General features: G+C 38.9%; 51 protein-coding genes and 4 long non-coding RNA genes across 83 annotated transcripts; 32 read left to right on the top strand and 23 right to left on the bottom strand.

Annotated features, from left to right (window-relative positions):
* The first annotated feature begins 599 nt into the window (after positions 1–599).
* LOC118433875 lies at positions 600–2,860 on the top strand. Its single transcript, XM_035846289.1, has 2 exons — positions 600–1,360; positions 1,817–2,860. The coding sequence occupies exons 1-2, from the start codon at positions 675–677 to the stop codon at positions 2,268–2,270; spliced, it is 1,140 nt and encodes a 379-aa protein (XP_035702182.1). The 5' UTR covers positions 600–674; the 3' UTR covers positions 2,271–2,860.
* An 880-nt stretch (positions 2,861–3,740) lies between these two features.
* On the bottom strand, positions 3,741–4,629 carry LOC118434039. Its single transcript, XM_035846714.1, has 2 exons — positions 4,392–4,629; positions 3,741–4,305 (listed from the first exon to the last, which is right to left on the bottom strand). The coding sequence occupies exons 1-2, from the start codon at positions 4,622–4,624 to the stop codon at positions 3,813–3,815; spliced, it is 726 nt and encodes a 241-aa protein (XP_035702607.1). The 5' UTR covers positions 4,625–4,629; the 3' UTR covers positions 3,741–3,812.
* A 2,803-nt stretch (positions 4,630–7,432) lies between these two features.
* LOC118434099 lies at positions 7,433–8,322 on the top strand. The gene is made up of 4 exons (XR_004833772.1): positions 7,433–7,773; positions 7,852–7,941; positions 8,007–8,072; positions 8,144–8,322. It is a non-coding gene; the product is annotated as an uncharacterized LOC118434099 (long non-coding RNA).
* A 798-nt stretch (positions 8,323–9,120) lies between these two features.
* LOC110847871 (DBH-like monooxygenase protein 2 homolog) lies at positions 9,121–12,741 on the top strand. The gene is made up of 10 exons (XM_022094908.2): positions 9,121–9,498; positions 9,585–9,731; positions 9,796–9,923; positions 10,656–10,767; positions 10,847–11,074; positions 11,174–11,334; positions 11,395–11,573; positions 11,645–11,785; positions 11,859–12,036; positions 12,141–12,741. Exons 1-10 carry the CDS (start codon positions 9,199–9,201, stop codon positions 12,628–12,630), a joined length of 2,064 nt encoding a protein of 687 aa, XP_021950600.1. The 5' UTR covers positions 9,121–9,198; the 3' UTR covers positions 12,631–12,741.
* A 951-nt stretch (positions 12,742–13,692) lies between these two features.
* On the top strand, positions 13,693–16,940 carry LOC118433935 (DBH-like monooxygenase protein 2 homolog). Its single transcript, XM_035846457.1, has 10 exons — positions 13,693–14,061; positions 14,119–14,265; positions 14,367–14,494; positions 14,571–14,682; positions 14,760–14,987; positions 15,051–15,211; positions 15,387–15,565; positions 15,623–15,763; positions 15,825–16,002; positions 16,064–16,940. The coding sequence occupies exons 1-10, from the start codon at positions 13,762–13,764 to the stop codon at positions 16,905–16,907; spliced, it is 2,418 nt and encodes an 805-aa protein (XP_035702350.1). The 5' UTR covers positions 13,693–13,761; the 3' UTR covers positions 16,908–16,940.
* Positions 16,884–18,798, bottom strand: LOC110863405. The gene is made up of 2 exons (XM_022112705.2): positions 17,975–18,798; positions 16,884–17,877 (listed from the first exon to the last, which is right to left on the bottom strand). Exons 1-2 carry the CDS (start codon positions 18,015–18,017, stop codon positions 17,294–17,296), a joined length of 627 nt encoding a protein of 208 aa, XP_021968397.1. The 5' UTR covers positions 18,018–18,798; the 3' UTR covers positions 16,884–17,293.
* Positions 18,799–19,356: 558 nt separating this feature from the next.
* On the bottom strand, positions 19,357–21,522 carry LOC110863102. 2 transcript variants are annotated; one of them, XM_035846460.1, is made up of 3 exons: positions 21,385–21,522; positions 20,298–21,278; positions 19,357–20,176 (listed from the first exon to the last, which is right to left on the bottom strand). In XM_035846460.1, exons 1-3 carry the CDS (start codon positions 21,477–21,479, stop codon positions 19,786–19,788), a joined length of 1,467 nt encoding a protein of 488 aa, XP_035702353.1. In that variant the 5' UTR covers positions 21,480–21,522; the 3' UTR covers positions 19,357–19,785. The 2 variants fall into 2 exon arrangements, with proteins under 2 accessions (XP_035702353.1, XP_021968032.1); XM_022112340.2 differs by having other exon boundaries at positions 21,368–21,519.
* Positions 21,523–27,602: 6,080 nt separating this feature from the next.
* On the top strand, positions 27,603–30,154 carry LOC110851716 (eukaryotic translation initiation factor 4G). Its single transcript, XM_022099637.2, has 8 exons — positions 27,603–27,694; positions 27,791–27,853; positions 28,103–28,279; positions 28,348–28,597; positions 28,713–28,876; positions 28,988–29,074; positions 29,153–29,328; positions 29,408–30,154. The coding sequence occupies exons 2-8, from the start codon at positions 27,821–27,823 to the stop codon at positions 29,685–29,687; spliced, it is 1,167 nt and encodes a 388-aa protein (XP_021955329.1). The 5' UTR covers positions 27,603–27,694; positions 27,791–27,820; the 3' UTR covers positions 29,688–30,154.
* Positions 30,155–30,481: 327 nt separating this feature from the next.
* On the top strand, positions 30,482–33,976 carry LOC110841932 (zinc finger protein 549). Of its 13 annotated transcripts, none has more exons than XM_035859619.1 (7): positions 30,482–30,915; positions 30,991–31,080; positions 31,161–31,603; positions 31,677–31,851; positions 31,925–32,413; positions 32,753–33,411; positions 33,868–33,976. In XM_035859619.1, the coding sequence occupies exons 1-7, from the start codon at positions 30,603–30,605 to the stop codon at positions 33,883–33,885; spliced, it is 2,187 nt and encodes a 728-aa protein (XP_035715512.1). In that variant the 5' UTR covers positions 30,482–30,602; the 3' UTR covers positions 33,886–33,976. The 13 variants fall into 13 exon arrangements, 10 of the variants coding, with proteins under 10 accessions (XP_035715512.1, XP_035715515.1, XP_021943327.1 ...); XM_035859622.1 differs by having other exon boundaries at positions 33,861–33,976; XR_004837084.1 differs by having other exon boundaries at positions 30,483–30,915; positions 32,753–33,489; positions 33,821–33,976.
* Positions 33,977–34,686: 710 nt separating this feature from the next.
* LOC118435327 lies at positions 34,687–39,596 on the top strand. The gene is made up of 9 exons (XM_035851268.1): positions 34,687–34,770; positions 34,846–34,944; positions 35,017–35,056; positions 35,145–35,402; positions 35,540–36,015; positions 36,237–36,432; positions 36,567–37,018; positions 38,491–38,611; positions 38,738–39,596. The coding sequence occupies exons 1-9, from the start codon at positions 34,687–34,689 to the stop codon at positions 39,262–39,264; spliced, it is 2,253 nt and encodes a 750-aa protein (XP_035707161.1). The 3' UTR covers positions 39,265–39,596.
* An 8,988-nt stretch (positions 39,597–48,584) lies between these two features.
* Positions 48,585–49,686, top strand: LOC110842277. Its single transcript, XR_002547332.2, has 3 exons — positions 48,585–48,741; positions 49,020–49,106; positions 49,251–49,686. It is a non-coding gene; the product is annotated as an uncharacterized LOC110842277 (long non-coding RNA).
* A 1,835-nt stretch (positions 49,687–51,521) lies between these two features.
* LOC118433789 lies at positions 51,522–52,418 on the top strand. Its single transcript, XR_004833578.1, has 3 exons — positions 51,522–51,650; positions 51,784–51,899; positions 52,004–52,418. It is a non-coding gene; the product is annotated as an uncharacterized LOC118433789 (long non-coding RNA).
* Positions 52,419–53,684: 1,266 nt separating this feature from the next.
* On the top strand, positions 53,685–56,650 carry LOC110851630 (serine protease nudel). The gene is made up of 5 exons (XM_022099517.2): positions 53,685–53,918; positions 54,074–54,475; positions 54,555–54,764; positions 55,133–55,597; positions 55,726–56,650. The coding sequence occupies exons 1-5, from the start codon at positions 53,849–53,851 to the stop codon at positions 55,980–55,982; spliced, it is 1,404 nt and encodes a 467-aa protein (XP_021955209.1). The 5' UTR covers positions 53,685–53,848; the 3' UTR covers positions 55,983–56,650.
* Positions 56,651–56,984: 334 nt separating this feature from the next.
* On the top strand, positions 56,985–64,094 carry LOC110852427. Its single transcript, XM_022100500.2, has 13 exons — positions 56,985–57,196; positions 57,312–57,376; positions 57,439–57,549; positions 57,641–57,844; positions 57,914–58,099; positions 58,196–58,525; positions 58,628–60,424; positions 60,491–61,285; positions 61,355–61,846; positions 61,907–62,059; positions 62,133–62,993; positions 63,097–63,315; positions 63,391–64,094. Exons 2-13 carry the CDS (start codon positions 57,320–57,322, stop codon positions 63,982–63,984), a joined length of 5,799 nt encoding a protein of 1,932 aa, XP_021956192.1. The 5' UTR covers positions 56,985–57,196; positions 57,312–57,319; the 3' UTR covers positions 63,985–64,094.
* Positions 64,027–67,923, bottom strand: LOC110852437 (zinc finger protein 652-B). Of its 4 annotated transcripts, XM_022100518.2 has the most exons (8): positions 67,750–67,907; positions 67,518–67,689; positions 66,952–67,437; positions 66,852–66,880; positions 66,491–66,766; positions 65,316–66,393; positions 65,129–65,158; positions 64,027–64,137 (listed from the first exon to the last, which is right to left on the bottom strand). In XM_022100518.2, the coding sequence occupies exons 2-7, from the start codon at positions 67,594–67,596 to the stop codon at positions 65,154–65,156; spliced, it is 1,953 nt and encodes a 650-aa protein (XP_021956210.2). In that variant the 5' UTR covers positions 67,597–67,689; positions 67,750–67,907; the 3' UTR covers positions 64,027–64,137; positions 65,129–65,153. The 4 variants fall into 4 exon arrangements, 1 of the variants encoding a protein (XP_021956210.2); XR_004834239.1 differs by having other exon boundaries at positions 65,158–66,393; positions 67,785–67,923; XR_002548127.2 differs by having other exon boundaries at positions 65,129–66,393.
* A 1,404-nt stretch (positions 67,924–69,327) lies between these two features.
* On the top strand, positions 69,328–73,847 carry LOC118434782. The gene is made up of 5 exons (XM_035849016.1): positions 69,328–69,931; positions 70,233–70,514; positions 70,588–70,687; positions 70,946–71,124; positions 71,204–73,847. Exons 1-5 carry the CDS (start codon positions 69,560–69,562, stop codon positions 73,715–73,717), a joined length of 3,447 nt encoding a protein of 1,148 aa, XP_035704909.1. The 5' UTR covers positions 69,328–69,559; the 3' UTR covers positions 73,718–73,847.
* Positions 73,848–75,006: 1,159 nt separating this feature from the next.
* On the bottom strand, positions 75,007–76,571 carry LOC110851545 (bacillopeptidase F). The gene is made up of 3 exons (XM_022099408.2): positions 75,442–76,571; positions 75,206–75,377; positions 75,007–75,134 (listed from the first exon to the last, which is right to left on the bottom strand). Exons 1-3 carry the CDS (start codon positions 76,531–76,533, stop codon positions 75,094–75,096), a joined length of 1,305 nt encoding a protein of 434 aa, XP_021955100.1. The 5' UTR covers positions 76,534–76,571; the 3' UTR covers positions 75,007–75,093.
* Positions 76,572–77,401: 830 nt separating this feature from the next.
* On the bottom strand, positions 77,402–83,632 carry LOC110851466. Its single transcript, XM_022099285.2, has 5 exons — positions 83,235–83,632; positions 82,576–82,809; positions 82,207–82,300; positions 81,392–81,547; positions 77,402–80,821 (listed from the first exon to the last, which is right to left on the bottom strand). The coding sequence occupies exons 1-5, from the start codon at positions 83,568–83,570 to the stop codon at positions 77,478–77,480; spliced, it is 4,164 nt and encodes a 1,387-aa protein (XP_021954977.1). The 5' UTR covers positions 83,571–83,632; the 3' UTR covers positions 77,402–77,477.
* A 7,039-nt stretch (positions 83,633–90,671) lies between these two features.
* On the top strand, positions 90,672–93,978 carry LOC110858387. Its single transcript, XM_035846988.1, has 10 exons — positions 90,672–90,925; positions 90,999–91,129; positions 91,201–91,247; positions 91,310–91,479; positions 91,835–92,194; positions 92,286–92,390; positions 92,453–92,648; positions 92,720–92,839; positions 93,457–93,486; positions 93,724–93,978. The coding sequence occupies exons 2-10, from the start codon at positions 91,001–91,003 to the stop codon at positions 93,746–93,748; spliced, it is 1,182 nt and encodes a 393-aa protein (XP_035702881.1). The 5' UTR covers positions 90,672–90,925; positions 90,999–91,000; the 3' UTR covers positions 93,749–93,978.
* Positions 93,979–96,833: 2,855 nt separating this feature from the next.
* LOC110858378 lies at positions 96,834–98,834 on the bottom strand. Of its 3 annotated transcripts, none has more exons than XM_022107147.2 (5): positions 98,684–98,834; positions 98,510–98,593; positions 98,240–98,437; positions 97,189–98,156; positions 96,834–97,102 (listed from the first exon to the last, which is right to left on the bottom strand). In XM_022107147.2, the coding sequence occupies exons 3-5, from the start codon at positions 98,433–98,435 to the stop codon at positions 96,878–96,880; spliced, it is 1,389 nt and encodes a 462-aa protein (XP_021962839.1). In that variant the 5' UTR covers positions 98,436–98,437; positions 98,510–98,593; positions 98,684–98,834; the 3' UTR covers positions 96,834–96,877. The 3 variants fall into 3 exon arrangements, with proteins under 3 accessions (XP_021962839.1, XP_035702879.1, XP_035702880.1); XM_035846986.1 differs by having other exon boundaries at positions 98,510–98,582; positions 98,684–98,830; XM_035846987.1 differs by lacking the exon at positions 98,510–98,593 and having other exon boundaries at positions 98,684–98,828.
* Positions 98,835–103,785: 4,951 nt separating this feature from the next.
* Positions 103,786–107,690, bottom strand: LOC118434157 (acetyl-coenzyme A transporter 1-like). The gene is made up of 5 exons (XM_035846985.1): positions 105,489–107,690; positions 105,052–105,418; positions 104,640–104,821; positions 104,441–104,558; positions 103,786–104,378 (listed from the first exon to the last, which is right to left on the bottom strand). The coding sequence occupies exons 1-5, from the start codon at positions 105,980–105,982 to the stop codon at positions 104,028–104,030; spliced, it is 1,512 nt and encodes a 503-aa protein (XP_035702878.1). The 5' UTR covers positions 105,983–107,690; the 3' UTR covers positions 103,786–104,027.
* A 1,954-nt stretch (positions 107,691–109,644) lies between these two features.
* Positions 109,645–110,790, bottom strand: LOC110851378. The gene has a single exon (XM_022099168.1). It carries the CDS (start codon positions 110,788–110,790, stop codon positions 109,645–109,647), a length of 1,146 nt encoding a protein of 381 aa, XP_021954860.1.
* Positions 110,791–110,933: 143 nt separating this feature from the next.
* Positions 110,934–113,656, bottom strand: LOC110851293. Its single transcript, XM_022099051.1, has 2 exons — positions 112,832–113,656; positions 110,934–112,775 (listed from the first exon to the last, which is right to left on the bottom strand). The coding sequence occupies exons 1-2, from the start codon at positions 113,654–113,656 to the stop codon at positions 110,934–110,936; spliced, it is 2,667 nt and encodes an 888-aa protein (XP_021954743.1).
* Positions 113,657–115,432: 1,776 nt separating this feature from the next.
* Positions 115,433–117,616, bottom strand: LOC118434156. 2 transcript variants are annotated; one of them, XR_004833805.1, is made up of 4 exons: positions 117,492–117,616; positions 117,085–117,362; positions 115,746–116,363; positions 115,433–115,691 (listed from the first exon to the last, which is right to left on the bottom strand). It is a non-coding gene; the product is annotated as an uncharacterized LOC118434156 (long non-coding RNA). The 2 variants fall into 2 exon arrangements; XR_004833804.1 differs by having other exon boundaries at positions 115,433–116,363; positions 117,492–117,615.
* A 1,041-nt stretch (positions 117,617–118,657) lies between these two features.
* LOC110858373 lies at positions 118,658–120,179 on the bottom strand. The gene is made up of 4 exons (XM_022107134.2): positions 120,118–120,179; positions 119,814–119,974; positions 119,593–119,712; positions 118,658–119,419 (listed from the first exon to the last, which is right to left on the bottom strand). Exons 2-4 carry the CDS (start codon positions 119,971–119,973, stop codon positions 119,169–119,171), a joined length of 531 nt encoding a protein of 176 aa, XP_021962826.1. The 5' UTR covers position 119,974; positions 120,118–120,179; the 3' UTR covers positions 118,658–119,168.
* A 507-nt stretch (positions 120,180–120,686) lies between these two features.
* On the bottom strand, positions 120,687–124,806 carry LOC110858363 (DBH-like monooxygenase protein 1). Its single transcript, XM_022107122.2, has 12 exons — positions 124,416–124,806; positions 124,212–124,355; positions 123,649–123,858; positions 123,505–123,585; positions 122,988–123,198; positions 122,807–122,911; positions 122,677–122,735; positions 122,503–122,607; positions 121,769–121,885; positions 121,573–121,698; positions 120,985–121,395; positions 120,687–120,905 (listed from the first exon to the last, which is right to left on the bottom strand). The coding sequence occupies exons 1-12, from the start codon at positions 124,704–124,706 to the stop codon at positions 120,822–120,824; spliced, it is 1,944 nt and encodes a 647-aa protein (XP_021962814.1). The 5' UTR covers positions 124,707–124,806; the 3' UTR covers positions 120,687–120,821.
* A 3,121-nt stretch (positions 124,807–127,927) lies between these two features.
* Positions 127,928–129,258, top strand: LOC118434155. Its single transcript, XM_035846984.1, has 2 exons — positions 127,928–128,848; positions 128,925–129,258. Exon 1 carries the CDS (start codon positions 127,938–127,940, stop codon positions 128,733–128,735), a length of 798 nt encoding a protein of 265 aa, XP_035702877.1. The 5' UTR covers positions 127,928–127,937; the 3' UTR covers positions 128,736–128,848; positions 128,925–129,258.
* A 5,390-nt stretch (positions 129,259–134,648) lies between these two features.
* LOC110858358 (bacillopeptidase F) lies at positions 134,649–136,215 on the top strand. The gene is made up of 3 exons (XM_022107109.2): positions 134,649–135,777; positions 135,842–136,013; positions 136,085–136,215. The coding sequence occupies exons 1-3, from the start codon at positions 134,686–134,688 to the stop codon at positions 136,123–136,125; spliced, it is 1,305 nt and encodes a 434-aa protein (XP_021962801.1). The 5' UTR covers positions 134,649–134,685; the 3' UTR covers positions 136,126–136,215.
* A 3,268-nt stretch (positions 136,216–139,483) lies between these two features.
* Positions 139,484–141,205, bottom strand: LOC118434154 (zinc finger protein 549-like). The gene is made up of 4 exons (XM_035846983.1): positions 141,086–141,205; positions 140,856–141,008; positions 140,723–140,793; positions 139,484–140,635 (listed from the first exon to the last, which is right to left on the bottom strand). The coding sequence occupies exons 1-4, from the start codon at positions 141,186–141,188 to the stop codon at positions 140,192–140,194; spliced, it is 771 nt and encodes a 256-aa protein (XP_035702876.1). The 5' UTR covers positions 141,189–141,205; the 3' UTR covers positions 139,484–140,191.
* A 1,604-nt stretch (positions 141,206–142,809) lies between these two features.
* Positions 142,810–144,559, top strand: LOC118434153. The gene is made up of 2 exons (XM_035846982.1): positions 142,810–142,908; positions 142,999–144,559. Exon 2 carries the CDS (start codon positions 143,509–143,511, stop codon positions 144,364–144,366), a length of 858 nt encoding a protein of 285 aa, XP_035702875.1. The 5' UTR covers positions 142,810–142,908; positions 142,999–143,508; the 3' UTR covers positions 144,367–144,559.
* A 475-nt stretch (positions 144,560–145,034) lies between these two features.
* On the bottom strand, positions 145,035–148,352 carry LOC110858351. The gene is made up of 9 exons (XM_022107095.2): positions 147,809–148,352; positions 147,497–147,736; positions 147,251–147,419; positions 146,556–147,177; positions 146,342–146,491; positions 145,976–146,267; positions 145,673–145,900; positions 145,413–145,589; positions 145,035–145,342 (listed from the first exon to the last, which is right to left on the bottom strand). Exons 1-9 carry the CDS (start codon positions 148,209–148,211, stop codon positions 145,182–145,184), a joined length of 2,442 nt encoding a protein of 813 aa, XP_021962787.1. The 5' UTR covers positions 148,212–148,352; the 3' UTR covers positions 145,035–145,181.
* Positions 148,353–150,339: 1,987 nt separating this feature from the next.
* LOC110858345 (bacillopeptidase F) lies at positions 150,340–151,951 on the bottom strand. Its single transcript, XM_022107082.2, has 3 exons — positions 150,786–151,951; positions 150,546–150,717; positions 150,340–150,470 (listed from the first exon to the last, which is right to left on the bottom strand). The coding sequence occupies exons 1-3, from the start codon at positions 151,878–151,880 to the stop codon at positions 150,430–150,432; spliced, it is 1,308 nt and encodes a 435-aa protein (XP_021962774.1). The 5' UTR covers positions 151,881–151,951; the 3' UTR covers positions 150,340–150,429.
* Positions 151,952–153,441: 1,490 nt separating this feature from the next.
* LOC110851206 (protein ANTAGONIST OF LIKE HETEROCHROMATIN PROTEIN 1) lies at positions 153,442–154,446 on the top strand. Its single transcript, XM_022098930.1, has 5 exons — positions 153,442–153,594; positions 153,659–153,822; positions 153,893–154,040; positions 154,097–154,240; positions 154,315–154,446. The coding sequence occupies exons 1-5, from the start codon at positions 153,442–153,444 to the stop codon at positions 154,444–154,446; spliced, it is 741 nt and encodes a 246-aa protein (XP_021954622.1).
* A 3,870-nt stretch (positions 154,447–158,316) lies between these two features.
* Positions 158,317–161,709, top strand: LOC118434078. Of its 2 annotated transcripts, XM_035846828.1 has the most exons (5): positions 158,317–158,759; positions 159,581–159,727; positions 159,809–160,012; positions 160,112–160,184; positions 160,254–161,709. In XM_035846828.1, exons 1-5 carry the CDS (start codon positions 158,565–158,567, stop codon positions 161,567–161,569), a joined length of 1,935 nt encoding a protein of 644 aa, XP_035702721.1. In that variant the 5' UTR covers positions 158,317–158,564; the 3' UTR covers positions 161,570–161,709. The 2 variants fall into 2 exon arrangements, with proteins under 2 accessions (XP_035702721.1, XP_035702720.1); XM_035846827.1 differs by having other exon boundaries at positions 160,112–161,709.
* A 2,506-nt stretch (positions 161,710–164,215) lies between these two features.
* On the top strand, positions 164,216–167,125 carry LOC118433826. Its single transcript, XM_035846136.1, has 5 exons — positions 164,216–164,325; positions 164,471–164,687; positions 164,841–164,987; positions 165,068–165,277; positions 165,773–167,125. The coding sequence occupies exons 2-5, from the start codon at positions 164,517–164,519 to the stop codon at positions 165,965–165,967; spliced, it is 723 nt and encodes a 240-aa protein (XP_035702029.1). The 5' UTR covers positions 164,216–164,325; positions 164,471–164,516; the 3' UTR covers positions 165,968–167,125.
* Positions 167,126–167,671: 546 nt separating this feature from the next.
* On the top strand, positions 167,672–171,597 carry LOC118434090. Of its 2 annotated transcripts, none has more exons than XR_004833766.1 (4): positions 167,672–168,111; positions 168,201–168,546; positions 169,828–170,028; positions 170,125–171,597. XR_004833766.1 is itself a non-coding variant. In XM_035846871.1 (4 exons), exons 1-4 carry the CDS (start codon positions 167,926–167,928, stop codon positions 170,206–170,208), a joined length of 618 nt encoding a protein of 205 aa, XP_035702764.1. In that variant the 5' UTR covers positions 167,672–167,925; the 3' UTR covers positions 170,209–171,597. The 2 variants fall into 2 exon arrangements, 1 of the variants encoding a protein (XP_035702764.1); XM_035846871.1 differs by having other exon boundaries at positions 168,400–168,546.
* Positions 171,598–172,004: 407 nt separating this feature from the next.
* On the top strand, positions 172,005–175,715 carry LOC118434045. The gene is made up of 4 exons (XM_035846731.1): positions 172,005–172,540; positions 172,829–172,975; positions 173,049–173,249; positions 173,680–175,715. The coding sequence occupies exons 1-4, from the start codon at positions 172,340–172,342 to the stop codon at positions 175,003–175,005; spliced, it is 1,875 nt and encodes a 624-aa protein (XP_035702624.1). The 5' UTR covers positions 172,005–172,339; the 3' UTR covers positions 175,006–175,715.
* A 2,769-nt stretch (positions 175,716–178,484) lies between these two features.
* Positions 178,485–180,765, bottom strand: LOC110851126 (kallikrein 1-related peptidase b11). The gene is made up of 8 exons (XM_022098810.2): positions 180,591–180,765; positions 180,095–180,431; positions 179,575–179,810; positions 179,472–179,505; positions 179,233–179,381; positions 179,137–179,148; positions 178,762–178,868; positions 178,485–178,681 (listed from the first exon to the last, which is right to left on the bottom strand). Exons 1-8 carry the CDS (start codon positions 180,745–180,747, stop codon positions 178,556–178,558), a joined length of 1,158 nt encoding a protein of 385 aa, XP_021954502.1. The 5' UTR covers positions 180,748–180,765; the 3' UTR covers positions 178,485–178,555.
* A 4,959-nt stretch (positions 180,766–185,724) lies between these two features.
* LOC110854911 (zinc finger protein 93) lies at positions 185,725–190,713 on the top strand. Its single transcript, XM_022103345.2, has 8 exons — positions 185,725–186,334; positions 186,519–187,761; positions 187,852–188,261; positions 188,321–188,564; positions 188,660–189,373; positions 189,451–189,765; positions 189,849–189,939; positions 190,008–190,713. The coding sequence occupies exons 3-8, from the start codon at positions 187,871–187,873 to the stop codon at positions 190,539–190,541; spliced, it is 2,289 nt and encodes a 762-aa protein (XP_021959037.1). The 5' UTR covers positions 185,725–186,334; positions 186,519–187,761; positions 187,852–187,870; the 3' UTR covers positions 190,542–190,713.
* Positions 186,274–186,988, top strand: LOC110863409 (N66 matrix protein). Its single transcript, XM_022112708.2, has 2 exons — positions 186,274–186,334; positions 186,519–186,988. Exons 1-2 carry the CDS (start codon positions 186,274–186,276, stop codon positions 186,986–186,988), a joined length of 531 nt encoding a protein of 176 aa, XP_021968400.1.
* Positions 190,714–190,821: 108 nt separating the features above from the next.
* On the top strand, positions 190,822–194,760 carry LOC118433856. Its single transcript, XM_035846224.1, has 6 exons — positions 190,822–191,120; positions 191,217–191,571; positions 191,912–192,235; positions 192,310–192,465; positions 192,819–193,663; positions 194,235–194,760. Exons 1-5 carry the CDS (start codon positions 191,071–191,073, stop codon positions 192,963–192,965), a joined length of 1,032 nt encoding a protein of 343 aa, XP_035702117.1. The 5' UTR covers positions 190,822–191,070; the 3' UTR covers positions 192,966–193,663; positions 194,235–194,760.
* LOC118435280 (interferon-induced, double-stranded RNA-activated protein kinase-like) lies at positions 193,187–194,672 on the top strand. The gene is made up of 2 exons (XM_035851042.1): positions 193,187–193,663; positions 194,235–194,672. Exons 1-2 carry the CDS (start codon positions 193,187–193,189, stop codon positions 194,670–194,672), a joined length of 915 nt encoding a protein of 304 aa, XP_035706935.1.
* Positions 194,761–194,920: 160 nt separating the features above from the next.
* On the bottom strand, positions 194,921–196,978 carry LOC110854976. Its single transcript, XM_022103407.2, has 5 exons — positions 196,854–196,978; positions 196,682–196,774; positions 196,401–196,605; positions 195,613–196,008; positions 194,921–195,393 (listed from the first exon to the last, which is right to left on the bottom strand). Exons 2-5 carry the CDS (start codon positions 196,745–196,747, stop codon positions 195,035–195,037), a joined length of 1,026 nt encoding a protein of 341 aa, XP_021959099.2. The 5' UTR covers positions 196,748–196,774; positions 196,854–196,978; the 3' UTR covers positions 194,921–195,034.
* A 6,107-nt stretch (positions 196,979–203,085) lies between these two features.
* On the top strand, positions 203,086–204,713 carry LOC110854955 (bacillopeptidase F). The gene is made up of 2 exons (XM_022103385.2): positions 203,086–203,542; positions 203,647–204,713. Exons 1-2 carry the CDS (start codon positions 203,105–203,107, stop codon positions 204,538–204,540), a joined length of 1,332 nt encoding a protein of 443 aa, XP_021959077.1. The 5' UTR covers positions 203,086–203,104; the 3' UTR covers positions 204,541–204,713.
* Positions 204,714–210,631: 5,918 nt separating this feature from the next.
* LOC110854967 (SEC14-like protein 4) lies at positions 210,632–212,386 on the bottom strand. Its single transcript, XM_022103396.2, has 7 exons — positions 212,068–212,386; positions 211,916–211,991; positions 211,792–211,835; positions 211,618–211,729; positions 211,344–211,550; positions 211,180–211,260; positions 210,632–211,103 (listed from the first exon to the last, which is right to left on the bottom strand). Exons 1-7 carry the CDS (start codon positions 212,197–212,199, stop codon positions 210,913–210,915), a joined length of 843 nt encoding a protein of 280 aa, XP_021959088.1. The 5' UTR covers positions 212,200–212,386; the 3' UTR covers positions 210,632–210,912.
* Positions 212,387–213,706: 1,320 nt separating this feature from the next.
* Positions 213,707–215,785, bottom strand: LOC118433857. The gene is made up of 2 exons (XM_035846225.1): positions 214,717–215,785; positions 213,707–214,080 (listed from the first exon to the last, which is right to left on the bottom strand). The coding sequence occupies exons 1-2, from the start codon at positions 215,767–215,769 to the stop codon at positions 213,841–213,843; spliced, it is 1,293 nt and encodes a 430-aa protein (XP_035702118.1). The 5' UTR covers positions 215,770–215,785; the 3' UTR covers positions 213,707–213,840.
* A 4,728-nt stretch (positions 215,786–220,513) lies between these two features.
* Positions 220,514–228,142, bottom strand: LOC118433855. 2 transcript variants are annotated; one of them, XM_035846217.1, is made up of 3 exons: positions 227,885–228,142; positions 224,178–227,440; positions 223,135–223,247 (listed from the first exon to the last, which is right to left on the bottom strand). In XM_035846217.1, the coding sequence occupies exon 2, from the start codon at positions 226,148–226,150 to the stop codon at positions 224,186–224,188; it is 1,965 nt and encodes a 654-aa protein (XP_035702110.1). In that variant the 5' UTR covers positions 226,151–227,440; positions 227,885–228,142; the 3' UTR covers positions 223,135–223,247; positions 224,178–224,185. The 2 variants fall into 2 exon arrangements, with proteins under 2 accessions (XP_035702109.1, XP_035702110.1); XM_035846216.1 differs by lacking the exon at positions 227,885–228,142 and having other exon boundaries at positions 220,514–223,247; positions 224,178–224,261.
* A 2,994-nt stretch (positions 228,143–231,136) lies between these two features.
* LOC110854987 (bumetanide-sensitive sodium-(potassium)-chloride cotransporter) lies at positions 231,137–244,631 on the bottom strand. The gene is made up of 37 exons (XM_035846215.1): positions 244,486–244,631; positions 241,185–241,372; positions 240,826–241,007; positions 240,651–240,734; positions 239,890–239,959; positions 239,754–239,815; positions 239,665–239,686; positions 239,505–239,548; positions 239,399–239,427; positions 238,171–238,193; positions 237,891–237,934; positions 237,782–237,808; positions 237,666–237,691; positions 237,376–237,591; positions 237,287–237,306; positions 237,181–237,216; positions 236,986–237,096; positions 236,608–236,915; positions 236,440–236,482; positions 236,266–236,330; positions 236,167–236,183; positions 236,047–236,108; positions 235,904–235,966; positions 235,786–235,815; positions 235,667–235,699; positions 235,333–235,445; positions 235,191–235,254; positions 234,838–235,049; positions 234,524–234,765; positions 234,271–234,449; positions 234,097–234,141; positions 233,802–233,916; positions 233,514–233,738; positions 233,210–233,364; positions 233,014–233,125; positions 231,461–232,935; positions 231,137–231,372 (listed from the first exon to the last, which is right to left on the bottom strand). Exons 2-36 carry the CDS (start codon positions 241,333–241,335, stop codon positions 232,800–232,802), a joined length of 3,366 nt encoding a protein of 1,121 aa, XP_035702108.1. The 5' UTR covers positions 241,336–241,372; positions 244,486–244,631; the 3' UTR covers positions 231,137–231,372; positions 231,461–232,799.
* LOC110854945 (zinc finger protein 37) lies at positions 241,400–248,769 on the top strand. 5 transcript variants are annotated; one of them, XM_035846222.1, is made up of 8 exons: positions 245,196–245,351; positions 245,507–245,898; positions 245,988–246,279; positions 246,477–247,298; positions 247,384–247,704; positions 247,785–247,863; positions 247,976–248,014; positions 248,176–248,272. In XM_035846222.1, the coding sequence occupies exons 2-7, from the start codon at positions 245,514–245,516 to the stop codon at positions 247,979–247,981; spliced, it is 1,905 nt and encodes a 634-aa protein (XP_035702115.1). In that variant the 5' UTR covers positions 245,196–245,351; positions 245,507–245,513; the 3' UTR covers positions 247,982–248,014; positions 248,176–248,272. The 5 variants fall into 5 exon arrangements, with proteins under 5 accessions (XP_035702112.1, XP_035702115.1, XP_035702114.1 ...); XM_035846219.1 differs by lacking the exons at positions 245,196–245,351; positions 247,976–248,014 and adding an exon at positions 241,400–241,524 and having other exon boundaries at positions 248,176–248,769; XM_035846221.1 differs by lacking the exon at positions 247,976–248,014 and having other exon boundaries at positions 245,200–245,351; positions 245,988–246,264; positions 248,176–248,769.
* On the top strand, positions 248,450–252,360 carry LOC110854932 (zinc finger protein 479). 2 transcript variants are annotated; one of them, XM_035846223.1, is made up of 7 exons: positions 248,450–248,587; positions 249,268–249,641; positions 249,716–249,992; positions 250,263–251,030; positions 251,119–251,424; positions 251,500–251,581; positions 251,770–252,360. In XM_035846223.1, exons 2-7 carry the CDS (start codon positions 249,278–249,280, stop codon positions 252,178–252,180), a joined length of 2,208 nt encoding a protein of 735 aa, XP_035702116.1. In that variant the 5' UTR covers positions 248,450–248,587; positions 249,268–249,277; the 3' UTR covers positions 252,181–252,360. The 2 variants fall into 2 exon arrangements, with proteins under 2 accessions (XP_035702116.1, XP_021959058.1); XM_022103366.2 differs by lacking the exon at positions 248,450–248,587 and adding an exon at positions 248,948–249,101.
* Positions 252,361–252,496: 136 nt separating this feature from the next.
* Positions 252,497–255,740, top strand: LOC110854922 (zinc finger protein 724). Its single transcript, XM_022103356.2, has 7 exons — positions 252,497–252,667; positions 252,774–253,146; positions 253,216–253,507; positions 253,655–254,458; positions 254,531–254,839; positions 254,910–254,988; positions 255,158–255,740. Exons 2-7 carry the CDS (start codon positions 252,786–252,788, stop codon positions 255,572–255,574), a joined length of 2,262 nt encoding a protein of 753 aa, XP_021959048.1. The 5' UTR covers positions 252,497–252,667; positions 252,774–252,785; the 3' UTR covers positions 255,575–255,740.
* A 244-nt stretch (positions 255,741–255,984) lies between these two features.
* On the top strand, positions 255,985–258,878 carry LOC110851027. Its single transcript, XM_035859360.1, has 6 exons — positions 255,985–256,098; positions 256,282–256,933; positions 257,025–257,388; positions 257,484–257,673; positions 257,813–258,115; positions 258,256–258,878. Exons 3-6 carry the CDS (start codon positions 257,192–257,194, stop codon positions 258,613–258,615), a joined length of 1,050 nt encoding a protein of 349 aa, XP_035715253.1. The 5' UTR covers positions 255,985–256,098; positions 256,282–256,933; positions 257,025–257,191; the 3' UTR covers positions 258,616–258,878.
* A 108-nt stretch (positions 258,879–258,986) lies between these two features.
* LOC110863287 lies at positions 258,987–260,826 on the top strand. Its single transcript, XM_022112554.2, has 2 exons — positions 258,987–259,324; positions 259,405–260,826. The coding sequence occupies exons 1-2, from the start codon at positions 259,280–259,282 to the stop codon at positions 260,698–260,700; spliced, it is 1,341 nt and encodes a 446-aa protein (XP_021968246.1). The 5' UTR covers positions 258,987–259,279; the 3' UTR covers positions 260,701–260,826.
* Positions 260,827–261,130: 304 nt separating this feature from the next.
* Positions 261,131–263,910, bottom strand: LOC110850931 (cyclopropane-fatty-acyl-phospholipid synthase). Of its 2 annotated transcripts, XM_035859352.1 has the most exons (5): positions 263,791–263,910; positions 263,538–263,661; positions 262,549–262,816; positions 261,806–262,329; positions 261,131–261,520 (listed from the first exon to the last, which is right to left on the bottom strand). In XM_035859352.1, the coding sequence occupies exons 3-5, from the start codon at positions 262,769–262,771 to the stop codon at positions 261,245–261,247; spliced, it is 1,023 nt and encodes a 340-aa protein (XP_035715245.1). In that variant the 5' UTR covers positions 262,772–262,816; positions 263,538–263,661; positions 263,791–263,910; the 3' UTR covers positions 261,131–261,244. The 2 variants fall into 2 exon arrangements, with proteins under 2 accessions (XP_035715245.1, XP_021954268.1); XM_022098576.2 differs by lacking the exon at positions 263,791–263,910 and having other exon boundaries at positions 263,538–263,742.
* Positions 263,911–269,415: 5,505 nt separating this feature from the next.
* Positions 269,416–270,285, top strand: LOC110850843. Its single transcript, XM_022098461.1, has one exon. It carries the CDS (start codon positions 269,416–269,418, stop codon positions 270,283–270,285), a length of 870 nt encoding a protein of 289 aa, XP_021954153.1.
* Positions 270,286–270,907: the final 622 nt, after the last annotated feature.

Genomic DNA, 270,907 nt, shown 5'->3' with positions numbered 1-270,907 from the left:
AAATTCAAATACAGCTAAATGTAGGTAGTCACACAGGTTGTGCAAAGTATGAAACGTCTGACATCGCAGTAATTTAGAAGTCACCTTTACTATCATCTTATTGATCTGTATGTATGTATTTATATGTAAATAATATTTAGCACACGGCCAAGGAATGCCTACACTCTAAATAATTTGGAGACAAATCGTCACCTGATGGAGGTACTATATAGCAGTGCTCTATTTTTGGGTAATGATTTAGGAGACGTTTTATCACAAGAAGGGGGAGATAAGTCAAAAACTCATGCAGCAAGCACACGTGACGTCGTCATTTAAAAAATTCAACACTGTTACATATGTAAAAAAAATCTTATTGTCAGATAAAAATGTTAATTTTTTTTATTACAACGTCACGTATGTTTGATAAACGAGTTTTTGGCTTATCTCCCCCTATGGATAGAACGTCTCCTAAATCGTTACCCAAAAAATAGAGTACTATAGTACCTCCGCGGGTGACGATTAGTCTCAAAATTATTTATAGTGTGTGTCAAACCATTGGATTTTAACGACACGTCGAACTAATCCTTGGAGACATTTCCCTTCAAAACTTAGCATCGGCAGGAACTGTTCCGTGCGGAACAAGGAAACGTCCCAACCAATGATCACATAGACCAGAAAACTCGTTATTGGGGAAAATGAGATTCTCATCTTTTCTCCCCTCCTCATACAGCACCCTGTTCGTCCGCACCCTCTCGATCTCCTCGATGTGCCGCACTTTTCCAGTAATCTACCGAAAATCGGGACAAAATTCGACCTGCTCGAAATCTTGGATTCATCTGACCTGTTTCGTTTTGTCTCTTCTTAGCGAATTATTCCACATCATCATGTTCTTGGAGTGGTTTTACGTTCAAGATGATCCGCCATTGTGGAAGTCCATCTTGATGTCCTACTTCCTTGGTTGCTACGGTTTTATCTTCGTCGCCAAGTGCGTCTTGGCTTGGAGGCAGGATGAGACAAGGGAGCTTATCGAACGAGCCGTCGAGTTGGAAAAATTGTCGAGCAAATCTCACCCGATTCGGGTGAGGGTGACGCCTGTCCTGATCTGCGTCATGTTTCTCTTCACCACGGTATCACTACCGTCCGTCATGTTCCTCATGGCACTGGTGAGACCCTGCATGCCACCCTTTTTCAGTATGAGTCTCTTGGAATGCAAGTCGTGGAGCAGTGGGGGTGGAGCATCGGTTCCTTTGAGGCTTGGTATCGCTGTTTTCGAGTTCATAACTTGGTTTACGAGCTTGGCAAATGCAGTGACGATCGGATTAGTGGGACTGGTCGTGTATCCTCCGGTGGTGGAGGAAATGTGGATTGATGTTGTCGAAAGGTGCACATTTTTGTATGTAATACATATCGTGGCTGTAGATCCATAATGTACCAAGGTGAAAATTACTCTCCATCCAGGCAGGATTGAACTTTTACAGAAATTGAGAAATCTGAGAAATCACCCCTCTGTCAGTTTCAGAATAATTTTGCTTATGCTGAGGGGGGAATTTGAGACTGACAGTGGCGTAATTTCTCAGAATACTCTATTTCTGTAAAAGTTCAATCCTGCCTGGATGGAGAGTAGTTGGAAGCATAAAGTGTCCAGTTGAAAACCAGTTGGAACCATAACATGCCAAGACTGTTTTGGGGTATATTGCGATTAGCATGTTATTGTTCCAACTGGTTATCGACTTGGTGTTTTATGCTTGCAACTGGCTTTCAACTTGGCACATAATGGATCTACAGCCGTGACATTCAGTTGAATTATATTGTACATACTTATTTTTTTATTTTTTAGGGAATTCCAAAATTCCGTATCGCTATACTCCACCGCAGTTAAATATCGAATTGCCCAGTCCATGTCGAATTTGCACGGATCCGTGATGAGGAAACCGTTCATGTCGATGATAATTGGGGGTGTGATGATGGTGGAAATAACATCGCTATATTTGGTAATAAACTCCATTCACGAGTTGCCCACGCCCGTTGCGATGTTCTTCATCATCCTTGCAATGGACTTTTTCGTCGTCATCCATCTCTTGTTCAAGTCGCTGTGTCGCCCCCACCTGGCGTCGGTGGAATTAGTCAACAAGGCCAAAATGGCAAAGAGGGGTAAATGGTTGGATAAGTATCTCAAGTCTTGCGTCCCGTTGGAGTTATCGATGGGCGGGGGTTGCTTTTTTGACAGGTTGTCATCATTTGTGATTTGGAAATTCTGCGTGGATCAAGTAGTGAACTTGTTGGTTATGTAAAATGTGGAATATGCGTACATATTTATTATAAGTACATATGTATATGCATATGTGCATAAAAGTGAATAATGTGAAAAATAGAAGAAATTTAGTATAGAAATATAGTATAGGAAATATGCTAGTAGGTGCACTCATTGATATCGTTACTATTCGGCTTTAAAGGCTTCATGCATAGGAAAAGTTAATTTTTTGGTCAATTTTTATTTATTTTGAGTTCTATTTTTGGCCCGGAACCGGCAAATTTCTGTGTATGTGTGGGTGACGCCTTAAATGATGTTCCAAGATGGGGAAGATCGTGAAGTGGTTGATCAGTGGGGGAGGTTCATTCAAGTTAAATGGCCAAAATTAGATGGTCAATTCCGAGTTGTGAATAATGATAACAAACTTCATTCATTATATGAATTCAAACAATAGGAACACGTTTTAATCATTCTGAATTTGCAAGCTCTGCGAATAGTTAGATTTTAGATAATTTAAAAAAAGATAATTACTAAATGTGAAACCATTGATCCATTATATACGTATGTATATATGTAGTAATACAATGCCATTTACATATACATATATGTACATATATTTATGTATATATAATATACGTTGCATGCTGGAACAATTCATTTAATAAATAATGCTTGTGAAACGACTGCTTAATTACATTTCATTGATGGCATATCTCTGTACTAATTAAGCGCCCTTGTTAACCTATGAATGTGTTACATTTACATTATTGACAATTGTGTGAAACCGAGACAAGACATTGTGGTGAAAAGCATCGCTTTGAATTCAGGATTGGTAAATAAATACTTTCACATCCTAACGAGATTTGCAGGTATGAAGACTTTCACCCTTCGTTATTTATTCCTGAGCTACTTATGGTAATATATTTTACGTATTTATGTACAATCAATGTTTTTTGATCATGACGAGTCCGGATACAATGTACAGCACATAATATAATTTAGGTGGCGACACAACCCATTTTCTTGTAAACGGACTTTTCCTGCTAAACCCAAATCGAATGAGCAATTTATGTTTGACGGTTCGGTTGCAGTCTTTCAGTTGAAATAATTATTGATGCGTCTCAATATGCCAGTTAGTGTCCGATCACATGTATGAGATGTATTTATGTATGCTGGGTATTGATAATGAGGCATATTGAGACCCACAGTATTACACAGCTTATGCATACACATGCACAGCACATGCAGTTCGTCAAAATACCATGCTTTACATCACAATGCTATAGCAGAGACTAGTACAGAGTCACTGAAATACGAAAGTTCTACATTACAACTTCTAAAAATAAGATTTATAAAGGACTAATCTTTATAATTAGAGGATCACTGGAGAATGCCCTGATAATATACTAGACATGTGCATGCAAATATTTATTTAGAGCAAGAACATTTAACATCTAACAAAACCATGGACCAAATTGGAAATTAATACATAAAATCACTTTAATCGCTGCATATGTACATATTTAACTATATAGCATTTATTATGGTCGGTTGCATTTCATTATGTCCAAATGGGCCAATTTTACGCGTGCAAATTTCTCTTTTCCTTAACTGAAATTAGCAACAGGCTGGCTACTTGTTCCATACTAAACTGGAATATGATGAGTGGGGTCGCCTTCTCGATAAAGTTTCCGGCACTTCCCAACTTAATTTTTAAAACGTTACACGACGCCTTCATCCTTCTCAAGTAGCGATTCTTCAACATACTTTTTCGACCCCGCCAATTTTGCAAGACATCCTGCGATAGTTGGTAGAGGTCAGCGCCCGCCTTGTAAATGACGAAAGAGCTGGCAAAAGTGCAGTCGACCCCGAGCACGATAGCGAAGAGAAGGGCAGGAACAGAGAGTTTGGAATTGTGCGCTATGACGGCGTAGAAACAAGTGATGCCAACCCAGGTAAGGTCGGTTATCATGATGGGCAAGTTTCCCACTTGATTGATATTGTTGACCGCAGTGGTTAAAATTTGTGCCTGTTTGTAAGCCAGGATTGATTGGAGCTTGAGGGAATTTCGAGTTCTGAAAGAAAATAATTTGCATGAAATCACATTTTCTCACATTTCCCACCCCATCGTCTCAAGTTACATCTCAAATTTATCTTCTACCTTTTCAAATGATCCGCCACACAGGTAACCCCGCAATGAAACACGAACGATACCGCGACACATGCTAGACACATTCCGTACCCCGAAGAAAACATGTCCACCAGAGTCACCGCCCAAGCCCAATTTGTCGGAATGCCAAAGTCCCAAACGAATTCTTTCCCGTTTGCCGCACAATCTGGGAAAGTAGATCGAAGAAAGTGCGGCATTGCACAGGGCAACATGAGAACTAACATGTTTAGCAAGATAGTAGGTACGACTTGGGTAAATAGACCGATGCAGAGGCCAAATCGACCCATCTCACCACGACTTATATCGCCTGGCATGCACTTCCCGGTCGAAATGATGTCCCTTAAGCGGAGTTTAACCCCTCGTCTGGCCGGAAGTGACTTACTGTACTGCGCATGTGTGATCAAGATTCCGTTAAAGTATGCCGTGATTTCGGCCGACTTTCTTCTGCACGCCATACCCATCGCCCAGTGGCCAATGTTGCTGAGAGAAAGACAGCATGATATGATTTGGGTGAAAAAGATGTTTTTGGGACCGTTGGAAATCAGCGATCGCATCCGCGCCAGGACAGTGGCACATTGCACCGTGTTGCAAACAAGGGGCAATGTGTACTTTACATTGCTCCAAAATACTGGGACAAATTGCTGCTTTTTAGCCGACCAGGTGATAAAATTGCAGAGAAAGAGGTTCTTGATGAAAAACTGGGCGCGGATTAGGGGGAAGTAGTCGAATATAGTGGGCATATTTAAATAAAATTCCCTAGAAGTTTGTTTTTCGGAATGCGGAACGTTCGCAAAGAGGAATGCGGGTCGAATGTGTGTACATAATGGAATTTGGCGACGTACTGATGTCATTTAGATAACCTTTGCTGACCAAATAATGTGGTAATGCGGATTCTGAATGCATGTATGTTTTTTAGAATGCTATGCCTACACGTGACCAAATTTAGATAGTTTGCGACTCCCCACGTAGGATACATACCCATTACTTGTCAAACTTGGCGAAAACACGAATTATTTAACGACTCCATCGAGACACACTCATTTTTTAATACATATTCCTGCTATACAATATGTACACTCTTAGAAAACTGGTATGTCGTGATCATTATGGGTGAGGTACACCAGCAAGTTTCTGTCTTATCATTTTATCAACACTATGTGTGAAACTAATGCACTCTATTAAGTAAACTACGCTAAATTCAGAGTAACGTTAAGTTGGTATGATTTAATTACGTATTTCACCACTCTTTTTGGCCTCTGGCCCATAGAGTACGACAAGAAAATTTTATATCATTTAGTAATTATAGCGGGGTTACACTTCAAAGCTTCAATTTTTCTGAAAGACAAATATTTCGTTTCGATGAAAAGTATACATATATAACTTACCAATTTGGCAGCTTCTAACATTCGGTGCAAGTTATTAGCAGATGATTACCACTGCGGTTTGTATGCAAACCTTCATACAGCTACATATGTCACAAAATTATTGGTTAACCTGTCAGTCTTCAAGTCGTTCCTAACAATCTTATGACATAACTGTACTACGTATTACAACATCTTAAATGTCATAATATTACAACGTAATACGTAATACTTATATACATTACAACAGCGTAACCGGAGACGTGTGCTTTAACAATAGCACAGTGCAATTCTATGCACAGCTCAATAAGGTTTCACATTAAAGGCAATTACTTTTATTGACTAAATTTCCAAAGGTTCAATTTGACGATTTTATTTATTTTCTGCTTAAAAATATTTCTAAGCCGAGTTTTTAATATTTTTTCCCAAAACATGAGATTTCTCTATATAGTTTTCTCTTCATGAAAATAGTTTCACTTTCTAATTTTTTTACCACGCTTTACAGTCAAGGACATTGATCTGTATCATTGTGACCTTTACATACCTCATGACTTCTCCCAGCTACATAAGTATATACATAAATAAATGTAATACCCCAAAAAATGCAAGTAATTACTAACATCAATCATGTTCAGGATGTAAATTTCACCCTGTGAGATGATAGATAATTGTTTACACACGCGCTTAGAATAACGAAGACAAAAGATGTCTGTTCTTACTCATTTACTTAATAAAAATCTATAAAGACACCCAGAAAATAAACATTAGCATAAGTTCGAGAAGTTAATAGATCACTATCGTTTTATTTCAGCCATCAGCTAGCTTATCTATTTCCGGACAATACATCATTTCCAAAATTTCCCAGCAACACACACCAATTATCATAGCTTGCATCCTACTAAATTTCCAAAAAAAACGAAATGAACCTACTCACCAAATTTCGCAGAGAGGTTACCCTCCGATCCCAAATCTTTAAGAGCGACGCCATTCTCACCGGAGGGTACATTCCCCTCCGTATTTTACAATTTGCAGGCTTTTTCCCATTCTCCATCACACCCCAGTTCTGCCAATCGGACCGATTCCACCTAACTTATCATCGTCCCCTCTACAAATCTCCGTCCTCCCTTTGGCTCCTCGTCGTCATTTTAATCCCCCTCGTCCCCATGGTAATTTCCCTCTTTTACGTCTCCCACCACTACGACATTGCCGTCCAAGAATTTTCACACGGTGGTGTCAACACCTTCCTAATTGTGACCATTTCTTGGGAAATCTGCTCCATTTTGTGTCCCGCAGTGGCTCGCCTGCACTTACTGAAGAATCAGAAACACTTTATCCGATTCTGGGTAGGATTTCGCAGGCTGATTGACACCCTCCAAATTTCCGACGATCTGCATGTCGCCAACTATTTGAAAAACCAGGAGAGAAAATTCATCCTTCATTTCCTCGTCCAACTCTGCATCGCCATTCTGGACAACGCAACCTATCTCCGGTACGCGTTATGCTTTGAGGGCGCCTTGGACGGAAGCAGCGTTCTCGCAACGGTGCAAGAATTGACGTTTTCTTTTAACGGGATTTTGACCTGTTTCGCCCTCCACGGGTTGATTTACTTCGTCTCAAGTTATGAACTTTGTCTCGATCAGATGATTAAAAGTGTGGGTGAGAAGGGGAAGGTCGGGGTGAGGAATATTTTGAAATTTTACGCCATTTTGGACGACCACGTGGCCGAGTTTGTGCAGCTTTTCAGCATCGGATTAAACTTTTATGTGGTATATAGTCTCGGAAATTTATTGTATGTTATGTATTTCCTCGAAATTACGATTCATATTGAGCAGTATTTTTTGAGTTTTGTCAATATTGGGAAATTGGTCGTTTTCACGGCGTACTTTTACTGGTTGGCGAGCTGCTCGAGTGCGGTGGAAGAGAAGAGTGGGAGGTTTTGTAAGATGGTGAGGTACGCGTGGAGTAGTAATGGGTGGGGCGGCAGTGGTAAAGTGAGGAGAAAAAATAACCAGGTAATTAAATATTTAGTTTTGTCCGCTAGATTTTAAAGGAATGTAGAGAGTTTTATTGTATAAAATAAAATTTAATAGCTCGATGATAACGTGGTCATGTGTTTGGGATTGGAACCCATCGTCATAAAAAATTCCGTACTGGATTTCAATGTTCGGCTCCTGGTATCGGTGAGTCGAAAAATAAAATAAAATTAGGGGGAATTAAATTACTTGAGATCCATGTGTGTGTTTAGATGATTGCTGTCATTGCAACGTATTTGGTCATCATATTTCAATTCCAAGCAGAGGACACGGCTTAAGTACATATTTATTTTAGGGAAGTTTTAATCTTGTGACGTCTCAAACCTAAAATATATATCTATGTATGCAGATAAGCCTTCAAAAAAATTGGAATGATACCTGCAAAATCACCTGACAACAAGGAAACTCGGATTGTTTTTAACTTAATTTTTATACGCATAGCATCTATTTCGAGTAATTCTTATTATTTTCTATACGGCCTCATAAAAATTTGAATTAAAAAATGATAGCTTAGTTAAAATCAGAGGAGTCATTTATTTAAAATTTCACAATTGCAGGATTGCGAACTTCATCACATTCCCTGCAATCAAATACATAGACACATGCAAACATAGAAGAAAATTGCGTCACATCCCTCTTCAATTAAAACATTTTTAACTACAACATTATTCCGGCTTAATCGGTTAGATGAATCATGATGCCACCTGTGGTGGCCGTGGGGACGTTTGGGGACATTAAAACCATAAGATAGGAGAGGGATCGGTTTACATATTTAACATGGGCAGATAATGGGAGGACATTGTCCACCTGTCCACAGGCTTCCGTCGCCACTGGCTACCACATACTGATTGAAATATTTCCACAACGGATGTATGTATGTATTTATACACTACAAATTAAATACGTTGCTGGTTTCATTCACCTGAAGAATTAATGACGCTTCTCCCGTCACATGCCAGGTCCATCAATAATCCCAGAAAAGTGTGACTCAAAACTGTACCACCAAAACAAGATCATGGACATGCAGGAGACATATCCAGCACCGACAGGCTTATCAATCATTTAATTAATTTTTGATAAGGCAAGCCAACCCACAATGGGGCAAGACAGAGGTACATTTTGCGTCACTGTCAAGCAACACGTTTTCCACTTATCAAATTTGTGACACGGACACGAGGCCGACCCAGACTTCTCAATTGTTCTTTTTTGCTTAACCGAACATGCCCCACAATTAATTATGTCCATGTCATGATGCAAAGTGGTGATGACACATGGCGAAAAATTGGCACAAATCTGTATAAATGGTCAAGTTTGACAGGTGAATGAATTAATTACGTGTTAAACTTTGGTGGCTGCATACCACTTAAATATCTAATTAAGCAACAAATTTACTTGAATTTAATCATGGGGACAATTAAGAATTTATCGTTGCTTGCAATCTTCTCGGTTATCTTTGGAATTGCAAATTCTGCAAAGATTCCTTCTCTCGAAAGAGTTATCACATATCAAAATCGGGAACAATTAGACGACGAAGGAAAAGTTTTTCTAGCATGGGAATTTGATAACGAAACGGATATTATCACATTTGAGATGGAAGTGGCAACAACGGGTTTTGTCGGGTTTGGAATTTCTCCCGGGGGAAGTATGACGGGGGCGGATATCTTCATTGCTGGTGTGCACGATAACGGGACGAGCTATGCGCTGGTATGTTATATATAAATCATGCAATTAATTAACTAATTACACTACTTAATTAAACCTGTAACTAAATAATGTTTTAAAATCCTTAGGATTGCATCGGAGTAGGTTTCTCCACACCGAAAATTGACGAACATGAAGATTGGACCTTAATTAGTGCAATCGAAGCCGTTGGGAAAACATTTCTTAAATTCTCTCGTCTCATTGACACCTGCGACGAGGAAGATTATCCCATCGGGGTAAGTTGAGACTATTTGTCAAAATTAACCTAATTATTTTCACATCCAATTAATAAACGTCAAGGTGGACACAACTCGACTCATCTGGGCGTACGGAGACACTGATAACATCGTTTATCACACAATGGCACGACGAGGAGCTAAAGCAGTCAATCTTATCGGGACCCCAATCCCTGAACTTGAATTGGAAGGGTAATAAACCGTTGCAAACGAAATGTAGCAAAGGGGTGAAAACACACGGAATTGTCTTTGTGGCACGCCCACAACGTCTTTCAGCACTTTCCCGTCATTGTCTCACATTACCCCACGTCTCATTTTTCCCCGTTTTGACACCCCGACCCGCGTACTTCAAACGTACATGACAATACCTTCAATAGACACCCCACATGACAAAAGTCATTTTTCGACATTCGACACCTCCTACACGGTCATGGGGTCGTCGCACGTCGAAATGATGGCGATTTCTGAAATCCCCGCCCAAAAATACGTCTAAAACGGTGGCAACAAAAAATTCGACAATTTTCGACTTTGGCGTCGTCTACACTGTCACACGGTCATCGCACGTCGAAATGATGGCGATTTCTGAAATCCCCATCCAAAAATGTCTAAAACGGTGGCAACTAAAAATTCGAGACCCTTGACCGTTGGCGTCATCACCGTGGCGCCGTGACCTTATGACCTACAACGCCCATCTTCGAACTCATCCATACTTCAAAAATTAGAAACACGTTGACGAAAACCGCATGCCGAAATACGAAACCATTCTAAAGTTATCGTGGATACAGACGGACAGACGGACAAGACATTTCCATAAAGGGGTTTTAACCCCTTAATAACACTTACATAACTTAATTAAGATAATAATTTACATGCGTAGCTAATTAATTATTAATTAAACGTTTAAAATGGCACGTTTTCTATTAGCTTGTCGAGATTTGAGATGACAATCGACATGGTCATGCCATCACTGGACACTGCGTATTGGTGCAGTTATCATAAAGGCCCCATCCTCACGACTAAACATCACGTGGTTGCGGTAAGAATTTTAATAAAGCTAATTAAATCCATAATTACTAATGAATAATTAGTAATTAATTAATTTTTCTCGCTTTTAGTTTGACGCACTACTTGACGGATTGGACGCCCTGGCCCATACGCATCACTTCATCCTGAAAAACTGCTTCCTTCCCCCCGGTCATAATGAGACGCTGGACGAAGTCTTTGGCCCCTACACCGCAGATACTGGTCACCTCGGGGGAATGTGTAACGATCCATATTCAACCTTCCCGCCACTTGAACAATTTTGTATTCAGGACTTGTTCGTTTGGGCGAAAGGGGGCAAGGTGAGACACTCGATGTGTTTAGCTTTACTAATTTTCATGGCATTTTTAAACAATGGTGTGAGCATACAATTCAAATCTTCGGGTTTTGGTTACTTTTAGATAATGACGTTCCCCGAAAACGTGGGATATCCTCTCGGGGAGGGAGATAACGCGGGAAAACAGCTGTACTACATGTTAGAAATTCATTACGATAACCCTGACGAAGTGGAAGATCTAAAGTTCAAAACGGGGTTGCAATTCTATTACACGGACGAATTACGGTAAGGGAAGCGTAGCCTGGGGGTAGCGTGAAACTTTAATTTTGATGTCACTTTATGTAGAGAGCAAGATGCCGGATTGCTTGCCGTAGGTCATATGACGAACCCAATCTTGACAATCCCGCCAAATGTGGATGATTTTGTAATTATTGGGCAATGTGATCCTGCTTGTACCGAGTGGGGAATTAAACCAGAAGAGGGCATCACTATCTTCAACTCGCTTCTGCATGCTCATATGTCGGGTGAGTTGACCTAAAATACGGATACCCAGCGGTAAAATTTAAACGCATTTTATTACCCTCTAAAAATGTAGGTCGGAAACTTAAACTTCGTCACTTCCGGGGCAACGTGGAACTTCCCTGGATCGATTACGACAACCATTATGATTTCGACTACCAACAAAACAAACCAATTCCAGGGACCCAAGTCCTTCCTGGCGATAGGCTAATTTACGGTACAAAATACTTGAAATATTTGTCTCAAGTATTTTAGGAAACATATAAATTTCAAAATCCATTTAACTTCAGAATGCACCTACTCCAGCAAATGGGACGCCGGAAAAGCTGTCGTCGGGGGGCTATCGTCACGAGAGGAAATGTGCATCACGTTTTTGTGGCATTATCCAAGACAAGAGATGAGCCAGTGCTTTTCGCAAACTCCATTTGACAAGCACGTTGAAGATTTTGGAATCACGGAGGTTCACGAGTAAGATTTTTCGAATAATATTTAGGTCAAACCAAGAACAAAGCAGAGCAGATGACGCCTAATTATCGCTTTACCCTTTGTAAACATGATTTTTTTAATAATAGTGAACCTGCAGTGGGAGGGTCAATAATCTACATTGATGAGCCGGCCTACATGAGGGGACCGTATCGCGAGTCCATTTCCTTATTTAACAACTGGACAGACGAATTCGTAGCGCAGTATCAATATCATCACAGATATTTAGGGCACGAAGGGTCATGTTCCACGGAGAATCTTGAAGAATATCATCTCTTCTATGACACGACATATCCGGAAAATTTGATTGAATATGTTCCGGTTGATGTTTGTACTCCAGCAACTGACCCGGCGACTGAAACGACCACGGATGCGACGACCCCAGAACCAACTACCACAGAACCAATTACTACAGAACCAACCACCACGGCACCAACTACCACAGTTAGAACGACGACTTTGCCAACTACCACAGAAACTACAACTATAACTGCACCACCATCAACAACATCTGGTACAAACGGAATAGTACGTGTCAATCTCGGCGTATTGGTGGTCGCACTTACTTATTTTTTTTAGTAGACCTAAACAAAATTATTTTAGTTTTTAATAACCAAAATCATTTCTACTTAAACACATTTTTTTTGAGATACCTACTTAAATAAACGTTTACTTTCCACACACTGAAAACTTCATGGACTTTGATTACTCATTAATTCCACATTAATATGTATTTATAAACCAATCCATATTTGGAGATTAAAGCTGCGACAAAGTTTACATACTTTATGTACGTAGTTTAAGTTACTGATTTTAATAGTCACGTCACAATGCTATGACACATAAATATCTTTCAAGAGGATCAATCAATTTCTGTTCAACCCCAGCCTCATTAGTGAGTCACGTATTTATCACTTTTTGACCATTTTTGGCATTAATCACCCCGTACTGAATCACACGGCAACAACAAGCACTCGAACCACAAACCATGCCAAAGAAGGACCGCTCGATGCTCCAGATTAGCTACATACTTGTTAACAATCAACGTCATCAAAGCAAATGATTTACATGCTTTAGTGAGTCTGTTTCATCCATTCATTGTGAAATACGTTGCGAAAATACTTTTAAGTACTGTTCCAAACACGTGGTATTTTGTGTCAAAGTGACTCACGAAAGTATTTAATGATGTCCAAAATAACCTGCCATCTAAGTTTCACCTATCTCACCACAATGCCCAATTTGGGTGAATAGGGTCTTCAAAGTGCATAGAATCTATGGCTGTTATGCGTCAAAATAAGGTGACAGGCTATTTTTGACAAATTTCTATGCATACTTTTTTGAGGACTGGGCATTTCCATTATAAAAAAGAGGTGTTACAATGTATACATACAGATTCGAACCCTGGTTCTCATGTCCGATACAATTCAAACATTCTACCTTATCAGTAATTACACAGGTTTGAACTTGAACCTGATTCATGATTTCGTCACAGAATTTTTTTGTCCTTAATTGAAGATCTCACCTTATGTTAACAAAGTACCTGAACCTCAATTAATTAATGTTCAATTGACAACTGGATCGCCTCCTCAATAAATACTGCGTGACAAAAAATCTCGTTAATTAGACTTGTTCACACCTCATTTGTGAGAGCACACTCGTCCCTATTGCACACATCTAAAAGTTTTTTTGCATATTCATATAATTAGCAAGATGCAAAATTTCGCAAAAATTTGCTCCGTCCTAGTTTTTACTTTCTCCTCACTTTCTCTCACTAATTCCGCCACCATCCCAACCTCAAGTCTGCTAACGTTTCGAAATCGAGAACAATTAGACCTCAACGGCAAAGTATGGCTCGCCTGGGAGTACGACGATGCTACGGGATTAGTCACTTTTGAGATGGAAGTGGAAACCACGGGGTTTGTCGGACTAGGGATTTCTCCAACCGGCGGGATGACCGGGGCCGATATTTTCATTGCTGGAGTAGATCCTGAAGGGACTGCGTATTATTCCGTGAGTTGAATTAATTTATAAAAAAAATGGCCAAAATTTTATCATTGAAATTTTTAGGATCGCAACGGACAAGGCAATTTTGAGCCTGGCATCGACGCCCATGAAGATTGGAACTTGATCAGTGCGATTGAAGCTGTGGGGAAAACCTATCTCAAATTTTCTAGACTTGCTGATACCTGTGATGAGCAAGATTATCCGATCGGGGTAATATGAAACGACCATCATTTTGCCCGTCTTTAAGAAAATCAATTATTTTCAAAATTTTGGTAGCATCTGTAAAAGTTAATTTTGTCCCTCGCTAACAGAACGACACGGTCCGATTAATCTGGGCGTACGGAGTTACAGATCAAATCACATATCACAGCTCGGCCCGAAGGGGTACAAAATCTCTGAACCTTATCGGTGAACCAATTCCGGAAGTCGATTTATCCGGGTATTTATTATCCCAAAGTTGTATGCAAATATGTATCAAATCAATATTTCAGTATTTTTGCCTTACAAACATTTAGAACAACCAAATATGAAATGACGTTAGACATGGAGATGCCATCTTATGACACCACATATTGGTGCAGTTTCTTTAAAGGCCCTATCCTCCCAACTAAACACCACGTTATCGCGGTAAATATACAAATTCAAATATTTTTGCATACAACAAAATTGTCTAAAAATTTCAACCCTATGTATTTATGTATCAGTTCGACTCGCTCCTTGAAGGTGACGCCGCTGTCCAGCACACGCATCACTTCATCCTAAAAAATTGCTACCTTCCTCCCGGTTCGAATCAAACGTTGGACGAAATATTTGGGGATTACACCGTCGATACAGGATTTCTCGGAGGACGTTGTTTCGATCCGGAAGCCGACGTCCCAATACCGGACGAATATTGTGGGGAGGACCTTTTCGTTTGGGCAAAAGGGGGAAAGGTGAGACGAATAAGAAAGAGGAGTTAAGTTTGTAATGACTAATTATTCCGTTGTCACGATTAGATAATGACATTTCCCGATAATGTTGGATATCCCATCGGTGACGGGGATAATGCCGGGAAACAGATATACTACATGATTGAAATCCATTTCGATAATCCCGACGAAGAGGAAGGTATCCAGTTCAAGACGGGGGTCCAGTTCTATTACACGGACGAAATCAGGTACTTTTGATAACCTTTGACATTTCCTGTACCAACAGTCATGTAGCATATAGCATCCTCAATAAAATTTTGAGACCTTTAATTTCTCAAATTTTGGTTGGAATTTATCCGACGTTAAATCAAATTTAAATTTAAATATTTTCCTAAGTACTGTCTTCATATTTTCCTCCATTAGAGAACACGACGCTGGTCAGCTAGCTATTGGCCATATGACCAATCCAGTTCTCACTATTCCCCCAAATGTGGACGATTTCGTCATTACTGGTCACTGTCCACCAGAGGCGACCCGATGGGGAATTGCACCTGAGACGGGCATTACAGTTTTCAATTCGTTGCTCCACTCACATATTTCCGGTGAGTCAAGTGTTTAGTTACTCTACAATTCTGCCTATTTAAAACTTCCTTTGATAGGTCGGAAGCTTAAAACTCGCCACTTTCGAGGTAACGTGGAACTTCCATGGATCGATTACGATGATCACTATGATTTCGACTACCAACAAAATAAACCAATCAGAGAAATGCAAATTCTTCCCGGGGATCAAATTACTTTGGGTAAAAGAACCAAAATAGTGGCATGTAGTAAATTCAAAAAATAATTCAAAATCCCGTCTAGAATGCACTTACTCCAGCAAATGGGCAAATGGGAAAGCGGTCGTCGGCGGATTGTCTACCCGACACGAAATGTGCTCCACATTCCTGTGGCACTATCCAAGACAAGATATGAACCAATGCTTCTCGGAAACGCCTTTCGAGAAACATTATGAAGATTTCGGAATCACGAAATACGAATTGTAACGCAATTAAACTAATTAATTCCTATTTGTTGTATCTTAATGGCTATAAAATCCTTAGTGTCACCGGCATCGGCGAGTCAATCGTCATGATTGAGGAACCCGCATACTTGGCAGGAAATTACCGCGAGACCATTTCCAACTTTAACAATTGGACGGAGCCCTTCATCCAGCAGTATGGGAGCGAACATAGATACGGCGTGCATGAGGTCGCCTCCTACAAGCAGATTACGGGGGATTATCTCGTTTCTGATGCTTCTTATCCTTATGGTTATGTTCCATACGTACCTATCGATGTGTGTCAGGCGACAACTAACCCAACAGAAGGGACAACGCCAGAGGTCACAACCGTTACGCCAGAGGTCACCACTCCCACTCCTGAGGTCACTACTACCACGCCAGAGGTCACCACTCCCACTCCTGAGGTCACTACTCCCACTCCAGAGGTCACCACTCCCACCCCAGAGGTCACCACTCCCACGCCAGAGGTCACCACTCTCACTCCTGAGGTCACTACTCCCACGCCAGAGGTCACCACTCCCACTCCTGAGGTCACTACTCCCACCCCAGAGGTCACCACTCCCACGCCAGAGGTCACCACTCTCACTCCTGAGGTCACTACTCCCACGCCAGAGGTCACCACTCCCACTCCTGAGGTCACTACTCCCACGCCAGAGGTCACCACTCCCACCCCAGAGGTCACCACTCCCACTCCTGAGGTCACAACGGCGCAGTCAACAACTAATGCACCCACCACACCCACTACTACGAGTACCACTTCACCACCACCTACTCAAACTTCCACGGAAACAACGACCGCTTCAAGTGCAATTGCAAGAAAGTCTTTCAATCTGCACCAATTTGTAATAATTTGTCTCACATTTTCAATAATTCATATTTATTAAGTGTCCCCCTTGTTATTGAATTCTAACATTTTAATTCCTCCAGAATCTAATCAATGCTTTGTTAAATTTATCCTGCAATATACATATTTCTCCATAATTACTGCAAAAAATGAATTAATATGAAAACAGTATTATCATATTCATCAACCTTTATTTAATAAAGGTTGACAAATTATGCGCTAAAAATAGAGCATAATTTGTCAGCCCATTAACAGGTTTAAGATCATAAAATGTGTATATTATGTAAATACTTGAATAGCTAATACTAGCTGTGTGTAAATGAATATAAAAAATATTATCAAACGACGTAAATAAAATTAACCCTTCCTTGGAATTACGTGCCAAAAAGTTATAAATTTGTAATATGAAGTTATTAATTTCCTAAATTATTCTCGCACAATTGCTGACCCATTTCCTCCCTCCTCCGCCCTTGTTCCTACCAGTTTAAAGTGTGTCTCATTAATACGAATCAATCCGGGGGGAGAATTTCCTAGAAGTGCCTGATTTCCCAAGAGATTAATCCCCACGACACGAATCGTGTTTTGCACTAGACCCAGCGCCTCCCGAATGATGCCACCCAGCGAACCTGGCGTTAGTGGGGGTAAGGTTACGTACACGGGATCTGCCGGTCCTCCGGTGGTGGGGTTGTCCGTACTCATAAGAGGGGTGGGGGTCGTGGTGTTATCATTGCTAAATGATGGCGTCGAACCGGTCGGATTCGGAGGACGTGTCGTCATCGTCTCGACCAGTTTTAGACCCATATCTTCACTCGATCCCGTTTCTTCTTTTTGAGGTATGGGCGTCGTTATTGAGGTCATGACCATTTCAAGCAACGTTGGAGGTGGGGTAATTCGTGGGAGGAGGAGCGCAGTAAAAATTAAGTTGGCGATGTGTGACCTCTCCTCATCCTCGATCACGTCTGGGCCGGAAGTGTCTGCATTTTCCAGCGGTAATGAAGACGATGAAGCCACTGAAATGTTTACGGATACATAGTTTTGTAAAATTTCCATACATATGTAAATGCAATTCTGTTAACTGATTTAAACATGTGTGCATGAATCACTTACCCAAGAGAATCAAAACGACTCCAACTGATATGCAGGACTTCATTTTTAAAAAAAGTGTACGTAATGACAGATGAGGGAAATCAGACCAACTGTGCAACAAACCCTGTTTCCATATTCAAAGAAGAGAAAGTGAGAAACTCGGATTCTGGTGGGTATCCACCACCACTGCATACTGTGACTTCACAGTGCCGTATGGTGGTCTTGATTGGATATCATCAGTATAAATTCAAAGGAGCGTTAGTTTTTAATTTGGGGCAATTTTAATAACTTAAGTAATTGCAATTATCTATATATTTTTTTTCATAAGCAGCCATAAGTTTGTTACGGCACTTGCCGTATAAGCCACTCCTTTAGAAACTTTGACCCCAAAAAACTCATTGTTCCCACACTTTTACTTCGGACAATAAAAGGTGAAAATGTAGCTCTTCTCAGGTAGAAAAATCTGGCATCAGGTTGTCAGAAGTAAAAGTGTGGGAACAATGCGTTTTTTAACGATTTCTGTGTATGACATAAAACCGCCAATTTTCAAATTTTGAAACTTTTGATGCATCAAAATGTTCGTAGGGGCAGGGAAATTAGATTGGCAAATGCAACCTGTGGTCTAATTTTTGTTTTACCCAGTGTGCATTGACTTTCACATTTTTTCAAATTTCCTTCTCAAATTTCTGAAAAGGGGATGGGTGCATGTAATTTAAAAATATACATGCTAGATTTATCCTTGCACCCCGAATTCAACTTGCAATTTTTCTTATCAAATTCGGTGAAATCGACGCGAAACGGGTTTGCACAGTTGGGTCAGCCTGTACCAGATACCTGTAAACGAGTATGACTGAGGATGAGTTTTATATGAGAAATAACTAAATAAATACCTGAAAACGAATAAATTTCATAATTAGTAATTATTTATTTATGTATGTATGCATTTATACATATGAAAAATCGAGTACACCAGTTCAAGGGCGAACGACAAAAAAATTGAGCTACCATATTTTACCCCTGACATCTGCACCAAATGACCCAATTATTCACCATGGGATATTACTAAATTACACGCTGTGAAGTTCGACTGTAATAGATATGATCGATTTAGAAATACGATCCGTCTCGCCCGAATACATCAAATTCGGGAGTGATGTCTGACTGGACATATGTATTTACATTTACAGTTGTGAATAAACAATGTTAACAGTGTGCTATAATTAATGCGATTCCCAAACTCGAATGCACGTATAAAGAAATGTAAATATTTATGTACATACAAAGCAAAAAATGTATGCATGAGAATTTCTAGCATTTTAATTTGTGACAAGATTGTAAATTTTAATAAAGCGCTGATTGAATGAAATGTAATTATTTACTGTAAAATCCATGTTCGTAAAATGTTTCTCGGTTTAAAGTAACATCCATGAAGTCATTTATTTAGAAAGTCAAATTTAACTAACAATTATAAAATAAATCGTTATTATTGTAGATTTTACTGTTATATATCATAACTAGTTGCTCCAATATTTAAACAAGGGGGTCAATTTCTAAAATAATTAATTACAGATAAATAATCTTTTTACATAGTCAGAAATAGAGTATTGGTAAAAATATTGTTAAGGATCTTTTATAGGTATTTATATAGTCAGTTGTACGTATTTATGTATTTATTATTACGAGGTTCCAATTTTTGTTATTTACTCAGGGTAAAAATGACGTTTTGATACTTTGTAAATCGTTCGTACCTGTGTGGTGGCGAGAGATAAAGGTGTCTGGCTAAATTGACTTTACAAATTAATGACAGGCAAACCTGGCGATTTGCTAAAAAACTACTTCGTAGCTTTTGAAGGACGCTGTGTTAGACGCCTACCTACGGGCTCACGTTTGGCAGTACGCTTACCCGAAGTTGGGACGGATTTAGGTTTGCTTTGACTATTCGGTCGAGTACTGGGCTTTTTCTTTGGACATCTTCTCCTCCTTCCCCCTTCGACATAATCTGGGTCGCGGTCGTCATCGACGTCATCGTCTGAGGAACTGCTGCTGCTGCTACTCTTTGTAATATCCACTGATTCCTCGGCTGCGCTGTCCGAGTCAGACAAATCTTGCCATTCTGATACCCCACTTATTATTTTTTTCAGATGCACGCGTCCAGGCACCTTCCTTCCTATTTGTTTCTCGTAGCGATCCACATCTTTTTGTTTGGTGTCAATTTCATCTTCACTGCAATTGCGACAGAATTAAACGAATGTAATACATGCATAACTTCAATATTAAATAATTCAATACGAATGATTTTAATATAGATTCAATATAATCTTATATATAAATATTGTATACTTACGAGCATGATACAACCTCACATTTTAGTTGTCGAGATATTTTGTGATCCTGGAATATGTGTTCCATTAGTTCCGCCTCGGAGGAGAAATCGCATTCCCAACAAATGCAACAACGGTACACTCTGATAGTTATTGGTGTGACAGTTATTTTTACGTTTCTACGTCGATTATCTGTGTAATCAGTCTTCTCCTTAATTTTGCTGGGTTGAGATGGGGTTTCCGACGAAGATTTGTTGGACTCGGATTGCTTGTCATGATTTTCGGTACCTTTCGACCCAGCAAAGTCATGGCCTTGCTCATCCTCCTGCAACGTATCAGTACTAATAGCATCTTCCCCAATATTAATGGCTGGCTCGTCACTTTCATCTTGATTCTGCTGTTGGGGGGTAGTATTTAAATCGCATAATGACTGGTCCCCCATTGACTTGGTAAGTTCTTCAATGATGACATCAGTTTGATTTGAATTGGTATTTAGACTTGAGTAATCAAGACTAGTAGTGGGCTGTGAGTTGAATGAATGGCTCTCGTTTTGTTCATCCACTACTGCTGGAGGTTGTTCCTGGTATATGGGAAAGTCACAGGTCTGAGTGTACCTTGTGGTCATCGGAGGGAGCCAGGTGACCTCGTCGTCGTCGTCCTCCTCCTCGTCTTCGTCGTTGTGAGGAGCAACGCATACCAAACGAGAACTTGTAGCCAACGCCGATGACACGTCCAAGGACTTATTGGCACGTTCTTTCCCTCTTCTACGAGGGGTCAATTTCTTTTTGTAAAGTTGACCCGGTCCCTCAAAAGTAGCCCCTCCATCTCGTGGTTCGAAATCCATTGCTTGAACGGTAGCAAGTGGGAGATACATTCCGCTGTGAATTACAATTCTGTCAAAAATGACTTCGTCGTCCTCTTCCACTTGACCGTTTGCGCCTTCATCTTCACCAACTGTATTTTCCGGTTGGACGTCTTCCATTGTCAATCCGTATCTTCCTCTTCTGTAACACACGAATCAAATTATATTAAACCAATTATATTAAACCAATTAAACCTTTCAACTTGCATCTAATTTAAATGAAACCATTACAATTTTATTTTATTTACAAGAAAAAAAATCCTTCAATTTTCTTCACTAAAATTCCGTCCGTCCGTCCTCTGTGGAGCTCGTGTAGTTGTTCGGCGCGCACCCATTCATTCATTTCCACAGATTCTTTCCTGACGAACGAAAACGAAAAACAAAAAATGCTAGATCCTCCGCTCCGCATCCGCTCCACCACCAATCTCTCACGCATACTCAAATAGTGCACATTTCCATGCAAAATTTCACGATGAAATGCATATGTATGCATGTGTATGTATTCAAGTTGTTTATTAAATACAAAGAATTAAAAATTAGTAAAAAAATTCTCCACTTGAAGGAGTAGCTTTGAAAATTGATTCCATTTTGTTTACTTATTTTTTATTTTTGTTTGGATTTTTCGATAAATAACTATGTACATACATGCATACATAATCGTCCAAATTATGATTATCTGCGTTACCACGTTGTGGATAAACAAATCCTGATAATATCGGTGGCTTGGTTTTTATGAATTTTTTATATAACTTTTATCTATCTTCAATTGTTTTTAAAAATATGGACATGGAACCCTTCTTACAAATGAATGAATGTACCTACATAAATATTTGCATATCCCAGCACTGCGAAATATATAAAGCGTTTTGAAGTAATTTCATTACTGATAACGGCACATTTTGTTAACACGCCTTGTCCTTTTAATGTCAATGCAAACAAACTCGTGCCGCTATCTCAATGTCAATCAATCATTCGATAATGGTTTAAAAAAATCAACTATCGATTCGTATACCTATTTTACTAGAAATGCCAAATTAAATCGCTTGTTGACAATTACAAGCTACTTTTTGGAGTATACAATTTTCATTGCATGCCACTTTTTTTATTCCAAAATATTTATATCAGAATATTCAGACAAGAGAATTTTTTTATAGACTTCTCGAATTTTTTTCATGAACTTGTATTTTTTATTTTGACAATAGTAGAACGTTGGCTAGTTCATATCACAATGGTTAAAATTAAAAATACTGACATTTTACGATAATCAAGGCTGCTATTTGATAATACATTGCTTCATAAAAACTTTTTTCTGGTTAAATTCCAATCGTTGACATAAATACTTAGATTAACATGAAAAGATTGTAACGCTAATTGTTAAAAAAACCTAAACCAATGGGCAAAGTATTTGTTTCTCGACTATTTCCTTTAAATTTTCTTGCAACATTTTATTCAATAATTTTATTAATACCAATTTGCAATTCTAATTTCAAAATTACATCGCCACCCACCGGGATAACCTACCGTTTAAACATTTCTCCAAGTTATTCATCCACCTGTCTTATCGCTATTTTAAACCTGGATGACGAAGCCAAACCTCCCGATATTTCCGTAACGTCCCCCGTCGTCCAAGGAACGCTAGACTTTTTCCAAGACGCTTACAACCTACAGATAAAACGAGACCTTGACTTGCTCCGTAAACCGAGCAATTGTTACATCCTAATCCTCGTGGAACCCACCCTTTCACAAATTTATTCTGAACTCCTCGGATTTTCCAGGATTTACGGGTGGCGAGAAAGTACAACAATAATTGCTCTTTTGCCTAAAGGCAGCACGTGGATATTCACCTTGCGGGATGAAACGAACCGAATAATGATAGCCAGTGACATGTACAGCTCAACAATTTATTTCGTGACATCTTCCAATTTGTTCTTCTTCTATTGCAACTTTTGCCCGGGAGACGAATCGCCCATATTAAAGCTTCCGCCAGAAAATAGCCCAGGGTTTCAGCTTACCCCAGAAGTAGCAGAACTTTACTCCTCCATGACCTCCTCATTCTACTCCAGTACCGTCTACGTCCTAGGGAAATGCTTCACCTCCCACTACGATGCAGATAAGATGTGCCTCATCCATCGCCAAACGATCCTCCATCTCTCAACAAAGTACAACTTTACCCCAAAGTACATCAAGTTATTTGCTGAGTACCGCGCTGAGTGTGCCAATTTCAAATGTTCCTTGAACTCAATGATCTCCGAACCGTTTTTTAATGACTACGGTCCCGGCGTGGATGTCACGTTTTTCGAGTTGCAACAAGTCATTTTCGGAGCGTTTTATTGCATGAAAAAGATGATTCTTGAAGACAGCGTGGTCACATGGAGGAAATGGACGTCACCGTTTACTTCGCCCGTTTGGCTGTCCTTGTTTGGAATTTGTATATGTTTCGTCATAGTTCACGCTTCTTCGTTTCGTTCAAGGAGAAAATTTTCTTCGGAAACGTTATTCACAGTGTTTACCCTGCTACTTCGACAATCACCCCCAAACACGGCGGGTAGTGATCGTCCCGCAATAATTCTCCCGCTTCAAGTCCTCTTCTCCTTTTTAGTCATACTCGTCATGAATTTGTATGAGGGCTTCATGACCACCAATATTTCTGTTCCACTACCGCCGAAGGATTTCCAAAATTTGGGACAACTGCTCGACGCCGGATACAAATTTGGTTTCCCAACCGATAACATAACAGAGTATTATGTTAGGTCAAACTGGTCCGAATTTGTGTTCGGGTTTTCGAAAGCTAACCAATTTTGGAGGTATAATACGAGTTTTATTGCTATGGGTCGAACTGGCTCGTTCCATAGCACGGTTAAGGAGAACATTTTAACAGCGACGGATATGCCATACGACGTGGCGTGGATGACGGCTTATTTCCTCCAACCGAAATACTGTGTTATGGTGAAAGAACCATATTTCACGAGGATATTCAAATTTCGATTCGCGCGCCGAATGGCGGGTCAATTTTCTAGGGAGATGGTCAAGCTAAGACAAACTGGGTTAATGGAGATTTGGAAGCGACATTACATAAGCGAGAAATTTGAAGGCTGGTTAAAGTACATTTTGCGGGAGAAGATGATACGTGAAAGCTACATCAGGATGAAAACTGGGATTGATATGGTTTTTATGATGTGTGGAATGTTGATTGTGATGGCGTTGTTGAGTCTGATTTTTGAAAAGGTTGCACATTGTTCACAGACATGTAAATAACACAAACACAATTTAAATGCTGCATAGTTGTAAAATTCTAAACCGGATGAACAATAACTTGAAATGGACACCATTCTAACATAATTATACAATGAATAACACGTCTTCTCGACCTATTTAAACTCACTGGCTTACATAAATAAGTATGCTTTTCTCACAGATAACTATGTATGTGCGTACTTATTTATTATTATTTAACTGTGTACTTTACATGCACGTGCGTTCATTTGTTCCACGCGTGTGTAGTAAATAAGGAAAAAGCTTGTTAAATAAATCAACCTATTTAGTCAATCAAATCGATATCAATTGATGTAAAATCATGAAACTTGTCAAATTAAAAATAAATTCTTCTTGAGGAATGAAAAGTAGACTGGATTTCTCATCCGAATAAATATTTCAGCATTATCTCGGTCCCATTACATGTCAACAAATAAATAAGCAATTATTTACTTTGCTCTATTGCTTATCTCATGGCGTATGTGAAATTCTAGTAGCCAACCTTTTTACTTAAACCATTTGTACCCATAAGTCCACCTCCATGTTAATTAAAAATATATACGGTACATGCTGATATTTAGATATGTAAATATTCGTCCCTTAATTTATACGAAGATAAATATTTACATACAGATACACATTACATTATACATTTCCTCTCGAAATGCCTTATTCATGTACGAAGCGGAAATTCATCTAATATTTCGCTACAACAAGAATGTGACAAAACGAACCTGGTCGTCACTTTCACCTCACATTCACACCAAACCCTTCTTACCATCAATACCAAATTTATCAGAAAATCGGCCGAAAAATGTTAACTATCACATTTTTGCCAAATTTAAAGCAACACCTCTTCGTCATTAAACTCTTCGCGTGCCTTCCATTAGAATGGGATGGAGTTTCTGGTTCTATCACACTGAACAAATCACGCGTTCGCGAGACCATAATGAAATGTGAAATGCTTGTACAACTAACTCACGCCATTTTACAAGTAGTAATGACCAATTTTTCGCCATACTCGGATGGCGCCAAGCTCCAATCCGTGGCAATCACGGGGATATTTGTTACGGGTATTTTTGTCCGTTGGAATTGGCCAATTGACAGATCCCCTAGCGAACTTATCAACTGCATGCTGCATTTCGAGCGAACCCTCCTTAAAGGTGAGTTGCATTCGAAAAATTCGAAAAATTGTGGTTGCTTGTAATAATTCGATGGCAAACTGCATTTTTTACCTAATATTTTGTAACAGATTGTCCCGCATTATTTAAACCATGGCCAATCTTACAGATCACGCCTACAAAAAATGTCACGTCGACCATCTCATGTCCCTCGTTCTCCCCGTGATCTTCTCGTCCTTCATAATTGTCCCCGTATTTGCGGGACTCATGTTGCTCCATGCATCCCCCCTTTTGTAGGATCCATGCTACCCGCTTGCCGAAGCGGGCAAGGACTCCTACTCTTTTCCCGTTTTAATCATATTCCTCTCAATATTTGACACGTTCATGTTTTTAAATGGGACTGTCTCGGGTGGATATTACATAACGCACGTCCTCATTTCGGGCAGTGTTAGTCTCTGGAACTATATCAGAATCTTTAAAGCATGGTAAAAAAAATAACTCCAGAAGCTTTCAAATATCTATTTCAAAAATTCTAATTATGTCCCAAAAGGAGTTTGAACCCTTCCGTGACTCCCACGTTTTTGCTAAAATCGTACAAAAACCTCCGCGTCCTCGAAGCGATCAACAACAATTGTGTCCGTGCCCGCATTTTGCCCGCATTGGTGGTTGACCTACCCGCCATACAGCTGGCTTCTGGATACGTTTGCATAAAATTGCATACCACCATGAGCCTTCCAGCCATCGCGTGCTTTGGTCTGATTTACTGGGACGTCATTATCTTCACGACGGCCATGTTTACGGCGTCATCGCGCGTCTACACAAAATCGGGGGAGCTTCTGGCCACGTGGCGGGCTCAGTGGAGGAGCGGGTCAAGGTCAGAATTGAGAAGGTCGCTGAGTTCCCTGTGCCCTGTGAAGGTACGATTTGGGAATAATTTTGTGGATCACAGTACCCCTCTGGTATTTCAGGATACGATCAATAATCTCACGGTGTCATGTCTTCTAATAGCGCATTAAATTGATTACATTATGTTGAGTTTTTCATTAATAAATCGTTACATATGTAGATACATGCAGTCACACGTGACAACGTTTATATATGTACATAAACACTATAGAACTAGCATGTTTAATTAAAACTATAGGTATGACGGCACAAAATTCCCTTTGTCCGTTGAACCTGTGCAAAATACTTAGCCAAATGTACATAAGTACTTATTTAGAATGGTAGTCATATTGTTTAGTCATTTGTGTGAAAAATACACAAAGCATCAGCGTCAGATCTAAGGAGGGGAGCTTGCGAGGTTGATAATAACAGATCTCGATGCCCTTTGGATATGTGGTAGGGTCTCATGAGTGTACTAAAACCCTGAAGTAGTTTGACTCCATGGCCACATTTGCGCCCGCCACACCCACTCAAAAATGTCCAAAAAACGCTTTCACCCCAGTTTTCACTCACTCAAATCCACGCCAAAAATCCAATTTTACTCGGATTTTGAAATTTCTTTCACCATTATACTCCCAGATAGTTGCATTCTTCAATCCAATATCAAACTCAATTTTTTCGAAATTTTTAGTATTTTTAAAATTTAAAATTCTGAATGAGCATTGTTGTAGTCATCAACAAAACAAATTATGTTTGCGAAATAATCATCAATAAAATTGAGTTTGATATTGGATTGAAGAAAGCAACTATCTGGGAGTATAATGGTGAAAGAAATTTCAAAATCCGAGTAAAATTGGATTTTTGACGTGGATTTGAGTGAGTGAAAACTCGAGTGAAAGCGTTTTTTGAGTGGGTGTGGCGGGCGCAAATGTGGCCATGGAGTCAAACTACTTCAGGGTTTTAGTACACTCATGGGTCCCTACCACATATCCAAAGGGCACCAAGATCTGTTATTATCAACCTCGCAAGCTCCCCTCCTAAGGTAGACAAAGTTGGCTCGATTTGGACTATATTTCATATTCGCATATTCAAGTATTCAATTCATATGTACAAACATTCATATGTACATATGCGCCTATTACGTATCCTGTCATAGGTATATTGTTTGTGTTCTTATCTTATCAACACTGAAAGGAATCACATGTTCGTGGTTTAACATTATCAAGGCTTTCTCTTTCTCCGTTTATGTACAAATAAATAGATGAATACACTCGGACCCATATGTTAGAACAAAGTCAAGGTAAATGGTCGGAAAATTGATAGAATTTAATTATTTAAACTTAAACAGTCATTATACTTCAATGTGCATCATTGTACTTATCTGTAACGTACATAGAAAAACCAAACCATTTAACAACTCTGGGGCATGTTGGGAACGCGAGATGACGACGTAGAGAAGGTATGTATTGGGGTTTACAGGTAATTCATATTGAATGATTATAACTTATTATTAACCTTACCTACGTGAATAATATTCAAGAAAGTACTAAAATATGTGCTGTAGCCAACCAGCTACATACCTAAGTTACACGTTTACATAATTTCGCACAAAGTATGGCAAAAGTTGTTAAAAATTCATCAATCTTGTTACACTTACACTAAAATGACTTTTAGTTATTATTTATTTTACTGCAAGATTTTCTTGTAGGAAGCCATCGCGGCAAAGCTTGATACGATCTTACGCAATTTGACACCTACAACGTTGTCTGAAACTGTTGAAGAATTTACAAAGCTTCCTTATGAAAGCAATTATGATACAATTGTGGACGCAATTATTGCAAAGATCGGAAGGGAACCATCCTACGGGGAAAAATGTGCAAAGCTGGTGCTGAATGTCAATATAAATTTATATATATATTTGTAAATATTTATCTAAATTTAATTCAACCTTAGATTTATTTCGTTCATTCCGGGAAAACCAAGGCTTCCAGCAAACTCTTGGAACTTATCCTGGTCCGATGTCAACTACAGTTTCACATCAACGTAAAACGACAATTATCTCGTAGCGAAGATCTCACGGAAGAGAAAAATTCTCAAGCAGTTAGAAAAATGTGTCTCGGAAATACCATCTTCATAGCGGAATTGTTTAACTTGGATTTGTTGAGTGAAAAAGTTTTAGCAAACTGTGTTCAAGTTTTGTTAGGTAGGACATGTACTAATGTATGTATATGTATGCATACGTACAATTTACGTACATGGTTTATATGTACATATGTGCTTCGCCCTTAGAAAACTGATACATTTTGATCTATGTTTAGAATCAAATGACGACATAAACCTGGAGTGTCTATCCATACTGGTGACCAAGGCTGGACAAAATTATCAAGCTAAGGCAGCCTCAAGTATGGACAAAATTTTGGAAAGTATCCACTCCCACTCTGACAATGCAGCGATATCAGCAAAATCCTGCAAGATTTTAAAGGTTAAGCTACATACATACATATATGTATGTACAAATCTGAGATCTACATACATACAGATTGCAAATCCGTTAAACATGTGGAATTTTTTTCATATGTAATTATGTGTGAAGAATGTTGTCAAACTTGGAAGAAATAACTGGGAAAATCGAAAAACAGTCAGAAATATGAAGGCCAATATTATAACTTTGAAAACAGAGGTGCGTATATTATTTCTCATTTTATGTATGTATGCACACTAATTTATGTATAAGTAAATATCTGTTAACGCTTAACAGGAAGTGGGAACGATAAGTGACACCTGTAAACCGTTTACAACACCAGTTTCTGACGCATTGGAGGGAAATACTTCACCAGTTCTTTTCAACGGCAAAGGAGGAATTGATAGCTTACCGCCAGTCTACAGAATTCTAACAAATGCCACTGACGTACAAACCACTACGAATTTTACCTTGTAACGAGAAATTTTCAAATACTTCATAAAATGAAATAGTTTGTAAGATTGTAAAGAACTGATTCCTTGTACATAATAGGACAGACCTGTCCACCGAAATTCTACCAAGCCCTCAAAATAATCAGATTGAAGAAATTTCTACCTGCCAAATTTCTAGAAATTTTACCGAAGGGGAACATTGCCCAACTGAACGTGACGACAAGCTCCGATATTTATCCATGTACGCAAATTACGACAGGATGCTGGCACAACTACCCTATGAGACGGTGGAGGATTTAAATATGGACATTTGCATCATGATTTATGAGAAACTGAAGGCGTATAAGGAACATGAAATTTCACATTCTAAACCCCACTAATTTATGCCGGATATTGATAAATTTTGTTAACCTAGTGACGATCCTTGGTATAGTTAAATATCAAACAAAAACAATTCTGCACCATCTTGATTAATGAAATTTTAATGATACTCATTAGCATTGGGGGTTTTCACGATCTTCGTAATTGTGGATTCTTAAAAAAATAATCGTAAATTTATAAAGGGTTGACGTGAAACACCTGCAATGACCTGCATAAATAATAGATTAGTATAGGTTTATATATTCAAAGCCAATTTATGTATATATGGTGCTCGAAATATGCTGACTTTTACAAATATTCATTTAAAATATTTTTACAAAGAAAAAGACCTTGCGAAGTTTTATAAATGTTGTAAATTTACGATGTCCACCACAGTAAAGAAGGTGACATGAAAACCTTTATCGTTGATTCAACAATGTACATGTATATTTTTAGCTAAGCATTAAATTATTCTTCCAAAATCTAACTTCGACCACGTTATAAATAACTTAACACCTTATTAGCTTAGTGAAAACTAAATACATATAAAAATTGCAAAACTCATTCCGGTCATTTAAATAAGCATAATTTTTGCATGTAAATCATTTCAATAATCATAAATCTCTAGAAAAAATTATGTTACATAATTGTTCTCATAGTTATAAAATAATTCATGCCTATAGCTTTTAGAATTAATGATAAGCGAAACATTTTGCATTTCTCAGCATGAAAACTGACACTCTTTTTGCATGCATTTTACATTTCATGAACAAAGACAAGAAACTTCCTTCTTTCTGCTACGCGGGACCCGAGGAGTTCTCTTCCATAAAAATCCAACAAACCACATGTTTCATCATTTCTACAGTTTTTGTCACGCTGAAAATTCAAAGTGTTTATAAAAATGTAACCTATAGAAGAATAATAATTTCGTAACCATGACAACCCCACCGGTTTGCTTATTTTGTCGAACCAGTTGTAACTGCGGGTCAGAATTCGTCCCAGTATTTATAACTTATCTCAAAACTGTGAACATCGATGTGAAAAAATACGAGAAAAATTTCCGCCGTGAAGATTTTCATTGTTGCGAAAAATGTGGCAGCCTTCTGGAAACAATTTCTCGACAGGTACAAAAACTTGAGCAAGATTTGCTTACAATTCAACGCATCACGTTGGAAAATTTGGATCGAAACGAGCTTATCCATAAGGACGACGAGGTTTTGGAAAAGTTGAGAAGGCAGAGCGTCTCTGGTGAGCATAACTTGCATAATTATATATAATTAATTTTACTGTTCACTGTTTAATTTTGCTAAATATTTATTTCAGACTTTACTCCTTCCATCTCTTTGAATAAGGAGCAGATCCCAGAAGGACTACAACCACACCACAGCTTTATTCCAGATGATGGAATTTTAAGTAAGTTTTCCTTCAATTATTGTTTTTTAAATGATCTAAGGGATAATCAAACTAATTAAAAATTATGAATATATATGTAGCTCCAACCGAAATTGAAATAGATGCAGATGAAAGTGACGTGGACAGTGACGTTTCTGCAAAAATTGAAGATGATGACGATGTCGATATCGACGATGGAATGAAAAATAATCAACTCGATGGGGAAGAAGAAATTGAGCTGGACGAGTTCATGCTTTCCCCAGAGCAGGATGACGATCCGCTACAATCTGATGCAGATTACGATCCACTCCAATCCGATGAAGATGACGGAAATAGTTCTCCGGACGAGTCACTTAACAAAATTGTCAGAGTCAAAGTCGTCAAGCTGGTTGAGGAGCCCCCTCAGCCCCCTGCACCTAAAAGGTATAGGCTAATAGCACCCAAACCTCAACCAGTGCTGCTACCCCTGCAAAATTTTACTGCTTCATCCCATAACCAAAGCGACGCAAGTGTCACGGTTCGTCATACCCGACAAGGAATAACGGTACAAATTAGTAGTTGTGTAAATTTTGAGTAATTTATCAATCAATTTTCGCAAATTTAACTATTTACTTTAGGTTACATCCCCTGATAAGATTGAAAATACCTCCGAAAAGCCGGAAATTTTCCACCGAGTAATATGTTCCGGGGTGGACGTAATACAGATGAACGAATCAGCCTTCAAATGTGGCACGTGTGATTGTATTAAAGATTCTTTGGGTAGTATGGCAGCACACGTCCAAACAGAACATAGTATGAAAGCCTACTTTTTTTTACCATAGTTCATAATAAATGAACATAGCTTAATGTGACTATTTTAATGCAGATGCTCTCATTCGTTTCCCTATCAAAGGCGCCTCATCTCTGTTCCAAAGTACAAATGTTTCTTGTTGGGGACAAGCAATCACAAAGGATTCATATTCTTCTCCTGCTTCCCAAAGTACAAGCATTCCAGACAAAAAGTGTGACAGGTGTGATCTATCTTTTGAAACGGAGGCATCCCTGATTGACCACAACTCTGCGGTTCATTATAACGGGGCGCGATTTGTTTGTGAATCTTGCAAACTTGGATTTATAGAAAAAGAGAATCATGACTATCATGCTCGAAAATGCAACGGGTCCTCATCACAGGATGGAATGGGGGCTTCTGAGCAAATCGTAATCGCCGACTCGGTTGGGACTTATCTCGGCGTGGAAATTAAGCAAGTTGTCTCTGAGGAGGACCAGCGAACATATGAGTACGAGTGTGGTCGTTGCAATACAAGACGTAAAAATAAGAAACATTTACTTCTCCACATTCGCCTCAAGCATACAGGTATTAGAATTTAGGTTAGAGTAATTGGTTAGTAATTGGTAGTAATTGGTTAGTATTTTTTATTTCAAAACGGACACAAAAAATGTCAAAATTCCATCTTAATATCGACAAGGTATTCTAGATTTTCGAGTACATCAGTGTAGGATGGAGTTTTTATGCATATCTAAGTAAGAGGGATAAATTATGTAGTACAAATTTACAAGCGGATCTCTGAATTTAATTTCTCACCTTACAGAATTTTGTCATTTTTTAAAAACTCATACCAGCAATATAATGATTTAAAATCTTACAAAATGCTCGGTTGTTGTCCAAATTATGACTCTTTTTTAAATATTTTAGATCATGAGCCCTTCAAATGCTTGAACACCGGGTGTGGATTCGCCTTCGCATCACTGGCCACTCTAAATGACCATATCAGTATATATCGCCACAAGCTGAAGAACGTGTGCGAAATCTGCTCAAATGTTTTACCCTCATCGCGAGAGTTAAATCTCCACGTGCTCACCGTGCACCATAATCTCACCCGTTACTCCTGCTCCCGCTGCGGGAAAGGATTTCATATCCTTGCGACCTGTCGTCAACATGAGGTTCATTGTCCAGGCGTGAAGGAAAAGAAAAAAGCGAAGCCAAAGCCGAAGAAACCCAAAGCATTGGACCCGGATGAGCAAGCTAGGCTGATCGAGTCGGTACGAGAATCGATTCGAGGACAAGGAATACTTTCTAGTCGTTGCCAATACTGCACCAAAACGTTATTCGGTTCTTCCCCGGCGATTTCCCTGCATGAGAAAATATGTCAAGTGGAAGTGAGTTCTGTCGGGGTACAAATTGAGAGCAAGTGGAGAGAAAGTCTGGTCCCTGTCGACACCGGGGCGTGGGTTCTGAAAAACGTGGAAATTACCAAGTCACAAATTACTCAAGATCCTGAAGTAGTAATGTACAAATGTGGTGGATGCAATGAAACGTTTAAGGAGAGGGATGACGCTGTAAAACATGTCAAGGAAGCTAATCATTCCAATTAAAATTTATATTGGCAGCCAGTGAGTTAACACTTTACATAGCGGGCTAAGCATTAAAATGTTGATGAAAATTTTTTTCCGCAAAGAACATAATTTATTCAATTCGACTCAACTACTAATTTTCACAATTTTTGTCAAAATTTTGATTTTCACGTCAAAAATATAAACAATTAAGGCGAATGGGGTTCAATGTGTTGTATTATTTTTACCCCCAAAAAACACATTCGCACTTTTTGTACTTTGTACTGCGGTGAAAAAGTTATTATTTTTTAAGACTTTTTCAACTGGCAGTTGTTTCTCTTCCCTTAAGTGATTTTATAAAATATTTAAAAATTTGTCATCAACATTTTCATGCTCAGCCCCGCTATATGAAGTGTAAACTCACTGGCAGTACGACAATTTAAAAACATGTGCCTCATGATTTGATTAAGTAAATAGTGTGCTTATTTATGCTAGTTGATATTGCCTGTTTATTATGGGGTTCAATTGTTTTTTTAATGATTCGTAGATGATTAAATGACATGATGTTCTAAAAATGAAATTATACGTAAATTCTCCATGCTGGTTACACATTTTTCATAGTGTTACTTATGCACAGATTGTTAGTCTTAAAAGGTGAGCATTTCCTATCAAGTTAATACTCCCTGTGGGAGTGGCTGCATAGTTAAGTACTTACATTTCCGGAGGAGGGGCGACTGCATAGAAAAAAACTTCCAGATCCATTTACATTTAAGGGCAAGTATTTGCATATCTATGTACTGACGCAAGCAGGGATTGACACTGATATTTTATACAGAGGGATCTGACTGACGATTATACGAAAATAATTACTAACGAAGGACTAGTCCTAGGTCTGTACGTACGAACATGATTTTGTTGTCCGTAATTTTTTAGACTTTAAAAAATAAAGAAATTAAGTAAAATCAATTCTTCTCTCAAAGGACATTCATTTTAATGCGCGTTTTTACATGAAAATGTTTGAGAATTTTAACGAAGCAGCACAAAAGTAAAAGAATATGCAAGTTCGTTACTTCCATTGTATTTTTTCTCCAATGCTAAAGAGGACAATGTACACCGAAAATTTGAATGTCAAAATTATGTTAATTTGTTTGTATGAAGGACTTTTACCATTATTCGAAATTTGCTTAATGTCACGACGCAAGATGTGTCCTCTCATTATTGTTTCTGCTTCCGGAACATAACAAGGTATTGCATAATTTCTACGAGTTTCGTGGAAATTTGAGAATTTTTTTAAATATGCAAAATCTGGGTATCTTGAAAATCACGGTACTCCTGCTATTTACTCCTAACCTATTCGTTGAAGGAAAACCTGCCGGAAAGGTGATCACAATCCGCGGAGGAGATGTTAGAGGGAGAATCTCGATAGCCAAAGGTATGCATTGATTATTAATAAAGCAAGCTAACCAAATTATTCATAATGACGGCTACATATCAGGGGGTCGCCTCTTTGTCGAGTACACTGGCATCCCCTACGGAAAAGCGAAGCGATTTGAGGTACAGAAACTAAACATTTAAAAGAGTCAAGTATTTCTTAACAAATGTGCATGCATAATAATTTTTCTCCAGCTTGCGAGACCAGCACCAAAATGGGAAGGCATTCTTGAAGGTTTTAATACATAATAAATCAATCAATCAATAAAATTTAGGAATGTTAAGTTAAGATGGTATTTACAAATAATACCAATTAATCTCAGCCTCCAAGAAACCAGAGCCTTGCCCGTATCAGGACATGCGTTCCGGAGTCCCTCACGGAAGTGAGGATTGTCTTTTCATAAACGTCGCCACGCCAAAAACGCATCCAAAATATCATCTCAAGAATCTTCCCGTCTTGGTCGTAATTCACGGCAGCTTTAGCGAGTGGCACGACCAAGGGGGACACTTTAACGGGGCCAAGTACTTTCTGGATGAAGACGTCGTCCTCGTGTCATTCAACTATCGACTGGGACCCTTGGGTAAGGAATCTTAGCTCACTTTAGCGTTTATAAAATTAAACGTAGGTAATCTTAGATTTGCAAAAAAATAAGCAATTTCGCACGACAATTTCACTAACAAGAATTCTGTAGATTAATTGCCAAATTTTTCTGTGCAGGATTTCTGAGCACATCGGATGAAACAATCCCTGCCAACTTGGGCCTTAAAGATCAAGTCCTAGCGTTGAAGTGGGTACAAAAGAATATTTGGCTTTTTGGCGGTGACCCTGGTCAGGTGACGCTACTCGGACATGGTTCCGGTGCGGCGGCAGTTCATTACCACGTCCTCTCCCCCATGAGTAAAGGTAGTCAGCCCATCCCAATTTACAGGCCAATGAATTTTTCAAAACAAATACGTAAGACTTTTCACCATAATTTGGGCATAGGTCTCTTTCACAAGGGGATCTTGCAGAGCGGAAACTCTCTCTGTCCGTGGTCCTTTGTGGATGATCCGGAAAAGACATTTATCAATTACGCCACCGCCATGAACTGCTCAGAATCTTTGGACAGCGCCCCCATCATTGCATGTCTTCGAGAAAAGAACGCCTCTGAACTGGTTGCTGTCAGTTCGAAAGCAAATTACATCTTCAATGGGGTAGTTTTTACAGTTTTGTCTAATTTTGTGACTTTTGCATGAAATCACATTGAGAAATTCAGACTCTGAATTTCAGAGTGCTTAGAAATTCACTGTAAAGATGGAGAAAGTGGGCATATTTGCTTGACATTTGTCCAAACTTTGAATAGCTTCATGCAAAAAAATCATACAAGCAAGGGACTTCAATTTTTCAAATTAATTTGCATCCTAAATAATTGCAGAATCGTGAAGAAACCGGAAATAATGTGTACTTTGGTCCCGTGCTGGAACACTGGATGCGTAACTTTCCAGACCGACCCTCCTTCATTAATCACTTTCCCCAAAATCTAGTCGCCAACTGGTCCAATGAAACCATGTCCTCTGTTCCCCTTCTAATCGGTGCGAACGAGCTGGATGGAATCACCCTCGACTGGGCAGGTCCGTGTCGTTTCTCGCTCTAATCTTGCATAATTTTCGAAATTTTCCAACAGAAAATATATTTTGTACAATTTTATTTACTTAAAAAATTTTGAATTACGCAAATTTGGCCAAATTTCTTATATTTTTTACAGAGCACGTCTCTCGCCAATTTGAACCCATCGAGGGTGGTTCGGTCTGGTATGACTATAAGCTCAAACGCTTCGGTTTATTCTTCGGATATGCAAATCGTGCTGGGAACAAGACCTCTGACGTTGATGGAAAGGTTTTCCAGCACTACTTTGGTGACGGGGGTGATTCGAGTGCAACTGATACCACTGACGGAGACAATAATGTTAGTCCCACTGAGGCCAGCGTTTCCGGTGACGATGATGCCAATTTTAGCACGACTGAGCCCAGCGGTTCCACTGATAGCGGTAATACTTTTAGTACGACGGAGACCACGGATTCGAGTGGCAATAATTCTAGTACCACCGAGACAACTACTTCCAGTGAAGGTCCAGATGAGACAGAAAGTCTCAGTGGGGTCGAGATCGATTTGGGTGACAAGTTCTTTCACGCTCTCGGACATCGCCACTATTTTCAGGTGAATTAGCGCATTAATAAAATTGCAGCCATATTTTTGCGATATCGATTTAGACGTTGCTAAAATACATTTAAAGGGTGTTAATAAAGTCCGATCCCATGCATTTTTTGGAGCGTGGTTGTTACAAATTCAGCTGGAACTTTTGAACCAGTGAAGTTATTTATTTCAAATTTTTACCATGGGAGGAACAACTAAACGTGTAAGTCATGAGCATCTTAGAGTTGAGATACAAACATTGCATCAGCAGGGGCTTAAACCTACAGAAATTGTGCAAAAATTGGGCTGCAGCCGCAGAACTGTTTGGAAATGGAAGAATAAAAATTTTGTCCACGACAAAAAGCGACCAGGGCGACCCAGAAAGGTGTCACCTACCACAAAAAGAATGATTAAAAACAGACTTTGCAAGAAAACCGGTAGTTCATTACGTAATTGAGCAAGGGAGTTAAATGACTCAAAACGCTATAAAGAGAAGAAGAAGCAAATTAACTGTGTGACCGTGCAAAAATTTGTGAAAACTACGAAGTGGGGTCACACAGCTTACAAACTAACCAAAAAAACCTCTCATGTCACAAAAATATATCGATGACCGTCTGAAATTTGAAGAACTCCTTCAGAAAAGTGCCCATTTGAGTGAAAAAAGACTTGGTGAAGAATTGCGCAGTCACATCCTTTGGACTGACGAATCTATTATTGAACTATATCCAAAATTGAACCAACAAAATGTTCGTTACAGGACAGAAAACAAATCGGATGTACCATCAAGAGCGATCCCAAAATTCGGGCTTAAAGTTATGGTAGCGGGTGGATTTTGTGCACGTTGCGTGACCCCTCTACATATCATACCAAAAGGCCAATCAGTCAATGCAAAGCATTATATGGAAAAAATATTACCTATCTATTTCGATAGCATGGGGAACAAGGAAATATTTCCGAATGAAAGAAAAATAGTTTTAATGCAGGATGGTGCTATAGCCCATACAGCAAAAGCGAGTTTGAGTCTCATCAAGACGCAAGTTTCAACGGTCTGGAGCAAGGGGGTGTGGGCCGCTAACGGCCCAGATTTGAATCCCCTGAAGAACCAGTGGTCCATACTTAAGGAAAATGTATACAAAGAGCCACAACCCCGGACGAGGGAAGAGCTAGTAAAAAAAAGTTCAAGATGTATGGAATTCGATTTCCAGAGGCACATTGGAAAAATTAGCACAGAGCCTTAAACAAAGAGTTGAGGGCATGGTTAAAGTAAATGGTAACAAGACCAAATACTAAGGTAAATATGTCGAACATTTTTTGTAAGTATCACGGGTAGTTTTTTTTTATACTAGCCTTCACTTTTTTACAGGAAAAATGGGATCGGACTTTATTAACACCCTGTATTATCCATGCCCGTGACAATATTTAAAGTGATATTGCAAAAATTGGGCATTTTTCGACTGCGGTTTGTAACACAAATAAATAAATTTGATGATTTATAGTGTACCAGAAAGGCGGCCTTATCCCACGCCGAAATCGCTCCAACGTTCCTCTACTACTTGACCTATAACCGAAACGTGTCTCACCTGGACTTTTGGATAGACAAGTATGGACTCCCTTATGGTAGGTCATCCATTTAAAAATAATAATTTTACAAATGTTATTGATGTCCAAAGTTAGTTGACCCTTCCGAAATTTCCAAAATGTTGTTAATTTTGCTTAATTTTTAAAAGCGTTTAATTTTTGCAGACATCATAAAGCAGAATAAATCCCTGCTCCGCGGCGCCGTGCATGGCGACGAGCTTCAATACCTCTTCGACCTTGATGAGTCCGCAGATTTTCCCCTCATCCGGAAAAAGTTTCGCGAAATGAGCCTTGAATTTTCGCAAAATCTGGTCAAAATCTGGATTAATTTTGCTCGTCAAGGAAAACCGACCGGAGACTGGGAACCTATTTCGGGCGAGGCCAAGTGGCAGATTTTGGGGGACACGCGCGAACCAGGGGACGTCCCGTGGAATGGAGATGTCGATTTTTGGGAGAGTTTGGATCTCGACGGGCTCCGGGAATTGCCCCCACTTCGCGAGCTGAATGACACTCGGAAACATCGGACAAAACAAAATGGGACGGATGAAGATGGCGATGGAGATGGGGACGGCGATAATTCAGAATTTGAAAACAGCAATGACAAATATCGCGATATTATTTATTTGGATGGTCCAGGAGATGATGACGGGACTGGAGGACTGTTTAATTTTCCTCCACTGAAAGAATCATAATTAGTTAAATATTTAAATATTAAATATAGTTAAATATTCTCTAAATAAATGACCTCTTAACTCACTTCCTTGGTATTACATAAAGCGTCCCAAAGTTTCGCATCTTGAGGGTGCGCTTACCTTTCGTAATATTGTAGTCGTAGAAAACTTTACTTTGAACTTACGAACCTTACCAGAGTTAGGTATACTTTGGTTAGTTACGAAGAGGTGGTGAAAACTCCCATTATAATGCTTACATATGTATACAGTTTTGTCTAATTAGCTCGTAAAATAAAATATTACTCAATCAAGTATACATATATTAATGCATATGTATGCATGTAGCATTATGTATGTATGTATGCGCTTATTTTTTTATGGCAGTCTCATTCAAGTACCATATAGACTTAATTTGATGAGCATATTAAACATCAAATCATTGTGAGAATGTTAATGTATGTATTTATCCACACTTTTTTTGTCTTGAATTACAAACCAGTGTAATAAAATGGTTATAATGAGAAGGTTGAGGATTAGTTCATAAAGTCAGAAAATGCCATCTTCTGAAGGAACATAAACGTCGTCGTAAGCTAATGGGGGATGAACATCTGCATATATACAGCATGATGGGTATACATATAATCAAGTCATACTTATTTATGTTAACTTCGAATGTACTATCTAAAGCCATAAGCTTAAACCATTTTCACGTATGTATGTAAATATGTACATAAAAAATATTTATGTAGGTATAAATACTTAAATAAATATGTCTTGGTAAAAGGCCAGACATGTTTCATTGTTGTTTCATTCTGTAGTTGCATGCGAAACGCCCCTTAACCATGGAATTTACTTGTGCATGCATACCACATTTAAGAATTAAAACTAATACGCGAATTTACAATGTCTGGAATATTCGGATTTGTATGTATGTAGACACTGCATATCCAACATAAAAAGTCATGCAGATGTAAATAATTTATGTGTATATTCTACCAGTCAGTTATATGTACAGACATATATTAAAAAATATATGTATTGGAAAGATATTTTTAATATCTTTCCACACGCCAATGCATTGCGTGAGTTAATTTTTTCTCTAAGGTTGAGGCGTGGTTCTTATCGGAACACGATATTTGTTTTAACAATGATAAGGAGCTATTTATATTTTGCATGCGGGTGGGAAATTTATGAACATGCTTTACATACGTATAAAATATTGGAAGGTCACAGAAAGGGTGGCCTTCACTTGTTTTCAAAACAAGAATGAAACGAGCAAAATTGACTGGCACGCAAGGTTTAATGTCCAGACTATGCCCCGATTTTTAGGCATTTTAAACCGTTGCAGCTCAAAGTAACAAGGCATAAAATGTTGGCTCATCTCTGTACCAGGGAAATAATTTTATTTTACATTTCTATTCTTTTCACTCCCACATTTTCTGAAAAAATTGACTTCAACCTTAGTCGCATACTATTTCAACACTTGGACCCAAACTGTCACCTGCTCATAGCGCATTACAGTCTCCCCTGGGAAGACTTTCCCCTCCCTGCCGCTCCCACTAAGAAAGGCGTGTTTATCGTCCTCTTAAATGATACACATGTCCACACGAAGGTCACCTATTTTAAGTACAAGTTAGGACATTACGGATCTGGCGTGTTCGTTAAGGCACAAAAATCCTTATTCCCATGCTTCATCACAGTCGTAATAATGCAACGCTGGGACTTTACTTATCGGCATGGATTGCCCATATTGAAAGATCGGACTCAATTACGGCGCATAACGGACTATCAGGTCGACACCCTGCGATATTTCATGTACTACAAGTACAGGCATAAATTGCCTTTATTCAGCGATGCAGGCAAAGAGTCTACCCTACCAAATGCGCTCGTTATTCGGGTCCAAATCAATTTCGACATTTTGATCGATGACAGTTGGTGATGCGGGAATATTCAAGCTTTGTATTATCTTGGTTTTACGTAAGAAGGAGGAAGAAATATGGAACCGGATTTGCCTCCCTTGCTTAAATAGCAAGAAAGACAGATACAAAATACCGAAAAATATTATACCCCTTATTTTGCGTAACCATTCCAATTTCATAAAACACCTCCTGCCTGACCCGACGGACCTCTTTGTAAAAAGCTTCAACAGAGCATATTTGAACCTTGACGGATTTTATGGGAAAGCCGAATCATGCAAGAACTATGCCCAAGGTCCATTTTACTTGATTCGTGAGGAAAAATTTGAACCTCGCGCGGCCCTATTTTTCAGTCTAGTTTGTCTCGGAAACTTCACTTATGCTCAGGCTAACGCAGAAAGTCATGAAAACAGGACGCGAGGCAAGGAATACAAGACTTATAGAGAGAATGTGTTTGTTGATGGGTCTGAAGTCATGTTATTATTCACCCCCACTTTTAATCAAGGATTTTCCTTTGACGTTCTCTTGAAACCATTTGAACCCAAAGTATGGCTTTGTTTTGCTCTAATTTCATTATTAGCCATGTTTTTTGTCGGCATTATATTAAAATATCAGTTAAACTGGGGTTATATCGAATCGGTCATATTTTCTAAGGTACTCTTCTTATCTACAATTTTTGATCGACCGACCGCAATACCAAAGAAATTGGAGAACAATACCCACTTCCGAATCTTATTCGGTATTTGGATGATGCTCTTACTAATTTTGACCAATGGTTATCTCGGATTGAGCATAAAATCAATTTCGGCAAATTTAGAGGCCAAATCGGTTACGCGATTTGATCAGCTGGCAAAACCTGGATGTAGCAACGTGACATGCCAGTTAGATAGATTGAGCAATTTGTGGATGTACTATCTTTGCATGCAGCGGCATTTTAGCGCCCTGTTAAATTGGAAAACTCGTCTGATTACGGGTATCTTGGGAGAATTACTTTTCCCCAGTAATCCTAACTTAACACTTGCAGTCCTAACGAATAGAACGATTCGTAAGTTTGATGATAGTCAAGATTTTACTATCTTGCCTTACGAACTTGACTATGATATTTCCAAGGACATGGTCGGCGAAAATAAATTCCTGACTAACCTACGGGATCTCAATTTGGGTAGAAGTTACTATCTTTACCGCCAAGTTAAAAAGTTTGGGGCAGCTTCTGTAAGCCAAAAGTTGGCCATGTTGGACTTGCTTGATCCTATTCATATAGCTCTTCGAAACGTTGGAGAATTTGCATCATCCAAAATAAAAATCAGGACTGAGGTAGAAATCGAACTTGCTTTGGTCACCTGCGGAAGAACGGTATTGGTCCAGACGGACAGCGAAATTAGGAGAGAATTAGCCTACTTTGATAAGCAGTATCCTTGGATCAAGTTTTTTAGGTCGGAGAAATCAATCCTGAAAACATTGGTAGGGTGGAGTTTTTCCACTACCTTGAAGTCCGTAACGTATCCCATATTTCAAAAGCTTGATAAGGCTGGGATTGTCCGACTCTTTGAAAATTGGTCACCACGTGTCAATTCTAGACGGGAGAATGTTACGCGTATAGTTCATAGTATGATAAATAGGAAAGAAAAGGATCCCGTGGTGAAAAAGGTTTCCTTAACGGGAAATATTCAGACGGTATTCTGGTTGTATTTGGTTTTGAACATGGCGTCTGTTTTTGCTATGGTCAATTATGAGGTTCGGGTTCAAGTGAGATTATATTATTTTTTTCACACTGTGATTACGTATATTTGGGAATTTGTTCGGAATAAGATTTTGAACAAAATTTGTTAGGCATATACTTGTTTTTAATATTGGGAGGATTCCCGAAGTTCAAGTTGTATCAAATGCCACATACATATTTATTAACCTGTTTGTATGAATGAATCTATATATTGATGTTTTTTTTATTCGAAAGCTAATTTATGTATGTATGACAGAGACTAAGCTTTAGAAGAACTTCCTCCTTTATGGGGAAAGTGTATTAAAACTTTGAGATCTAATTTTAAGGGAAGTGTTTAAGCAAGCTCTGAGAATATATAAAAAAAGGTGAGCACATTCTCAAGCCATATAAATTAATTCAAATACTGTCACCAACTAGATACGCATGCATAAATTAGTGACACCTCTTATCACGGCATTATTTAGAGTGCATATGTACATACTTAATTCAAGAGTTTCCCTTCCCACATCTGCGATTGATTGATTGATTTATTACAATGAGGCACCCCATTGCATGGGACTTTACACCTCAAGGATAAAAGAAAGTCATACATTATACAATTTTCATTTTGCTTGTACATACATATAAAACAATGATGATTACATCATAGAAAAACAATCTTGATATTCAAACGAGTCGAATAATTCGAATAATTCCATACCTCTTTTTGTATTCTGGACATTTAAAAAGTACTTCTTCACCTCTTTTTTGAACCTAGTTAGACTCATCTTTTCATGCTCATTTCTTAAATCTAATGGCAGATCAGACCAAGACAGTGCTGCCCTATATTTGAAGGACTTTTTGGCAATATTATTACTAATTGACATATCAGGCTTGTAGTAAGTATTATTACGAGTATTTCTACATATAACGGTATTTATTGGTACATAATTGGCAAAATATTTGGGACAGTTCCCATTTAGCATTTTAAACACATGTTTACACAACTCAGCCTGCACGATATTTTCCGACTCCAACCATTCCAAGTCGACTGATAAGTCATCAGATATAGGGTCATACTTCCCTTTATTAAATACATATCTTGCACATTTTCTGATTACCTTATTTACACGCTTTAAATTATTCTTACCAAACAGCCATACAGGGGATGCGTATAACAGACTAGAGAATACCAATGCATGTATTAATAGTACCTTGTTCTTGCGTTCCACGACATTTTTAAGGGGACCAATTGACCAAAGAGAGCTGTTACAACCCTTTATCACCTTATCACATTGATTATTGAACTTTAGCTCTTCATCCAATAATACCCCCAATAATTTTGTACATGTAACCCTTCGAATAGGTGTGTCATTAATTTTTATAACAATATCTGATACAGCAGATTTTAATTTACGGGGGGCAAATACAATAAATTCACATTTATTTACATTTAGTTCTTGCCTGTTTGCTTCCATCCAGCGCATACTCCTATCCAGATCATTATTCAGATTATTTACAACTTGTTCTATATGATCAATATCACCAGAAATTAACACACCACTGTCATCGGCAAACATAACACATAAACTGTTTTTTAAATGGTACGGCAGGTCGTTCATCATTATCAAGAACAGAATACAACTAATACATAACCCTTGAGAAAAGCCTAGATTAGTTGGACGCGTGCTAGACTTTTTGGTACAATTATTGCAGGAGATACATACGAATTGTTGCCTATTTTCTAGAAATGACCTCACAAGTTTAGAATCAACTCCATACCATTTTAGTTTGTGTAGTAGAACCTCTTTGCAGGCCTTATCGTAGGCCTTCGCAACATCCAGCGCCACCATAATACATACATGATCATTCTCCCATGCTTTGTATACAAAATCAGTGACCGCTATTAGGGCATGCGTGGTGGAATGAAACTTGCGGAAGCCGAACTGGAATTCTGACAATAAATTATTAGATTCAAGATAAGTAGAAAGTTGGTTGAATATACATTTACCAAATAGTTTAGTTAGTATAGGTTGGATTGCTATCGGTCTAAGCTCATTTGGCGATACTGGATTTTTTACCTTTGGTATTGGAATCACCTTAGCTAGTTTAAGCATATTCGGGACGCTTTCCTCATTAATATACATGTTAAATAAGTTCATGATAATAATTCTAAATTTAGGAGATGTCATACACATATTCATCATTTTGTTGCATAATCCGGTCGTGTCGAGGGATGTCGATCCTTTGTTTTTTGTGCCTTTCCACGCCTTCAGAATGTCTTGTGTGGATAATTCCCAGAATTTAAAAGAGAGGTCGAGGTCGTCCCAGAGTAGTGCAGGTTTTGCAGGTAGTGGTGGCAGTGTTTGGGAGTGATCCCTCGTCGAGATGTCCACGAAAAAAGAATTTACGGTGTCAGGCTCCAAGTTAATTTCAGCTGCAGGGCTTAGCAAAGGGTATATTTTTTCTAGAGCTCCCCAGAAGTGCAGGTTCTCCACTTTCTTATTAAATTCATGTTTAGTGTCCTCAAGAATATTTCTTTTAACAAGTGACTTGTAGTTCTGAAATGATTGGATATTAGCTGGTGAGGGGTCACAACGACATGCCTTGTATGCCTTATCTCGCTGTTAGTTTTGCACGATACAAACTTTTTATGTTGGTGCACATAAAAAGTAACTGTTCTAATTGGAGCTAGTATATCATAAATAGCTAGTATATCATTTATCATCCTGCGAGTTACTGTTTCGACGTCTCCCTGATTCACTTCAATATTATTGATATATGTCGCAAGATCCGTATGGTTGATATTGTTGTAGTTTCTAATATGTTTTTTCTTCTTAATCGGTACGGATTTTTTAGTGGAGACTATGCATTCTGTATATGCATGATCAGACAGGTGTGGGTTGAATACTGATTTGCTTATAATGGATTTGTTGTTGTTTGTGATGATGAGGTCCAGTATATTACCTCCTCTCGTCGGTTCGTCCACTATCTGATGTAAAGACAGTTTACCAATAATTTTGTATAGGGGGAAACCGATTTTGTATTGCGTAAGTTAAAGGCACCGAGGATATACACATTTTTATGGTATTTACAGCATTCAGATAGGAAGTCGTCAAAAAATTCATAGTCATCATCTGTTAAGGTTTCCTTCTTGTAATTTGGATGGCGATATACACATGATATGATGATTTCCTTATTAAAACGTAATTGCACGGTTAGGGTTAAATATTCAATATTGTTGGACGGGATATCATGAAAGTTATTTGGTTTTTTTACTTTAAGATTGTCTCTTGCTAGTACGGCAATACCACGGTCATGTGAATCGGGTCTGGCGTCTTTTCTAAATATCACGTAACCTGGCATTTGTCGTAAATTATGGTGTGGTTTAAGTCTTGATTCACTTATACATAATATATCGATGTCTTTAAGGGATAGGAATGTTTGGAGCTCATTAAACTTACTATGTATTGAATTTAAGTTGATGTGGGCAATTGTTAAGTTTTTTGAATTTTCTTCGTTCGGGGAGGAACTAAAAAATGATTATTATATCTCAACGAAGGCTTGCTAAATGAAATATTATTATTTCTTACACTTGTTGCGGTTGTGCGATCTATTTGATTTACAGGGCCATGTCGCTCATTGTTGTGAGACCTAATTTGCATATTACTTTTATTATGTATTGCTGGTGATGATAAGATGTTTAATCGACTATGTGACCCACCCTCAGATTCTGTCTTATTCGCAACGAGCCTGCCATTACACACCTGGTGAGATTCACGATCCGATGTTATCGACTTATTTTTCCAGTTTATAGTACAATTCTCGTTATTGTCTTTGAATTCTTTGGCTTTCTTCCCTAATATAGCAAAGTCCCGTCGTAGTGTATAAGGAAGATCCTCATTTATAAAGATAGGTGGCTTGGTTTCCTTCCTTGAATTCCATACACTTTCTCTGTCCGATAAGCAACTAAATCGCACTATAACTTGTCTGCACCCTTGTGCCTTATGGGAACCTAATCTCAACACAGAGTCCACTTTTATCTCTTGTTTGACAATATTGCTAAGCAATTTATTAACAATAATACGCAATTCTTCCAGCGATTCGTTAAGAGGGTCAGTTAGTCCAGAAATTATAAGATTAATCTGTTTTACATCACGTTCTATTTGTTCGTTATGGCATTCTAGATAATCCATACGTGTTGACAAACCAATATTTCCTTTTGTTAGTTTCGCGACGTCGTTTTTTAATGTATTCAGTTCAGTTTGGTGGGCGAGGAGACAGTCCTTTATATCTGACACAGAGCACTTTAAATTTTCTGTTAAAGTATCAATTTTTGAGCTGATACGAAGTTCGTGATTTGTTAGAAATTGCATAATAGTATCACAATTTTGCGGGTCAGGTGAAGGGTCGTCATTAGTACTGTCATTTAGTGACACCATACTTCTAGTTCTGGGTCGCTTATTGGTCTCATTATTTGCACTATTAATATGACTGAAATTAAACTCAGCAATTCTTGTTTTCACTGTATTTCCGTTTTTTATAGGAGATTTCAAATCTTTACTAGGTGCCATGTTTATAAGATTGGTAACGATGAATTACTTTTTAAGACAAAAATAGAAACTCCAGCCAGTTAACTCCAGAAATTTGTCACAGTTGTGTAGGTTATTTCAGTAGGTTGGTTGAACTGTGAGGTTACGAGGCACCCGCTGTTGTTTACTTTTTTTTATTACAGTAATTTAACAAACTTTACTATACGATGTAAATTATTCGCATCCTTTCGCTTCATTATCTATTTGTCTCTCTTTTACTAGTAGTTATGGTCACGTGGTGGTAATTAGTTTGTCAAAAATTGATAAAAATTTTATTAAAAATAATGAGAGAGAAAAGGGAGATAAATGCGTGCGTACAGGAGCGTAGCGAGTTGACAAGATTTAAAAAGTTTAAAAATCTATCACAACTTAAATATGTACATACGGAAAAATTGAGTTCAAAGCAGAAAATTATTTTGGTGTTTGATTTGGAATAATTAAACAGCAAATAAATTATTTAACTGGCATGATTTAACAATATTTGTATCTAATAATAAATATATGTATTCATATGCACATTTAAATACTTGTAGTTGTACCCATACATATATATAATTGAAATGTGAAAAGATTGACTTATTGAGGGAAATATTGACATAATTTCTTTAATTCACGAAGGCCTTATCATACATATACATAAAAAATTGCATAATTTTGCTTTACGGAGAACTTGTTGATATTAAATTTTGAGGATGGGCATAATTGCTCCTGTGGCTGACCCGAAGGGATAATATAAATATACATAAATAATATTTATGTATGTATATATTTATTAGTGGAATAGGCCAAAGAAAGTCAGTACATTTAATAAATTCTATTTATTTGTACCTAAATACATGCTTGCATGTCAAACTTGGACAATTTTATCGTCTCTGTGCCCCTATTTATTTATGTACATGCATAAAGGGCCCTTTAATCGTGATCCAGTTAAAGGGATAACTGTGAAAGTTACCGTTTTAAAGATGTGGTACATTGGAACCCGAACTGGAACTGTACCCGTAATAGGCACAATATTATAGCCACACTTAACACATGAATCCTCCTTAACAATGAATAGCCGACTCTTACGTCCATTTCTTGACATACATAATCTACCAACTTCCGTTAGGTCAACGGGTCTTCGTACCGAATAACCAGTCCAAGTCATGCGTCTCATCTCCGTATTTATAATCCTGGAGTGATAAAAGGGTCGAATTTCATCTCAGAATAAGACCACTTCACCCAACACTTCCAACCTACCAACACACATCTCTCATTTTTCTCTCGCACAAAACTTTCCTCGTATTTACAAGTAAGTTATACGATACGACGAAGATTACGATATACAATTATTAGGGGTATTCACTACGAGTTCGCATCGCTAGAAACTTTCGCAAAAAAATAAAGTTCGCAAAAAACTTGGTTTGAAAATAAATGAATTTGCTAACATTAGCATCTCCAAGGCTAATCCTAAGTTTGTAATTTGTTTTCAAAATTATATTGCCACCTCGTAGTGAATACCCCCATTAAATATTTTACAATAGTATATTTTCAGCGTACATTTAGCTAATTCCAAAATTTTAATTTCAGAAAATCCTTCAAAAATGGGTATCAAAAATTTCCTAATTGTCATCCTGGCCGTGACCCTCCTTGCCCTTCAATGCCAAGCTGGTCCATGTAATGACAGATACATAAATATTTACTTATATGATTACATAGTTGATTTTTTTAACAAATTTAATACGAGTTTACTATAGCAATTATCTAATTAGTCTTACCTTCCCCATGTGTGCTAATCTTGTGCAAATATTTTTTATCCAGTTCCGGAAGAAACGAGATGTCGGGGTGCCAACACAGGGCTGCTTTTGTCTGGAACGGTGTGCAAGGAAAAGTGCAGCATGGCCGGTGTGGTGGCATCCACGTGCCCGACAGGAATGCAGTGCTGCATGACCGTCGAGAACTTTATTGAAAGGTTTCCACTCCCTTAAACCACCAAGAAATTGATATGTTAAAGTTTTATAAAGTTACACTATTTATTTAATTTATTATAACTGGGGTCGATTTTGTATTTCTAAAATAAATTAAGTTTTAAAATGTCTGCTTGGTAGAGTACGTTATAGTCTTAAATTTTATGCCAGTAATATTCGACCAGCGTATTTATTTCGAAGCGACAAGGCAATAAAAAGTTTTAGTGAGGGGATTTTTTTGCGATTTCGGCCAAGTCTTTAAATTGGGGGTTAAAAAAATAAAAGTTCGAATGAAAAATAAAAGTTATTTACTGAAAACTCGGCAACTTTCCATGCACCATTAAAATGTGTGCTATAGCGCTATGCATACAGCTTAAAATTCATACATACATTTTACATATCTACATATCTACGTGACTACCAATGTTTCCATAAATTTCCAAATGGACAACTTTTGAAAATATTTACTTATAAAACTCGATGGGGTGACAAATGTGCAAAGACAAATCTGCAAACGACAAATGTGCAAAGACATTTGTGCAAACGATAAATGTGCAAAGACATTTGTGCAAACGATAAATGTGCAACCTGACAAATGTGCAGCCCGATAAATGTGCAAACGATAAATGTGCAACCGATAAATGTGCAGGAATTTTTCCAACAAATAGTGCAATATATCTTGATATAATTTACACTTCAAATCAAATTACATCTTATCAAAAAACTAAGAATTCTGAAACATTAATTTTGTGGTGAAGCTTATGAAGCTGGAGATCATATAATGGAGATTCTATACTTATTAAATATTACTAATCATCATTATAACGGGGTTGACCCCTGTCAATTTTATAATAAAATTCCCGTGCCGAATCACTGTAATGCTAACCTTACATTTATGTAATGCTAAATTTAGCTAGTGACAATTAAACTTTAGTTAGGGACACCCCTCGGGGACAGAATTTAAAATGACAGCAAATAAGTAAATCCCGAATTATTTCATTGAAATTTAGAATTTTTATATGTACATAATTCCAGCCTATACGATAGGCTAAAATTCACGAATTCACGAAGATGTATGTACCAGGAAATTTATGCACCATAAAAATATAATTTAGTAAAATATGAAGTTAACAATAAATTAATACAGCTTCAACAGACATCATACGGGATGCCACCACAAAATTAATGTTTCAAATTTAAGTTTTTGAGGAGATGTAATTTGATTTCATGTTTAAATTATATCAAGATATATTGCACCATTTGTTGGAAAAATTCCTGCATATTTATCGGTTGCACATTTATCGTTTGCACATTTATCGGGCTGCACATTTGTCAGGTTGCACATTTATCGTTTGCACAAACGTCTTTGCACATTTGTCTTTGCACATTGGTCGGGCCACCTAAAACTCACACCGAACCTATTGTTAGAGAGTGAGCTTCTTTTTTGTTTAAAATTATTCACTTGTTACGTACACATGCATATAATTTAGCTAGATAGGATTAAAATATAGCAGAATTATAGCTCTTTATTTACATACATGTATTTTTCTACATATACATCTGCATATCTCCCCACATACATAAGGGCATAAAGTATTTTCATATATGTATGCAATTTTGAAGATCACCTCCTGCAGTGACATATGTATACATATTTACATATGCCAACACAGTCTTGACATCTCAAATTGGTCAAATTTTTTTGGCAAGGATCCATACATACTTATATAATGTTTATGTATGTCCTACTTCTGTTATTGGAATCCAACTTGGGAAGGCTTAAACTTTGTCTATTGTCTATGCTTAATTTTGTCTATTGCAAAGTATCCCGTTATGATGGTTGCCCTTAAAATCTAAGCCAGGGAATATTCCTACAATGTGGCATTTTAAAATTGTGCAGTTAGGTTACATACATAAATAAACCGATTTACGATGGCAGGGAGACGGTCTAATTGGTAAAGGGCTCCAAATTTATTAACAATCGACACTTATGTGCTACTAATCGTGACGAAATTTAAATACAAGGATCAATAAGAGAACCCTTTTTGAAAGGGTCAAAAATAAAATGCATACAATAGACTGAAAAATTCTTACCCTTCATAATTATGTATGTATGCTCATATTTATTTATATCCAAACCAGTGTCCACCAAAGTAGCGTTTATCCAATAAGTTTAAAAAAACTCACTTGTACATATATTTTTCAAGCAACACTCACCCTTTAGCAGCAACACCTTACACGTCTATTTCCGAGAGTAAGTTTTAATTACCTACATAGTTAAAAAAATATCATAGCACACATTACCATTAATTAAACTTTCATCCATACCGACAGTTTAAAAAAGTAGAGTTTAATAAATCACTCCATTCTGTTTTTTTTTATTTCAGAAACTTTGCCAAAATGTCACACTCCAATATCAAGTTTATCATAATCGTCATCGTCGTCCTGACCGTGTCGTTGCTATCCATGCAGTCCCACGCTAAAGTCATCACTAAACGCCAAGGTACAAAAATAAGTTAATTTTGTGAAAACTAAAACTTATAATTTTTCGAAATTCAATTTCTTAATATTCAAATATAAAAGTAAGTGACATGTTTTACGTTTTAGCTGGAGATGGGGAGCGGTGCAGGGGAACATTGACCGGTATGTATGTTCCAACGACGGTGTGCAAGGAGACGTGCCGCGGAATGGAGTTGATGTCAAAATGTCCAGGAAGTCAAAAATGCTGTTCCGTCGTTGAAGACTTTGTTGCTAATTGGGTACCAGGAGTGCTACCCGAACCCGCTTAAGACCCGAACCCGGCAAATAATTTGCATAGCTAAATATATATAATCTGCATACATATTTAACTGACCGAGATATCTGTTATCTTGATAAGCCCATAAAAAAAGCATATCTGAATTAATGCACTGTTGTTCAAAAAAATAATTAATTAATCTTGAGCATGCATGTATATAAATTGCGTAGCAAATATGTATTTATAACTGGTTGGTGTTCTTTTTAAATAAATTTGCAAATTACTTAATATTTATATTTACTTGTAACCTACGTTTCATCATTTAGTTTCAAACTAAGTATTTTATTTTTCAAATTATTAACTTGTTCTTGCTACATATTTATAATTTAATTGAAATTGCGTAGAATAATGGTTTCGGAACGGGCATATGTATGTACATACATACATATATAGGTATTTACATCAGTTTTCAAAAAAAAAATTACCTCTACTTCCTTAGATGACAGTAACACACATGCCCACGCTATAATTAACATGGAAAGGCTATTTACATACTTTGTAAGTACGCATTGACCCCAAACCGATCACATATTTTGTTTGTGCATAATTGACGTCAAACTTCAAAGGGTTAAAAATAGGGTGACATTAGTAAAGTATCGCTTACGGTTGTCTAGACGTACGGAAGCACATATGTAAATATGTACACATCTACATACGTATACGTAACCATTAGTCCATCCGCTTGGATGCTAATGCGACATTTTAAAAGTTATAAATCAATTCAGAAATAAATATTCGGTTATTCTGAGAACTAGATACATCCCTATTGCCTGTATACACTGATTCGCACTCTGTACTTGTATGTATGTATGTACATATTACAGGATCAAAATCAAAATGATCATAGTTATCTATTAATAAACATATTGACGCATTTATCGTAATATAATTATAACTGATTTATTACATCCTAGCCAATAGCATTTGCACATACATTGACGTACAACTTATCCACGACAATATCACACGGCACACACGCACGCTTACCGGCCGGTACAAAGTGTCTAAAATAGACGTAATCTTGTGCGCTTTCACTCGCAAGTTCTAATACATCACAGCATGACAACAGGAATCCACTCGACTCGAGCATAAAAATGTCCAGAAAATTAATTATGACTCAAAAGTTCAATAATGACACATACACACATCCTTAAAAATTCCTGCATAGCTTTTTTTGTCCACATTTTCTCCAATACGTCACATTATCTGTAATGTCTAAACTTATGTAACCGTAAGTTAAACATGGCACATTAGCAACGTCAATTCTACGATGAAACTGAAGGTTTCAGATCTATCCGAGTAATGCCAAATTGAAGTGCGTTAATACATTACATTTAATCGCGTCACCCGTCTTCTACCTGGTAATAAATAATGAATCGTGTAAACAGTGCTAATTAAATACTGAGAATCTACACATGTAAATGTACAGGTGCTCACACCTAATAAAAAAGCGAGTAAACCATGATTTGCAAAATGATGACACACAAAACCCTTTAAGACAGCACACAAACACCTAATCCCTCCAAATCCCGTCAATAAATAACCCATACAAAGGAGAAGAACTTTATCCAACAAATTTATTAATCCATGAGCTTTGGCCGTGTTCTTTCTCAGCGTTTTTTTAAAATAATATTCTTAATACTGAACTCAAGAAAATGGAGAATTTCAAGTTTTTTCACTCGTTTATCATCATACTCGTTGCCACTTTGTGCACGCAAGGAAAACGTAAATTTTTGCATGATTATTTTGCATTTTTGCATTCATATTATAAAATCAGTTGTATTTATCTAAATCCTTCACCTTCCTCCACTTTTCTCCCTGCAACTATAGTTAAAAACCTGCATTTTGTCTATACAATCATTACACTTTGTCTCTTTCAGGTGTTCCCCGAGTTGCAAATGGATTCAGCCATTACGCCCCCCACCAAGTAAGTTTGGTGGACAACGAAGCGAACGCACATTTCTGCGGAGGATCAATCCTAAATTCGCTCACCATCGTAACAGCCGCGCATTGTCTCTACCGTCGGAATCGTGGTAACGAGCTGCCATCATTAAATATCCCACGAATGCCGCGTGAAATTCGCATCGTCGCGGGAGAGTACAGTCTCGAACTGCGTGACGTTACAGAACAAATCCGTCAAGTCAAGTTACTCCGAGTTTATGGCGGATATGATGAGAACACTTTGCAAAACGATATCGCCCTCATTCAACTCACAGCGCCATTAAGAATAAACCGGTTCGTCCACCCAATTCGGCTGCCTAGTCGAAACAGACAGTTTAAAGGTTGATTTCAAAATTATTAAATAATTATTAAAAAATTATTACATTTTCCTTTACACATTTTACATGTGCCATTTTATAGGAAATGTAACCGTGTTCGGATGGGGATCCAATCGTTCCAGGCAATTTTTTCTGGAAGGCAATTCCATTGCGGTCACACCTGACACCCTTCAATCCGGCGTAATGTCAATCATCACAAGCTCTGAGTGTCGTCGTGGTCTCGCTTACTGGAGTGGATTTAATGAGCAAGTCATGTTTTGTGCGAGGTCGACTAAAACAATGATTTGCGAAGGTGAGGACACTGAACCTATTTTTTTAACGAATGAACTAACTTTTTGGCAATGGCGTCATCAAGTCATCACACATATATTTATGTACACTCTTAGAAATCGAAAATAATACCAAGCGGTATTCATACATATGTATATAACTCTACAAAAGTGGTATTGATAAGTACAGATAATACAGCGTAGTAAGTAATAGCTCAGTATTAAAGTTTTGCCATGTCGGTAGGAAATTTTTGCAGACTGGTATGATTTTAATACCAAGCGGTAACAACTTTAATATCGAGGAATCAGTACCTGCCTGCCTAACTGTAAAAGCCTCTCAGTGTAATACTCGAAAGATGTTAAAAATGATGTATGTATGTATGTTCTGTAGGTGACTCTGGGTCTGGTGCCGTTTGTCACTATTGTGGACCATCGATGCAGGCCTATTCAGATATTGGGGCCAGCTCCCAGCACGCATGTGTCGACGTCCTTTGCGGCATAAATTCCGCCGGGAAAGATGCCACGGATTGCTTGGTTGACGAAGATGGAGACCTCTTCAAACCACCACCACCTGGCGTTTTTACTAAAGTATCCGTATTTCCGACTTGGATTAATTCCGTGCTCCGCACCGAATTCAAAGTGAATGGCAGCTTTCTCTGCGACGATCTTCAATACATCGCACAAGGGAAGGAGTGCGACGGAAGTATTGACTGCAGCGACGGCTCAGACGAGCATAACTGCACCCTTGATATCGCAGAAATGACGTATTCACCGTACAAATGGGATGAAGCTAAACCCGTGCCAATTGTTCAGCATGAAATTGTGCAAACTTCTAGGAATGAGACAAATTCTACAGGTACATAATTATGCTTTGCATATATGTATATATCCATATATCTGAATGTTAGTATGATATATGTACATGAATGTACATGTATTTAGATAATTAAATTTTTTTAAATATTTGACTCTACATATGTACAGGAACCAGCGAGACGGTTGACCCCGAGTCAGACGACGATAATTATTGGAATGAACTGAATAAAGAACTAACCGATCCGATTAATAATACTAGCACACAAAGAGGAAATAAGGAATATATTGTCACCAGCACGGCAAGAAATTATGCATCGGAACCTGTCACTATACAGCATTTTACCCCTATCGAGAACACCACGGAAATTGAAGACATGACGACGGAACCTGTCGTTATACAACATTTTGAACAACACGGGAATTAAATTAGACATGTCGTATGTATAACAGAAAAAGTGAAGCGACACCAACAACTTTACATTTCGACCCGTGAGAACATTTAATCAGAATCTTGCCACAAGACTGACACTGTTAGAACGGAATTAACAATACTTCGAACAGCTTTTCCTATATTATTACGATAATGACACAAATTTACATGGGAACACGAAATTTCACCCCGGAATTTTCTTAATTTGACGATGTACCCATTGAGACTAAATATAACATCGCAGCTCCCCATATCACCTTGTCCGTATATACGACTACGACGAGACACTGCCACAAATACGTGAAATTTGAAAATAAAATTAAAGCGTGCAAAAATAGTCGAGGGTCCCTTTGTCCTATTGACTGAGTTGTGTATTTATTTAAAATTTTTAAATTTGTGATGGGTAAATTAGGTGCTAAATATAGTGCTACATATAATGGGATTCATGAAAAACCTGAAGGCTACAAATGAACTTACGGACGGTACAATTACTATAATTAATTTTGATTATATTTATATTATCTCAAGTTTTAATAAAATTATTAGGTGAAGAACAATTCTCATGATGCATATCTATTTACGTCTTAGAAAGATATATACGTCAACTTAAAAAGTATTAAGAATAAATACGCCTAAATACATACACTTGGCCATGAAAATGTAGCGTTTTCTACTCGTTTCTCATAATTATTCGTGAGCGTGACGAGTGTCACACCCGAGAAATTAGCACTGATTAAAATTAAATGAATTGCCAAACTCGTTAAAAAGCTGCATAGTATTAAATGGGATAATCATTCACTAAGTAATTTTACCTTGAATACAGCCAGCATGTCTATTAACACGTACACTTCACCTTTTTATATACACTTCACCGTCTAAAAATAAAAATAAGATTTCCATGTCAGCAAAATCCATGAAACGTGGACGCGGAGAAAGTGAGATGAACAAAGTTTTGGGGCATCGATGAGAAAATTGAGGAGCGGAATCCAACCATTCAACTTCTCACACAATAATATTTATTTTTTGCAGACTTTCTGAAATTTTCAAAGTTTGAAGATTTTGAAATTAAATTTGTATGTATAATTAATACCTAGTATGTGAGTAGAATTAACTAATTTGAAGTTAACTTAAACATTTGTCAGTATTGGGTACGATGTGCTCACAATTCGGATTCCAGCGTTTCTAGATGAAATACAACGTCAAAATTAGGTGAGAACTTAAATTTATTTTATCTTGTATTAATTTGGATTCAATTGATATTAATACTTGCCAATTTTGGGGATAAGTATTTAATTAACATAATCAAATGAACTTATATTTCTAGTGGTCATCATGCCTCCAAAGGTGACCAAGTCACAGGCGGAGCTAAAAAAGGCGCAGAGACAACGGGTAAGTTTTAAAAATAATTTGTAACGATGAATTAAAAACGTTGCTCTTAATTTTAATTGAAGGAGGAGAACGAGTTGGCGACAGAGGATGACGCCCTGCCTGGCGAAACCAAGGCGGATCGTCGCCGAAGATTGGAACGCGAACGGAAGAGACAGAGTCGCGGTGAGAAAAAGGTGAGGACGAGTTGTAGCTAACTAAATGGGGTTTAATTTCTTACACAAATTATTTCTTATAATTGAAATGTTTTCTTGTCTCAAATTTTAGGAAACCGCGACACCTTTGTCTAGATTGCGACCTTCGCCAGCACGTGTGAAGCACATCAAGATCGAAAAGGAGGAGGATACCGATGACGAATTAGAGGAAGGGAGTGGCGACGACTACCGAGATGCCGTCTTGCGAAATCCAATAGTAAAATTGCAAGAATCAGAATGTGAAGACAACAATGACGCCGAGTACACTCCTGACGATGTATGCTTATATTTTTAAATTAATTTGCATAGCAGTTATTAATATTTTAATTGTTACTTATTCCAATAGGACGGGAACCAATCTGATGAATTAATTCAAGTACCAAAAAAGACACCAAGAAAACGCCGGAGGACATCAACAAAATCGAGATCTGCCTCCAGTATCGACAATAGAACAAATCCCAGACGTAAACGATCAGTCAGTGCCAAAAATTTGAAACTGGAAGCCATCAGAAAGAGAATTAAGAGGCAGGAGGTCTGCCAAATCAATTCATTTCAAATTATAAACTTTCCCCTGCCTGACCATATATATACAAACGTTAATTGCTTAATTTGTTTGCATCCTTACCAGGAGGAAAATCTGCCGTATGACGGACCGGATCTTGACTCGATTCCTGGCGAGACGTGGGCCGATTATAGGCGACGAAAGGACCGTGAGAGGGTCAGGAAGAAGAGAGCTCTGCAGAAAAGTACGCAAAATCTGGGTCAGGGGAACAATGATTCAGAAGCACGCCCAGATCTATCTACTTCTCGTCCACTTGTGACCTACACTCCTCGGGAGAAAGTAGTTCGTTCTATTCGCCATGAGGTTGACCGCCTTATTACCACCGAGACTGAGAAAAAGTGGGACCCTACCAGTAAAAAGTGGAAGAAGAATCGACCCCAAAATTTGGAAGACGTTGTGAGTAATGAATTATGTAGTTTTGAGCTGGAAGTTTAGAATTACTTTACAAATTATGAAAGGAAGGAAACTTTCCAGTTAATTTGGCATCTTATCTTCCAGTCACCTGAAGTCGGAGAGGATTGGCTCTTCAAGGAAATGCTCATCCATAAGCTCCAGTTAGAATTCGAACACGTTCGATCGGTTCTCATCACAGAAGCCGTCGAGCTGGAATTGGACCCTGGTGTTCCATCCCTGGAACGACCCTTAACCCCGGCTCAAGGTCAAACTTCAAATTACCCTGCTGGTGATGATACGAGTGACAGCGACTACGCCCGTGATGAGGATGACAATAATTCTAATAATGGTAGCGATCACGATGGCTCGGCTTGCAACTCTCTCGAAGTCGTCATGGTCAAACCAGAACCTGCCGACATCCAAGAAAACAACGAGATGCAAGACTGGATAGCCAACACCGTCTCTGCGGCCGACGACGACTTGACCAATTCCCACACCACTTCCGGATTCCAACCAAAGCATCGAATCCATACTATCAGGAAACAAGAACGCGCCACCCAACTTGAATTACAACTTGAATTATGCCGTGCCCGCTGGATGGAGGAAAAACCGGACGACTCCCAAAGTCGTGACTTGATTGACATCGAACGTCAAAGCCTCATTGACCAAGTTATCCTCGAAAAGAAGGAGCTTATCAAACACGCAGAAGTCTGGCTTAGTCAAAAGAGAGAACTTTACAGCAAGGAATCTCTCACCGAGAGGAGCGCCCGGATCGCGGCTCGCTTAAAAGATAACGAACCACAAAGTCAGAAGGATAAGACGCAAGCGACCAAGGTCGGGAAGACCTCAACCCCAAATGCGACAGCCTCCTTTCAGCTCACCCCGGAAGAAAAAAAGTCACGTCATGCAGAAATCTTCCGAATACGATGCCGCATGGAGAAAAAAGAGTATGAAATCCACACTAGCCTCGTTGCCACTCAGAATCCGACCGAATTCTCCAACACACTGACGCACCCAGACCATCAACCGGTCATCCAATACTGGACATTGGCCGCGGAATCGAGCAGAGCTAAAGTTAGGGAAGAAATAATTAAGTATCGTAAAATGTTGGGAAGATTTCTCACTTTGACGAAAACAAGCAAGATCAGTTACAACATGTCGTCGTCAGCGGTTCAGGTCGTGGAATCCTCGGCAACCACAAACTTCAAAGAATTCCACACTTTTCTGGGAGAATTTGGATCGATTGTTGGTAAACATTTGGAAGATAGACGATTCTACATGACACGGAGGGCCAAGAAATACAACGAGCTCAGTTTGGAGGCCAGATTTAAAGAGAATTTGCGTCACAAGGAGCGTAAAGCGAAGGTGCGTGGGGGTGGCGTTATCTCGGCAGAGGATCGCGCTAAATTTGACGCCGAACGCGCGGCCGGTGTGGTCGCATGGGAAGCGAAAATGAGGGAGAGAGCATTTAAAAAGCAGTTCAAGGAGGCCAACAGGGCTATCAAAGGCCCGAGAAGAAGGCGGATAAAGAAAAGTCCGTCGACATCGATGGCGACGACGTCAGTTCCGTCAAGAAAGAAGACGACACTAAATACAAAACAAACTGCAAATTTCCTCCCTACATATATTCCCCCACAACAACAGCAAAGTCGATATCATGTCGACAACGACGACGATAGTGACGACGACTGGACGCCTAACGCCGGCTCGTACTCTCCTCCACCGCAAGATGATGATAACTACCTCAACCAAAACCAATACGTCCAGCAACAGCAGCCGCAGCATCGCGCCTATCAGCACTTTATGGGGGCTGCGAGTCCGGCTCGATATGAATTGGGACAGGTCCAAGTTGATGGATGGGTAGCCTTATCAACACCACAACACGGTTATCACCAAGAACAAGTAACAGTTTAACTTAACTAATAATTAGCATAAATAATTAATTAATTTAAATGGTGTACTTTCCAGGCTAATTCGTCCTACCCGTCGATATCTGGCAATTATCAGCAACACTTGTCCACCATTAACACAAACGACTGGTCATCTAACGTCGCCTATCGAAACGTCGCCGATGCTTATTCCTCTCACGCCTCTTCGCAACCCAAAAATACCAAACGGAAGCCGGGCCGTCCTCGTGGGTCGAGTTATAAATCTCGCTCCACCAAGTTGGTCAAAGATTCGCTGAAACGCTGTCGACGAAAACACCCTCCGAATACTGACTATTGGGGGAATCGAGCCAGGAAGGCGAGCAAGGCACGAAAGGCTACTCTTGGTCCCCCACCTCCAGTAGACCCACCTCCACCTGAGACAGTTTGCCCACTGGAACGCTCAGTCCAGAAGATGCTGGAAACGAAACTCCCAGAAAATGTGACCAATCTCTGTCCAAAATGTCCCCACTGTGATAAAGTCTTTAGTGAAGAGGCCGCTTTCAAGGCACATTTGAAAAAGAGACATCCCGAACCGGAAGTGGAAAAGAAGAAGACAAAGGATGAGAAATCGAAAAAGAAGGACAAGAAACCGCAACCGAGCTACCAGTCGAAAGAGAAGCTTACCTGTCCTATCTGCGATTTCGTCTACACTGACAGGGGTCGTCTCTGTGAGCATTTGTTTTCGAACCACTGGGTCAAAAATGAAGTCAAATATGTGTGCCCGTTCAGCGCCCGCGTTGGGAAGCAGGTTGACCTAAAGTGTAACAATTTGCTATTCGGGAAGTTCAGCCTATCAAACCATTTTAAGAGGAAGCATCCCGAGGCAACGAAACAGGTTGGTTAATTAATTATAATTTTTTAGATATATTTTATGTAATATTTGATCCTTAATTTGACTTTCTAGTGGTACTTGACCCTTGACTCACGCAGCACAACGGGTCGTTCCTCTTTGTTTGTGTGCCTTGAATGTGACCACGATTGCAAGTCCTTCTCCACCCTCATCGACCACTACGTGTCGACGCATGACCATTTACGATGGGAGTGTGAGCACTGTGGCGTCTTGTTGAGGAGAAGGGAGCAGCTGGATGATCATGTCGCCCTTTTCCATCCTCATGACCATCCTGGAGTCGAAAACTCGAAAAGTGACGCTCCGCTTAACATTTCGATTTTAAATGTCCACAAGTGTGCTACATGTCTGTCTGAATTTTCGTCACTGGAATGGCTACAAAATCATGTCAAAAAAGGTCATAGATTTATCGCTGATGAGGAGGGAGCAGAAAATTCACAGCTTGAAGAATGTGATTCGAGCCGGACTTGCTTCTGGTGTAGGAAAGAGTTCAAGTCGGGTTCTGAGTTGGTGGATCATATAGAACAATGTCATCCTAATGAGCCGCCTGTAAGGATAATTAATTAATTAATGGATGTAATGGATTGGACTAACATCTTTTTTTACCAGGTATCGAAGGCGATGGAGCCGGAAATGTATCACTGTGCGGAACCTTACAAATGCGAACTCTGTGCAAAATCGTTCCTAACTTTGGCCCGGTTGAGAAAGCACTGCCTCGACGATCATGATCTCGCTAAATATTTCGAAGTCGTAAAAGATAAGGTTACCAATTTTCAAAGAATAATTGAACCCCAATACAATATTGTAGACTTATAATTTATGTAAATTTTGGCAGATTTCGATCCCCCCGTCGACATCTAATCATACCCATCAAGAAGAGCAGCACGCATCCACCAAACATTCCACCCACAGCATTACATCCTCTTCCTCCTCCCTCTGTCAACTTTGCCACTTTACGACATCTCACTCCTTCCACCAGGTCCACCTCGTCTACGACCAAGTCATGAAACGTTACTGCCAAATTTGTCAAAGAATTTTAACCAGCAAGGCGATGTTGATTCTCCACATGAACGCTGTCCATTCCACCCCCCTCAACGCCCTCGTCATCCCCTCCGCCACTGGAATAGTAGATGATACGACCTTGCATGACCCCAATGATCCCCCCACTTCTTGTCCCGAATGCCCAAAAATCTTCACCGCTTCCCAGTTTCATCATTACCATTCCTTCCATGCACAAGGAGCCTTGGCCTGTCCGCACTGTCCGAGTTTATTCGTGACACGAGAGATGCGGACAAAACACGTCAAAGAAGAACATAATCCAGCCAAAAAGGTCATAACCCCAGAAATTTTGGAATCATTGATACACGCCACAGAGGTCGAGCATAGCGGAAAGTCCGTCACCATTTACACCTGTAAAGTATGCATGAAAAACTACAAGAGTAAAGAATTCGTCGTCACTCACATTCAAGAAGCGCACAAAAACAACGCCTTCACTAGGGTGATGTGTCCTCAGTGCAATACTACATTCCAGTACGCCCATTCTTTAGAGCGTCATATTAAATCGGCTCACAGCGAGGAGGGGATGAAGAGGTTTAAATGTCCGGCGTGTCCAAAAACGATTACGACCATGGCGCAGATTAAACGGCACGTGAAACAATTTCATCCTGAGGTTAACTTCGATCCCGAAAAGATTGAGGTTGTAAATTATACTAGTTTTTTCTTGAAATCTTGTAATTTGTTTTTTAAAAAAATGGAAGAACTTGATTTATAGGTTTAAAAAATTGAATTTTGTTTTGTAGACGGTGAACATTGCCGAGGAGGGTCTAAAAAATGGGAAACGTTTCCTCTGCAATATTTGTACGCAGGATTTTTCGACGGAGGACGGGCTAAAGTCGCACATCACTGGGAAGCATTTTCCTATCCACTTCACCTCCTTTTGTGACCACTGTGGCCTCCAGATTAGTCAGAAGAGGAAGAAGTGGCACATGTGGAAATATCACGGCGTGGCAATTAATAAGGTGACTAATTAATTAACCAATCAGTTTATTTAGATTAGATTTTGGAATTTATATACACATGCATTTATTTATCAGAGGCACGATGTGGCAAAAACGAGCAAGGCCAGGACTCAAGTCAGCTCTGTGTTTGAGCTATTGGACATGTTGCAGAAAATATACGTCAAGACTTCTTCCTCGACCGGATATCGGAAGCGAACCAGGGTTGCTAGAGAAGAAGAGGAAATCAGTGAAAACGATGAAGGACAAGAATCCGAGGATGAAGATGATGATGAACAATCTTTCGACGAATCGAATGAAGACGAAGATTACAACCAGAAGTCACGCCGTCGATCTGCACGAAGTAAGCCTAAACGGAAACCAGTCTCTCCCAAGAAAAGCAGCACCCGATCTCGTCGTACAACCAGTACCACCAAATCCTCCGTGTATTACATTGACGATTCTTCTTCATTGGATGATAAGGATGAATCTGAATTTTCTCACGTGGGCGACTCTGACGAAGATGACGAAGATAACCAAGTCTCACTGAAAAGGTTGTTCATCAATCCGAACAAGAGTAAACGGCGTGGGGGAATATCATCATCAAATCCTGAACCCTCGAAAAGAGCGTTAGATTTGTTAGGAGGTAGATTTATTGGTATCGCGCTAGAACGGTGTGATGCTACAAATTGAATTTTGATTAAAAATAGAGTTACAAAAGTTCAGTAACAAAACTTGTCTTGAATTCAAAATTATTTTATTTTAACAAATCAATAAATAAATGGATTCCTGATTCAATACAAGTATCTACATAATGTGGTGGAGTGACGTGAAATGTAAAAAAGACTAACAATGCACATGTCAGACATGTTTCGCACGGATCTTCTTGAAACCAGCACTAAAATCTCAAGGAACTAAACACAAACAATAGTTAGTATGAAACTCAAGCACTTCTGCAGAATTCAAAAAGTTATGAAGGTTTTAATTTTGCGAAAACACGCATTTTCACCATGCGAAACTATACAGAGTTCACCTCTCCGCTGTCCCATTTTCTCCTGCGCTTCTCTTCACTAGGTCATACGTTTTCACTCAAAATTTAATTGATTAATTTCCTAACCAAGTTCTCATCCGATTTTTTATATTTGGCTTTTACATAATTTTTTAACACTTTTGAATATTTAAAATAAAAATTAAGTTGTTATCAGTGGAATTTTTTAAGGATTTGTTCAGAATAGGATCGATTTTCATTTAAATTTCTTTCACATTGCATATTTATATTTGTAAACTTATTTGACAATAAAAAACCAAACATACCAAGTTCCCTGTGTGATAAGGGCCAGCATCACACAAAGTCATAAGATTTTTGTCTTTATATCTCTTTAAATCTTGTCTTGTCTTGACTCTTGTCTTTAAATCTTTAAAGACCCTCAACGCGAAAGAAATAAAAATCCATTATTCTGACTGAACCAATTTTGAAAAATAATTTCCACTTATAAGAAGTTAGTTGAATCCATTTTAAACATTAATAAGTGTTAAAAAATTATGTAAAAGTCAAATATAAAAAATCGGATGAGAACTTGGTTAGGAAATTAATTAATCAAATTTTGAGTGCAAACCTATGACCTAGTGAAGAGAAGCGCAGGAGAAAATCGGACAGCAGAGAGGTGAACTCTGTATAGTTTCGCATGGTGAAAATACGCGTTTTCGCAAACTTAAAACCTTCATAACTTTTTGAATTCTGCAGAAGTGCTCAAATTTCATACTAACTATTGTTTGTGTTTAGTTCCTTGAGATTTTAGTGCTAGTATCATGAAGATCCGTGCGAAACATGTCTGACATGTGCATTGTAAGCTATTTGTACTCTACCCTGTAACAGATTCATTTTACATAAATTATACTCATTGATAATCACATATTAATTACAAATTCATGGAAATCATTAGCCCCAGCAATTAACAACTACCATCATTTACATCCTTGTTGTATTTACATATTTAATTATGAATTATCCAGTTCTTCCTCACCAGGCTCTTGTTCATCTCCCTTCTTTTCATTCACCGGCGGTCGCCCGATTTTCGCCCCAGCCACTCCCTTCCTCTCCGGACATCCTCTCGGCCTCCCCTTGTACTGTCCTCGCCTCTCGGGGTCATGCGACCTCATGTGAATGGTCAAATACTCCCTCAGTCGAAACTTCTTGCCACATTCGGAACACAAATGTGGCGCGTCTTCCGGTCGAATATGGATTTGTTTATGTCGAGTCAACTTACTCTTCGAAATCAACCCTTTTCCGCACACATCACAAATGAATCTCTTCGCTCCGGGTTCTCTGGATTGATGCACACTCGCAATATGGCACCTTAGCAAGGCTGCCCCCTTCAATTTAGCTCCACAGATTTCACACACAGCGACAAGATCTTCCTCAGGACTGTGAAGGCTGACCATATGTGCCTTCATTACATGCTCGCTACTAAATCGTTTCGAACATTGAGTGCATGCGTACGGCAGTAAATGATTTGGCGGATGTCTCGTATTTTCATGAAGTTCTAGAGCTTCTCGTGACGAGAAATAATTAGGCTGCCGTCCCCGCTGGGAACATGTCTTGCACGCGATGGCTTTTTCGAGACAGATCTTCTCTTCAGAAACGTGGTAATTAAAGGACGTCATACAGACGAAAGTTTCACTACATCCGGCACAAGTTAAGTGCTTCTTTGGGACGTGTAGTTTTCGTAAGTGTTCTTCTAGTGATCTCGCGTCCCGAAAGTTAAATAGACAATGGCCACATTTATATCCAGGTCGGCGACTCCGTTCTTCACAGGGTGTCACGTGATGCGACCAGCCTTCAAAGGTGACGAAGACTTTGACACAGTGAGGGCAGGGGAAGTCGGAAATTGCATATTTTTCTGCCAACCAGGCCAGTGTGGGGACCTGTAGGGCGGGTGGGAGAGTTCCCAAATTGGTGGATTTTGCCTCGTCGATATTGCGAAGGAGATCAGTGCGCCATTTGACAAAGTCTGTCCAGGTCCAGGAAGGGATGTAGAGTTGTGGGGAGTGGTATAAAGTTTCTTCTGCGGGAGGTGTGGCTTTTATGGGTGTTGATGGAGCCTAAAATTTAAAACGATGCAATATTATAAAATTGTTTTACTAATTCTCCGAACACAGGCGACCTTGGCTCAAATTTTGTAATTAATTTTACCATTACCTTTGTCACGTCATCATTCACAAGTTGTTTTGACTTTGTACTTTTTTCCTTGTGAATTGTGTCATCTTCACCTTTATCCCTCTGAGAATGACGATAATCCAGATCTAATTCTATTTTAAGCGGATCGTCAGCATTATCATCATCATCCGCATCCGGGGTAATTTCCGCTCCGAGAAGAGCATCTTCAAAATCTAGAATAGGGTAAGTATCCATCTCTACACTCTCTTCGACCTTAATCGTTCCAAAATCGACTTCTTCTTCGTCTTCTTCTCTACCCTGTAAAAAACATGTAGATATTTTAGTCTTTAGAAATTATTGTGCCATTTTCATTTATTCATTATCAGTTTAATCATTCGCTCACCGTTTCACCAAAAACATACCCACCCTCGCCTGGAAAACATTAATCAAACTTTAATTAAAATCACTTAATTTAATTTGAATTAATATTAATCAATACATACCTTGAACCAAATAAGCACGCACTTCTTTAACAATGCCTTCAATAATCTTGCCTTGGTCTCCCTGACCGACTTCTTCTACTACTACCTCCTCCTCCTCTCTAAGCTCCTCTTTAACTTTTATGATCTGATTTTTTACAGTAAATTCAAGTTGGCTAAACTGTTCGCGATGTGTCTCAAAATTTGTATTATGTTGGTCAATCCGAGCTTGAAGTTGGCGAATCTGGGCGCAAATATGATCCATTTTCTCGGACAAATCCTTCCCCTTGGCCACCACGGTGTCGCAAGTGTCACACAGGACAACCCACTCTGTCGGATGACCGTATCTCGCCTCCAAGTCGGAACACCGGTCGGGTGGAAATTGTAGTATTTTTTGCAGCAAAAATAGAATTCGGGCGCCTTTCGCCTCCACCAATTTCTTGCCATCAACCACCCGATAAGTTTTCCGAGTGGGGGTGCAACACAAAATGCAAGAGTGAAGCGGTGCAGCTGAAATTTGACAAGTTAAACTAGATAAGTATCGCTTATTGTGTGCGGTAAGAACAGTAATTTTTGTTAGATCGTGATACCTTTCAGTAGACGTCTCCCATTGCTATAATCGAGCAATTGTTGCCTGCATCGGAGCTTGTTTTTCGATAACTTCGGCATAGTTGGATCTCTAGACAGCGAGGGTTATCCGTGCATAGGTGACGGTAAGCCGAGATTTGGTGTGGCCTTCGTTGATGACGACCACGAAGTTATCTGCAAGAAGAAGACAAATACTTGGAATACTAATTTATAGTGGCTCCAAATTTACTTTACCTTGATTAAATGTAATGCATTCAATTAGTGATTACTTTATTGATCTGCAGGCGAGGAAAAGATTGAAGTTTCAAGTTTATTTTATTTTGCTCAATCTGCATTCTGCATTCTGCAGCTGATTTTGCGTCCCGGGCAGAAAATTGCATTGATTCTAATAGTGGACAGTGCATAATGGACGTGGTTAATTTAAGGAGTCATGTCATATCGCTTATCTTACAGATACTAAATGACTAACTAAATAGTAGTAGACACCCAGAGGGGGTAGGATTCGGCGAAATAAGCAACAGGTTGAGAAGATCCGGTATGCACGGCCCCATCTTCCTTCGACAAAAATAAAACTGCATGGAGAAATCAATCAAGTCGAAACGACAATTATTTTACTGAAAGGTAAATTAATTTGATTATATTAATAGTCCTAAATTGAGTTGTCTCATCTCGCCTTACTAGACTCGTCTCAATTTTTCATCCCATTTTTATTTCCACTTTCCTAAATTGTCTCTTGCTTTGAAATTTACATACTTTTGCAAGACTAATTTTATTTGCCTAATGCAAAAAATCAGTTTCTTCAGCATAAATTTATTCTTGAAAAAACGACCATACGAATATTCTTATGAATAAATCCATTTTAAAGAAATTCTTATGAAGGCTTCGACTCTTTGCATGCGAATTATGTATTTACAGTTTACAGACCTCGTTATGAGCATTGTGTTAATTGATAGATGGTAACTTACATGTATGCCTCGAGTAATTTGAAAACAATGCGCTAAATATATAGTAAGTACTTTTAATTAATTTTCCAAACCTTAATGTGACAGCAACTGACACGGTAGCGGGCGAGGCGAGATGAGACATGCAAATTTCATTCATCTCACAAAAATACTCAATTCGCCAGTTTCTCAATGTTTCTCAACTTGCCTCTCTCTCGCTACTGAAAGGAGTGAGTTTAGCACTATAAATGAAATAACATCGATAACAGTGTTATCATACACGAAAGTGGATAAGCACATCTCTGTGCAATAGTTTTTGCCTTTAATTTTTATTTCCGAAATGGTTCTAAAGGTAAAAATTTCTGTTTAAAAATAAAATTTATTTATTGAAGTAATTTCATAGGCATCGGAGGGCATATTCTTGAAATACTTTATTACGAGCTTTATTTCACATACTTACACACTTAACTTCATCAGGCAAAGTTAAGAGAGAAAATTACGAAGTGTACATCATGACCAACTCATCTCTTTAACAATATTTGTTATCTTACATACGGGTCATGGCTATAAAATCGTGAGGACTAGTGTTGAATTTATTTATAATTTGATTTAAGTTTTGAATCCTTACATTGTTTCAGATATACGATTTTTTTTACATTTGCTACTTAGAAATACGAAACAAATTATTTGGATGTACATGGGAACTGATGGTATTTGCTTCATTGCTCAGCGGATAACATTCATCATAAATACACAAGTGACAAGTACTATGATTGAAGATGGGGTAAATGAGGGTCAATTTATTGGCCTCTCTGGCTCATTCCAGGCAATGGATAAAACTTGACTAAAGTGGCGATAAATGGTGCAAATTCGCTGTAATGGAAATTAAGTTTTCATGGAATTGATGCCTAATTGATAAGACTTACCAAGAATTTCATCGCTACTAGGAAATTGCTTTACCTCTCAGAAAATGGAATCTGACCAACAATCATGAAAATTAAAGCTTTAAAAGACAGTTTTACTCAATCTTTCCAAACTAATGGTCGAGTTTGATAAACAGCATCTTCAAAATATTTGCATATTTCGATCCATATTTCGCCAAAATGCTTACCAAAATTGCATTTCCTTCCATAATTTTGATCTCCTTATTCTTACCCCGAGCCACTTCAGATTGGCAAGTATCGGAAAAAGATAGCTGTGCAGAAATCTATTTCCAATCTGACCACGAAGGCAAATCCCTACAATTGAGGGATACGGAACAAATTGCGGATTTGAGTTATGCACGATCAAAATACTTTCATTCGGGTGGAACAGCAACAAATGGGTCAATGTCGCTAAAAATCCATTCCGGCTGCCATCTCGTCCTCGCCGATAAGACTTTCATGAAAGGGAAACAGTTTCTTTTTACGAGCGATGTGGATCATCTCGACGGAATGGCGTTGTCGCCAAAGTCGGCGGCGTGCACGTGTCCGCAGGTAAGTATTTAAATAAAAATTTGCGAAATTATAAAATATTAAATGATTAAAAACACGACCATAATTTGAGAACAAAAATACCATATTTTTTTTCTTTCAAAAAATTCCGATGAAATGGTGCACATTTCGGAAAACTTGTCAAGTTTTGTTTTCTCTGGAAAATTTGTGAACAAAAATCTCATCGTTTTCCAACTTTATCTTTTGCGGACTTTTGCATATTTCGTAATACTTAGCGGTTAAACTGATGTTTTCAATTTGTTAAAATTTGCAACAGCTTAATTAAAATTTCACATTTCCAAAGGTCTGCAAATGTTCCAACGCAATTTTACGAAACCGTGAGTGCGCGAGGGCGTACTTGGGTCAAGAGTGCGACAATTGTGACGCATATTTCACCTCGCTCCCACCCGAGGAGGACGGGGTGGTTCGACAGTTTCCTCCGAAATGGAGGGACGCCGTGGCCTCCCTCATTGTTCGGAGGGGGTGCGAATTAACGCTCAACACGGGAAATGCTACTTTCGAAGAAATCACCGTGTCGAATATTCTCGAGGAGGTTGGCAATCTCACGGTGAAGAATTTAGTCGAGGTAATTTGATGTCAAGAAAAACGAAAAATGTAAAAATTTTGCAATAATTACGCATGTAAATTTGATTTTACAGAGTGTGTGGAATTCAACAATTGTGAATTATAAGTGTCACTGCAACTCTTCATATGTCCAGAGGAGGCTGCCTAAACAGGATTCCGAGCAGGCCTCGAAATGTACGAGTAACTTGATTCATTTTATAATCATTTAATTAATTAGCGGAAGGTTAAACTGCGATCGATTTGTCCTTCATACATAAGTCTCGAACGAATGTGTCAACTTTTTAATTCTGTTTTCGTATGTGGACAATTAATTTTTAACTAACGAGATACTTTATTAGCCGACCTCTCAAGGGGTCACTTTGCTACTGCACTATATTTGTATTTATGTACCTGCATGTAAACATGTATTTATGTAGATGTTTTTCCATGCAGATCCAAAATTAATCTCCATCCCAAAATCGAAGCCAGAACTGCTCTCCCTCTTATCTCAAGATGAACTGAAAAATCATCCCGGCGTAATTTCCGCACTGCAATCCTTAAAAAATAAAAGGAGCTCACGGAACGCGTACATTTTGCTGTTGGGGACGACCGGAAGTGGTAAAAGTTCCGCGGTGAGTGACCCTCCTCAAAATTAATTAAAATTAGTGACATTTTTCCCATAATAATAATTTCTTCCATACCTCTCCACAGGTCAACATGCTTTTCGACCACCCCAACATCACCAAAGTCGGCGGTGTCCATTCCACCACGACGGACATTCACGAATTCCGAATCCGCCTCAAACTCGACGAACTGGGCATTTCCAACTCCGAACTTCGCGTCATCGACACTCCCGGCACTTCGGATACTCGCGGAATCACGCAGGACTCCAGATTCCTCGCCTCCCTGGAACAATTCCTCGACTCCCACGACGACCTGGCCACCTCCAAGCCAAACATTGTCCTCATCTTTGCCAAATTCAATGACAACCGATTCCGCGGGGAGGGCAGTTCCTTCGTCAAAATGCTCCGTACCATTGACCTCTTCAAGGACAGGATAATCGACCCCAAATTCACCAACGTCATCTTTGTCTTGACCCATTTCATGTCGGAAACTGCGTCCATCACTACAAATCCCACCGAGCGAATCACCGCGGTCAGAAAGGTCATCGAAGAATTTAGCACCCTCCCAAAACCGGTGCACATCGTGGTGGCAGAAAATAAACCGGAAGCTTTCCACCTCCCAAGTCTCAACGGTTTTTACGCCCTGCCCAATGGCGACCTCTACCCGCAAAATTTATTCAGTCAGATGCAACGCTCCCTGGTGACGAGTGGAGATCCCATTGGGGAAGCTGTGATACGAGTAGGGTTCAAAAATTCCGATTATTTCAACATTCTCGGCAAAACCTTCCCCCTCGTGGACCCCTCGAATGGCAAAGTTACGAAGTACATGGGAACCTTGAGCTCTTTCGATACCACGTCGACCTCTTCGCCCGTCTCGCAGAAATTGGCAGATTCCTACGCAAAGTTAGATGCCGGACTGAAATCCAGTTTTCCTGGAGTCCTCAGCCACCTGCAGAGAGCCCTGTTTCACAAAAATATCCAAACCCAGGCTCAATTACCGCAGACGAGAGCGGCAATTTTGAAATTCTTTGAAGATATCCCCCTCAACCCGGCGTCGTCCGCGTTGCTGCAAAATTCCTTTAATTTATCACTTCCCGTCCTCTCTACGGAATTACTCGTTGGCTGCGGGTACGACTTAATTAATGATGATGTCCTACCGACCCCAGTTTTTACCGTGAGTAATGTCACCCCAAGTGAAATCAACTTCCAAATCCCGAGCAGTTTCAAGGTAGAGTTGTACAATCGGATGGAAAATGTGTTTTTTATCCTGCCATCGAGAGACTCATATGTCGACGAACGACTCAAAAATCTCGGTCTTGAAGAGGACACTTTTCCCCCGGAAATTATCTCTCACTCGGGAAAATTAAAGGATGGTTATAACATTATGCAAACTAATGACGAAGAGAACGAACTTTCCTTGTCTGACGCCCCAAAATTATCAGCTGTCCTAGAGTATCACATGTTCCACATGAAATTAAGCGCAGCAGAGGTCGAAATTTCGGAAGAATTCGCCTCCACCGTTGAATCCCTGACTGCCCTGGATACCTCTGATTTCGCCTCTTTCTCACAGTGGGACACCTTCTTCAAAAAGTACGGCACCCACGTGGTCACCTCTGCCTTTGGCGGTGGGCGAGTAACCATTGAGGTCACTCTAGATCCTTCTTCGCCCTCTCTTCCCCCAACAAAAACCGAGCAGTACACGAAACTTACGGAATCCATGGCACAAATCGTGCAAAAATTGGCAGATAACCTGATCGGCAAGGAAATTTCCTCTCTAAATTATGCCGACGTCACCCACAAGGTCACATTCTCCGGTGGAGACCCAACCTACGCGTCCCTCCTGGACATTGACCATTGGCGAGATTCCGTCCACTACAATCCCATCATGTTATCCTCCGATTTAAAACTCCTCCCGATTTCCGAGCTCGTTAGACAAGCCTCACTTCCTCAAAAGGCTGACCTCATCGAGCTCGCGGCGACCCAACTGTTCAACGCGTCCCTAGTTTACATCCCTATCACTCGAGCAGCTAACCCGGCCGCAGGGGCGAATCGACAACACACCGTGTCCGGCAGTGACGCCGGCCTCGGTGGGTACGAATCCATCGCAGAATTCGCCTCCATTTTCAAAATCATGGCGGAAGAAGGGACCCGAATGCAGGACAAAATGTTGGCCGTCATGCAGCAGAGAGAAGCGGAATCCGCGCGACGAGAGGAGCTTGACAGACAAGAAAAATTACTGCAAAAACAGGTCGATCTCGAACAGGCGAGGCACGACAGGGCGGATGCCTTAGCGGAGAGAAGACTTGAGATGGAAGAAAATCAACTGCACGCCCAAAATTTGGCCAATTTGGAGGCAATTCGAGCTCAAAAGGCACAATTGCAAGCGGAGTTGGAAAACGAGAGGTTTATTGCGGATCAAAACGCGAACGATCAAAGGCAAGCACAATTGTATGGATTTATCAATGCGGAAAATGAGCGCAGATTGCAGGCAAATTTGAATAGAAAGTCCACCTGGGATAAAATTACGGACTTTACGGGGAAAATTATCAGCAGTGGGAGAGACGCGATGATGTCTGCGGCACCATTTCTTATGGGGAGATGATTAATCTGGAGAGATTTTAGGACGGTTGAAAAAATATATAACTTGTTAAAAAGTAGGATTAATATTTGGTCGACATAAGTTTTATCTTTTATTACTTTAGTTGTAAAATAAAATAATATTTTATTCGAAATGGTGCAATTTTCTTATATTTTTGCTAATAAATTTGACAAGTGCATATGGAAATTAATAATTTTCACAAGGCATATGTGCTATTACATGCAAGTAAAATGAGAAATTGATGCTGTGTGGAGAGCAATGCATACATTTTTAACAGAAATTTTAACTGGCATTTACACAAATACATACATAAATACACACATATACATACATATACATACGTACACATATGTATTTACATGTATTTATGTAGAAAAAACATTATGTAAATCAGTCATCATTTGAATAGATTATGCTTTTAATTAAATTTCTAAACGTAAATGTGAAAGGAACTGACACGGTAGCGGCGAGGCGAAATGAGACGTCTTTAATTTCATTCATCTCACAAAAATACTCGATTTGTCAGTTTCTCAACTTGCCTCTCTCTCGCTAATACTGCAAGATGTGAGTCATAAAATCGTCATAAAATGAGCCACATGTCCAAAGTTTCCAACATTTTTATTAATTCGGTTAAAAATTCCAGGTAACATTGTTCCCAAAATGAGACTACTACTTCACTCTTGACTTTATACTTGACACAAATTCGATCCAGATAAACCAAAGTTGAAAGTATGGGCATATAATCCGACATAACAACATGTGCAAAGAAAATAAGTAATTCCAACTTTGATTATCCATTTTTTTCAGTTATTTTATTAATTAGCGACATGAAGAATGTTTATTATTTAGTAAATTGTAATATGTATAAGTATTTTTTCACGCTAAAATTTTATTCTGCGCTAAAATCAAAATATTTTCTCACCGAGGTCACAAACTGGGCATGAATTTCCTTAAATATCAAATCTTGCCCCTTTCCGATGAACCCGTGCCCCACGAACTCTTGCGCATTCTCATCATCAAAATACAACGATAATTTCTTACTCGTCGCGGCATACAGTTTGGTCGCCATAAAAACTCCCTGCAACACGGTGGTCGCTTCTTCAGGGTCAAACGGCAGTGTAAATTTTTATTAAAGTGAATGCTCACTTGTTGCAAATATGTAATATGTATATATTTAATACCTAAATACATCTTATATATATATCATGATAACCTGAATATGTACATATGTATGCAAATATGCATGCACGTGTATTTATGCAAATATTTCCCTTAGAAGGTCAAGTTGATTAGTTTTGAAAATAAATTTTATTTATAACATAATTCCAATTTTGAAATAAATAATTTGGTTTGCTTAAAAGCAGTTGTGGTCGGTCAATTTAAAGTCCAAGAGCAGCAGCAACATCGATACGTCCGTGACCTGAAATTAGTGAAAGTACAATAACGTTTCTTGTCCGGATATTGCATGTCAATAATGGCGACAACTCTTACCTAAGGCATGATTTGGGAAATCTCCACCTTCCGGAAGTCCACAATTCCTGTCAGCGTTGGACAAGGTTGGGTGAACTGGCGTGGTGGTGAGGGCAGTGAAAATCTCGTCAAATCCCCAGCTTGGGTTGGCAGACATGAGCAGAGCGATGGCTCCAGCGGTGTGGGGGGTGGCCTATATTAGTAAATTTAAAAAATTAGTCAATAACTCAGAAACTAAAATATTCAGTGTAACCCACCATTGAAGTTCCGGACATGGTGACGTAATTGTTGGCTCCAGTTCCGCAAGACACGATGTTGTTTCCTGGTGCGGAGACTTCTGGTTTGAGTGCTCCTGCTGCGTTGGGTCCTCGGGAAGAGAAGGTCGCCATGGCGTCGGTGTCAGTGGTGGCTCCGACCGAGATAAGGTTGGGCTGATCTCCGGGAGAGATGACCGTCCTGCATCCCGGCCCTGAGTTTCCGATCGCAAAAACTGGAATGATTCCAGCCGATCGCCAGGCAGAGACAACCTGGTTGTACCACGGATTATTACTACCGCCGCCCCACGAGTTGGAGACGATGTTTGGTCTGGGATTCGCGGTCAAGACCCATTGGGCGCAGGAGATAAGGTTAGGCTCAGTTCCAGATCCTTGGTGGTTGAGTCCACGGCAGGCGACCCACTGGGCAGCAGGGGCGACACCGACACCATTTGCACGTCCAAGGACGGTTCCCGCGCAGTGGGAGCCGTGTCCTTGTTGGTCAGTTGGTCCGGCCGTGTTGTAGTACGGGTCGCTCCAGGCACCTCCGTACGCATCAGCGAGCGCAACGTGTCCAAGATTAACTCCGGTGTCGATGATGCAAACGACGGTACCTTCCCCTTGAGTGCGCGCCCAAGCTTCGGGTGCCCTGATTTTGGCAACGCCCCATTGGGCGTTTTGGGTAGCGTTGGTCTCAACGATGGATGGGGTCATTCGGACGGTGACTGGCTTACGGAGGGTGAATTCTCCGGGGGTGGCAGCCAAAGAGGCGAGAGTCTGGGAAGTCAAGCCTTTGACGTGGATGATGTTGGATCCCCAGTACGTCTGGGTCTCGAGGCCGAGGGAAGAAGCGACTTGGACGTAGGGGGCCTGAGCAGCGGAGGTGAGTCCTTGCAGGGAGGCGACGAGGGCGGACACCTTGGCATCACCGGAGAGGGACAAGAGCGATGGGTTGGACTGGACTTGGTCGACGATTGCGGGAAGTGCAAGGATCGCCTCGGTGGAACCTTGTTGAATGGCCAGGTTGAGGGCTGGGTCGACAGTGCCGGCGGCGGCGACTGCCAGGGTGGCAGCGAGGACGAGAAGCAACTTCATGGTGGAGCTGATTGGAGGTACTACTGGATTTTATGGTTCTGGAGCAGTGTGAGGAAGTGGGGAATTTGGAGCGCTTTTATACCAGAAGGGATGAATATGATAGGATATAAGAATTCGATCCTTTATTTAAAAGTTATATCATTTTTGGTGGAAGGGGTTCGATAAGCCGTTAATTGTTGCTCGGTGAGTGGGGAAATTCCAGTTTTAGTGGTCAGCTATGCTTGGTCCACTTCATTGACACATTTAATCCGAGGCGTGATTGAACACTGGAGTTACATAATTTTGTTTTATGAATATGCATTTGTTATTTCTCGGATTTTCCAATAATAAATTAATTCAATAATGCGGGTTGATTTGCGTATATCTTACGATTAGTTTTTAAAAGTCTAATATACGTTCTAAATATGTATTTATGTCAGTTATGTACTTATATCTGTATTGATGGGTTTCCCTCAACTCATAAATTTTATGATGTCAGGGAAAACCACCCCATTATGGAAATACCGATGACCATGCATAACTACGTAATATTTAAATATATCGGTATGTTATGAAATATTTAAAAGTCTAATTCTGTCGGATTAAGCGATCAGTGAATACTAATATTTATTTACATTATGTTTTCATTCATTATTAAATATGTATGTAACTCATAAGTAAATAGTTTCACAATGGATTGGACTAATCGATAAGTATGCTATTGCTGAGTACATATGTACATATAAAATATTTACGGCATTTATAATTCCACCGCCACCCCCACCCAAATCCACCTCTTCAAAAGTAAACTTTCTCCTCTAATCCTGATTCGCACCAAGCGACAATTTTGATCAATTCATGCTAAATGAGTTATTTAGAGTTTGCTTTATTAATTAGACATGTCAAGAATGAAATTTATTAGTAAATTGTAATATACGTAAACTTTTTGTCACACTAGTTAAATTTTATTCTGCGCTAAAATCAAAATATTTTTTAACCGAGGTCACAAACTGGGCATGAATATCCTTAAATATTAAATCTTGCCCCCTTCCGATAAACCCATGCCCCACGAACTCTTGCGCATTCTCGTCATCAAAATACAACGATAATTTCTTGCTCGTCGCGGCATACAGTTTGGTCGCCATTGCGCCGAGTGTCGGATTATTGAAGACTCCCTGCAGCACGGTGGTCGCTTCTTCCGGGTCAAACGGTAGCTCAATTGACCCGTCATCGTCACCAGCTGACGAGATCAACCTCTTCAAATCCACCTTAACAAGCGCTTCCTCAACTTCGGCCGTAATCAGGTCAATCTTTTCCATAACTTCCATCGTGTACGGAACATCGCCAAAGAAAGCGAGCTCCTCCGTGTAGAAAATTTTGAACAAAACACCCATCGCGTGCGGCCACTTGTCCAGCGGTGGCGTTTCATGTCGACAAACGTACCCGTTCGCGATATAAGTTCCGGAGGGGTTGTCCACCTGCAAAAAGTAGATCAGTTCATCCTCCGAATGCGGGGATGGATCCGTGTAAACTTGAACGGTCGCGCTACCCAGGAATGTAGCGTTTTTGGGGTCGAGTTTTAAAACTTGGAATGGTTCCCCATACTGCATTTCCTGCACGGGGATGAATTCCATGAGAGGATTTTGTCTGAGGAGGAGAGGCTTGTCTTTCACGTAGAATTGGAGCCCAGAATCATTATTATTCGTCGGACCGGCCAAAATGTGACTCTCGGTGAAGAAAAAGGTCTCATTATCGAACCCATGGAATCCTTGAGATTGCAAAAATTCGTACGAAATTCCCACGACGGTGGTCGGATTGAGGTTGTGGTCTAAAATGACGTCCCCCACTTGCAAGGACTCCACGGGCTTGGACACTTCGCCCGCGTGGATCAAAGTTCCTCTCCTCAAACAGGACGATGGCGGTGGGGGTTTATTGATGATGGCCACCATAAGGTCGTGATCTCTTTGTTGTTGGGCGGCACGTGCGCTGTTAATCGCGGCTTGTTGCCTGGCCTGTTCGGCTCTCCAGTTCTGTTCCGCCGCTGCTGTGGCGTTCATCATATCGAGCAATTTCTGCTGTCTCGCGGCCTCTTGGGTGCGACGCTCGTTTTGCTCCAATCTGGACATGTTGTACTGAAATTCTTGCTGGTGTCTTTCCCAGGCGCGCTGTTCGCGGGTTTCGTTCGCTCTCCGTTCTTCCTGCAGGCGTCGATCCGTCTCGAATTTTGTCATCATTAGTTCGAACCTTTTATTCGATTCGGCCGTCTGGTTGAGCATCATTTGAATAATTGCGGTAAATCCTTGGTTCGATTGAACGGGGAGGACGGAGTCTCGGTCGCCTTGGATGACTTGATTGACAGGTTTCGGTTTGTACTTGAGGTCGGAGTGGAAATAGAGCGAAGTGGCGGTCGCAACGGCGGCGGTGATGTTTTGCCGGGTTCCGACTTTTTTCGCAATTTCGCCAATCGGTACGAGACCCATTTCTGTTGTTAAAATGGTTGGATTTAGTTGGAGGGAATTTTTCCAATCGGCCAAAAGAGTGGAGGCCTCGTCTAAATTCATTTTTGTCAAGTCGGTCGTGTGATACTTGGCGTCGCCACCTCGAAACTTGAGCTGATGAGAGATTCCGTCTCGCACGACGAGACCGGAAGTGCTATTTCCGCTGCTCAATCCTTTAATAGACACGAGATCCTCGGCGAATTGGATAACGTTAAAAAGTGCGTTCGTAATGGCGGAAGTTTCGCATTTTTTCGAGCTTCTCAACGTAATCTCGATAGCGCCACCGCCATAAACCGACCTGACCACGTGGGTGCCATAATTCTCGAAGAAGTTCACCCACACGTTGACATTGTCGTGATCCGTCTCATTATAAACGGGGAGTTGGAGGAGAATCTTTTTGAACGCGTCGGATAACGCGGGCTTATCGTTGAGGACGAGTTCAAACATACGAATTTCTCGAACCGCGGTAATAACGCAGCCCGAATCGGTAAAAGATTCCGATTCGATGTTAAAACCGGGTCGAATTTCCCCAGTGAAACGATCAATCCCGATTTTACCGGAAATTCCCAATTTTTCCACACGGTTTTGCAAATATTGCTCTCGAGTTGGGTAGAACTGGATGAAGTCCGTCACCTTTTTCTCCACGGAGCAGGTGAGGATGGAGGGGAACAAGTAGCCAATGTCGGAAGTGGTCGGTTCCCCCAAGAGAAATGGTGTCCTGCTCAGTGGGAGGTCTTTAAAGACGTGAAAACTATGCCCGGCAATGACATTGAGTGGAAAAGCGGGCGGCGATATTTTCAAGGCGTCCTCCAGAAGAAATAATATCGCCTCATTCTGTCTGAGTGACGTCATTAATTGCAAAATTCCCAACGTGGTTTGTGGAATGTCTTCCTCACTCCGAATATTTCTAAGGTTCAAAGCCTTCTGCAAATAGGGGAGTGAATTTTGAAATTTTTGCTGCAAAACGGGGTCCATTTTTTGGTACGATTTCTCCAAAATTTGTGAAATTGGGGTATTTTCTGCATCGATTATGGCATCCACTAGGATTTTATAGTACTCGGAGACCTTCTTATTCCCTTTGGAGACGAGTTTATAAGTGGAACCGGATATATTGAAATTATTTGAATTTCTAAATGCCGTTCGAATAACGGCATCGCCAATTTCATCACCGGAACTTTGCGTCAATTTTTGAATCTTGTCGAACAAATTTCTCGGGTAGAGGTCGCCATTGGGCAGTTTGTAGTAGCCGTTGACGAGCGGGAGGTTGTGTTCGGCAGCTTTGTTCTCCGCGACCGCAATGACGATAGGCTTCGGATACATGGTGTATTCTTGAATGACCTTTTTGAATTCGAGGAGTCGTTCCTTTGGCCGATTTTTTATGGTGTCCGTTTCCGAACAGAAATGTGACAATACGAAAACGATGTTGGAATAGGAGGCGTCTGTTATCCGATTTTTGAAGGATTCGATTCCACGCAGCATTTTGACAAACATGGATCCCACCCCGGAAAATCGGTTGTCTGTGAATTTGTGAAAGATAAAGACGACGGTTGGGATTTTGTTGTGGAGTTCTTCATGGCTTGAGAGATATTCGTCGAGGGTGGCGAGAAATTTAGCGTCCTGTTCCAATCCGCGCGTGTCAAGGAGACCCGGCGTGTCGATGACGCGAAGTTCAGAGTTGGAAATTCCCAGTTCATCGATGGGAATGGGGATGCGGAATTCGTGAATGTCCGATGTGGTCGAGGTGACTCCGCCGACGGCGGTTACGTTAAGGTTGTCGAAGAGGAGGTTAATCGCGCTGCTTTTTCCGGAACCTGCAGAATAAAATTGATAAGGGACTGTGAAAAAAAAGATGGTGATGGATTTGGCAGGGGTGAAATCCTGTCCTTCCCGTGTTAATTATAACATGGGGTATATGGGGCATGCCAGAGAGGTATGGGTAAAAATTCTCAGAACATCTATCATATACCTTGCGTATGGCCCTTAACTAATTCGAGATTTATGTATGGTTCAGCGGTGGCTAAAATACTTTGTCAGAATACAGTATTTTGAACTGATGGTCAGTGCTACATACCAACAACCAAGGACTTTGTATTTCGAGGGCTATTACGTCACGCCTACAAAATATTGTTGTCACTTTTTGACGTAATAACCCTGCCTGGAAGAAGGGAGCTCAAAATACTGTAATTTGACAAAGTACTTATTTAAGCCACCTCTGATCCATACATAAATTAAATTAACTATAGGTCGCTCATAAAGAATGTGATAGATTTTCAGATAAGTGTGTCCCCTATCCCTCTCGTGTAACCAAAATCCCCCGTGTTATAATTAATACGGGAAGGATATGGTATTTTATGGGGTAAGTGTAAAGGTAGAAAGGTCACCTGTTGATCCCAAAGTGATAATGTAGGCGTTGCTAGTGCTTCGTTTATTTTTGGCAGAATTCATGGCGGCGAGGAGTCCAGGATGGCGACCTGCTTTTCCCTGAATCATTCGACTTACTTCCTCAATCGTGCTCGGAATAGTGATCATTTTCGGATCTTGATAAAAAATGTGGGAAATGAAAAATTATTGCAAATTACAATGGGCATATTCACGTCAACGTATATTTTGCATCATAACTCATTTAGTAAACAGTTTGCAAAATGAACAACAACCTTACGAAATAAAATCGTTAAAAAATTTCCTGTGTAAATTTGAAACAAAAACTCCAATCTTTTTCAGCAAAATTCTGTGCAAATGTTTGCAAATTTCGTAAAACTTGGCAGGTTAACTAGGTTTGACTGACAATGGAGGCGCAAACCATGTTCAGCCCAGATAATTTTTTGACCTTATTAGTTTGAAAGAGCAACTCTTTACAAACAACATTTGGTCCGGCACTTGGGCAGATGCGCAAATTTCAATACGTTATGGGCGCCGCAAGTTCGCAAAAACGCACGATTTTTTGGGCAATGCCCAGCGCGAGCTCAACTTCGTGCGTTTTTGCGAACTTGCGGCGCCCATAACGTATTGAAATTTGCGCATCTGCCCAAGTGCCGAACCAAATGTTGTTTGCAAAGACTTGCTCTTTCAAACTAATAAGGTCAAAAAATTATCTGGGCTGAACATGGTTTGCGCCTCCATTGTGAGTAATTTGCGAGATTTACGAGATTTGCCGTGAATATGGGTAATATTTTTGCAAGATATGTTATGTCCATACATGTTGGTGGTCGAGGAGGTCGCGTGGGTGGAATATACCGGGTTTGGTCACATTCGCACGTGTACGAGCCAATTGTCCCTTCATAATTCCAGTGCTGTAAATAATACCTGCCATTTAGCATAATTGTGCAAAAATATTCATGTGTAATAAGCCACCTAGCGACAATGACCTTATTCTACATAATTGTACCTCATTTACATAGCATGTAATTTGCAAAATTTAAAGATGCCGATTTTCTGGGTAAAATTGGAAACAAATACCCAATTGTTTTCTACCAGAAAGTTTATAAAAATGTTGCGAATTTCGTAATATTTGCCCATTTGCGATTAAGGCTTTCGTTAACTCGTTAAAAAATATGTAAATGCATACGTCTTCCGAGTCATCCACCACGATCTCGTCTCCGTCGTGGTCTTCCTGTGGAAAGATGGTCAACGTGCACCCACTCCGCACTTTAATTGTTTGCTTCCCAGTCTGAAATCCTTTATGAAAAGTGGGTTTAGAGCCGACAAAATCTGTGTACGGAGGATTACAAAAGTTGCAGCCTTCAAAGTACAGTCGGGCACAGGTGGACTGCCGCATCTTGATGTCCGCGCATGAGCAGTTCTAAAAGAAATAATTTATATGGCGTCAAAATTGCGTCAAAATGAATTTTGCACGTAAGGAAATAAATGCATCCTGAAATTTATTATATGTAACATTGGTCATATATATGACATATATACATACATTTGTTCGAAAATATAGTGGCATAAAAAAATGGCCAGCATCTTTGGCATTTTTTTAAAATAAGAAGTGTCGAATTTATTCCAATTAAACCAATTTTCATTGTTCACTGGAAGTGATCGATCTTTTGTCATTATTGGGCATGGAATAAAAATATTTTGCATATATTTAGTTACAAATTTATGGCAACATTGGCCTGATATGGAAATCCGTGGGGTACCTATATGTTAGTCCAGCCCAACTCTCGAAGATACATACATATGTACATATGCACCTCTTCAAATATAAATTAAGTTCGTGTGTACCTTGCTACATTCGCAACTCGCCGAGAGGAAGTGTTCTCCAGGTTGAATTTGGCTGTGTCGATGTGATTTACACTCCCCCATGAAGTTCGTGTCGTTACAGGTCCTCAACACGCAGCCGGGTTCGAGGTAAAATGATGCCGTATCGTTCCAAACGGTGTCCACGGTGAAGTGCTCTTCCTCCAGGTTGGTGAAATAGGCGCCGTCCAGCATGGGAAACTTGTCCCCAGAGTAATTTCCCCCCTTGTACAGAAGGGAACAAACGGTCTGCGCGGATGCTGCATTAAGCAGGTGGCAGAGGATCGCTACTGCGACAAGTACAACGTGATGGAGTCGCATTGTTGTAAGAAAAAACTTAGAAATTTTGAACCGTGAGGATAATAAGACGACTCAACTTGGCGAAGTTCTAGCCAGAAATGAACAAGTATTTAACCAACGAGCTTAGAAGAGACGTGAGAGAAAATTTGGGTGAATTTCGCAGAAATTGATAACTGCTGGAGATTGATGTGATTTCACTCAAATTACTAAGTATTTGCATAAATTGCGAATCAAATCAAGTATTCATAAAGCTCACCACGTGTGAGTATGTACATACATAATTATCAGATATCACTTTTCATCGCTTTATGCATTGAGATGTATTTCTTACTTGGTAAAAGTAGTTAAATTTGTTGTTGAAATGTATTTACTAATAAGATTGTAAAATTTCATTGAATTGAAAATGCTAAAAGTAATAAATCACAATTTTGCAGAAAGTAAGATTCACGGGTTTGATTGATAAATTTATCTACTAAAAAAGACTCGAATGAAAGGAAGATTAAAATGAAACCGCAATAAATAAAACTCTGCGACAACTAATAAGTAACGACTTGTTGACCCATCATGATACGATATACATTCATCTGTAAATATTTACATACATATACCCAAATTCCAGTAAATGAGTAAATCTTGTGTAAATTGACGATACAGAGGGTGTCCGCAGTTTATATGAACAGTATGAATTACCTTATAACTTCTGAACACGATGACTGTGAATTACTTTAGCGACCTCAATGTATTCTGCATTCTTCTTAGCAACAAGTCTGAGTCTTGGTTTCCAACTTCCAAACACATTTCGACGCGTTTCAGGGGAGACAAGATCCCATTCTTGATTTTGAACTTTCCAAAGCCCAACCAAAGTTTATGACTTCCTCTTGAAAATGCTTTGTTTCAGGCATCCAAACCCGAAAAAATCCATCTGACCCGTGCCAGATTACTGAATATGGACCTCGGAATAAGATGTCGAGGTCATTCCGATTTTTTTGTTTAAATCTTGGGCGTCATAATGGGTAAACTCCGCAATATATAAAAATGTTGTGTTGTGCCGACTGCAAACTTTGTCGAGCTCCCCAAAGGTACTTTTATGGAATTGCGAAATTCAAAAACTTGTGTAGAACATTGTCCATGAAGTACATCGACTTTATTTTCACATTATACCAGACAGGTATCAATGCTAGCATTCCACGGACCGTCATTGCGCAAACCACGAGGAATCAGTCAGACAATTTTCCTTCTTCTCAGACCCATAGCTTGAAACCTGCTTCCGGTCCTTTATGCACTAAATTATTGTTATCAAGTTGCAGTTTTGGATGTAGCAGAGTGTCCCCTCCAACGTGACGACAAATTCGGAATTTTTACTCCCAACATGACCTTCAAACAGCCTCCGACTGTTAGTTTTTTGTTTACAACATTGGATAATTTTAGTGTTCTGAATTTCGCCTTCCTAAGGACTGCTTTTTCAAAGTTGTGATTTATAATACGATTAACGTGTTCAGGAGGCATCTGGGATTGTGTTGTGACCTTTGCTTGGTCAGAGGATTCTCACTGAGAGGGAGGCGGTCATTTTGCTTGAGGGTGGGAGAATTCGTCGTTTTGAGGGGTATCCATTTTTAGATATACATTGGTCGGATTTAACTAATTACCATCGTTTTCTTGCAAACTTGATGAAGGGATATATGGGGGACAAGATAAGATGGGTTTCAGATTTTTGAATAATCGTTTGGGCACTTTCCGCGGCCAAGTTAGCTTCGGAAACAGGTTTTACGATTCCCCCACTTTGGGGTCACTTTTTGGGGCCACCTTTGAAGATAGAAATTTGAAACTTTGCACAGGTGTTGTCATGACCTTCGAGTCCGTGCTTGCCAAATTTGGCGCCAATTGGATCATCCGTTCGCATGTTACCCGTGTAAATCTAGTGTTCATATAATCTACGGACATCCTGTAATTCGTACAAATTCGCAGTAATCACGCTTTCTTGGAATTGATTCTTGATTGATGGGGCTTTTCTAAGAATTTTACCCCTTCTTAGAAAATCTTCCTGACTTAAATAACTAAACGGAGGTTGATTAACATTAGTAAGAAACACGAGTACACGGAAATCTGTCCCCAATTTAATAAGAGATCAGTTAAACTTGTCTCAATCATCTTTTGGATTGCGATCCGTCAACCAAACAACTTGGCTCAATCCGAGTTCAAAATGAAGCAAAGTTCTTGTTGCTACTTCGTTTTGGTCATAGTAATTTTTGCAATTGCAAATAACGTGAATGGTAATTTTTTCTAGTAAAATTAATTAGAGGATTTTTTACGTAATTATGTATTAATTTAATTATGATTATTATTGTGGGCAGGGTTGGAGTGGAATTCGGAAAATGCGACGATTCTTGTCATGGGGCGAAGTGGGGCTGGCGTGTCGTCAACGGTACGTTACACCAATTTTTTTAATATGCAATACTATAAAAACATGGGAAAATGTTTATTATCCAATAATATTTATCTAATACAAAAATTTCGAATGATAAAATTCAATGAGGTATTTTTTTGTAGTCCAATTTTTTAACACTAACTTTGAAGCACTGAGAAAATTTTACGTATCGGGACGTAGAAGAAACATGTACATCTTTTAAATAATAGCTTAAGTATGTATGTAAATATGTAGATGTAAAGAACTGATACTAAACTTATGGAGACCTGTAAATATTGAAAAATTTTGGAAAACTATTTTGAAATTTTTATTATCTGTAAGAATTAGAAGAAAATACGCAAATTTTGGCCTCATCAAATGAAAACTTGAAAATAAAACAAACATCCGCCGTAGATTATTATGTTAATTTTACTGTCTTTAAACAATTCAGGTGAAACAAATCCTCGGCCCAGGCGCAGAAATCACCCCAACTCCCCCAATTTCCGGAAAAGTAATCGAATATGAAATCCAACTCGGCCAAGTATCATCACCCAATTTCCTAAAAATTGTCGACGTCGCTGGTCTCGTCGACGGAACGACGCCAGAACAAGACGCCGCCACGATATCCGCTCTCACCACGTACGCTCAAACGAACCCTTCCGTCCCCAACTTTCTCCTCGTCGTATCGAGAATCGACGATTCTCGATTTCACGACAAGAAATCAATCTTTACCAAAACTCTGGATAGAATTTCTACCTTTCTCTCGAGCCAATACGGCCCCAACTTTTCCACGAACAGTGGCGTCATCCTCTTAACCAGACTCCTCGGCGAATTTCCCGACGTCCAGAGGCGACCTCAACGCAAAATCGACCAATTCAAAGCTACCGTTCGAGAATTTACTAATTTCTCCCAAAATATCGGCATCCTCGTCGGGGACAATTTAGCATCAGAAAACGGGGCCGAGATGCAGGACGGATTTTACAAACTGCCCAATAAGCAGCTCTACCCTAAAAATGTGCTTGATTCATTCCTAAATATTTCCAATCACACCGACCCCGTCGGGTATTCCGCAATCCATTCATTTCTACAAATGCGATCTACCCTCGAAAAGTACCCCGTCGTACGGACCGCATTCAACCAAACTGGGACAACCAATGGGGAACTACTCTCGCAAATTATGGCGTCCGAAACTGGCCTTACCGGCTCCGAGATTAGTCGTCACCTTCAAACAGCCTTTGATAAAATGACCCCTTCTGATCAAACTTTGGCTCGCTCGGACCTCATCCGACTGCAAGGTCACTTCCAGTCGGTCAGCATCACGAAGCTCTCCCACCTGCCCACCACTCTTTTACAGAAGGTCAACTTTTTCCAAAATCTGGGCGTCCAAAGCAGCTCGACGTATCGCTTGTTGGACTCCGCCTTTGGGTTGAGGATGTCGCACATGGTGCAAAATCCGGTCGTCGGATATGGCTATGATGTCGTAAAGGATGAGATGATCTTGAGTAGGTCACCCTTCTCGAGAAATACGACATGGGAGGAGAGTCCGTTAGGGTATAAAATTCCGAATTTCGTGACGTGCTCCTTCCTCGAGGGGGAGGATCCCGTAGTCAAAAATTATTCTCATTTTGTCCCCGAGTTAAAAAACTATGCCTCTCTGCGACTCAAACTTTTAGAGTTTGAAAACTCTGAGAATTTTAACGTGTCCAATTTTCAAGGTCCGGTTCGTACCGGGTTTACCGTTTCTGACAACGAGGCGGACGAGTCTGTCGCCCAGTTGTCCGTGGTGCAGGAAATTCATAAAGTTCGGTGCGAATTGACGACTAATTTTGGTCTGGATGATGAATTTCGAACCAGTATAAGGTCTCTAAAAGACTTTGATTCCTCCGTGGAGGAAAGGGTGAATGAGTGGAACTCATTTTTTAACAAGTTTGGGACTCATATAGTGTCTCGAGTTTATGGCGGTGGATATTTTACCGGAATTGTGGTTATCGATGGTTCGATAAGGGACGTGTTGCCGAGTGAGGGTTCAATTTCTCAAAGTTTTCGAGAAATGTTAACCTTCCATGGGTTAAGTTATGTCGGAGGGGCTACGGCATCCTACACATTTTTTGGTGGTGTGAAACCACCCCGGTTAGAGAATTTGGGAGAGACGAATAATTCTGCGGAGAAGGAGGGATTGTTTTCCACTTGGAAAAATAGTTTAAAATTGGACCCCGTCATGTTATCGTACGACTTAAAACTAGAGCCGATTAGTAAATTTGTTAAAATGGTGGATTCTCGGATAGGACAAGAGGTGGAGAGGGTTTTGGCAATTTTTATCCAAGAGGGACTAACCTACAGGAGAAAAAAAGGGGCGATAAATCCGGGCAATAAGATTGTCCTGAGACGACCGACATCCACCACCACAACGACAACTACGCCACCACCGCCGCCACCGACGACAACGACACCAACACCACAAATTTCCCACGTGACACCGACAACTATAAGAAATCCATACCATTTTGAACCTATTACAGAGCAATCCACGGTGCCGATTACGACACGATATTCTCCAAATTTCGACACTTATACCCCCAAACCAACGAAACGTGCAATAACGACGAATCACCATCAAAATCGACCCCCATCAACACACCTGATAAACCAAGATACCGTCAATTATGACCCAATAACCCAAAGACCCGCAGAAATCTCCCCCACAATCCGAACCACACCTTCCTGCCCTCCCCGACCACGGGACGGAGTAGACTACCGCGACACAGTCGTAGGTCAAGGTTACCACGTGATAAAGGATGTCATCCTCCCCACCAGTCCGCTCGATCCTTTCAGTACCCCCCGAAAACCTAAGCATGGTCTCAGTCTCCACCGTTTCGTCGAATTTCAAAACTATTCTCAACCTTGTACCGCGGGTTATTTCAAAAAATACAAGACTTTCAAGTCTTACGTGCTAGACAAACTTAATTCGGGCGAGATCAATCCCGACCACGTAGTCATCTCTGTGCCAACCAGCTTTCCTCGCAGCGTACGACCCGGAAATATCATCGTCGACGAAGAGGGTGACCCCGTTTTAGACTATTTTTCCTTGTATTGGGAAGTAAGAACGGGAAAAATGTCGATAAGTTTATCCGACTTGACAACATTTTTGAAGAATAATGGCAATTCTTACTTTCTCCGAGATCTCCGTGATTTGCCGGAGCTTGGGTCTGAATGGCAAATTAAGTGTGACGAAAAGAGGAGGTGGACACAATTTTTTGACCGCTATGGGACACACGTCATCACTTCGGCGTACACGGGGAGGTCTGAGGAGTTGAAATTGTTCGATGTAAATCTGAGCAAAGGCATGTCGCAATTGCCGAGATTGTACAATGTCGGTTGTGTTGATAAAACAACGGATAAATCTCCCGAGATTGGGAGGGTGTTGAGGTCACGGTTTAGCATGAAGTGGACAAAATTATCGTCACTGGTGATGAATCCGGTAGAGGGGTTCAAGCTTGATTGGGCGTATGGTTTTTTACTTCGGGGCAAGTTGGACTGTTGAGTCGGATTTTAGCTGAGGTATTGTTGCCTATAATTTGTACGTCTTAAGTAGAAAATTAATAAAAACTGATGTAAAAAAATTAAATAAAAAATTGAACGATTGATTTTTGATTGGATTTTGCGTTATTTTTTATATTTGTAACCATACTTTTTGCAAGATTTGTATGTCATTTCATGAGACGTCTCATCTCGCCTCATTAACTTGCCAAGTAATTAGGTTGCTTGGTTAAACTCTCCATCACCACTCGATCACTATGTTTAGTGCGTAAGAGGATGAAGCAAGTTGAGTGAGAACCATATTGTAGAATACAAATATATCTGTACGTATATGTACGAACGAAAATACTTATGTCTTACCTTGCCTCCATTTCTTGTCGCATTTTACTCTCAATAAAATTTTCTAGGTTGTTGTCACATTTACTTTTAAAAATTAAGCATTATTTCCATAAAATGATGTCATTACATACTTACAAAAAACGAGATTCCTAAGTGCAAATTTCCAAAATAAAATAGCCATCCATCGTCATTACATAATAGTATTGCATACACAAATATGTCACATGGGACACTTATAAATTCATTTCTCAGAAAATTTTATGTAAATTACTTTCCGATTTTTGCATTATATACTTTGCAAAAATTTGACAACAATTTTTTGACCTTCAAAAATTTCCTAAATATCTATGACGTTGTCGACAGTATGCCTTATGCACATGTCCTTATTTCTCCAAGTAATTACTTTAATTCACGACTCAAACTGGAAAATTTCCTTAACTTTCCAGATCAGTTTGATGCGATTATTTCCACCTAAATCCGCAACAACAAGATGATCACAGACCATAAGACTCGTTTGGAGTGGAAGTAACGAAATATAACCCAAATTATAAATATTATAATAACTTGCATATTATATCTTATTTAGCAATGTGTGTCAAGTTTCACATCAACAGAGTGTATGTACATACATAGATTCATGCATATGGTGAAAAATGTACACTGTAAGTCACGAGTCATTAAATACATGACATGATGAGCAATTAACTAATTAGATGAATAAATTAGTATGCATATGTATTGGATATCATCTTGATATCAAATGTTTTCCATCATTCATTCATTTAATGTCACGATTTGCATGTGCACAACCTCAAATATATTGCCAGTCTTAAGTTGTCATCTGTTTTGATGTGGTATCCTCCAATTTAATGTCTTACATCAGCAAAATATCGCAAATATGCAACTCTGGCGAAGAATTGTGTACATCGGGATCGGGTTTTTCGAGTCGTTGACCGTAACCGGGATACTATTTGGGTGGCCCGCGCTCCTCCACATGTTCCAAATTGAAGGGATATATTCCCATTTCTGTATCGAGGATGGGTTCCAAGTCCAAAATGTGACTGCACAAAGTGCCACCACGATTCCCACGATAATTGTAAAGTTACGAATAATAATAATTAAATAAATTTAGTACTAAATGATTAACTAATTAAATTATTTCCTGGTAGCGATGCTCACGTCAAGACAACATGTTTGGACTTTTGTACTCCGTCATGATTGCGACATACGGAATTCCTTCGGCATTAATTGGATTTTCACTGGACTATGCTGGACTACGATTTACTCGCATTATGGGAACGTATGCATGATAACAGCACGAAATTAACAAACTGATCTAATAATTAAAAACTAAATATTTTATGATTACAGCCTCATGATGATTGGGGGATTTATCTTTGTCGGATTAGCCACTGCAGGTAAGCATCTAAATTAAATGACAAATTTTGAAGCATTTATATTAAAAGTTTCGAATTTGCAGCGAATCCGTGGATGGTGTGGCCTGGCATGTTGCTAATTTCATTTGGATCCAACGGGATGCGTCTGTGCTCCCTGCAATGTGGAAACGCTTGGCCGGAGAAACGTTCCACGATTATGTTTTGCTATACGTCGGCCCATGCGGCGTCCACCCTTGTCTTTCTCATGTTTCAGGTTAGGTTGTAGTAATTTTGAGAATTTTATCACTCATCTACAAATTGTAGAATTTGAAGGGAAAATTTACCTTCGAGGAAGCATGTTTAAATATTTTCATAATTATTCTATCCTGGAAAAGATGTTAAGACAACAGTCCACAAAGATTTGGTCCACTGATCGAATAAAAATTTAAAATAAAATTGGCACATGTCTTATGAGAAATTATCTATCATAAGTATGTAGGTTTTGCAGTTTTGACGCATAAAATTATGTACAGGAGACTGTCTTTATGCATTGCATAGTTAGTTAAAATTTGTCATACAAATAAGTAGTCATAAACTGTTCTTTTGATAATTTTTATGCATTTTTCTAGTACGCCAACGCTGCCGGGATCTCTCTCCGTTCCACGAGCCTCGCAATGTCCATCGTTTGCGGGGTGACCTTGATCTCGTCATTTATCTTACCAAAAATGAAGACCAACCAGAGCAAAATTCTGAGAAAAATTCAGTCCCGTTAGAAAAAATTAATGCCGTAAATGGCATGCATACCGTGGAAAATGTCGAAAACGACCCTCCCCCCAAAAAAGAGGATGCTCCCATCCCACTGGCCGAATCTATTAACACGATCTCCTTCGCATTTCATAACGTTTGGCTCATCAACATTTACATGCTGCGATTTTACGTCACTAGCTTTAACACGTGGGCCTGGAAGACGACGAACGACCCGAATCAGAGTAAGTACGTTAAAAATTTAGTCTGAAGATTGTGGTAGAAATTTGTCACCGGGCGGTAATTATTTAAATACATATTTTTTTTAAATTTCAGTCGCCTTCTACAACTCCTTTTCTGGCATTTGTCTCCTAATTTCGCCATTTATAAATCCAATCGGCGGCATGATAACGGACTACCTGACGAAAAAAGCGGCTAAAAGTAGAGTCAAATTATCATATTACCCCATTTCCCTACAATAATGCCATCTTACATATTTTTAGAGGAAAATCCTGTCGATCGATTAGCTTCCACCTTCCAGGCCTCGATATTCATCCTCTCGTTAGGAAGTTTGCTCACGCTGGCCGTTTACCTGTGCAAACTGTCCTACTCGCCGATTGCAGTTTACGTCTCGATCGTCCTCATGTCCGTCGTGAGGTCGGTCACAATCGCTAGTTTGTACTCTTACGTTCGGATACGGTAATAAGATTTGAATAGATTTCGTACATATGTATATGTGCGAATTATTTGGCAATGCAATTTATTCGCAGATTTTATCCCGAACATTTCAACCGGCTTACAGGAATAGCATTTACTATAATTTCCATCGTGTGTCTCCTCCATTATCCGCAATATTTGTGGTTATTCCACTCAGGAGGGGAGCTTGCGAGGTTGATAATAACAGATCTTGGTGCCCTTTGGATATGTGGTAGGGTCCCATGTACTAAAACCCTGAAGTGGTTTGACTCCATGGCCACATTTGCGCCCGCCACACCCACTCAAAAATGCCCAAAAAACGCTTTCACGCCAGTTTTCACTCACTCAAATCCACGTCAAAAATAAAATTTTACTCGGATTTTGAAATTTCTTTCACCATTATACTCCCAGATAGTGTCTTTCTTCAATCCAATATCAAACTCAATTTTTTCGAAATTTTAAGTATTTTTAAAATTTAAAATTCTGAATGAGCATTGTTGTAGTAATCAACAAAACAAATTATGTTTGCGAAATAATCATCAATAAAATTGAGTTTGATATTGGATTGAGGAAAGCAACTATCTGGGAGTATAATGGTGAAAGAAATTTCAAAATCCGAGTAAAATTGGATTTTTGGCGTGGATTTGAGTGAGTGAAAACTGGGGTGAAAGCGTTTTTTGGACATTTTTGAGTGGGTGTGGCGGGCGCAAATGTGGCCATGGAGTCAAACCACTTCAGGGTTTTAATACACTCATAGGACCCTACCACATATCTAAAGGGCACCAAGATCTGTTATTATCAACCTCGCAAGCTCCCCTCCTCAGAAGAATCGTACTATTGGGTAATATTTAACATTTGATATGTACGTAACTACAGTGGAATTATTTTTGCATTTCACCTCATTTGCATATTTTGACCCATTCGCGAGAAACGGTTTATTCAACATGGAAAGCTCGTATCGCCGAAAATGGCATAGTAAGATTAATACAAATGAGGTGACACGCACAAATAATACCACTGTACTTACAATTTGCATTTGCAAAATAAGTATGTCATGTCAATGTCAATACGAATCTAGGCAAGCTACACATTCTGCTTCATGATCTTGTTGACCTTTGCAAGTCCTGGACACTTACTGATACCATCGCTAGCGAAGAAGTTTGCACGGAGGGAACTAAATAATCGTAAATTATTCTGAGACACTGAAGTATGCATTTACTCGATTTGTTTATTATATTAAGAAAATACAACATAAACCAACAATTTATATTAAAATTGATATTAAAATTTTGTTGCTAATTTGCTGCGACAACAATAAACGAGCCAACTGAAATTCTCATCTGCTCCATTATTTATTTTCCTTAGTGTACATACATATTTTGATTGCGAACTTTATAAATGGGATCAAAACTTTTAACTTATTTCCTGTGTTTTCAAATTAGCTTAAAAATTCCAAGTATTTAATATTGTATCTAAATTAAATGCTGCATATAAATTTAGTATTACTTATCTATTTCTAATATTAATTGGTGAATTAATACATATGCTGATTTATATTGTAATTGTGTGCGTTATTAATCCTGCGACACAATTAAGGTATGTCTGTACTTCATTCCTTTGCAACGTGCACCACAGTTAAATTATAGCATTGGCACATAAAAGATTAAAGTATGAACCCAACTTTAGTCATGTCAAATTTGTTCTTCATCATTCATGAATTTTTCGGGCAAATTTTATCTTTGCACTTTCTTTAGTGCTGCCAAATTAAATTATCTACTCCCTTTCATCAAAACTAGAGACAATGTTTGATTAATGCAGAAATTTTGCATAACGAGTGGTGTCCCATTATCGATAAAATTCGATCCAAACTTGATCCTGAGCACGTTACATGCTTTTAGCTCCCTTCTCACCAGTTTCGACTTCTTCATAAGGAAAACCTTCTCGAACGAGGTCAACGCATGTCGTGAGGAATTGTAAATTTGCGAAGCGAGGGTAATGATGAGTATGTTGTTGACTCCGGTAGTCGTCGCCATTAGCGGGAAGATTAGGAATATCGGCATTGGTACTTCCTTATAAAAACTGATGGTCACGAATAACGCAAAGATCTGGTTGGCAGGAATGCAGAACATGACAGCGGGAGTTACTCGGTCCGCGAGGAACGCGTTAAAGGATTTTTCTAAAATTTGGATGTCCCGGTACAGCTGAATGCGAGCAGAGTGATCATCCAAGTCATGGATGAGGAGGCTGTATTGAAACAGGAAATTATTCGAGATATTCAGGTTTTCGAGAATAAAATGTCTAAATGTTGGAAATTTCGATAAATGGGAGAAACTTGTGATTTCAGTGAAATTGAGAAATGTGAGATTTCAGCGAAATTGAGAAATTTGAGATTTTAGTGAAATTGAGAAATTTGAGATTTTAGTGAAATTGGGATTTCCCAAGATCCTGGAGCGTGTTACTGAATATTTGAAGATTACTTCAATGCAAATCGAACACACATAACTTATGCCAGGTAGCTTATCAATTAGTAGTCGTACCGTACAATAGTATTAAATTCACAGAGCTTCACCTTTATTGACATCAATTTAACATTACCTTTCCAATCTGCGGAGAAAGTTGAGGATGAATATTATCCCCACAAAGAAAATGTACAGTAACCAGGTGGATCCCGAGTAGAGGATATGTAAGAACATCCACGTTTCAAAGATATGTATCCCTAGTCGACCCACGTACCTTATAAAGGTCGTTTCGGCATTCTCACAACCTGGCAGCATCGAGAGCACGAATGGTGGCGTGCATGGGATGACCCGTAACAAGAGAAAAACAAAAATTGGTAAGATTACGGCGCCCAATTCACAGGCTTGGGTAAACCACCGGACAGCTTTTACCCCCAAGGATCTGGGCACATGGGGAAGACCTGTTAACGAAGTGTTGAATATTTGCATAAAGAAGTTCACAAATAGTTGAAATTGCGTAAAACTTTCGACTCACCCGACACAATGGTAGCTTCAAAGTCCAAAAATGCGTGGATGAGTTGAATAGGATCGTTATCCAAGGAGTAGTTCCAACGTATTATGGACGCTGTGAGGTACGCTATGAAGAAAACTAAACCTTGCAATTTTTGCAAAGTCGTTAACGGGCCGAAGCAGAGATTGAGACAAAGCGACGTGCAATACATGGCCGAAAGAGCGCATTGCAGTTTAAACATGCGGATTTGAAGATGTGACCTACACCTTACCAATCTCCCGGATGTCTGGTCAAAATCGAAAGGAACGCATTGAAGGATTTTGCAAATTTGGAGATGAAATTTCAGAAGGGGGAGAAATTCTTTTCGATACATAATGTGTTCAAAGGGATAATGTGATGCATACATATATGCTTGTTTAAATTAGCCTAGTTTTGTAATGAATGCATTACTTCTGCTCTTGTGATTCTTAGTCTGAAGGACTTTGAACGATAGGAGATTTTTTAATGGTAAATTAACGAATTTTATGGTAGGTAGGATTAAAGATTGACTTCAAAATTACTGTATTTAAAATAAATATTCCTAGACTTATTGTTAGCTTTGGTCATTCCAATGATACTGTGGAGCGAAATAATTTTACAACAATAAAATCCACGATCTTGAAATCGATTTTTCCGAATATGATGGGCTTATAAGTACAACTGGACTATCAGAAAAAAATTGTTTATAGCAATGCCAACCTTTAAGTTGTTTCGATTTTAGCTTTAATAGCTTGTCATAAATTTAATGAATAATGAGAATGGATGGAAATTGTCCATGTTCCTGAATTTTACACTGACTGAGAAATACCACTTTACATACGCTATATCCTAATGGTGACATATATTTGCATATGTACATACATAAGTACTAGATGACGACCTATTTATGTAGTTCCGCCCTTGGAATACAAATGACACATTTCTGATATTTGTAGAGCGTGGAGAGATCGTCAACAAGAAATATATGATTTCATCATTATTTATAAATTTAAAGTAAACAAACATCAAAATTATCTACTTTGCAAAAGCGGCAATACCAGACTATTGGTAGTTTTCCGTAGGTGATCAAAAATACTATTAATTATGCATTCACTTTGATTCTAAACCTCCCAACTGACATTTCATTGCTATTTCTTAACCTATGTATTTACTTTGATGAAATAAACCTAACAATAAGCAACATTGTTGGTAAAATCTTTATTTTCAAGAAATCAGTCTTGTTAGATTCATAAAATATTTATGCTTTTGTTGGAACACGACAATGCAGCCGTGACCTGACCTGTGTCACTCTGATCATTGGCATCGTCCTCAGTTTGTTTTGTAGTCGACTTCAATTGAACATTATTATTCTCCATTTTGGAACACTTCCCCCTTATTACGTCGACCTCCGACAAATTCAGGCTCCCAGAGTACGATAATGAGAGTCCAACTCTATGCAGAGTGTTAATCACCTACAAAATTATGCAGGATAAATAAATTAAATGCAATATTTGTTATGCAAATGTTCAATAAAAAATGCCACCAATTTTGTCCATACATTTTTTGACCCCCCGTTGATCCACAGAAAAATCGCCATAGCCTTCTGCAACCCGGAACAATTTTGGTTATGCACCCGCCCCGCGATACCTAATGCGATCTGCATTCCCAAAGTCAACTTGGCATCCGTCCTCTTGGAACTTTTCTGGAATAGGGCGAGCATTACCTTCCACAAAAGTGGACACTTTGTCTTTACGAAAATCTCGAGATCCTTGTTTACTTCTTCGAGCCTCAGCTCGTCAGTTCCGCCCGTTTTATAATTTAGTAGTCCATTCTCCTTGGTTAGATTGGTGATTTGCTGGTGTAACATTTTGTGAACAGAATTTGTGAATGTGGCGTGTAGCTTGCTATTTTTGACAGATTCCTTAATATGAGCACCAATTGGTTTAGTTTTAAGAGGTGCAAGTGGTTCATATGTCTGGGTGGATACGGTGAGAGTCTTAGGAATTTGTGGGATACCTTCTTCGTTTTCTTTAATTAACAGTTTTCCCAAGTAGCCTTCTGGATTGAATTGATTTCTAAGTTTTGTGATTGACTCGTACATATTTTTTAGAATGGTGGAGCAAGGCGAGCACATCTTTCTCGATTCCATACGTCCTGGTGGGGGAAGTGGATGAAAGTTTCGTTTTAGTAACTTCTCATCGTAAACGACCCATTTTAAGAAGTCGCCCGCATTGAGGTCTACTCCGTTGAGTTGATGTTGACTTGAAGGATAAGCTGCCAAACCGAGATATTTCCCTGAGTTAAGTTCCTTATTGCAAATGATGCAATGATTTAGGGGGTTATTGCTTGTAGTTTTCGGAGGACCATCTGAGGCTTGGGCGTGGTTGATAATAGTTAATTGTGGTGGGGCTAGGATGACAGTTGGTTGGGGTAATAGCACTAGCGTTGGTAAGATTACAGGTGAGTTGTTTATCACAGTTACTTCTTTCCAACTCCATAGAGGTGCTGGTTTATCCCTCGTTTTTTCTGGATTAACAATTTGATAAGTTTAATTATTTAATATTGTAATCTTATACATGGTGAGTTTAGTACCAAAACTGGAAACGAACCTGAATCATCTTTAGCCAAACTTGTACTAGACTTCTTATTCGGTGGTGGAGTTATCTGATCATTTTCTCCTGACGAACTCTGGTCAGCAAGGCTTCGTACGTTTATCAGCAATAAATTTGGACCTTCCTCCTCATCTTTTTCGGATAAGTTTTCTTGGGACGTACTTTGAATTAGGTCAGTAATTTCGTTTTCCATCTCTGTAAAAAATATACGTTAAAATGGAAAGTTGTCAAAATTTATATATTGAAATAACGTAGAAATGTAAATACTCCGAAATTTCTTCTTGAAATGTTATCTGTATTAAATTTGCCTAGTTCTCCACCCGGCCGGGTTTCCTGACTTCTGTTGAATTACTAAAATTACATTTCTTTCTTATATTTCAAAACCTTATTAACTTGATATTATTATATCATCATTTAATTGAAAATAAAGCAATAAATTACCTTAATCCGTTGCTAATTTAAAACCGAGTTATCAAAAATTATCGGAAAATATGATTTCAAGTTTTTCACGTGTGAAACAAAATTTGTTTATGAAGCAAGTTAACCGGTCACCTGTGGAGGAGAAAACACATGCTCCTTCAGCTCCCGGTTTCGCTCAATAATTTTGTATCACTTTCCATGCATCACGTCAAAATATTTTGCAGGGAGTCGTGTCGGAAGTCTCATTTCGCCTCAATTTACGTTGGTCAGTAGTGTTCAGTAAAATAATAATTAAATACCTAGTAAAATAATACTAGTATGAATATTATTAATAATCATGGCGTAGCTCTGCTAGCAATTGGGTAAATTCCCCCATTGTTTAGCGTATGACACATTGAGGGGATACCGTCAATGCATATAAAAATTTTTGTGCTGATACATTTGTAATGCGTAATAGATATGCATACATGTTTGTATTAAATCCCAATTCTAAAGAAAATTAAATGAATTAACCAAGGTATTAAGTAGGATATGTATTCAAATTCAATGAACACCCTCTCTGCAAAATAAGATCATATTATATAATTGAAATTTAGACATTATGCGAATTATTTGACCAAAGTAAAAGTCAAATAAGTAGATATGTATGTATGTATGTATGTATGTACTTCTCACCAAATCAAGCCGTATTTCCAGTGAAAACTGTACATACAAATTTACTATTTACATATTAAATTAACACTGTTCCCGACTTTGAAGAATGCTTTTAATTACGGACTATCAGAAGGAAGAGGTAACTTATTAAGCAAATATGTACGTCGTCTCCAGAACTTAAGTATGTACATATGAACCAACTTTATTGATAACCATCTACTTACATAATAGATAAGTACAGGGGAATATGTAATAATTGGCTTCACCGAAGTCAATAAATTTTTGGGTATTTGCCCACTGCTTGATAAAATCATTTCCAAATATTTTTCAAGGTTGTATAAAATATTCATGTGCCTGTTGATCACAGAATTGTTTTTAGAAAACTTCAAACGTATTCGTCCTGTTACCATTACCAATCAAAGTTGGAGTTTTAAAGTAGAGTTTTCTCCCGAAAGACCGAAAATGGCATATCAAACCGAACTTCTCCCACTACTAAAATTTCACCTTCGTCGCTGTCACTTCCTCAAATGTGTCTACTTTGACTTCAACGACAAGTTGGGACGTTTAGAAAAATCAAAGTCTGCCCGGCTTCGCAAAATTTGCAATATTCAAGTTGTCATGTCAATTTTGTACTGCTTCGTCCAGTTCCTGAACCTTTGCTTCCGCTCGTATGGAATGTCGGATAAGCTGCAAGGCATCGTCTTCTTTCTGCTCGTCCTCATAGCCACCGTCGTCCGATGGAACCAAGCGTCGGAAAGTAACCAAGCAATACAAGTCATCAACTCATTCCTGCACTTTGAACGAGTAGGATTAACAGGTATAATAACTGTCATTAAATTTTCAACTCGACCCTACAACAAGCACTCACGAACAGGGCACAAGTAACCCCTTGAAAGAAGTATTTCTAATTGCAGAAAGTTACTTGCAGCAATGTATTTTGACTTACAAGAAATGCAAGGGCATGAAACTAGGCTTCCGTAGATAGTGCACATTTCCTGCACTTTCTTGCAGTTTATTGCAACTTACAGTTCTTTCGTTTCCTGCTTTGCAGTGCAAGAAATGCAACAAACCCTCAAAAAACGCAGCAAAAAACGAGGATTATTTTTCTAATTTATTGCTTGGAATTTCTCCAAGTTTATTTCTGCTAGTAAAGTTTGCAAATCAAGCAGGTCCAAATAAATTTTCCTTCTCTTGTCAGATACCATACCTTCCAGAATCACTAAATCACGGATCGTCAAGACTACTCAAGCGTTCATCTGACTCGTCGAGGTCTCAATTCCGATCGTTTGTTTCCTTCAATTCGTCCTCTTGATGGTCGACCCATGCACGCCGCCTTTCATCTATTCCATGTCCCCTACATGCCATAAAATTGATGACACGCCAAATTTCTTTACTCACCTGCTAGTACACCTCATGGAATTCTGGATATTGGCACACACATTATACGCGGCTGAATTGTCTCTTCTCTTCGTCCTCTGCGGCCAGATTGTCTCCTTGTTGACGTACCATGACGTGATGAAGAGGTATATTGCAAATGGACACTGATTTTTTTCATTCACCTAATTTTAAGTTTCCGAAATTATTTACGTGTCCATGAAAAATATCCTTTATTTCTAGAAAATTGGATACCATCTCCACCACCTGTGACCTCAAGTCAAGTATTCATCTCTACCGTTGCCTCGATCTACTCGAAAAATCCATCAACGCCTTCCTCATGCACCGAGTCTTGCCAATAATCGTATTTTGCGTGCCAGGAATTCAAATAATTTCCCAATATATCACAATTAATTATCACGATCATATCACGATGCCGGGATTTCTCGTATTTCCAGTTCTTGCAGCGAATGCCGCAATTTCGAGCATGCTCCTTCTCACATTGGCGTCATACGTGCACACAAATTCTGACAAATTGTTGCACGTTTTGGCGTCCAGGTCGGAGGGACGAATTAGTGGGAAAAGTGGGAAGACGATAAAGCGGGGGATTAAATCTTTGAAACCAATGAAAATAAGGTTCGGGTCTAACTTTATTGATCAGCAGACTCCAATAGTTATCCAAACCTTCTGTATTAATCAAACGGTATCACTTACCCTAATTATGTCAATGTAAGTATAACTATTGTAAAGAAATTATTTCTCTGGGATGGAAAATCTCCCGCTCTCGTATACTTCGTGATGTAAATGAGGCCAAACTGAGTCTTTTTCCCTCCCACAGAGATATTTGCTCTGCAATATGTACATGTGTACCTGTATGCATATTCATATAATCTGGTGAATGATTTACCTCAAATTGAGCAGCAATAATAGTGGCATGGCAGTATGTAAGTATGTACATATATATGTACCTATGTGAATGCACACAATTTAAGGGTGCAATTTCCAGAAATTATAAATTTATTAAATAAATGAAACAAATCGCTGATCACAAGTAAGAAATAGTTGGTGTGGGTGTGTCAATCTTATTTTCGGAAATTATGTATTTGTTTTTTCAACAAATACAGTATTTGTCATAGGCAGCACGTCCAATAATGAAAACCCTAGGGTTGCCGTTTTTATCCGAGATTATCCTATCCGATCGGATAGGATCGGATAATGTCGGATAGGATAATCAAAAATGCGATTCGGATATCCGTCGGATAGGATAATTTTTTCAAATTATCCGACTCGGATTATCCGATGTTGTCCGTCGGATATCCGACGGATATCGGATAATTTAAAAATGACGAGTTAAGTGTAATTTGGACACGTTGTATGTGCGAAAGTAAAGGAAATATTCTATCTCCAATTGTATTTCATTTTCATCAATGGATATAATTATTTAAGTAATTCCCGACAAATCTTAGTAAAGTTAGCAGATGTAAAAGTATTACCATGCCAAACACAAAACGGTTCCCTTTAAGGTAATATATAAGGTTATTTTCCCATTGCTTAAAGAATCAATCTAGTTCTGTGGGTGCTTTAAAGTAATTAATTTGAATATTGACATTATGATAAATTGAACTGATTACATACTGCATATCATACTTATTCAAACTAATATTTAAAGCAAAGTGGAGACTTACAGAAAGACGTTTGTCAAATAGATACATACATATGTATTACTTCTAATTCCTACAACTCCCTTAGTAGTTCAGTCTGTGCTCAATGCGCTTGACATAATTTTAAGACAGCTTATGTAAATTGAATACCCGACAATTGTTGGCATTATTTGAAATTTTTGTATTTATTTTGCTAATTAATTTGATTATCCTATCCTATCCGTCGGATATCCGACGGATATCGGATAGGATAATATTTCTGAAATTATCCGACTCGGATTATCCGAACAGTGGACTTATCCGATCGGATAAGAATTATTTTTATCCTATCCTATCCTATCCGATCGGATGGCAACCCTAGAAAACCCCAATTCCCAGGCTTGAGTATGCCCCCAAAGTTGAAGGTGCCTGCCTACATACTCAAGCTTAAACTTCGTTATATGTAGAAGATTGGTCTACAAACCACACCCACTATAGGCCAAATGACATGGTCAAGCAGAATCACAAAAATCAAAGTAACGTCGGAACAGAACAATATTCAATAGCAATCTCAGCTTTTTTGAAAGTTTCAACATTTTTGAAAATTGTGTGGGTGTGTATCTAAAAAATTGTATATTGAATTTGGGTAGAAAGTTAATTGGCGTAGTCCATTGAAATATGTACATACGCGAAACCCTTGTAAATTATTATTACGTATGACCATATTACGTATGTACATGGTTTATTGGATTGAGAGTTTTTGGTATCCTTGAATTTAAAACCATTAAAACAATTTAAAAAAATTCCACCTTGAGAACTCCATTGAACATACATAATAATACTACGTCGAAACCCAACCAAATCAAGGATTATACACAAAGCAAAATTATGTACCTTCAGTTTCAAATTGTAAATTACAATTTAAAACTTACGTCGCAATTAATTAATCAACAATGCTGCCTTATGTAATTAATTATGAAACAGTGGAGGGTATAAATTGACGTGTTTAACATTCCTCCTCCTCATACACACAAACTCAAGACACCGAATTTCGGTGACCGAAACCGATATTAAATATATTCCTTTGGACATCATGTCTCCATTCACCATCCTGCTCTTTTTGGCGATCACGGTTGTCACGAATTTCCAAGTTGACGCTGCCCCAGAGGGTACATTCGTTTAACGATTATTATTATGTATCATGAGTAAAGGTCGATCAGGGTGTATGTAGCAGCACGCTTTTTCCCACACTCAAATTGATGTGCAGGTGTGGATGCATTTATTCATTCATCGACTTTGATCTTATTAGCTCGCTTTCTAAACATGAATTCCGCAATCTATAAATAATTATACAATTCTGAGTCAGAATTTCTGACACCGCAATTTCAATGGTTCTAGACAAAAGTCGAGTTTTAAATTTCAGTTGAAATTTAACTCTGAAGGTAATTTTTTAAGTCGTGTTGGACGGGTTTTTATTTTTATTTTTTGAAGGTTATTATAGACTAATTATAAACCAATACTGTAGAGCTGAGAAAAAGTACCCCCAACCACTTTTATATCCCAGAAGGCACACACCGAAACATTCAATACCTTAGTTTTTCACACATTCAGGGGATCATACAAATTAATTAATCACGAATGTTATAAGGATGAGTCTTGAAAGTATTAAATAAAATTCTTCGAAACTATTATTTTTATCATACAACCCGACACTCATCCCGTACTGTCCCTAATTTCCATGCAGATTCCGGCTTCTCTTGTAACTCTGTAATCACATTATTTCCCCAGAAGTAAAACCAGCCAACACCAATAATCATACAAGCGATCGTCTCAACATAGTAGCCATCAAACACGGTGGAACACAACCCGTCAGAGCTGCAAGACTTCACCGTGAGGGGATCAGCCAACCAAAGAGAAAGCGTGGCTGACCCGATGGCCCCCACATTTATTCCGGTATTGAATAATGTAGCGTAAGTTGCGCCATACGACGGATCGCTGATTTTCGTGATAAATGCAACCTGAGCGAGACCCGTACATGTGAAGCAAATCTAAAAACAGAAATAAACTACTTACATATATTCAATGAATAATTTGTAGTGATTTTTTTTACCGCAGCGAATATGTTGATCCCGAGCAGCAAAGAAAAATACCACCATGGAAATGTGCCATTGTTGCTTAAAAAACTAGTTACCGGCACCATGGCCGCCAAAATACCTGCCGAGAGTAACCTACAAATAAGATTTATGTAGTGGCGTCTTACAATTTAAGCACAAACATTATATTATTATGAACAAACTTTGTCTACATACGTGAGACCATAAGTATTTCTAAATAGACTCATTGGCCGCAGTCCCGACGTCCACTTTGTTATCAGTACAGTGATCAGAAGTCCAAGTGGCACCAACGGAACGGAGAGCTGTGCCAAAATCTCCTTCGACAATCCGGCCTCTACCTGTTTCAAGTCATCAAGGACAGACGCAGCAAAGGCCAACTGTAATATGGAATAAATAAATCCGTTTTATTGATGCATTTTCTTAATTAGCGTCCATATAATAAGTACGTCATTAAAAAGGTGGGTGGATCTGGGTCCCCTATCTTACTCGTGTTTTGCTTAATTTGAGTAGGGTAAGGGAGGGGTGGGTCGTTGGGCTAAAGTCGGCGTTTTTTTGATGACGTAAAATATGTATGCAAGGTTCCCTTAAGGAAATACTGATTACCCACATTGCATGTTAAGCAGAAGATGAGACACTTTTGTACAGCAGGCAGTTTGATGATACGCCATAATCGAAGGTAACTAACAATTATTTTATTCCCTTTGTCCTCGTCTACTTCAGCATGTTCAATCTCTGGATCTGCATCCTTCTCTTTCTTGCAGAAGAAGGTGAGTGTCGTACAAACAAAGTAAATAATTGACCACGCGAACATAAAACCGGATAAAGTGACCACTCCTACATCGCTTTTTGGGACGGTGCGTAGATATTTATTTGAAAAATCAGGAGACGCCAAATTTATGAAGAGTCCATATCCAATGAATCTCCCAATTTTCAGCCCGACAGCATTGCATGTTGTTGCGAGGCCCACATTTTCTCTAATACAAAGAAAATTAATGAGCTAAAATGTAAAATTCAATTTAATTTTGTCATCCATTAGATGCAAACCTTTTAAGCAGAGTCAGCGCCCAACCATCGACGACGACATCTTGCGTTGCAATGAGGAGATTGAGAAAAAACATTAAAGCCGTTAAGACCATTATCTCCAGGGAGTCGATTAACGAGTCCACATGGAAGGATAGGAATAATAACGTGACACCAATAAGATATTGAACCGGTACGAGCCACGACTTCCTTCTTCCCATACGTTTCCAATATATGCCATCCACCAGTGGGGCCCATAATAATTTCAAATTGAAGGGCCAGGTCACTAACGAGAAAATGGCTTGGTCCGAGTAATTTGAGCCACGGGCTTGGAGAAGAAGAGGAATTGACCCGGCTAGACCTCCAGGGACGCCTTGCAATGTGTAAAGAAAGAGCAAAATTGAAATGTTTCTCCATTCGATTAAAATTCGTCGGAATATTCCTTGTTCAGTTTCTTGTTCCAGGTTAGATTTCATCTTCTCAGGTTGGCTCACTTTATTATTTATAGAAAATACCATTTTGTTTAGGTGTCGTCTCACAGTTTAGAACCAATGGGTATAGGCTTAGATACCGAATCGGTAATTAAACAATAAACTTCAAAATGATAATTCGGTTATTAAATAATGATTCAGTTTTTGTTAAAATTGTACATATGTGCTACTTTTTCCATATGCACAGTGAAAAATACAGAAAGCAAAAATTGCGTTACTGTTTATAACGTTAGGAAGGACTAATTATAAGTTATAATTTATAACACCCTAGTATGATGACTAATTAAAGAAACAAAAGATAATCAATGTTTGCTTTTGCAACCTGAAGATTACGTATTTTTCTACCATGTACATACATAGTTAAATGAATTTTTGCATGTGACATTAACCTTGTCCTATGTATTCAATACTGGCCATCATCTTAAATCATGGTGTTGTTGGAATGTTAGTTAAATTTATTGGCTTGTAATTTAATTAATTTTCCAAGAGCTTGGACACCTACTTACTTGTGTAGACATTGGATTGAAATTGAATAACTATCCTTATTTGTTTCTAATTTAGTTTGTTAATATCTACATGTGTACATGTGTATATCTACCATAATTGTATCTGTTTCATTTAGGTGTAGGTTGAGCCAGGTGGTACAAACTAATTTTCTTGAGAGAAATCCACCTGTCTCCAGGATTATTTCTGGAAAGGATGTATCAATTAAAATCTTGCATGTGGCACTATTTATGATTCATAAATTGTGAATAAATAGTTGTTCCTTGTTTGTAGATATGCATATGTACTGTACTTACATATATCATTATTATGCATACTGCATCATTGTACAATGATATGTGTACGTATGCATACATGTATGCATACGTACACATATACTTAGAAAATTTGTGTTAAATTATTACTGACCGGGGCACAAATATCTATGTATGACTCTACCGGTACGGTCAAAGGGAAGAACGTACATTACCGTTTACCGTAATGAAAAATTTACCACTCTGAAATAAGCTACTACCAAAATTCGTTAGGAAGTTAAATTATTACGAAATCAATACCAATACGGAGTATATATCTACAAATTTACATACATATATATGTACATGTGTGATTCTACCAGATTTTTGACAGTGTAGTATATTCATCACCAGAATGATAAACGTCCGAGGAGCATCAATGCATGTACTCATGATATATTTGTACATTCATGTAATATGTAAACATGAGTAGTAATCAATTTAATTAATTGCAACAAATTTTTTTCACCCTTTTTTAAATTATTTTCCATTTATAATACGACCAATTGAAACGCCGTATGCATTTCGTTCAGTTATCAACTATCGAATATGCTTGATGTAGAATACTGTTTCCACCATCTAATTTCTAATTATCTAACTCATCTAATTTTCTAACGGAAGTTCAAAGATGGGGTCCACGACCACATCCAAAACCGCCCAAAAGTGGGTTTCGGTGTGCCAATCCTATTTTCAGGAATTAGAATTTTAATGTTATAGATAACATTGATCTATAATAAAAACCTTAATCGGGATTGACAACCATAGGCCAAGGGACATGGCCAAAAAAATCAACATAACGTCGGAATAGATATTCAATAGCAATCTCAGCTTTTTTGAAAGCTTCAATATTTCTTAAATTTTCTGACGAGGGATGTGTAATACACATTGTGTGTCGCCAATTTGTGGATGTTAATTTGCGAAATCTATCGAAATATGTATATCGGTATACCGATAATAAATCCTTCTCAATTATGAATTATGTACATTAGGGTTGCCGCGGGTAACGGGTCGGGTACCCGTTACCCGCATACCCGCACGATTCTTGCGGGTACCCGTTATCTGCGGGTAGCGAGAACTACCCGCACGGGTAACGGGTAATTCAGTTTTTATTTAATTTTCGCCATAACCTAGTTCACAAAGAAAGTTAGCAGCAAGTTAGTCCGCATTTACCAACAAAAGCGTCAGTTTATTATTTGTCATTTTCCAGCAACAAGCGTTTATTACGAGTTTATTGTCTCTTTTTGGAAGCCAAAGAAGCATACGGTAGCCTCAAATACATTTCACGTCCATAAAATTTGGAGCAATTATTGTTTCTCAAGCATCGTTTGCCTGCTCTAAAATATCAATAATAATTTGTCCTGTATTTGTCTGTATTTATGTAAGACTGACCAGATTTTAATTTGTGCTTTGTAAATTGTGAAGATGAAAAACCTGAATCCGATAGAAAGCAAAAAATTTATTTGTAGACAATTCTTTTAATGAAAACTTCATTTCAATCAAAATTTGAAAAAATCAAACAAAAAATTGAACCTTTTTCATGCTATCGCAAGATTGCCCAGGAGAGTATATCAAAAAGTCAGGCCCAAAATTAGGAATAACATGGTACTTATCTTTTTGTTGAATCGATTCGAAGAAAAATATTGGCAGCAAAGTTTAATTTTTAAGTAAATGTTCTGTATCTTTTCCTCCACTGGACGAAAACCATGGTGGACTTTGAACACAGTTCCCCAATAGTTTTCTTTAAACGGGTCATTCAACGGAAAAATAAGTGTCATGTAATTCCTATTTTTTGGCTTAATATTTTGATATATGTACATAAATCGGTATATCTAGCTTGAAAAACGATCCAATGTAAGCCAAAGATTTTGGTTCCAAAAATAGCTAGTGACACCTAGGAGCAAATTATGGCATGCGTTACTTGTATAGCATTATCTCGAAGTACATATCAACCCAAATGAACAATATCCACGTCTTGTTCTCCGGGGATGACGATTTCCGGATTTGTCCAGCAGTTTCGCTCAGTCGTGCAGTATTTTATATCCCAATTTATGTCACTACTTTCCATCTTTTCGAGCTTGTGCAAACCCTCTTTTTCATCCAATAACCACCACTCGTCGCCCAATTTGTCATATGCCAAAATTTGCTGCGATAATTCCTTGACATACCGCTTCGTTCCGACGCGAAACAAGTTAACTTTTTTCCCAGACGTAAAAATGTGGTCCAGATTTACAGAAATTTCTATAGCCCCGTATCTTCTTTCTTTTGCATGCGGGTTACTTATCTTGTCTGCAAATTTGTCCAGATCAACGCTAAAATACGTGATCCCTTGGGCGCAAATATCCCCCGGTTTGGACAAGTATTTTCCTCTTTTACCCTTGAATTTAATCTGGGTTTCTTTGATATTTAACATTTCAAGCAACGTTGTGGCGTCTGCTCTGAGAACACCACTGGGTCAGTCCCGATCAGATACCCTCTGACCAGCGTTACACCGAATTTGACGTGGGGGATGATTACTACGAGTAGGAGGTCAGCTCATAAATCCACTCAGAGTAGCAAAATAAATATAACATAAAACTTGTTATAAATCTCTTAAATAATTGCTACTTTATTTACTGTGGATTAATTAATTGTGAACATTCTCTCAAAAACACGTCCACATTACTTGAGTACTTTTAACGAACTAAAAATGAGGGCCAATAAAACAATGAGATGACGAAAGACTGCGCTCGTGCGGGACACTCAAATGTCAGGGGCAACCTAAAACTAACATTCATACATATCATCTCAATCATAACTTTTACATGAAATATTACATACATTACTATTACTCATCAGATTCGACACTCCCACCTTCTTTCGTGAAAACATGAGCGAAAGAACTAAAATACGAATCTAATTACTAATGCTATCATCATGTATTAACACTCTTTGCAAAACTCCCAGACGATCAGGCTTCTTTATCTTGCGTCCTGCTCTGGTGATTACTTCTGGCAACGCTTCATCCACGAGATCTTCATTTGACTCTTGCAAAACGGTATCATCATCCGTGTCTTCTTCTTCAAAGTCTTGGACTTGGCGTTCTTCTTCCGGTTTGGACATCTCTCTGTCACCTGACGGAATTTCCAAAGGGTAAAGTCTCTGCAGCGGTCTTCGGAGGACTCCCTTTGCAGTCTTCACTACGGCAGATCTTGGTTCACCATCCTTTCCTGGATTTAGCTGGATGATGCGTCCGAGTGGCCATTCAACTCTTTTCTTATTATCCACTTGGACCAGTACGACATCACCAACGACGGGGTCAGGAGTCTTCTTTTCACTAGCTTTCTGCACGAGTTCAGCTAGATACTCCTTCCGAAATCTTGCTTGTAAGTCCTGTTGCAGCTTCTTCACATGCTTGTAACGGGCTTGCAATTCTTTCCCAGTGACTTTCTCCACTTCCGGGAATCTTGTCATCTTCGTACCCTTGAGGAACATTGCTGGAGTCAGTGCAACGAGATCATCAATGTCTTCAGTCGCTGCAGTAAGTGGTCGCTCATTGATCGTGGCCGCGACTGAACATAAACAAGTCGCCAACTCGTCTCTCGTCAATGAGGCTCTCCCCAACATTCTTTTGAGCAGGTCCTTGACAGACTTGACCATGCGCTCAAACCATCCTCCCCACCACGCAGCAGTGGGTGGGTTAAAAATCCACTGAATCTGCTTCACTTGGGTCGCCGCTTCAATTTTCATCCAGTCCAGTTTCTTGAACAGGTTATCAGCGCCCACAAAGTTTGTCCCATTGTCCGAGTAGATGGTATTGGGACGTCCATACATACTCACAAATCTCTCCAGTGAGTTGATGAAGGCTTCGGTACTGAGTGACTCCACCAGATCCAAAACGACACAGCGGTACACGGCACAAGTGTATAAAACTATCCACACTTTTGACTTGTTCTTCAAAAACAGCGGTCCTGCCAAGTCCACTCCGGTTGTTGTAAAAACTTCTCCTGTCGCCACTCTTCTCTGGCAAAGCAACAGGATTAACTTGCAATGGTTTTGCATCTTGTCGCCGACAGGTCACGCATTTCCTCAGGGCGTGGGTCACGGTTCTTCTTCCTTGGGGAATCCAATACTTCTCCCTCAACTTGGTTAATGTAAATTGGATACCGCCGTGACCATAAATGCGATGAATTTCTCGAATCAAGTCATGGACCATCGGACAGTCCTTGAAGGATTGGAAATCTGAATGCTTCGGTATCCTCCCTATACTCCAACTTGGTACGAACGTGGAGTAGCTCGTCCTTCATTTTACTGACTCTCAAATTGATTTGCTTTACGTCGGGAAAGTATCGCTCCTGCATGACTTTTAACAGGACTACTTCCGCCGCCCTTAGCTCAGCTATTGTCCATGCTTTACGTAGTTCTTCTTTATCCATTCCTTTCAGGATTCGAACTGCATATCCTACGACACGAACATTCTTGATATATGATGCGAACTTCGCAACGAACGATGCTACTGGAACAGTTCTGGCCACTTTCATCCACGTAGACCTTTTCACCTCCGCGAGGACTTCATCTTCGTCCGTTTCCCCTGGTGATTTCTGCCAATTGTCTTCGCTTTCTCTGAGCCAGTCTGGTCCCTCCCACCATTTTGATAACAACAATTCGGTCGGTGAGCATCCTCTTGAAGGTAGGTCGGCGGGATTGATCTTGCCGGGGACGTGGCGCCATTCTTCTTTGTTCGAAATCTTCAAAATCTGACGAACCCGATTTCCCACAAATGTACCCCAGTCTCCGTCCCGTCGAATCCACGCCAGCGCCGTGGTGGAGTCTGTCCAGTAGACGGTGGGGATGTCTTCATATCCCATCGCTCTTTTCACCGTCTCTGCTAATCTTGCTCCAATCAGGCATCCCAGCAATTCCAATCTTGGGATTGTGACATTCTTCTGGTCTGGTTTCTTCTGTAACGGTGCGATTCTTGATTTTGCAAGTAGTAACTGCACGGTAGCACTTTCCAATCCCCGTTCTTGGCATCTAACGAAGACAATTCCACCGTATCCATCCTTGCTCGCATCCGTAAAAATGTGTAGCTGTAATTTGGCACTATTATTTACAGCCCATCTCGGAATCTTGATCTCTCCCAGTGACGACATCTGCTTATACCACATCGTCACTTTTGCACTTTTGACCTCGTCCCATTGTTCATCCCACTTCATGTCTTGCGCCCAGGATTCCTGCAACAATAACTTCAACTGCAGGACGGCTGGTGACGTGTAACCAATGGGGTCAAAAACTTGTGCAGCCAGGGAGAGGACACTTCTCTTCGTTATGACAGGGTCACCTTCTTCGCCCCACTCGGTGGGAATATCGCAATACAATTGGTCACTCTTCTTATTCCATTTGTATCCCAATACAGATGTGATCTCATTTTCCATTACTTGATCTGCATTGGACTCCCACTGCCTTAAGTCCATCTTCGCTCTCTCCAATATCATTGTGGACTCGTTCTTGAACTTTTCGTATTCTTTCAACGTGTCGAAGGACGTCACACAATTGTCCACGTAGAGCGACCTTAACAACTCCAGGCTTGTCTTCTTTTCATTCTCTGGAACCTGGGAGAGATGGAAATCCAGCACTGCTGCAAGGATGAACGGACTACAGTTCATTCCAAAAATAACTCGGCAATGCTGATACACTTTGAGAAGTTTCTTCCCTTGATCCTCCCACCACAGGAATCTTTGATATTTCCTATGTTCGCCATCCACTTGGATCATCTGGAAGGCCTTCATAATATCGGAGATTGCTCCCACCTTTTCTTTCCGGAACCTGAGGAGGATGGGCAGGATCATTTCAACTAAATTGGGACCCTTCTCTAAACACTGATTGAGAGAAGGCTGGTTCCCAACTCGACAAGAGGCGTCAAAAACTGGACGCACTGGTGTAGTCAAGCTATCCGGTTTGAACACTGGACGGTGCGGAAGATAATGTCCATCGTGGTCTGTTCCTTTCTCCGCGTAGACTTCTACAATTCCTTCCGCCTCCAGGAACTAAAAATGTTGTCATATTGTTCAAATTCCTTTCTTGAGATAAGCTTGTTAGTTGCTGATTGCAGCCGTTTTTCAGCAACTCCACGGATATGAGGGAGTGGGATGGACTCACTAATCCACGGTAACTTCACAACGTACCGGCCATCATCTGCTCTCCTCAGTTTCTTCTGGAAATCTTCCTTGACCTGCTGGTCATGCTCTTCTGTGCTGACCCTCAATGCACTGTCCTTGATTCCCAAAATGTCCAAATCCCACAGAACACTTATATCTTCTGTCTTGGCCAACTTCGCAATACATAGTTGAGCCATGGTGCGCTGTTTCGGGACGGACGCTTCTCCGTTTAAGTACCAGCCGACCGTTGTCTCTGTCGCAATGATGGTTGGACTAACTTTAGCCATCCTCCCTGTGAGAATTCTTCCAATGTGATTGGATCCTAACAAGATGTGAATCTCGGAGGGGTCTGACGCGACGTCGGTAAGGTACACCTTCATTTTCATCAGCTCGTTCACCCACGGGCCATACGGGACAGGATCACATACTCCACAAATATATTCTTGAGAGAACATCTGCATCTGCAGGTTTTCTTTCCCTCCGTTGATTCCTTGGATATTCACAGAGTACTCCTTTCTCTCGGCAATCTCGTGACCACCACCAAATACTTCTGTCTGGAACATCCTCTTGCCCACAGGTTTCAGCTTCAAATCATCGGCTAACTTTCTCTGTATGTAACTGATGTCACTCCCTGAATCCACTAGAACTCGGACATTTCTCACTTCCTTATTAGGTCCGAGAACTTTGACTTGCATGGTTCCGCGGAGCACTATCTTATCTTGTTTCGATGACACACCCATTGCCAGTGCTGATGGCTGAGATACCACCATGGTTTTCACTCCCTCGGTCACTTCGTGACTCCTTCACTATCACCGTCCTTCTTTTCTTGGCACATTACTTGATAGTGACCTTTCTCACAAGTTGGACAATCCACGCGGACCTTGCACTTTCTGAAGATATGTCCTGGTCTTAGACACCTGAAGCAGACGTTGGCTTCTTTCACCTTGGCCAACTTATCCTCATGACTCATCTTCTTTGCCCTGAAGCAATCTTGACTCTGATGATTGTTCTTTCCACAGAAGACGCATCTTATCTTCTTAACATCACCAGCAACCAGGGCAGCAGCAGTTACGGGATACTCTTCATCTTCACTTTTTCGGTGCCTCTTGTTCTTCCCGTCCTTACCGCTGGAGCTTGATTGGAATCCAGTCTGGGCCAGAGCAATTTGTTGTTGACCCTGCACTTCATTCTTTATGAATTCCATCATCAGATCAAGACAGCTTCTTGGGGGGTTTTCTAATTTCCCGTCGACTTTTGATAACGGGCTGCGTTGCCATGCTTGCAACGTCTCAACAGACAAACTTGATTCCACCAAAGGGAACAACCAGGTGGCTGGATCAGCAGCGGCCAAATTTAATGTCTTTAGCGCCCTCAAGTGCGACTCCAACTTGAGGTACATTACATCCAGGGGAATCTTCTCCTTCTGACTGACGTTACAAATCACTAACTTCAGCAGCTCCCGGATGTAAACTTGCATTAAAAGGCTCTCTCTTCCATAAGTCTGCTTCAAAGCATCCAGCGCCTGTCCATAATTTTCTGCCGTCTGAGGGAAACTACTCACTAACTGCAATGGTTTAGTTCCAGGTATCATAGCTTGCAAGAGGTACTGAAATTTGTCGGAGTCGTGGATCTTGGTGTCAACGTGGATCTTCTCGAACTGAGACCACCACCCTAGCCACTCTTTTAACTCCCCATTAAATTTCCTCAGCTCTATTTTTGGCAGTTTGAATGACTTCGTGTGATCCGTACCGTTGTTTGCTGGAGTGCTGCTGCAACTTGGGATCTGGTTTGATACCTCAGGGGTTATACCATTACGTGCAATCCTCTCAGCCACTAAAATCTTGTCTTGATACTTCTCACAGTCATCTGCTTCAGTTTCTAAATCCACATCGGCTACGTCGTCATCCAACATGGCTTCTTTCACTTTGTCATCTTCATTGATGAACTTAGTCGACGCCACATCCAGTTTCTTCAATAAGTCCAACAACGTCTGTCTGTACGGGACTCCTGTGGCGATTTCCGCTTCTATTTCGTTGCAAAGCTTCGTGACCTGTTGTCTCACTGGCTTCCGGGACTTCTTTGCTCGATCCATGGCCGCTACTTGAACCTCAGGACCGTGCAAACCCAACAAACGGAAAATGATTAATAATTTTTCAACGTGGTTTTAAACTGGCAACAATCTCCACCTCAAAAGTCCCCGACTGCTCAGGGCAGGGCCCACAAAGTGGCAAAATAATTGTTATTATCCACGTGAAAAGACTACAATGGGACGACCTCACGGACTTGCCGGTTGCTTGGCTCCCCTCTCAATGATTAATAAGGAATTCTATCACCTGCTAACCCCCGAATGCTCAGGGTGGGGCCCACAAAGTGGCAATTTGTGAAGATTCCTTCCTTAATTGAACTTCCTCCTGGTCACTGTAGAATCCGACTCGACTCCCCTATCACGTCGAGGTCACCAAAATGTGGCGTCTGCTCTGAGAACACCACTGGGTCAGTCCCGATCAGATACCCTCTGACCAGCGTTACACCGAATGTGACGTGGGGGATGATTACTACGAGTAGGAGGTCAGCTCATAAATCCACTCAGAGTAGCAAAATAAATATAACATAAAACTTGTTATAAATCTCTTAAATAATTGCTACTTTATTTACTGTGGATTAATTAATTGTGAACATTCTCTCAAAAACACGTCCACATTACTTGAGTACTTTTAACGAACTAAAAATGAGGGCCAATAAAACAATGAGATGACGAAAGACTGCGCTCGTGCGGGACACTCAAATGTCAGGGGCAACCTAAAACTAACATTCATACATATCATCTCAATCATAACTTTTACATGAAATATTACATACATTACTATTACTCATCAGATTCGACAAACGTGACGGCATTTGTGGAGTGTTTGAGTTGCTTGATTTCATTGATACCCAGGGTTAAGTTGTACGTTGTATTATCTTCTTCGCTGCATTGACAAGGTTCAAATTTTCCAGGGAAATTGCCAACATGTTGAATAGCATCCCACAGAACGACCGGCAGTTCTGGTCGTGAGTATTGCAAAAAAAGAAATTGATTCGGTGTCAAAGTATGAAACGCTTTCACCACGTCACGTAAAAGTTCTAGGGTGGAATTATTTTCATATTTGTGCAGAAAATTCAAAATCTCCTTCAAACACGGAAAACGGAGTATATCTGGACATTGGTTTCCTTCTTGAACTTTTAATGCGACTTCTGTCTGGCGCAGAAAAGGATGCAGAAATACGTTATGGATAAATTTGGCCAACTCGACTTTCTCACTCGCAGGTTTGTTAGTCATCACTATATCAAATTTTTTTTAAGTGGCTGACATGGCAGAACAAGATTTCAAGGATGAGGCATAACCCTTTCCAAGCTTGGAAAATGACTCCAGTATAGAATTGATTTCTTTAACAAACTCCAAAAATGCAGGATATGATGCTTCGGTTTCCATTTTAGCTGAAAATGGAAACAAATTTAGCTGGTTATATTAGTTGCGTTTTTATATATTCATGAGGTGCAATTTGTATATGCTGTGTACAACCTGGTTGTACGTAGCATATGCAAATGGCTAAGAGTGTTAGCATATTGCCATGCAAAAGTTCATCTCGGTCGAAAAACTTTCACGAAAGGTGGAAAAGCTGTGAGTGATACTATTTAATAGTTATTATGGGTCCCATGAGCTTTAACCTCTATCGTACCATTAATTTCTTAATAAAATTTCCCTTCAGTACCATGTTAATTTCATAATTACACCTGATAGCAACCAAATAAAATTTCTTCGTACATGGAAAATTCCAAAATTTCAGAAGAGAAATATCGAAAAAAATCCACTTTTTACCATCGAGTTTTCCACAAAATGCAAAAGAAATACTTTTTTAAGTAAATGGTGTCAAGCAAATTTATGCAGTACATAGTCTATGTCATAGACATTTGTGTACTTCATCCTTAACGGAAAATAACCTGCTGCACAAATGTGTGTACTTTGTTTTTCATGAGGAAATAATTTTGTGACAACATGACATAATTATACATATACAATCGACCAGGCTCTTTTTTATACATACACGAGAATCTTTAATGTACAATAAATTTTCAAAATTTTGAAGAAAGTTTAATAAGACTGCATTACAGCTTCAAAAAAATTACATCTATTAATAATTGCGATACATTTACTTACTTAGTAACCCCAACTTGTCTGTTTTACCGTATTTATGTAAGCACGGCTTATTAAATGACGAAGGCACACACACGATTTAAAAAAAACTATTGGCTATGGCATCGATTGACTTTAGATCACAATACAAAAGTAATTGCAGCAACGCTCCCTTCGGATGAGAAAATTACCCCTTTATACTATGTAATATTTAGTGTAATATTTAGTGATTGCCACTTGTACGTTATATGCTGCCAGAGACTTGGGCAATTTAGCAAGAAATACACAGGGATGAAGTCCAGCTGCAGAATGAAATAAAATTTACATATGTAAATGTACGTATATATGTATGTAGCTGTATATGCTTAAATATGTATATATTTATTTACATAAGAACAAATGCTTGAAGTAACAAAGCTCACTATACTTACAATAAAATTCACGTTCACGATCAGTAATATGTAATGACTAATTTTACGGGAGAAGAAAGGGTTGAAACTCCTGGATACCTGCTAGCATATGTACATTTATGTGTACCACTGGCTGTGCAAGTATACTTACTCCTCAACGGGCGACTGCTTTAACAATAAAAAATTAACGGACATTTTCAGTTTTGTGGATTGAAGTTACGTTTTTCCTCCTAAAATGAGACAGGGCACCCATTTCGACAATGTTGCATGCAACTTTCCAGAACTATGTATAAACTTATATATTTATTTACACACGTATATGAGAGTACATCCTGTGGCAAAGAAATGTTATCTGCATATTTATATCCGAGAGATAAACGTTTTTCAGAGTATCGACATGACTCCAGAAAATAAAACGTTTAAATCAAACCTTAATTTAATACGTGACTCAAAGAAAAGTGTGATTACTTACAAACATAAAATTATTCTCCTTATTTCCTAAATGAGGATGATATTTAGCTTTAGTGTTTCCACGCACCCACAGATTCGCTCAAATCAAGTGATTGCGACAATACTTTAATTTTAAGTATTCATTTGGACGTAATCATTTTCATTACAAAAGTTTTTGCTTGCTTGCTTCTTTCCTTCCTGCCTGTTGTTTCGCTTTGATGATTTTTGGCTTGTCGATATTTTGTGAAATATACATAAATATGCATAAATACATATCCTATTTATGCATGTAACCGATTAGTAGAAATGTGAATGATTAAGATACAATTATCCATGACCAGGTCCTGAATTTCTTCAGTTAGATCTCCTTCACTCGAACTATGACAGGTTCAAATTTAGCCGAAGTTTTATCCTTCAGCAAAATTCATGGAAGGAAATTTAATACACTTGTAAATAAATGTATGCTGCTACCGATGTGCCAATTCACCAAATCATGTCCCAAAGTATAAGCATAACAAAATTGACACTGAATGTGGGCGATAAATCTTCAAGGGGGAGAAATATGAGACGAAATGCGATCTTTTCTTCTCTGACTGACTGGAACTTACCACGCACCAAAATTCTATCATCTACATAGTAAAATCCATGCATACATACATACATCGAGTCCGCACGAATATTAAAAATAAATTATATTGTTAACTTAAATAAAAAGCTAGTCATGTGTCTCAGCAATATGTGTTGAGTAAGTCAAATTTATTTTCTTAAGTATTCGGGTCACGCAAAACAGCAAAAATAATTAAATAAGTTCATACATACATTTAAAGCATTCCGTTAAAACTTCTAGTCACTAGTCTTAACATTTTTATTTTTATTTCTCAACTTGTCCAACTCGGTTTAAATGATGACATGAAATCGTAAAATTATATGAAGGCTTGAAATCCTAAGAAATATGTATGCAAAAAATACGTCTGTAAAGTATACATGTAAATATGTATCTCATTTGTCGATGACTAATCACTATTTCATGTACAAAATTTATTAGGAACATGCTTAAAAACTCGATAGATTTGATGGGGACAAGGGTCAACTTATCCTTAGTATTGGGGTCAAAATTCCTCAAATACAAGGCTCGCATATGAATAGAATCGAGGCATACATAGATCTCGTATCGTGTAAATTATCAGTAGTATTTGCGTTGCGTACATAAATATTAATGCATTATGCTTATCAGTTACTCAGAAATAATTAAATTGAGTCACCCCTTAATTTTTGTTCCTCCCTATGATTTTCGATCAACATAGCAGCAATGAGCGACAAAATGAGCCCTGTTACCCCGTAATTTCCAAAATGTCTCATTTGTACCCCCCAAACCTCAATGTAATTTCCCCTCAGCAAGGCAAGAATTTCGCCAAAAACGCCCTCCCTTGCCATCCTCTCTTCGAACGTGGCGGAATACTTTTTAATCGTCCAGGTCTTGAAGTATATTTCCAGTGGAACTATAAAATGTGTATGTACATAATTAAATGTAACCATTTGATAATTGCCAAATGACTGGTTGGAGGTTAAAAATTGGAAACTTATCGAAATAGGACAACTTGTCCTCATAAATTTTTGATTATAAAGTTGTAAAAATTTAAGAATTTCGAAAATATATGCGCTAATTAATCACCTTTCGTTCCGTTAATCTTATTAAGTCTGGTCAGATCGATTTCTGGAAGTGCGAACGCTATCCACTGTTGTGGTTCATCGTCCGTCCTGACTATAAACTCTGACAACGTAATTGTTGCATCTGTAAAATAATGGTTGAAACATATTTAACATAATTTGTGTAATCTATTAAGATTTTAAATTCTAATAGGATGATATGTAAAAAATAAACGTGAGACTTACTTCCCCAAATTATTGCACCCTTGTAATCAATAAGAATTTGCTTGTTCTTGATTGTCTTGTCAAGTGGAACGCCGACCTTGGTGAAGGTGGTCACAAAAATCAGAAACATGATGACAAAGACAAGACCAGTGTTGAGCACGATTCGAAGAGACGAGTTCATTCTGTATGTAAATTTAATTTAATTGACGGACTTAAAAATTTTAAAGTTCAGAAATGGAGAGCTAGTCGGATTGGGGATGTGAGAGAAAGAGAGATGCATGTACAATGCGAAAATTATATGAGTATTATTGACATATGTATTTACATGTGCCAGTCAATTCAACAAGTCTCCTGGAAGGAAGATCCAGAAATTGTGTAGTCCATTAAGGTCTAACTTATCATACGTTTATATTTAAAATTTCGCGGATAAATGTATCGCAATTTCTAAACCTTCTTTTCTAAGATTTTATGAGGAATATATTTATCCATGAGATGGTGGCGAAAGATTATGCTGATGTAACAATTATACATCTTTCAGTCATCTTTGTGTCAAATATTTGCACATAGAGTATAGGCTTCCAGTCTCATGAGATGAGAATACTTCTCATGAGAAATTTGAGGTAAGATGAGATATGAGACGGCTATTTTTTCTAGGAGGAAACTGAGACGAGAGGTGAGGTGAGGTGAGACGGGCCTTTTCAGCTCGTCTCATCTCAATAATATATTTCTTATCTTGCTATTTTCCTTGTCGTAATTTACCCCTCTCATGTGCCGTTCGTCGTACGTAAATGTGCCAACCTTAATGCAGCTAATATTTTTGTAATTGCATACATACATTAATAAAAATTACGCCAAAAAATATAAGCATTTCGAACCGTTTAAACTATTCAAAACTATAATTTTATCAAGTCCAGCTTTTTATTTCATTTTATTACAAATTACGTATACATATTATCCCAAATCATAAAAGATAATCAAAGACCGATAAGTACATATTTTATAAAACCGTGTATCGAAGAGCTCATCAAATTATTCAAGACTCTGTTTCGCTTTGCAGAATGGGTCCTCCTTCTCTGCAGGCTTCGAAATAGTTGGGTAATCCATGATATATTTCTGTACAAAATTCATAAAAAATGATTTCAAAAATTTCAAAATTTCCTGAAAACTAAACTACCACTGGTTTATTGCTCACCTTTAATGGATACCGCTTCCTCCCATGTCCCGTACAGTATGCGTAATGTCTCCCATGCTGCCACTGCTTCTCAATCTTTTTCGCAATCGTGGTGTCCGTCCAGTTCATTTCTTTGATCTGTTGCGCCACAGATTTTCCCGTGTCGACGATGTTAATGTGGTCATACAGACTGTGGAAGTCGTCGCCTTCGCCGCTCTCCTCCAACTCCTTGGCGTCATCGGGTGGGTCGAATTCGCCCGATGGGTTGTACGGCATCTTAATTTGCTTCAACACGGTTCCGTTAACCTCTCGAATTCCGAGGGGTTTGAAAAACTCGGTGAATTCATACTGTGACGTGCACTGCATAAGATTTATGCGGGGATAGTAGATGAAAAAGGTTTGACACATTTCCTGCGTGGTGGACAATCCTCCCTAAAAAACGTAATATTTTATTTTAAAAACTTGTAAATCATGGGTAGGAAAATAAAATAAATAAGTAGATAAAATTTTGAAAAACTTGGGTAAAAAAATTGCCAAGGTTTATCTTGATTTGCATTTCTACCAAGCGTCGATTTTCTACTTATTCGTTGATTTTGTTCCAAAACTTACCAAAACCATTCGATTATTTTGAGTGGTTTCATATTCGCATTCTGTGATTAATTCGTCTCCAGGAAGGACGGTAATCTCCTCTTGAAGAGTTCGGCTTTGTTGGTAGTTGAAATCATAGTAATCGTCCTATTTTACATACATACGTGAACAAAGATTCGGGATCAAAATCATGAGTAAATTAAAAAAATATACCTACTTTAGCAATCAGTGGGAGTTCTTTGCCCCCTCGGAAGTGACGAAGTCTCAATTTCCTCATGCTCAAATGTCCGTGGAGGAGTGTGTTGATAACTTTGATTCCTGTTGGGGGCAGGGCCTGAAAATACGATTATTCAAATTACGTCAGTAAAAAATAATTTGAAAATAAACTTTTCTAACATTTAATTTTAATTTGTAATCCAACCATAAAAATTTTACTTTCGTGATAAATCATTATTACAATTTTACCCCACGATTACCCTCAAAATGATTCAGGTTCGACTATGTATAACCAGAAAGTAAAGATACATACATGACTCTGCCGTTATGGCTATAACTTTGTCACCGATTGGTTATAAATTTTCAATGATTGGTGATATATGTAATTATTACCGATCGGTTATAAATTTGTTACTATACATGATAAATTTGTTACTATGGTGGAGAGTTTATCTTTCTGGTTACAATCGTGACATAATTATCTTTTTGAGTGACACTTTTTAGGTAAAATTCTAACTACCACGTTGCTACATACCATATTACTTATATAGGGACCAACAAACATACCTAAGTACATGCCATAAATTTGAACCAGTTTATATCTTTTTTATACCATGCAAGTCAAGGTTTTTTGGTGACCCGTCCACAAAGCACGACCCATTAATATCACCAAGTCAGTCAAGTTTATCTATTGTCTCCTAATTATGCAAATTATCATATCCAGCCACCACAAACCTGTTCCGTACACTCGGACGAGCAGATTCCGTGCATTACAAAGTTTGGCTGTTTTGGAGGCAGGAGAAGAAACGGTGTGATCCTGTACCCCATCAACATCACGGACTATACATTATCATCATAACATGACATTAATATCACATCAACTTCAACTTTAATATCAACATGACGAACCCCATCGTTTTCTCTCAACTTGTCCGTGTAGAATATCCTCACGCCAGACTTGTCGTGAACTGTGGAAATTAAACAATTATAACTTGCACTTTTATATGCACAACTTGAAAAATATGTGCTCTCAACATACAAACTTTTCTGGTCGGGTTATCATAATGAACCTCCATCATGAAGTAAGTCGCCCCGCCGTGTGGTTCGCCCAACGGTGAGCCAACGTGTTGTGGGAACATTTCACCTTTAACATGTGCAAAATGTTGGATAATCTCAATTTGGCAAAATTGTGATTAAATTTGCAAATAATTTAGTCTCACCTTCCCCACCGGCTACCCACACGAATAAGAAAGTGACGCAGTGCTTGGTCCATTCTGGGGGCATATTCTTCGTGTAACATCGTCCTCCCGTGTGCATCGTGTGTTTTTCGAAAAGGTTCTCCGTTCCGCCATGTTCTGGTGGAACCATGCACTCGTAGAAAGTGATGTGATGCACGTTCGGTCGATTTTCCGGTGTTAGGATTGGTTTCCACTGGAAAAGAAACAATTCAATGCGAGTGTCAAACAGTGGATGTTTTTTAATTTCTCATAATTATTGTCGTTATGTAAATAAAGCCGGGCTTGAATTTTTTGACACATTTAAAAGAGTTAAAAAATGTGATAAAAATTTTCACCCAAAGTGAATTCGCATTTTTACTGGGTCTACCCTTGTATTATAAGAATACACAAATTTTACGTACTTAAAAGTTACAACAATGGCATGTCGACTTACTACGCATTATTTCGGACGACCACATATAGAGAATAATTAAATACATTTAAAGAAATAAATTTTTACCCCGATCATATGATGTTTCTTCTCAAGGAAAGGAAACTTGACAATTTTGCAGAAATAAGTCGTCTGTTCTTTATCAATTGTCTGAAAATGCAAAAAAAATCCAATTAAGAAAAGTACGCATTAATTTCTATATAATTGTGTTACATTATTCATGACTAAATCCCATTGTTTAACGCCTGGAAATTTTTCAGGGACTTCGTCTGGAAAGGGGTCGGCAAATGCGGTGTCGTGAATAAACACGCTTTGGACGCCTCTCGTATTCAGGCCGTGCCAGGTCAACCCGGTCACGTTGTTGTCGGCAGTTATGGAGGGTACTGAACTTCCCAGGGCCCACATTATTCGCATCGTGTCATTCTGCAAAGATTTGCAAATTGTTTTAAACTTATCGCATGCAAGATTTGAGATTCAATTCACTCGGGTAGGTGTCAAATGTGCAAAAATTTGTGTTTGCGTAAAATCATAAGACAATCTCGATCTGTGCAAATGTTAAATACATTTCCAGACAGATTTTCCTTTATATTTTCCTATGCAAACTAATTGATTTTACAGGATTGTAATCTTCAGAGTAAAGATTTCACACCTTTTACAACAATGAAATAAAATCTAGCTAAAAATTATCAATAAATAATTCATCATGATTTTGCTAAATCATGGTGGTTACAGATTTCACCATGATAAATGCATAAATTTGCATGTGTAAAACTCACCCTGATTTCGATATCATCCTTATCACAGGTGAACCACTGCCTTCTAAATTTAATGGTGGTAATCCCATTTTCCAATTTTCCCGAAAGAGCTTCATAATTCTGCTCCTTATCCAACACCGGGTTATTTCCCACCCCATGAAAATCCTATCCAAAACACAATTATTTTCAAATTCTTCTCAAATTCCCCATTTTTATACGCCTTACTTTCATGAAAACTTGTCCCTTCTCGTCAATCCATCCAATCGCTAAGTCAGCCCCGTTCATTCCGCCATTCTCACTAAATCCGAACCCGATATAACCACCCTTCGTTTCGCCGCTAATTTGCATCTCCAGCCAGGGATTGCTACTCCCATTTTCAGTCAAACTTCTCCACTCAACCTTAATTTTGGGGGAGTCAAGCTGAAACTGATGCGTCCAGGGGGCCTTCCCCTGCGACACGACGCTCCCCTCACTTCCCAAGAAAATTAGAGACACTAACAAAAATAACGTCCTCATTTTTGCAAAAGAGACAAATCGCGAATCGTGCAAAAGTCCCAGCAGCAGCAACAGAAGTGCTGTATCTTTGGACAAGGACAAAATGAGACTGAGGCGCAAATCCAGTTTTGCATGGAGAGTTACCACGTAAATTAACAGGGGAAAGGTTTGCATGATAATGGAATGGAACTGGATTCCATTGTGCTTGGTTGTTTGCTTATCTGTGTATAAGGAGTAAATAATGGATGGATGCGTTCCACTGGTCAAGGTGACTTTGTTCCCAGGAGCGATCTTGTTAACTGAGCGAAGAGATGGGAGGGCGAGATAGATTGGGCTAGGGAAATAAAATTGTGGAGAATTATGTAAACTATCAGTGGAGGTTATGCAAATATACGTACATAAGATACGGCTAGAATTATACCTTTACCAGGACTACGACTGGTAAACACCAGATTTACCAGGGTAGTGGGAAAATAGTTTTATCTCCACTTTTTGCTATCGTGTGAAAAATGGGAAAAATTGCATTTTTACCATATCCTGTCTTCATATTCAGCCCCTTTATTAATTGACAATAACCAACTCTTTACCATTTTGGGAAGTAAAAACCTTTTTTCATAGGCATGAGTCTCTCACGTGACACATTTATTTTTATGCCTTGTACACAAAAGGGTTCTTAGTTGATATCCTAATTTTGTCCTAGACCAGATTAGATATTTCATTTTCATGAGTTACGCACGAAAGTATTTCTTGGTACAAATTCCGCTCTTACTTCCTCATCTTCGCTGAATAGTCAGAGGTCGACGTACGCCGCCGCTCCAAAATTTTACGTGCCGCCACCATGAATAAATTTGATTTCCTATTCCTTCAACATTGCGACGCCGTGCTGCGACGCCGAGGAAAAATCGCCTAGAACTATATGCCGCCGAAAATTTGTCGGCGTCGACCTCTGCATCAAATATATACAATTGAATATATTGTTAAGGCAATAAATTTCGATGAGGTTAAAAAACTTAAGTTTTTCAACCTCTTCGAAATTGTTGCCTTGACATAGGAAAGTTTTGCTGGAAATATATGTGTGCATCTTTACATTTTGACACTACGTAATGTCACCTACTTTGTATGTATCAAACTGACCTAAAAGTACCTTAAAAACTGGTTTCATATAGAAGTTTACCATGCAATTTCCTCACATCCATTGTACCTCCCATTGCCATAGTGCCTCACAACTTGTGAGTCACAAGAGCTTAAATAGATAATTTATATCTTTGTTTACAAACTTAAACTAATTTTTATTAATCGCACTATCAGATGCGTAGTTTAATATAGCCAGGTACATATTTACATAGTTACTTATCAGTATTTACCTATGGTAAAAGCAACCTAGTACATATTTCCTTCTATGAAAAATAACAGCCCGATAGTTCAGTGACTGTCTCACCTCGTCGGGAAAAATGAGTGATGGCAGATTGTCACGACATTTCAGATAAACAAAAGCGTCTCTTTTTTTAAAAAAAACGAGAAAAGGAAACGGATGACATGCACAAAAGTGTGGAAAAATGGAACATCGTTGCGTTGGTCAAGTTTCTACTGCAAGTGACAATTATAATTTATGCATAATGGGACGCTAGTGTCACCAAAAGTGTCTCGTCTGTCGCGAATGAATGACAACTTCATTAAATTCACAAAAGACAATTTTCAATGGAACGATATCCATGCATTAAGTCCTGCTCTCAATGAACTTCATTAAGTTTGCGTTGTTAATTAAAATGCAGATATGTAAATGTATTTACGTATGCAGGCAATTTTTAATTTATTGAGGACATACACAAGATTAAATTGATGTGCATGTCGCAGTAAGATTGGCCAATAATGCAAGATTCTAGGAGGGTGTGGATTATGAAACCTTTATCCTCGTCATCGCAGTTTATGCATGCATGCATATTTTTACATGCATACATAGTGTACGCATATTTTTGTCAGAATGTCAGTTAATTTAGGGTTATTATTTTACTAAGGGGAATGGAACTGGTTTATATTTTAAAAAGCAATGCAAACGAAGGCAAAGCAATCTTTGTCATGACCCGACGCTCAATTCGTTCATCAGTGGCCGCAGAAGTGTGGGGACACAAGGACAAGGTTCCCTCGATTATTCGATGTCCCCATCATCTACCCTTGTTACATATTTACATAACCCCCCCCCCCACCCCAACGTTAATGTCCCCAGATGTCCCACAGCTTCCGCGGTCACTGTTGATCACGAATCAACTTTAATTAAGCCAACATTTGAGTGCATAAGGAGTACATAAACTGTGGAACTTTCCTCATAATAAATACATGTAAAAATTAATAACTATCATTTCGTGAATAAAAAGATGAGTACATAGATTGTTCAATAAATGTAAATAATAAATCCAACTCAATATCAACTTGAAAATTCTCTTCATATCGTATGTTTGCATATAGAGTTTATCTAGCAATATTAATTCCTCATCCTCGTATGCACTTTTGTACACGTGTTTATGCACATGTGGGAGAATTACAAAAAAATGTACACATGGTACATTCATTCGTATAATCCTAAGTAACTATGGTAGTTCGATATGTACATAGACGAATGAATGCATATCTGCAATGCAGATTCTGCATTCCAATTTCGTAGTTCTCATTCATTAACTTATACTTACATATTACTTCTGGATAACAAATTAGCTAAGAACTAGTTCCATTCCACCTGGGCAAAGCATTGTTTTGCAATCCAGGCAAAACTGCGGAAGTATTTACTTTACCACTGTACTTACATATACCTATTTGTTACCATATGATAGTTCTATAGGCTGCGAAATCTATGGAAAATTCATACTGCCTTACACATTCTTCTAGATCTGGTCAAGTGGATCGCACACTTTGACGAAATATATTGTCCTTTCTCAAAGTCGGACTTGTGCATTTACATTCTGCATAAATGTGAATGTAGATAAGCCATCGCGCAAACTAATGGATTTCGTCCGATTAAATGGATTTGTCTAGCACCTTGCACTTTGTCAAGTGCAATTTTTTCTTGGGAAGTTTTGTGTCTTTGTTCCGTGCCGTTTTAGTATTTCAATGTATAAGCGAAAATCAAGAAAACATTGGGTAATACACGAATACAAATTACAAATGCAATCTGCCAAATTTGTTATAATAAATACGTAGTAATATTATTTATTACTTATCATGAATATTAATATGAATCTAGTGTCAAATATTGTTATCATGGTGAATCACCGGATTTTATTTAAATTTCGAATCTCCTTGCCGAGGTTGCCGAGATGTGTCACAAACGTGGGCAAATTTTGGGACGGTGTCCACATCCAACAACGAACACAGACCAATGACACGGATATCTTCCCTCCTTGGATGAACGCCACACTCGCCCTGGAAGGTCAAAAGTTAGCCTTGGGCCACGTCGACGGCATCGTTAAAGCGTACCTCGAGGGAATATTGATTGCTTTAACACACCCTCAAATACGGGACGCCCTCCTCTTTTCCGGCAACTCGGACACTCCCTCCAAATCTGGGCGTCGTTATGCTGCCACCATAGTCCAAATAGCGCTATGGTTTCGCAGAGATTTAAACCACGCCCAACTCGATTCAAATTGGGTGGTCGAATCGGTTCGAAAAGTGCGCCAAATTCATGATCATGTCTCACTCCGTATACGGAAAGCCCTAAATGATGGAACGTATCATGGCCGAGTCCGGCAAAAGGGTGACAAACTAATCAATACAGAATTATGGCGCGCTTTTCAACTAGACTTGGAAGAGTCTCACATTCCCCGGTCGGATCGAAGTTACTATCCCAATGAGAACATTTTCGAAACAGAATTTAAAAATGCACACCCTTTCAACCAGCTCACACTCGCCGTAACCCAGTGGACATTTCTCGGATCGGTTGCCATGGATCCGGAATCGGTGAATGTCTACAACGCCACAGAAGAAGGGCTGATGGCATTCATTTGTGGGCCGTTCTGGGCTACTCGATGGGAATCAGGGACGAATTTAATTTGGGATTAGCCTCCAATCTCCAATTAAGGAGGTTGCATCGACAATTTTTTGCGACACATATGCTCCCCGCCCTATTCAGTTTGAGTCATGAGGGTAAATTGTTGATCGAAGCTTATCTAAAGGTGCTTAATGTATTTTGAAATTTTTATTTTTCGGCCTTCATAACACTAAATACTTGCATATCTTTAAATTATGCAGGGCACAACCCATATCCTGCTTGGCATAGACGAAGAGTATGTTTTACGCGCGATGCTGTACGAAATTTTACAGAGCAGGCCGAAGCACCTGTATCGTCGAATGGGTCTTTATGGCGTAGCCGTCGACTTCTTCATGGGATCTGTCGGGCCAAAATTTATTAACACGGTGTTCCCCCATTTTCAAAAGGTCTTGTCACCAATCTTTAGCCTCATCCATTTCAAAGTTGGATTTCTCCACTTTGCTGGCAAATATCGGTCTGACCAAGATATCGCTAAGTACTGTTATTTTTATGATTTTGTCGATTAGCTCAATAAATACGTCTTAAAGATTGTAATATTTTTAAATGAGAAACACCCACATAAATATTTATGTACATAACATATATACCTCCACAATAGTTCATACTGCGCGTTGCTAGATGGCGCACGTTTCTTGCAGATTCTAGCATTTCTTGCGCTGCTTGCTTTCCAGACTGTGAATCACAGTGCAAGAAATGCAGCAACCCGACACGAAACGAAACTCTTAGCAATTCTGCTAATAAAATTAGATTATGAATATTTATAGCTGAATCAGTTTATGCAAATGGATTTGTCAAAAATTGAGATATATACATATGTACATACTCGAGGGTTTTGTAATGCAAAAATATGAGCTGCTTATTTTTGAGGTGAATAAAATAAAATTGGTCCGGCATGTAAATCTGAGTTGTGTTTTATATGTGTACATGTGAAAAACTTGCATAATGCAAGTTGTATTTGTGAGTTCTTATTAAAATGCGAATTTGGGGAAAGATTTTCATGCACTCGGGTTTCATACTAATCCTAATCAAGCTTTGTTTATTAAGGCAAGCAGAGTCTTCTAAGAAGCGATAAAATTCTTAGATAATCCTCATTAATCAAGAATCAATTCAATGAAAGCGTAATTTTCATTACTGTGAATTTGTACGAGTTATCGTCAACTTACATAAGTTTAGCTCATTTATTGGAATTTGCGTATGCTTAATTACGATGGGTCAATAATTCGTTACTTGGTCGTGGCAGGTTTTTATTTATTTCGGTCTCATCTTGGTCTTCCTTTCATTCAAGTTGTGTATTTGTGAATCTATTTTCTCTGTAAAATTATGATTTATTACTTTTTCCGAGTTATCAATTTCCGCAATTTTTATAATTATAACATTTCCAATTCAACGAAATCTTATAGCTTTATTAATAAAAAACATTTACACAACAAAGTTAACTACTTTTATCATATGAGAAGGACATCTTTTATGAAGCAACGAGTATGTAAGGTTATATGTATGTACATAATTCGCAAATTGTGCGAATAATAATTTCAGCGAAATTATTATTCGGAAAATACCTCAATTTCGCAAATTTTGGAGAAATCATATCAAAAAATGGACCCCATTTTGATGCGAAAATTTCCAAATTCTCTCCCATATTTACAGAAGGCTTTGAACCTTCGACATATTAGGAGCGAGGAGGACATTCCGAAAACCAAGTTAGGAATTTTGCAACTAATGAAATATCTGAGATCGAATGAGGCAATTTTATTTCTTTTGGAGGACGCCTTGAAAATATCACCGCCCGCTTTTCCACTCAATGTCATTGCCGGGCACAGTTTTCACGTTTTTAAAGACCTCCCCCTGAGCAGGACACCGCTTCTTCTGGGGGAACCGACCTCTTCCGACATTGGCTACTTGTTCCCCTCCATCCTCACCTGCTCCGTGGAAAAAAAGGTGACCGATTTCATCTAGTTCTACCCGACTCGAGAGAAATATTTACAAAACCGCGTGGAAAAGCTGGGAATTTCCGGTAAAATCGGGGCTGACCGTTTCACGGGAGAAATTCGACCCGGGTTTAACATCGAATCGGAATCTTTTACCGATTCGGGCTGCGTTATTACCGCGGTTCGAGAAATTCGTATGTTTGAACTCGTCCTCAACGATAAGCCCGCGTTATCCGACGCGTTCAAAAAGATTCTCCTCCAACTCCCCGTTTATAATGAGACGGATCACGACAATGTCAACGTGTGGGTGAACTTCTTCGAGAATTATGGCACCCACGTGGTCAGGTCGGTTTATGGCGGTGGCGCTATCGAGATTACGTTGAGAAGCTCGAAAAAATGCGAAACTTCCGCCATTACGAACGCACTTTTTAACGTTATCCAATTCGCCGAGGATCTCGTGTCTATTAAAGGATTGAGCAGCGGAAATAGCACTTCCGGTCTCGTCGTGCGAGACGGAATCTCTCATCAGCTCAAGTTTCGAGGTGGCGACGCCAAGTATCACACGACCGACTTGACAAAAATGAATTTAGACGAGGCCTCCACTCTTTTGGCCGATTGGAAAAATTCCCTCCAACTAAATCCAACCATTTTAACAACAGAAATGGGTCTCGTACCGATTGGCGAAATTGCGAAAAAAGTCGGAACCCGGCAAAACATCACCGCCGCCGTTGCGACCGCCACTTCGCTCTATTTCCACTCCGACCTCAAGTACAAACCGAAACCTGTCAATCAAGTCATCCAAGGCGACCGAGACTCCGTCCTCCCCGTTCAATCGAACCAAGGATTTACCGCAATTATTCAAATGATGCTCAACCAGACGGCCGAATCGAATAAAAGGTTCGAACTAATGATGACAAAATTCGAGACGGATCGACGCCTGCAGGAAGAACGGAGAGCGAACGAAACCCGCGAACAGCGCGCCTGGGAAAGACACCAGCAAGAATTTCAGTACAACATGTCCAGATTGGAGCAAAACGAGCGTCGCACCCAAGAGGCCGCGAGACAGCAGAAATTGCTCGATATGATGAACGCCACAGCAGCGGCGGAACAGAACTGGAGAGCCGAACAGGCCAGGCAACAAGCCGCGATTAACAGCGCACGGGCCGCACAACAACAAAGAGATCATGACCTTATGGTGGCCATCATAAATAAACCTCAACCACCGCCATCGTCCTGTTTGAGGAGAGGAACTTTAATCCACGCGGGCGAAGTGTTCAAGCCCGTGGAGTCCTTGCAAGTGGGGGACATCATTTTAGACCACAACATCAATCCGACCACCGTGGTGGGAATTTCGTACGAATTTTTGCAATCCCAAGGATTCCACGGGTTCGATAATGAGACCTTTTTCTTCACCGAGAGCCACATTTTGGCCGGTCCGGCGAATAATAATGATTCTGGGCTCCAATTCTACGTGAAAGACAAGCCTCTCCTCCTCAGACAAAATCCTCTCATGGAATTCATCCCCGTGCAGGAAATGCAGTATAGAGAACCGTTCCAAGTTTTAAAACTCGACCCCAAAAACGCTACAAGCCTGGGTAGCGCGACCGTTCAAGTTTACACGGATCCATCCCCGCATTCGGAGGATGAACTGATCTACTTTTTGCAGGTGGACAACCCCTCCGGAACTTATATCGCGAACGGGTACGTTTGTCGACATGAAACGCCACCGCTGGACAAGTGGCCGCACGCGATGGGTGTTTTGTTCAAAATTTTCTACACGGAGGAGCTCGCTTTCTTTGGCGATGTTCCGTACACGATGGAAGTTATGGAAAAGATTGACCTGATTACGGCCGAAGTTGAGGAAGCGCTTGTTAAGGTGGATTTGAAGAGGTTGATCTCGTCAGCTGGTGACGATGACGGGTCAATTGAGCTACCGTTTGACCCGGAAGAAGCGACCACCGTGCTGCAGGGAGTCTTCAATAATCCGACACTCGGCGCAATGGCGACAAAACTGTATGCCGCGACGAGCAAGAAATTATCGTTGTATTTTGATGACGAGAATGCGCAAGAGTTCGTGGGGCATGGGTTTATCGGAAGGGGGCAAGATTTGATATTTAAGGAAATTCATGCCCAGTTTGTGACCTCGGTGAGGAAATATTTTGATTTTAGCACAGAATAAAATTTTAGCTAATTTGACAAAAAGTTGACGTACGTATATTACAATTTACTAATAAATTTCATTCTTGACATGTCTAATTAATAAAGCAAACTCTAAATAACTCATTTAGCGTGAACTGATCAAAATTGTCGCTTTGTGCGAATCAGGATGAGAAGAGAAAGTTTACTTTACGTAAGTACATAGGTCAAGGTAACTGACTAGTTTGGTCTTGAAAAAATTAATTTTTATGGATGACACATTACGTTATTTTTAACAATTCCTAAATTCTCAAATTTATGTACTATCGTCAATTACTTGTTGCAAGATTAATAAACCCAATGGGTAAGTTAATGAGTCGTGATGGGCATCACGACTCATTCTCACTCACTAATTCTTAGGAGAAGGATGCAAGTTGAGCATATCAAGACGGAGACCAAAGAGATGTCTCATCTCGCCTCCTGTTTTTTTTCTACAATTTTCTCCCTTTCATTGTTACAATATATTTGTATGTACACATGTACATTACCTTCTAAAAGGTAATTACCCAAATTATGTAACCATGTTACAATCGAATTGGATGGGTATGAAGCAACATATACTATCCTCTTACTTAGGCTTACCACCTCATTTGTTTGCATATTTAAATCTCACTATGCCCACTTTCGCCGATACGGGCTTTCCATGTTGAATATGGTAAACTCTAGCGAATGTGTCAAAACATGCAAATGAGGTGCCCAGTAATAAAAATTGGACAGTATGTAGATCAAGTTTAATCATAATTTGATAAATAAATAATATTCTATCCCTACTGTCTTTAGGTATAAAGGAAAACTTTACAAAAATCAAACAAAAATCATTATAGAGTTCGAAATTCAGGGCGCCGTGACCTTTTAATTTGTAAGGTTAATGAACTAAAAACAGAACTCACAAAAGTTGATCCGCTTTTAAGCTATCCTACCCAGCAGACTTTGTGGACAGACAAAATCTTCACGTGTAATACTTACTATTAGACACTTGTCTAATACAGAAACATTTAAAACATAAGTTTCCAGTTTACTTATTTTTAAAAGTCGCCCAGCAAATAAGCTTCAGAACTTTATGTATTTATGTGCATATTTTATAAATATGTACTCAGCAGTAGCATACTTATCGATACAAATTTTACCTGATGATTAGTCCAATCCATTATAAAACTATTTACTTATGAGTTATATATATATTTAATAATCTGGCAATGAATGAATATATTATGCAAATAAATATTAGTATTCACTGATCGCTTAATCCGACAGAATTAGACTTTAAAATATTTCATAACATACCGATATATTTAAATATTACATAGTTATGCATGGTCATTTACATTGGTATTTCCATAATGGGGTGGTTTTCCCTGACATCATAAAATGTATGAGTTGAGGGAAAACCATCAATACAGATATAACTATGACATATGTAGAACGTATATTAGACTTTTAAAAACTAATCGAGTTAAGGTCTCAACCCGCATTATCGAATTATTGGTAATTTATTATTGGAAAATCCGAGAAATAACAAATGTATATTAATAAAACAAAATTATGTAACTCCAGTGTTCAATCACGCCTCGGATTAAATGTGTCAGTGAAGTGGACCAAGCGATTTGCATAGCTGCCTACTAAAACTGGAATTTCCCCACTTACCGAGCAACTATTAACGGCTTATCAACGCTTATCGAACCCCTTTCACCAAAACATATAACTTTTAAATAAATGATCTAATTCTTATACCCTATCATATTCATCCCTTTTCGTATAAAAGCGCTCCGAATTCCCCACTTCTTCACACTACGTCTGAACCATAAAATCCAGTAGTACCTCCAAACTCAGCTCCACCATGAAGTTGCTTCTCGTCCTCGCTGCCACCCTGGCAGTCGCCTCCGCCGGCACTGTCGACCCAGCCCTCAGCCTGGCCATTCAACAAGGTTCCACCGAGGCGATCCTTGCACTTCCCGCAATCGTCGACCAAGTCCAGTCCAACCCATCGCTCTTGTCCCTCTCCGGTGATGCCAAGGTGTCCGCCCTCGTCGCCTCCCTGCAAGGACTCACCTCCGCTGCTCAGGCCCCCTACGTCCAAGTCGCTTCTTCCCTCGGCCTCGAGACCCAGACGTACTGGGGATCCAACATCATCCACGTCAAAGGCTTGACTTCCCAGACTCTCGCCTCTTTGGCTGCCACCCCCGGAGAATTCACCCTCCGTAAGCCAGTCACCGTCCGAATGACCCCATCCATCGTTGAGACCAACGCTACCCAAACCGCGCAATGGGGAGTTGCCAAAATCAGGGCGCCCGAAGCTTGGGCGCGCACTCAAGGTGAAGGTACCGTCGTTTGCATCATCGACACCGGAGTGAATCTTGGCCACGTTGCGCTCGCTGACTCGTACGGAGGTGCCTGGAGCGACCCGTACTACAACACGGCTGGACCAACTGACCAACAAGGACACGGATCTCACTGTGCGGGAACCGTCCTCGGACGTGCCAACGGTGTCGGTGTCGCCCCAGCTGCCCAATGGGTCGCCTGCCGTGGACTTAACCACCAAGGATCCGGAACTGAACCTAACCTTATCTCGTGCGCCCAATGGGTCTTGACCGCGAATCCCAGACCAAACATCGTCTCCAACTCGTGGGGCGGCGGTAGTAATAATCCGTGGTACAACCAGGTTGTCTCTGCCTGGCGATCGGCTGGAATCATCCCAGTTTTCGCTATCGGAAACTCAGGGCCGGGATGCAGGACGGTCATCTCTCCCGGAGATCAGCCCAACCTTATCTCCGTCGGAGCCACCACTGACACCGACGCCATGGCGACCTTCTCTTCCCGAGGACCCAACGCAGCAGGAGCACTCAAACCAGAAGTCTCCGCACCAGGAAACAACATCGTGTCTTGCGGAACTGGAGCCAACAATTACGTCACCATGTCCGGAACTTCAATGGTGGGTTACACTGAATATTTTAGTTTCTGAGTTATTGACTAATTTTTTAAATTTACTAATATAGGCCACCCCCCACACCGCTGGAGCCATCGCTCTGCTCATGTCTGCCAACCCAAGCTGGGGATTTGACGAGATTTTCACTGCCCTCACCACCACGCCAGTTCACCCAACCTTGTCCAACGCTGACAGGAATTGTGGACTTCCGGAAGGTGGAGATTTCCCAAATCATGCTTTCGGTAAGAGTTGTCGCCATTATTGACATACAATATCCAGACAAGAAACGTTATTGTACTTTCACAAATTTCAGGTCACGGACGTATCGATGTTGCTGCTGCTCTTGGACTTTAAATTGACAGACCACAAGTGCATTTAAGCAAACCAAATTATTTGTTTCAAAATTGGATTTATCTTGTAAATAAAATTTATTTTCAAACTTAATCAACTTGACCTTCTGACACAGTGAAATATTTGCATAAATACACTTGCATGCATATTTACATACGTACATATGTACATATTCAGGTTATCATGATATATATATATAAGATGTATTTAGGTATTAAATATATACATACATATTCTTTATTTGCAACAAGTAATCATTCGATAACAATTTACACTCGGTCAAATTAATGCAAGAATTGATCAAATATGACAAAAATCCACTCCGCGTCAGAAGCTTAAAACCACCCATTTTTAAATGTTAGAAAACTCAGGGGTCGCCCTTCGCATAGTAACTCAAAATAAGGAAGAGATCCAAAAGGATATATCAATATGATCTGTGATTGATTATCTACTTCCCTTCCAAGACAATTGAAAGCTGACGGTCAACTACACCTGTGGCATTCTCATAACCTTTATGCTAAAATAGGAAAAATTTCCTAATTTTTACCCATGGAAAATGGGATGGAGGAGTAAATCCATAATCGGTCTGTCAGTGAATAATTATCGTCAAGGATAGATATGTAAATATGTATGTATGTATGTATATGTACGAATGTATGTACATACACAATCGCACGAAAACATTTAATTTTAATCCATCGCTTCCACCGAATTTCGGTAATACTGCGACAAAATACATGTAATCAATGGGACATTACCTAAGTACTTATACAGACCATTTACATACATACAAAACGGATAAGTAATATTTGATAAGCGCTTTAAAATAATTGCATCCTGTGATAGGATTCCTATCAATTTGACAAAATTTCAACAACATTTTACAGTGTTAACGTTTGCGGAAAACTAGAATCATACTTATTCCTCTGGTAATTCATGGTTGAATTGAAATTAAATTTACAACTTGATCAATATCTCAAAAACTCGTACATATATTTTACTGTATTTGCACATATCCTTCTATTTTGAGACAACTGAATTTGCATTTGCAAAAATAATTACACATATTTATCTCAGCCGGATTAATTGTGATACTTTTGACTAAAAGGGCAAGGAAATAATTTATCTTGCTTTTGCATGTATATTCATATTTATTTACATAGCATAGGCTGCGCAAGACGTTTTTGGCTGTGGGAATACTTTTCACTCAATTCATAAGTTAGGCGCTCGAGAACCCTTTGAAATAGCACTGCACTGCACAATTTAGTATATTACTTAGGATTAGTTACTACTTAATTTATGCACTAGAATGGCAAACCTATAAAGTTTCTACAAATATTTGCTGTTACAAATATTTTCATACTTCAAAAACATAATTTACAAGTTTTCGCCATTGCTAATTTCTGTAAGGACATTTACTGGCTAGTGCATTGAATGTCCTTTCGGTGGAATTTATGTGGGGAAAATGTACCCCATGTCCCCACAATTCCGCAACCCCTGCATGCATGTAAGTATTTATTTACTGATACTATGTATCGCTATCGCTACGACTTCTGTACAGTAATTAATTTTACATAAGTACATTGCTACAAATTTTGGTAGTTGCTGAATTATCTTTCCAATTATCTTTTGAGATGGAGACGGTTGTATTTGTACATATTGCAAAGTTTTCAAGGCCGAAATTTTTGGGAGTTCAAACTAAATTGAACTTTTACTGACGCCAATTTCACAGCATTAATATGTTGTACACACACGTATATTCAATTTATTTATATAAACGTACATGCATACATAAGTATGTATGTGCAGACATAGTGTACTAACAACGCTAATCATTTACAGTGGAAAACTACATAAATACACAACGATGTTTTTTATAAAAAATGAATGCAGCATTAGAAGTCTGCATCAAAGAACAAATCAACGCAACACAACACTCAGACTCAAAATACGTACATAACCTCCATGAAACCTTTACCTTTCAATTATTTTTCTAATTCCAACAATAAGATTTACCCACGAAAAGCAGACATGACCTTCCGTCGCCTTTACAAAAGATGCGTATCATTCGCCATCCAAAGTTTTGGAACCTTGTTGTCCCTCGAGTGGACCACGATATTTAAAAGCATCGTGCAATCTGGTCATTTCATGTTTTCACTTCCGTTCCATTGGGAACCGTCGCCCGACAAAATGTTCTCTGTCGGTAAATTACGCGTAACGCGGAGCAAATGGAGGATCAGTTTTGCTAAAATGATGGTCATCTTGTCCCTCTTGGATTGCATTTGCAGAATGCATTTCGCACTCGTTTGCGACTATGGCGCAATGAAGGACAGTGAATTGCTGGAAATGTATCTGGAACTTTTTTCCCGCTTTGGGTGTGGTCTTCTCTCAATCCACCCAATCTTTCGGCCAGAATATCACGTGACTCTAGTCAATCACCTTCTCAAGCTGGATGCAGTGCTAAGTAAGTAAATCGTCAATAACCTTCAAATTAAATATGTCAATGATGATGGATCAGCTCCGTTTGAGCCGCATGTTAAAATTTAATGCGCGACTTTTCCGCGACATCAATAAATTTAAGTTCCCGGGTGGAAATCTAAAATATTTGAAATTTTATAACTTTAGAAATCACAACTTATCTCGGAAACGGTGTTCTCTCCGAGAATCTTGGCATGCGCCTTTGTCTCTTGTTCGCTTTACCGGTGGGAGTTTTGAGTCCGTTTCTTAGCACGCTACCTGCCCATTTTAGGTCGCGCCATAGCGGGAGATTTTGGGGGGCTAGGTTTCTTCCTCGGTGGATTTATGACTCGTATCCGGGAGTTTTATGCTACGCCGTGTACGAGCTATTCATGGTATTTTCGAACACACACAATACCACATTTCTCGCTCCGGTGGTAATGATTTATGCCGTGATTAACGTGACGCACATTCGTCTCATCATTTCACGGTAAGTACATATTTAGGACAGATTCATACATAACTGCGAATTTTCAGATATTTGTGATACGTTACAAAAGAATACGCCCAATCATTTAGAAAACTTGTATAAATTCAATTATTAAAATTTCGAATCCTTAAAATTTTATGGCTACACTTTAGTATGCTACCCGATAAATAAATAAGATGCTTATCACGTGACCCAAATCGCTCGGATAGCATGCTTACTAAAGTTTTTTTTTCAATTTTCTTAAGTTCCTGTCCTTAACAAACTAATCGTTTCGTCCGTAATAACCATTTTCTCTAAAAACAGAAAATCATTCCTCATGAAGAGCCGACTACTAAGATATCAAAGCCTTCAAATCCTAAATGCCCGTTATTCTGAATATTTCTCCACCATCTTCTGGCCCATCGGGCAAAATACGGTTTACGGTTGCAACGTGGGTGTCAACGTGCTCTTTGTCTTGAGACACGTGGACCTCGGATGGAGTCGTTTCTTCGCATGCGTCGCATGTATGGTCCTCGTCTTCGTCTTTGAAAAATATGCCATCACCGGGAACGCTCGAATGTATCACGAGTCGAAGAGATTCATCCAAGATGTTGGGGTTGCCAGAGGATGTCGAAACGCGGCGGCGTCCAGGGTGACGTGCAGATCGCTCAGACCGATCAAGGTGTACGTTGGAAGATACTACTTTTTCAAGATGTCCACCTTCACCACGTATTTGGCAGTTTTGGTGGACTACACGGCCAGCGTGTTAATTGCCATCAATAATTTTCATGCTGAACATGGACTAAGAAAATTTAAACTGTAAACTAAACTATTCTCAATTCTTATTATAGGCAAAAAAATTTAAGCGAGGACGACAAACATTAGAAAAATACTATGTGCATATTTATTTGCATATGCATGTATAAATTATTCACATTTAAATAAAGCTCAGTTTTAATTTGTACTACAAACTTACAATGTTAAGAATTAAGTAAAATAAATGATGAAAGGTTCAGTCTTTTAAGAAAGCATATAAAAAAAGTATAAGAAATTCAGAAAATACTTGTGGACGTATTGACCGAGAATTGCATTAAGGTTCCAACTAATTAAAATTATTAGTAAAGATAATGCATGACAATACTATCATTTAAACAATCCAAGCGAATTCTTCATCTTCGTTAATGTCGTCATGAACATGTTCCTCTTCGAACGGGGTATCTGAATGGTCTCTCTATGAACTCTTTTTGAGTGGATTGCTAAACATCCCCGAAACTTGAACGCCTTCCCGCACACATTGCAAATAAAGGGACGCTCTCTCGGGTGGACGTTACCGTCGTGATTTTCCAGAAGCGCACGGGTTTTGGAGGGGATGGTCTTCACATATCCGTGGATTTCTTCAACATGGCGGTTTAAATTTTCCAGTGTTTTAAATGTGGACAAGCACAGCAGGCAGGAATATGGAATAGCCTTCTTCTTGACGAGACGCTTTCTAATTTTTAGAAAGGGAGAAAGATCCACCAGTCTGATCTCAAACTCCTTTAGTTCCACACTAACTTGTCCCTGCCATGTCGTTGGCGTTACGTTGACCTACAGATAAGTTAAAGTTCACGAATTATTCGCCCTATACATTGTTTGTTCGATTAATCTAAAACTGTCACGTTCTATTCGTATTACCTCTTGACTAGCTGGGACAGTTATTGGAGGTGCTGGGGGTTGATAAAAGTCCCGTTCTCGCTTGAGTTCGCCTAGAAAAAGGAGAATAATTACTTCAACCAAATCCAAAATTTCTAAATCGTTGAGTACTCACTTTCTTCCAGTTTTGGAACCAACTTGTATACAATATCTTGTAATGTGCGATCAAAGCGGACATGTTTCAAGGGGTCGACCGGGTCGATCACTACTTCACATTCCGGACAGGTATTTCTGTTCTCTAAATGCTGGACAAGGCAGCTTTTGCAGACTGTTAAACAACAATAAATATCAGCAATTAATTAACTAACAATTCTATTAATATGTATAATAGTTTGATCGACTCACAAGTATGAAGACACTCCGTAACCGTCGAGGCGGCGATAAGGTATCCTTTACAGATTTTACAGGTGATGCAAGGATTCACACTTTCCAACCTGACATTCAACATTGTCCTAATCAAATGTATAAAATGTTAGCAAATAATTGATTGATTATTTTATTTATTTTTAAGCATTTATAACTTGTAATTGTAATTGCCAACCGTAATGAAGATTTCACAAGAAATAAACCGTCCTCAAGAATATCTGGCAACTTGTCAGTTGATTACTTAAAAAAACTATTTAAAGAATGCGAAAACTTGTAAATATGAATACATAGCAAACAAACCTGAGAGAATGAATAGAAAATTGTAAAAAGTAAATTGTTAAAACTTTAATTTATAATTCTCTCAGATTTTCGTCGATTCAATTAAATAAAAGCAATAAGTTTAAATATCTGTAAAAATCTGTATGAACTGAAGAAGTGAAGACTAACATAAACCTTCGGCATTGTTGCTTGCTTTATGTTTTGTTTTCCTGCCATCGAGCGAGCGAAAATTTGCAGCTTTGACCTGACAGACTTTGGGGGTCGGACACAAATTATGTAGTGTGAAGTTTGAAATGTTTTTTTAACTTTTATTTTGTGTTTATTTATTGTATTGAGTTTAAAATTTCCTTGTTCATTAATTCTTCGTGCTCCTCACTCGGATTGAAAAAAAAGTTGATGAAATTAGAAATTAAATTCCTTTATTTCGCACTATTTTTATGTTAATATTTAGTCATGGATTAATCTGACTCAGATTAATCCATGACTCTCAAAGAGAGTCAGAACATACTGAGAAATAACCCTTGAGCATATTTACTTTAAAAAACTGCATAAATACGTGGGTGAATTTTTAGCAGGTTGCCAAGTTACTTTATCCAAGGAAAACAAAGTATTTTGGGGAACCATTTTTATCTTTATTATTTTACCCTCGACGTGACCAAGGGTAAGCAAGTCTCGCTCGCTCCATTATCGATAAGCCAAAACATAACTCTGTATTTTTGATCTTGCGTCGGATGAAACATTTCTCAAACTCTTAATTCAATTCCACAAAATTGCTTCCACTTTCAGAAATAACCAATGGACAAATTTGCCCTACCTGCTGATGGCGTGCTTAAGTTCACACTACCAAATACCATGAATTGTAATATGCATTCGGTTATTCTGCCTTATCGGGAGCGTGAAAAAGTAAGGTTTTACTACGTGCTATTGAATGTCACATGCTGAAAATTAATTAACTAGAATGTACTTGAATTGTGCACAGTATACCATCGGCGATAAATTCACCTCGTGGGAGGCACAAGGCGAATTCATCTTTCTAGGTACGTGGGGCCATCCTTATTGGAACTTCCTTCCCACTTCACTCGTGGAAATTTCGTGCGAGTTTGACCACTTCTGGGTCAAACCTCTCGAGGTGAGCGACCCTTTGCTCATGTATTCCTCATTATATACGGAGGATCCAAATTATTACTGATTAAATAATTTGAATCTTTAGGGAAACTTGGTTTTAAAAAATGGAGTAAATCTTGACGACAAGGTTAGGACACGGCTGAACTTTGGGGATGAACTGGCCTTCACCAAGCACCGTAACAACGTTGACCACGGCCTTGCCATATTCACTTTTAAAGTACATATCCATAACCATAAAATAATACAATGATTGAGTGATGTGATGACTAGTTTTGCGCTAATTTTAGCAACGGGAGTACGTTAGTAATTGGGACAAGTGCGATAAGGCTTCGATTAAGGGTGTGCCAGATGATGTGGCTAGCTTGGATGTAGATTTCACACCAGATCGCAATCAATTGGTATGCATATTTAAAACTGTTGAATGCTTTCTATGTATGTCTATATTATTACCCTGAACTTTGACATTACAAATTCCACTCCACTTCTAGGTATTCTCTCACATTCTATCCTACCTCCCCCTCGGAACCCTGAAAAACGCTCGACTGGTTTGTACACACTGGGACGAACAAGTGTTTTCAATCCTGCGAAAAACATCCGTCATTGGTTTTCAAACTCGATTCCATCATGATGACATGACCAATCCATCCCACCAGTTTTTGCGATACGTCCATGAAATGAGGAATGTCGCACCATGGCCAAATTGGAAGATTTGGTATCCATCCTTACCAGCCGAAAACGAAAGGGACGACGCAGAGAAAAAATGGTCAGCAAAGTACATCCAGGACTTGGATTAGTTTCTTCACCCCAGTAGAGGGCACCATGTCAAGAGTTTATCGTTGCATTCATTCATTAATTCCGAACGGGATTACTGGGTATTTCTCAAATCCATTACTCAGTTGAAGGACACCTTGGAAGAATTGCATCTCGACTTCGAAATACAAATCTTGGAACAGAATGGCAACGAGATTAAATATGACTTGGATCCTATTATTTTCAAAATGCTGAAGAAATTTTCACTAAAGCTCGCGCCCAGTATATCTGACCCTGTATTGGATAATAGACAATTGGCTGCCCCCTGGATGAAAAATTGGGCGGACGCGATTAAGCGTGTGGAGTCCATCTCTACGCGCGGTTGTGATTTTCTGGGGTCACGATTTGCACAGGAGTTACAAAACAATGGGCAGTGTTATCAAAATTTGAAGGATATCCGGTTAACATGCGAGCCATCGGTTGCAATCAATTTTCTCACCGAGTTGACCCAAACCGTGACGAATTTGACGCTCACCATGCCTTTGGAAACACGAGACCTTCGAGACTTTGAGAATTTGATCAAGAAATTCGCCTCATGCTTGGAATTACTGTCTTTTTTAATCTCCACGAAAGGCCTTGGAGAAAAGTCTCGCTTCGACCTCAATCTTCCATGTCTCGCGAGGCTAAAAAAGTTGCAATTTTATTTTGGTTTCTTTAAAGACATCCGGAATTCCAATATCGGTACATATCAGGGTCATACAATCAAAGATGTGGCCCGATTCCGGCTCTCGTTCCCCCCATCTCGGTTTGGTGGTGATGACCTCGGCATCGACTATGAACGTCACCTTCCCTCGATTCGTGGCATCATTGTGAAACCAAAATTTTGGGTTGGTCCGGCTGAATTTTGGGACACGTATAGTGACCTGTTTGACAGTCTCCTTCCCAAACAAGAAGGACGAAGTTGCCAGACTCTGCAACGCTTGGAAATTCCAACCTGGGGTGGTGAGATTGGGGAAGGATATCTTCAAGCTGGCCGACTACCGAAAGTCTTTCCAAATGTTCGGAACGAATGGATGAACGATTTACGAGAGATGAAGAACGATTGAAGAACTTGATACAAAATAGATAAATGCACATTCATGAGTTAATATGTATGTACTTACATACCAGTGTGGAAGTGAAGATGATGAATTGTTAAATTGGGTATGAATGCTTTGCTAAATTTGCAGCGATAAATATGAAAAAAATTAGTTACCACTGTCGCCCCTGAATTTAGTAAGTTTTAGTCATTTAAAACTATTTAACGAGGCTAGAAAGAAACAAATATTTTTACACGAAGAGGAAAAATAAATACGAAATATTCCTAAATTAAGTACAATTAAAGAATTAATTTAGTCAAACATTTGAATTTTTAACTGTGATGCACGGTCCGTGAATAATTAATTAGTGAGAATGTATAACGTCAAACTTTCATTCAGAGCGCAGGAGTAAATTCATATTTTTATCATGTTGATCAGGACGATGACCCCACTGCAGAGGGAGTCTTGCTCTACATACTTGCTCATAATTATCGGGTTCATAATTGCTCGCACATTATGTGGGAACCATGAAATTGAAGATAAATGAACTTTATTTTAAGTTGTTTGTGAACGGTCTGCCTGTTTGATGAAGTAGTGCGAAAGGTCAGTCAGCGGAGGACAGAGAAAAAGGGTACTGAAAATCTGATGTTTTTGACCAACCACTTGAAGATAAGATTGAATTTACAAAGTAAATATCCAAATTTATAAGTCATTTGTTTTATTACGCGTATTTTTACAAGGTTTATCAATCTAGTCACTTACAAGGTTTGCACATAATGTTAAAAAACACGTTTGTTCAAATAATATAAAATTATCACAAGTTAATTTTTTCAGAACTATTTCTATGTAGATGTTGTTGGTTTTCCAGTCAAACGGATGATTATTTCAGCTTTGACCCCCGAAAGTTTATGAAGTACATGGCTGGGAATAAGATGCTTTAGTATGCCCATCCTGTTCCGCATACTGTCGTGTGAAATAAGTGTAATTCGCTTCTGACGGGGATCTAAATATGTATACAAAATTAATAATCAGTGGTCTATTTCAATAAGTTACATACATAATCGTAGACCTACTTGTACTGTGTGGATGGAAGTGATAGTTTTCGTCGTCCGGATTGCTACTAAATCCTAGCGACATTCTCAGCTCGTCTAGATATGATTTTTCCTGCAGGCTGAGGGAGACCACGTAAGAATGAATTCCAACTTGGGTGATGGAACTCATTGGTATGCAACACCTTACAGGTTTCCTTTCTGGATAAGATTTTACACATGTTACTTTTCATCATAATTATAAATAAGTATTAAAAATTAAATAATCAATTAAATAAATGTACTGAATTGAGTGTGCGGCATTGCGAATTCAATTCCCTCCTTGCAAATGGTCGCGAGAATAAAGCCATGCAAACCTGCAGCTTGAGTTTGATAAGTCCCGACGTTGACGGTGCGACATTGAAGTGTTATCTTTGTGTCGGGTGAAAAATTAGATGGTGGTGGTTTCTTGACTGTAGGTGTTAATTTTTCGGATACAACCTGAATTTCGTCGTCTTCATCCGAGTTAGATCCTGTGTATGAAAATATTAAAAATTGTACATCTACATAATTACTCTCGGATTGGTTTTTGCTGTCTGACTTTATACCTTGACTTTCACCACAGTTATCATCATTAGTGTCTTCGTTGCTACTTCTGGAACTATGTTTGGATGAGGATGCGTGAACAAGTAGGTCGTCCAGTTCTCTCATGAGTGCATTTCGGCGTGGCTTTCGGGGTACTGTAATCTTTCGGGGTACCGTAATCTTCACGATCTCGGCATCTGAGGATGATTGAGTCCCGTTCTGGGAAAGCGATGATTTTTTTGTGTACTTTCTTTTTGGTCCTTCAAGTAACTCATCATACTCGTCCACCTTAGCTCTTTTCTTTCGTTTTTCAGCCTGGAATTAATATTTAAACTTTAGAGACCCAAGTCGTACTCACTTCAAATATATAGGTTTTTTTAATTCACAACCTTTTCCGGCTTTTCCTTCAATTCTTTGACTTTCACAATTTTTGTAGAATCCGACAGTCGAGTTTTACAGTACTCGCAAAAGTGTAAATCTCTCGATCGCGTTCCACAGTTTTGGCAGACGGCTTCTGAATCTGGGATGAACCGTTCTCTCTAAAAAATAAATAATGTATAGTTTGTCCAATTCCTTTCATTTAAAGTACATTAATTTTCTCACAGTAAATGGCTGAACAGATGGGGTTGGTAGAGGTCGAATAATACTTGGTGGTGGTGGTCGAATAATTGATGCTTGAGCAGTTTGAACGAAAGATGATGCCATCGTACTATGCTGTGCCCAACTTTCTGCGGGTAAATTGCCTCCCGTCGAGTAATGGGATGGCAAAAAAGCTTCCGTGGTTTCAGTCTCAGTAATAAATTGGTTGTTTGTAGAGTTTGATGTCAAATAGCTGACTCCTTGCTGGGGCGAGTAATTAAATTGATTGGTCACAGATGGTTGACCCAAAATCGCGCTTGGCACCAACTGAAATGTTGTCAGTGGCCCAGGAAGGATTTGGAATTGACCACCGGGTGCAACTGGTAGGGTTGAGGGCACTAATGTGTAAGCACTTGCGGGGAGGACGTTATTATTATTCTGCAAAAGGAGAGGTTGGGGCTGAAAGTAATTTAAATTTGCATTTCCTTGCGCCCCAACCACATTGTCATCGTCGCGATCATTGTCATCGGGAAGGATCATTTCCCCCTCGCCATCGCCACCTTGGTCTGTCTCATTGTCTGAAAATGTGCATAGAACCCAATTGTCGACATTTTCTTCTTGCTCTTTCAGTTCTACTTTTAAAAAGCTATCCAAAAAATTATAATTAGTACATAATCAACCTTAACAGGGTATTAATTATAATGATTAATTTGAACTACCTTGACATATCTCCATCTTTTATCTCACTTTCAGTGTTTTCGGTTTTTTCCTCCTTTATCTCATTTTCAGTGTTTTCGGTTTTCTTCTTTACATTTTCGGCCACCATTTTATCCTCTTCTTTCCTCTTCCTTGTCTTACTCCAGGGCCCAGGTCGTTTGCATTTAATTTCTAAGCATGCAAATTATAATAGCCAATTAGTTAACTTTAAAGTCAAATACTCTACTATTTATGTATTTATGTCTAACCTGATCGTTCATCTGGTTTCAATATTATCTCTTCAATAACTCTTTGCCCTTCATTCGAGCAACTTTGCTCACCAACATCGTCATCTTCATAATTCACAATTACTGGTTTTACGTCATCATCAACGTCGTCGTCGCCGGCAAGACTTTCATCCTTATCCGTGCTCAATGCTTCCTCTTCGTCTGAAAGTGTAGACGTAGTGTAGCTCGAGCAGCTCGTCTCGTCATTCAAGAACTCTGGATCTAATTTAACAAAACAAAGTATTATTCACTTTTCAATTTACAAGTTAATTGCAAACATTTGTAAATAAAAACCTGAATCGCTCTTTCTCCTCGTAATTGTGCGCCAGTCCACTATCTCTTGATATTTCAACTTCAACTTAATTAATTTCACCATCGCGTCCATCGCCACCCTCAATTGGTTCATTTCCTCCTTCAGTTTAATCAATTGGTCCAACTGTTGGCGACAAGGGTAACAAATCAGCAGACTTTTCCAATACGAGTGATTCCCACGGACATTGGGTCTCTCAGGAACGGCCACGAGCTGGCGAAAAGAGCAGAGTTGGGACTTGGTCATTGGGCGACCATTTCGCGACGAGCCACAAATTGAACACAGTTTAATTTTTGACCTATTTTTTAATTTAGTAACAGTTTCACTTTCTACTTGTTGTTTCGTGTTCCGTTTGAGGAGCACGATGACTGGAGAGATAGAATCCATAATGGATAATTGAACTAGTATGTGGTTTAGTTAATACTTTAGGTAATTTTTGTGATAATTGTAAAATCAATTAATGATTTTTAATTTTAAAATTTTAAATGTTGAATGTTTATATTTTACTCAAGCAGCAGGTGAAAGCGCAGACCCGCTGTGTAAACTCTGGGCAATGCTGGACTGGACTCGGTATGAATTTTCTACATGGAAAGGGACCGTGCATAAAGGACATGACCAGTTTTGACGGTGATCAACTGTTTAATTAGTCCTTTTCAATCGGATAAGTTAGATATCGGAAGGTGTGGTTAAGGGTTTTAAAATGAATTTAAAGATCAGTTACGCCTGGTCCCCACTGTAATAAGATCTATGCATTTGTAATTTGTACGCAGGTCATGAAATAGATCGGTGAAATATTGAAGAAGGTTGTTAAATAAGGTAGCAATGCAACATTACGTATGTAATTTCTTTATTATTGACATCAATATTCACATTCACAAAAATATTTTTTACATGAAATCTAAATTTTGCATAATGAAAATATTGACAGTTTTAGAAGCTTGGCGAATTTACGTATTGAAAGTTAACATATCTTAATATCATCATGCTTCAACACATATTATTGCATAATTAAATTAACACGGTCAGTTACGCATTTATCAGAATTAGTGACATTGTTTGAGTCATGCAAAAATCTTGAATCTTTAACGGAGTCCTACTCTCGATAAAGTTGGATCCAAATTTTATCTTGAGAGCGAAACTTCCATTCGTGACCCTTCTCAGGATTGACCTTCGTTTTTGCTCAATATTTCCCTTAACAGTGCACTCATTTCTCATTTTCATTAAGGTTCTCGTCGATCTGTTGTAAACCCAGGATGCCACCGTAAAGATGCAAATATTCATGATCAAGCAGTTAACAATAATTAATGGGAAGACGAGAAATGCTGGCATTTCAATAACGTCATGCATTGTGATGACCACATATTGGGACACGATTTGCAGTAAGGGTCCGAGGGAGATCAACGCTGGGACGATAAGGGTCATCAGATAGTTGTTCATTATCCTCTCCAGTATCTGGCTGCAGTGGTAAGTCCGAACACAGTTTTCTAGCTGGACTGATTCAACACTAATTTGTCTGGGAGAAAATTTCAAAATATTTTCATAAATGCAGTAAAAAATATTAATCTAAAAATGAACCGATTTTTTATCAGAACGAATCTGCAGAATTTTGTGGAACTGCATGTTGTAACAACATTGTTGTTTGGACAAGTTTTTGAAGAAAAAATCATGTAAATTTTGTTCTATCTACATATATGTCATATGTACAAAAGTTTGTAAAGAGAAATTTGACTTTTTGCAAAATTTTGTACATTCTATACAAAGTGTTTGTGGAGAAAAATTGGCAAATTTTCGGCAGGTCGATTTTCATAGCCACGATTAATACCTATCTAATTTTACGTATTCTACAAAAATGCATTTTTGAATTATTATGGTAACTCACCTGTCAAGAATTTCCAAATAATTCAACAAAGCTGCAACTCCAGCAAAGAATATGAAAAATGGCCACGTGCAACCTGCCAAGCAGATGTGAAATTGCATCCAGGCGTCGAAACCAATTACGGCCATTTTGAGAATATTAACACCACACTCACACTGAACTTCCTTGCAGGACTTGAACATCGACAGGATGAATGGTGCCATGCACGAGTCTTTCAGTAGTAGGGCGACTTCTCCGACAGGTATCAAGTACGCCGAGAAGCAGCAGATTTCCAGAAATAGCGGAATTATTTTGGTAACAAGGTTATTACTTGTGTGATCTAAAAAACAAAATATTGAAGTAAATTGACACTGGATATTAGATTTAGCGGGGACGATAAGCTTCATAGTGCGATGCGCCTATCATAAATCTCGTAAATCCATATTTAATTTGTCAAGTTTAGCGAAACGTGTGAGATTTCACTAAAATTTCTGCACGATAACCATGGGATCTTTTTTCTCAAATTTACCATTCGCCATTTCTCATTGTCGAATTCTACATTGTTGAAAATGCTTAAATATGCTTAAATACTTAAATGTGTATCTTAATTTCTAAACTTGAATACGTAAATATGCAAATATTGCACGACGGCCAAGTTGATTAATTTTGAAACTCAATTTTATTCATAGGATAATTCCAATTTTGAAATAAATAATTTGTTTTGCTTAAAAGCAGTTGTGGTCGGTCAATTTAAAGTCCAAGAGCAGCAGCAACATCGATACGTCCGTGACCTGAAATTAGTGAAAATTTGAACTATAAGCTTTCTCGTCTGAATATTGCAAATAAATAATAGCGAAAAGCCTTACCGAAAGCTTGATTTGGGAAATCACCAGATCCCGGAAGTCCACAATTCCTGTCAGCATTGGACAAGGTGGGGTGGGCTGGCGTCGTGGTGAGGGCAGTGAAAACCTCATCAAATCCCCAGCTTGGGTTGGCAGACATGAGCAGAGCGATGGCTCCAGCGGTGTGGGGGCAGGCCTGGGTTATCATGAAATTTCAAAAATTAGTCAATTTCTCAGAAACTAAAAGTATTCAGTGCAACGTACCATTGAAGTTCCAGACATGGTGACGTAATTGTTAGCTCCTGTTCCGCACGACACGATGTTGCTTCCTGGCGCGGAGACTTCTGGTTTGAGTGCTCCTGCTGTGCTGGGTCCTCGGGAGGAGAAGGTCGCCATGGCGTCGGTGGTAGTGGTGGCTCCGACGGAGATAAGGTTGGGCTGGTCTCCAGGAGAGTTGGCCGTCCTGCAGGATGATCCTGAGTTTCCGATCGCGAAAACTGGGATGATTCCAGCCGATCGCCAAGCAGAGACGACCGTGTTGTAAAATGGATCCCCGGAACCACCGCCCCACGAGTTAGAGACGATATTTGGTCTGGGATTCGCGGTCAAGACCCATTGGCCACAGTTGATGAGGTTCGCTTCAGTTCCAGATCCTTGGTGGTTGAGTCCACGGCAGGCGACCCATTGGGCAGCAGGGGCAACACCGACACCGTTGGCACGTCCGAGGACGGTTCCCGCGCAGTGAGATCCGTGTCCTTGTTGGTCAGTTGGTCCGGCCGTGTTGTAGTACGGGTCGCTCCAGGCACCTCCGTACGCATCAGCGAGGGCAACGTGGCCAAGATTCACTCCGGTGTCGATGATACAAACGACGCTACCTTCACCTTGAGTGCGCGCCCAAGCTTCGGGTGCCCTGATTTTGGCAACGCCCCATTGCGGGTTCTGCGTAGCGTTGGTCGCCTCAGCAATGGATGGGCTCATTCGGACGGTGACTTCCTTGCGGAGGGTGAATTCTCCGGGGGTGGCGGCCAAGGAGGCGAGAGTCTCGGGGGTCAAACCCTTGACGAGGATGATGTTGGATCCCCAGTAGGTCTGGGTCTCGAGGCCGAGGGAAGCCGCGACTTGGACGAAGGGGGCCTGAGCAGCGGAGGTGAGTCCTTGCAGCGTGGCGACGAGGGCGGACACCTTAGCGTCACCGGAAAGGGAGGAGAGCGATCGGCTGGCTTCGACCTGGTCCATGACCTGAGGAAGTTCGAGAATTGCCTCGGTGGCGCCTTGTTGAATGGCGAGGTTGAGGGCGGGGTGGACCGTGCCGGCGGCGGCGACTGCCAAGGTGGCAGCGAGAACGAGAAGCAACTTCATGGTGGAGCTGAGGATTCGAGGGAAATAGGATTGGATTGCTGTTTCTGGAGCAGTGTGAAGAAGTGGGGAATTTGGAACGCTTTTATACCAGAAGGGATGAATATGATGGGGTATAGGAGAAAGATCGCTTATATAAAAGTTGTATAGTTGAGGGTGGCAGGGTTAAGATAAGCGTTGATAAGCCGTTAATCGTTACCTGGTGAATGGGGAAATTCCTGTTTTAGTGGTCAGTTATGCAAGTCGTTTGGTTCACTTCGCTGACACATTTAATCCGAGACATGATTGAATGCTTGACGTTACATGATTCTATTTTACATATGTATTATGCGTTTGTTATTTCACGGATTTTCCAATAATACTTCAATTGATTCGATAATGCGGGATGATTTGCTCTCGTGGCGGTCTTAACTCGATTAATTTTCGAAAAGTCTAATTTACTATGTATTTATGTCATAAATCTATGGTTTTCCCTCATTCCATACGCTGTATGATGCGAGGAAAAACCACCCGATTATGTATGGAAATACCAAAGTAAGTAAATGACCATGCCGAGCTACGTATTTAAATGACATTATATTATGGTTTAATTAATTAATTTAATTTAAGCCAAATTCTGTCAGATTAAGAAGCATTGCATATTAATGTTTATTTATGTAACATCTCTTCATTCACTGTCAGGTTACGTATTTATGTAGCACTCATGTACTAAGAGTAAATTCATACATATGCACAAATACGTAGTTTCACAATGCATGGATTGCCTCAAGGTGAAATAATTCCGTTATAGATTTTTAATCTCAACTTATGTCCAATGTGATTTTCTAAAACGGCGTCAATTTCGTAAGGTTTGATACGAGTCCAATTTTTGATACTTTAAGGCAAAGGTAATTTTTGATAATGCAAACCCATAAAAAAAGTTTATGCATGGCTTTGCAAATCACGAAATTTCTCTCGCTGGTGATGGTGAGGAAAAGTTTATGAAATAATAAACACATGCCCATTTTCTAGGAAAATTTGAGAAAAAAATCCTATGGTTTTTCAGCCAAAACTTTGTTATATTGCTGTACTCAATTTACGAAATTTTTGCGATAGGCGAAGGTTGACATGCGAGTACGCCCATGACGAATTGTGACTGCAAAACTTTACAAAACCAGGCAAACCAAACAACTACGTACGTATTTATCCATTGCACCCTTTATCATTTAAAGCCTAGTACTCAGGACGAATGTTCACGCGAAATTTCATCGTGCTTAAATTCTGTTAAATTTTTCGCTGGAAAGAAATTCGTAAGCGGACAGAAAATGCCACTATTCCACGTATATTTCGCTCAATTTTCACTTGTAGGTACTCAGGTCGTTTGAGCTGAAAAACAGGTTTTACTTTACCCCATTTCACATCAACCGCCTTATTTGACTTCTCAAATCTTTGCTGCCTCTCTTGCTTTTCAAATGTTGTTTTTACAAAAATTAAAATTCAAATAATCTTAAATAATTTTAATTCAAGAGTTTCGTCATACGATAAACGTTTATTAATTTGTGGATTGACAAACTACGAAATCATTATGGAGTCAGATATTGAAGATGATATTTTAATATTGTCGGCTGCCTCCTTGCTTCTTCGTCGCCAGACTAAAAAGAAAAAAATGAAGAAACGTCGTTTCACTGTCAGTCCATATTTGAAACTTCGAAATATCAAGGGCCGTTTCGTCAAAGACGTGAGTTATATGGATAATGGTTAATGGTGTACACGTTTACATAACTAGCATCACAATTTTGCAGTTTGAAGATCTCAGGCAGTTTCCCCCAGCGTTTAAGGAGAACTTCCGAATGACACCTGCTGATTTTGATAATTTGTTGAAACTTCTGGAGCCACAACTTTCTCCAAAACACCACTCGAGACCAGATTCCTTCACTTCGTCAGAAAAATTAGCAATGACATTGGAGTGAGTTTTATTATGAGTCAAAAATTGTATAAACGTGTACTTAAATATTGTTGTGATTTGTTTTTCACAGATATTTGGCGTCCGGATCGTACCAGCGCCACATTGCATCGGTGTATAGAGCAAGTAAACAAGCTATTGGAAAGGTTATTGCAGATGTTTGTGATGGATTATATCAGGCCCTCAAGACAGAATATTTGAAAGTGATTACTTTGGCCTATGTGAATAGTTGTCTTTTTTGTTAACGTTTATCCTATTTATTTCTTTACTATTTTAGAAACCTACATCATCTGATTGGTTAGAAATTTCGAACAGGTTTAATGCCCAATGGAATATGCCCAACTGTCTTGGAGCAATTGATGGGAAACATGTAGCAATCACCATTCCACCAAATAGTGGCAGTGCATTTTACAACTATAAGGTATATATTTTGATAATAATATTATTCATATTCAACTAAACGTGTAATTTCCTCAATGTTTCCTTTATTGAAAGGGATTCTTCAGCATAGTTCTAATGGCAGTCGGTGATGCCGATTACCGATTATCGTATATCGACGTTGGATCGTATGGGAGTGAGGGAGATAGCACAGTATTCAGGAATTCCGCCTTCGGGAAGGCCTTGTAAAAAATCAGTTGGAGTTACCCCCAGATGCAACCATTGGCACAGAACGACTTCCATACTATTTTGTGGGGGACGATGCATTCCCATTGCACGAGAGAATAATGAAACCATACGTTCCAGTAAAGGGATCAACTTTACACGTGGATGAAAGAATTTTTAACTACAGGTCTAGGATTTTCACAATTCGGAAATGAACAACTAATGAAAATCAATTATTTATATAGGTTGAGCCGAGCCCGGAGATGCATTGAGAATAGCTTCGGAATCATATGCTCTCGTTGGCGAGTTCTTGCAAGAACAATGCAAATCAGCCCTGATCGAGCCCAGAAAGTCATTGCGGCATGTTGCGTCCTCTATAATTATTTAATGACAAATTCAACTCCCACTTACTGCCCTGACGGATATGCAGATACTTTCAATCCTGATGGTGAATTGGTCGAAGGGTCTTGGCGCTCAAATATCCCGTCAGATTCATGCTTTCTGTCGACAAGTACTCTAAGGACGCGTGCTGGAAGAAGTGCAGGAAAAGCCAAATTTGTTCGGGATTGTATTAAAAACTATGTTAATTCAGAGGTTGGTGCCGTTCCCTGGCAAAATCAGCGAGTATTTGGGGTGCCAAATTCATAGTAAAATAAACGTTTAATTAATGCAACAATTTTTATTAGTGAACAAAATTTAAAAAATCATTTGTTTACATGGTATTCGCATATTTCTTAACCTCATCATAAGCTTGTTGGTAGAATCGCATACAGAGATCCTCAGCTACAATTTCAGGAACTTTGTTCAGTAGTCGTTCCAAATTGTTGAGGGGTGCTTCAAATTTGCGTGATGATTGAGACGATCCCTTTGCAGCATCCTTCCTAATTTGGACTAGTTCAGTAATAGCATTCAGTATTGGTTTTGATTCCTCATCCTTGCTATCGGCATGTCTTGACTTCTTGGTTGAGAGCATCTAGAATGGGGTACAATCATTACAAACTGCAATAGGCATATCAAAAATTCTATACGTATAATAACAGAATTACATAGTCATAATTGCTAGCCATCATCTTTGGAGTGTCTTTGCTTTCAATTGTTTTGGGTGCCGGGCCGGCTTCGTCGCTTGAAGTCTCCAGGATCGATTCTTGAGTACTTGCAGTCTCCTCCTCAAGGATTGTTGAAATTGTCCTGGCATTCACATACACGAGTAATAAATAATAAATAAACCTCAATTTACACGTATCATTAATTATTATTCCTTACTTCCTCTTTGGTTTGTTATCCGTAACAAACTTCAAATCTTCCCATAAAGCCCAGGACGTTAGAGAATTTTGTACATCGGTGTCATTTTGATCTGCGGCTTCAAGATCGTCGTTATCGTCATTATCAGAACCTGAATCTCCTGACTTGCCAATTTTAGATTTCAATCGGTAGTTCAGCGAGTCTTTCAAACATTTCCATTGTTTCTTGCATTCTGAAACTGCAAAACCGGAGGTCCATCATTTAATATTTATTATATATTCATTGTTTAATGTATGCATGCAAATAATTTTTTATCGTACCTTCCAGATCAATTATTTCAGAAACTTTATCCCAGCAAGAAGCAACCACGTCGCGTTTCTTGTAGGATAAATCCGCAATGTTCCAAAGAGCAGGGTGTTTTTTAACTGCAAGTGCCAATTGCTTCTTTTTGTCATCAGTTATCGTAATTTTTGTCTTTTTGGATTTCACTGTTGACTTCACTGTTGACTTCACTGATGACTTCACTGTTGACTTGCCCATTGTTGTTGATAGTTGGGTCGAAACGAGATGATAAACGTTTATTACGAATTAAATTGATTTCTTTCTAATTTTCAAATAAAAATAGTAGGAAGGAAACCAGATGTTATTAAGTTTAAAATGAGATTATGAGATTGCTCCACCTTCTTATTTTAAACTCCGTGGGGCGGGAGTCACTTTCCGCTCACATTTCACGTGAAAGAATTGCCTCGATTTATTAACGGAAACTTTGAGCTTACATTGAGGGTAAACTGCTCGCGCGGAAAATTCCGCACAAGTTTCACGCGAAGACCTGAGTACCACTCGGGCTTAAATTGAGCAGAATTTCTGCAAAAGTCGTTTTCCGCGCGTAAAGTCCATCGTGAGTACTAAGCTTAAGGTCTCACCTTTTTCCAAGTAATTTTTCTCAAACTCAACGAACGAATTGATGATTTGAATCGGTTCCAACTCCAAGTTCGGATATCCTCGTCCCGCAAGCAGTATAAAATTGCACGCCAGGAATACGAAGCCATGCAATTTTTGCTGAAGTGAAAATTCTCGAAATATGAACACCAGTAGGATGACTGGACAATAAATTAGCGACAGCGAGGTCTGAATCCGGGCAGAACGGATTATTTTCATGCACTTCGTTTTCACAAGTTTGTCACTCGAAGAGGATTCGAACTCGAATGGAAAGCAGTGGAGAAAGTGGATAAACTTTAAGTGACGCCGCAGTATTGGCAGGACGTGCATGGTATACATTTTGAACAATTGACCAGTTTTTAATTTTGTTAGCGATTTTACTAGATTGTGACTACGAACGAATGATTCTTTTGTAAGTAATTCGATATCCGTACAGTTAATCCGTCCGGAAGGAAATTGAATTCAGAAAGAAAGAGAAAGACATTGACTTAAAGTTTATGTACATAAAATGGATGTCAAATGTAGGCAAATTCGATACTTATGTACATATAATCACAGGTTGCAGAACTTTACGCCATTTCATTATGGTTGACATTTCGGATAGCAAATACCCCTTCTCGATTTTACTCTAATCAATGAACGGAAATGTATGCATAAATATTTCACTGTTTTGTCAACAACTCGATAATGTCTTTGATCAAACAACTCGACATGACATATAAATATTTATCAATTTTGACGGAAGAACGCCATCCTGAACGACATCCCGAGGCTTGTAACTTTTTAATTATAAGATTCTAACTCAACTTTCAAGGTTTGCATTACCCATAATAAAAATGTAAATTCTGATGATTTTGGCTTGACCTTAGTACTGAATTAAGTCCATGTTCAGCAAACAGGGAGAGTTTGATACATAAATCATTAATTTTTTTAGGAACCTCTAAGGTGTACGACGCTAAAAATACATAGTTTCAGTTTTATTCAAGTTTTGTTAATTGCATAATTTTTACTTGCTTATGAGTTAATTTGCCGTGCATAATGCTTAAATCGAGTAAATAAAAAAATTTATATGCCCTCCAATTATTGATTAGCATTTTAATTGAAACTGCACTGCTGTGTGTCTAGAAATATGTATATACCCCTTCTTAAAATAGTTTTTTTATCTTCGGATGCCGTCGCGTCGGAATCATGTTGAATCATCATGAATCACGGAATCATAGAATTAAATTGACAGTTTAACAGTGCTACATACATCTTTAAGAAACTCGTCAATTTGTTTTCGAATTTGAAACTTTTAATTGCTTATTTGTTTACAGGGTTTGAACTGTGATGATCACAAGCACTTTGTGATTTATGTGCTATTTCAGTGATTTAGATGTTACTGGAGGAATGTAAACTAAAACTACTAACCAACAACGAGTCAAGTGTAGAGCAGTTCAAGAAATTAAACACTGCATTTCACACAATTCTTCGTTTTGTGGATATGAATTTAGACAATATTAATGCAACACGTGCACATACTTATGTATATTTACGTCTGTCATGTTTCTATAGGCATGTAGACACATATTTACATATACCGACAGATTTGTAATACTTTAATATGTGATCTGGGCAAGCCAACTTTCTCCGGCTCCAGGAAATTGCATTCCACGAACGATACAAGTACATACATGTACATAGCGAAAAAACCCGGGTGAGAAGACGGTGAAAGCTCCCTTACAGCTGGGTCAGTCGCCAGTCGCAAAAAGCTTGAAGTGTCTTGTTCGCTGCATCTCAAGAAATTTACGGTCCGTAATTTAGCAAGTAAACCACTCGTCAAGTGTACATCATTTGGTTAGATCAGTATCCAGTCATATGTAAATATGTACATACACGTGTCACAATTGAACTGAAAAGGCCTGACTATTTCCTTTGAAATCCATTACGTGTATAGGTTCGATTCTTAAAAAGTCTGCCCTATGGGCGAGATGGAGGGGAAATTCGACCCGCCAAAAAATCTGACCTGCGAGGATGGGGCACTGTACATTTTGAGAAGGTCCCATCCCGCCGATTTCTTTAACTATGACGATTGTATCCCTGTCGGTCCAGACTATGACGACGATCCTCTTGAGTGGAAATCAGATGCTTTAATATTTAACGTTCCTGGACAAAAGGTTCGAGTAAAATTTTCATAGACTGATCAGCACTAACAATAGAACTTTTTTTTTCAAACTAGACCGGGATTGTCTAACTAGGTTAGCGACTTGTATTAAAAATCAAGCCAGAAATTAGAAATCGCATGGTACTTAATTTTCCATTTAATGGCCCCTTTGAAGAAAGATGTTGAGGGTCAAAGTTCATGCGTCCGCTCTGGTTTTCACCTCGCGGAGGAAAAAGCAAGAGCAAATTTACTCCGGAGACAATTATTAGAAAAAACACCAACAATTTTTTAATCGTGGAAAAATTACTGCAAACTAAAACAATATTTTTGTAATCAAAATCGGTATTTTTATAACAGAAAATTTGAAAAAATATGTTGAATAAATCTTTTATCCATATTAATGGTAAAAGAGCTAAAAACAACAATCTGCGAAAAAATATAAAGTTAAAAAAAACTTGAACCCGAAAAGTAAGGAGAGTCAGCAAAGCGGTATAATTGAGGTGTTAATAAGCGTCGGAATAAAATTTTTGAGTAAATTTTCTCTTTTTCCTCCATTCGACAAGGGCGGATGCATGAACTTTGACCCCCAAAATGTTCCTTTGAAGGAGCCTTTAATTTGCCTTAATTTTTAATAAGTATAGCCGCTAAACAATCCCCTCGTAGCTTGAATAAAAGGTTCCATTGTGAGTATTTACATATAATATCTGTTTCTAAATATTTAATTCTGGATTTGATGTTACGATGATAAGTATTGTGTAACAATTCATGAATGTGCAAAGGCTATGATATGATGCAATAAATCAACCTCAATATTTAATTATTTTCTATTTATAGTATACGATTGGATCTGGAGAAAATTTGGATGGTTTCGATCGGGAAAAACATGGACAACTTTTGATATTTCACAACAAAGCCAACGTTGACCAAGAACAGTGCCAAATTGAATGCGATGCGAGTGGAACCTTCTGGCTCCGTAGTTTGGTAAGAAGTTTAATTAACTACGAATAATTTTAAATCTGACAACGACTTAGATAAAAAATATCATGTCGAGAATTTTAACAGGGACAGACAAGCACTTTCCTGAATGGAAAATTGATTCGAGAGTCCCCCGTAAAATTAAAGTTTGGAGATATATTTTACTTTTCGCATATTCCGTCACAATTTTGGGATTCACTATCAACCAATGAAGACATGACTGTAAATGGCATTAAAAATCTGTATCGCAAAAATGTATCATGGAAAGAATATGCCGTACTCAAATTTGAGGTGAGCAAAATCAGCAATATTGGACGTAAGTATTCACGTCAACCATCGCAAATGTGCGACTTGCAATTTAACAAACTAAACCCGAATCCTCGCTTCTAGAGCCCGGCAAGTCTCATCGACTGGCAGCGGAAACAAATGGCAAGAAATGAGGACGACAATTCCAAGATCGGTTGTAAGCAGTGCTATGAATCCATGACACGTGTACTTAAAAGATGGCAAAGTGCGTATGCATTTCTTACAGCGTGCTTATCATCATTCAAAGATCCCGAGCATAATCACCCCATTTTTGAAAATCATGTCATACTGACAAAGATATTTGAACACGTGGCCAATTCAAGCGTTCCGTGCCATACCCGAAAAGACCTGTTTAACTTTCGCCTCGTCTCTCAAACATGGAATAACTCGGCTCTGCCCGTACTACAGAAAAACTGTGTGATGAACTTCACCATAATTATTGACGACCTGATCCGCAACCCAAACTGCATCACGAACCGATTCAATTGGAAGACACATCGCGTGAAGGAGCTAAAATTTGACGCTATGGATATCGACATCTGGCCGCAGGTGCACACTTGCGAGACGCGAGATAACTCTAACCGGAACAAAGCAATGACAAAATTCAACCACGATTTATCCGACTTTATAAGTCAACCAGATTTCCATCCTCTCAAAATGCTGAAAATGAATATAGATTATTTGGCCCCAATTTCAATCCTCCTCTCCAAATTTTGCCCTTCTCTGGAAGAAATTAACATTCAGATTAACATGCTGTGGATTAATGACGAAAACAAATCTGCATTCCCAGAAAATTTGAAGTTTCCAAAGTTGAAAAAGTTAACGTTCGAGTTTTGCGAGCAGAAAACTGGTGACCTGAATAAAATGTCCGGTTCTGAATCTCTTGCCCAAGTCCTACAAGCTGCGAGAGGAATTGAGGAACTTGTGTTAAAGAATTACGCCGAACTTCCCACTGATTTCGACTCTTTTAAGAATTTGAGAAAAATCACAATATATGGCCAGCCCGAGTACAATGTAGACACGTTTAATTTACTCGACTTTCTCACCCAATTCATGACCTTACCAGCAGATCAGTTACGTTCCTTCCGGCTAATCGTTGCAGAAATTGATGTCCAACACACGCCATATGACGCATTACTAAGTTTCCTTCAAAACCAGCGGCAAAGTTTGGAAACCTTGGAACTCTCCTTACACTCAAAAGATTGTATGCAAATAATAAAACTGCCGACATGTATGCCAAATCTGAAGCGAATTTGGATAAGCTCGGCAATTGATAGTGGGAGTGGGAGGCGAGGGTCGCATTCATCGTGGGGCTTTAAATTACGAAGTCAAATGGAGAAGGAGAAAAGTGAGGATTTCACGATTGAAAGCGATTCAGAAACTTATCTAACGCCGTTTGTGGTACGAGAGGGGAGGGAATGTGGTCGAGAATCGTGTCCGACTTGTGGTGACGCTTTAGTTTATGGAGAATGGCATGGACATGTCAGTCTCGTTCCAAGCGTGCAAAAGGTTTTTGTTCGGCTTATTCCATGGGAAAAGTGATAGAGAACAGTAGTATATGTATATATTTATATACACAGTATGCCCAAGTTAACTGTAAGTGAAATGAAACGCTGTAGCCTCAATAGTTTTTACGTTACACATTTCTAGTCAATTTTAACTGAAAGCCAGTTAATTTCTAAGCAGAAATCAATTTTTAGTTTTAGAAATTTCCTCCTCGTGCTTTAATGTAGCATCCAAGACGCGGCCTCGAGTACTTGACTGAAGCACGCTCTGAATCCGTGGATAATTTGTTCTGTTCCGAGGTCAAAAACTTTTTCAAAGCCTTCACACTTATACGAGGCTTAGAACACACTATTTGCCCCTAACTTTGACCATTTTTCATGATCCGGAGATTCAAATCCAGAAAGTAGAAGGACCATTCCAAAGTGGAGATAAAGTCCGGAATTTGGTTTTTTGACCACGTTTTCATCATTTTTTGCACTTTGCACTGGTGCTGAGTCCCGTTGCAAGGTCCTGTCGACTCCATTGAGTCGGATCTCACTTAGGGGATGTCCCACGGACTCAAAAATGTTTTTTGTGAAATTTAATTTATTCATCTTCCCCCCATTTTCGACAAAATTCTGAAGAATTCCCCAACCAGCTCTCACTTACAAAAACCATCACAAGACCAGGATAATGCGACTTTCTAACCTTTTGTCTATATTGGGGGATGCCTTTGACCGATTTGGCGTAGATAAGGTCAACTCATTTGTTAAAAGATTTTCCCGATGTGAAAATCTCCTCATCTGTAAAAAGAATCCTCTTAACTTTTTTGGAGCGTACCGCTTGAGGAGAGCCCTTCATTTCTTTAGTATGGCTTTCTTTAAGGGTTTGATCAGCAGGTGGCAAGTACTTCGTTTCAAAGCCCTAAGCCTAAGGTTCAGTTTGAGCACTCATTGGATAATCTACATCAACAATGTCAGCCGTGAGGCTATTTTCCGTTGAAATTTCGGTAATTTCTTCAGATTCTAGCCTTTAGCGCGTTCACGATGGGTGTGGCCCTTGGGGGTTTTAAAAAAAATTTCTTCGACTGTTCTTAGTCGACCCGGTCCCCATGAACGTTTTTATAGTCCGCTGGACTAAATTAAAGTGTACATTCGATTCCTGTCACACTTTCAAATTCGCATTTTCTCTCCCCATTTTTTTAGTGAAAAATTTTCGCCACCCGCTTCCATTCAATATTTTCCATGCTAATCTGCTTTGCAGTTAGCAAAAAACTGATTTCTGGTTCTTATGCAAAATTGTACGGGGAATCCAATGCACTCATCAGATTTTTATTATCTCTAGCAGTTTCGAAGAAAATAGCTACTTACAGTTAACTTGGGCATACTGTGTACAGTGCTGCTGTAACACAATGTCGATCATTCTATTGCTTATTATTGGTAGTCTGATTTGACAATATCCGATCACTGTGGTGTTGGGGGTAAAATAAAAAAACAGAATTAACTGGATTTTATGTTACGAAATTTATTGTGCCTGAGCAACTCAGGCGGAAACAGAGTGGGGTCTAAGCAAAAACGGTTTGTGGGGTACCATGTTTTGGAAGTTTGTCGAAGCATTAATAGAAATTTTGTTTCCAAAAAAATTAAGTTTAAAAATTATGGGGTCATGTCGAAAATCGAAATAAAAATTTAATGAAATGTAAATGCCGAACAAAAGTACAACCCTGCTTACTTCACTTTATGCATTTTTATGAACGATACGCGTAGTATAGAGATTATTTAGTGTTTGATTTCTTGCACCTTTTCCTCGTTTCTTGCACTGCACTGTAAAACTTGCAAGACATTCAATATTCAAGAAATTTGTACTACAATTAATTATAAGGATTGACCGCTGGCTGGTGTACATTTCTTGCATATTGTGCTCCAGGAAGATGATCGTTCTCCAAGGAAATTGTACTAAACGTCTTCATCAGATTGCTCCCCCTATACCGATATGGAAAAACTCTGTAATTAAGGTACGTCTCATACTAAGGACTCAACTGTAGTCCATTCATCGGCACTTCATGCACATTCCAACCCCATAGTTTTGTAGCTGTATTTTTAATAGTACCAAAATTGTACTTGATATTTCACTATTAAAGCTACCTTCATCTCAAGTCTTATGAAATTAGATCGATCTTAGACATTTCCATGTAAAGACATTGAATAAGGGTTTTTAGGGTTCGTTGAAAATCAGTACCACATCAACGCCTCATCCAGTAGCACCTTAATAGGTCGACCAACACTTGACATGAATGGGAAATGAACAATGTTAACATTTCTCACGAAGGTGGGAAACGATATCATTGAAACAAATGCAAATATACTTTTGAGTTTATGCCTGAGTCAGGATTTCACTAAAATAGACTTTCTCCTAATGTCCAGGGTATGCAAATAAATTCCTAACATTTTGGGAACTTTTCGGGTACGGCACAAATGACCTGGATATTGTATGTAGCTCTATGTTAAACTGTATAATTCAGTTGACTCAAATGCATAGACACAAATATGCATATAAGGCAGGGTCAAATATGCATCTCTTTTTTTACGTAGGCACATACATACATATGTACAAAAAGACCTGTACGAGTTTAATATGTGATCCGGGCAGGCAAACTTTCTCCGGTTCCAGGAAATAATGTTTTACTAGATAGCGAATAAACCCGGGTGAGTAGGTGATGTGAACTCCTCAGCAGCTGGGTCAGGTCAGAAAGATTGCAGTGTCGTTGCATATTAAAAACCTTCCAGTCGACAATTCACTTCAGAAAATTTCAGGTAAACCATTCGTCAAATACTTGTGTACTGTAATATGTATCTACCTCTGCATGGTTAGACCAATAGCTACATAAATATTTACATACATTCGTAAGAATTGAAATGAAAAGCCATGAATATTTCCCCATAATTCCACCACGTGTAGATTCGATTCTTCAAAATTCTACCCCAATGTATTAACCTTTGGCGAGATGGAGATGAAGAAAAATCTGATCTGTGAGGATGGAGCACTGTGCATTTTGACAAGGTCCGTTGTCAAAGTAGGGCTTGACTTTCGCTATTGCATCCCAGTCGGTCCAGAGTCTGACGTCGATCCTCTGTGGAAACCAGTTGGCTTAATTCTCAATGTTCCTGGTGAAAAGGTAAGAATACAATTTTGAATAAATATTCAGCCAAAATCAGAATTTTTCAAAACGCTCTAAATTTTCAAGTTTTAACCCGATTTCAAAAATTAAACAAACCGTAAATATGCTCAAACATTTAAGTATACTGTTTCTAAATAATACTTTATGTAGTACACGATTGGGTCTCAGGAAAATTCGGATGATTTTGATCGAGAAAAATGTGGGCAGCGTTTAATATTACGCAACAAATCGGACGTTGCGGAAGAACAGTGCCAAATTGAATGCGATGCGAATGGGACCTTTTATCTCCGTAGTTTGGTGAGTTTAATTAGATAAGTACGACTAAATTTTAAATCTAAGTTATCTAAATAAAAGCATTTGGTCAAAAATTTTTACAGTGGAACACATGTCCTTTCCTGAATGGAAAATTGATGCAAGTCTTCCCCGTCGAGTTAAATTTTGGAGATATATTTTACTTTTCGCATATTTCATCACAAATTTGGGATTCACTTTTGACTAATGAGGATCAGACTTTGAATGGTTGTAAGAGTCTGTACCGCAAAAACGCATTGTGTCGAAATAAAGAATATGCAGTACTCAAATTAGAGGTGAGTATGTAAAATCAGAAATATTGGGCGTACTCACATCAAAGTCAACCATTGCAAATCTGGTAACTTAAGCATAACTTAAGTTTTGGAATTTGCGAGATTATCAAAACCTTTGTTTGAAAACGATGAGATTTTTATTCGCCACTTTACCCAGCCTGGACATGCATGTTTTGATTTAGCAAGATTTAGCAAATCCACCCTCACACCTATGTATACATCAATTGATGTATGTGGCACACTACATACATCAATTTTCTACATTTAGCTTTGTGACATTTGCGAAATCACATTTTGCCAATCCCTTAACGACACAAATTACGTATGTATTCGAGCTTCACAAAATGCTAAATCAGTTCAACTTAAGCGCGACTTATTTTGCATCACAATTGGACCAGTTACGATGTCGTGAGTACGCCCACTATGAAAACTTATATTTAACAAGAGAAACTTAATATTTAAATTCTACGTAAATCTAAATTTTATCCTCCCTTGCAGAGATTGACAAGCATCACTGAGAGGAAGCCGAAACTAATAACGACTACAATCTCGAGACCGGTTGCGACCAGTGTTGTGAACGTGCAACTATGGCATGTGCCCTTAAAGGATGGCAAAGTTTGTTTGCAATTCTTACAGCGTGCTTACCATCGTTCTTACACACTCATCCGATCTTTGAAAATCGTCTCATACTGACAAACATATTTGAACACGTGGCCAACTCAAACGTTCCAAACCCCATAGAGGACCTCTTCAACTGCCGCCTCGTCTCTCACGCATGGAACGACGCGGTTCTGCCCGTCCTACAAAAGAAATGCGTGATGAAATTCAGCATAATTATTGACCAAGTGATCCGCGACCCTTTCCACGTAACGAGCACACTTTACTCGAAAATCAACCGGATGAAGGAGCTAAAGTTTGACGCCATGAAAATTGATGTCTGGCCACAGAGGTACAGTTGCAACACCCGGGATAACCCAGACCGGAACAAAGCAGTGATAAAATTCAACAAAGACTTATCAACATTTTTAAACTTATCAGATTCCCACCCGCTCAAAATGCTCAATATTAATATGGATTATTTGACCCCAATTTCAATCCTCCTCTCCAAATTTTACCCTTCTCTGGAAGAAATCTACATTCAGATTAACATGTTTTGGATTAATGATGAAAACAAATCTACATTCCCAGAAAATTTAAAGTTTCCAAAGTTGAAAAAATTAACGCTCGAGTTCTGCGAGCAAAAGAAAGGTGACCTGCAAAAAATGTCTGATTCTAAATCTCTCGCCCAACTCCTCCAAGCAGCGAGAGGAATTGGCGAGCTTGTGCTAAAAAATTATGCAAAACTACCCACTGACTTTGACTTGTTTAAGAATTTGAGAAAAATCACGATTTACGGCCAGCGCAAGTATCGTGTAAAAATGCTGAATTTACGCGATTTTCTCACCCAGTTCATGACCTTACCGACCAATCAGCTACGCTTATTCCAAGTAGTCATTGCAGACATTCATGTCCAACCCGTCTTAGAGGAAGCATTGTTTGACTTCATTCAAAAACAGCGGAAGAGTTTGGAACACTTGGAACTCTCCTCCAACTCAAAATTTCTTTACCAGCCTATAAAATTGCCGAGATGCATGCCAAATTTGAAAAAGTTACGGATCGGTAGCGATAATTCTAGGAGGGGGTCGGATCACTCATCTTTCGTGGTACGTGAAGGGAGGGCATGCAGTCGAGAATCGTGTCGTAGTTGTAATTTGTGTGGAGTATGAAGCGTATATGATGGACAATTATTTATTTATTTATGGTTTCCGAAAAGTCTACAAATTTTGCTAAAAATAAATTCATAATGATAAAAACTAGGTACTCATTTTGTTTGCTATTGTTGTGAAAGCAAATAAATAATTTTAGCTCAATTTATTCTCTTTAGAAGAAAAATATTGCGAGTTGAGTAGCATCAATTTTGTGCATGATTTACTTTATTTTACACTGAATAGAACTCCCAGGAATGAGTAATGACTCAAAAATTGAAAACAATGGACTTATCAGTTCTCTTGCCTGTCTCATATGCTGGAAACTGTAAGAATTAGAGGACCAAAGCTATTCCGCCATGTTTTCATAGCTACATACCTAGGTACTTATGTAATTTCTGACATGAAAGTTAAGAAAATGATGCATTTTGGAAGCCCGTTGTGTATGAAGATAAAATGCATTTGCAAAGCATTTCTCTTCACCATCAGGCACATATTTACCAGTGACCAGTACATACACGTGTATGCATTTATATTTATGTATGCGTCAATGCACGAGGTTGCCTATACTGTGCTCCGGGAAAGCAAACTTTCTCCGTCTCCACGAACTTTCCTTTTTGGGTCCTTTTTGTATTCCATAACTCACCCGGCTGACGAGACGATAAAATTTTCGTAAATAAGCCTTGCTTAATATAAACAACTTATTTTCGTCCATGGTTCATCAAAATTTCGTGTACAGACATAAATCAGTTATCGATTCACTAACATAACATCAATTTAGATAGCTCAACTTCCTAAAATCTGACATGAAAACACAAATAATTACATACGTCTTCCTACCTACATTTGTCAGTAATGTAAACCTCTCCTTGAAAAATCTCGCCTATTAATCAATTCAACGTTTAGATGGGGAGAAAATCCATCCCTTCAAACAGTTCGATCTGTGATGATGGGGTCCTGTTTATTTTGACGAGGATTTCTCTCAGCCGTGGGTATGGAACTGATCAACGCGTCCGTGTACGGATAAACTCTGACGTCAATCAGCCTTACTGGACGCGAGAAGTCATACTTCTTAATAATCCTGGCCGAAAGGTTTGTACAAATTTGAATCACTCTTGTTGTCTCATAATTCAGCGTTTACCATGGAAAAAAATCACCTGCATGAAATTGGTTTTTGGCAGGCATAATTTATTGTATGAGTACCAGAAGTGCAAGGAATAAGCTCCAGGACAATCCCTATAATTAAGGATAGTAGGGAGTTGTAAGCCGTTAGGTGGCACCTACATAATTTTTTGCATTTCTTGCGGTGTAGTGAAAGAAATGTTGAAAACGCGGATGAAATAAAGCGAATACTTCACTCTTAAATAATTCTGTATTTAGTACACAATTGGATCTGGGAATGATTTGGAGAATTTGGATCCAGAGAAATATGGCCAGTTTCTTATATTTAGGAACAAAGCGGATGTGGCTGAAGAGCACTGCCAAATCGAATGTGATGAAAATGGAACCTTTTGGCTGTATAGTTTGGTAAGCTTACAATGCTTACAGTTAATTTTAATTATTACCCTTCCCACTTCCCAGCTTACTTCAGGCAGGCGAGCCAACATATTTACGGTCGATTACACGGGGATGGTGTGAGGTGTTGCGCTCTGTTTGAAGAAAAACATGTGGCAATCCTCTGAATGGAGTCTTCTGATCAACCTGTCAGCTGTGCCAGGGTATGTATATCCCAAGGTGAGTTAGAAAACCACACCTCCCCCCCTGGGGGTGTGGTCGGGGGAAGATGAGATTTTTGCTAAAATTGAATCTAAAGATGAAATGAAGAGAAATTGCGTGTTCCCGCGACGTGTCGCACCCCCACCAACCCAGGGGGTGTGGTTTGGGGGAAAATGAGATTTTTGTTGAAATTGAGTCTATGCATGAAATAAAGTGAAAATATATGTGTTCACGCGGTGTCATGGGCATGCTTGGTGTGAATTGAGACTGAAGGTGCTTGTTTATGTGCGTTTGCCACGGTTCATTTATAACTATATCTATTAATTATAAAAAAATAACTTCAATGCTCCAATGCTTTATTTCTTTATATGACCCTCTATTAAACTAAAGTGAAAAGATTGGGTATTTAAAATCAAGCGATATGCATAAAGTGAATAATTTGCGCTTCTGAGCCACCACTATCAGAATGGTAAACGGGTTGGGATACAAGTTCTTCGCAATTCAGTCCGTGGTAAATGGCGATGCTTCAAAGCGCAGCAGCCACAGCTTGAATGCATGCATGGATTTGCATACCAAGCTGTGTAACACTATTATGCATTGTTGATAACAGTGCATAATAATAATTCTCAATTCACACCAAGCATGCCCATGACACCGCGTGAACACATATATTTTCACTTTATTTCATGCATAGACTCAATTTCAACAAAAATCTCATTTTCCCCCAAACCACACCCCCTGGGTTGGTGGGGGTGCGACACGTCGCGGGAACACGCAATTTCTCTTCATTTCATCTTTAGATTCAATTTTAGCAAAAATCTCATCTTCCCCCGACCACACCCCCAGGGGGGAGGTGTGGTTTTCTAACTCACCTTGGGATATACATACCCTGGCACAGCTGACAGGTTGATCAGAAGACTCCATTCAGAGGATTGCCACATGTTTTTCTTCAAACAGAGCGCAACACCTCACACCATCCCCGTGTAATCGACCGTAAATATGTTGGCTCGCCTGCCTGAAGTAAGCTGGGAAGGGTAATACTTGGATTAAACAAAAATACCTGCATCACCGTATACAAAAATTTTTTCACAGGGATCCGCAAACACATTTCTGAACGGAAAATTAATTCCAGATTCTCCGGTCATGTTAAAATTTGGAGACATATTTCACTTTTCGCATATTATTTCACAATTATGGGATTCAGCATTAATTCATCTAACCAAAACTGGATATCGAAAGAGGCTGTATCGCATGAACAAATTGGGTGAGGAATACGCCGTATTCAAATTTGACGTAAGTTACACAAACAAGAAATATGAAACACGAAATAAATATTTTAGATTTGGAGAATTCAATTCGTATTAATCAAAATTTTATATTTCCTTGCAGAAAAAGCCAACCAATAGTTATGAAAACAAACAACCTGGACAAACTTTCTACCAATTCTCAAGACTGTCAAAAATCCTTAATTAATCACCTCGTTTTTGAAAACCATGTCATACTCACAAAAATATTCGAACACCTCGCCAACCCGGACCCAGGGTTTCCCTGGAACCAGGAGGACCTTCTCAACTGTCGCCCAAGCATGGAATGACTCGGCTCGACTCGTTCTACAGAAAAATTATGTTGTAAAACTCACCGTAATTGCTGACCACCTGATCCACAAACCAAACTACGTAACGAACCGATTTTTTTGGAAAACGTACCGCATGAAGGGGCTAAAATTTGACGCTATGTATATCGATATCTGGCCACAGGAATCCAGTTGCGAGACACGAGATAACCAAGATCGAAACAACGCAATGACAAAATTTAACCAAGATTTATCCGACTTTTTAAGTCAACCAGATTTCCACCCTCTCAAAGTTCTCTGGATAAATGTAGATTATTTGACCCCAATTTCAACCCTCTTCTCCAAATTTTACCCCTCTCTTGAAAAACTCTACATTCAGATTAACATGCTCTGGATTGATGATGAAAACAAATCTGGATTCCCTGAAAATTTAAAATTTCCAAAGTTGAAAAAGTTAACGCTCGAGTTCTGCGAGATTAAGCAGGGTGACCTGAATAAAATGTCGGACTCTAAATCTCTCGCCCAACTCGTCCAAGCAGCGAATACAGAATAAAATTGAGGAGCTTGTATTGAAAAATTACGTCAAACTTCCCCTCTCCGACTTCAGCTCGTTTAAGAATTTGAGAAAAATAGAGATTCGCGGTCAGCGAGTGTGTCGCGTGGAAATACTGAATTTGCACGATTTTTTCACCCAGTTCATGACCTTACCCACCGGTCAACTTCGTTCATTCCGGTTAATCAATGCAGACACTGATATCCAATCCACCCCAGCGGAAGCATTGCTGAACTTCATTCAAAAACAGAGGCAGAGTTTGGAACACTTGGAACTCTCCGTCAACTCAAAATTTCTTCAGCAGCCTGTAAAACTTCCGAGATGCATGCCAAATTTGAAAACGTTATGGGTGAGTGGGGACCGTGATAGGACGGGGTCGGATTATTTGTGGGGGGTCATTTTAGAGAGCCAGGTGGCGAAGAAGAGCGGGGAGTTTACGTACGAATTCAAGTCGAGAGTGGCGCCTTTCGTGGTACGTGAGGGCAGCAAATGTGGTCTGGAATCGTGTCGCAGTTGTAATGATGCTTTGGCGTATGGTGTCTGGCAGAAAAATTATGGACAATAAGTTATAGATATTCCAATACTTGGAAAATAGAAATTTGAGCTTGCGTGAAATGAATTGGATGTGAAAATAAATTGCCTTATCAATTGAAGTGTACCGAAAATATTACCAATTTTTAAAAATTACTCATGTTGTGAGGTTGAAGTTGAAAGCAAATAAATAATTTTATCTCGATTTACTCTCATGGAAGAAAAATATTCAGTGTTAAGTACTATCAATATTTGGCATTACTATTTTTGCAAAACTTTTGACACTTCATGATTTTTTAGTGGTTAAAAACTATTGTAAATAAACGTCTTTAACAAAAAGTACGTTGGGAGAATTAATGTTTACTGACACGGATGTACCTACAAATAAGAAAAGAACTTTCTTTTTTAATAGTTCAAGTTTTCGATCTCGATTGCGATCGTCATCAGACCAATTTAAAAAATACATTTGCAAATCATTTCGTTTCGCCATATATGTAGATGCATACAATTCTTAAATACACGTCTATGCATGTTTACATATATGTGCATTGTGTAGGCAGAAGATATTCATGTATAGGTATGTACATATCTGAGTAATACGAGCTCGGCGACACTGTGCTCCGGGAAAGCGAACTTTCTCCGTCTCCAGGAAACTTTCACCAACTGCATTGCATGACTCACCCGGCTGATAAAAACTCCGTAAATAGGTTTTGGTTCATGTTAACAACTTACTGTGTTTCATTCATTGGCATTTGACCCGCATAAATCAGGCACCGATTTCATCAGCATAAAATCAATTTAGAATTTTAGCTCAACTTTGACTCACTATTTCCAAGCCAATAATTTAGAAGTGAACGTGAAGATACAAATTAACTTACATTTTCACTACATAAATTTATCAGGAATGTATATCTTTAGTTAAAAAATCTCGCCTATTAATTAATTCAATGGAGGAGCAATCTATCCCCCCAAAAAATTCGGTCTGTGAAGATGGGGTCCTTTTCATTTTGACGAGGAAATCGCCCCCACCCTGCGATGGGTGTGGCGGTGATCATTGCGCCACACCCATTAGTTCACGTACAAACTCTGACCTCACTTCGATTGACTGGAAGCGAGAAGCCATCCTTCTTAATAATCCTGGGAGAAAGGTTAGTCAAATTTTAATCAATTTGATTGCACGGGTACATATTCAGTGATTGGTATCAAAAAATCGTCTGTAAGAAAATACTGGAAGAAATTGTTTTTAATGGGCATAATTTCTTGCATTAACGCAAAAATTGCAAGCAATTAAAATAAGCACCACCTTGCACACAAGTGTACAAATACTGCAAAGGGTAGCTCATATTTCTTGCATTTTTTGCACTTCTTGTAGTGCAAGTATTTAATGTGAAAAATATGTAAGAAACTGCGAATACTTTACTCTTAAATAATTCTAGTACACAATTGGATCTGGGAATGATTTGGAGAATTTGGACCCAGAAAAATATGGACAATTTCTGATATTTCGGAACAAAGCGGATGTGACTGAGGAGCACTGCCAAATCGAATGTGATGAAAATGGAACTTTTTGGCTGCATAGTTTGGCAAGTTTAATTAATTTTAATTACTTGCATGCAATTAAAATACCTGCATCACCGTATAAAATTTTTTTAACAGGGATCCGCGAAGACTTGTCTGAACGGAAAATTAATTCCAGATTCTCCCGTCATGTTAAAATCTGGAGACATTTTTCACTTTTCCCATATTTTTTCACAATTATGGGATTCAGTACTGATTCACCTAGTCAACATTGGAGACGGCAAGAGGCTGTATCGCAAAAACAAATTGGGTGAAGAATACGCCGTATTCAAATTTGATGTGAGTTGCACAAACAAAATACATGAGATAGATATGTAATAATTGCAAGATTTAAATAATAAGCGTACTCACGAAGTCAACTCATTTCGCATAACTTTTTCTGCAACGCCATAGGATTTTTTTTACAACTAAACATGTTTTCATGAATAGCATAGTATATCTTATTCCACGGTTTTTACTTAGCAAAATTATTTCGCAAACTCGTCGTGACCAGCACCAGCAAGAGAAATTACATCAAAATACGTGATTTTATGCATAAGTAAATATATTTCCGAAGTCATATTTTGCGAATCTCATGATGAAATAATGTTTTTGATCTTCGCAAAGTTATTAAGGGAATCGCGACACTAAATAAGACGTTGTCGTGAGTACGCCCAATTCAACCCCCAACATCGTAAACTTAAAATTTAAATGTTATATTTCCTCGCAGAAGCTGACATGTGTCACTGAAGAAAAGCGACCCCTGCCTAAGAAAACAAATATCCCGGACAAATCCGTGACCGAGTCTCAAGATCGTCAAAAATCCTTAATTAATCACCTCGTTTTTGAAAACCACGTCATACTCACAAAAATATTCGAACACCTCGCCAACCCGGATCCAAGTGCACCCTGGAACCAAGATGACCTTTTTACCTGTCGCCTCGTCTCCCAAGCTTGGAATGACTCGGCTCGACTCGTACTACAGAAAAATTTCGTCCTAAAACTCAAAATAACGATGGACGAACTAATCCGCAATCCAAACTACATCACGAATCGATTTTCTTGGAAAACGTACCGTATGATGGAGCTAAAATTTGACGCTATGAATATCGATATCTGGCCACAGAAATGGAACTACCAGACTCGAGATAACGACGACAGGATCAAAGCAATGATAAAATTCAACCAAGATTTAGCCGCATTTATAAATCCAGATTTCCACCCTCTCAAAGTGCTCACCATGAATATAGATTATTTGACCCCAATTTCCATCCTCCTCTCCAAATTTTGCCCTTCTCTAGAAGAAATCTACATTCAGGTTAACATGCTGTGGATTAATGACAAAAAGATATCGGGATTCCCAGAAGATCTGATGTTTCCCAAATTGAAAAAATTAACACTCGAGTTTTCCGAACACACACGAGGAGACCTTCAAAAAATGTCAGATTCTAAATCTCTCGCCCACCTCCTCCAAGCTGCGAATGGAATTGAAGACCTCGTCCTACAAAATTACGCCAAACTTCCCCTCTCAGAATTCGACTCTTTTAAGAATCTGAGGAAACTTACGATTTACAACCAGCGCGAGTATCAAGTCAGAATTTTGAGTTTACACGACTTTCTCACCCAGTTCATGACCTTGCCAAAAGGTCAGCTACGATCGTTCAAACTGGTCACGAGAGGGACTGAGATCCAATCCACGCCGGAGGACGCCTTGCTCTCTTTCTTTCAAAATCAGCGTCAAAGTTTGCAAAACTTGGAACTCAGCTTAAACCAAAGAGACGACATTAAACTTATAAAACTGCCGAGATGCATGCCAAACTTGAGAAAATTGTGGATAAGTGCGAGTGATGATAGGACGGGGTGGAATTCCTCGTGGGGGTTCAAATTAGGGAGTCAGGCGGCGAAGGAGGTTGGAACTTTCACGGTTGCAGTTTGTTCGGAAATGTTGCTAGCACCGTCGGTTGTACAAGACGGGCGGAAATGTACGCAAAAATTGTGCCGAAGTTGTAATGATTCTTTAGTGTATGGCGAATGGCTTGGACATGAGGGACCTTAATTTGGGAGTTTTATTCTGAACTTGAAAAATGTTTAGGCTTGTAATGAAGTTGTATGTGATTTTGTTTCAATAATTGTATGATGTTTACTGTATGTGTGTAATGATTACGAATTCTGCTACAATAAATATTACTACATACATAATAATGAAGGATACATACAAATATATCCATAATAGCAACGAGTTTTGGGATGCGTTGAAATTATTCTTATTATTGAAATATTGTTGCACATTTTTGCTTACGTGCCTAGGTATTTTTAACGTTACTGTTAATTACAATTATAATTAATTACAGAGGTATGTATGTAAGCATTTCAGAACGAATGCAATTCGTAAAAATTCCGGTAAATTGGGCAGTCATAATTTCAAATCTTAAAAAAGCATGTGCATCTACATATGTGTACATTGACAACTTATACTTTATATTGTTTGTAAAATTGAATTGAAAATATTGCAATGTGTTTAATATCAACCCGCCGAATCTTTGACAGACCTCACTCACGAACGTTTTCAATATTTCGATATCTCAACAACCATCGGGACGGGGTTGGATATTTCGAGATTATGTATGTACATTCCCTACTGCTCGGCAAAACAATTTGTCTGCCTTACCTCAAAGTATACAAAGTTGCCCTAAGTGATTAGTGATTATAAATAAATGCGTATCGAAATATTTGTGCACATAGACGATATTATACACTTATTTTAATTAACCTTTTCCATCATATTGCGTCCTCGCAAACAGACGAGGACATATTACGTTTTACTAAATAAATAAATGCCATGCCGAAAAAAAACAACTTTAAAAACAACAAGCTTAAATATTACTACCAGTAACTAGGTAACTACATTCATGCACGCAAACGTATGTCCTTAGAGGTGACTACTAGTTACACGGAAGCCGCACGCTTCAAAAGTTCAAACCACTTAACTACATAGATTTCCTAGTTAATTTAAACTACGCCACACAGGAAGCTCAAAAAGCCAATAAATATGTTCTTGTTTCTTATTCTATTCACAAGAGGTTCTCATCTGAGACAAAACCAACGGACAAAATGGCTATAAAATTGTTAGCATTTATTACCGTAATTATAAACCTCACCGTATCAGGTAACGACTCTTTTGAACATCTCTTCAATGGAATCACCAACTGCGATTTCCTTATCATTTATGATAACATATTTTCTGAAAGTTTCCTCCTCGCCGCTACATCCCATCCCACCAGGATCATCAAGATGCTTTATATCTACAAACAGCATCACGTGCTTAGTTGGTACACCCGCAAAAAGCAGATGTTCCCGCTTCTTACCGACATTGCTCAATCTCACCATTCCCCATGCAAAATTAGCATTTTACTATCTCGCGCATTATCCCAGAATGGATCTCCCCTTAGCGGAAAGGAATTTAGAAGATGGATCGAAATTTCGACCACCTTCAATTCATACTTCCACGATCCAGATGCAATTTACCCCAAGGAAAATCTCCTCCTGGACAGAAAATTTATAACATCCACGATAAATACTTTTGTGTTTGTCTTTACCAAATTAAATTCAGGAAGAGACGGAGCGCTAAACATCATGATGAAAACGTTTGATTCATACGTTAAAGGAGTTTATATTCCGTACGACATCCAGAATTTAGCATTCGTCTTTATTTCCGCGACAAAGAGGGAGCTGTGCTCTGTAACTGGAAGAGTGCGACTAAGCATGTCCGAAATACACTGTGTCACCATGACAGTCGGAAATATTTTGCAAAACTACTTCAAAACGTATAAATTCTCTTCTTTTTGGCACTATATTAATGGCATATCAATTTCCGATGATCTCAGTCATGAAATTATTCATGGCACAATACCTTCTACTACACACCTTAACCCCTTCGATTATACCGCTTCGTTCGATATTTATCTCTACGTGGCACAAATTATCACCGCAAAATCTAATTCTAGTTTAACCAACTCCGAAGACATTTTCCCTACAATCACGTCCGAAACAGTCCATTTTGACGCCTCGTCTAAAAATGTGCTCACAAAAGCGAGCACTTTCAATTTTCTGTCATGCTACGAAGAGAAATATATCTCTTTCGGATTTTACCTGATACCATTCATGCCTCAGTTGTGGTACGCGTTGTTGATCTTTTTAGGTGTAAAGATCGCCATCCTGATGGCTTTCAAATGGATCTACCTTCGTAGCGAGGTTATCTCGTATAGTTCAATGTGGCTGCTGCTGGTCGCCATGCTTCTGGACGATTCAGCCCCGGTACCACAGAAGCTCGAAAATACGCAGTTTTACCGCTTAATCCTCTCAGTTTGGGGTCCTGTCGCCGTTCTTTTGACGAACTGTTACAGCAGTTTGATGATCTCAGATTTGAACGCGCCTTTAAGTGGTGCCACCCCGGAATCGTTTGAAGATCTTGTATGCGAGAAATCATCCCTCGTGGGGCGAAGCGAGTACTATGTCAATGTTACGAAAATGGAATTAACCACGATGCAACAAAATTTGAACAAGCCTCGGGTCATATCGGATTCATTTTTTGACCCAGGTTGTTTTCGACTCCTAATGGTGCAAGACTACAACGATGAACGGATCTCAAGGTTTTATTTCGCGCTGGAATATATTAAGGACGACTTGGAAAATTTGGCGAGAATGGGAGTTACTCAGATAAGAAGGGAGCAGCTGATCCAGTTTTTACTGTTGAGCGACAAGCATGCCACCTTACCGAGAAGGATGATAAGTCTGATACAGAAAATGGGGTATGGTGCGATGCCGATGTATCAAAAGTACGTTGAGGAGGAGATTTCTCTTTGTGAGAAAAGTGTCCTTGCCGGAGAGAATTATCAAATTGATACGGAATTTGAATATTACGGGGGAAAATATCCTTGGAAAAAGTTTTATAAGGGGAAGGATAGCTTGAGACCTTCGGTAAGAGTGTGGAGCTTTGAAGGTGGCGGTCGTGGGTCAAAGGTTCCAAGGAATTTTGAGGCACTGTTTGAGTCTGGAATTTACGCGAAATTGGAGAACCAGCTGGCTCGTCGAATATATGCGAAGAGGGGGAGAAGATCGCTTAATGGGGAAGAGTTGGATAAGCCAATGTCCGTGTATGGGGGGATTGTTACGTTATTCATGGTAACTGGGGTGATTGTATCGATGGGGGGTGTTCTTTTCGTAATAGAGAATTATGGGGTGATGTGCGATTTTTGGTATAAATATTTTGCAGGTTTGAATTTAACGGCAAAAATTTGCTCGTTCAAAGGGAAGGTCTTACGTAACAAGTTTAGTAACCAGTTTAGACGGGTTTGGGATAAGGTATGCCCGTCTTGAACAATTTGAATTCCAGCGCCAAAGTTCGACTCAGGACACATTCTATGCCGATAAAACCTTGCAGATTTTCTGAAATGTAACTAATTTGCATATGTAATGACTAGTACAATATAAGTAATAATTCCAAATGATAAAAAATGCATGCATAAAACAAAATTGTATTTGGTTGAATTATTTATTAATCGACAAATTCATAAATTACTGACGTCGTTTTTATTAAATTAAGTAACCTAGAAGTAACCTATCATTCCGCCGTTCCCGTTGTCCGTTTCTGGCTTCCCTCCAAGCGTACAATTTCCCGCCGTGCATTCCTGAATCCATCCATCGAAAGATGGCGCACGTGTGAAAACTCCTACCTAATTTTTCCACGAAATTCAAACCAGATTCAACTCATTTCCAAACAGCGAAACTGGCATAATTACTAATAAATACATACATTTTTATTGTTGCATGGCTGATTTTTATCCGTTCCTGGACTGGCGAAGCTCGCAATGCCATATAACACTCTTCCATATCCGGTCGGACTTTTACAATGTAATGGACCTAAAAAAGATCAAATCATCGTCATAGAAGTGCCATTGCACATAATTTGCTGCCGAGTTGAACCCAGTGGCCGCGAATCTGTCCCCCCGTGGGAACGAGGGGTAATGTCCCCATCATCTGCCCATGTTATGTAAACCCCTCCCTCCCTTATCCTACAATGTTTATCTCCCCAGAAGACCCCATGACTTCCGCGGACCCTGGTTGAACCACTGGATCACAACCTTCGCGTGAAGCGCCTGAATAAAATGCCGAAAATAAATATTCATACCTCCCGCATCACCTAAATAAATTCAAAGTTTCTAAGTAGTAAATGTGCATTCCATTAATTATGGTTTTTAAGTTTTCCTCGAGAGATTATAATTACCGTAACACATGCTTGCGCCATGGCCACCCCCACATGTCGCTAGGTTCGAGTTGTAGTCCTTACTTCCATACTTGTCCGCACACAACTTGTTCACTCTTACCTTGATACGGGCATAGGTTTGATCCCTCCTTTTTTCATCTTTACTCCCACTGAACGTTCAAAAATTAGTGGGACAATGAAAACACAATAAAATAACACACAATCTCTAAATATACACATATTTTTCTTGAATATCTTACTCAACATAGCCAAATCCACTCAGGATACATTCGGCTGGAGAAATGGCGAAATTTACAAATTTGTCTTGCCATAATTTTTCAAGAACATTAGAAAATTGCTTACTCTCTGCCGGTAATCGTGTCGCTTGTTGAGTTGGGATGGGTCGAATCGTGTTTCCGAGTACGAAAGGATTTTCCACTTTAAGAATGGCAATGTCGTAGAGCAAATGTGGTGGTTTATATTTTGGGTGTGGATGGACACTCTTTACGGAGCGACGTTTCCCCCTCCCGATCGATATAGCTCCGGCCAGGACGGAGAGATCGGCGTCCCTCGCGACAACGCCGTTTGACGAAACCACGCTAGAATTTAAACAGTATCTATATAATACGTAAATAAGTATTCTTTTTATGAAAAGATGGACCAAATTAAAGTTGTGTAGGATTTACTCAAGGTTAAGTAAAATGGAGGGTGACGAAACAATTGGGTAAAATTTATACAACGTTTTCCCAATTATTGTTGCATCCTCTATTTTACTCAACCCATGAGCTAATCTTCCACATTTTTTTAGAACGAGCTTAAATTCGATGTTGTTAGATCGCCTCGAATTTTTGTAGTGCTTAAAGTTACACCCAAGTTGAAGTACCAATGGGCTGCCGTGATGATGGTATTGACATCGTGCAGGATTCCTGTGCAGGACTTGTCATTCCTTAATTCGACTTCGACCACGAATGGCCATTGTCCCAATTTGGAGTAGAATCCGCCATAGACACGATCTCCGTCAGGTTGTTCTTCAAATGGGTCCAGCCCGTCCGTGTCCTCATCTTGACCATCATCTGGATTCGGATTCGGAAAACCGGAACTGGGTGGTCTGCCTCCTCCCCCTTGATTTCCGCCGTAATATAAATTGCAATAGTAGCAGTTGAGTGGGGCGCCGGGGTAATTATTCCCGTATTGGCGGGGAGTTCGAAAAGATGGGGAATCTGAAAAAAAAATTGGCAAAAACAATTCGAGCATGATTACAATTTAGCCCAAAAATAAGTTCAAGGTAGTGTTTTGCGCAAAAAAAATCAAAAGTTATTATATTAGCAAAAATTGTAATTTCTAAATATTTTAGAAATTTGGTTTAAAACTTTTTTTACTCGACAACATTTGGAAATCTCCAACGATTGTGAAATTTGCTCCTGAAATGGTATTTCCAATTTTAGGTCTCCTCCCACTTCTCGAAGTTTTCACGTGGGAAGGATCCCATACCGCCAGGATGAGCAGGGATATCACGACTTTGGTAAAACTAGACATTTTGAGACACGATGTTCTCCCAGCGGATGAAGTCGTGTGACTAAAACATTTAGAAAATTGTTCTTTTAAAACTATTTATTTCAACATCACGTGTGACGTGCGTAAAAAATTGGGTGCTTATGGACGTAGCTAAAAATATATGGGCGTGCATGCAAATCAGCATAGATGCAAATTTCGTTTTTATCTGTCAACAGCGAGAGTTTATTTTATGTTTGTTTATGACCTACACCACCTTATTTTACGATGATGACCAACCGGTTTGATTCAAAATAGTGATTTATAACAGTTTTAATAGTGTAGTTTTAGCTGATTTCTTTTTCAGTTATTTTGTAATGAAATAACCATGGACCCATGGCAAGACTTCCCATGCAAAATTTTATTGCAATTTCGCATCGAAGAAAATTAAAATACAATTTGCAAAAAAAATTCGAAGTTCTGCATCTCCACGCTAGTATTTAGTTCGCAGTTTTGTTCAAAATTATATTGCGATGCGAACATGCGAACTCGTAATGAATACCCCCATTGTTCCTAAAATACCGAAAGTGAATGTGTATGGACATACTTTGCATAAGTAATTATGAGTTGCCAAATAGATGTCATACTGTCGGTCTTCGTTGTTGGGGAAAACTTGTTTGTTATGTCACCGGTTTTGTAACAACGCGTACAACAACAGTAGAAATTAATGCATATTTACATAAATAGGTGCTAAGGGAAATCAGGTTTTTGACTTTTTCCCAAAGACAAGTCTTTGTTCCGTTTTTTCGGAAGGTTTTCGTTAGCAATCGTTAAAAAACTGATTACATAAAACACATACACATTTACTTCACTACTTCCTACTCTCAGATTTTGATGCCCTTCGCATATCTAAATATGTTGTCCTATCCTTAGTATCCGATGAGTGAACCAGAACCCACACGTGTTTTGATGCCATGACCACATTTACTCCCGCCACACCCTCTCAAATGGGCTGAAAACACGACGTAAGCTGATTTCAAACCCTCATCAAAAAATCTAACTTCATTCGGATTTTGAAAATTATACTCCCAAATAGTCCCTTTTCCGTATTTAATGTTAAAGTCAACTTTATTGAAGTTTTATTCTTTCGAAAGCAGAATTTCGAAAATTCCCACAACTTTCGGTCAGTAAAAACATACATAATGCATAAGTCTGCAATTAGCCTGTGCTATGACCGCTAGTCTAGCTGTTTCTATTGAAGAGTAGTCTTGCCACCCCATAAAGTATTTACGTCCATACATGTGTACATGATCAATTATGTCCTCGGACCTATCAGAACCAAGAATTGTGCAGTGGTGTGTGTTACCAGTTGAACTTGGCGCTTGGTTACACACGTGTCTCACATTGTCCAAGCTAATGTCACCTAGCGGAAGTTGGGTCACTATGTTTCATTTTTTGTTTCTAGAGGGCGTTTTTCGCTAAAGTGTCAAAACGTTTCAAAAACGTTCACGAACACGATAACAACGAAACACACCCTTTAGATCTGCCGAGACTTGATCAAACGAACGGGCACACCCCCTAAACTTGACACTTTACTGTGACCTGGGCACACCCACTAGACTTGACATTTGACCTGTGACCTGGGCACACCCACTAGACTTGACATTTGACCTGTGACCTGGGTACACTAACCAGACTTGACATTTGACCTGTGACCTGGGCACACCCACTAGATTTGACATTTCTGACCTTGGCACACCCCCCCTGGACTTGACATTTGACTTGCGACCTGCGAACAACCCATAAAGTTGACACTTTACAGAGTTAACACTTGACCTGTGACCTGGGCACACCCACTACACTTGAACCGTGACCTGGGCACACCCACTACACTTGACCTGTGGCCTGGGCACACCCATTACACTTCACCTGTAACCTGGGCACACCCACTGTACTTGACACTTGACCTATGACATGGGCACACCCACTAGATTTGACATTTGGCCTGTGACCTAGGCACACCCCCTGGACTTGACATATGACCTGCGACCTGCGTACAATCCCTAAACTTGGCACTTAATGTAGTTGACACCTATCGGATGTTGGCTGTTTTTCAGCGCTAGAGGGCGGGATTTTGCTTTAAGTGCCTAAACGCTCTTAAAACGTTAGAACAATGCTAAACTTTAGAGTCGTGACCTAACGTTTTTCGTGGTCACCCCCTTTAGAGTCGTGACCTAACGTTATTCGTGGTCACCGCCTTTAGAGTCGCGACAGAACGTTTTTCGTGGTCACGCCCTTTAGAGTTGTGACTGAACGTTTTTCGTGGTCACACCCTTTAGAGTCGTGGCTGAACGGTTTTCGTGGTCACACCCTTTAGAGTTGTGACTGAACGTTTTTCGTGGTCACACCCTTTAGAGTCGTGGCTGAACGTTTTTCGTGGTCACACCCTTTAGAGTCGTGACCGAAGGTTTTTCCTGGCCACACCTATAGAGTCGTAACTGAACGTTTTTCGTTGTCACCCCCTTTAGAGTCGTGACCTAACGTTATTCGTGGTCACCGCCTTTAGAGTCGTGACCTAACGTTATTCGTGGTCACCGCCTTTAGAGTCGCGACAGAACGTTTTTCGTGGTCACACCCTTTAGAGTTGTGACTGAACGTTTTTCGTGGTCACACCCTTTAGAGTCGTGGCTGAACGTTTTTCGTGGTCACACCCTTTAGAGTTGTGACTGAACGTTTTTCGTGGTCACACCCTTTAGAGTCGTGGCTGAACGTTTTTCGTGGTCACACCCTTTAGAGTCGTGACCGAAGGTTTTTCCTGGCCACACCTATAGAGTCGTAACTGAGCGTTTTTCGTGGTCACACCCTTTAGAGTTGTGACTGAACGTTTTTCGTGGTCACACCCTTTAGAGTCGTGGCTGAACGTTTTTCGTGGTCACACCCTTAAGAGTTGTGACTGAACGTTTTTCGTGGTCACACCCTTTAGAGTTGTGACTGAACGTTTTTCGTGGTCACACCCTTTAGAGTCGTGGCTGAACGTTTTTCGTGGTCACACCCTTTAGAGTCGTGACCGAAGGTTTTTCCTGGCCACACCTATAGAGTCGTAACTGAACGTTTTTCGTGGTCACCCCCTTTAGAGTCGTGACCTAACGTTATTCGTGGTCACACCCTTTAAAGTCGTGACTGAACGTTTTTCGTTGTCACACACTTCGGAGTAGTAACTGAACAAATTTGGTGGTCACACCCATAGAGTCGTGACCTAACGTTTTTCGTGGTCACCCCCTTTAGAGTCGCGACTGAACGTTTTTCGTGGTCACACCCTTTAGAGTTGTGACTGAACGTTTTTCGTGGTCACACCCTTTAGAGTCGTGGCTGAACGTTTTTCGTGGTCACACCCTTAAGAGTTGTGACTGAACGTTTTTCGTGGTCACACCCTTTAGAGTCGTGGCGGAACGTTTTTCGTTGTCACCCCCTTTAGAGTCGCGACTGAACGTTTTTCGTGGTCACACCCTTTAGAGTTGTGACTGAACGTTTTTCGTGGTCACACCCTTTAGAGTCGTGGCTGAACGTTTTTCGTGGTCACACCCTTAAGAGTTGTGACTGAACGTTTTTCGTGGTCACACCCTTTAGAGTCCTGACAGCACGTTTTTCGTTGTCACACCAATAGAGTTGTGAAGTCTATTATTAAAGATCGTGCTATAAACCGTGACAATCAAGTCAACGCTTCTTTGCTCTGTGTGAAGATAAATGTGTAAAAATTACTCAGCAGGAATTTGTATAGCTAAGCTAAATAAAATTGTTTTGCTTAGAGCCCGCATTGCGGGCTTAAGAGACTAGTTAAACTATAATTTTATTGTGCGTGAAAATATACTGGTTTAAATTTGTTGCAGGTGGACTTTTCAAAATTACTTTACGAGGTCAGTGACGGTCTAGTGCCATACATACAAATACATAAGAGGCTTTGTTTATTGATTTTTTTAGTGTAGCTTCTTTGCAGATCGATCTCTCGGTACATATTTAGTTAATTTTTTTAGCGTCATGTTTATTTATTGTATATAAAGATATATACGTTGTACGTGTGTCATGTGTTTTGCTTTACAAATATCATAATCTAACGAATTTTTGCATGAAAAATTAAATTAAACAAAAAATTTTCTGATTCTCGTTTAGTTTGCATGTGTTCATATTTAAATCTACTAACGTCAGCAGAATCGCATTTTCTAAAGGAATGTTATTTCTACGTCTTATGGGACATAGGTACATATGACATAATGTCACAGGTTTTTAAAATGCCATCTATAATTAGTATGCAAGTATATAAGTGTAACGTATGTATGAATATGTATTTACATATTGTTTAATGCTTACATACATATTTATGTATGTATGTATCATGGCAAAAGCAATCTGGGAATAAGCTCGAATTGTAAATTAAATGAAATCTGTGTTACACCAAATTATGGACATATATATATATATGGATGGCGATTTCTCATCCTCTCAAAAATATGTAGATAAATGTAATGTAGACATTTAAATACGTATGTAAATATATGTATGTATTTACTCATTTATCTGGCGAATTTATTAATATGCTTATTAATTGCAAAGGTACATAAAAGTTAAATCATCTATTACTTCACTTGGAAATTTCTTCTTAAAATATTATTTATTTGAGCGTGATGTCAATATTTATTTTGATGAGGCGATAAGAACACATACATACAAATGTATGCTGTATGCATACAGGTTTTATTCTGCTTCAGCCATTTATTTATAACCAAGTTGTCTCCAGTTTAATAAATTAATTCTACAAATTTAACTTGGTCTTAATGAATTGTGGTAACTAAATGCTTACTACTTCGGACCATCAATGTCAGTGTCACGGTCAGTGTAATTAGCAATTTTATTAGCCTAATGTTTAAATGAACGTTGTTATTTTATAAGCGATAGCTATTTTAGGGATACGATTTGTCTGTCTGCCTCCTTGTCCATACGTTGCCAAGGTAACTCATGGGCAGGTTTTTGAAGTCCTGTGGATAACGGCAATAGACGTAGATACTATATATGTCACATAGATCGACGCCGCCATGCCGCCGAAACCTTGATCCAGGTCGACCTCTGATATACTTAATGGTTGATCTCTCAAGGTCAAGGTTCATTCGATTTTAAATAATGTCCGAATCCCATAGTCTCAAAAGTTTCGGAGACGATAGCGGAATTGCATGTAACAAATTCACTTTGCGACATGTTTGGGTGCGTTAAATATTGAATTATAAGCACGTCGAGTCACGTTTTACATATCTTAAAGAGCTTTTAAAGGGTATACAAATTACAAATCAAGTTTTCGACCTCGACGTTACCCAGGGATGAGATATGTACATAATTGGCTGAATATAAAACAATCGCTACTTTGTTAGAACTGTTTGCTAGATGTTATCTTTATCATCGTTATAATTTAAGATCAAAGTATAAAACTACTTTGGTCTGCGTAAAATTATTTAGTTGTTAGTCGATACATAAATACATAATTATACAATAAACTGGGCAACTTGCGAAAGCTAAAAACTGACAATGGCGAATCTGACATATATCTTAATTTTACTAGCAATTGGAGCATTTTCTGAAATAAATGGTAAATACTAAATAAATTTAAAGAAGAGTATTTCACATAATAAATATCTGGTTTATGCCTCACTTTTTACTTCGACTTATCCGAATACTTTTCAAGGTCTTCAATATATACATTGCAAAGTAGAAAGTGAAGCAAATCCCTGACATTTTTTTAAGAATTCTAAATTTCTATCAACGTCGTTTAGGTCAAAGGGTGAAACGACAACTAGGAACTGGCGGTCAGGGCGTCATACGCGGACTGTTAGGCGTACCTCAAAACAACGGGAACAACGGGTTCGGCAACAATGACGGGCGTGGAAACAATGGAAACAATTGGAATAACGACGGACGTGGAAATAATGGAAACTGGAATAACGACGGCCGTGGAAACAATGGAAACAATTGGAATAACGACGGGCGCGGAAATAATGGAAACAATTGGAATAACGACGGGCGCGGAAATAATGGAAACAATTGGAATAATGGTAATAGAAATAACGGGAGGGGAAATAATGGATATGGCAATAACGGATACGGAAATAACGGATACCGGGATGGCAGACAGAATAACAATGGATTTGGTAATAATGGATTTGGCAATAATGGCAACGGTTTTAACAATAATAGACCTCCAGGCAACAATGCCCCAATACTCACAGGGCTGCTGAATGGTTAATTTTAACAAGTATTAATATATATTTAATTACATGTAATAGCTAAGAAATGTTAATCATAAAACATCTGAAGGGCATTTAATATGATAACCTATTATTCTCACACAATGTGTATATACTTATCTTCCTGATGTCACATAAATTAAATCAAATCAAATCCAAACATTACCTTCAATTATACAATACCTTGAGAAAGGATTGCAATTTGTACACTAAAAAAATTAAGCGATATCAAAAAATGAATGAAGTACATCGAAATTTAAGAAGGTAAACTAATGATACGATAATACAGCATATCATAGGTTACAGAATTATTAAAAATTGCATGTGCATACATATATCACAAATAACAAATTGAACAGGTCGATAAAAATAAAAACATAGCAAATATGTAAATATTGTAATTTGTTAAAGTTCAAGATACTAAAAATTACCTGAACATTATTAAAGTATCAAAAAAGAAGGATTTATCACAAAACTCATGAAATTGATGTCATTTTCCAAATTTTTCGAAATGCATACGCACGCACGGATCAAGGTCTTGGTTTTGCATGAGAAGCAAACAAAGACAATTTCGCTACTGATTCCGCCAGCGAGGGAAAAACTCTTTTCAATGCAGATGTCGAATCTCGCCTCACAAAATTTTAATTTCACAATTAAAATTATTAACTTTCCATTAGTAATTTCAATAATTATAATTATATCGTGTTTTCGTAATACTGCTCACATATAGCTTGTCGATATTGAATTCAGTCAACCTTGATGTAAGAATTGGGTGAGAAAATCACTTTTTAAGACGCGAATTTCTTTCCACGTGCGTAACTTGTCTTGGTAGCTAATTTTTAATTAAATGCTCATCCTTAAGTATTCCAGATAAGGACACAATGCCTAATTCATTTTGCCTCCTGTGTCTAACTAATGTGGATGATGGTCCGGTCCCGTCGCCGGCCAAAAAATTACGCAATTCGAAGAGTAACAAGTCGAGGAGTATTAAAATCGGGACACTTTTTGAATTGATACGACCATTTTGGCCACATCCCATCATGAACAAATATGAAGAACACGAGACCTGTTCGTTATGTGGAAATTGTTCTTTGGCGACTCGGGAGGCGGAAGAAATCAGAGACCAGATTTCCAAACTGGAGACTCGCCTTCGTGAAAAAGTCGACACAATTAAGGGCACAATTTTGGATGCTGAAGATACGAAGGAGATTGGAAAGAAGGATTATCAAGACGAATTTGACAGGATTCTAGCCATTCGTGGTGGTTTAATGGGTAGGTCAAGCTCCAAATTGAATTGATTAGATAAATTATATAATTTATTAATTATGTAGATGAAAACAAACTCAAGGACAAAGGTGTAAGGGAGAAGGTCAAAGTGGAACCAGCACAAGAGGATTTTGAGGACAATTTCTTAGATAACAACGACGATAACAATGATCCACCTTTCTCTCCAAGTGGGGACGATTATTACACCCACGACAAAGACAGCGACTCAGATTCAGATTACTGTATCAAGCCAGGTCCCTCTTCTCCAAGGGGATGGTCCCCCAAAAGGAAGAAATCTTCTGCAAATAGGTATTATTTTAATCAAGTTACATATAATTTAATATGCAAATTACTGGAAAGTTTTGTCTAATATTTTCAAATGTCTATTTTTTATTTAATTAAAGCCCATCAAAAAAACAGAATAACGCCGATACCGAATTCACCCCCTCCGAATCCCCCGTAAAACAAGAAACCACAACATGCCGTCGATCCACGAGGTCCACAAAACCAAGAAAGTTTGACAGCCTCGAGAAATTTTTCGACGACGATGTTCGCCTCACAAAAACACGTGCAAAAAAACGAAAACTTTCTACCCCTTCGAAACGCTACGTCCCTAAATATAAGAAGCCAAACCCCCCAACGGATTGGAAGTGTCCCATTTGTGCGCGCTACTCGCTTTCCGAGGAAGACTTGAATATCCACCAGGCCCGACTGAAAAGGCCCTGTCCCCTCTGCCCCTCCACCTTCTGCTCAAACAACGACCTACTAGATCACATAAAGGAGACCCACGACTCAAAGAGGCCTTATCGCTGCCAACTCTGTGTGAAAAAGACCACCTTCCGACATCATAACGCCCTCGACCAGCACATGTATATGAAACACGAAACTGGCGAGAAGACCCATACTTGTTCCCAATGCGACAAGAAGTTCAGCCTCGAATATAATCTCGAACGACACGTGAAACTTCACAAACTCGAAAAGACGCGTCCCTTTGTTTGTGACGTGTGCGATTCTCGCTACTCCTCCCGCGAAGTTTTAGAAACACATGAGAAATTTCATATGAAATTGCGTTGCAATTTGTGCGATTTTGAAACTTTCAAGTCATTCATTCTAACTAAGTAATTAATTGAGTCGTATTATTTATGATATTTATAAATACGTTATAAATTGTACTAATTCGTTTAATATTTTCCAGGCACAATCGCATCCACACGGGTGAAAAACCGTTTAAATGTCCCCACTGCGAAGAATCCTTCATTGACAACTATTACAGGAAGACGCACATTTTCCGTGTACATGAGACCACACCATCACACCAGTGTCACATCTGTGCTAAGAATTTCTTCGCCGTGGGACAGCTCAATGCACACTTGAAAAAACACGAACGAAACCCGGACGAAAAGCCTAGCGTACCGTGTTCCACGTGTGGCAAAGAGTTCAAAACTGTTTTAAAAATGCAAACCCACCGAGTCCTGATGCATGGAGATGAACCCTACATTTGTGACGAATGGTAACTAAGCTCTCACTTAAGTACAGATAAGTTATGCGCTAAATTCGTTACGAAATTAAATGACTTGGATTACGCATTTCCAGTGGGGGCAGCTACGTAAGCTTGTCTGCATTAAGAAACCACAAGAGCAGACACGCGAAGCCTGTCACGACTGAAAAATTGTTTAAATGTGATGTAAGGGCGACTATTTAAATATTTTATTTTATTACTTGTGTCTTACTATTCTTCTCTTTTTTGGACAGTTGTGCGATGCCTCCTTCGTTACAAAGCAGGGTCTCACTGGACACACTCAAACCCACACGAACGAAGTAACAAGACACGATTGTCCCAACTGCGGGTACTCGTACCGAAGCAAGTCCCACCTCCTGGGGCACAGGATCCGGATTCATAACATGGTTTACGAGGAGGAAACGACACATAAGTGTACCACTTGTGAGAATGGATTCCCTTCCAAGCGCTTGCTGGAATGGCATATTCGCAATATGCACACCGGTGACGGGCCGAAGTTTCCCTGCACCCATTGTGACGCTGCCTATGCGGACAGCACGATGTTGACCTGGCATATCAGAGGTCACCACGGCATCATGGTGGGTGGACTGAGGAAGCATAGCAAGACGTGGAAGGTCAAGCCTAAGCAGAAGAAGGGGACGATTGCGGGGTTATCATCTCATGCTGGTGGAAGCATTGGAGGCCAACCTGTAGCCAATAATTCGACAGAATCCGTCGTTGTGGATGATGCCATTGTGTGGGGAATGGATCACACCTTTTTTGGCTAGGCTGCCTTTTGCTTGAAGACAAGTTTATTTAATTATCATAGAGTTTTGGGTTAAAAATGCTTCGAAATTATGTTAGGCACATGAATTTTATACCTTACCACGAGGAAAATTATAACTTGTACAATTTTCATGTATGTAATTAAAGACACATTATAAATGTTTACTTTCTCAACTGTATTGTACCTTGTTTCATTTAATTTGAAATTCAAATTTCTATAAAACACTTCTTTACTGAAGAGACTAAAATTCTGTTCGCAAAATTATCCAGAAACATGACATCATTCCCATGTATGAAAGGCTAAACGGCCAACGTCGCACAAACTTGGACATATTAATGTATTTGTAATATGCAAAAGGGGACGTGATAATTACAAAAGTAAACTGTCATTCATCACCACAAATTAAATTTTAACCAGTGAGCACAATTCCGAAGGTTACGAGTTAGTGGTACAATTCACACGGGAAATTACTCAAAGCTCATTCTTTCAAGTTATAAGAAAAAATCCAAAACTGTGAACATGATTGAAAAATGACGGTCTCAAACAAATCCATAAAAAAATCGGAACACTGTTACAAAAAGTAAATTGTTTATACGTTCATCCAATGAAATTTGATTTTAAGGTATAATTAACAAATTAAAATGATATCTTTGTTATGTTTCCATATTTTATGTAGCGACAGTAAATTATTTCTCAAAGTTTACACCACACTCTCTCTTATCGCCTCCAATTTCGATCCCATTTCCGGAATCGAACTGCCCCCAGGTTCCGCCCGTGTCTTGCAGCCTTGGGAATGTGCATATTTGGTGGATCTCAAGAGCAACACTACTCTCCACACGATATACGAAGGATGGCAATCTACGCCAAATTATTTTCGATCCGAGAGGTCAACCTTGTCCAAAAGTGTGTTTTATCCGAGTACTTGGATTCCCAAGAAGGAGTGCAACATTACCATTTGCGGTCTTGAATTTGGAGAGCGATATGGATGCAAAGATGTTACGGAGTGGGGCGGAAATCTTTCTACTTCTGGGGTAAGAATGACAAAAAATGGGAATAAACGAGAGATGTCCAAAATAATTCGCAAAATAATTTTGCATAAGTTTTTCCTTGGCGTATTCATTACGAATTCGCATATTCGAATCGCAATATAATTTTGAAAAACATGCTAATTAAATACTAGCCATGAAGTTTGCAAATCAATTTTCAGGTAATTTTTTTTCCGAACTTGCGAACTTTGTTTTTTTTTGCTAACGATGCGAACTCGTAATGACTACCCTCATATGTAATTTTGTGAATTTTCGAAGTTTTTTTGTACTTAAATCATAGACACCCTTAAGATATGAAACTATGAAATTTTTGCTTCCTTTTCAGGTCGGATATGAAATACACACGACAAAATGCGTCTGTGAAGATGGGATCCCCTGTAGAACGAACTGTTCCAATAATGGCTTTGGAGATCCAAAGATTTGCGCGACCTTATATTCTGAACCAAATTGCTGGGATTGTCGACACGTCGGCATATCTGTAGAATTTGACAGCAGTCTCGTCCTTCATGGTAGTGATTTAGTGAAAGTTGCACAATTCCAGAGTTTCCGGTTGAGGCATGGGTGCACCATGCAAATTTTGTATCTGGACGAAAATGCCAACATTTTGGAACAGATGGAAGACAAATATCCATGGAGTACGGACTGGAAGGTTGGTCGATATGGACATAAATTTAAATTAAATTTGTACTTATTATTTAATTTGCACTTGTATAATGTGAATAGTTGCAAAAGTTCCTGAGTGAGAAGGTGGACAGCGTTATTTATTCCTGTATTTGCAACTGCGACGTAATCAACGATAAATTTAATGACGATTTTATTAAAAATTGGACTTGTCAAGCTAATCGGACCCTGGAGCGGAAGCCCGTCGAAGTTTGCAAGGTACATTTAATGCATACATGCGTATTTATATAGATATGTAATGCAATGATGGTATTGGTTAAATTTTCGCAACATTTTCAAGGTTCGCAAAATTTTGTAAAAAGAACGGAAGAAAAATATTTTTGCGCAAATTATTGGCTGTATGTACATATTAGTGACCAACAGTTCGCAAATTTTGCTTCATACCTTGCTAACACTTAATGACTTAGCACAATTATGGAGAAAATTCTGAAATCCAAACATCCATTTTCGTTTGATGTTTCAATTTTTGGAAATAAATACTCTGCACGATAAATGATGTGGTAGAACCAATGATCACAGAGAGAAAATAGCGCATCTATCTATTTTTGCAGGTCGGGAGAAACCAATTTATGAAAAGCCAATCTACTCCATCGCTCTTGCCACCGTGTTATTCGTCCTCCTCATCTCTGCCATCATGCAATGTATCCGGCTCTATTTCAGAAGACGTTCAAAACTCAAAAACCCCTCTTCAAAACTAACCACAAGCTTTGACGATGTTTTCCACGAGAGCGAAAAATGCAGCGAATTTGTCCTCCAAGTTCTCGAGTCTCTGAAACAATCCGACGTCATCATTGAGCCCTTGCAACCCTTCAAGATATGGAAATCCAATCCTACCCTGATCCCCTTTCCCCTAAAGAACGGAAAGGGAACGTTCGCCACTGTTTACAAGGCGTCCGAATTTCACCCAATTTTCGGTGAGATGAAATTTGCCGTAAAGAAAATCAATATAAATGAAACCCTGCTCACCTTCACGCAACAAATGCTCTCCTGTTCTCACAATTTGGAAAAACTTTTGGTCGAGGTTGACATCTCGAGGGAATCCAGGCATGAAAATATTTTAAGATGTTACGACACCTGGATTGAAGATGCAAACGGGATTCTCCTCTCGAGACAAGAACTGGAAGCGATTTGCAATCAGTGCAGCGAATATGGATCAGCCTCCATAAATCCGAATCAGTACTTCATGTTTTTGAAACTTGAGCTTTGTGACTTCACCCTGGAATTTTGGATAATTCGGGCAACCCAGATTTTTCGGGGGGATGAAGAAGTTTTTGATGAGGGAAGTGTTTGTAAAGATATTTTGAAGATAATGCTGCAGTGCGCGAAGGGCCTGGAATATTTGCATGGGAAGGGTTTCATTCATCGGGATATTAAAGCCAATAATATTTTTGGAAAGGTATGTTTGACAGAATTTGGAGAAAGTAATGGGCGTACTCACGACAACGCAACGTCTTATTTAACAGCCCAATTAATTTTTGTAAATTTTCGAAACTCATTTAACTTATGTCGCAATGGGATTTGCAGAAAATTTCGTAAATTCGTAAATTTTGCAAATCCACAATTATCCTTAATTTCTTTTGCTGGTGATGGTGAGGATAAATTTGTAAAACAAAATCCTATGATGTTCCAGCATAAATTTTGCGAAATCTTGCAAATTTTTCAAAACTTCGCAAGCTACATGTTGTATGCAAGATATATGGAGATTGATGTGAGTACGCCCAATAAAAGTATTTCTATAAGTAATTTTGTAAGTTGCCTGCTTTTGCTAAATACTTATTTCTTTAAAGCTGGAAAAATAAATGACACAAAATAGGATAATTCAATGATTAAATTTTAATCATTTCCAAAAATCTGGCTTATGTGAATAACCCATTAAAATTTTATAACTCAAAATCATAGCTTGTTTTGCTTGAAAAAATCCTTGGATAATTTTTGCTTTAAAATTCATACCACATTTTCCATTACAGAATTTTACGGGTGAAATTTCCTGGAAAATTGGGGATTTTGGCTTATCTGTTCCTGCATCGCTGGAAAGTGCAAATTCCTGGCGAACTGAACCCGCAGGATGTCCAAAGTATAGAAGCCCTGAAATGGAGAGGAATGATAAGTATGGCGAAAAATGTGACATTTACAGCCTTGGTCTTGTCTTTACCGAGCTCTGCTCCGTAATTTGGCCACCATTCGAAAGGAATCAAGTTTTTCATGATTTGAGATTAGGAGGAGATAATTCTATGGAAGAGGACGATTTGTATATTGAGAAAATTATTTTAAATCTGGCTCAAGGAAAGGGAAAATTGCTTGTTGGCGTGGTTACCGATATGCTGTGTCACTCTGAAGAGAAGAGGATCAGTGCGAGACAACTTGTTTATAATTTATCTGCGCTAATATTTGCAAAAATTGAGTAAAAGTAATGATAAATATATTTAACCAATCATCCAATCATCATGACGATAATGACTTGATCTGTTATTAAATAAACCATTGCAAACGAAATGTAACAAAGGGGTGAAGCCACACGGGATAGTCTTTATGGCACATCGGCGTCGTCTTCCAAACTTCCCCGTCATTTTCTATCGTTATCTCACATCGGAAATTGTGAAAATTGAAATTAGTTATGTATAATACCAGAGATTATTCCATATCTTGAATTTTATTGATAATCATTATACAGGTACTCATGTTAAACAATTTACTATCATTTATTTTTGTAGATACATATCTGTACATAAATATTTACATATCTATGTAAGAACGTCCAGGGTCCAGCTCAAGAATTTAGATCTCTCTTCTTCCGAATTACCCACTTCTGTATGGCCACACTTTGTTCCTTATATTTTCTAATTTCTCGTCCTAATCCCGCCATCGCATCCATCTCCCTTTTACAAATTTTAATTTCCTTCTCCGTCAAAATCTTGGTCACCACTGTCCCCACTGTCACGACAGCGTGAGCCCCCACCGCAAGCCCAGTCGCAACTTTATAACCAGTGGAAGCCAAACCAGCACCGTTGTAGAACTGGAACATGTTGGTCCCAAGTTGCACCAAATTTCCAATGATATCCATTTCCATTGCGGCAGAATCGGTAATTAAGACTTGACGTTTACCTTTGATTTCCACCTCAATTTTTCCTAAAAAGAAATATACAATAGTAAAAATTATGCATATATGTAGTTAATTAGACCATGCGATGAATCTTTGTGTAATGGTGTAACTATTGTAAAATTATTTTAACTAGAGTTACAGAATTTACAGACAATGATGATCTCAGTTAAATTGACTACTAAAAATGTTGATACTTTTATACCAAACTAACGAGATTATGTACAGATTCGCATGAAGGTTAATACCGATCAGTTCCTTCGTCTCATCAACAAGTTGAACCAGATCGAGCAAATCTGCTTCCAAGTCAAGCAGAACGTTGACCTTATTGTCGTCCTGGTCGTCCAACTTTGCCATCGTCACCTCCATCTTGGCAATCTCTTCCACGATTTTATTCATGTTCTCAGTAATGGTTGTCCGCGCATTGGCATCCATATAACAGTTTCTCGCGTCTTTAATATGCCCCCAAATGGTGTGAAGTTTGACGGCTTGTAAAACTGCGGCACACGCCGACGACGCGGCACATGCTTTTAAAAATGAATTTGCCATGTTTTTTTCCGCTTGTGCTATTCCATCCTGAAGTAGTTTCATCATCTCTGCCTCAGTTAGCACATTTTGCGAAATTCTTTCCTGTGTTTCCTTATCTAATGGGAATATTAAGCATTTCATTTTGTTTATGTATCTGTGTATTGGAATTTATAAATGTTTTTTATAGAAAAGAAGCTAATTTCTGAGACAATTAAAATTTTTCAAGTCCGTAAAGACGATTTCTGTAATATATTTTAGTAAGTAACGATAGCAGAAATTCCAGTCTCTTAAAGCACACGTGCCCGTACGTACATCAAAATTGAAACGAATTTTAGGAATAAGTTTGACCAGGCTAGGCTTGGTTATGTACGTGGGAATGTGAGATTTTTGGACAATCTGAAATTTTGGGGAAAATTGAGAAAACATTTTCCTATTTGACTAAGGTTATAAACTTAGAAAAATTTCAACTACCCCAGAAACCGGCATTTAACCTTGCATATTTACTCACCGAAATACTTGAAAAGTTCACATTTTTTGCAATATTCTAAAACCTGCACCACTGATGATTCCGCTTCAGAATACAACTTATTTCGCAGTGCTTCCATATTCGCTCGTGCCTTTTCAAAGCCAATCGCTTTAAATAAATTGACTGCTGCTGCGGGACATGCTTTCATAAAATGAGCAAGTATTTTCCTCGCTTCGGATGATAATTCCTGATAATTTTTAGTATTATTACTTAGACACGAATAATCGGCTTTTTAATTCTTATCGTCTACTGAATGTACTCACCCGCAAAAAATCCATGACATCGGGATCCTCAGGTAGGTTAGTCAAATCTTGCATACTTTCAGCCATTTTTGTTCAGATATTAAAATATATATACTGCAATCCATCCAAAAGTTAATTGAAATATAGGTACATAACTATTTCACATTAATAAATATATTTGTATGCATCTCACGTTTATGAAATTTCCTGCAGTCAAGTTTGACGATATCTCACAAAAGAGAAAATTTTATTGAAGACGACTTTATGTATATTAATTTACCCGTCTATTCTCAACGACCGAGAGAGATGAAGTGAGACAACTCTTGGCTAATTATGTCAGGAATACCATAAATCTCCAGAGATTTATGGTCTCATGAAATCCAGCGGATACTGGATTTCATGGGACGTGATGAAGTACTCATGGTCATTCTTATCCATATTCATATATTCATAATCAGAGGGCGGATATGTATGTATTTATAACTTTTTCATACAAAACCAGATCGTACTGAAACTTCGCATACTAACGTCTTATCTAAGTGACATCTCAAAAATTCAAACATAGTTTTCCATATTTCACATATTTTAGGGTTTTCATACATATACATATTTTCATACATATTTTGAGGTTTTTTGGTGAATAGTAAATATTTGACTACATGTTTCGTAGCTTTTTAAAATATAAATATTTTTACGCATGTTTTGAAGTTATCTATATAAAAATCTCTCTTCATAATTCACGTTTGCTCAAAATTATGTTTTTATGATAATGGTGTTTATGTAATTCGAGTGAACGAGTTACAAACCCATTTTGCCCCATTGTATGTTTCCCAGGCGAGGTATGCCCTTTTGTTTAGTTATTCATTGCTACGAATCATATTCTTGTTGAGTTAAGCTTCTTAAAATAATAATAGTTGTTTTTTGGAGAAATTTTAATTTTAATTAAAACGATGGGGAAGCAAAAGACGGATCATAAATCCCTTCATGCAGGTTGGATTCAAGATTTAAAGGTTGCTAATATAATAAAAATTGACGGTGCAAAACTTGTCTGTTTGGTAAGTTTCAAGACAACTTTATAATTAAATAATTAATTAGTTAATTGTACTACTTAATTTACTTGTTTACTACTAATAATTTACCACTTATGCATGTAATTTTAGGCTTGCCAATCCAACTTCACATTTAAGCAAAAGAGCCAGCTCGAGCAACATATCAAAACTTCCATACATGAAAATTTGGCCAAAAAATTTGCAATGGATCCGCAACGCCAAATCCTACTGAGCGAGGCTGTTGAATCGCAATCTAATAAGCCTTTCTATAAAAATATGTGCCAGGCGTTTATTTCTGCCGGAATTCCTTGGAAAAAATTGCAAAACCCAGTCCTGCAAAACTTTTTGCAAACGTACACCGGACGAGCTATTCCAGACGAATCTACCCTCCGAAAAAATTATCTTCCACAGATATACGCAGAGGTACAAAACAAATAACTGTCGTAAATATCAATTTAGTTTGTAAATTTACTCATCACACTGATTATGCATAGGCCATTGAGGAAATTAGACGAGATGTGGGAACAAATCCAATCTGGCTTTGGGTTGATGAAACAACGGATGCATGTGGTCGATATATTGCAAATGTTTTAATTGGATCCTTGAAAAAAGATGAACCAAGCAAATCTCATCTTATTTGCTCTAAGCAGCTTGAGAAAACAAACAATGCCACTGTAACAAAACTTGTTCTGGACTCTTTGCGTAAGTTTAGAATATTTGCTACTTGGAATTCAGACCTTGTAATTAATCTCCCTTTTATTTGGAATTTGCAGAAATGTTGTGGCCTGGCTGCAAACAAGATTAAATTGAAGCGAAATTTCTTCTGTTCATTACTGACGGAGTGCAATACATGTTGAAAGCTGGGAAAAACTTAAAGGTTATTTATACAAAATTATTACACGTGACATGCCTTGCCCATGGCGTGAATCGAGTTGCCGAGCAAATACGTTCCCTATTCCCAGACGTGGATAAGTTTGTCGCAAATATGAAAACTGCATTCAAGAAGGCCCCAAGTAGGATCGCTATTTATAAGGAGAAATGTCCTGACCTTCCCCTTCCGCCGAACCCAGTGATTACCAGATGGGGAACATGGTTGAAGGCTACTGAATTCTATGCTCAACATTTCAACGAAATGAAGGATATTATAGAAACCATAAAGAACGATGCAGCCTCAGTGAATACCTTGAAAACTATGATTCAATCCCACGACCTTCCGAGGAATTTGGCATTTATCTCTCTGAATTACACATTTCTTGCTGAAAAATTGACAGAACTCCAAGAACACGGTGGATCATTGCACCAGACTCTCCAATACCTTGACGAAATTGAAAACAAATTGCTCAAGGTGAATGGGAATATTGGAAAAGCTGTTATTGAGAAATTTAGGACTGTCATTGGCAAAAATCCCGACCTAGAGAAATTGAAACAAATCTCTTCGATTTTAGAAGGAGAGTCAGATGAAGAACTTCCGGCGGAACTGAATCCTGCAGAAGTTGCTGCATTCAATTATGCCCCTTTGACATCCGTTGAAACTGAGAGAAGCTTCAGTATGCACAAGTTTTTGCTTTCAGATAGACGCCAAGAAATTACTCCAGAAAATCTCGAAATGGAACTGGTGTCACGCTATGAGTCGTTGACTGAAGATTAAAATTTAAGTCTAATATGATATGCTTATAAGAGAGCTAAAACATGACTCTGTTCGAAAATAAAATATAAATATGCTAGAAAATTTCAATTGCAAAATATTTTTTATGTGCATATTTTAGAGTTTTTTACGTGCATATTACATACATATTTTCAGGAATTTAAGTACATACATATCCGCCCTATGTTCATAATGTTATGCACAAACTATATTTTTATTTTGTAAGTATATTGTGCTGCTATCTTTATTGTGCGACCAAATGTATTTGTAAAATAATATGAACAAATTTGCACACAACAACATCCGATACGCATTGCATAATAAGGACTCTGATCTACCGTTTCATTTGACATAAGCTTGGCAGAACGTGAATCCGATAAGCTCCTCATGAGATCAGCCCATGAGAAATTTCTACTTGGTATGTACTTGAATAAGTTTGCCCTACATCACAGAATAGAACGGTGCATGTTTGCGGCATTAAAATTTGGCATGACTAAAATACGCACTTTTCACTACAAAAGAAGAAAATCTCATTATGTAAAATGTTCATGTATAAGTCAATTCAGCTAATACACGCTGTCTTCTAATGGGTAAGGGGAACCTTCTTCATGCAAAAGTTTCATGACAAAATCTCATGAGAAGGCTGCCCAAACGGCGTGTGGACACATGACCAACGGTGAAAGAGAGTTTATCATTATCTCGAACAAATTTCTGCAATTTCTGCGAATCCTTTGACTGGATTTGATGGTGATACGAGTACGTACGTTCATACTTATGTAATTGCGTATGTACAGATACTTATGTAAATAAGTATGTTGGACGGTTACTACAAATTAAGATTTCATACCATTTCATTTCATTTTCATTTCATGTTATAAAGCATATTTTAAATTCAAAAGCATGGTTAAAATAAACCATTATGTATGTACATATGTACATGTCTATGTTATGTATTAAATGTAGCTTACGAACAGTACGCAGAATTGGCGACTAGGCACTGTGCCTACATATATACATACTAGCTAATAAGCCCGTCTTCGCCGGGCGATAAATTTCACACTTTGTCCGCAACGGGAGTAAATTAAATTAAGACAAATTGCGTAATTAGCTAAAAAGAATCATGATAGTGATTGGTGGTGGTAATCGGGAAGTGCTAAAATTGGCGCATGTCCAAAGGAACTTTTATACTCTCCCATTACATAATTGTACCATCCTAGTAAACCCACCAGCCCAGCAAACCCTTCAGCCAAGTAAACCCATCACCCCAGGAAACGCACCAGTCCAGTAAACCATCAGCCCAGTAAACGCACCAGCCAACCCATCAGCGCAGTAAACGCACCAGCCAACCCATCAGCCCAGTAAACGCACCAGCCAACCCATCAGCCCAGTAAACGCACCGGCCAACCCATCAGCCCAGTAAAAGCACCAGCCAACCCATCAGCCCAGGCAACGCACCAGTAAACCCATTAGCCCATAAAACGCTACAGTCCAGTAAGCGTAGCAGCCCAATAATTGCAGCAACTCAGTACATACGCCACCAACCTGTCGTCATGTTGAAATGCCGGTCGTATACCTAGACGACTTATTACTGCATTTCAGGTCGTATTTTGCAATACGTCTTGTCGTGGCATTTTTAACTTGAAATGCAATATGACTGGCAAGCCCATTTGCTATTGCATTGAAGTCGATTCTTGCAATACATCTTATCTTCCCCTGCTTAACTTGAATTGCAAGAGCATATGCAAGATGACTTGAAATGCAATTGCACCTCATTTTGCACTTCATCTTGCACTTCATCTTGAAACTACGAAGTGCAAGAGTCGAGGTGCAAGATGAGGTGAAATGCAATTGCACCTCATCTTGCACTTCGTCTTGCAGTTAAACTTGAAACTATGAAGTGCAAGAGTCGAAGTGCAAGATGAAGTGAAATGCAATTACCCTGCATCTTCCACTTCGTCTTGCAGTTAAACTTGAAACTATGAAGTGCAAGTATCGAAGTGCAAGATGAGGTTAAATGCAATTGCACCTCATCTTGCACTTCATCTTGCACTTCAACTTGAAACTACGAAGTGCAAGATCATGTGCAACAGCTTGATAACCAATTTTCGGATAACACTTAAGCAACCACAGATAACCAGAATGGCCACCCATAGATAACTACCTACCAAGATAACCATCGATCAATATAACCACCCACCAAGATAACCATCGATCAAGATAACCATCGATCAAGATAACCACCCACCAAGGTAACCACCCACCAAGGTAACCACCCACCAAGATAACCACCCACCAGGATAACCATTCATTAAGATAACCATCCTTCAAGATAACCACTCACCAAGATAACTTCCCACCAAGATAACCACCTTCTGATAACTCCACCCACAGATAACTTCCCCCAAATTAAGATAATCGCGCACATCAAAGATAACCCCTCACGTACCCCTAAGACAATTACACAAACACGATTACCGTCAGATAACCACCGTTAGATAATCACCCTTTTAAAATATATGACACCCCTCCTCCAACTTTTAAAACATGTTTTGAATTGAATTTATTTTATTTCGAATTTTTGCGCCATTCGAAACATTACTTTCACTTCCACTGCGAACAGAATTCCTGCACGGAAAAATTTACTTTCACTTCCGTTGCCAACAGACATTCCCTCTTATAATATAGATGTATGTACATGGGTTAATATGCATGAACATGAAAAGCTAGGCTAATGCAATGTGAGCATATCACCCGTCACTGAGGAGATAAGTTAATTAGTAAATATTTTTTTGCAGTTGTAATTTTAACATTCCATTTGTGGAGGACAACCCTTGCCCGACATTTTGATGCACATTGGATATGTTGTGGGTGTACGAAAAGAGAAGTGAGGTTTTATTCGATGCCACTAATTTTGATCGAATTTTCATATTTTTGAATTTTTGGAATCTCAGTTGGATACTATCCAACAGCAAGATCATTTTTTTTAATTTGTTCGGTATTTTCAAAAATATTTTATTAAATAAGTATTTGACTATTTAGGGGTATGTCTTGAGAAAAAAAATTTCAATAAAGCTGAGGATGAGTTTGATATTGGATAATAATATGGTAATACGACAACTATCTATCTTAATAAAAAGCTAAAATTATGAAAATCCGATCAAAATTTGATATTCTTAGTTATTATAGCAGACTAAATAAATCTACGCAACATTTTATTTTTAGTAATTTTGAAATAATTTAATAGTATCAGATGCGACCTTCTTACGTACATCTGCATGTGCAACAAGTTTGTGCATTTTGTTCATGCTCATGTTGAAGCTGATACTGGCTATAAAAGTGGATCACTCGGTTTATAGCTCGTATTTTTCAAAGTCACAAATTTACAATTTCTGGTAATTTAAAGTACAATAAAACACGATTTGGATAAATACATAAATCGCATGAACCTTCACTTCAATGTTTTACATAAAATGAAATAATTATTAAATCTTTCAACAATCTGTACCTGAATGCAATTCTACAATAAATTAATATGTATGAACATAAATATGTCAAATATATTGGTATGCACAAGCGTAATTAAATAAAGATGGGATACAATTACTCCGATTAAACAAGCGGAAATCCAATTATACGACTGTTTTTATCCGTAAATTACGACCCGGTTATCCTTCCTCAACCCGCAATATAAACCGACCAAATACTCCATTTGAAATCACATCACTTTCATCACCACAACAATCCAACAAAATGGAACTGAAAATCTTTTCAATTCTCGCTCTTGGCGTCGCCCTATCATCTGCGGGACGAATTGACCTCGGTTTAAAGCGCAAAGTCGACATGGGGCTGGTTGCCGAGGCAATTATCGAATTACCCCAGATCATTGGTCAAATACAGTCAAACAAGACCCTTCAAGCCCTTTCCGGGGAGGCTAAAGTCTCCGCATTGGTGATCACCTTGAAGGACTTGGCCTTCACGACACAATCTTCCATAGTTGCTCAAGCGGTGGCGCAAGATCTTGAAGTCAAACAATTCCGGGCGGCGAATATCATTCTCGTGAAGGGATTGACTACCTCAAAACTCGCCGCTTTGGGGAAAAGTGAACATGATTTCATCATCCGAGAGCAGCACGTGGCCTCCGTAGACGGCGGCATGGCGACGAGTTATCAGAACATTAGTACACCGCAGGTATTTTTCGCAATAACTTCATAACTCATAATACAAAAATTGTGCAAAATTATTTAGTATTATTTAATTTGTGCAATAAAGCTGTGCATTTATGTATCCTTTAGTGGGGGCTCGCTAAAATGAGGGTGCCCGAAGCCTGGGAAATTACCCGTGGGGAAGGATCCGTCATTGGAGTTATCGACACCGGAGTGAACCTGGACCACGTGGCGCTCGGTGTTAACTCCTTCGCCGGGGCTTGGCTTGATCCCTTCTACCAAACTGAAAAACCCACCGACAAAGACGGTCACGGCTCACACGTCACCGGAACCATTCTTGGACGCGAAAACGGTATCGGTGTTCCCCCAGCCGCAAAATGGATCGCGTGTCGCGGTTTGGATCATCACGGTATCGGAAGTGAGGCTTCACTAACGGAGTGTGCCGAATTTATGCTAACGGCAAAGCCTCGCCCCCATATAATCAACAATTCTTGGGGAGGAAGATCTAACTCGGATTGGTACCAGCAACAAATTTCTGCCTGGCGTGATGCAGGAATGGTGCCAGTTTTCTCGATTGGAAATTCTGGACCGGGCTGCGAGAGTGCTAAATCTCCAGGTGACAATTTCAACGTCATTGCAGTCGGCTCAACAAAGGAGGATGACACGGTCAGTCACTTTTCGTCACGAGGTCCTACAGCGAATGGTCTCGTCAAGCCGGACTTTGCCGCACCCGGGTCGGACATTTACTCCTGCGGGACCGGAAGTGATGACTACCTCTTTGAATCTGGGACATCAATGGCTGCTCCTCATATGAGCGGAGCCATTGCTTTGTATCTCTCGCACAATAAGAATGCCACTTTTAACATGGTGTACAATGCTTTCGCCGATACAGCCGTCTGTCTCCCTATTGGTGAGGAGGACGAAAGTTGCGGTTTACCAGGTGGTAATACTTCCTGCCATAATAATGCGATTGGGTGGGGACTTATCGATGTAGCGGCTGCCCTTAAACTGCGATCTGGGTAAATTTTTATCTGATAACAGAAAATAGTTCCAAAATTTTCAATGCCTTCTTAATTCCTGATTTCAAAAATATGTAGTTTTGCTTCTATCCTTCTCTTTACTTTATGAATTAAATATTTATAGTGTAAATCTCTGATGATTTTTAGCGAATAAAACTCTAAAATGCATATGAATCCTGAAATAAGTTATGTGCGATTATGCAGCGATTCCAGGCATCCTTCATTTTTTGAGCCAATCGATATTACATACGAACGTCTTAAGCATTGTGGTTATATATTTGAATCTGCATCCGATCATCATGTTCACATTTTTAGGCTCAAACTCTCCACACACATGTACATACGTATATACATATGTATGTAGATAAAGGCAAGGAAGAAGACGAAGCGAGGGCCTTATGCATACTGGGGGACCTCAGACATACGAAAAAATCGTTGCTTAGTTTTTCGCTTACTTCCTGATAAGTAAGTTCTGGGGCAAGCAAACAGAAACTCAACTCAAAAGTGGGGTTAAGGTCAGTTAGCTCCAGTCGGAACAAAATTTTGCAATTTTCATAATTTCTGCCATATGCTATCAACAAACGAAAAACTAAGCGAACTAATCGTAAGCTAATAAACTATTTTTTCGTGTGTCTGAGGTCCCCCACTGTAAAAAATCTGGTATAGTAAGTAACACATTTACTCGGTACTGGTACTTATTTGGTAAGAACTTCGTACCGGATTGGTAGTCATTTTTTTCTGAGTTGTAAATTTTTCATTACCGCAACATTACTGAATCGTTATTACCATATTATCCAAGTAAATTTTTGGTTAGTTTTCGCTATTTTTGATCCTGCAGACGAAATAAAATCTTGCAGGTAATGAAGCCTTCCTTGATTTATTCTCATATCTCTTATTAAACATGTCAACAAATATGTGACACCAATAAAAAAATTCAAAGAATTGATGTCGGCAAATAATCCTTCAGGATCAAGGTTTGGCTCGATCTGAATTACAATGACAATTTACCTAGATACATAAATCATATTTATTCAGCTCTTTATAACAGACCTTTAATTGCGATGCATTAAAGTAATACCGCCATAAGTCCAACGTTAGGATAAATTTCCATGACAGTTTTATCATATTCACAATGGTTTGCTCACTTTGATTTCATGTCTTCTGTATTTTACAACTCTAATCGTACCATGTCCTCGAACCGAAATAGGTAAGACGAAAATTAACAATTCATCCATAAAAACAGTATTTAAACTGAACCAATTCAATGCGTACATTTAAATATTACGTAACAAAACGCAAATTATACTCAAAATTGATATCAAACATACGTATAGAATACAACAAGTTATATCGTGCTGGTATCGATTTTGTCGATTTTAAATCAATGGGTGCCTTGGAATAATTTTAGAAAAACTTGAGTTCTTCATCCGTACGGAATAATCCTAAATAGGGAAGAAACTGTTACCAGTGTGAGGAAATTGGTAATTTTGTACTATTTGTCCATAACCAATGATTATATGTATTAATCATTGTCCACATTCTGTTCTTCCTAACTGATCTCGTTCTTTGTTAAATTTTGTAGAAAATGAAGGCAATTTCTGCTCCACTGTTTTTGCTTCTGGTGACCTTAGCTATTCTGCCGACAGGTAAAACGTTTCTAATCGAATATAACATTATTGTAATAAAAATGCTTAAAATTCTGTTTCCAGAATGCTTTCACACGCATTCTGCAAATGTCAACAACGGGAAAATAATTCCAGATTCAGGAGATGAGGGTAGCGAACACCTTGTGATAGGTGTATTGAATTGTAACTCATACGGACATTCCTGCATGGGAGGTAGGTGAAATTACCAAGGTCAAATCGGTATTTGATGTATTAATATAAAATACTCTTTCAAACAGGTCATGGAAAGTAAATCTACAGGGTGGCTGGGCTTTCGATAATTTGTTAAAAAGCTCTGTTTATTGAAATAAATCATGAAATCGTCAAGTATTTAAATAACAAGAGTGCGAATCATATATGTATATATGTACATATGTATGTATTTAAATTTACATACGTATGTACGTAAGGGGACATTCGTAAACTTTGTAACACCAATTTTTGTTTTTTTACACCCACCCCTTTTAACATGTGTCGCATAGACACGATATCATTGGGCCTTAACCATCCACCTATTTGCGTTATGAAGTTTTTTAACGTTCCCTAATATATATTCGGGCAAAAATTACCCTTAGGATTGTAAACGAAGGACCACACAAATAGATACCAAATATTCATTTTTGCCATTCAACAAGGCTATCCAAACTAATTGTAAGTATTCACAAAGACCAGCTTTTTTTGACGTTTATATAGATTTTATTACACAACTCATCTTTTAGCAGTAATCACAATAACCGACATTGTTTGAACCATAAAGAAATTCTGGATTACCAATATGGAGTCCCTCTATAAGTAAGGTTTACAGGTCACTAACTTGCGCGGAGTGAAATTGCCGTGAAAATTTCACCGCAACAACAAAATGAAACTTGAATAAAATTTGAGAGAAATGGGCTAATTTCACGCAAATTCTAAAACTCAATTTACAGGTCATTTCTTTAAAATCTTACATTATTGGTTCCTTATTTAAGTAACCATGATCATTTTAAAGGTCATTTATTCTAATTTGAAAATTTATCTTATATTCTTTGAACGGTGTCATATTTGTTGTTATGTCGACAATATACAATATGACCAATAACCAGAATTTTCACGTGAAATAAGGTGCAAGCATTTCACGGCAATTTCATCCAGTTTGAGTGAAAATTTCACTTGAGTGAAAATTTCACTTGAGTGAAAATTACGCGTTGTTTTCACCGTTGACGTGAGAACTATTTTGTGAAATTTGCATGAAATTTTCACGTGGAGGCGATTTCACGTGAAAAACATGACCTGTAAACCGGCCTATAGATAAGAATTTGATCTTGACGATGCCACATGCTTTAACTTTGTGAGGATTTTCCTTCTTTTTTGTACAATATTTTCCGTTCCTCATTAAGACTCCAACCGAGGTTTTAAACACATTGGATGATGCAACGGTGAAAATGCTGCCGTTTGTGAGGCGTCTATGAAGACCAATGGGAATACGAACAATAGCGGCATTTCGATGATGTCGTACCTCGAGAATGACAACATATTGACACTTTTTACGTCCGCTTTATATATGTACCAGGCTTTAAACCTTGGTCGGGCATTCGCCTAACTCGCAATGTTTCTTGCCCGGGCACAGGATACCCCTGCCCGACCAAGGTTTATTCTCTGATATGTACAATTGTGTATTATGTATAGGCAATTGACATTATTTCTAACACCCGATCTTCCACAAAAATGAAGGAGGCAACCGCCTGAAATATGAGAGGGCAATAATTAATAATGCACAATTCCAAGAACGAAACAATTGTGCATTATTATTGCATTGCTGCAATGCAACTTGCATAATGCAAGCTGTAAATTCAATACCCGGAAACATATCGATGCGATTACTAAATGCATACAACTTGCTCCATTACCAATGTAAGTTTGAGGAAATTGGGCAAAATGCTAATCTAAGCTTCACTGTTGTTGTCCTTTTTGGCGTTACCCATGGTGAAGACGACATTTCTGAAGTGAAGAATATGCTGAACGAAGCACCGGTCAAGGTAAATATCACTTGTAATTTGTCTATATGTGAAGAGATTTTTGCATTATTTTCGAAACCCGACAGGAATTTGTGGTGCGGGATGCCCTAGTTAATTCGGAGGACGCCATGGCGTCCGAAACGATCGCTGCCACAGACCCAGAAATTGTAGCGTCGGAAGTAAATACCCGTATGCGCAGAGGAACGACAGGGAGTGAGGAGGATTCATCGTCAGAGTCGTCATCGGAAGAAAATTTGTGGTCATTAGAAGCGCCGTCGTATAGAAGGTCGATGAGCGGAGGAATTATCAAAACCCCAAAACCTAAAGATAATAAACCTAAAACTGGAAATAAAAAAAGTCCAAGTATCGGGTAGATTACTTTGAATAAACCAAAATATGTATCTATGTACAGTATACATATTTGAACATACATTTGTACCAATGTTACTTTCAGATTCATGAGGTCATAATAAATATGATATATATGATATGATATTTAATATCATAATAAATAATTAAAAACTTTGCCTCGAAATTTTAAGTTTATGATCATTCTTACATATATAATCAAAATAGTTTTAGCATATTACTATAACCCATGCCATTCATGTACATATGTATGTATTAATATTCACACATTTGCATATTTTGGAACTTGGGTTCATAATATGTACAGATCTGTACATATACAATTATGTATGCATGTAGATAATGTATACACCAATTCACAAATAGTCACATTTGGAGTATTACGCATATGCATTATCAATTGTTTTGCCGATCCAATGATGACACGTACAAATACTTATCATACATTATTTATTACAATTAACTGCTCACGGATAATGCTGGTATCCCACATTTTGTCATATCTTCCGTTCAACGATGTGAAAAATGTACGTTTCCTCTCAAAAGTTTGGAATCAGGAAGCTCTCCGCCTCATTAGGAAGGGTCTCGTAAAATTCGATTTTTGTCTCGGTTACAAGAAATTGGACGATCACACAAAAATGTTTCGCTACAATCATGAAATGGAGGTCAATCCAATCCCGCACTGGCGAATTGCTATCCCTTCTATCGGCTTGGATGAAGATCTTCACGACGTTGGTCCAGCCCAAGGGGAAAAAATCATCGCCGATTTTCACTGGTTCCTCGGGTTGAAGACGCATAACGTTGCATCATTGCAATTTGCAGGAAAAATTGCATCCAAATTCGACTATGATGCACAAATCAGAATTTTAGAAATGTGTCCAACTCAAACTATTCAATACTTCAAGTTGGGCTAGACCTGGAGTAAGGATGGAGAATCTGGAGAAGAGTACCAATTTCCGTCCAGTATTAAATTCACCAACTTGAAAACGTTCGTCCTCTCGATGGACGTTAGGGAATATGACATTGAAGGAGACGGTGATAACAGTGACGACTGTTCTTTCCTGACCCCCTGGTTTACCCCACTGCTTTATACCGTCAAAGGAGTACGCGAGCTGATTCTGCACTCCACTTTCTCTCCACTTCTGGAAACATTCTATGACCAAGCTAAACCATTCCGGAACTTGGAAGAGATTACCATTCAACGAAACCTTACTCCTGAAGGACTCAAGTTTCTGAACAAATTGAAAAAACCCTTAACAAAAATGAATCTTGGGAGATTTGAATATTGGGAAAAACCACAATACCTCGGACTTGAACGACTCCTTCGGAACCATTCCCAAACTTTGACTTCTCTGAAGATTACACTTGGAAATTGTATAAAGAACAATACGATTCTTAACCTGCCAGTTTTTCCTTCACTCAAGGTACTCCACGTGGTCAAGGATTGTTGGATCGAGGAAGACGAAAAATTTCCACTTAAGGTGTCATTCAACGGGGCAAATTGTATTTCGTACGCCAAGCATTTCCCTTCCCTTATATGCTTGAAGTTGGGAGAGGACGACCCAGGTTTTCTTATGAGGAGGAATGAAAGTGCAAACGATAATCTTTTCGATACATTTTTACCCCTCGGACATGGAGAAGATGGCAATACAGGATTTCAAGTTTGCAAAAATTTGCAACATCTCGACCTCCCGACTGAAGCAATTTCGGAATCAGGTCAGCTGTTTGACAGATTAGGCGAAATTGCAAGAATGTTCCCGAATGTTCACAACCCCTGGATCAACAAGGCTCGCGAATCATCAGAGAAAAAACTATCTGCTTTCTTGTCATGCGTCTTGTTCTATTTGAAATAATGACATAATAAATTAAATTGTTGATTTGAAACTTTTGCTTTAGTTCTGAGAAATTATGCATGTAAATCTCAGATTTGTTGTACGCACAACACTAGTTTACATGGCATTATCGCTAGTTAGAGACATACATATGTACATATTCACATACATACCTTACCAACTCGCATGGGTAAATAAATTTATTGATAAGCTTTATGGAAGCACTGCTTCATCAATTCATCATGCATACAAATTTATTTTTATTGTACTTATATGTATAGGTAACTATAATGCCCAACATTTAAGTTGTAATAAAAATTTAAAAACTAATTAACCTACCTAACCCAAACTGCGACAAAAATAAATTTTACGTATTACACCATATAATTGAAACTATCTACATATAGCGTAATAAATAAGTCACCTAAATAATATAATCAGGTCGGATGGATCGAATTGAAGCCGCATCAATCAAACTCACAACTAATCATGAGCAAACTTGTCGATTAATAAAACATCAAAAGTCATTGTTGGAAAGTGTAATCTTATTTCCTCCAAACTCAAGGGGAAGTTCATCCCGGTCGATCCATTGTAATAGATAATTCTGCCACTTTTTTGGGTTCGATCCAAAAACCATGAGCCCTTTTTGGTTGTCTTGGGACATGGTTTGCTTTACAATGTTGAGCAGCGCTTGAAAAGTGGATGGAACTTGTAGAGAAATAAATAAGTTAATCAAAAAAATGCACCCTTTAAAAAGATCAAAACCCTCTGAGAAACTGCATACCATTCACAAGGATCATTTTATCAAATAAGCCGGGATAATAGCTGTCGAGGGCGTGGATCATTTCCAGATAGAGTGGAATACCTGCACAGGGAAAACGGACACGAGTTAATTACGCCACCCTATAATTATCTCCACGAGGCTTCTCAATTATGACGCATACTTACATTGCACGCAACCCTGCTGCATTAAATTGTATCCTTTCAGATTGGTTACTACGCTTCCACGCGTGACTAGCTTCCCCTCGGCCTGACTCTTTTGAATACCTTGGTCGATGTCATCCAATAATTTGAAGATGTAGCGAAGCATTTTATGCCGTTTTCCGGCAAGAATTACCTGGCGAAAGTCCCACTGTCCCATGTGACTTGTGATCACTGGATGGAATACAAAAATATAATTATGACCACCAATGGTGCATATTTAGGTAATGCAGATTTGAACCTGGTTGAAATTCCTTGTCGAATGAAACCTCGTAAGGAAATCTGTCCTCAAATTCTGACCAGTCCTCGTCATGAATGCCGTCCATTTGAAACTCATCTCGCCATCGTAAATTCTGATACAAATGAACAGTTTACAGCTTAGTGACGTTTTATAGTGTAAATATTATGGGTGTACCTCCAGCAACATTTTCTCCGCCTTTTTGATATCGAATCGAGATGCTGAAAATAGAGATAGCGAGACTTTCGTTAAAATCTGATCAAATTATGTCTATAAAATTGAGATACTTAAGTAATCCAACCTCGCAACCACCGAACAAGGTACGCTTCCTGTTTCAACCGGTCGTCAAACAATACAGGGGTCATCACTGCTTTAAACTGCCAAAGGGATAATAAATGATGCGATTATTAATCAATTAGCATCTCAATATGTGCTCTCACTACTACGAAAAACCTTGTCCAGAGACTGCTTTTCTGCAGGGGACAGTGACAGGTCCTTTTCCGCTGCGACGCTTGCCTCAACGACGCCATTGTCTCCAAAACCAATGCACAAAAGCACTAATAATGTTGCCAAAAATGAGCCCATAGTATTAATTGTTTACGGAATACTTTAATTTCTATTAGATTATCCCTTGTCAAAAGTTGAAAATAAACTGAACTGAAATCGCACCAGTTTGAGAACTATTATTTGCGAAGTCAAGACGACGACGGGAGGGTTAAGGAGGTGGGAGGGAGGAAGCTACCCACTAATTCTATATATTTAAGCTAAACATGTACTTATGTCCTTATACACTACAATAAAGGCCAAAATCATGCGTTGCACCAAACGTGTTCTTTTTTTGGCTTGAAATTTGCATACATGAACAATGCTGAATGTATAATTGCCTGGGATAAACAACAACAAGGTTTTCTTGCCTCTTATTTTCTCACCACTTACATAATCAATAGGCATCCGTGAAATGATATAAACTGTATGTTTGCATTGTTAATCTTTTTTAAGTTGAACTTGATCAACAAAAAATTCGCATGAGGTCAAATGGACCTCGTATTTATGCAGCATAATATTTATTTGTCTGTTTAAGGGCCCAGCCTGCGAATTAAAATGCTACTGGAAATAAAATTTAAGCGACCGCACCTTTTCCGTAAGTATTTATTTAATAAAATTGCAAACGTTGGAAACTAGACGAGGGATGCATTAAATGCAGACCATTAATTATTTCGTAATAAGTATGGACAATATCGCATCGGATTCCGCCTCTTTCCCACGCACATTAATTTTCCCTACTTATTAGCCTCCAAACTGACATGGGAAAGGTAAGCAATAAGATTTTATCAAAGTATTTATGTACTTAACCTCGATTAAGTCATCAGTCTTGAGCAATAACCAAATCAACTTTTCCAGATTCCCCGATGAGTGAATCGTTACATTATTATTGTCAATACTGCGTCCTTAGCGAGAAAAAATGACATCATCCTTTGAAGAAAAAACGGACCTGCGTCACAGATCGTGACAAAAGTTGGAGTGGAACTGGAGATACGGATCAATTTTTTTGCACGATGGGCAGGAATTTTTTACCGGTTCTGCTAAATACAATCAATGAAATTCTGTACTTTTTCCATGCCACGAGCCACGAAAAGTGAGTAAGAAAAATTCCACTGTCAAGGTGCGATCTTTTTGTCTATGTTGACAAGATAAATAACTAAAATCTTGCATAAAATATTATTACCTCATTCAAAGTTGGATGAGAAAGCGTTGATTATTTTGTTAGATTGATCACAATGATCCTGTGGAATCTTTTTCCATACCTCTACCAATGGTATGTATGGAATTGGTATCATATCATGAATGGAATGACGGTGTCCAATATTGTTTTGATTGGGTTTTCCTCTATTTTTCGACATAACGACATTGTCAAAATTTGACACTCCAAACATGTTGCATCAAAGTTTAATGTACATATATAAATATATACTGTATATTTACGTTTGTATGCGCATATATGTACATACATATTATGTACATATGCAGTTTAGATGAAATGAAGTTCAATATGACATTGACATGATACTTCGTAAATACATATTACCTGTAATTTATTTGTTTATTGTCAAAATAAATTATAGTCGAATACACAATTGAAATAGGTACATCATTATCATCTCAAAATAAAATACTATTTATTCAAAAAATATCTCTGTCTTGTGCATACTCGTTTCGTAGCACGATTTATGTCGAGTCTGGATCATTTTCCTTCATCTCGTTGAAATGATAAGGGTAATAAATCCGTTCCCCTTTGTCATACACAACCTCGACGGAGACTGGACAGGGGGCAAAGTATTTGATGCCGATTATTGGTCTGTACAGGGTCCCGTCAGGACGGGTAACGAGTTCCCCACGATCCACCTCAATTCTGGGGAACGCCTGTCTACTTATAGTCGACAGCTGGGCTCTATCCCCAAAAGGGGTCTGGAGATAAATAAACACAAATATATTTTGAAATTTCGGTTTAATGAGAAATTATACTCCATTAAAGAGTAGTATGACATTAATTCTTCCCGATGGTTTTTGGAGGGTAAACTACGTATATAGAGACAAGTTCAAGCGTAGCCTTTATTTGTAAACCGGTCAATAACTTTTCTTACGTAATAAGTTTGCTAAACTTTATCCAGGAATCGGAGAAACTAATGTTACACCCTTTATCATGAAATTCAACGTATACAAATATGTAGGCAAATGAACTTGAGATTGTGGCAAGAGTAATGGCACAAACTAAGCAAATTTGATATAACAAATGTCATAAAAACTGCATATGCAAACTCGATACCGTTTTGGATAATTTTCAATTATATGAATTGTAATAGACTAATTTTCAAATTATTTGATCAGTAAATAGTTGATTGCGTATAGGTATCTGTGTATTAAGTATTTTTAAAGTCTGTGTAAAAAATATAGGTCTATTTGTAAATAAAAACACAGTATCATCCTTGCATCACTCGCTCCAGTATAAAACCGAATAAACCAAAAAATCATAAAAAGTTCCTGCGCGTTGATAACTGAAGTTATCAGCAAGTTCGAATTAAAATAAAAATTACGGCGACTCACCGCCGTAATTGGCTGCACCGCTTGTAAATGATCCTCCTCCGAAGTAATCAAAATTGTATGTTTCCTCCGCATGGTAAGTCTTTGCGTGGCAGGTCTCGGTCTATCCCGAACAATGTCATCTACCACATTCATATTTTCATGCATATAGGCTTCAACGGCATCCCTAATTTTTGCGGGGTCCTTTAATGCCATAATTTCTTCAAACTTTTCCCTCGGAATGGTGTGTCGATTCATGTAATCTGCACCTTCAATGAAGGGATCCCGGGGTACTCCTGTTTTCCCAAATTCCAGGTCCAAATATAACTCGTAGCAGTTGTCATACGTCACTTTTAACGTGGTACTGTTCAACGCCCTTTCCTGGACTTGTTTCACTAATTTGTGTGGATCTGCCCCAGAACCGCCGACCTCTCGACTTCTCAAGGCTTCGAGAGACTGGTACAAGCACGTGTTCTGCTCCCCCTCCGCTTGCGGAAAGTCGAGTACCGTTCCGTCCTCCGTAACCGCGCGGAAGTGCCGGTTACCATCTTCATCCTTGGTCAATTGGATCTTGTAGACTCCTCTGTTCGGGTCTGGACTACCGCTGGCTCCATGAATAAGGATTTTTCCATCGACCGACTCTGGACACAACTCTCCAGTCAAATCTTCAATTTCAATTGTTTTGTCCAAAACTTTTGCACAACCCTGTAGCTCCAAAACGCTGGAACATTTCCCTTGGCCGAAGGATTTGACATGATTTTCAAACGTTGGTCGGTTCATGAACACGTTTCCATTGGAGTCCTGATACAATTGGAACGAGTCGCCATACTTGGCTTTCGCCGAGGCCAGCGAGATAACCTTTAAGGGCTTGTTGTTCTTGTCGAGAACGACAAGTTCCGTGTTTTCATCTACTTTGGCCGGGTCAAGGGTGCCTTCTCCACCGGAGGGGTGTGGCAGTTCCGGAGCTTGTTTAATTTGACCCGCGCTAGAAGATCCACCATGGGAAAAGAGAGAATTCCACATTTTGCTCGAATTTCGCTTCACTGATTGTCCCGCCCATCGAAGCACTTTGTACATTTGTTGTTGAATGATCGGTTAGAGTATGGACTGTTGGAATTGTGTGGCTAAATAATGCGCAATATCGACGCTGATCTGATCCTTGATCGTGACTTTTAGCTGGATGAATTTTTCCTCCTTCATTTGTTCACATTTCTTATTTTCATGCTGTCTCGCTTTCTTCTGTGTGGCCAAATTTGCTGAGACGGAGGTCAGCTTTTTGACGAAATTGTCAAGAACTCGACCCGCATACGTGACCATTTCAAGTATTCCCTTCAAAATCCTGGCCACCAGGACGGTGTAGTTAATCCATTTGAGAATAGTTTGCAATCTTCCTCCACGATTTTGGTAATTTATCCCGGCTGCCAAATCATACCCGAAGGTTTTTGACTGGCCGACTTGCATCAATTTTGAGGCTGCTTTACCCATCGTGGTGCTAACTTGAGACGCGACTTTGGAACATTCTGAATAAATCTTGCTCCCAATGATGCCCCGTTTTGCTTCTACTAAAACGGTGGAAAACGTTTCTCGGATCAGTTTGGCTGGCTGGGAAATTTCATAGCTGTTTTCATACACGGAGTCCATTCCTTTGCTGACTTGGCTAAACCGTTCTTCCACAATTTTCGGGACTTTTTCCTTAATCGAGCTACTGCATTTGTCCAGAATGAAGTCTTTAACTTTGTCCAGGACCGCGGTGAGAAGCATGTCTGCCGCCGTGAAGAAAACGGCTTGCGCAACTTTGTTGATGACCACCGCCCCAACCGCTCGAACTAATGCGAATCCTGTCGTTCCCACAAATTTGGCCACGTGAGCCCCAGAACTTAGCCACGCGCCTAGTCCCGCTGTACCAATTGAGACGACCAAACTTATCGATTTGTACACGGCATAGTCCCACAGGTTGAAATGACCGGATCGATAGGATTGCATGGCGTAGGCAATATCCGCAATTCCTTCGCTGATTAAGACACTCGCCGCAAATGCGGCCAAGCCTCCCGAGCACATGGTAAGAAGTACTCCCGCCGTGATGCAAATTACCCCAAGCATCGCGATGATAAATGGACTCCAAAATGTCCACGCGCTATGTTCCCCAATAATCACGACGTGGGTGAATAGTTGGTCTCGAAAGTGTTGGATTTCAGGGGGAAACACGCCAGAATTGAAGTAATCGGCTAGATCGGCGTAGTTGATTGTGACATGTGGAATTACTCGGAGACAGCCGATCGATCGTTTCACCATGTCCATGACGTCCTGCGAGGTAGGACGGGTTTCCTCGTCGGGATGATATTTTGCAAAGATTTCGTCCAATTCGGCACTATTTTCGATGCTCTGCTTAATTTCGCCGAGCCGTTTTTCAATCTTGTCGGAAGAATCAGATACTTCAAGGGGAAAATTGGCCGCGGGTGGTTTGACGATGCCATTTTCGAGTAGAAATCTCCACAAGATTTTGCCCCCATCTGATGCACTTTTGGGTAGCGGGATGTCATGTTTTAGCAGGTGGGAAGATATGGACAGCTCGCTGTTAGGTTTTGATTGGTCGACCAAAATGGCGGCTAAAATTGGGTAGAACTTTGTAGAATTGGGCGTAACAGGAAGTCCGTCCAAAGTATGCGTGGCCTTGTTAATTGATAAATTAGTGACTTCCACGGTTGCACTTATTTGCTCAAATTGGTAAATTATCCCAATTTCTTCAAGTTCCTTCTCGAGCCAAGTAAAGCATTCTGGATGGGTGATTGACTCTTTAAAAATTTCCGATTTATACACACTGTCATCGTTTTCTGCTAAAATGGTTTTCACAGTGCTTTTGTAATGTTTGAATTTCTCTTCGAATTCTAAATCGTCAAAGAGTTTTGATGTTTCTTGGTTGAATTTGATTTTTAAAATGGTTGTCGTGCTTTGATCTTTGAAGAGAGGCTTGCCTTGACATGGTTGATCAACTTTGTAAATTTTTTAAATAGTTGTTCCTCCATTTCTATTCGAGGAATTGATGACAACTTGAAGTCATTTAAACGTCGCGATTCAGCATCGTCTCGGGCCGCGCGAAGGGTTCCGATTGACGCTTTACCAATATTAGCGAATTGCGTGGCTCCCTGGTTCAGCACGTATTGGACTCGACCCTTACAACCAGCTCGAGCAGTTCGGCCAAAAGCTTGTTCTTCAATGCGAACATTTGGCGCGAGGAAGGAAAGTATTACTCGCAATCCACCGGCATCATTTACCCCTTGAGAGGTTCGAATATCTGTCCCTCTCCCGGCTATATTCGTCGCTACGATCACATTTCCCGCTGTAAGGTCTGAATTGCCCCAGTTTTCGGCAAATCCTGTATCAAAGGCGCTCACGTAAGAGTAAATATTCGCTGGATTAATGGACCCATTTTTCTGTAATCTAGTCGGAATTAACTCCACCATTTTCACATTTTCTGCAATCACCAGTACCGCCGCGCCATCTTTGATGCTTCGATGAACCGAGTCTTCAATCGCGTCCAACCAACTTGCCTGATCTTGCAAGACGACTGAATCGTCTTCAATGCATCTCCTACAAGCAAATCGAGGTACTTGGAAAAATTCGACGCCGTAACACTGTGTCAGTAAGGAACGTTCTATCTCGGATCCTAGCGTCCCCGTAATTCCAATAAGTTGTCCAGGGAATCGATTCAAGTATGTAATATTCGACATGAAGACGGCCTTTAGACTTTCTGGGGTCAATTTCTCTCCATGTTTGAGCTGCATGAATTGGTGGAGTCCGCCATTATAATGCATCGAAGTTTGTTCTACCCCGGTATCTTTGTCCATTAAGACGACGCGGTGACCCTTCTGGTCCAAATTGGTAACAACATAGGCATCCTTTTCCTCAATGTTCTTCGCAATGAAGGCGTTCTTCACCCAAACGTTGAGCCTGGCTTGGACAAAATTTTGCAAATAGTTCGGATAGCACAGCTCACCTGAGGATAATCTTCTCTTGATGTATCGCACAACCTGAAGGACATCCTGCTGCATGCCGAACTGTACATCTGGTGCATGAACGGCTTGCCAAATATCGATAAGAACCGGGCTCAACAGCTTCAATTCAGGAATGTTATGACTCAAGTATAAAATATTGTCGCCCTTGTCGAGCAACATGGAATCTACTTCGTCCACAACGACGACATTTGCATTTCGCCCCATGGTGATCCGCTTTTCGAAAAATTCCGTGAGTAGAATACCCCTCTGGAAGGAACCCAAATCTCCGTAGATTACCGCGTTCTGATATCTTCCCTTCCGTACGGATTCATTTTCCGCGGACGGATCGCAATTTACCGCGCAGCTGATGCCAAGCAATGAGTAGAAGGGCTTCACATCTGCCAAGGCTTGCGACGCTAGGACCGATGAGCTCGTGACGAGGTCGACATTGTCACCTTCGAGAGATTTTATCGCCACGACGACGGCCAAAATGAGTGTCTTTCCTTCCCCCGTGGCAACCTCGGCGAGACAGGACCTCGAACGACGGGAGTGGTCCAGCATGAGTAAAATTGCGAGCAATTGGGTATCCCGGAGGGAAACCTTCTTCACAAGTTCTAACGCTCTAGTGCAAACGGCCAACACTTCGGGGAAATTGTTTCGGATCTCGGCAACAATTTCGGGTTTGGTAATCTTACTATTTTTAATTTTCATGGAAAGTTTGTGTGCCGTGCTGGCCAGGGAAAGTTTTAGTTTGCTGACGGCACTGGAGAATCGGGTGTTGAGGGAGAGACGCTTCTTCGACACGAGGAGGGACCCCACCCATTTATATATTTCTAATCGGCTCCATTCATTGATTGGTTTGGTAATGTTGGTGGCAAGCTTGGACCTCTCGAAATATGCGGATTTTGCTTGTTTAACAATTTGAAGGAGGTATGGATCCTGGTCAGCTTTCTTTTTTGATGAGGTCTTATCTAGAGCGAGGTAACGTTCTAAAATATTTTCATTTTTTTTCTCCGATCGCATAAGCCGAATTAGCTCTTCCGCGTTTCGTGGGGTATTTTGAACCGTTTCGGTGTATTTGCGACATGCGCGGGACAATTTGTCGAGCAGCTCTTCCTGACTTTTGGAGTCTTTATGCTTGTTCCCGATTGTCCTTAATAGCTGCATAAGTTCCAGGTCGAAGTGGTATTCTTGAGTGCAAAATTTGTGAAGCAGTATTTCCAAATTGTGTGAGCCCACGAGGGGTGAAAATGTGGAAAGAAAACTTTCCGAACTTGCAACTCCAAATTTTGATTCGAATCTTAGGATGTGATTGACCGTGCTGGCCGAGTACAAGGAAAGATAATGGTTTTCCCGGAGTACTACTGGCCATCGGTTGAGGGACGTTTCTTTCAATTTTTCTACCAGCTCGGGACTCAGTTTTCCTTTTATTTTCGCCAGTTGAGGCAGGATGGTTTGGAAATGGTCGCATTCTGGTTTCGAAAATTCTGTGGAAGTTGCATTTTCACGAAGTAACGTGTTAATCATTATGGTTAACAGTTTCTGGTGGGGGTTAAGTCCGGCTTGGGACTCCAATGTTAGTGTTGAGTTTCTTAGTTTAGATGCAAAAACGGTGGGGGATAAGACCGAGCAATTTGTTGATTTGAATTGTTTCGTCCAGTTTGCATAGTGTTGGGTAAGAATTGACAGTAAAATTTCGCCAATCCAGTCCTTGGAGGAAGATTTCTTTGTAATTTGGCTCAACTCGGAGTGATCTTGTTCTGCACATTTGATCAACAAGTCGGTAACGTCTGAGAGGCGGAGTTCCTCACTGGATTCAGCTTGAGCTTGGATTTCTGTGATTCACGTGGAAAAATACCACCTGCTTTGAGCCAGGGTTAAGCATCGGTTGAATTGGTACTTGAACTTTATAAGGGCATTTACGTCCAAACTGTACTTTGGGAATGACGAGGTGACGCAGTTTACCAAATTTTCGTCCTCAATTATCGAAATGTCGTAATGGTTTTGGAAATTTTCCAATAATTGTATAATTTTTGCGGTGGCAGCATTTTCGTTTTCGGCGTGGACATTACTTTGCGTAATATTTGTCATAATTACGGTAGTAAATAAGGTGACGAACTTTTGAAATTGATGGCACAAAAGAATTTCTTGAAATTTTGGTTTCCAATCTGTGCAGCTGATACTGGACATGGTTTCCTTGATGAATCCCCAATCCGAGTATTTCAAGTCACCCAATCTTTGCATAATTTTATCTTCTTGCGAGTCAAAAAGGATGTACTTGCCACGCCAGGAAGGTGTAGAAAATTGGGGGTCAAGTAATGCCACATATCGATTTCCAGTTACTAGGACATTTTCCATATTTGGTTTTTGAATAGCTTTCAACTTGTCGCAATGCCTTGCCCGGCGTAAAAGTTGCAGCTCTTGTTCACTGAATTCGTGCCTTGTTTGGCGATCTGACTCCCAGTCGTTGTACATCGAACACAGTTTTGGTAGATGTTCCGGGAAATATTGCAGCCATACGGAAATTTCTGACTTTTCCAAATCGAACATTATTTTATCTTGCTCCGTTTTCTCAACCAAATCGGGACAGACTTGTCGCAATAAAATCTCTTTGGACAAATTGGTCACAGCTTTCTGCATTTCGAGTAGAATTTGGCTCACAGTCGGCGACTCTTTCGCCGTCGTCCTAAGTGATTCCAACCGTTGACAGATATTGGCCATGCCAACCTTTGATTCATGTGAAAGTGAATCTTGATCGACAGTTAATAACAGTTCAAGCAGGATGTTAACATAGTTGGGAAACCATCTGTTCTTAATTACATCCATATTTTCTTCCATTGTATTCAGCAGATTTGAGAAAGCGTCAAAATTTTGAAAAAATTCAAACCCCGCTTTCGAATAGTTTTCCGGCATTATTTCATGAATAAAGTCTCCGCTCTGGAAATATTTTGCTAGAGAAGTTCTGTAAAGTGTGGTAGCCTGCATGTCAGGGAATTTGCATCGTTTTTCGATATTCTCGAGCTGCAGATCACTTTCGGATATGAAGTGGACCAGCGGCCCGCCAAAAATTGGAGCATCATGGTCCAATTTTTTCCACAAAGTGTAAAACTTGCGTCCCTTGGCGACGTATGAATCCACGATTCCCGACACAATGAGCTGCTTTCGAGTGAAAAGTGAGTTGAGTTCGGTTTCCAGCAGCTGTAGATATGCGAGTGAATCTTTTTTAAGAATTGGAAGCAATGTGTGCCCTAGATTTTTTAGGTTTGGTTGGATTTCCACTGATTTCTGGATGTGCTTCTTAATCTTACGAATTGATGAATTTGTGGCGTTATAATTAGTGTCCCCCTCACAGTTTTGGATTTGGTAAGATGAGAAGTTTTCCCGCAAAAGGAGCAAGATGCAGAGGATGGAGGATGTCTCTTTCGTAATCGTGTCAAAGTTGACAGTTTCAGTCAGCGAGTTCAGAATGGCGTCAAGGTCCTCCTGATTTTCTGATATTTTTGGATACGTCTTGCAAAATAGGTTTACGACGACGTCATGTTTTTCGACAAAAACTTGGTCGATTTTCTTCAATAAATGGTCTCTTTGGAGACATTCCTTCCCAACGGTATCGATTTCTTGAAAAATTTCCCGTAGAAGTTTGACTGCTTCGGAAGAAGACATCATACTTGCTGCCTGGCTTTCCAGGTATATCGTTCCGTAGCAAAGTTTGGTCAACTGTGCGTGAAATCCGTGTATAATTTCTTCCTTCATTACAACCGATTCGAGCGGATTGAGTAATTGAAGAAGCTTTTCCAAAATTTCAGCCATAACGTTGGATAAATTTTCAAATTCGGTTCTTGTAGCGTTCCTTAAGTTTTCTAATTTTTTGTCGAACAGTGACAAAATTAGTGTGATTAAAAGTCTCTGAATTTGATGTTGTCCGTCCAGTGCGAGAAGTGATTTCTTATTCGGAGTGAATTGCAGGGCGTCAATAGAATGAAAAAGCTGGGCCAAATCTTGCAAATCTGAATTATTTTCGTCTCGAGTTGCATAAATCGTATCACATGCTGACATTAGTGCGGTGTAGATTTCTAAGTTGTCCTGACCAACTCCTTTCAACCGTTGTGGAATGTTTTTCAGAGGTTGATTTTCACTTGGGAATATTTCACTTTCCAACTTTTCGATGTCTTCTGACTGCAAAAGTAGTTTGTAATTTGTCAGTTTTTCCTGAAACGTGCCAAGTGAATAAGGGCTTTCCAGTCGGCGACTGAATTTGCCCAATTGTTTGGCATAGTTTGAATCTGGGTCTGAGTTACATTTTTGCACTAATTGTTCGATATATTTTTGGGAAAAGTTCCGGTAAAAGTAGTTGCTCAAGGAATGTGAAAGTTGTCGAAGTTCTTGGAAATGTTGTTCATCTTGCGGGTTGTGTAGTTGAAGGGATGCTTGAGTTGTGAGAATTATGGCTTTAAGGGCGTCCACTTCTTCCAGCTTGAGGTTAAGGAAGGGTAAAATGTGCAAGAGGATGGGTAATGCATCTTTGTCATGAATGATATCTCTTTGCATGGTGGGCTTGATTATCTGAAAATGTGATGGTCACAAGTTAATTTTCTGGGTAAAGGTTATAACGAGCTAAATATTTCGGAAATTTCCGTATTTCGTTCAAAAAAGCAACTGAAAATGTAAGGAAAATATATAGCTATATATATACATATATATGCAGATGAGCGAGCTAGCTGAGCTATTCTTTTGCGAACCTTTACTTCTTGAAATAATACATGTATTATAGGCAAGTTACATAAGTAGATAAGAGAAGGTGCCAATGCATAGGTACATATTTAGGTGAGTTTTTCTGACGCGTTGCTATTGACATTATGTACTTATTTACTGAAGCTGGGCTCGGATCTGCTTCCCCTAAAAAGTCCTGTTTTGATGGGTTTTGAGCGTGCACGCGCTCTCACCTACTTTTGCACGTAGACATGTGAAATTTTAAACTTTGTCTTAGAGATGTGAAATTTGGCATGCACATGCACCAAGCTATGCTGCATCATAATCTAGCATCAATTCCCGTTCCGTTCGCTATAAATTTTTCATGAAAAATCAAAAATGAAACGGAATAGGGGTGACATTTGGTTTTTGATTTTTCCTGAAAAATTTATAGCGAACGGAACGGGAATTGATGTTTGATTATGATGCAGCATAGCTTGGTGCATGTGCATGCCAAATTTCACATCTCTAAGACAAAGTTTAAAATTTCACATGTCTACGTGCAAAAGTAGGTGAGAGCGCGTGCACGCTCAAAACCCATCAAAACAGGACTTTTTAGGGGAAGCAGATCCGAGCCCAGCTTCAGTAACATACATGTATATGACGCGTATCACCTAAGAAATACTGTAAATCTACACGAATACTAACTTGTAATTGATAAGCTGAACTAAGGATAAGAGGCTGACTGTTTGACTATTTTCCTATACTTTAAAAATACAAATTTTACATGAATACTTGTCTTACCTTCGACATCACCTCCGAAATGTTTCCTCCGATTTCTTCTTAATGAACCCGGTAAGCCTGAGAATAACGTGATGTGCAACTTCCTCACTGCTCACCTCCCTGAATTCCTTACTTGTCATGGTCTCCAACAACATGGCGACAACGTGAACAAAGTGAATAGGGGTCGCCCCTTCTTTTGCGCTCTTTTCTCTCAGCGGGACAATATTCTTAACGGCGGATTCAATCGAATGCGCCGCAACAATCATTCCTTTAGAATCGATGTTTACATTGATCTCTTGAAATTTTTTGACTAAGATTGCCTCCGCATGTCGAGTAATTATTGTGTCCAAATTATCTACAAGAATTTCAACTCCTGGAGTTTCAATTTTAGCAAGTTCGCCCATTATTTGCACGCTTTGCAGCAGGCTGTCCAGCGTAGTCAAATTTTTTCCAGTGTCAAAAATATCCAGCATTTCCGTCACAGTCATTGTTTTCTTGCCAGATCTGAAACTTAGCAGGGATTTGACTTTCTTTGAAGCTGCCGCTTTGTAACCTTCCCCAACTGTGGTTAATTTCTCTAATTTTGACATGAGGGCGACACTATTCTCCAAAATTTGAAGTTGCCACGTTGTAAATCCGAATTTGTCTTGTACCACTTCTGTTTTGTGAATTGGACCTGCGTCGCTTACTTGTGGGGCGGGGATAGCTTTGGGAACGAGACTATCGCCATCTACCTGTCGCAGGACGGTTGCCTGACGCGACTGCTGCTCGATAACTTGCAAGCTCTCTTGTTTCATAGAGGATTCGGCTTGATCCACCATTTCCAAGACTTTCTTTCTCTGATTTAACATATTGTTGAGGACGGCTTGTGACATTTCTAGGTTTGCTTGTTCTGCCTCCAAAAGCTCGTTCTGAGCCTCGACATTTGCCTCGGCTTGATTTTGCTCTTGTTGTGCGATGCGTGTCTCATTTTCCAAATTTTGAAGCTCTTTCCGCATTTCTTTCGAATTTTGGTTAATTTGTTGTCTCGTTTGGTTCGCCTTTTTCGTCTCTGCCTGAATTTCTTTCGCCATTTGGTCTAATTCTTGGTCATCATGAACCCCGCTGTTTGACATGGCTGTCATAAATTGTGAGGTGAGTTGCACTTCATCAATGGCATGTTTGGATGCCGGACTCTGTCTGGAGTGACTCTGTTTGCTTGCCGACTCTCCATCTTGACCACGATTTCCATGGGTTGCCCGGGATTTTCGAACTTCCGCTTCACTCTTGACGAATACTAATTCATACCCGGCAAATCCATACCATCTTCGGTACTCTTTCTTGTCAAGTTTGCCTTTTCCCCAGGTCCGTCCGTCAAACAAGGGGCACCACGAGCCTTGATGAGCGACCCCGTCATCAACCCCGTTTCGACCACCGGTCCCGCCGCTGCCACCTTTTCCGTTACGTCCGTCTTTTCCTGGGTCTCCATTCTTAGCATTTTTGACCACCGTCTCCCCCGCAGATACAGGTATGACTGTAATTCCCCCTTGCTTTCCACCCTTCCCGCCCAAGCCTGCCTTTCCCCCGTTACCCCCACGTCCGCCCGGTCTCCCTTCAGTCCCGCGCTCTATTCGATACCAATTCAAGTAATTCTTGACCCCGTCAAACCAACCGTTCGGGAGCTTCCCGTCTTCACCATCGTTTCCCTCGCTGCCATTCTGTCCATCACCGCCAGTCTGGCCGTGCCCCCCGTTCCCGCCGTTTGCCAGGATCTCCAGGTTTTCGGCATTCACGAGATGGCGACATCTCATATAAACGTTTCCCGCCGATTCTCCTGCCTGTCCGTCAGCCCCATCGTAGCCGTCTCGTCCGGCGTACTTGCCATTGTCCGCGTTTGGCGGTGATTCCAAGGGGCGGCCATCCACTCCGGAGACATTAATCACTACATGGCAGCCTTCAACATAGATGGCGTCTGACAGGAGACAAATATTTTTGCCGGAGGGTAATATCGACATCCAAGAATAATTGGCTGGTAGAAATAATCTGTACCTCTTGCACGTGGGAGGATGATATCTGCCCCAAAATTTGACTTAGGACGATATTGCGGCCGTTAAATTCTAGAATTTTTTGTCCCTTGGAACCCCTCTTGATCACGGATATTGGCGGGGCGTACAAATTTTCTAAAATTTCCAACACACTCGAAATATTTTCAGGCGATTGATTTTTCTCTGATAGTAAAGAATCCACGTTATCAAAATTAATCTCATATTCTTCCAAGATTAAGCGGCAGATGGAGCTGAAGTCGTTCATTTTCTTTATCTTTGCGTTTAATTTTCCTCTAATCATCATGTCGCAGGTGGGCTTCAATTTGAGCAGTGATTTTTGAAAGGCAAGAAATGCCGCTCTACATTTCAAACTGAGGAGTTTTTCATTAAGTTCGGCATCCGTTGCGGAACTGTCGGCTAAATTTTTGGCAAGATTTTTTGACTGGATTTCCTTTCTTTTAATTTTGTCCTGTAGTTTTAAAATTTCTAAATTTCCCTCATCGATTTCCTGCTGGATAAGTTGCTTCTTTAGCTTTGTTGCCTCTATTTCCTCATTTTGTTGACTCGTTTTTTCCATGTAGAATAAATTGCAGGCTTCTTTCATACTCTCGACGTATAAACGTTTCATCTCGGTGAGCAAGTTTCGATGCGAGTATGATCCACTGGTTTTGATGTATTCTTCTTCTTCGACTAGTTTGGAGAGGAAGGGCAAGTTATTAAATTCTTCGGACTCATCCATCGTGGAAATTAGTTGTTTAAATCCTGCAATTGTTTCGATCGAGGGCAATTCGATTTCCAGTTTGTTTTCGATGAATACTTCAGGCTTAAAGGGTTCCCCATTGGAATGGAAGGGTTGTTTCAAATCTTTTAAAAGTGCGTTCAAAATCTCTGCCTTTTCTCCCATTTGGTACAGTAAATTGTCCCAGTATTCTTCCGGCATAGGAAATAAGTCCTTCCGGGTGGAAATGAGTCGGAACTCGTTTTCGTGGTTGAGTAGGACGATTTGATGAGGTGTTGGAGTTTCATCGTTGTTTTGTGATGTTTGAAAATTTGAGAGGACGGACAATTTGCAAGTCTTCCAGTCGAATATTGTCAGTTGAATTTTTACCAGGAAATTTTCTTCGAGGAGAAGTAAAAGCTTGGGGAATGAGGTGGTACTGATGTCTGAATTAATTATTTCGGGACAGGAAGTCAGATTTTTATGGGTGGCTCTGGTCTCGTTGATTAACTGTAGCAGGGTTAATTTCTGGGTCCTTTTTTCTGCAAAATAAACAAATGCTATAAAAAATGGCTAAGTAACCAGATCGGTTTTTTGTTAGTTAGGCAAATACCTAATTTAGTTAGCATACATAGATATATACATATATACCAATACATACATATATGGAGCAGCCATGGACGCAAAACTTATCTATAACTTAAAATTATGGCGTATAACATATAATTAACATATAATGTAAGTATTCGTTCCTATCCTATGACTTATGAATAATGTATACAGATAAAATAATTCATATGTCATAATTTTAAGTTATATATCCATGGCTGCCCCAAATCTAATAATTGTATCATATTTGACACATATTTCTATTTGTTACACTATTGCATTCAGAGATCCAATTACATATTTATGTGCATATGTTCCAATATGAAAAAAACTAGAAATTTGGTTGTATGCCCTAAAAAAATATAAAAGTTTATTACCCTTCATCGACAATTCTTTCGGGAGAAGCTCATCCGCGTTGTCTTCAATAAAAGTAATTACTTCATCAAGACCATTGCAGTCATGGCAGCGAAGGAGTGATTGAAGAATCGAGGCAAGAAATGACTCCAATGCATAGGGCGATTGATCATCATGGTCATTGTATGTACCGTCCGCCAAGAATAAGTCCAGATTTTCCAGAATATCTTGAAATCTTTGGAAATCCAAAGGTTTCAGAAGGCATTGGATTTTTTGCGAGTTTTCTTGAAGAGTTCTCCAAGCATTATACTCCTTTCGACGTCTTATCCAGTTTTCTTCCTCCTCACTCATTGTAACTCTTTTTAAGGAGAATTTAGAATTAAAATGTGTACCTTTGTGTGTATTTCATTATATTCCCATAAATAAATCATTCATCTCTATTGCCGAATCAGCAATTAAAATTGGTATTTGTATTGAGATAAAATATGTATTAAATTCGGATTGCTTGACCCTATCGCAATATTACATAATACAAATGCATATGTGTGCTTACCTGTTGAGTTACCTTCAAATGATCAAAGACGAATTATATTTAGTAAGTAAATAGAATGCTGCTCAATTCCGGATAAATTTTTGCATAGGTTTTATATTTTTCTTCGTTGAGAGAGACTTATCCAGACATTATGCAGATGGAATGAGCAAACCTCTACTGTCCGCAAGGCATAGGCCGGGTTGCGAATTTAACTACTCAGCTCATGGGACTTGATGGTACGGAACGAGGATATGTTACATAATGTAATGCATTTACTATGTATATGTAGCTAAATCCTTATGGCCCAAATCTCCTTGGTAAACAAGTTTGCTTATCGTGTGAAGAATGTAATTGAGCCAGCATAGGACAGGATGACATGTTAACAGTTTAACTCCAGATCAGAGTTTGACTCAGGGTTCGTAATAATCGTGAAACGAATCCAAAAACGGCAATTTTTTTACGCATATATACATCTATATATTTGTTTTGTATATACACACACACACACGTCCACATTAATTAATCCACAAGTACATATTCCATTATAAATTGCATTATGTAATTTACATAAATACATGCAGTATGTACTTTATCGCAAACAGATATTTGACTATAAAATATCAAATAAATTCCGGAACTAGCATGGGAAAAGATCGCTTTGTATGGCTAAAATTTAAGAGATCTTAAGACCGAACATTACGCAAATAACGCATAAAACACATTTCACAGAACTCTCTTATACATTTGAGCAACCCTGAACTTACTGTAGCGTGGAGTATCTACATAAATATGTACATACCTTGGATGGCTTGGATACATGCATAACAAGAAAGGAATGCTGCATGTTTCTCTTATCTTATTTTTTCCTTGTTTAATGTTTGCTCTTGTCACTCCAAATTTATGGATTTCTGTATGTACAAACTCTTTGCTAGGCTTTCCCACGGGACGGGACGGTACGGGATTTCGCTGTCCCGTCCCGTTCCGAAGATTGACCGGGACGAGACTTTCGGGACGGGACGGGATGGAGGCCATCCCGTCCCGAGTCCCGTCCCGAGACTTGTCCCGACGGGACGGGACGGGATATCCCGAAGTTTTTTTTATTTAAATTGAAATTCAGCTCTTTATAAATGTGAACAAGCTTCGCTGTGAGTATGGGTTGCTGCTTTATTCTCTAGCTACATAAATCACATAAGACATGTTGCCACTCCCACCGACCGGTCAAATCTCACTAATTTCAAACTGTTAGTTTTGATTATTTATAGTTTAATGTTGAAAAATCGTCAACATTTCGACCTACATAATACTACATATAACCTGCGTATCAAAAGTCATAACTATTGTTTGTTTAATCTTAAAATCTAGATTTGTTGATTTTTATGGTGAAAATAATTTTTAGGTGATATGTAAATACGAATTATTAAGAAATATAAAAACAACAAGCACCAAAATTAAACTAACCGTGTCAAATTTTTAAAATGTTGGGCATGATATGAAAAACTGACTCAAGGTAAAATATCAGACATGTGTAACTATACATGTGTTATGTATTACATATGTAACTATATGTATACATATGCTTAAAATACAAAATTACAGTATGTAGGGTCAACGCATGCGAAAGATTTCCATACGATATTGTTAGATTTGTCAATAAAGGGAGTGAATTTTGAGAAAAACATTTAAGGTCGGGACGTCCCGTCCCGACCGGGATAGACCGGGACGGGATGACTTCGTCCCGTCCCGAAGCCTGTCCCGTCCCGAGATTCTTCGGGACGAAAAATCTTGTCCCGTCCCGAGTCCCGTCCCGCGTCCCGACGGGACGGGACGGGATTATCCCGTCCCGTGGGAAAGCCTACTCTTTGCACACCATTGCATTCTTCGCAACTCCACGATGACCTTAATCTTCTCGATAACAGCTCTAAATTTTAGTCTCACTAAATGAATGTTAATGGGATTTGTATGTATTGGAAAACTGGACATTTGTGCGTATGGACACATTTGCATATATACATATGTACATACGTATGTATAGATTTTACACACGCTGCGTACTTGTCGAGATGTGAGACAATTAATTAAGAATAAATTAATAGACTAGATTGGCACATGTACATGTATGTAAATGCAATTCTTCAGTAAATCTACACCAGCTAGCAAAATATCATGGCAAAGGAGAAATGATTCCAATGAGCCAATGCCAGCCATATAATGTGACGATGGAAATATTACGAATTTGTACATATATTTATGTGTAAATATCCTATATAAAGGAACTATTTATGTATATACATATTTGTAGAGTAAATAAAGCCGGACAAGATCTGATCGAAGTGAGTGTAATGAAAGCAACCATTGAACGAAAAAGACGTTGATGAGCAGGTAAAACTTTGGAATGACATGAAATCCATTAAAGGTGTTCTTATCGCATGCATATACACATACATATTCATTCTCTTCGCAAGCACTTACATATGTTATAGGATTGACATCAAATCCCATCTTCTCTCCATATACCGTTTGCATGATGTGGGCTTATCAAAAATGAACAACTCATGACACCGTCAACCGTCCCAAACCCAACAATAAACTTAACAAGCATTCATACATAAATACTGTCCGTATTGTAGCAAATTATTACCAATTATTACCAAATAATGTATATCATCATAAATATAATACACAATATGTATTACATATCACATATGTACATATGTATTTCATTAAGTACTTCGGAATAAATGTATGTTTCTTATTGTTAGAATATCAATTTATTGACTTCAAGAAATATGCATTTCGTAATATAAATACATTTTTAAATATATATTTTTCTTAAAAGTATGTAAAACGACAGCAGAAATTTTATATGAAATAATAGAAATATCAAAATTAAATATTCACTTTTGAAATATAGATATTATTTCTAATTCTGAAGGTTTACTCAACATAATTTCTCGACGTGTTCATGAGGAACAGTTCCTCCTGTAAAAAATTAAGTTAAACCAATATTAAATTAGAACAGAAGGTACATACGTATACATATATGTACATAGATAATTGATTTCTGTACCTTTTAAAATCGTGGTAGAACATTTCGTAGAAAAATGCTAGCCACCAGGGTGACAGACGGTGCAAATGAGCCACTTCCACTACCCGTCATGGTGAGCGAGGACTTGACGCAGTAAGCTCCAGAACATCGGTAACCGGGGGGACAGCAGGTCATCCCTCCATCGCAGCAAACAAAACCTTTCGAAGATCCACAGCAGGAATAGCGAGAAGTGTCGACGATGCAACAAGTTTGGGCAGAAGAACACTCGGAGCACATCCCTCCTCCTGGAAACGCGGCTTCGTGATGTTTGCCGACATGATGGTCTGTACCGTTGGCGTAGAATTCAGCGTCCCCTTGAGAAACGTGAAGGACGACGAGAAGAACTAGGGCTAGTTTGACCACCATTTTTTTGTAGATATGAAATTATGCAAATCGGAGATCGTGAACTGTATAGGAATGAACTGAATATGGATATTTCATCCGTTTTATTCCCAAAACAGGATGAGAAAGAATGAAGATAACGATACGGCGAATTTATTTTGTGCAGCAAATATTTGAGCCTATCTTGTGTTTCATTTGGAAAAAAGTATATAGGACGAGATATCTAGCATGATTGCGGAGTTGCCTTTATATCAAATTTACCAGTTGTCTTATCCAGTGTTTTTTCATCGAAATTGAACAAGTTTTCAGAGAGTTATTGTTTATAAAGTCTGATAAAACTCAAGTCAAATAGATTCATGCATTATGTAGGTCACTATTTGTAGAAGGATTGTTTTTATGAAAATACATAAAGCTTTGAGAATTATGAATGTACTTATCTGTGTTAATATTTTATTAGTACGTAAATCTTTTTTTGTTAAAAAATAGGATTTTGAGATTCAAAAAAATTTCCGTATCCTTATTCATTATTCATAACTAGTAGAACAGACTTAACTTTTAGTTAATATACAACTCTGCACTTATGTACAGTGCATGCTTCTAAATATGTAAGTAAGGTACGATTTCAGTCTCTAAAATATGTAGACAGGTACTCAAACTCGTATGGTGTTGTATGGTCGGTTTCTTAACGCACTCCGGAAATATAGCTTACAATTTAATTTGTAAATAGTTCGACTGACGATCAAACAATAAAAAGTTACATATATTTCATCACCGATAATATTTAGAAAGATCACAAAGAAAATATAAACATAAATTGACAATAATAATTTGATCTTAGGTCTTGCTTTTTGCAGAGTAAATTACATTAAAAAGATATGTACAATTTGTAACCTAATGATACGTAAAACTTTAAGCATGTCCTCACAACAGTAATTATATAATACATTCAACTAAAATCTAAAACCGGGTAAAAGAACATTTAAGAGTAGAAGGTGAGGACCGGCGTCTGGTTTCCTCGAACCAAAAGAAATGGTGGCATATCATGGGTCAATATGTCGAGCCACGACATAAAAAGTGGGGCTGGAATTACTCCTTTTCTTGGCATCGGTAGCGTCCTGAGTAATAATGACAGTCATAATTTGCTGAGAATCAAACATGTGCATATAAAAGTATTATAGAAGTATATGCCTTACATTACCACCAAATCTGAACACCGAGACGTTTCTTGTAGCAAATCACGCAATCTCATATACCTGTTGCATTTATCTTTTGACGTGATCAAATCAGTATCAGTTATGATACAACCTGTAAGACCGATGAAACTTTGTGAGTTTAGTTTATTTTTAGGAGAAACCATTACATGAATATGTTAAATTGCTTTGCACTGACCATCATCTTCACCAGGGAGTTTTTCTTTTCTTCGGTATGGGGCAATAATACTCTCAAACAGCGCTCGAGTGGTATCGTGAGGCTTCATTGTGTAGTCAGTCACAATTTTCAGGTCGGAATAGTCAATGCGGAATTTCGCTAGTAGTCCTGCCATGCTATGCAATTTTCAAGATAAATGAGAACTTGTTAGATGTGGTTATGTATTACAGCATTACCTTCTTTAAAAGTATTTTATATTTGTTTTTGTATATTGTATGTTTAATAATTTAATACAATGCAAGAAGAGAAGAAATGCATTATTTACCTTCTGTGTTCAGCATCAAATTCGTCTTTTCTATTTGCAAGTGCAAACACTCGAAGTTTGCATGATGCAAAGTTTGGTCTAGTGTTGATTATGTGTGGAAGAAGGAGAGTAAGACCACCGTCATCGTATAACCACCAAACATCAATTACACCGTCTTTCCGTTGTTTCCGAAACCTAGTTATACTTTCCATGATGTCGCGAGGAATTTTACCCCCATGTACATTCCTAGAAATATAGAGTAATCCGAAACATAAAGAATGACCTGCAACACTTGACCTAATAACTCACCGGTAGAATATTCGCGGATCATTTTTCGGAGACAGTTTCGGAGACAGTGTGTCCTTATTTTCTGTTTTTGCTAGGGTACTTGTGGCTTCACAACTTCCAAGCTCGCCACTGCTTGCTGTAAGTTATATAATATTTGAAATGTTACATACAGTGTCATATGTTTACCTTATAATTAATTCTATTTAATTACGTATAAAGTATATAATAATATGAATAATAGAGATAATAAGTATTAACCAAACAAACGGTATAGACAAATTTTTCAGCACAACTGAAACAAAGTCAACTCACTCACCTCGCATTAAATTCCTAACCCCAATAGTGAGATACCTTCCTAACTCTTCTTAGCGTTTTGGATCGACAAAATAGGCAGCGTAAAAAAGAAATTCATATGATTCGATGCCGGAATCGTAAGGATTCTATTGTTGATGCAACAATTCGCCAAAACAGTAGAGAAATGTATTCATACCATGGGACATTTGGGACAATGACTGGTTACGAGGCAGACATTCATCCGAGGACCCACTTTTATTTTCTGCTTGCATTGTTGACGCTGGAATGTCTTCGCCGAAAATGACGCTCTTACTAAAGTCCATCCCATTACCAATTCGTAGAATGGTCACGGCCAAGTGCATGTCCATCGCCTTGCTGTAAATTAAAACCGTCTACTATGGTACATGACTAGAGCTAAAATATTATTTGAATGTCCAGTAATGTCGTACTGAATAGTTCGGAAATATTCATTCAACTCCTCAAAATTGCAAGTGTTCCAGTTATTTTTGAAGCCCATTAATAGTATGTTTGGGCGCAGTTTGCCGACGCCTGACGCTTGAAGCAGTGCTTTTGAACCTTCTTGAAAGCTCATGTCATCCACCAAGTTGAAGAACACTTTCAATTTATTCAAAGTAAACCAATTTTGCGCCTTGTCAATTAGAGCTTTTCTTTGTCGATTATCTAATGGCCTCTGAAACAATAACGTGTACAATCAGTAATCAATGTCGCATTATGCGTAAATATTTACCAATACGATAAATACCTTAACTATTTGCCCACACATTAGCAATGAAATTTGTTTTGTAATCAAGTAACCAAAGTCCACCAGACTTGGTCTGAAACTTGGATGCCCCGAGAGAACAAGAATTTGTGGTCTGTAATTTTTCACATGTTCTTGGACATTGTTCAATTGGTGAACTGAAGATAACGCCGTCTTATACGTTTGTGCTTGTGTGGACGAACCCCAGTTAACGTCTGCAACAAATAATATTTAAATATGTTAATTATCATAACACTCTTATGGATTAATATATACATATGTATATAGATGTATAGGTATGCATATTTCAAGTAGTTGAGTGAAATTTTGCAGCATTTTTTGTCATTTATTCGTACCGGGTTTACGGTAAACGACGATCAAATAAAGAAACGCCACAGCTCCAATAGTCAATATTGCGGTCTGTTTTTAAAATGTAATAATGAAGATATTTGGAAACACTTCTAATCATCATAAATAAAACTTTGGTTATATTTTTACCTGCCACGAAATTAAAAACATCACTGCAACGCACAATAATCCGCCGACCAAACTTAGCCACAAGTTGTAATACTTAAAAGTAGGTCTCCAACCTACGGGCTTGATTAAGGAGGCTACAGAATACGGTGTTGAGATAATTAAAATTATTGTTACATAGTTAATACTGATAAATTTAAGTTTAGAAATAAAATACTTAAAATTTTACAAAAACAAAAAATGCCAATTTCCCATGCACAAGAGAAATAATGTTCAAGATTTTGGCAATACTGACATGACTGGTTCATATTTTGACTATGTAAATGTATTGCATATATGGTATTGTATATTTCTTTACCGTTAAAACAACTAAAATTCACCAGGGCGTAGGCTAAATTCATATCAAAATTTAATAGATCATTTAGTATTTAGCTTCATGATGGATGGTACAGTTAGCAGAATTTAGGACAAACGAACCAGCAAGGAAGAAGTTTGAGATCAACGGTGCTATTTCAAATTACGAAATAACAAGTACTTATTAACCAACTTAAAATATGTTGATTAAAAGCTTATGTACACGAATTGACAAACTCACCTATAACATTCAGCTGAGCAATCAAGATAAACGCGAGGGCAACGACAAATGTAAGAACGTATCCTGCATTGGCAATTTACATTTATAAATATACATAAATTTAATGTTAATATGGGTTATATATGTACATATTATTTTACGACCTCTTATTGGCTCATTCGATTTCCCTTGTCCTTTCCCAAAAAATTCAAGGTATGGATAAAGCCTAGAATTTTCTTGAATAATGAATTATGAATAAAGCATAATTTTCATGAACCACTTACTTATCGTTGCATAACGCCTGGAAATTACAGATGTATGTATATAATATTATGTTATTCTATGTAATAATTTTAAAAAGAAGGCATGTATGTATTCTGCACCTGAAAGACCTTCGGAGCAGAAACCAAACTTGACAAGGCAGAACTGAGGGTAGCAGCAAAACAACCTTTAAACATAATTATTATTACTTTTATTGGGGGATACGAATTGAATTTAAGGGATGCTGACTTTCTTAAGAACCATATGTAATTGATCATGGAATAAATATTTCTTGCCTGCATAGATTAATCCCCCCGATATGCTGACCAACTCCATGACCTAAAGATGGAACATGGTATTGTACATATTTACATATGTATGTACATATCGGTACAAGAGCCGCTGTATGATTTTAGACCAGCGATATGTCATATAGTAGTAGTAATAGAAGCAAATATATTTACCTGAAAGCTATTCAACAAACCCCATTGACATTCTGCGTCCGTGGCGTTACCCAAATAAATAGTACCATTAAACTTATTTGTCTGGCACAGGTGAAATCCCGAGGAAATGTAAGACCAACGATCTTCTCTTGACCCATTAACAAGGTATTCAGGGACAGTAAAGTTGCCTGTGGCTTCGCGCAAAACACATGCCCCAGCTATCGAGGCAAAGGCAAGGTATGATATCGTGGTCACAACAATCGCCAAGAGCGTTCCAAGAGGTATACTGTGCTGTGGGTCTGCCAAATCTCCGGAGATATTTGCTCCAGCTAAAATCAAATTAAATTTTAGGATAATGCTTATATAATTAAATTTGGTAACTAGATAATTCTGTTAAACCTAAGATCCCAGTGGCCGCAGGAAAAAATATCGAAAACACGGAAAAAAAGGTTTGCTGGCCTTCGTTTGTGAGTCTGTAATCAGGGGCCAAGTTCTCCACGAATAGCGAACCTGGAAATAAAAAAATTCCCAATCAAAAATAGTCATAACAAAACGAAGGTTTCACAAACCACATTCGCAAACAAATTAACTTACCATTATATCCAACGAAGCCTTTGCTGAATTCCTCGTCTGGCCACCCAAAGGAAAAATATTAATAAAGAAAAAAAGGAAAACTTAAAATGAGAAAATCTTTGTCTACCAGATATTGGTCCAATGAAACTGTTCAGAAAATGCATCAACTTTACAACTAGGACAATCATGTAAAATATAAAACAATAGAAACCATACCTTCCAATCACAAAGTCTACCATCGCTGCTAACAGAATGATTAGCAACCCAACTTGTGCTGTCGCCTCCCACTCCATTCCAACAACTACAACACAAGTTAGCACAACGATTGCCACACTTCCGATGATTCGCACACTGTTTGTGTCATCCAGGACTACGTATGTTCTAAAGCTCTTTAGAAGATCGACCATCGACTCGGCAAAACCAACAACGTACCTGCGCCATATCATGATCTTTAATTGGACCATCAATACACAAAATGACTAAAAATAACAAAATTTTACACGCACATGGCCGCCGCGACCGCATTTGCCACCTATGTGTTGATGCAATCAAAAATTGTTGTTATACAGTATTGATGATAAGTTAAGAAATAAAATAGTCAAGTATAAAATCGCAAACAAACCGCAAAGATAAATCCAATGCTACCTCCCTAACAAATTATTTAAAAAAAGTTATGACTGCAATTCTGATCATTATAACTTATTACGAAAAGTATGTATGTACAAACTTACAAACTCCGGCCCCAACGATCTCGATAACATGAAGTAGGTCCCCCCTATTATTCAAAATAAACGTCAAAATGATTCTAACTTACTTAGCTATACATGTACAAAATTTGGGCAGAAGGAAGCATTTTAGCATGAAATCATTATGTGGGTGAGAGTGATTAAAATAAAAGAAAATGCAACAGTAGACGAGGAGGCACAAGAAATAACCTGACCAGCTTTAACTTCACCGTTGGTAATTTAAGTTAAGAAATAAAATACTTAAAATTTCGACTTTCATCCATACCTCCCTTAATTTGTCCATTTGTGCTAAAGGAAGACAAAAAGAGGATCAAGAAATTATTATCAGACAACAATAATTCTCAAGAATTTCACAAACACGTGAAATCTCCTCGCAAATCTTGTCGAATAATATCTAAATAATTAGGGTTGCCCCGGGTACCGGGTAGTTACCCGGTACCCGGCATACCCGGCCTGTTTTGGGATACCCGGTACCCGGCCGGGTAATTTAGATATTTAATTTTCTAACTTCAAATGCAAAACCTTACCAAAAAAAATATAATCCGATGGATTTCATGGTTCAAATTGGTATAAAATAATATATATGGAAAAGATGGATACAAACTTGGCCAATACGTAAGTGGAAATTATCATGCAAATTTTAAAATAACTTTGGGCGCACTTACGTCAACCAATTTACAATCAGTCAATTTGCATATCTGCCAAATTAAGCATAACTTGCGAAGCTTTGGGAAATTTGCAAGATTTCTCAAAGCTTTTTCTAGATAGACATTGTTTTTTTTGTAACATTATTTCGCAAACTCATCCTCGCGATCGTCAGCGAAACAAATTTCGAAAATCTATTAAACCTACATCAAAATAGACGTCTTTAACAAATTTTTTGAGCCTCACAAATTTGCTAAATTATTGCGATGATAAATAAGACATGATCGTGAGTTTGATCTTTGTATGTCTCACATGATGCGTTCATCTACATGTGCAATACCCACTTTTTAGCCCGAATCATGTCTTATGGAACCGCCATTCCCGTAAGTTAATAAAGAAGCACAGAAAGAAGTGAGCTTCACTTGTCCTGGCAGTACCAGTCAAGGCGAAGGATTACTAAATACATTCAAAATTGGGTGGCAAATAATAGGAAATGTTAAAAAATATTTGACAAGCCACAAGGGGTGATAGTCTGGTGAATTCGGAGATAAATTTAGAATCTGACTTAAACTGACTCGGGGAAAATGAAGTCACTGTTTAATTTGTCATTTTTAACATTAAAAATGTTGCAAATATATAAAATTGTTGAAAATTCTAGAAAAACTAGAAAACTTCCAGATATTCTTAATATACATATACTACCCGGTACCCGGCGAAAATCTTAGGCCGAGTACCGGGTAGTACCACTACCCGGGGCAACCCTATAAATAATACTGCAATTCATATGCGCGAACGAGATTTGCTGGACAAAGACGAGGATGGCGAATATTTAGTATTTAATTGACAACCTGATGGCCGACATGGAAAGACCAGTGATCTGTAATAACACATATGTATGAGCATGTAGATAACAGTTTGATTGACAAATTTTTAATAGGTGAAAAAGATACCCACCCCTGTAACCACTCCAGCTAGTCCAATAATGACCCAGGTTTGAACTGAATTGCAAAATTAATTAATTAATAGACATTACTGATACTTGAGCAATAAGTATCGACTGAATAGGAGTTCATGCTACTCTTCCACCTTTGAAATAACAAAAATCCATCCATACCGATTCCAGCTTGGCCCGTCACCTATATATTGCATACGTATTCCTTAGCATTTTAAACGCAGAGTTGGAAACCTAAAAGTGTAACATACCCAAGATAACCGAAGAAAAAGCATAACTCCCCAGATATTCAGCAAACACCGCACAAACACGCCTAACATGTTTTAAATAAGAAAAATCTAAGATAGCATGTTATAAAGTTTCACATAATAACATAACAAATCGAACCTTTCACCCAACCGAATTTTACGGCGGATTCAGGAGCATCCCCCTTCGTGACTCCTTCTTGGGGTTGATCCTGAAAAATTGAGATCGTAATAATATACTGAAACATTGAGGGTATTCATTACATATTTCTTCGTATCCTTAGTTTACGAAGAAAAAATAAGGGGTCAGGTTTCGTAAAAATCGTAAGCGTAGTAACGCGATTTTCGATGACAAAATCTACGTCACTTAAAAAAATCTCGTCGTCGTAAGTTGTTTTACGATACGAAGAATACTAAGAATTAAGAATACGAAGAAATAATGAATACCCTCATTGCGAGAAATAAAGGTGTAAGGGCAAAGGGATCGCTAAATATGTACTTATTTTCCCATCTCTTTGTCTGTTCATGTAGTGCATCAATAAATCAGGACAGGGTTGCACAACATTACAGCACATATGTGTAGCACTAGGAGTTATACCAGCAAGTATGTAATTAGCTATCATTCAGACAAAGAAAGGGCAGCTAGACAAGTATTAATTATACGACTCGTTAATTCTAGCATTGAATTAGAAAAGGATATTCTGTTCCATAAAGATGTACATATATGTGTGTTGTTGGAATGCTTTCTGTTGCTCAATTACAGAAATAATTATTTCAAAAAGAAGGATTCTGAATTATATATAAACCCGAAAAGAGAAGAATATTGCGGAAATGGATGGAAAAGAAAAGTTTCAAAATAACCAAAGAAAATACTCTTATGTATAAGTATAATTTTAAATATACCTTTCCTTCAAAATCCAAATCATGTAGTTCGTCCAACGTAGGACGGTAAGCAGCCTGGATGGACATCATGTTTCGATAGTTGTCCTTCAAATCGTTAATAAATAAACATTAGTAATTGAATTTTAGTCAAATAAAATCTGAACTTTTTTTCTAAATTTCTAACAAAACCACACACAAGTGATGGGAGGGCTTCTCTCGTCAAGTGACGAAAACTTTTAGCATATTTCGTATCATAGTTGCCACTGAGGGTGAAGTGGGCCTGGTCACCGACAGATTGGCGATGATGCGTCGGGGAAATGAGCATCGCTGGGGAAGCACAACTTTCATCCAATGGGGACAACCTTCCATTTCTATCTGCTGTATCAAAAATTAAAAAAATCACTACTTTGTCAATGTATGTATGTAGTGAAGTAAAGTGAAATTGGGTTGACAGTACCCATATACATTCATAAATACATAGCTACATATATTTATAGATGTGCTAAAGAAAAGAGTCATTAGTATCAGAAATAGGACTTGTATGCAAACCATTACCATCATCAGGAGTGTAGCCAACTAAAGTCGCTTCTCCAGCAGCACCACCCACACGACTTGGCACAGGCGAGTGACCATTAGAGTTGACCGTAGAAGAGTCTACTCGATTCACTTGAAAACGAGTCCGCTTATCACGCAAGTCCATATCCATCGTTGTGTCAATTGGTTCAATTGTAATTCGTTGCAATCTAATTGAAATAAGAAAATATTTAACTTAGGATTAATTCAATAGCCCAAGACTTCCTCATAGGGGAAAAATATTATGTCGACTGCTTGAATCAGCCTAGTAAAAAACTTTGACTTTAAGTTAGCACAATGAGAACAATGAAGAACAATAGAGGTAAGTTGTAAGTTGTTATTAATTTAAACAATTGCAGTGCTAAAAATATACTGTCATGTGCAGTGCTCTCAAGTGTACATATAGAGCCCGAGTCAAAACTGAGGCCGTGATTCATTCATAATCAACTGGACCTACTTATATTGATTTCGCCTATTTCCGTATTTCCTGAATGTACATATACTAGCGTATAAGCCCGTCTCCCGCCGGGCGAGCGAGAAATATCAGATGAAAAAGTTTGTCGGAAGCCGAAGCGAAAGCAAAGAAAGTCATAGAGTTTAGACTGGCACGTATTAAACGTCTAATGGTAGTTTTCTTGGGCTGGTTGTAGCCTTGACTTCAATTTCACTTTGACTTTACTTTAAACTAAAGTGGCGGATCCTGGATACCCATGACAGACTTCCAATTCTATTTAACTTCAAACTAAAGTGGCCATGATAATCACCCCCAGATAACCCCCACGATAACAACCCCCAGACCACCACCCATGACAACCCCCCATGATAACCACCCCCGGATAACCCCCCACGATAACTACTCCCAGATAACCACCCATGACAACCCTCCATGATAACCATTCCCAGATAACCCCCCACGATAACCACCCATGACAACCCCCCCATGATAACCACCCCCAGATAACCCCCCAAGATAACTACCCACAGATAACCCCTCACGATAACCACCCCCAGAAAATTCAGTGGTAAAGTGTGCACATGTGCTCACTTCACACTTTTGTGTCTCGTCACCACCGTCAAAAAGTGTGAAGTGATCACAGGTGCTCACTTCACACTTTTGTGTCTCGTCACCACCGTCAAAAAGTGTGAAGTGATCACAGGTGATCACTTCACACTTTTGTGTCTCGTCACCACCGTCAAAAAGTGTGAAGTGATCACAGGTGCTCACTTCACACTTTTGTGTCTCGTCACCACCGTCAAAAAGTGTGAAGTGATCACAGGTGATCACTTCACACTTTTGTGTCTCGTCACCACCGTCAAAAAGTGTGAAGTGATCACAGGTGATCACTTCACACTTTTGTGTCTCGTCACCACCGTCAAAAAGTGTGAAGTGATCACAGGTGATCACTTCACACTTTTGTGTCTCGTCACCACCGTCAAAAAGTGTGAAGTGATCACAGGTGATCACTTCACACTTTTGTAGTGGTTATCTGAAGGTGGTTGTCAAACAGTGGTTATCTGGGGGTGGTTGTCAGACAGTGGTTATCTGGGGGTGGTTGTCAGACAGTGGTTATCTGGAGGTGGTTGTCAGAGAGTGGTTATCTGGGGGGGTTGTCAAACGGTGGTTATCTGGGGGTGGTTGTCAGACTGTGGTTATCTGGGGGTGGTTGTCAAACGGTGGTTATCTGGGGGTGGTTGTCAGACTGTGGTTATCTGGGGGTGGTTGTCAAACGGTGGTTATCTGGGGGTGGTTGTCAGACAGTGGTTATCTGGGGTGGTTGTCAGACAGTGGTTATCTGGGGGTGGTTGTCAAACGGTGGTTATCTGGAGGTGGTTGTCAGACAGTGGTTATCTGGGGGTGGTTGTCAAACGGTGGTTATCTGGAGGTGGTTGTCAGACAGTGGTTATCTGGGGGTGGTTGTCAGACAGTGGTTATCTGGAGGTGGTTGTCAGACAGTGGTTATCTGGAGGTGGTTGTCAAACAGTGGTTATCTGGAGGTGGTTGTTAGACAGTGATTATCTGGGGGTGGTTGTCAGACTGGTTATCTAGGTAATTTATGTTTCTAAATAAAGAATTTAATTTGAATTTTCGCGCCATTTGAAACTTAACTTTCTCCACTTTCACTTCCGCAACAGAAAATTACTTTCACCTCCGTTGCCAAGAGACATTTCCAGCTTATAATATAGATGCATGTACCACAACCATTTCAAATCGATCGGATAAGCTCCAGTTATCGTCCATAAGACAGACAAACCAAGCGAACGGACGTGGTTCTATATTGCACCCATTCATGACTTCAGAGTGTGAAATACCAATATGTTTAATCAAATGTTCTGACGATTTTCATTTAAATTTATATATACCGATACTCTGTATATGTAGATGTGTAGCTGTCTCCAGATCACACGATACCATGTTGACGGACACTTATTTTTTATGACATTTGGGTTGATGGAAAAATGACGTTTAACAGACGTTTCGGAGAAAATATTTCCGTATGAATCACCAGAAATACAAATGGATTTATAAATCCATTTGTGCATGTACAATATTTAGGCATACTTGTATCAAAGAATCGATTAGATACACATATAATGTAATGTTCATGGTGCTCTTTTATCTGAGAGTTGAGTGCATGTATTAAACACTTGATTGTTTGAAGGGGAATAGGAAGTGATGTTTTCCCATGCAGTTGTTAGAAATAATGGAGACATCACATTTCCTGATGTTTGTCCCGAAAATGAAGAAATTGCATGAGCTCACTAGATTGTGATTCGTGTATTTTTAAAAGTGGTATATTACAGCCAGAAACTATGAATTCAAAAAGTGTGACGATTACACTAATGCATACACATACGTACCTATAAAAAAATCTCATAAATCAATGCATACCTGCCAGTTTGGAACATTTCTGGTTGCAAAAATATATAACAAGTCGCAATTAGAGCTTCTTGTTTTATTTTAATCGTGCAAACCATTGCATTGTATGAAATTGTAAAATATTAATTGCCCGTTTTATCTGTATTGGATTTTTATGTAGCTTTGCCTTATTGTCTTGCTTGAACTAGTGCTCATAGAACGATATAGTGTCTGTATGTGTCAGTTATCTTGATAACTCTTGTTAAATTAGCCGATCGAGTTGAAATTCTGTAGTAAATATGGGTCAAAGCAAGGTCAAAGTAAGAATCACATTCTAAAATGGGTCTAATCGGTCGTTATCATGCATTTAGTACATAACCCCTGGAAATTTTGTATAATATTATTGTACAATTGTTTAAAAATTACCTTATATTAGATTGGGGTGGCTGGAACAGAGAAATTGGTTTGGTTCGTGGGTGAAAGCGAGAAACAGTGAAAAGAGACGACCGGAGAAAATTTTCTTGCAGAAAAAATGAGAGAAAACGGAGCTCCCCCACTCACACTCTGCTCTTTCAGACTGACCAGATTTTTCCGATCCCCTCGCTTTATATACCTCAAGGACAGTGGGTGGCGGCGGAAGTTTGGGGACATGTGACATTAGCTTTGTGAGATAGGAGTATTAAGAGCTTATTAACCTCTTAAGGACGAAATACACACATTTGTGTACCGCATAAATTACCCTGAGACCCAAATTTCTCAAAAATAAAGAGTATTTCTTCGGTATTTTTTGGAAAGCTCGATGGTAAAAAGTGGATTTTTTAGTAATTTTCTTCACAAATTGTGGAATTTTCGCTATATGTTAAAAAGCGGATTTTTCGTGTTTTTCGCCAGAAAAAGAAGAGAGAAGAAAGAAGTTCTTCTGTACCAAATGTCGACAAGGGTTTCTGTCTTGGGGAAAACTTGGATGGAAATTTCCTAATAGCGTTTTTCACTCAGTGCAAAAAAATTACTCAAATTCTTATAAAATTTCAGCAAGTTGGAATTCCCAAATACAGATGATGATACAATACAGATACATATTTGCATGATGCATTTTCCTTTGTTTTCATATTGCAAGTTTTTTGGCACGAAATGATCCGGGTTCAACTTTGTAATCACTATTCTTGCTCGGCTGGAGCAACAATTACAAATTGTAATTTACATTTACAAATATTTATATTATTGCCTAAATCATGACGAGAAAATTTATTTAATTCGCTAATTTCCCCCAAGTTATCGATATTTGGAAAAAGGTATATATTGTATATGTTTTATAAAAAGTATTTCTTCATTTATGAATGTTATTTTATACTTTCCAAGTACATGCTTGAAAACCTCAAAAAACCGGGGACTTCTATATTGCTAGTCTATTAAATTATTGATCGTACTTGGTTTTAATCATTTTCAGACTCGACATGGCCGACAATCACCTCTGCCTTCTGTGTTTACAAGTATTTAATAATTGCGACGACGACGACGACGACGACACGGTGGCAAAATCATACCAGAGAATTCGAATCGAGACCCTTTTCGAATTGCTATCTCCGTTTCATTCCAATCACAAATCTGTAACGAACCAATATGAATTTGCAGAGGATAAGGTGTGCGAATTTTGTCAGGATTGTTACCCCTTCGTCGCCACCGTAGAGGAAATCAGGAAGCAAATTTCACTCCTGGAGGAAGAGCTTGGCAGAAAAGTCGGACAAATTCGGACTACGATATTGCACCCTTCATCCTTCCCACAAAACAGTGATGATTACGAAATTATGAAAATTCGTGACAAGATTCTTGTCCTGACTGGTTAGACATTTTTCATATTGCAAATTAATTAAACGAAGCAGCTAATTATAATTAGACCCTTTACTAATTAAAGTCGTTTAAATTTCTAGAAATCGAGAATGCAGAAGAATACAATGTCAATTTTCAATTCGACGAGGTACAAGTCAAAGTGGAAGATGAGAAGGACAATGCTGATCCCGTGGGACATGTGGACGACCAATTCTTCGATGAGGACTGTAATTCCTTCTTCCAGTCAATAGCAAATGAGGCAGAGAGTGATTCTTTGCGTGGAGCTGAAAACGAAGACGATGACTTCTGCATCACTCCATCTCCCCAAAAGAAGCCGAGAGGCAGGCCAAAATCGACCGGAAACAAGGCGCCACCAAGGTATGAACCACCAAGGTAGCACAACAATTTATGGTGTTCTCAATAGTTCTCATTATGAATAATTTCGGTGTAAGCATGCGTTAAAAAAATTAAGATGCTACCGTAGATTATACCGTACAATTTGTATACACACATAAGTCTAATATACCCTGCATCGCATCAGCAATTTCTGTACAATTTATGCACTAACTAAATTGATTTATTTCCCATAGGACTAAAAGAAAAAGTGAAGAACTTGTAGAATTCAACCCAATTTCGAATTCGAAGAGGAACAAATTAAATCCTGGTGGATCTCTCAGCAGACCTGCTGCGGTTCGAGCTTCACCTCGCATCAGAAAGCCAATTTCTTCAGTCCAAGCCGTAAAATCTCTTTCAAAATCCTTGACAAGGATTAAGCATTCAATCACAAAATCGTCTCCCATATCCAACGCCGGATCAGACGATGATGCAAAATCCGAACTAGGTGGCACAGAGTGGACTCCCAAAAATGACCCCGACATCGAATCCTCCTCTTCTGAGGATCAAGTCGAACATAAAAATGACCCCATCCGTTCCCATGCGTGCTCCTCTTGTGTTCGCACTTTTACATCAGAATCCGCCCTTAATCGCCATATAGGATCCTACCACCCTGTCTCTTGTATCGTGGCGACATGCTCAGTCAAATTTCGCACCATAAAGGCGAGGGACGTCCACTTGAAACAAACTCACGAAGGCTTCGTTCCTTACCAATGTCGAATTTGCAAGAAGAAATGCTGTAGCCAATCCACCTTAGAAGTGCATATGGTGATTCGCCATGAAAAAGGAGAGAAAAAATTCCCCTGCGTTAAATGCGACAAGAGTTTCTGCCTCGGCGAGAACTTGACGCGACATTTGAGACTACACAAGGTCGAGGCGATCAGACCGTTCGTTTGCGACGTGTGTGATTCAAGATTTAAAGTCGAGGAGCGTTTACAGAGACATTTGGTGACACATGCAAAATCCTTCAAATGTGATTATTGTACCAAGCGATTTAGCACTACAATGGCGTTGAAAAAGTAATCCAGTGTGATTTTATATTTCTAAAATTGTGACAGATTAGACATAATTGTGCCTTTTTTCGTACACTTTACAAATGACTAGATTTCTCTATTCCAGACACGAGCGCTCTCACACTAAGGAAAAACCTGAGAAATGTCCCAAGTGCGATTCAACCTTTGGCGACAATATTACCCTACAGCGTCATATTGTTCGAGACCACTCATCAGCATCCGTACCGCATATTTGTCACATTTGTGGAAAAGGGTTTTACCTTCCCAACGACCTCAAGATGCACCTTGCCCGGCACGATGGCAAGCTACGAGTCAAATGCGACACGTGTGGGGAAAGTTTCGGAGAGCAGAGTACCCTACAGTCCCATCGCATTAAGGTTCACGGGGATGACCCACTTGTTTGTGATGAATGGTAATTTTGTAATTTGTACAGATGTTTGAGTCTTTATAAACTTGTAAACTTAAATAACATTGCAAAGAATTTTGGAATAGTGGTGGAACATTTACCTCACGTCCTGGATTACAGCTCCATAAGAAGATTCACAAGGGAGACAAAAAACATCGATGCAACGTAAGGCTATTAATTAACGAAATTCATCATAAATTTAGTAAAAATTCATTTCAAAATTATTACAAAATTTATGAACTTCCAAAATCACCTACTGTGTCTCAATGTTTTATAGACGTGATTCAAATTAAGCTGCCTATGTTCATAAACTTTGGTAGGTTTACAAAGTTATAAAGTAAAATCACCTTAATAACCTAATGGAATATTAAGCGAATCAAAAGAGTCTTTTATTTATAAACCTTTAGAAATGAATTTTAGAAAACGCACTTGGTTTACTGGATGAATCACTAAATTTTGGACTTTTTTTGTTTATAGATTTGTGACGCCACTTTTATCCGCAAACAAGAACTTGACACTCACATGCGATCTCACACCGGAGAGCGACCCTTTGTTTGCCCCCACTGCGAAAAAGCCTTCAAGACTAGAAGGAATTTGAGCACCCACGTGAAGGGTATTCACACTCCGGGCTACGTCGCCCCAACCCCCCACAAATGTTTCCACTGCAATAAAGGGTTTCAGACTCCTTTCTTTCTCAGATGTCACATTCGCCAAGCACACACGGGAGAGCGGCCCTTCCCTTGTGACCAGTGCGAGAAACGGTTCGCCATCAAGTCAGCGCTAAATCTGCATTTAAAGGGAGCCCATGGCGTCCTTTTGGAGGCTAAAGTTAGACTGGCAAGATCAAAAAAAGATGCGTTTCCGGAAGAAGATGATGCTTGAATTGTAGGTAATAAGTATTATTGTTAACACTTCTTATTAGAGGATTGATAACATTTATTTAGCATGTTAACGTGAGTTGAAAGTTACAGTTGTAAGTATACCAGCCAACGCTTTAAAGTATTTATGGAAAAATTAGTACTTGATAAGGCTGAGAATAAATACGAAATATTTTTGTTAACCTTTGGAAAATCATGATTGTTTGTAAAATTGATATTTTCAAATGATTAATTCAAGGATTAATTTTTCAAGATTGATTGAAAATTGATCAAGCATTAATTAATTAAAATAGACCATTTGCATGAAAAGAGAAGAATCAGAATGCCGAATGGAACTTTGTCTCGAGAATTTTGAGATCTCTCTTTTGGCACGAACTTGAGACTTCAAATGCTATCTTCACAACTTTGTAAATAAAAAATCATTCTCCGGATTGAATCGAAGTTTCAACTTTCAATTCGCCTAAAAATAATTAACTTTTTTTCAAACGTAACGTATATTACTTCTCACACCCCACAATCCACTAGGTACATATTGAATACTAGCTGAAATTCATGTGAAATTATATACATATATAATTTCAATTTCAAAGTTCAAACTTTCAATCAACTTTCAATTAGACAGATTGATCGAGCTGTCTACATTTCAAATACAAATGTTATTACCCTCATTGTACAATTTTTTAATTTCCAGAGTCAGCAATATGTCCAGCCACCCCTGCCTCTTGTGTTTACAAGTTATCGACGACACCGCAGCGAAATCCTTACAAAAAATCAGAATAGAAACCGTGTGCCAGCTTCTAGTTCCGCGTCATTCTAATTACAAATCTTCTAATCAATCCGAATTTGATGGGGACGAGGTGTGCGAATTTTGCGATGATTGTTATCCTCTCTTCGGCACAATGGAAGAAATTAAGAACCAAATTTCTTTGCTGGAGGAACAAATTGGAAAGCAAATTCAACAAATTCGGGCCACAATTTTGGACGGTTCCTCTCAATTCGGAAGTAATGGGTATGATGGAAGAGAGAAAATTATGCAAATTCGTGACATGATTCTCAGCCTGACAGGTTAGGCATTTAAAAATTACTTTTGACTAAATAATGCCATAATACTTTTACATAAAATGATTCCAATTAAATAGGTGAGAATGAGCAACATGATGAACATTTTGTATCAGGCGAGGTTCTAGTCAAAGTGGAACATGACAATTTTGATATCATCGGAGATGTGGATGACCACTTTGATGACCACTACACTTCCTATACTCAATCTAGTGTTGATAAAACAGGGGAAGAGGGAACAAATGATTTACTATGCGACGAAATGGCCGACGACGACACGGACTTTTGTATTACTCCTTATTCACAAAAGAAGTCGGGACGGAGGTCTAAATCAACTAATAAGAAGCCACCACTACGGTATTAATTAAGTCAAAGTTATTGGGCATGTTCACGTCAAATCATATTAGATTTCTTACGCGCAGAATACCCCCCAGCAATTTAAAAGAGGCTTTTAATTTAATAGATAGATCTTTAAGTGATAAATATGCTTCATTGCATTTTTGTGAAATTTGGGAATTGATTATGCATGTCAACCTTCATTCAAATTTAGCATAATTATTACATGTTTTGTTTTGCATTAATATTTTTTATTCGTTATTAATTGACAAATTCATGTATTCTTTGCAGGAAACGAAAAAGAGAGGACTATCCCGTGGCAAGAAAAAAATCAAAACTTACAACAATATCAAAGCGGATCAAGGTGGAAGCTTCTCGACCATCAAACCTGCAAACGACACGATCTTCAACTCGGGTCAAACAAAAAAACATCCAACCCAAATGTGTCAAAACTCCTGTAATTTTGCTGAAGAGACTTAAACCTAGAAGTAAAAAATCCACTCCAAGGTCTAACTTCTCATCAGATATAAAACCCAAACCCGACGAGGACATGGATTGTGTACCAAAAACCGAAAATGATGACATCGAACTATTCGAACTCTCCTCCGACATTAAAGTCAAGCGTAAAAGTAATTACATTCCTTCTCCCAAGTGTATTCCTTGCCACTCGCCGTTATGCACCGTCACGTTTCGCAGCATACGGGCAAGGGACGCCCATGCAAAACTTGCACACGAGGGTCTCTCCCCTTATCAATGCCAAATATGCAAGATAAAGTGTCGTCGCGAAAACGACCTCGGTGCTCACATGGTGATTATGCATGAAAAAGGAGAGAAGAAATTTCCCTGCATCAAATGCGTCAAGAGTTTCTGTCTCGAGGAAAACTTGGAGAGGCATTTGAAACTGCATGACGTTGAAGACACTAAACCACTCGTTTGTGACGTGTGCGACTCAAGATTTGAAAACGAGGAGAAACTGAACCGACATGAAGAGATACACAAGGTCAGGTTTCGGTGTCAGCATTGCGCAAAAAAATGCAAGGACAGGAAAGAGTTGGAGAGGTGACTGGTTAATCTTATCTTTGGTTATGGCGCTACGCATACATTCCCACATAGTTAGGGCGAACTAATTACTTGCTCTTTTTTTCAGACACGAACGCTCTCACACTGGCGAAAGACCAGAGAAATGTTCTCTTTGCGAAAACTGCTTTGCCAACAAGATCACCCTGCAGCGTCATATGATTCGACACCACTCATCAGCACCCCCAGCGAATATTTGCCACATTTGTGGAAAGGGGTTTTACCTTCCCATCGACCTCAAGACGCACCTTGACCGTCATGATGGCAAATATCAATCCAAATGCGACACGTGTGGCGAAACGTGTTTAAACTCCGCTTCGTTACAATCTCATCGTATTAAGGTGCACGGCGAGGACCCCGTCGTTTGCGATGAATGGTAATATGAATTTTTTATGACAAATAAATTTTATGATGAATAAATAACCTCTAATTTTTTTTTATTTTGGAAAAGCGGTGGCAATTTTACATCAATGGTAGGGTTAAAAGTACACAAAAAGTACTCCCATGCAGGAGTGAAAAAGCACAAATGCGAGGTACGGCTACCATTACTAATTCGAAATAATCTGTTCGTAATTTTTACTAAAAATCATGCTTAATATTTTATGCATCGACTAAATTTTGATTGCTGATATTTCAAAATTTACTTATCTTGCTTTACATGAACTATTTACCTTTGTAAAATTCAAGAGTTTAAGTAATTTCCAAAATTTTCTGTCTATAGACTTGTGGTGCTTGTTTTACCCGTATGGACGTGCTGAGGCGTCACATGCAGTCACACAACACAGAGCGACCCTACACCTGCCCCCACTGCCCACAAGCCTTCAAGGTGAACAAAAATTTGGCCGATCACGTGAAGCGTATCCACACTCCTGGCTACGTTCCCCCCACCCCTTACAAATGCCCTCATTGTGGCAAAGCATTCCAATTTCCTGTCTATCTGGAAGGCCACATCCGTCAAGCCCACACGGGGGAGCGGCCCTTCACTTGCGACCAGTGTGATAAGGGGTTCGCCTTGAAATCAGCGCTAGCTCTGCATTCGAAAGGGGCCCATGGCGTCGTTCCGGAGACGAAAGAAAGGCTGCCAAGGTCGAAAAGAGTTGCGTTACACCAGGAAGAGGATTCAAGTGATTAGATTTTGCCTAATATTACTAAATTACGATTTTGGAATTTGTAATATCACCTTATAAAATATTGAACAATTAATATGCATATTTTATTTTTTATACCGGATACTTTAACAGATTGTAAAGTAATTTGATCAACGCCAGCACTTTAAAATATTTACGAATAAATTCATATATACTTGATATAATTTTAACGAACGGAAGTATTTCATTAACTTTTTGATAAGCTTTGCACATTTTGCATGAAAAAGTTGTGTCATTACTTGTATTGAGAGTGAGACGTGCTTTCTCATCTTTTGGCACGAATTTGAGCTGATCTGACAACTTGTAAACATTGAAGCTTAACATGTAAAAAATAAAAAAACAAACTTTCAGTTGCATTCTTATCCTTTAAATTCGTTTACATTGCTTAACTAAATTTCAAAACATTTCAAAACATACAACTTCTCCAATTGAACGTATTTCTCACCTGTCCATTCACCCGGTATAAATTATGTAAGTACTTTCTCAAATGCAAATTAAATTAATTTTTTAATGTCTTGATTAATTCTTCAAATATAAGCGTCAATTAATCACATTGTACATATTTTTTAATTTCCAGACTTTAGTCAACATGTCCCGTCAACTCTGCGTTCTTTGCTTACACGTTTTCGACAACGGCGACACCACAGCAAAATATACCCGGACAATCGAAATCGCAACCCTTTACAAATTATTAGCACCTAATTCCAAATACGGTCATCCATCCGAATTTGAGGGAAACGAGATATGCGAATTTTGCGATGATTGTTATCCAATATTCAGCACGATGGAAGATATTAAGGCTCAAATCTCACTGCTGGAAAATGAAATTGGGTCAAAAGTTAAGCAAATTCAAGCCACAATTTTGGACGCTTCCTCACAGCTACAAAATAATGGGGATGATGAAGAAGGGAAAATTATCCAAATTCGTAACATGATTCTGCGCGTTACAAGTTAATAGAATAATACAGTCAATTAATGTTAATTCAATTAATTAATGACAAATTTGTCTGTACGTTTAGGAAAGACTGATGAACAACTTGAAAGTTTTGTATCAGGCGAGGTTCAAGTCAAATTGGAACACGACATGGGTGATATTAGTCCCCTCGGTGATCTGGGGGATCAATTCTTCGATGACGACGACTACAATTCCTACTCTCAGCCAAGTGTCGAAAAAACAAAGGAGGAAGAGACTGATGATTTACTTAATGAAAATGACGACGACGACACAGCTTTTTGTATTACTCCTTGTTCCCAAAAGAGGTCGAGGGGAAGGCCAAAAAAGGCGTCAAAAAACAAGGCAATAACCCCCGGGTAGGAAAGTCAAAACCATTTAAGTAAATTTATGCAGTGACATGTTAGCAATACTAACTTTACATATCAATTTTACCTGCTATCGATGAATGGACTAATACATATATATTTTATTTAATAATCTTAAATGTTATATTTAATGTCTAGCATCAAACGAAAAAGAAAAGATTCTCCCTTACGAAAGAAACAATCAAAATCAAAAACAAACTCGAAACGAATTAAACTAGAGCACCATCAATCTCACAGCGTTCAAGCGACACGGTCCTCAACACGTGTCAAAAACTCAACCGTCTCATCCAATGGTAACAAAACTCTTGTCGTTTCGCTGAAAAGGATCCGTCCGATTAAAAAATCCACATCAATATCAAACTCAGGATCATCAGAAGAGGAAGAAACAAAACTTAAACGTTGGGACGACAAGGATTGGGCTCCCACAAGTGAAGATAAAATCAATCCTACCAACTGTCACAAGTGTACTTTCTGCTCCAAATCTTTCACCAAAGAATCAGTCCTTAACCTTCATATCAGGCGTCTTCACTATCTCCCTTGCATCGTGCCGTTATGCACCGTTAGGTTAAGTGGCAAGCGAGCCATGGACGACCACTTGAACCGTGCCCATGAGGGCTACGCCCCGTATCAATGTCGAATTTGTAAGAAAAAATGTCGTCGCCAAAACGAAATGGCTGCTCACATGGTGATTCGACATGAAACAGGAGAGAAGAAATTCGCCTGTGTCAAATGTGAGAAGAGGTTTTGCCTCGAAGACAATTTTGAGAGACATATGAAACTACACGAAATCGAGGGGATCAAACCACTTGTTTGTGACGTTTGTGATGCCAGATTTGAAAACGAGGAGAAACTGAATCGACATTCAGAGACACATGACCCGAGAAATAAGTTTCGATGTCAAGTTTGTGGAAAAGGATGCCTCGATAAGACAGCGTTGGAAAAGTAATGGGTTAAATTTCTCTTGTTTCGTATTATCACAGCCATTCTAATTCATGCTAATTAATTACTTTTTAGACATACGCGTACCCACACTGGCGAAAGGAAAAGAGAGAAATGCCCCCACTGTGACGCCATGTTAGGCGACAAGGTCTCCCTGCAGCGTCATCTCATTCGAGACCACTCATCAGCATCTGCAGAACATATTTGCCACATTTGTGGGAAAGGGTACTATCTTTCCATCGATCTTAAAACGCACCTGGCTCGCCACGAAGGAAAATATCAATCCAAGTGCGACACGTGTGGCGAAACTTTTCGAGTATTCAGCAGTTTGCAAACTCACCTTATCGTAGCGCACGGGAAGGACCCCTACGTTTGCGATGAATGGTAATTTGACTTATTTTTTTATAAACAAACTTCTATTTAATGGCAATAAATTTTTAACAATTTTGGAAAGCGGTGGTACTTATACTTCGTTCGATGGATTAAAAAGACACAAAAAAATCCACACGGGAGTGAAAAAGCACAAATGCCATGTAAGACTACCAACTATTTTAGAATAATATTTTTGCAAAGTTTCTTAAAAGTCCAGCTTTGCCTTTGTAACCCAACATTTCTGAAAGTGTTAACATTACGGAGATATTTGCTTGCCATGATTCCCCCAGAGTCCAGGAATTTACTTCATTTTCATTTGTTTGTCTATAGACTTGTGGCGCCAGGTTTATTCGCGCGACGGAACTTACAAGTCACGTGCGAACTCACACGGGGGAGCGACCATTCCCTTGCCCCCACTGCGAAAAAGCCTTCAAGGTCAAGAAACAATTGGGTGTGCACGTGGAGCGTATCCACACTCCTGGCTATGTCATTCCCACTCCTCACAAATGTCCCCATTGTGGCAAAGCATTCCAATTCCCTGTTCTTCTGGAGGGCCACATCCGTCAAGCTCACACGGGGGAGCGGCCCTTCACTTGTGACATGTGTGAGAAACGGTTCGCCATCAAGTCAGCACTACTTCTGCATTTAAAAGGCACCCATGGCGTCGTTTCTACGAAGAAGGATAGACTGCCGAGGGGAAAAAAAGATGCGCTACGAGAAGCGGAAGTAGAGGAAGGAAATACTTAATTATTAAAGTTCAAATTTAAAAAAAACTATAAGCGTAAACTGTAGTAATTAAGTTTTTAGTTTTCAATAAATACTAATTTAGAATGATTTATAATTTATATATTTATAATTAAAACCACTACGAAAAGCTTGAATGCTTGAATAATAAAAACAATGTTCTTTCATACATTATTTTTTTGAGTAACGTATTGGAAATTATGCATGCATATATTTACATACATACGTATGAAAATTAAACATTTTATAGATACGTTCATACTATTCATACATACATTTCTAGTTTACACGGGTGCATTTTCTTTGCATATTTCCATGTTCATTTACTTAATACACACATAGGATTAACAAGCGAACAAACAATCGTTATATTTTTCATGAAAACAAAGGAAAACTCAAATTGCAGATTGAGACAAAAAGCAACAAAAAGCACAAACACCGCCAGCCACTCGCTCGTTCGGACGTTTTTTTTAAATTGAAAATCAACAGCAAGCAGCTCTAAGCGTTTATTAATTAGCTTGGTTTTGGTAAGTAATATAGAAGAATTACATCCCTTGCCTTTTACTATTTTCGTTTTTCGAAACTTTCACAATTTATTTGAATTTACATTCCTAAAAACTTAAAATTTTTCTAGGTGTTAAAAATTGTAATATAGCTAATAACTTGATATTCCCATTTTATTGTTCATACAAAACCTTTATTTTTGACAGATATTGATGATTCGACTTCATCATGACCTGGGACGAAAGTTTGTCAAACCTCGCCACCTTTGAAATGCAGGGACCCGACGACGATGAATCAAATTCCTTTCCCGTCTTACGCGAAAACCCGAACTACTTTATCTGGTATGGCCCTGATCGACGCTGGATTTCCGGTCAGTATTGTGACCGAATGGTTGAACAACTCCTCGAATTTTCTAGACAACCAAGATCACTGAAGGAAATTGAAGCCTATGAGTTTACCGAGTACAACTCGCTCCAAGAGTTAATCTTGTTCTTTGTTGAGGCCTACTTAACAATCAAGATTCGAGGGAAGGACTGGTCGTTCGAGGCAACTAGGTTGATCAACGGGGGGAAGAAATTGACAACTATTTTAGTCAACAAAGGAAACGTCAACGCTGACTACTTACCCGCCGTGGAATATTTGCATCGCTGGATTTTAGCCAATATTGTTTGCACCAAGGGAAAATTAACCTCTTCAAGGGTTATCGAAATTGCCAGTTATGCTAATTATTCCGCACAGTGGGAGGAGCTACCCGTCAAGTCGAAAGCGCTTCTGCTTGCGACAAAATGCTTATTTCTCTCGTCGATGAGGATGTTCGACCCTCCGGCGAAGGTGCAGAGCATACAAGATTTGCGCCAGGTAACTAGTGAGGGGGCTCTTTTTTAACTTTTGCAATATTCAAATCCTATGTCCAAATTGTACTAAAACTCATTTTTTAACCAATGTCAAGGTGGTCAGGCTGGATCCACTAGTGTACGAATGGCACTACCTATTAGGAAATTGGATTCGCTGTGAGCGAAAAAGTTTGGCATACGTTCGAAAAGTGGGCGACAACTGTATACTGAATCAATGTCCCACAGAGGAGGAAATGCAAACCCTATGGGAAACATATGATGTATGTGCCTACAAGAAAACCGGAGAGGATGGAAAGGCCACGAATTTAAGAAGGAGTGCCATAGCCGGGGTTTGTCAGGTGTGGCGGAAGTTCTACGCCACCGTGGTCGCGTTAAGCTGGAGGAGCCCTTCATGTTCGGAGGGTTACACTTGGCAGATACTTTGGCAGGGGTGGAATTTATACGGAAAAATGTTAAAGTGTAAGCTGAGGGGGAAATGACTAACAAATTAAGTTGGAAGTTACATATTTAGGTTAGGTATAAATCCAATTTAATTATTTTCTCAATTTTTACAGCATTCTGGACGAAGAGAGGGCATCGTTTTCGGAGTATATTCGTTTCGGAGAAATATTTGGTGGCATTCTTCCCTATCAATTTAGAGACTACAAAATGGCAGAGGAATTTTACATGAAGGCGCACTCGAAAATGCCAAGCAATAGTAAAATCAATCACAAAGTTGGCGTCTTGTATTTAACATGCGACGAAGTAATGGCAAATAATTTTAATTTTATTTAACTATACAAATAGATAATTTTGGATCACTTGATTTCACTAAAAATTGATTTCTAAAAAAATACAAAGGGATTCTTGCACTTAACCTTGATATTCTTTGTACTGATTTCAGCTCCGCGATATTCCTCAATCTATCAATTTCCTCCGCTGCGCCGTTGAAAACGAGATGTCCAACATTTTTGCAGCACTTGATATGATTAGGGCCATGATGTCATCCGTTACTGAACACCTCACCGAAATCGAACAAGTCATCCAGTTATACTTCAAACGGATCGAGGAGGGATTAGCAAGTCCTACAAAAAGCGAACTAAGCTGGATTCTCGGTTGCGCCAAATTCATGGGGTCGGACAAGGAGGGCGCCGTTCGAGCTTGGATTTCCGGTCAAAAATTGAGCCCCAATAAGAATATCTTCACCGTAAGTTGACTTAATTTTTTTAGAGCTTACCTCATGTTTTTCACAACTCTATTATTCCCATAACCTTTAACAAAGTAGAAATTTATCTATTTAACATCATTATCCAGCTCTAAAAATGTGTATTAACAAATCAATTTTAGGACCTTATCCCTACAATTAAACGGTATCAGTGGGATAGAACCTTGATAAGTTTGAACCTAGTAAAGTCCACGCTGGAAAATTCACTCACAACATGTAGTGACGCCGATGATATTGTCATCTTACAAAACATGATTGAAACCCTTCCCACCCCGGTCAACAGGGGGACGTTTCAACGGAGAAGTTTGCCCGGAAGTGGTGGCTTCAACTTCACCAACAGAGGCGGCCGCCAAGAAAGCGATTTGGACAACAATTGGCGAAGATATGCCATACCAAGTGGGGATGCTAATACCACTAATAATAATGCTCGGAGGGGAGGACATACTCAGGCTCGCTCCTCAAGCCCTGCCAACTGGAGATGAAATGTAAATACAAATACATATGGCTTGACTTAAATATGTATACGCTTAGAATTTTTTAAACTAATACTTCAATCAATTTGTGGCAGATATCGACGATTTTAAGATTTAGTTTATACTTGTTTATCCATTTTTAAAGCTGTAAGTGCATTGTTTTCTAAAAGTGATTTTACTTTTTGCAAATGTCTTATTACTTATTGCAAATTGTTGCAAATTTCAATTTTATTCATGCATTACTAATAAATTCATATGAATCTACAGTTGCACATTGTCTCCACTAGATACACACGCCGCATGTTTTTTTCTCTCCATGAAAATCAACAACTGTTCATCCTGTCCACCTGAATTTACCTGCAACCCTTCCATTAACACGGATCAGACTATCTTCACTTGCTTACTTTGTTCACCTGTAATTTGACATAACTTTTTTTGCCTACCTGTTCATCCTCCTCCTACCTTTTTACACCTCGCAGTTTAAACTCCTACAAAAAGACCTGTTATACTTGGTCGGCTTACATAAATAACAACAAACACATCAGATTAATTTCCCTCCAACTTAAATAATTTAATTGTAGACTAATTACACAAATTGTTAACTAGATACAAGCATTAACTTGCTGTATCAATTTACCAGTAACTGTCACAGTTTAAATTTAAAAGCTTAACCATGGATTCTTTCAACCCTTCCCAGAATCCACTCTTAATCCCAGTCGTAAGTCTTACTCACTAATTAATTTAATTAATTAATTTAAACCCTAATTAACTCTTACATATCTACTTGTCCACCACCAGGTACTCCAAAACACTTTCAAGCTCCTCTACCCCCACCAGTTAAAACCCCTCCGAGCCGTCTGCCCTATTTGGAACACGGAAATAACTCGCATCCTCTTCGGCTCCCACAATCAGAAAAAGGTTATCAAAAATATGACCGACTTATCCGAAGGGATTGCCATTTTAGAACACCAATCCACGAAACCCCTCCACACTCGGTACATGTTTTGCAGCGGAGTTAACGTCACAGATGCGAAATTTATGCAAATCATCACTCTCGCCGGACCCGAGCTAAAATATATTTACGCCAATTTCCCCAACAATGCGAAATCCCCTTTAACCCTGAAACGTCTCCTCGTCGAGGTATCCATTCAAGAGATTTGTATCAAATGGAGCTTATCCAAAGAGGTCGACCTCTTCAAAAATGAGCAACCCGTTCTCCTCCCACACCTAAAAATCCTAGAGTTTGATATTGTCAACAAATCCGTAAAATTTGACACCCTCCTCCGCACCCTGATTTATTTATGCCCGAATCTCGAACTCTTTCAAGGCTCAAACTACCACGGGTTACAGAGTGTCGTGGAGGACTGGTTTTTTAACAAGGTCGTCATCGAGGCCGCGTTTCCACAACAGTGTAGAAAAATACAAGAATTCAGTCTGGGCATGAAGGCGAAAAAGTATGATAATTATACCCTCGAGAGGTTAATGTGTGCAAATTTTCCCCTGAAAAAATTATACCTTGACGTTTCCGCGAATCCCGTGGACGCCACGTGTTTGCAAAATCTGATCACAAGTTTGTCCACCACTCTGAAGGAGTTCAACTTGACGGTGGATCCATATTGTGAAAACGTTTTTCAATTGGAGGCTTGTATCTTGACGGCGAGGAAGCTAGAAAAGTTGGGCACTTCAGGGGTCTCATTACCACTTGACCTCATCCAAGGTCACCTCCATAACTTGAACACGTTAAGGATGGAACATTTCAACCAGGAAACGATAACGATGCGAACCTCGCATCAGCAGCAGCAGCAACAACAATTCGGTTATGGATTAAGAAACCTGGAACTTTTAAACCCTTTCCGTCTCACGACGCCAATAACGTTATTTTGTACGGTACAAAATTTATTTCCTAATTTGGCCAGCTTCACGATAAGCAAGCAGATGGGAGATGGTGGTCTGAAGGACTTTTTAAATAAGCAAATGGTTAATTTGAGCAAATTTACCGTGAGGGAAAGTTGTAGTGCGGGTGGGGCAGATGCTGTTAAGGTGTATAAAAGAAAGTGCAGAGGAGCCGTTTTCTCACCTCCGATTAAATTTTAATTTTAACTACTAATTGTAATTATTATTTGTATTTATTTAGGTAACACTTTTTTCTAGCGTATTTTTTATATATGACAACTTTTTATAATAAAATTGACTCAGTACAAAGAATGCAATATTTAGTTGTTTTATCTTGTCGGAACCTTTCATTTTTTAATGAGGGTTCTACATTTGTACTTCATAACTTCGTAAGGATTTCTTCATTCACCGTCTTTGTACATTTTTACATGTAAAATTATGCACCAAGAATGCCAAGATGTCAGCATAAATATTTAATTATATCATACATGAATTTTACTGATATACAAGCTTGAAGTATACGAAATACTTATGTACATTACCGAATGAATTCGGCAAGAATTTTCTATGATTATATGCATGTATCGTAGCGCATTCCGCAGAACAAATTTAATTCCTATTCCTACACACATTTATAATTTTATATGTAAATGAGTTTATTAAACTTCAAAGTTTTTACATAAATATACCACAAGCAACATTTGCATATGTAAATTTAGCTAATCATCACAATTGATTAATCTCTCTACCTCACCGAACGATACCCTCCCACAACACCATGCTTACTTAGCACAATTTGCCACAATTGAATCTTTCTGGCCTTATACAATGCTACTGCCACGCCCAAATAGAAAGTCCACATCCGGTAAAATCTCTCATCATACTTCTTCCCGTCCAACTTTTTCAATCGGGGCCAGTTCTTGATAAAATTATCCCTCCACGCTTCTGACGTCAGGCCGTAGTCGTTTCCAAAATTGTGGAAATCTTCGATTAGAAAGTAATCCCCCAGCCCGTTCATGACCTAAAAAAATTGGCACAATAAATTTGTAAATTATGCTAAGACATTTTAAATATTGGCAAAGGATTTTAATCGGGTCCGCTGAATTGTTTAATTTAACATCTGAAGCTATTTTTCTTTAAATTCTACCGGAATTTTCTTGGAAATGTGCTCCAAAATAATTTACAAAATTTTTCAAAAATAAATATTTCCATACTTTTTTGGAATTTTTGGCATTTTGCTGCCTAACCAATATCTCAAAGTTAACGATTGAAATATCCACATATATTTATGCATGCAATTAAATACCTCCTTGTAATACGGCAGGCACGCCCCTGGGAAGACATACTTCGCCGAAAAGGGTTCTTGGTGGGGCATCACGGTATGATAATTCCCCATACAGTGGACCAAACAGAGTCCGTCTTCTTTCAAACAACGGGAAAGAGTTTTGAAAAAAGTTTTGTAATTTGCCGGGCCCACGTGTTCCAGACAACCGAGGGATACAATCCTATCATAACTTCCCGCCACGTCTCGATAGTCCATCAGCTTCACCGTCACGGGGAGTCCTTGACACACTTCGGTGGCGTAGGCGACCTGTTCCTTCGAAATTGTCACGGCTGTGACTGTAGCGCCAAAGTTTTTTGCCAGATGGCGAGCCATCCCACCAAATCCGCACCCCACATCGAGCACGGTCATCCCTGGTTTAACACCCAATTTCGCCGCGACAAGGTTCATCTTTGCGAGTTGGGCTTGCTCCAGATTGTCTGCATCTTTCCAATAACCACAAGTGTAATTCATGGTGGAGTCGAGCATGTTTTCGAAAAATTCGTTTCCTGGAAGAAAATTTTAATTCTTGTCACAATTTTAGCCGCAGTTTCATAATATTGTTTTTAATTTCGTGATCATGCAAAGATCCAAATAAAATTAGAAAAACATATTTACATAATACATAGTTTACTACGTTGCAAACATCCGAATTAATTTCATCCTTGTGGTTTTCAATCCATTCAACATTTAACAACATTTAACGATTTAACAATAATTTTGCATACCCAGATCGTAATGAACTTTCGCCACATCATAAACTTTCTCCTTGGTTTGCAGGTTGAAAAATGAGAACTGCATGTAGTACAAGAATCGGTTCCATGGGTTCATAAACATCCTCAAAATTGGGGCCGGCCCGACAAAAATTTTGTAAAAGAGGGACGCAATGTCATCTGCGTCCCAATCTCCGTCCATGTAGGACTCTCCAAATCCTAGGATTCCCTCGTTCATGGCACGAATGTACACGGTATCATAAGGAGTCAAGTATTTTCGGTTCTGAAAGTTTCAAACGAGCATCGAAATTTAAAAAAAATGTCTTCTGTGAATGTTTCCGAAAATCATGTCACAAAAAATGCACATTTTCAAATCCAACCACCCGTGACATCATTTACGAACAAACCCGTAATAGCGAACCAGCACAATACATACGTAAGTGTACATACGAGTGTATGTAAATTTTTAAAAATCATGGCATGAGAACCGTGTGATTTGTACTGTAAAACTTCCCTAGAAAGTGCGTGTTCATATGTATTTTGGAAATGATTTCCCCATGTGAATAAAGATTTCGTCTAGAAAACTAATTAACTAACTATGCAACTTGAAGAAAATTATGTTCTGATAACCGTGTTGAAGTGCATTAGTGCCCCTGGTCATAAATATTATGTCACAAATATATACGTATGTACATATGCCGTCTTTATACCTTCCTAAGCTTACATCATACATCATACGTATTTTACTCTACGAAAGATTTCTCCCTACAATTTCTGAAAAAGTTTGAAGTGTGTATAATTCTTACAATCATTAACGGCACTTATTGTGTAATTAAATACAAACAGTTCAAACAAATTACGGTATGTATGTAAAAATGTGCAATATTTTTTGCATACTTTGCAGAGTTAATAACATACATATATTATACATATTATGTATAATATATAAATAATAATTAATAATTAATGTAATAATTAATAATCTCCCCTTATCAATAAGTCACCTTAAGATCGCACGGTCCCTCCTTATTGATCGTCACGCCCACTTCGTTCAGTTTCTTGACAGCGTATGGAAGTATGAGTGGTCCAATGAGACGGAGAACACAATACTCCACCCTTTTGTAGCACCTTATCAACAAGACAGTTATCGTATAGAAGAGCTGCATCTTATCTCCTCAGCTGCCCTGGCTGGACTGAGATCAAAATCCGGAAAATCCAAAATATTTTATTAAGGTACGAACCTATGTATATACATACCTGCATAATTAAACACTCATGGCGTACATTTTCTCTGGTGAAATCTTCATTTCACTTGAGAAACTCAGCAATCTTTAAGTCACAGGGGGCCGTGCTTTAATTACGTGACGTAACGCAAGACAGGGCAACTAAGGATAAGTGAAAATGTGCGATATCATAAAAATCTAAATTCTAATGACCATGTTAGATAAATTAGTGGTATTAAATAAATAAAAATTTTGGGTTCCATAATTTACGTACGGTACCAACTTAGGTTATCCAACCTGGATTATGTTATGTAACCAAAATGGGTGGGCACGCTCGTTGGGCAGGATGTTCCATCCGAAGAGATAGATTAGAGACACACAGGTGAAATTAAGAAGCAATTTATAACTATGTAAATATGTAACATACAAAGACCATAGCCAAATTCTTATTTTAATGAAAAGCATAGAGTAACAAAATGTCAGTACATATATGTCTACCCAATAAATACACATAGGTATTCATCATTAATTGTCACGGATTCGTGCTCATAATAAGCGTTGCGTTACGGGGAGATCATGTATGTTACATATGGAGTAGTAATTATATTTGTTATACCTTCCCACGATCCTCACCTCGCACCGGATAAGATATTTATGCATATAAAGTACATATGTACATACGATTGATGAATTGTATTACCATAAGTGGTAACCATGATAAGTAACAGAAAGCTTAGGTAACAAGTGTCTGTTCTGATTTGAAACAACTAGTTAATATGTACGCATGCATATAGATTTAAATTAAGTAAACTTGATCTTACTTGAATTTCGTAACTGTTACACATTTCTTTAAATTAAAAATATATGAAGATTTATTCCCATCAAGTAAATTAATTGATTACTAAGTTAAGATTAAAATTAGAATCAAATGTTTCTTTATAAATTCATTATACATGGGACTATGTATGTAAATAGATGCATATATTCACCCACATAAGTATGTACATATTTATTTACTTATGCAAAATAATTGTTGTTTTTAAGTAGGTAGTTCCGATTTCATGAGAGGTGAACATTAAAAATAATTACTAAAACTAAAACATTAAGGTGTGCGGGTCACTGCGGGTACGTATAAAATCAAAAACGGATGCTGTGCACGGAAGCGAAACCTTTCATCCTAAAATGTGTTAGAAAGTTTGAGTCAAACATATCCATCGGTCGACATGCATGAGATCAAGTTAATCTATTCATTAATTCCCCGGCAAGAATTTGTATCTCACAGCGTTTTTCGACCAACAATAAATAATAAACTCCAGCAACCGACAAGTACATAAGTAATACTAGTAATAGTGAAGAAGAGGAAGAAAGTCGTAAAAAATTCTGATGCGTACAACACTGCTGCGGGATGGACGGACAAACAAAACGATATGATCGCAAGTGACCTGAGTCCCTTTCCGTTGCATGATAAATAATTTTGACTTCTATTTATTTGACGTCATGTCTGAGGTTCATAAATTACAAAACTGTAAGGTTTCCACGAAAAATGATTACATAAACGAGTATGTATGTATATACATGTATATATTTAGTTATGCATTACATGAACAATTAACTATATATATACAAATGTGTACATACATACTTATACATAGATATTTACGTAAGTTTTCAAGTAATCATCTCGTCATGAAATGGCCACATAAAAACTTATGTAATTTAAATTTTATATAAGCAGGTTCTCGGGAATTTACTACCCGGATTAATTACATACACATCCATTTACAGATAAGTATTTGGTAATATGCACTTATATGCACGTATGCATGCACATAAAAATACCAACACAGAATGAAGGGTCAAGTTTATCAAAAAAGTGGCTTGCGTGCACTCTAACCAAATAGCAACTTGCACCAGATCAGAACTGATGTCAATATCGGCGACGGGGGCGTGAGTAGTGAAAATAGATAGTCACGCCGCACGGCATATCCGTCCAACCCTGATTATTACAGTCTTATTGATTTAGCTTTGAGATATTTACAAACCGGTACTCAGATACGTAGTTACTGGACTAATGTTTATTCAAAAACCAAAATAAGTAGACTCATATTTTTTATTATTTTTTTTATTTGAGAGTTTTGCTAGGTACGTGGCGCGATTTTAGGCTGATGCCTCAAATCGAGTCTGCATAAAATCGGAGGCGTGTAGTTCTTTACCAGATGTGTGTATTTTAAAAAATTTTGTAGGGTCATGGCTGCAAACTTGCGGTTGTCGCATAGCATAGCAACATTTCACGGTCAACTTACATAATTCCAAGGTTTTATCATTCATTTTAGGCTCTTACGATTATGTGAGTAATAAATATTTTAGCAAGTTTTTAAAAAAATAATTAAATAAATATTTAACAGATTCCATTATTAGTTAAATATGTACTAATATTGACACATACATACTATTGAGGACATCTCAATGACAGGTGTACAAGAATACTTTAGGCTTTCACACCCCCACTCGTGCCTGTTGTCCTTGGATAGCTCATCCACAAATTGACAAAAGAGGTTAAAATTTTACAAACAACAGAAGAATTTGTGAAAATATAATGCTACATAACATAATGCAATCGTTTAAATATTTATTTAGAATTAAAATTATTTATTTATTTCCCAGATAAATAATCAGGACCCAGATTCACTAAGAAATATTCTTGGTCTGTAGACAGTCTATAGACAAAATCCAATTCACTAACTCGGTTTAAACCTGTCTTAAGACAAAATCTAGAAAAATTTGAGCCCAAGACAAAATTTAGACCGAGTTAGTGAATAGGTCGATTCATTAGCAAAAAGTTAGACCAAAGCTAGCTCAAAGTTAGAGCAAATCTCAAACCTACTCCGGAGGTGTCTAACTTTAAGATTTGAGCTTAGTTTCTGTGCGACTGCGAGAGGAATAACACATGTTATTTTTTGTTGTTTTTGTGGAAATGAAATATTTAATTAAATAGTAATTTTAATTTTTGAGTAAATGCCAGATAATTTCCCCGTCTCCTAGTCCTTTGCCAGAGCCTTAACAGCCAGTGCAGTGACTGCATGGCCGTCCCCCTTCGATTCTTGGAGGAAGAAAGACTGAAGATATTCGGAAGAGAGGAAGAAACTGGAACAATTAAGTGACTTCGAAGTTGGTAAACATTTTGGACTACTCTTGTGGGGAGCGGAAGCTATTTGTGAGATTTTTAAGCCTTTAGAAGGGCAAAGGTCATCCTCGATTCCCTTCGAAACCTTCCTGAACACGAAAGTCAAGTTTCGAAGAGGGGACACAAAGTTGATGCGAGAACAAGTCGCAGATGTACAAGAAAAAGTAGCAGTTATTAAAAAAATTGAGCACATTCTGTCAGATATGCGGGATATTTCTCGCAAGAAAGTGGAACTTACACAAGGTGAATGAATAACTCATCTCTACGGGAATAATGCGTTTAATTTTGTAACAAATTTATTTATTGACGTGTTGTTCTATTTATAGCAAAATACAAACAGATAGGAAGTCAGCACGTCAATGCATTGGATTAAGCCAGCGCCGTGAGGCCAGCGTCAATGTAATGAAGATAATGTAGATTTTAACAAACAAATATTTACATAAATAGTCATTTTAATAGTTACATACATGTCAGATAGTTCATCCCTGTCCTAGTTTTTTGACAGAGCCATAATAGCAGTGCGATGACCACATGATCGTGCATAATACGTATAAAATGTGTGATGGAACAGGTATTGACTTTAAATCGGCGAATTTCGGTATGCGAACATAAATACCACATTCTATAAATTGAAAAGTCGTCAACAATTATAATCAATATATATTTGAATTTGCATGCTAAGTTGCCGAAAAGCAATGACGATAGGAATCATACCAGCGTTGGAGAACATCTTGCAAGCAAGGAATTTGGCGTAAGTTGTTTCTTGAATGGGTAAAAAATTGAAACATGTGCTGGCAGAATTACCTGCGCTGACATCAAGTAACATTTATCTGTTAGGAGATTCCGAACCTTTGGAGCCTTGTTGCTGACCCCTTATGCAGATTATAAGCTGAGGAAGATTATAAATTGAGATTTAACAAATTCTAGAAACGAGTGATGTTATGCACGGCACCATTGGTACTTGAAAAATCTGATTCCGTTTAATGTCCAAGTATATAGATTGACCCATAATTAAAGAACAGTTTGTAGGTCCAGTGAGACGAATTATAAGTAGGAGAGGAATCAAATCGTGTTACCAAGAATGAAAAAATTGCAGATTGATTGCAGCGAGTGTTATTATGCTTCACAACTCACTTATTGAAAAGGGTATCCCGCTTGCAGATGACGACGAACCATTACGGGACGAGGTCATTAACATTTACTACAATCAAATTTAAGGTAAATATTTTAGCCACTGCTAGTAAATGTAACAAATTAATGGCATTTTTTTCTCAAGTATATTAGAATGCAAAATTCGTTCATGGAAGAGACTAACAAATGGTATTTTGCTTTTCAGCCTCAAGTCTGAATGGACGAAGTAGCGCTGGCCTTACACAAGACGCTGGCTCATTTGGAATAAACATCACACATTACTTGCAGGAATTGTAATACCGGATCGCACAGACGACCCCATTCTAATCTCACTTCTCAGCCACGCAATAATACTCATTGATCCGCCTTGAAGAAATTTAAGCAAGATGAACTCATATACACAGGCGTGATTGGTGTTTAATTTAATGGCGGCTCTATCTGTCTATTTGTCATTCTGTTGCAGCCAAATATAAATTACGACAAATACGACAGTAAAGACATTTTCGATTCTCCCAGCGTCGTTAGACCAGCGCCATAAGGCCAGAGTCGATGTAGAGAAGATTGTGGATAGTGTAGATTTTAAATATTTTAAATATGCGTTAAATCTATCATAAATAGTTGGACAAATGTTTATTCTAATTTGCAAAATTAAAAGACAGAACTCAAAAATCCATGTTCTTTAAATTTTAATTTTTTGTATTTTAATCAGCCCAAAAAATGTCGTCGTACTTAAATAACAAGTGGTGGTAAGGAAAGGAGAACAAGGGACTTTACATGCTTTTAAAATGTCAACAAAAACATAAATATTCGACCGAGTCTTGTTGTGAGAGAAAGTGAGATGGTCGGTGGTGGATAAATTATATATCCCACGCAGGCTGGGCAGACTTTAGTCTCTCCCGCCTTTTGAAATCGTTCTTAAACCCGTCTTAAGCTTAAGACCATCAAACACCGATTTGAAAAAAGTGCTGAATTGGGGGTAAAACCGATCTTAAGATCGGTCTTAGACAGTCTTAAGCTTAAGCCGAAATTTCGGTCTAAGTTACTGAATCTGGGTCCAGACCAGCTTAAACTGAATCATTAAACCTTGGAATTAATTTGACAATTAATTTAGCTAAAATCTTGTTATGCAATAACCGCAACCACCGCTTTTTGGTCACGATCCCACAAAAAATACAAAAATCCACACATCTGGTCTGGTCCAAATTGCGTCACCAAATTTAACAAATGCGGAATGCACCGATTGTGTACATACAAAGTCATATTTATAAAGCCACAAATTTCCTATAAATTCAATTTATTCTGAACATTTCGAAGTAGTCTAGCCCAGCGCGTTACTCCTGCAAAATGACGCTCTCCCTGACATTTGCCCTCATTTCGACCCTCCTCTCCTTCACGGTGGCACAATTTACTGAAAATTGGGCCTCCACAACATCCCCCACATTTGTCACGTATGGAACCCACGGTTCTCCCGAGTCTGCCTTCGCCGATCCCGCCGCCCTCGATGGGAGAGCTCTCCGTCTGACGCTGAACGCCAATCCACCCGCCGGAGTGGGCGGCGCCCCCGCCGCCGAGACGTATGGCCGCTTCAAATACGGCACGTACTGGACCCGCGCCAAAACAGGGAACTGTTCCAACCAACCCTTGGCAGGCGTCGTTTCGGGAATTTTCACCTATTTCAACGACCAAGGCGACCGAAACGGTAACGGAATAGCGGACAATTCCGAGATAGATTTCGAATGGCTTTGTGCCGACCCGAAAGTTGTGCATTTGTCGATTTGGACGGATTATCAGGAATCTAATCCGCCAAATATTCGCGTAGTTTATCGAACCATTGACTTATCCACGGGTCGAGTGCAGATGGAGTGTTATCGGGAACAGTTTGGAGAGTGTAGGCTTCTCAGCGGGCCGGAGAGACAGCCAGCTACGGTCACCCCAATTTCAGGGTATGACTCCTCCACCGAGTATTTTTGGTACGGCTTGGAATTTGCGGCGGATCGGGTGCATTTCATGATTCGTGGGAGGAATGATGAGGTTATCACGTTGTGGGATTATCGAGGACCGGCCGCAAGGATGCCGAATGACGAGATGCATTTCATGCATAATGTGTGGCACACGAATAACTGGTGGCCGGAGGGGGATGATGGGACGATGATTGAGTCACCGAGGTCACCCGTGTACATGTTTGTGGATTCGAGTAGTTTTACTCCGTTGTAATTTGAAAGATGGCGATTATTAGTAAGACGAAATTTCAAAATTCCGAATTTGAGTTATTCGTTTAAAAATTGTGAAATTATTGAAAGTGAAAAATAAAGAAAATGTGTCTTCAGTTTAGGACCCAAGCTTTGAGTGGTCTTACTAAATTATTGACAATCATGCTATCGTGCATTAATGTAACATGGATTGATAAAGTGTCGTTTAATATGCTATTTACTAGTACTAGTACATAACACGCTTCACAAATATTTATCATGTGGTTGGCCTGGCGTGGATGTACATACTTACATAGATACATGTCAAGTCATATGTATAAATGAGTACGCATTTCAGGATAAGTTTGCAATACAAATATGTAATAATGATAAGCACTTATACATACGCAGTTTATGTCCTCATGTGTATGATGATTTGCATGCTTACAGTGGGGTGTCATCTCTGTAAATGAAGCAGTTGCATACTTTAGTCCTATACATCCATGCTTTAGTCTTTGTTGCATTTGCATGAAAAACGTAACTTCTGTACACATTCATTCATACATTTATCTTGTTGTACTGGCACAATCCAACTGCAAGTGCAAATATGACACCCTTTGGAAAACAAGACAATTCTACCTTTTCAC

The sequence above is a fragment of the Folsomia candida genome, unplaced genomic scaffold, assembly GCF_002217175.1.
Source record: "Folsomia candida strain VU population unplaced genomic scaffold, ASM221717v1 Fcan01_Sc001, whole genome shotgun sequence".
Lineage (NCBI taxonomy): Eukaryota > Metazoa > Arthropoda > Collembola > Entomobryomorpha > Isotomidae > Folsomia > Folsomia candida.
The sequence above is the reverse complement of the archived record's forward strand: the minus strand, read 5'-3'. Positions and strand labels throughout refer to the sequence as shown.

Excerpts from the sequence above, each read along its gene's own strand:
- LOC110858378 (XM_022107147.2), bottom strand. The coding sequence starts at position 98,435 with ATGGAAAACGAAATTACTGACCTAATTCAAAGTACGTCCCAAGAAAAC. Across the intron at positions 98,157-98,239 it reads TTTGGCTAAAGATGATTCAG|AAAAAACGAGGGATAAACCA; the intron begins GTTCGTTTCCAG and ends TTGTTAATCCAG. Across the intron at positions 97,103-97,188 it reads TCAACGGGGGGTCAAAAAAT|GTGATTAACACTCTGCATAG; the intron begins GTATGGACAAAA and ends ATAATTTTGTAG.
- LOC110851027 (XM_035859360.1), top strand. The coding sequence starts at position 257,192 with ATGTGCCTACAAGAAAACCGGAGAGGATGGAAAGGCCACGAATTTAAG. Across the intron at positions 257,389-257,483 it reads ATACGGAAAAATGTTAAAGT|CATTCTGGACGAAGAGAGGG; the intron begins GTAAGCTGAGGG and ends CAATTTTTACAG. Across the intron at positions 258,116-258,255 it reads CCAATAAGAATATCTTCACC|GACCTTATCCCTACAATTAA; the intron begins GTAAGTTGACTT and ends AATCAATTTTAG.
- LOC118435327 (XM_035851268.1), top strand. The coding sequence starts at position 34,687 with ATGCAAAATCTGGGTATCTTGAAAATCACGGTACTCCTGCTATTTACT. Across the intron at positions 34,771-34,845 it reads AAGGAAAACCTGCCGGAAAG|CAAGCTAACCAAATTATTCA; the intron begins GTGATCACAATC and ends TTATTAATAAAG. Across the intron at positions 35,057-35,144 it reads ATGGGAAGGCATTCTTGAAG|CCTCCAAGAAACCAGAGCCT; the intron begins GTTTTAATACAT and ends AATTAATCTCAG.
- LOC118434782 (XM_035849016.1), top strand. The coding sequence starts at position 69,560 with ATGCTTACCAAAATTGCATTTCCTTCCATAATTTTGATCTCCTTATTC. Across the intron at positions 69,932-70,232 it reads CGGCGTGCACGTGTCCGCAG|GTCTGCAAATGTTCCAACGC; the intron begins GTAAGTATTTAA and ends ACATTTCCAAAG. Across the intron at positions 70,688-70,945 it reads TTCCGAGCAGGCCTCGAAAT|ATCCAAAATTAATCTCCATC; the intron begins GTACGAGTAACT and ends TTTTCCATGCAG.
- LOC110863287 (XM_022112554.2), top strand. The coding sequence starts at position 259,280 with ATGGATTCTTTCAACCCTTCCCAGAATCCACTCTTAATCCCAGTC. Across the intron at positions 259,325-259,404 it reads ATCCACTCTTAATCCCAGTC|GTACTCCAAAACACTTTCAA; the intron begins GTAAGTCTTACT and ends GTCCACCACCAG.
- LOC110841932 (XM_022087635.2), top strand. The coding sequence starts at position 30,603 with ATGACAACCCCACCGGTTTGCTTATTTTGTCGAACCAGTTGTAACTGC. Across the intron at positions 31,081-31,160 it reads TCCAGATGATGGAATTTTAA|CTCCAACCGAAATTGAAATA; the intron begins GTAAGTTTTCCT and ends ATATATATGTAG. Across the intron at positions 31,852-31,924 it reads ACACGTCCAAACAGAACATA|ATGCTCTCATTCGTTTCCCT; the intron begins GTATGAAAGCCT and ends ATTTTAATGCAG.
- LOC118433875 (XM_035846289.1), top strand. The coding sequence starts at position 675 with ATGAGATTCTCATCTTTTCTCCCCTCCTCATACAGCACCCTGTTCGTC. Across the intron at positions 1,361-1,816 it reads TGGATTGATGTTGTCGAAAG|GGAATTCCAAAATTCCGTAT; the intron begins GTGCACATTTTT and ends TTTATTTTTTAG.
- LOC110851466 (XM_022099285.2), bottom strand. The coding sequence starts at position 83,570 with ATGCGACTCCATCACGTTGTACTTGTCGCAGTAGCGATCCTCTGCCAC. Across the intron at positions 81,548-82,206 it reads ACCTCCTCGACCACCAACAT|ATCCGAAAATGATCACTATT; the intron begins GTATGGACATAA and ends TTTTTTATCAAG. Across the intron at positions 80,822-81,391 it reads TATCACTTTGGGATCAACAG|GTTCCGGAAAAAGCAGCGCG; the intron begins GTGACCTTTCTA and ends TTTATTCTGCAG.
- LOC118434039 (XM_035846714.1), bottom strand. The coding sequence starts at position 4,624 with ATGTTAGTTCTCATGTTGCCCTGTGCAATGCCGCACTTTCTTCGATCT. Across the intron at positions 4,306-4,391 it reads GTGGCGGATCATTTGAAAAG|AACTCGAAATTCCCTCAAGC; the intron begins GTAGAAGATAAA and ends ATTTTCTTTCAG.
- LOC110854945 (XM_035846219.1), top strand. The coding sequence starts at position 245,514 with ATGGCCGACAATCACCTCTGCCTTCTGTGTTTACAAGTATTTAATAAT. Across the intron at positions 247,299-247,383 it reads ACTACAATGGCGTTGAAAAA|ATTTCTCTATTCCAGACACG; the intron begins GTAATCCAGTGT and ends ACAAATGACTAG. Across the intron at positions 247,705-247,784 it reads CCACTTGTTTGTGATGAATG|TGGTGGAACATTTACCTCAC; the intron begins GTAATTTTGTAA and ends ATTTTGGAATAG.
- LOC110851126 (XM_022098810.2), bottom strand. The coding sequence starts at position 180,747 with ATGTCTAGTTTTACCAAAGTCGTGATATCCCTGCTCATCCTGGCGGTA. Across the intron at positions 179,811-180,094 it reads ATCATCACGGCAGCCCATTG|CGTGGTTTCGTCAAACGGCG; the intron begins GTACTTCAACTT and ends TTTAAATTCTAG. Across the intron at positions 179,506-179,574 it reads GACACGATTACCGGCAGAGA|CCGAATGTATCCTGAGTGGA; the intron begins GTAAGCAATTTT and ends CCATTTCTCCAG.
- LOC110854932 (XM_035846223.1), top strand. The coding sequence starts at position 249,278 with ATGTCCAGCCACCCCTGCCTCTTGTGTTTACAAGTTATCGACGACACC. Across the intron at positions 251,031-251,118 it reads GACAGGAAAGAGTTGGAGAG|ACACGAACGCTCTCACACTG; the intron begins GTGACTGGTTAA and ends TCTTTTTTTCAG. Across the intron at positions 251,582-251,769 it reads TGAAAAAGCACAAATGCGAG|ACTTGTGGTGCTTGTTTTAC; the intron begins GTACGGCTACCA and ends TTCTGTCTATAG.
- LOC110854987 (XM_035846215.1), bottom strand. The coding sequence starts at position 241,335 with ATGGATATGGACTTGCGTGATAAGCGGACTCGTTTTCAAGTGAATCGA. Across the intron at positions 241,008-241,184 it reads TGGCTACACTCCTGATGATG|CAGATAGAAATGGAAGGTTG; the intron begins GTAATGGTTTGC and ends TTTTTGATACAG. Across the intron at positions 233,365-233,513 it reads TTTGATGCTGAACACAGAAG|CATGGCAGGACTACTAGCGA; the intron begins GTAAATAATGCA and ends AAAATTGCATAG.
- LOC110851716 (XM_022099637.2), top strand. The coding sequence starts at position 27,821 with ATGTTGGGAACGCGAGATGACGACGTAGAGAAG. Across the intron at positions 29,075-29,152 it reads TTATAACTTTGAAAACAGAG|GAAGTGGGAACGATAAGTGA; the intron begins GTGCGTATATTA and ends AACGCTTAACAG. Across the intron at positions 29,329-29,407 it reads ACCACTACGAATTTTACCTT|GACAGACCTGTCCACCGAAA; the intron begins GTAACGAGAAAT and ends TGTACATAATAG.
- LOC118434155 (XM_035846984.1), top strand. The coding sequence starts at position 127,938 with ATGGTGAATCACCGGATTTTATTTAAATTTCGAATCTCCTTGCCGAGG.
- LOC118434157 (XM_035846985.1), bottom strand. The coding sequence starts at position 105,982 with ATGGTATTTTCTATAAATAATAAAGTGAGCCAACCTGAGAAGATGAAA. Across the intron at positions 105,419-105,488 it reads GCGCTGACTCTGCTTAAAAG|AGAAAATGTGGGCCTCGCAA; the intron begins GTTTGCATCTAA and ends TCTTTGTATTAG. Across the intron at positions 104,559-104,639 it reads AGAAATACTTATGGTCTCAC|GTTACTCTCGGCAGGTATTT; the intron begins GTATGTAGACAA and ends TCTTATTTGTAG.
- LOC110854967 (XM_022103396.2), bottom strand. The coding sequence starts at position 212,199 with ATGGGCTCATTTTTGGCAACATTATTAGTGCTTTTGTGCATTGGTTTT. Across the intron at positions 211,551-211,617 it reads CGACAAGGAATTTCAACCAG|TGATCACAAGTCACATGGGA; the intron begins GTTCAAATCTGC and ends TATTCCATCCAG. Across the intron at positions 211,104-211,179 it reads TAAAATGATCCTTGTGAATG|TTCCATCCACTTTTCAAGCG; the intron begins GTATGCAGTTTC and ends TTTCTCTACAAG.
- LOC118433935 (XM_035846457.1), top strand. The coding sequence starts at position 13,762 with ATGCAAAATTTCGCAAAAATTTGCTCCGTCCTAGTTTTTACTTTCTCC. Across the intron at positions 14,062-14,118 it reads AAGGGACTGCGTATTATTCC|GATCGCAACGGACAAGGCAA; the intron begins GTGAGTTGAATT and ends TGAAATTTTTAG. Across the intron at positions 15,764-15,824 it reads CGGGGATCAAATTACTTTGG|AATGCACTTACTCCAGCAAA; the intron begins GTAAAAGAACCA and ends AATCCCGTCTAG.
- LOC110858358 (XM_022107109.2), top strand. The coding sequence starts at position 134,686 with ATGAAGTTGCTTCTCGTCCTCGCTGCCACCCTGGCAGTCGCCTCCGCC. Across the intron at positions 135,778-135,841 it reads CCATGTCCGGAACTTCAATG|GCCACCCCCCACACCGCTGG; the intron begins GTGGGTTACACT and ends TTACTAATATAG. Across the intron at positions 136,014-136,084 it reads TTTCCCAAATCATGCTTTCG|GTCACGGACGTATCGATGTT; the intron begins GTAAGAGTTGTC and ends CACAAATTTCAG.
- LOC118434153 (XM_035846982.1), top strand. The coding sequence starts at position 143,509 with ATGCTGAAGAAATTTTCACTAAAGCTCGCGCCCAGTATATCTGACCCT.
- LOC110851206 (XM_022098930.1), top strand. The coding sequence starts at position 153,442 with ATGGAGTCAGATATTGAAGATGATATTTTAATATTGTCGGCTGCCTCC. Across the intron at positions 153,823-153,892 it reads AAATTAGCAATGACATTGGA|ATATTTGGCGTCCGGATCGT; the intron begins GTGAGTTTTATT and ends TGTTTTTCACAG. Across the intron at positions 154,041-154,096 it reads AAGTGATTACTTTGGCCTAT|AAACCTACATCATCTGATTG; the intron begins GTGAATAGTTGT and ends TTACTATTTTAG.
- LOC110858345 (XM_022107082.2), bottom strand. The coding sequence starts at position 151,880 with ATGAAGTTGCTTCTCGTTCTCGCTGCCACCTTGGCAGTCGCCGCCGCC. Across the intron at positions 150,718-150,785 it reads CCATGTCTGGAACTTCAATG|GCCTGCCCCCACACCGCTGG; the intron begins GTACGTTGCACT and ends ATGATAACCCAG. Across the intron at positions 150,471-150,545 it reads TTTCCCAAATCAAGCTTTCG|GTCACGGACGTATCGATGTT; the intron begins GTAAGGCTTTTC and ends CACTAATTTCAG.
- LOC110850931 (XM_022098576.2), bottom strand. The coding sequence starts at position 263,699 with ATGCAGCTCTTCTATACGATAACTGTCTTGTTGATAAGGTGCTACAAA. Across the intron at positions 262,817-263,537 it reads AGGGACCGTGCGATCTTAAG|AACCGAAAATACTTGACTCC; the intron begins GTGACTTATTGA and ends TGAAACTTTCAG. Across the intron at positions 262,330-262,548 it reads GAAAGTTCATTACGATCTGG|GAAACGAATTTTTCGAAAAC; the intron begins GTATGCAAAATT and ends ATTTTCTTCCAG.
- LOC110863102 (XM_035846460.1), bottom strand. The coding sequence starts at position 21,479 with ATGAATGAATGGGTGCGCGCCGAACAACTACACGAGCTCCACAGAGGA. Across the intron at positions 21,279-21,384 it reads ATTGAAGGATTTTTTTTCTT|AAGAGGAAGATACGGATTGA; the intron begins GTAAATAAAATA and ends CGTGTGTTACAG. Across the intron at positions 20,177-20,297 it reads TGTGAGGTTGTATCATGCTC|TGAAGATGAAATTGACACCA; the intron begins GTAAGTATACAA and ends TCGCAATTGCAG.
- LOC110852437 (XM_022100518.2), bottom strand. The coding sequence starts at position 67,596 with ATGCCGAAGTTATCGAAAAACAAGCTCCGATGCAGGCAACAATTGCTC. Across the intron at positions 67,438-67,517 it reads TGGGAGACGTCTACTGAAAG|CTGCACCGCTTCACTCTTGC; the intron begins GTATCACGATCT and ends GTCAAATTTCAG. Across the intron at positions 66,881-66,951 it reads GCGTGCTTATTTGGTTCAAG|GCGAGGGTGGGTATGTTTTT; the intron begins GTATGTATTGAT and ends AATGTTTTCCAG.
- LOC110854911 (XM_022103345.2), top strand. The coding sequence starts at position 187,871 with ATGCCTAATTCATTTTGCCTCCTGTGTCTAACTAATGTGGATGATGGT. Across the intron at positions 188,262-188,320 it reads CATTCGTGGTGGTTTAATGG|ATGAAAACAAACTCAAGGAC; the intron begins GTAGGTCAAGCT and ends TTAATTATGTAG. Across the intron at positions 189,766-189,848 it reads CCCTACATTTGTGACGAATG|TGGGGGCAGCTACGTAAGCT; the intron begins GTAACTAAGCTC and ends ACGCATTTCCAG.
- LOC118434154 (XM_035846983.1), bottom strand. The coding sequence starts at position 141,188 with ATGTTGAATGTCAGGTTGGAAAGTGTGAATCCTTGCATCACCTGTAAA. Across the intron at positions 141,009-141,085 it reads TACGGAGTGTCTTCATACTT|TCTGCAAAAGCTGCCTTGTC; the intron begins GTGAGTCGATCA and ends GTTGTTTAACAG. Across the intron at positions 140,794-140,855 it reads GGTTCCAAAACTGGAAGAAA|GCGAACTCAAGCGAGAACGG; the intron begins GTGAGTACTCAA and ends TCCTTTTTCTAG.
- LOC110851630 (XM_022099517.2), top strand. The coding sequence starts at position 53,849 with ATGGAGAATTTCAAGTTTTTTCACTCGTTTATCATCATACTCGTTGCC. Across the intron at positions 54,476-54,554 it reads TCGAAACAGACAGTTTAAAG|GAAATGTAACCGTGTTCGGA; the intron begins GTTGATTTCAAA and ends GCCATTTTATAG. Across the intron at positions 55,598-55,725 it reads GAATGAGACAAATTCTACAG|GAACCAGCGAGACGGTTGAC; the intron begins GTACATAATTAT and ends ACATATGTACAG.
- LOC110854976 (XM_022103407.2), bottom strand. The coding sequence starts at position 196,747 with ATGGCTGAAAGTATGCAAGATTTGACTAACCTACCTGAGGATCCCGAT. Across the intron at positions 196,606-196,681 it reads ATGTCATGGATTTTTTGCGG|GAATTATCATCCGAAGCGAG; the intron begins GTGAGTACATTC and ends AAAAATTATCAG. Across the intron at positions 196,009-196,400 it reads TGAACTTTTCAAGTATTTCG|ATAAGGAAACACAGGAAAGA; the intron begins GTGAGTAAATAT and ends TATTCCCATTAG.
- LOC118434078 (XM_035846827.1), top strand. The coding sequence starts at position 158,565 with ATGGGCGAGATGGAGGGGAAATTCGACCCGCCAAAAAATCTGACCTGC. Across the intron at positions 158,760-159,580 it reads TTAACGTTCCTGGACAAAAG|TATACGATTGGATCTGGAGA; the intron begins GTTCGAGTAAAA and ends TTCTATTTATAG. Across the intron at positions 159,728-159,808 it reads CCTTCTGGCTCCGTAGTTTG|GGACAGACAAGCACTTTCCT; the intron begins GTAAGAAGTTTA and ends GAATTTTAACAG.
- LOC110851378 (XM_022099168.1), bottom strand. The coding sequence starts at position 110,790 with ATGCAAAACCATTGCAAGTTAATCCTGTTGCTTTGCCAGAGAAGAGTG.
- LOC118433857 (XM_035846225.1), bottom strand. The coding sequence starts at position 215,769 with ATGTACAAAGTGCTTCGATGGGCGGGACAATCAGTGAAGCGAAATTCG. Across the intron at positions 214,081-214,716 it reads CGGTGCAGCCAATTACGGCG|ACCCCTTTTGGGGATAGAGC; the intron begins GTGAGTCGCCGT and ends ATTTATCTCCAG.
- LOC118434045 (XM_035846731.1), top strand. The coding sequence starts at position 172,340 with ATGGAGGAGCAATCTATCCCCCCAAAAAATTCGGTCTGTGAAGATGGG. Across the intron at positions 172,976-173,048 it reads CTTTTTGGCTGCATAGTTTG|GGATCCGCGAAGACTTGTCT; the intron begins GCAAGTTTAATT and ends TTTTTTTAACAG. Across the intron at positions 173,250-173,679 it reads ACGCCGTATTCAAATTTGAT|AAGCTGACATGTGTCACTGA; the intron begins GTGAGTTGCACA and ends ATTTCCTCGCAG.
- LOC110858351 (XM_022107095.2), bottom strand. The coding sequence starts at position 148,211 with ATGGATTCTATCTCTCCAGTCATCGTGCTCCTCAAACGGAACACGAAA. Across the intron at positions 147,737-147,808 it reads GAGGAGAAAGAGCGATTCAG|ATCCAGAGTTCTTGAATGAC; the intron begins GTTTTTATTTAC and ends TTGTTAAATTAG. Across the intron at positions 145,343-145,412 it reads CTTCCATCCACACAGTACAA|ATCCCCGTCAGAAGCGAATT; the intron begins GTAGGTCTACGA and ends ATACATATTTAG.
- LOC110851293 (XM_022099051.1), bottom strand. The coding sequence starts at position 113,656 with ATGGTGGTATCTCAGCCATCAGCACTGGCAATGGGTGTGTCATCGAAA. Across the intron at positions 112,776-112,831 it reads CTGAAAAACGGCTGCAATCA|TTCCTGGAGGCGGAAGGAAT; the intron begins GCAACTAACAAG and ends CAACATTTTTAG.
- LOC110851545 (XM_022099408.2), bottom strand. The coding sequence starts at position 76,533 with ATGAAGTTGCTTCTCGTCCTCGCTGCCACCCTGGCAGTCGCCGCCGCC. Across the intron at positions 75,378-75,441 it reads CCATGTCCGGAACTTCAATG|GCCACCCCCCACACCGCTGG; the intron begins GTGGGTTACACT and ends TTACTAATATAG. Across the intron at positions 75,135-75,205 it reads TTTCCCAAATCATGCCTTAG|GTCACGGACGTATCGATGTT; the intron begins GTAAGAGTTGTC and ends CACTAATTTCAG.
- LOC110847871 (XM_022094908.2), top strand. The coding sequence starts at position 9,199 with ATGGGGACAATTAAGAATTTATCGTTGCTTGCAATCTTCTCGGTTATC. Across the intron at positions 11,574-11,644 it reads TCTGCATGCTCATATGTCGG|GTCGGAAACTTAAACTTCGT; the intron begins GTGAGTTGACCT and ends CTAAAAATGTAG. Across the intron at positions 12,037-12,140 it reads GGAATCACGGAGGTTCACGA|TGAACCTGCAGTGGGAGGGT; the intron begins GTAAGATTTTTC and ends TTTTAATAATAG.
- LOC110850843 (XM_022098461.1), top strand. The coding sequence starts at position 269,416 with ATGACGCTCTCCCTGACATTTGCCCTCATTTCGACCCTCCTCTCCTTC.
- LOC110858363 (XM_022107122.2), bottom strand. The coding sequence starts at position 124,706 with ATGAGGACGTTATTTTTGTTAGTGTCTCTAATTTTCTTGGGAAGTGAG. Across the intron at positions 122,736-122,806 it reads TAACCCGACCAGAAAAGTTT|TTCACGACAAGTCTGGCGTG; the intron begins GTATGTTGAGAG and ends TAATTTCCACAG. Across the intron at positions 122,608-122,676 it reads AGTTGAGAGAAAACGATGGG|TCCGTGATGTTGATGGGGTA; the intron begins GTTCGTCATGTT and ends GATAATGTATAG.
- LOC110863405 (XM_022112705.2), bottom strand. The coding sequence starts at position 18,017 with ATGAAGTCCTGCATATCAGTTGGAGTCGTTTTGATTCTCTTGG. Across the intron at positions 17,878-17,974 it reads AGTCGTTTTGATTCTCTTGG|TGGCTTCATCGTCTTCATTA; the intron begins GTAAGTGATTCA and ends TAAACATTTCAG.
- LOC118435280 (XM_035851042.1), top strand. The coding sequence starts at position 193,187 with ATGAAATTTGCCGTAAAGAAAATCAATATAAATGAAACCCTGCTCACC. Across the intron at positions 193,664-194,234 it reads CCAATAATATTTTTGGAAAG|AATTTTACGGGTGAAATTTC; the intron begins GTATGTTTGACA and ends TTTCCATTACAG.
- LOC110858373 (XM_022107134.2), bottom strand. The coding sequence starts at position 119,973 with ATGAACTCGTCTCTTCGAATCGTGCTCAACACTGGTCTTGTCTTTGTC. Across the intron at positions 119,713-119,813 it reads GGGTGCAATAATTTGGGGAA|ATGCAACAATTACGTTGTCA; the intron begins GTAAGTCTCACG and ends ATTATTTTACAG. Across the intron at positions 119,420-119,592 it reads TAAGATTAACGGAACGAAAG|TTCCACTGGAAATATACTTC; the intron begins GTGATTAATTAG and ends CACATTTTATAG.
- LOC118433856 (XM_035846224.1), top strand. The coding sequence starts at position 191,071 with ATGACGGTCTCAAACAAATCCATAAAAAAATCGGAACACTGTTACAAA. Across the intron at positions 191,572-191,911 it reads GAAATCTTTCTACTTCTGGG|GTCGGATATGAAATACACAC; the intron begins GTAAGAATGACA and ends CTTCCTTTTCAG. Across the intron at positions 192,466-192,818 it reads AGCCCGTCGAAGTTTGCAAG|GTCGGGAGAAACCAATTTAT; the intron begins GTACATTTAATG and ends CTATTTTTGCAG.
- LOC118433826 (XM_035846136.1), top strand. The coding sequence starts at position 164,517 with ATGGAGATGAAGAAAAATCTGATCTGTGAGGATGGAGCACTGTGCATT. Across the intron at positions 164,688-164,840 it reads TCAATGTTCCTGGTGAAAAG|TACACGATTGGGTCTCAGGA; the intron begins GTAAGAATACAA and ends TACTTTATGTAG. Across the intron at positions 164,988-165,067 it reads CCTTTTATCTCCGTAGTTTG|TGGAACACATGTCCTTTCCT; the intron begins GTGAGTTTAATT and ends AAATTTTTACAG.
- LOC110852427 (XM_022100500.2), top strand. The coding sequence starts at position 57,320 with ATGCCTCCAAAGGTGACCAAGTCACAGGCGGAGCTAAAAAAGGCGCAG. Across the intron at positions 57,377-57,438 it reads AAAAGGCGCAGAGACAACGG|GAGGAGAACGAGTTGGCGAC; the intron begins GTAAGTTTTAAA and ends TTTTAATTGAAG. Across the intron at positions 58,100-58,195 it reads AGAGAATTAAGAGGCAGGAG|GAGGAAAATCTGCCGTATGA; the intron begins GTCTGCCAAATC and ends CATCCTTACCAG.
- LOC110863409 (XM_022112708.2), top strand. The coding sequence starts at position 186,274 with ATGGCGAATCTGACATATATCTTAATTTTACTAGCAATTGGAGCATTT. Across the intron at positions 186,335-186,518 it reads AGCATTTTCTGAAATAAATG|GTCAAAGGGTGAAACGACAA; the intron begins GTAAATACTAAA and ends AACGTCGTTTAG.
- LOC110858387 (XM_035846988.1), top strand. The coding sequence starts at position 91,001 with ATGCTCACGTCAAGACAACATGTTTGGACTTTTGTACTCCGTCATGAT. Across the intron at positions 91,248-91,309 it reads TGTCGGATTAGCCACTGCAG|CGAATCCGTGGATGGTGTGG; the intron begins GTAAGCATCTAA and ends TCGAATTTGCAG. Across the intron at positions 92,649-92,719 it reads TACTCTTACGTTCGGATACG|ATTTTATCCCGAACATTTCA; the intron begins GTAATAAGATTT and ends ATTTATTCGCAG.
- LOC118434090 (XM_035846871.1), top strand. The coding sequence starts at position 167,926 with ATGGGGAGAAAATCCATCCCTTCAAACAGTTCGATCTGTGATGATGGG. Across the intron at positions 168,112-168,399 it reads TTAATAATCCTGGCCGAAAG|TACACAATTGGATCTGGGAA; the intron begins GTTTGTACAAAT and ends TTCTGTATTTAG. Across the intron at positions 168,547-169,827 it reads CCTTTTGGCTGTATAGTTTG|GGATCCGCAAACACATTTCT; the intron begins GTAAGCTTACAA and ends ATTTTTTCACAG.
- LOC110854922 (XM_022103356.2), top strand. The coding sequence starts at position 252,786 with ATGTCCCGTCAACTCTGCGTTCTTTGCTTACACGTTTTCGACAACGGC. Across the intron at positions 253,508-253,654 it reads AACAAGGCAATAACCCCCGG|CATCAAACGAAAAAGAAAAG; the intron begins GTAGGAAAGTCA and ends TTTAATGTCTAG. Across the intron at positions 254,459-254,530 it reads GATAAGACAGCGTTGGAAAA|ACATACGCGTACCCACACTG; the intron begins GTAATGGGTTAA and ends ATTACTTTTTAG.
- LOC110854955 (XM_022103385.2), top strand. The coding sequence starts at position 203,105 with ATGGAACTGAAAATCTTTTCAATTCTCGCTCTTGGCGTCGCCCTATCA. Across the intron at positions 203,543-203,646 it reads AGAACATTAGTACACCGCAG|TGGGGGCTCGCTAAAATGAG; the intron begins GTATTTTTCGCA and ends TGTATCCTTTAG.